Below are 215,181 nucleotides of genomic sequence, written 5' to 3'. Positions count from 1 at the left end.
ATCCTAATCTTGGAATGTGAAGAAACTTGGAATACTCAAAGGGGGACCAGTTAGAAGGGTCCAGGCCGGGCGCCCTGACTTATGTCTGTAATCCCAGCACTTTGGGAGGCCGAGGCGGGTGGATCGCTTGAGCTCAGGAATTCGAGACCAGCCTGGGCAACATGGTGAGACCCCCGACTCTACTAAAATACAAACACTTAGCTGGGTGTGGTGGTGTGCACCTGTAGTCCCAACTACTTGGGAGGTTGAGGCAGGAGAATCGCTTGAACCCAGGAGGCGGAGGTTGCAGTGAGCGGAGATCACACCACTGCACTCCAGCCTGGGTGACAGAAGGTGACTCTGTCTCAAGAGAAAAACCAAAAAAAAAAAACGATTCCCCCCCTCCAAAAAAAGGGTCTGGTAATTTCTTTTTTTTTGTCTTTTTTTCTCCCCTTTCTGTGGAGAATGGGGTCTCGCTATATTGCCCAGGCAGGTCTCAAACTCCTGGGCTCAAGCTATCCTCCTGCCTCTGCCTCCCTGAGAGCTGGGATTAAAGGTGTGAGCCACTGCACCGGGCAAGGGTCTGGTAATTTCTTCAAGGGAGAGGGTTTGGTAATCTTTAAATGCACATAATCACTGATTCTGCAATTTCACTTCTAGGAATTCATTCTATAGTCCTTCTACTGAGACAACTGCATATTAACTGATATGAAACAATCTCCAAGATATATTTTAAGTGAATAAGAAGCACCATGCGAGGCCAGTCACGGTGGCTCACGCCTGTAATCCCAGCACTTTGGTGGGCGGATCACTTGAGGTCAGGAGTTGGAGACCAGCCTGGCCAACATGGCGAAACCCTGTCTCTACTAAAAATGCAAAACATTAACTGGGCATAGTGGCGGGCGCCTGTAATCTCAGCTACTCAGGATGCTGAGGCAGGAGAATTGCTCAAACCCAGGAGGTGAAGTTTGCAGTGACCCAAGATTGCACCACTGCACTCCAGCCTGGGCAACAGAGCCAGACTCTGTCTCAAAAAAAAAAAAGAAGCACCATGCTAAATGCAATGTGGTATCCTGAATTGGATCCTAGAACCAAAAGGACATACCTAGTGAAATATAAATAAATTCTGTAATTTAGTTAATGGTATTGTAACAATGCTAATTTCTCAGTTTTGACATAGCCATATGGTAATATATGATGTTAACATTAGTGGAAGTTGAGTAAAGAGTATACAAGAATCTCTGTACAGGGTCGGGTGCGATTGCTCACACCTGTAATCCCAGCACTTTGGGAGGCCAAGGCAGGCAGATCACCTGAGGTCAGGAGTTCGAGACCAGCCTGACCAACATGGAGAACCCCGTCTCTACTAAAAATACAAAATTAGCCGGGCATGGTGGTGCATGCCTGTAATCTCACCTACTCGGGAGGCTGAGGCAGAAGAATAGTTTGAACCCAGGAGGCGAAGGTTGCAGTGAGCCAAGATCGTGCCATTGCACTCCAGCCTGGGCAACAAGAGCAAAACTCCGTCTCAAAAAAAAAAAAAAGAATCTCTGTATTATCTTTTCAACTTTCTTGTAATCTAAAATTATTCCAAGGCCAATTGTGATGGCTCATGCTTGTGATCTCAGCAACTTGGGTGGTGGAGGTGGGAGGATCACCTGAGGCCAGGAATTCTAGACCAGCCTGGGCATCATAGAAAGACCCCATCTCTAGCCGGGTGCAGTGGCTCATGCCTGTAATCCCAGCAATTTGGGACACCAAGGTGGGCAGATCACGAGGTCAGGAGTTTGAGACCAGCCTGGCCAGCATGGTGAAACCACGTCTCCACTAAAAATACAAAAAATTAGCCAGGTGTGGTGGTGCACACCTGTAATCCCAGCTACTCGGGAGGCTGAGGCAGGAGAATCACTTGAACTCAGGAGGCGGAGTCTGCAGTGAGCCGAGATCGTGCCACTGCACTCCAGCCTGGGCAATAGAGTGAGACTCGGTCTCAAAAAAAAAAAAAAAAAAAGACCCCCATCTCTTTTTTTTTGTTTGTTTGTTTTTTGAGACGGCGTCTGGCTCTGTTGCCCAGGCTGGAGTGCAATGGCGTGATCTCGGCTCACTGCAACCTCTGCCTCCCGGGTTCAGGCAATTCTCCTGCCTCAGCCTCCCGAGTAGCTGGGACTACAGGCGCCCGCCACCACACCCAGCTAATTTTTTTTAATATATATTTTTAATAGAGATGGGGTTTCACCATGTTGGCCAGGATGGTCTTGATCTCTTGACCTTGTGATCCGCATGCCTCGGCCTCCCAAAGTGCTGGGATTACAGGCGTGAGCCACCACGCCCAGCCAAAAAGACCCCCATCTCTACAAAAAAAGTAAAAAACTAGCCAGGGGTGGTGGCACGTGCCTGTAGTCTTAGCTGCTTGGGAGGCTGAAGTGGGAGGCAGCCTTGAGCCCAGGAGTTTCAGGCTGCAGTGAGCTATGGTTGCACCACTGCATTCTAACCTGGTGTCAAAGTGAGATCCTGCCTCTAAAAAAGATAAATAAAATAAAATTATAAAATAAAATTATTCCAAAAGAAAAAGTTTACTTATTAAAGGGTACGACACAGCCCATATGTTTATAGTATGCCACCATATTTGTGAGGAGAGAAAGGAATATGCCTGTATATGTAATGTTTGTGAACCATAAAATATCACTGGAAAAATGTGGAAGAAACTGATAACAGTGGTTACCTCTCAGGAAGGAACTTAAGTACTTTAGGGGAAGCAAAGTGGGAGAATTTTCACCATGTCTCCTATTGTATATTTTATCCATCCAAAAACAAATTTTAAAAAAGGTGTTTCCAATACTGGAGAACATAGCTCTTCAGTAATATGATCTAATTCTGATTAACTTCGTTAACTAAATAATTAAATAAATATTTATTGAATGCCTACTATGCGCTAGGCCCTGAAGGCATATCAGTGAACAAGAGATTAAAATCCCTGCAATTGTGGAATTTACATTTTAGCAGGGATGAAGAGAATTAACCTCAAACTATAGTCTACAGACACCTGGGCAATCCCTGAGATGTTTTCAGGCAGTCAATCTACCATCCTTAAACTATGGCTTTTTTTTTTTTTTTTTGAGATGGAGCCTCGCTGTGTCGCCCAGGCTAGAGTGCAGTAGCGCGATCTCTGCTCACCGCAACCTTTGCCTCCAGGGTTCAAGAGATTCTCCTGCCTCAGCCTTCTGAGTAGCTGGGATTAAAGGCACGTGCCACGATGCCTGGCTAATTTTTTGTATTTTTAGTAGAGACAGGGTTTCGCCGTGTTAGCCAGGATGGTCTCGATCTCCTGACCTCATGATCTGCCTGCCTCAGCCTCCCAAAGTGTTGGGATTACAGGTGTGAGCCACCGAGCCCAGCCCATGCTTAAACTATTATTATGATACTAAGACATTATCTGCCTTTTTTCCACTTTGACATTTGCACCGATACTGTGAAGCAATAGTACTTTACAATTACTGTACTAGTAACAATTAATGTAACACATTCACTGTTTAAAAAACTGCCAGTTTCACTTTGGAATGTCTTGATGGAACAGTAGGAATTATTAATTTTATTAAACCTAGTGGAGACTTAAAGCAGCTCCATCTCGGATACTAGTCTGCCACATTAACTTCCAATTGACCCCAGTTCCAGAAATGCCTCTAAGATTTATATTTTATCCTTTTTAAAATTTTTTTTCAATTTTGAAACAGTCTCACTCTGTCACCCAGGTTGGAGTACAGTGGCACAATCATAGCTCATTGCAGACTCAAGCTCTTGGGCTCAAGCAATCCTCCCACTTTGGCCTCCCAAAGCACTGGGAATACAGGTAAAAGACATCACACTGGCCTCTAATCCATTTTGAGTTAATTTTTTTTTTCCTTTTTAGAGACAGGGTTTTACTCTGTCATCCAGGCTGGAGCACAGTGGCATGATCATAGCTCACTGTAGCCTCAACCTCCTGGGCTCAAGTGATCTTCCTTCCTCAGCCTCCCAAGTTGCTAGGGCCACAGGTGCACACCACTATGTCTGGCTATTTTTAAAAATTTCCTGTAGAGTCAGGGTCTCATTATGTTGCCCAGGCTGGTCTTGAATTCCTGGGCTCAAGAGATCCTCCTGCCTCAGCCTCCCAAGTAGCTGGGACTACAGGTGCATGCCACCACGCCTGGCTAATTTTTCTATTTTTAGTAGAGACGGGGTTTCACCATGTTGGCCAGGCTGGTCTCGAACTCCTGACCTCAGGTGATCCACCCGCCTCAGCCTCCCAAAGTGCTGGGATTACAGGCGTGACCCACTGCGCCTGGCCCCATCCCAAGCTTTTAATACAGAAAGTTATTGTAACTTTTTCTTCCCAGACAAAACTTTATGTTGAAGAAAAGCAGCTGTAATTATCAACATTTATGGAAGTTCAAGTCACTATGTTAGATGCTAGGAATGCACAGAGAAATAAAATACATACTCTGCTCATGAAATTAGTAACTTATTAGGGGCTGGGCACAGTGGCTCACACCTGTAATCCCAGCATTTTGAGAGGTCAAGGTGGGAGAATCACTTGAGGCTAGGAGTTTGAGACCAGCCAGGGCAATATACTGAGACCTCATCTCTACAGAAAATTTAAAGATTAGCTGGGTGTGGTGGTGTACACCTGTAGTCCTAGCTACTCTGGAGGTTGAAGTGGGAGAATCGCTTGAGTCCAGGAGTTCAAAGCTGCAATGAGCCATGATCACACTACTGCACTCCAGCCTGGGCAATAGAGTGAGACTCTGTCAAAAAAAAAAAAAAAAAAAAGCAACAAAAATGAATTTATTGCAGGAGGCTGGGTCCAGTGGCTCATGCCTGTAATCTCAGCACTATGGGAGGCCAAGGCACAAGGATTGCTTGAGTCCAGGAGTTCAAGAGCAGCCTGGGCAGCATAAGTGAGGCCCCATGCCAGGCATGATGATGCGTGCCTGTAGTCCCCACTACTCAGGAGGCTGAGGCAGGAGAATGGCTTGAGCCCAAGGAGTTTGAAGCTGCTGTGAGCTGTGATTGCACCACTGCACTCCAGCCCGGGTAACAGAGTGAGATCCTGTCCCCCATTCCCCCCAAAAAAAATAAAAAAGAAAAAACCTAGCTTATTGGAGAAGATAGAAAATTTCATTGTAAGACAAATACAGGATAGCATATGCCAATTTTTAAATAAGTGGCAGAGAAATTGTGTGTCTTGGGAGTTCAGAGGTTGTGATTTTAATAATGGGCTTTGTATATATATACACACACATACGTGTATATATATTATATATATAGTATATATAATATATATGTACATATAATATATACATATATTGTATATATAATATATATAATATGTATATATTATATTATATATATAATATGTATATATTATATTATATATATAATATTGTATATATAATATATATAATATGTATATATTATATTATATATATAATATGTATATATTATATTATATATATAATATGTATATATTATATTATATATATAATATGTATATATTATATATATAATATGTATATATTATATTATATATAATATGTATATATTATATTATATATAATATGTATATATTATATTATATATATAATATGTATATATTATATTATATGTAATATGTATATATTATATTATATGTAATATGTATATATTATATTATATATGTAATATGTATATATTATATTATATATGTAATATGTATATATTATATTATATATGTAATATGTATATATTATATTATATATGTAATATGTATATATTATATTATATATGTAATATGTATATATTATATTATATATGTAATATGTATATATTATATTATATATGTAATATGTATATATTATATTATATATGTAATATGTATATATTATATTATATATGTAATATGTATATATTATATTATATATAATATGTATATATTATATATATATAATATGTATATATTATATTATATATATATAATATGTATATATTATATTATATATATATAATATGTACATATTATATTATATATATATAATATGTACATATTATATATATATAATATGTACATATTATATATATAATATATATATTATATATATATAATATGTACATATTATATATATATAATATGTACATATTATATATATATAATATGTATATATTATATATAATATTATATATTATATATAATATGTATATATTATATATAATATGTATATATTATATATATAATATGTATATATTATATATATAATATGTATATATTATATATATAATATGTATATATTATATATATAATATGTATATATTATATATATAATATGTATATATTATATATATAATATGTATATATTATAATATATACACATATGTGTATATATAATATATACACATATGTGTATATATAATATATACACATATGTGTATATATAATATATACACATATGTGTATATATAATATATACACATATGTGTATATATTATATATACGTGTGTATATATTATATATACGTGTGTATATATTATATATACGTGTGTATATATAATATATATGTGTGTATATATAATATATATAATATATATACACATATATGTGTATATATATATACAAAGCCCATTATTAAAATCACAACCTCTGAACTCCCAAGACACACAATTTCTCTGCCATTTATTTAAAAATATATATATACACATATATAAAAATATATGTGTATATATATATTTTATATACATATATGTGTGTATATATATTTATATATATATATATTTTTTTTTTTTTTTGAGACAGAGTCTTGCTCTGTCACCCAGGCTGGAGTGCAGTGGCACAATCTTGGCTCACTGCAGCCTCTGCTTCCCGGGTTCCAGCGATTCTTGTGCCTCAGCCTCCTGAGTAGCTGGGATTAATGGTGCACACCACCACGCCTGGCTAATTTTTGTATTTTTAGTAGAAACAAGGTTTCACCATGTTGGCCAGGCTGGTCTCGAACTCCTGACCTCAGGTGATCCACTCACCTCGACCTCCCAGGGTGTTGGGATTACAGGCATGAGCCAGCACACCTGGCCGACTTTGTATATTGAGATACCAATCAGCTGAGCACAGTGGCTCATGCCTGTAATCCCAGCACTTTGGGAGGCTGAGAAGGAGGATCGCTTGAGGCTAGTTCAAGACCAGGCTAGGCAATATATAGCAAGACCCTGATTCTATCAAGAAAAAAAAGAGAGAGAGAGAGCCAGGTGTGGAGGCGTGTGCCTGTAGTCTCAGTCGCTCGGGAGCGAGGTGGGAGGATCACTTGAGCCGAGGAGGTCTAGGCCACAGTGAGCTAGGATCATGCCTATCTCAAAAAAAAAAAGGATACCAATCAGTATATACACAAATGTTCATAGCAACATTATTTATAATAGCCAAAAAGTGGAAACATCCCAAATGTCGAGCAATGATGAATACATGGTATATCCATATGATGGAACATTATTCAGCAATTAAAAGAAATGAAGTACTAATACATGCTATAACATGGATGAACCTTGAAAACATTATCCTAAGTAAAAGAAGCCATCACAAAGGGCCACATATTGTATTATTCCATTTATATAAAATATCCAGAATAGGGAAATTCATACAAACAGGTTACTGGTTGCCTAGGCTATGGGTAGGAGTGGAAAGTGATGTGACTGCTAATGGGTACAGGGTTTCTTTTTGGGGTACTAAAAATGTTTTAAAATTGATTATGGGGGCAGTTGCAGAACTCTGTAAATATACTACAAACCATGGAATTGTACGCTTTTTTTTTTTTTTTTTTTGATATGGAGTCTTGCTCTATCGCCCAGGCTGGAGTGTGGTGGCATGATCTTGGCTCACTGCAACTTCTGCCTCCTGGGTTCAAGCGATTTTCCTGCCTCGGCCTCCTGAGTAGCTGGGATTACAGGTGCGTGCCACCATGCCCAGCTAATTTTTATATTTTTAGTAGAGACAGGGTTTTCCTGCTTTGACCAGGCTGGTCTCAAACCCCTGACCTCAGATGATCCGCCCACCTCGGCCTCCCAAAGTGCTGGGATTACAAGCATGAGCCACTGCGCCCGGCTAGAATTGTACACTTTAAATAGGTGGCTTGTATGGTATGTAAATTGTATCTCAATGAAGGTGTTATTAAAAATTAAAATAAACAGTCTCACCCAGCCCCATCACTCCTTTAAAAAAATGTGAATTTTATTGTATATGAACTACATCTCAATAAAGTAGTTGAGAGAGAGAGAGAAAAAAGAAAAAAAATACCAACCAGTAATTGACAAACAACTATTGTCTGGACCAAATGAGCTGTTTCCCTTAGCTTTATAGAATCCCCAAAGTTTTTGATTAATGTAGTTATGTACTGAAACTCTGCTTAGGAGGATTAATACTGGCAGCTCTCAGTAGGCTAGACTGAAATGGAGAAGAATTGGAGGAAGAAAGCCTGCCTGGTATCTGTTAAAATATTCTAGAACAGCACCAGCATCAACTAGGAAATTGTTAGAAATGTAAATTATTGGTTCCCACTCCCGAACTACTGAATTAGTTCTGGGATCCGGTAATCTGCATTTTTATTCTCCAGGTGATTCTGATGCAGAAAAACATTTAGGAAGCACTGCTCTAGGAGACAAGTTATGAGTACCTGAAAGAGGGTGGCAATAAAGTGAATAGAGAAAAGCTTATGATGTGTAGGCAGATTATTTCCAGTATGTCTTCCCAACTATTTGGATTTAAAGGGCAAGGGTAAGGAAGGAAGCAAAGAAAATGCACAAGTTTTCTTTGATATCATTAACAGAAATAGGAAAGATAAGAAGAGGTGCAGGTGTAAGAGGAAAGACAAGGAATTCAAATTTGTATACATTTTGAGCTGATACATAAAGCAAATCCTGTTAATTGCTTACCCAAATCCATTTCCACCACCTGCCCATCCCCCTTCTTTGCAGAGTCTCAGTTTGTTCTTGTGTTCATTCCCCATGTGACACCCCTCCCAAGATCCAAAGGTGAATGTTGATTGGCCAAAGAATCATAGGTGTCTTAAGTATTTTTGTGGGTAATTAAATTAGGCAGGAGCATACGCCATAATTCTGGCCAGGGAGCCATGAAAAGAAATCTGATGGGGGACCCATATAAAAGAAGTCTTACAGAGCACAAAACAGTTATTTTCTTTTCCCTGCCTCTGGATATCAAGCTGAAACTGCAACAGCCATCTCATGACCATGAGAATACTATTTAACAATGTTGAAGTTCTATACAGTTCAAAATTCCAAGAAAAAAGTAACATTTGTTGAGTGTTCATTTAATGTCAAACATGTTTCCAAGTGCTGTACATATGTAATTAAGTTACAAAATGTAAATTAACTCATTTAATCTCACTATAACCTTACTGGCCATGAGGAAACTGAAACAAAGCAAGTTAAGTAACTTACCCAACCCCAAGTTAAACACTAGGGACTGAAAGAGACAGAATTCTCACAGATCTTTTGACTACAGAGCTTACACATTTAACTTCAGTGCTCCAAATTACAATGATCAGGAAACGGGACAAAATTACCCTTTTTTTTCTTTTTCTTTTTTTTTTTTTTTTTTGACAGGGTCTTGTTTTTTCACCCAGGCTGGAGTGCAGTGGTGCAATCACAGCTCACTCTATTCTTGACCTTCCAGGCTCAAGTGATCCTCCTGCCTCAGCCTCCTAAGTACCTGTGACTACAGGTGTGAGCCACCACACCTGGCTAATTTGGAGTTGTTTTCTTATTGCTTAGTTTTAAAAGTTGGTTGTGTATTTTACATACAAGATACCAGATATATACAATATATCAATATATCTGTTATATCAGATATATGTTTTGCAAATTTTTCTTCCAGTTTATGACTTTTCATTCCCTTAATAGTGTCTTATACAGGGCAAAATATTTTAATTTCAATGAAGTACAATTCATCTATTGTTTCTTTTATAGATTGTGCTTTCTATGTTGTATCTAAAATTTTGCCAGGCATGGTGACTCAAACCTGTAATCCCAGTAATTTAGGAGGCCAAGGCGGGAGGATCCCTTGAGCCTGGGAGATCTAGGCTGCAGTGAGCCATGATCACACCACTGCACTCCAGTGTAGGTGACAGAGCAAGACCCTGTCCCCTAAATAAATAAATAAATGCCAGGTGCAGTGGTTCAAAGCCTGTAATCCCAGCACTTTGGGAGGCTGAGGCAGGAGGATCACTTGAGCCCAGGAGTTCCAGACCAGCTTGGGCAAGATCGTGAGACTCTGTCTTTGCAAAAAACTTTAAAATTAGCCAGGTGTGGTAGAGACAGCAGCTATCATTATGCCAATGCACTGCAGCCTGGGCCACAAAGCAAGATCCTATCTCTAAAAATAAAAAATAAAAATGAAAATTCAATGCCAGATAAAGAAAATATGAAATACTCCACAGCCATAAAAAAGAATGAGATCATGTCCTTTGCAAGAACATGGATAGAGCTAGAGGCCATTATCCTTAGCAAACTAAGGCAGGAACAGAAAACCAAATACCACATGTTCTCACTTATAAGTGGGAGCTAAATGATGGGAGCATATGGACACATAGACAGGAACAACACACACTGGAGCCTTTCAGACGGTGGAGGGTGGGAGGAGGGAGAGGATCAGGAAAAATAACTAACGAGTACTAGGCTTAATATCTGAGGTGATGAAGTAATCTGTATAACAAACCCCATGCCATAAGTTTATCTATATAACAAACCTGTATGTGTAGCTCTCAACTTAAAAGTTAAAAAAAAAAAAATGTAATCCCAACCCAAGGTCACCTAGATTTTCTCCTATGTTATCTTCTAGAAGTTTTATAGTACTGAAGGATGTAAGGTTAGCGTCTAAGTGCATGTTTTTGCAACTAGATGTCCAATTGTTCCAGCATTATTTGTGAAAAGACTATCTTTTCTCCATTGAGTTGCCTTTGCTCCTTAAAAGATCAGTTTACTGTATTTGCATGGGTCTATTTCTGGACTCTCTATTCTGTTCCATTGATATATGTATTTGCCTTTTCTTTCTCCAAAACCACACTGTCAATCTTTGTAGATTTGTGGTAAGTCTTTAAGTGTCTTTAAAGTCTTTAAGTGTTTCTCCAACTATGTTCTCTAATTTTGTTCCTCTTCAGTATTGTGTTGGCTATTCTGTGCTAGAGCATTTTTTAGAGCATTTTTAAAATAAGGCTGCCCAAAGATCATCTGACTCAGAAAATGTAATTCTGACTAATAATTGATTGGGGACCAGATGCCTTCCAATCCTCTAATAGTAGAGCTTAATTTATAGAAATGAACAGGGATGCAATATTTTTTTTTCTTTCTGTTGGTAGTGAGGATGACCATTTACAAAGGTTGTGTTTTATTGCCCCTTAGAACACTGATCAGTTTTAGGGCTGGGCGGTGTGGCTCATGCCTGTGATCCCAGCACTTCGGGAGGCCAGGCGGGCGGATCACGAGGATATCCAGACCATTCTGGCTAACACGGTGAAACCCCGTCTCTACTAAAAATACAAAAAATTAGCTGGGCGTGGTGGCGGGTGCCTGTAGTCCCAGCTACTCGGGAAGCTGAGGCAGGAGAATGGCGTGAACCCGGGAGGTGGAGCTCGCAATGAGCCGAGATTGCGCCATTGCACTCCAGCCTGGGCGACAGAGCGAGACTCCAACTCAAAAAAAAAAAAAAAAAAAAAAAAAAAAGAACACTGATCAGTTTTGTATCTAATGTAGCAATTGTATTTCGGCATTCCGAAATAGGATTGACTCTGTATCTGTATGATAATATTAAAAATCAATTTAAGAATTATGTCTTCGTCTGTAATCCTAGCACTTTGGGAGGCTGAGGTGGGCGGATCATGAGGTCAGGAGATCGAAACCATCCTGGCTAACACGGTGAAACCCCGTCTCTACTAAAAATACAAAAAATTAGCCCGGCTTGGTGGCGGGCGCCTGTAGTCCTAGCTACTCCGGAGGCTGAGGCAGGAGAATGGCGTGAACCCGGGAGGCGGAGCTTGCAATGAGCCGAGATCGAGCCACTGCACTCCAGCCTGGGCAACAGAGTCAGACTTCGTCTCCAAACAAAACAAAACAAAAAAAAAATAATTATGTCTTCGCAAAATAAAACTAAAAGCTGGGTGCAGTGGCTCACACCTGTAATCCCAGTACTTTGGGGAGGCCAAGGCATGAGGATTGCTTGAGCCCAGGAATTCAAGACCAGCCTGGGCAACACAGCAAGACCCCATCCTTACACACACACAAAACTTAAAAATTAAAAAATCAGTCAGGTGTGGCGGCACACACCTGAATTCCTAGCTACTGAGGAGGCTGAGGCAGGAGGATGGCTTGAGGCCAGGAGTTCAAGGCTGCAATGAGCTATGATAGTGCCACTGCACTCAGCCTGGGCAATAGAGCAAGATCTTGTCTCTAAAAAATAATACTTAAATAATTATCTCACAATAAACATTATCATTTTGCAGTACATACATTAAAAAAAACCATGAAACTTTACTGAGAAGACTTGAAAAAATAAAAAGGCACATTTCCCTATCAGAAGACCCAAATTTTTAAGGATTTTCACATGTCTCTCAAATAATGTACAAATTTCATACCCAGTGGTTCACACCTGTAATCCCAGCACTTCGAAAGGCTAAGGTGCATGGATCACTTGAGACTAGGAGTTTGAGACCAGTCTGGACAATATAACAAAATCCCGCCTCTACAAAAAATACAAAAAATTAGCCAGGCATGGTGGCATGCTCCTATAGTCCCAGCCATTCAGGAAGATGAGGTGGGAGGATTGCTTGAGCCTAGGAGGTTGAGATTGCAGTGAACATGATTGTGCCACCACACTCCAGCCTGCAACAGAGAGACATCCTGTCTTTAAAAAAGAAAAATGGGTGGGCCAGGCAGGGTGGCTCATGCCTGTAATCCCAGCACTTTGGGAGGCTGAAGCAGGTGGATCACAAGGTCAGGAGATCCAGACCATCCCGGCTAACGTGAAACCCCGCCTCTACTAAAAATACAAAAAAATTAGCCGGGCATGGTGGCGGGCGCCTGTAGTCCCAGCTACTCGGGAGGCTGAGGCAGGAGAATGGCATGAACCCGGGAGACAGAGCTTGCAGTGAGACGAGATTGCGCCACAGCACTCCAGCCTGGGCAACAGAGCAAGACTCCATCTTAAAAAAAAAAAAAAAAAAAAAAAAGAAAGAGGGAAAAAAGGGCTAGGCACAATGGCTCACTCCTGTAACCCCAGCACTTTGGGTGGCTGAGGCAGTGAGGCAGGAGGATTGCTTGACACCAGGAGTTGAAGATCAACCTGGCCAATAAAGTGAGACCCTATCTCAAAAAAAAAAGAAAAAAAAAGAAACACACTATTAGATATCAAAGTATACTTTATTTTTTATTTATTTATTTTTTTTTCATTTTTTCACTTCTGACTTCCTTTATTCAAAATGAGACCCAGCAGAGGTACAGACTCAGACATGCTGGATTTTTGACAAATGTGCTGAGATTAAAGAGACAGAAAGTAGTGTTGGTTGATAATGGCAGTCTGTCCCCAATAGTAAATGCAAAGTAGAATTCATTACTGACCTCTGCCCCTAACAATAAATATGCGTTTTTTTGTTTTTTTTTTGAGACGGAGTCTCGCTCTGTCGCCCAGGCTGGAGTGCAGTGGTGCCATCTCGGTTTGCTGCAAGCTCCACCTCCCAGGTTCACGCCATTCTCCTGCCTCAGCCTCCTGAGTAGCTGGGACTACAGGCGCCCGCCACCACGCCCGGCTAATTTTTTTTTTTGTATTTTTTTTTTATGAAGTATTTATTGATGATTCTTGGGTGTTTCTCGGAGAGGGGGATATGGCAGGGTCATAGGATAATAGTGGAGAGAAGGTCAGGAGATAAACACATGAACAAAGGTCTCTGGTTTTCCTAGGCAGAGGTCTCTGCGGCCTTCTGCAGTGTTTGTGTCCCTGGGTACTTGAGATTAGGGAGTGGTGATGACTCTTAAAGAGCATGCTGCCTTCAAGCACCTGTTTAACAAAGCACATCTTGCACCACCCTTAATCCATTTAACCCTGAGTTGACACAGCACATGTTTCAGAGAGCAGGGGGCTGGGGGAAAGGCCATAGATCAACAGCATCTCAAGGCAGAAGAATTTCTCCTAGTCAGAACAAAATGGAGTCTCCTATGCCCACCTCTTTCTACACAGACACAGCAACAATCTGATCTCTCCTTCCTTTCCCCACACTTCCCCCCCTTCTTTTCAACAAAACCACCATCGTCCTCATGGCCCACTCCCGATGGTCGCTGTCTCTTTGGAGCTGTTGGGTACAGCTCCCAGACAGGGCGGCCGGGCAGAGGCGCTCCTCACCTCCCAGACAGGGCGGCCGGGCAGAGGCGCTCCTCACCTCCCAGACGGGGCGGCCGGGCAGAGGCGCTCCTCACCTCCCAGACGGGGCGGCCGGGCAGAGGCGCTCCTCACCTCCCAGACGGGGCGGCCGGGCAGGGGCGCTCCTCACCTCCCAGACGGGGCGGCAGGGCAGGGGCGCTCCTCACCTCCCAGACGGGGCGGCAGGGCAGGGGCGCTCCTCACCTCCCAGACGGGGCGGCCGGGCAGAGGCGCTCCTCACCTCCCAGACGGGGCGGCCGGGCAGAGGCGCTCCTCACCTCCCAGACGGGGAGGCCGGGCAGAGGCGCTCCTCACTTCCCAGATGTTGGGCGGCCGGGCAGAGGCGCTCCTCACTTTCCAGACGGGGTGGCCGGGTAGAGGCGCTCCTCACTTCCTCCCAGACGGGGTGGCGGCCAGGCAGAGGTGCTCCTCACTTCCTCCCAGACGGGGTGGCGGCCGGGCAGAGGCTCTCCTCACCTCCCAGACGGGGCGGCCGGGCAGAGGCGCTCCTCACTTCCCAGATGTTGGGCAGCCGGGCAGAGGCGCTCCTCACTTCCCAGACAGGGCAGCCAGGCAGAGGCGCTCCTCACTTTCCAGACGGGGTGGCCAGGTAGAGGCGCTCCTCACTTCCCAGACGGGGCAGCCGGGCAGAGCCGCTCCTCACTTCCTCCCAGACGGGGTGGCGGCCGGGTAGAGGCGCTCCTCACTTCCTCCCAGACGGGGTGGCGGCTGGGCAGAGGCGCTCCTCACCTCCCAGACGGGGCGGCCGGGCAGAGGCGCTCCTCACTTCCCAGATGTTGGGCAGCCGGGCAGAGGCGCTCCTCACTTCCCAGACAGGGCAGCCAGGCAGAGGCGCTCCTCACTTTCCAGACGGGGTGGCCAGGTAGAGGCGCTCCTCACTTCCCAGACGGGGCAGCCGGGCAGAGCCGCTCCTCACTTCCTCCCAGACGGGGTGGCGGCCAGGCAGAGGTGCTCCTCACCTCCCAGACGGGGCGACCGGGCAGAGGCGCTCCTCACATCCCAGATGATGGCCGGCCGGGCAGAGACGTTCCTCACTTCCTATACGGGATGGCGGCCGGGCAGAGGCGCTCCTCACTTCCCAGACGGGGCAGCCGGGCAGAGGGGCTCCTCACATCCCAGACGATGGGTGGCCAGGCAGAGACGCTCCTCACTTCCTAGACGGGGTGGCGGCGGGGCAGAGGCTGTAATCTTAGCACTTTAGGAGGCCAAGGCAGGAGGCTGGGAGGTGGAGGTTGTAGTGAGCCGAGATCAGGCCACTGCACTCCAGCCTGAGCAACACTGAGCATTGAGTGAGCGAGACTCCGTCTGCAATCCCAGCACCTCGGGAGGCCGAGGCGGGCAGATCACTCCAGGCTAGAAGCTGGAGACCAGCCCGGTCAACACCGCGAAACCCCGTCTCCACCAAAAATACAAAAACCAGTCAGGCGTGGTGGCATGCGCCTGCAATCCCAGGCACTGGGCAGGCCGAGGCAGGAGAATCACAGGAGCCTGAGGCAGGGAGGTTGCAGCGAGCCGAGATCACAGCAGTACAGTCCAGCTTTGGCAACAGAGGGAGACCGAAAAAAGGAGGAGAGGGAGACCTAAGAAAGGGGAGAGGGAGACCAAAGAAAGGGGAGAGGGAGACCAAAGAAAGGGGAGAGGGAGGGGGAGGGGAAGAGGAAAGTATACTTTAAAGCTGTTAAGAATCAAACCAGGGCTGGGCGTGCTGGCTCATGCCTGTAATCCCAGCACTTCGGGAGGCTGAGGCGGGGGGATCACCCGAAGTCAGGAGTTCGAGACCAGCCTGGCCAACATGGTGAAACCCCATCTCTACTAAAGTAAATACAAAACAAAATTAGCCGGGTGTGGTAGCACGGGCCTGTAGTCCCAGCTACTCAGGAGGCTGAGGCAGGAGAATTGCTTGAACTCAGGAGGCAGAGGTTGCAGTGAGCTGAGATCGCACCACTGTACTCCAACCTAGGCGACAGAGCAAGACTCCGTTTCCAAAAAGAAAAGAAAAAAAATAAAAGAATCAAACCAGACAATATAGCCAGAACAGACAGAGTCACCACTAATAAAGTTTTAATATGTGATAAATGTGGAATTTAAATTTGGTAGATAAATAATGAATTGTTTAATAAGCAGTGTTAGGATAATTTGGGCAAGCCAACCATATCTTCCACCCTACAACATGCACCTTGCACAATGGCTATGTCATTGTATTTACTGCTTACCAGACATTACCAGAGATGCTATTTTCATGCTTCCGTACCATTGCTTATGCTGTTCTCTCTGCCTGGAATTCTTTCTCCCTTTCATCCCCTTGCTGAAAGCCTATCCATCTTTCAAGATCCAAATTAGTCATCTGTAGCCTGGGCAACATAGTGAGATTGCGTCTCTACAAAAATTTTTTTAGAAAAATTAGCGGGCATGGGGGTGCACGGTTGTAGTCCTAGCCTCTCAGAAGGTTGAGGTGGGAGGATAGCTTGAACTTAGGAGTTCAAGGCTGCAGAGAGTTGTGATCTCACCATTGCACTCCAGGCAGGGCAACAGAGTGACACCCTGTCTCTAAATAAATAAATAAAAATAATCTGTGAAACTTGCCTGACTTCTCCAAAGTTACATCCTCTTTCATGTAGCCACAACATCTGCCACATATCTCTACTATAGTACTCATCATGTTCTGTTGCAGTTATTTATTTATATTTCTGTACACTTTACTAGGCGGTAAGCATTTTATAATCAGGAACCAAGTCTTTTCATTGTTGTATCCTGATACCTAGTACAGAGTTCTTCATAATGAGTGCTCAGTAACTATTTGATATGATAGGGTTAATAATGAATGAAATTAAATGTGATGGTACTTCGAGAGTATAAAGTGATAAATAAATGAAAGGTTATCAAAAGCCCATGTGGTAGTCATGATCATGGGCTCTGACACCAGATTGCCTCAGTTTGAATCTTATCTCCCTATTTACTAGCTGTGTGATCTTGGGCAAATAAGTTAACTTCTCTATACTTGAGTTCCCCTATCTGAAGTGGGTCTAATAGTGATTACTACATAGGATTATTAGGAGGATTTTAAAAGTTAACATAGGCCGGACGCAGTGGCTCACACACTTTGGGAGGCCGAGGCAGATGGATCACCTGAGGTCAGGAGTTTGAGACCAGCCTGGCCAACATGGTGAAACCCTGTCTCTACTAAAAATACAAAAATTAGCTGGGTGTGGTGTGGGTGCTTGTGATCCCAACTGCTCAGAGGCTGAAGCACGAGAATCGCTTGAACCCAGAAGGCGGAGGTTACAGTGAGCCAAGATCGTGCCATTGCATTCCAGCCTGGAGGACAAGAGAAAAACTCCGTCTCAAAAAAATAAAAATAAAAATAAAAACAAATAAATAAATAAATAAATAAATAAAATTAACATAGACTTCTGCTTCTAGGAAGAAATTGAATAGATGCACTTTTCCCTATTTCTTCTATTAGTTGCAACTAAGATCCTTGGACATTGAGTATAAAACAAAATATAAGAAGACACTTAAAAGTCTAGCAGAGAAAGCAGACCAGCTAGAGACCTTGATACCCAAAGAACAACATGGTACTGAGTTCCCTGGGTTTTCTTTTACTGCATATATCCCACACTAGACACTGAAAAAGCAAGCAACCTAGAAACAGCAATGGCCACAGACAAAAAAGAAGGCATAAGAAAAGCCTGCACAAGCCCCGCCCTCCCCTCTCTTTTTTTTCTTTAGAGACAGGGTCTCACTCTGTCATGCAGGCTGGAGTGCAGTGGCACAATCATAGCTCACTTCAGCCTTGAACTCCTCTTCCCTATCTCAGCCTCCCGAGTAGCTGGGACCACAGGCGCATGCTACCATGCTCAGCTAATTTTTGTATTTTTTGTAGAGACTGGGTTTTGCTATGTTGCCTACGGCTGGTCTCGAACTCCTGGGCTCAAGGGATGCACCCACCTCGGCCTCCCAAAGTGTTAGGATTACAGGCATGAGCCACTGCATCTGGCTAAGTCTGCTCTCTCTAACCAAGGGCCAAATGATCAGGAAAGGAGTGGCCTAGCAAGACAGAAAACCTTTAGATCAAGCTTGTCCAACCCACAGCCCACAGGCGACATGCAGGCCAGGACAGCTTTGAATGTGGCCCAACACAAATTTGTAAACTTTCTTAAAAATACTAAGATATTTTTATGCAATTCTTTTTTTTTGGGGGGGGACGGAGTTTCTCTCTTGTTGCCCAGGCTGGAGTGCAGTGGTGCGATCTCGGCTTACTGCAACCTCTGCCTCCCTGGTTCAAGTGATTCTCCTTCCTCAGCCTCCCAAGTAGCTGGGATTACAGGCACCCACCACCAGGCCTGGCTAATTTTTGTACTTTTAGTAGAGACGGGGTTTCGCTTTGTTGGCCAGGCTTATCTTGAACTCCTAACCTTAGGTGATCCACCTGCCTCAGCCTCCCAAAGTGCTGGGATTAGAGGCCTGAGCCACTGCGCCCGGCTCCTCTTTTTTTTTTTTTTTTTTTAAGCTCATCAGCTATCATTAGTGTTATTGTATTTTATGTGTGGCCCAAGACAATTCTTTTTCTTCCAATGTGGCCCAGGAAAGCCAAAAGGTTGGACACCACTGCTTTAGATAATAGATGCTCTACTCTAGTAAAGCATAACAGAAACAAAACAAAACAAAACAAAACAAACAAAAAGAAAAACAAAAAACCCAAACTGTGGCCACCTACATGATTAGCAGCAAAAGCCCACTGGAGAGCCTAGACTTCCATTCTTTCCAAGCTGTGATGTGTCGGCCCAGCTCTCCTGTAGGGTAGTGTTAGAGAAAGTCAAATGGAAATTGACTTTCATCTCTGCCTGGTGGTAAAGAATATTGAATGCCCCATGGTGTCAGTGGAGACCACATAGGGAGCCTGGACTTCCATCCACACCCAAGTCACCCTTCTTCCTTGTAAGTGATGTCAGAGGAAGCCTAGTGGAAAGTCAGGACCACTAGGTCCTTTCCCCATCTCTCACTGGTAACAAGGCCACACGTATCCTTACTGTCTCAGTGGAGACCATGTGGGGAGCCAGCACTCCCACCCCCACTCAGCAGTAATGAAATGTCCCTTCTTCTACCCATAGTATCAACAGAGGAGAACCGGGACTTTCACCTGATTCTCCTCTGTTGTTACTGTGAGTGGAAGAAGGGACATTCTTCCACTCACCTTTACCCACCCTGTGTCAGAGGCAGTGCTGATCCCAACATGAGATTTCATTAAATAAATAAGATCTACTCCAAATGCCCAGGTCTCAATTAAAAAGTCACTCATCAAAACCCAAGAAGATTTCAAAATGAATGAGAAAAAGACAATTAATAGATGCCAACACCAACATGTCACAGATGTTAAATCATTTGACAAGGATTTTAAAGTAGCCGTCATAAAAATACTCCAACAAGCAATTATGAGCATGCTTAATGCAAATGAAAAAATAGGAAGTCTTAGCAAAGAAATAGGAAATCTTAGAAAAGAAATAGAGTATATAAAAGAGAACCAAGTGGGAATTTAGAACTAAAAAAATGAGGCCGGATGCAGTGGCTCATGCCTGTAATTACAGCACTTTGGGAGGCTGAGGCGGGTGGATCACTTGAGGCCAGGAGCTCGAGACCAGTCTGGCCAAAATGGTGAAACCCTGTCTCTACCAAAAAAATTAGCCAGGTGTGGTGGCGGTGCCTGTAATCCCAGCTACTTGGGAGGCTGAGGCAGGAGAATGGCTTGAATCTTGGAGGCAGAGTTTGCAGGCAGCCGAAATCGTGTCACCACACTCCAACCTGGGCAACAGAGGGAGACTCCATCTCAAAACAAAACAAAACAAAACAAAAAAACAAATAAAAATCTTAATGGGTGGGCTCAACAGAAAGAATGGAGAGAAGAAAGAATCAGTGAACTTGATGACAGAGCAGTTGAAATTACCTAGTCTAAACAACTGAGAAAAAAATGGGTTTTTGTTAATTAACAGAAACTTGGGGACCTGTGGAACTGTAACAAAAAAATCTAACCTTCATCTCATAAAAGTCTCATAAAGAGAGGAAGAAAGCAGCGCTAAACAAGTATTTGAAGAAATAATAACTGAAAATGTCCAAATTTGGCAAACAAACCATAAACCTACAAATTAAAGCTGACTGAACTGAAAACTGGATAAACTCAAAGAAATCCATGCAAGGCACGCCATGGTTAAACTTCTGAAAACTGAAGACAAAGAGACATCTTGAAAGCAGTCAGAGAGAAATGAAACATTACCTCCCAGGGGGAGAAACAATTGGAATAACAGCAAATTTCTCATCAGAAACCAGAGGCCAGAAGGAAGATGGCACAACACTTTTGAATTACTAAGAGAAAATAACTGTCAATCTAGAATTTTATATCCAGAGACAATATCCTTAGATATGAAGGCAAATTAAGACATCCTCAGATAAAGGAAAACTAAAAATTTGTCACTAGTAGACCTACCCTGAAAGAATGGCCAATGATCGCCCCATCGCACTCCAGCCTGGGCAACAAGAGCAAAACTCCGTCTCAAAAAAAAAAAAAAAAAAAGAAGTTCTCTAGACAAAAAGGAAATAGTAAAAGAGAACATCTTGGAACATCAGGAAGGAAGATAAAACATGGAAAGAAGAAAACTGTAGGTAAATACAATAGACTTTCCTTCTCTTGCATTTTCTAAGTTATGTTTGGCAGCTGAAGCAAAAATAATAACCCTTTCTAATGTGGTTCTCGATGTACATAGAGGAAATACTTAAGACAATTAAATGATAAATGAGGGAGGGTAAAGGGATGTAAAGGGAGGTAAGGTAAAATCTCAGAACCAGTGACTTGATTGTAGTGGTGGTTACACAAATCTACATATGTGATAAAATGACATAGAACTATGCACATGCATTGCAACAATGTCAAATTCCTTGTTTTGATATTGTACTGTATTTATGTGAGAGGTAACCACTGGGGGAAACTGGGTGAAGGGCACATGGAACCTCGTAACCTCCTGTGAATCTATAATTATTATAAAGTTAAAAATTGTAATCCCAGCACTTTGGGAGGTGGAGGTGGGCAGATCACTTGAGCTCAGGAGTTCGAGACTAGCCTGAGCAACATGGTGAAATCCTGTCTCTACTAAAAATACAAAAATTAGCCGGGCATGGTGGTTTGTGCCTGTAATCCCAGCTACTTGGGAGACTGAGGAGAGAGGATCACTTGAATCCGGGCAGCGGAGGTGGCAGTGAGCTGAGATTGTACCACTATACTCCAGCCTGGGTGACAGAGCGACATTGTCTAAAAAAAAATTAAATTAAAAATTATTAAAAAGTTGGCCGGGCACGGTGGCTCACGACTGTAATCCCAGCACTTTGGGAGGCCGAGGCGGGTGGATCACGAGGTCAGGAGTTCGAGACCAGCCTGGACAACACGGTAAAACCCCGTCTCTACTAAAAATACAAAAAATTAGCCAGGCATGGTGGCGTGTGCCTGTAGTCCCAACTACTCAGGAGGCTGAGGCAGGAGGATTGCTTGGACCTGGGAGGCAGAGGTTGCAGTGAGCCGAGATCATGCCACTGCACTCCAGCCTGGGTGACAGTGTGAGACTCTGTCTCAAAAAAAAAAATTATTAAGAAGTTAACCTTATATATGCTCCTGTCATACAGTAAGCACTATAAATCTGTTAGCTACCATTTTTTTCTTCTAGACAGTCTTGCTCTGCCTCCAAGCTGGAGTGCAGTGGCACCATCCTGGCTCACTGAAGCCTCTGCCTCCTGGGTTCAAGTGATTCTCCTGCCTCAGCCTCCCGAGTAGCTAGGACTACAGATGCACACAACCACGCCCAGCTTATTTATTTATTTATTTTTTTGAGATGGAGTCTCAATCCATCACCCAGGTTGGAGTGCAGTGGCACGATCTTGGCTCACTGCAACCTCCACCTCCTGATGCCCAGCTAATTTTTTTTTTTTTTTTTTTTTTTGAGACGGAGTCTCGCTCAGTTGCCCAGGCTAGAGTGCAATGGCGTGATCTCGGCTCACTGCAAGCTCCACCTCCCAGGTTCACTCCCTTCTCCTGCCTTGGCCTCCCAAGTAGCTGGGACTACAGGCACCCGCCACCACGCCCGGCGAATTTTTTTTTGTATTTTTAGTAGAGATGGCATTTCACTGTGTTAGCCAGGATGGTCTCAATCTCCTGACCTCGTGATCCGCCCATCTCGGCCTCCCAAAGTGCTGGGATTGCAGGTGTGAGCCACCGCGCCGGTCTGATGCCCAGCTAATTTTTGTATTTTTAGTAGAGACGGGGTTTCACCATGTTGGCTAGGATGGTCTCGCTCTCCTAACCTCGTGATCCGCCCGCCTCAGCCTCCCAAAGTGCTGGGATTACAGGTGTGAGCTACCACATCTGGCTGCTACCACTATTAAGAAATGTTTGCAGCCAGGCGTGGTGGCTCATGTCTATTTTCCCAGTACTCTGGGAGGCCAAGGTGGGCAGATGACCTGAGGTCAGGAGTTCCAGACCAGCCTGACCAACATGGCAAAATCCCGTCTCTAGTAAAGATACAAAAATTAGCTGGACATGGTGGTGGGCACCTGTAATCCCAGCTACTCGGGAGGCTGAAGCAGGAGAATCGCGTCAACCCAGAAGGCAGAGGTTGCAGTGAGCCGAGAACGCAACATTGTGCTCCAGCCTGGGCAATAAAAGCAAACTCTGTCTTAAAAAAAAAAAAGAAAAGAAAAGAAAAATAAATATTTGCAAGCATATTATTAGCTGAGCATCATTAAACCAAACCAGGTAAAATTATTGGTCACTGCCACTTCTTTGGTTCTACTTTGAGTTTACTTATTTTTTTGTGTATTTATTTATTTTTTCCAGACAGTCTCGCTCTGTTGCCCATGCTGGAGTGCAGTGGCACGATCTCCGCTCACTGCTACCTCCACCTCCCAGGTTCAAGCAATTCTCCTGCCTCAGACTCCTGAGTAGGTGGGATTACAGGAGCGGGCCACCATGCTCGGGTAAATTTTGTATTTTTAATTTATTTTATTTTATTTATTTATTTATTTATTTTGAGATGGAGTCTCGCTCTGTCGCCCAGGCTGGAGTCCAGTAGCGTGATTTCAGCTCACTGCAAGCTCTGCCTCCTCGGTTCATGCCATTCTCCTGCCTCAGCCTCCAGAGTAGCTGGGACTACAGGCGCCCGCCGCCACGCCTGGCTAATTTTTTTTTTTTTGTATTTTTAGTAGAGACGGGGTTTCACCATGTCAGCCAGGATGGTATCCATCTCCTGACCTCATGATCCACCCACCTCGGCCTCCCAAAGTGCTGGGATTACAGGCGTGAGCCACCATGCCCAGCCAAATTTTGTATTTTTAGTAGAGATGGGGTTTCATCATGTTGGCCAGGCTGGTCTCAAACTCCTGGCCTCAAGTGATCCACCTGCCTCGGCCTCCCAAAGTGCTGGGATTACAGGCGTGAGCCACTGCATCCGGCCTTACCACTTGACTTTACGCAAGTTTCTTAAAACACTCTAAACTTCAGTTTCTATACTTTTTGGTAAGGATTAAAATAGATAGATTTCTTGAAATAATTTAATACAGAACCTGACACATAGTAGACATTCAACAAAGCTTAGTTCTTGCTCCTCTCCCTTCTTCTTTCTGTAATTCATTGGCCAAGGCTGGCTTTCACATCCAAATTAAGTAACCAATTTCAAATCTTACTTTTAAACCTTACTATCTTAGTGTGAATATCAGGGTTCCCAAGGCTCAGCTGAATCTCTGTCCTTCCCACTGTTTCACTGCTTAACCATTTCTTGAATTCTAAGAGCCTATATAATCCTGTTTTGCCTGAAATAATTTGAGTTGGATTTATACCATTTACAACCACTAATGTATCCCTTATCTAAAATGGCAATCAGTTAATCTGCTAAGTTAAATTGCTTAAAATAACTAGTGGCTTTGAATTAAATAATTGAAATATAATTTCACGGCCAGAAGTTTTTTTCAGAAATAATTTAGTCCTGGCCAGGTCCAGTGGTTCATATCTGTAATCCCAACAATTTGAGAAGCTCAGGCAGAAGGACCCCTTGAGGCCAGGAGTTCAAGACCAGCCTGGGCAATATAGGGAGAGTCCATCTCTCCAAAAACTTTAAAAAAATTAGCCAAGGGTCATCTGGCGGGTGCCCCCTGGGATGAAGCTTCCAGAGGAAGGAACAGGCAGGAATCTTTGCTGTTCTGCAGCCTCCGCTGGTGACACCCAGGCAAACAGGGTCTGGAGTGGACTTCCAGCAAATTCCAGCAGACCTACAGCAGAGGGGCCTGACTGTTAGAAGGAAAACTAACAAACAGAAAGGAATAGCATCAACATCAACAAAAAGGATGTTGTCCACACAGAAACCCCATCGAAGGTCACCAACATCAAAGACCAAAGGTAGATAAATTCACGAAGATGAGGAAAAACCAGTGCAAAAAGGCTGAAAATTCCCAAAACCAGAACGCCTCTTCTCCTCCAAAGGATCACAAGTCCTCACCAGCAAGGGTATAAAACTGGACAGGGAATGAGTTTGACTAATTGACAGAAGTAGGCTTCAGAAGGCGGGTAATAACAAACTCCTCTGAGCTAAAGGAGCATGTTCTAACCCAATGCAAGGAAGCTAAGAACCTTGCAAAAAGGTTACAGGAATTGCTAACTAGAATAACCAGTTTAGAGAAGAACATAAATGACCTGATGGAGCTGAAAAACACAGCACGAGAACTTCGTGAAGCATACATGAGTATCAGTAGCTGAACTGATCAAGTGGAAGAAAGGATATCAGAGACTGAAGATCAACTTAATGAAATAAAGTGTGAAGACAAGATTAGAGAAAAAAGAATGAAAAGGAATGAACAAAATCTCCAAGAAATATGGGACTATGTGAAAAGACCACACCTACGTTTGATTGGTGTACCTGAAAGTGACAGGGAGAATGGAACCAAGTTGGAAAAGACTCTTCAGGATATCATCCAGGAGAACTTCCCCAACCTAGCAAAACAGGCCAACATTCAAATTCAGGAAATACAGAGAATGCCACAAAGATACTCCTTGAGAAAAGCAACCCCAAGACACATAATCATCGATTCACCAAGGTTGAAATGAAGGAAAAAATGATGAGGGCAGCCAGAAAGTTCAGGCTACCCACAAAGGGAAGCCCATCAGACTAACAGCAGATCTCTCTGCAGAAACCCTACAAGCCAGAAGAGAGTGGGGGCCAATATTCAACATTCTTAAAGGAAGTTATTTTCAACCCAGAATTTAACATCCAGCCAAACTAAGCCTCATAAGCAAAGGAGAAATAAAATCCATTACAGACAAGCAAATGCTGAGAGGTTTTGTCACCAGCAGGCCTGCCTTACAAGAGCTCCTGAAGGAAGCACTAAATATGGAAAGGAAAAACCAGTACCAGCCACTGCAAAAACAAGTTCTGAAACTGAGGCAGTAATAAGTATCCTACCAACCAAAAACAGTCCAGGACCAGATGGATTCACAGTCAAATTCTACCAGAGGTACAAAGAGGAGCTGATACCGTTCCTTGTGAAACTATTCCAAACAATAGATAAACAGGGACTCTTCCCTAACTCATCTTATGAGGCCAGCATCATCCTGATACCAAAACCTGACAAAGACACAACAAAAAAAGAAAATTTCAGGCCAATATCTCTGATGAACATTGATGTGAAAATCCTCAATAAAATACTGGCAAACCAAATCCAGCAGCACATCAAAAAGCTTATCCATCACGATCAAGTCGGCTTCATCCCTGGGATACAAGGCTGGTTCAACATACACAAATCAATAAACGTAATCCATCACATAAACAGAAGCAATGACAACAACCACAGGATTATCTCAATAGATGCAGAAAAGGCCTTTGATAAAAATTCAACACCCCTTCATGCTAAAAACCTTCAATAAACTAGGTATTGATGGAATGTATCTCAAAATAATAAGAACTATTTATGACAAACCCACAGCCAATATCATACGGAATGGGCAAAAGCTGGAAGCATTCCCTTTCATAACTGGCACGAGACAAGGATGCCCTCTCTCACCACTACTATTCAACATAGTATTGGAAGTTCTGGCCAGGGCAATCAGGCAAGAGAGAGAAAGAAAGGGTATTCAAATAGGAAGACAGGAAGTCAAATTGTCCCTGTTTGCAGATGACATGATTGTATATTTAGAAAACCCCATTGTCTCAGCACAAAATCTCCTTAAGCTGATAAGCAACTTCAGCAAAGTCTCAGCATACAAAATAAATGTGCAAAAATCACAAGCATTCCTATATACCAATAAGAGAGAGCCAAATCATGAGTGAACTCCCATTCACAATTGCTAAAAAGAGAATAAAATACCTAGGAATCCAACTTACAAGGGATGTGAAGGACCTCTTCAAGGAGAACTACAAACCACTGCTCAAGGAAATGAGGACACAAACAAATGGAAAAACATTCAATGTTCATAGATAGGAAGAATCAATATCGTGAAAATGGCCATACTGCTCAAAGTAATTTATAGATTCAATACTATCTGCATCAAGCTACCATAGACTTTCTTCACAGAATTAGAAAAAACTACTTTAAATTTCATATGGAACCAAAAAAGATCCTGTACAGCCAAGATAATCCTAAGTAAAAGAACAAAGCTGGAGGCATCACGTTACCTGACTTCAAACTTACTACAAGGCTACAGTAACCAAAACAGCATGGTACTGGTACCAAAACAGATATATAGACCAATGGAACAAAACAGAGGCCTCAGAAGTAATGCCACACATCTACAACTATCTGATCTTTGACAAACCTGACAAAAACAAGCAACGGGGAAAGGATTCCCTATTCAATAAATGGTGTTGGGAAAACTGGCTAGCCATATGCAGAAAACTGAAACTGGACCCCTTCCTTATACCTTATACAAAAATTAACTCAAGGTGGATTAAAGACTTAAACATAAGACCTAAAACCATAAAAACCCTAGAAGAAAACCTAGGCAATACCATTCAGGACATAGGCATGGGCAAAGACTTCATGACTAAAACATCAAAGTAATGGCAACACAAGCCAAAATTGACAAATGGGATCTAATTAAACTAAAGAGCTTCTGCAGAGCAAAAGAAACTATCATCAGAGTGAACAGGCAACCTACAGAATGGGAGAAAATTTTTGCAATCTATCCATTTGACAAAGGACTAATATCCAGAATCTACAAAGAACTTAAACAAATTTATAAGAAAAAAAACAAACAACCCCATCAAAAAGTGGGCGAAAGATGTGAACAGATACTTCTCCAAAGAAGACATTTATGTGGCCAACAAACATGAAAAAAAGCTCATCATCACTGGTCATTAGAGAAATGCAAATCAAAACCACAAGTAGATACCATCTCACGCCAGTTAGAATGGCAATCATTAGGGCTGGGCATGGTGGCTCACGCCTGTAATCCCAGCACTTTGGGAGGCTGAGGCGGGTGGATCACGAGGTCAGGAGATCGAGACCATCCTGGCTAACATGGTGAAACCCCGTGTCTACTAAAAATACAAAAATTTAGCCGGGCATGGTGGCAGACGCCTGTAGTTCCAGCTACTCGGGAGGCTGAGGCAGGAGAATGGCCTGAACCTGGAAGGCGGAGCTTGCAGTGAGCCAAAATCATGCCACGGCACTCCAGCCTGGGCAACAGAGGGAGACTCTGTCTCAAAAAAAAAAAAAGAATGGCAATCATTAAAAAGTCAGGATAACAATAGTTGCTGGAGAGGATGTGGAGAAATAGGAACACTTTTACACTGTTGGTGGGAGTGTAAATTAGTTCAACCATTGTGGAAGACAGTGTGGCGATTCTTCAAGGATCTAGAAACAGAAATACCATTTGACCCAGCAATCCCAGTACTGGGTATATACACAAAGGATTATAAATCATTCTAGTATAAAGACACATGCACACGTATATTTACTGCAGCACTGTTCACAATAGCAAAGACTTGGAACCAAACCAAATGCCCATCAATGATAGACTGGATAAAGAAAATGTGGCACATACACACCATGGAATACTATGCAGCCACAAAAAAGGATGAGTTCATGTCCTTTGCAGGGACATGAATTAAGCTGGAAACCATAATTCTCAGCAAACTAGCACAGGAACAGAAAACCAAACACCGCATGTTCGCACTCATAAGTGGGAGTTGAACAATGAGATTACATGGACACAGGGAGGGGAACATCACACACCAGGGCCTGTCAGGGGATGGGGAGCAAGGCGAAGGATAGCATTAGGAGAAATACCTAATGTAGATGACAGGTTGATGGGTGCAGCAAACCACCAAGGCATGTCTATACCTATGTAACAAACCTGCATGTTCTCCACGTGTATCCCAGAATTTAAACTATAATTAAAAAAAAAAAAATTAGCCAGGCATGGCTGGACATGGTGGCTCACACCTGTAATCCCAGCACTTTGGAGGCTGAAGAGGGTGGATCACCTGAGGTCAGGAGTTCTAGACCAGCTTGGCCAACATGGTGAAACCCCATCTCTACTAAAAATACAAAAATCAGCCGGGCATTGCAGCGCGTGCCTGTAATCCCAGCTACTAGAGCGGCTGAGGCAGGAGGATCGCTTGAACCTGGGAGGTGGAGGTTGCAGCAAGCCAAGATCGTGCTGCTGCACTCCAGCCTGGGCAACAGAGAGAGACTCTGTCTAAAAAAAAAAAAAAAAAAAAAAAAAAAAATAGCCAGGCATGGTGGTGCATGCTTATAGTTCCAGCTACTCAGAAGGCTGAGGCAGGAGGACTGCTTGAGCCCAGGAATTCAAGGCTGCAGTGAGTTATGATTGAACCACTGCACTCCAGCCTGGGTGACAGAGTGAGACCCTGTCTCATTCACACACAAACACACACAAACACAAAGTAATAAATTAGTCCAAACTCCCCTCCCTACCTCTTTTGAATTTCAGGGTTAAGACTCAGAAAGATTCACCAACATGCCCAAGGTCATGCAGCTAGTAAATGCTGGAGAGCCAAGACTAGAACGTGGGATCTTCAGGCTATGACACCACTACTTGATGCTGTAGGGAAATAAGAACATAGGCTGGGCGTGGTGGCTTCACGTGTGTAATCCCAGCACTTTGGGGAGGCCGAGACGGAAGGATTGCTTAAGCACAGGAGTTCAAGAGCAGCCTGGGCAACACAAGAACACCCCATCTCTATTTCCTTTTTAATTAAAAATTATTTTAGAAAAGAAAAAAAAGGAAATATTCTGTGTGTAGGGCCATCATTGTTGCAATGGCTATTTAGCTTTTATACAACAATGACTGATGGTTCATTTTTGAGCTTGTAGTCAACAAGATGTTCCAGTATTTTTTCACTTGCAATACTAGTAAATCCAAGTCTCATCATTCTGTTTTTATGCAGCAGTTATGTTTTTCAAGCACACACACTCAGCTTTAAATTCCTTCTTGGCTCAGCCTTTTTAGATCTCCTGAAATGTGCATTCTGTCATTCAGCCGTTCATCCATCAAGCCCTCCCCGTTTTGTATTATCTGCAGATTTGACAAGCATGCTTCCTCCATGCTTGTTCATGCCAAGTCATTCATAAAAAGGCTTAACAGTAAAGGGTCATAGAGGCCTTTGACAAATTGCTAGAAATTTCTATTTCAACCTTTGCATAATCTCAGCTTCCAATAAACTGTGCTATCATCCAGCCCTCCTTCATGAAGATTTGTCGAATGCCTCTAAATAAGAAGGACATAGGTTCCACACCATTTTCTTGATCTACCACAGTAGTAAAAACAGTAATGAATAATAAAAACTATCATTTATTGAGTGGCCAGATCAAGCTTTAAGTGTGTGTGTGTGTGTGTGTGTGTGTGTTTGGGGTTTTTTTGAGACAGGGTCTTGCTTGCTCTATCACCTAGGCTGGAGTGCAGTGGCACAGTCATGGCTCATTGCAGCCTGAACCTCCTAAGCTCAAGCAATCCTCTCGCCTCAGTTTCCCAAGTAGCTATGACTACAAGTGCATGCCACCACACCCAGCTAATTTTAAAAAATTTTTTATAGAGGCTGGACATGGTGGCTCTTGCCTGTAATCCCAGCACTTTGGGAGGCTTAGGCAGGTGGATCACTTGGGATCAGAGTTTGAGGCCAGCCTGGCCAACATGGTGAAGCCCCCTCTCTACTAAAAATACAAAAATTAGCTGGGTGTGGTGGTGCATGTCTGTAATCACAGCTACTTGGGAGGGTGAGGCACAAGAATCGCTTGAACCCGGGAGGCAGAGGTTGCAGTGAGCCAAGATCGTGCCACTGCACTCCAGCCTGGCTGACAGAGCAAGACATTGTCTCAAAAAAAAAAAAAATTTTTTTTTTTTTTGTAGAGACGGCATGTTGGTATGTTGCTCAGGCTGCTCTTGAACTCCTGGTCTCAATCCATCCTATGGCCTTGTCCTCCCAAAGTGGTGGGATTATAGGTGTGAGCCATCACACCTAGCCTTGATAGATTACTTTTAACTTAGTCCCCTCAAAAACTTTCTAAGTATTATTGTTTTAATTTTTATTATGGGAGAACGATTGAGGACCTGTAATGCCTACATGAGTGTGGTCTAGTTTTAGCTAACCACGTTTGTTTTTCCAAATATTGTTGGCTGCCTTTTCTTTTAATGACCACTGGGAAAGCAGAAAGAGAAGTGTGCCTGGAGACGTTGTAGAGGAAGTGGCAGCTGCTTTTTTTTGTTTTGTTTTTGTTGTTTTCAGGGAGTTAAGAGGTGAAGGAAATGATGTAGATTCCTAAGGGAAGAATTTTAGGGAAGGAGTCAGGTCCAAGGCTGGAGTACAGTGGTGCAATCACGGCTCACTGCAGCCTTGACCTCCTGGGCTCAAGTGATCCTCCCACCTCAGCCTCCCTGGTAGCTGAGACTATGGGTGTCCACCATCATACATAGCTAATTTTATTTTATTTTTTTTTTGAGACAGAGTTTCACTCTTGTTTCCTAGGCTCGAGTGCAATGGCATAACCTTGGCTCACTGCAAACTCTGCCTCCTGGGTTCAAGGGATTCTCCTGCCTCAGCCTCCCAAGTAGCTGGGATTACAGACACCCGCCACCAGGCCTGGCTAATTTTAGTATTTTTAGTAGAGACATGGTTTCACCATGTTGGCCAGGCTGCTCTCAAACTCCTGACCTCAGGTGATCCACCTGCCTTGGCCTCCCAAAGTGCTGGGATTACAGGTGTGAATCACCGTGCCTGGCCTAATTTTTGCATTTTTGGAAGAGAAGGGGCCTTCCTATGTTACCCAGGCTGGTCTTAAACTCCTGGGCTCAAGTGATCCTCCTGCCTTAGCCTCCCTAGTGCTGGGACTACAGGTACCCACCATCATTCCTGGGTAATTGTTGTATTTTTTGTAGAGATGCGGTTTTCCTATGTTGCCCAGGCTTGACTGGAACTCCTGGGCTCAAGCGATCTGCCCACTTTGACCTCCCAAAGTGCTGGGAATATAGGCGTGAGCCACCTCACCCAGCCAGACTCAGGTTATAGAAGATGATTTTTATGAATATTTTGCTTTGTTATGTATAATATAATCCCCATTATTTATTAATGCCTCCAAAGTTGGGGTTTTTGTTGTTACTGTTTTGTAATGAGATCATGTGTGAAATTGGTCTCAAGGAAGGCCCTGGGGGAGAGCGAGCTAACCCCAAAGTAGCTCCACTACATTTGCATTACAGGAGGGTCTCAGAGAATTTGGTGTCCAAGTGTCACTTTTGGAGTGGTGGAACTGGAATTGGAATTCAGCCTCAGCTGACTCCAAGGCCCATACTTGACCCTGCAGGTGTCAGACCAAGGAAAGTAGGATTCCTATCAGGAAGAAAGAATGCTTAGTTTAGGTCCACTTATTTTTTAGTGAATTTATGCTGTGCCTTGTTTTTGCAACTTTTCTAAAGATTCACAAACCATTTGTCTAATTATCCATTCCAGAATTTTGCCAAGGAAAAATGTGCTCAGAGACTTATAGGTTCTTCTTTTAGAAAACGAGGAGATTAGTCCATCTTCAAACTTCTGGCACCTCTCCTGTCCCCAGTAAAGCTACCACCACATTTCACATTCTTTTGGTAAGACAGAGAATGAAGTTGTGTGAAGTGGCTGGATGCTCTCTTACTTCCTCATCTGCCTTGCACGTAAATTTTTTCTTTACCATGTAGGTCCTACTCCTTCTAATTTGAGGATAATTCTCTGTAATGGAAAAATGATGGAAACGTAAGGGTTGATTGAGTCTGCTTTTTCCTCTCTCATCTGTTATCATTATACCTTCTGTTCCTTGTTCTTCTTGCTCAGAACATTGACTTTCCTGAAATTGCCATCACATATTAGTGCTACTAAACACTTTTATTACAAGTTAATATTTTTATGACAGGTCCCTTGAGCTAAAAAGAAAAAGGAAACCAAGTTAGTATTTTCGGACTAACCTATTACAATGCATCACAGACAGTTTAATACAAAATCTTGCTTTTCAAAATGTCTTACCTATTTTGATGCGTTTTTGTAGCTGTTCCTTTATGTAACAAGTAACTGCAATTCACAAAATATCCTATTTATAATATTTCATCTAAAATGTAGAGTTTCAGGCAGTAATTCAACCAATTTACTGCTAAAATAGAGGCCTTATAAAATGGTAGGAATAGAGAGTGAGTTCTATCTCTTAGAAAATACAAAATGATAATGCAGGAAAAAGAAGAGATACTATACTAGTAGAAATTTTTAGACCATTTTTTCCTCTTCCAAGTTATTCATTCTGAGGAGGTGAACTAGCCTTACATTTTAATACTTGATTTGAATTTCTATATATTCTTTATTTTAAAAAGATATTTGCATCATTTTGTATTTTCCTGAATGGCTAGCAAGAAACCCTCTTCAAAGTAAGTGGTTAAATTCTATGTTCAGTTGCTTCATTTGTGTGATTTTGAACCTCAAAAGAGGTGACTCAGAGCTGACTCTGTGGGTGAACTTCTTACAATTCAGCTACTGCAAAGTTTATGCTTGGCATTTTCAGCATTCTATCTCTTCTCTGTCCTTCCTAAGCTCTCTTTATGTGGCAGGATTTTCAGTTCAGTTCAATAAACATTTCCATAACAGCACTGTCCTTTGCATTAGATTGTGACTGGCGTCAGTCCCGGCCTTTAAGATGCTCAGAGCCTAGTTGTGAAGACAGCCATGTCAATACGTAACACAACAGTGTGTGATGTATGAAACAACTGAACTATGTGCAAGGTCGTGAAATAGTGCAGAGGAGGATAATCTCACTGTGAGGTTCAGGAAAGTGTCACAGAACACCAGCAAGTGGTTGCAGGCACCAGATTTGAAAGGATGAATAGGTATGCAGCAAGAAGTCAAGGTGGAAAGGACATTCCAGGCAGCAGAACACCATGTACAAGAGCATGATGTGTGCAGGAAACAAAGAGATGTACAATGTTCTAGTGCAATGCATAAGGTGGAGAATGGGATTCAGATGTAAAGGAATTTGAACTTTGTCCTGTCCTGCAGAGGGTTTTAAATGGGGAAATGACATAGTTAGAGAAAGATCTCAGAAAGAACACCTTGGCAATAACACACAGGATGATTTGTGAAGAGCTGACTCTAGGCAGAATCACCAATTAAGAGATTATTTTACTAGTCTAGTCAGTGATCTAAGAATTGGTACTGAAAAAGAGAGAATGCCAAAACTTAAGCTGACTTAGAAGTTACATTAACAGGATTCACTGATTGTTTGGATGTGGGAAAGGGAGCTGGTAAGATGGTGTGATAGTTAATTTGGGGTCAACTTGGGTGGACTAAGGGATGCCCAGATAGCTGGTAAAACATTATTTCTGGATGTGTCTGTGAGGGTGTTTCTGGAAGAGACCAGCATTTTTATTAGTTGACTGAGTAAAGAGGGTCTGCCCTCATAAATGTGGGTGGGCATCATTCAATTCATTGGGAACCCAAACAGAATAAAAAGGTGGAAGAAGAGGCCAGGCGTGGTGGCTTATGCCTGTACTCCCAGGACTTTGGGAAGCTGAGGCAGGTGGATCACTTGAGGTCAGGAGTTTGAGACCAGGCTGACCAACATGGTGAAACCCTATCTCTACTAAAAATACAAAAATTATCTGGGTGTGGTGGTACACACCTGTAGTCCCTGCTACTCAGTAGGCTGAGACAGGAGAATTGCTTGAATCCAGGAGGCAGAGGTTGCAGGGAGCCGAGATTGCGCCATTGCACTCCAGCTTGGATGACAGAGTGAGACTCCATCATGTGCGCACACACACACACACACACACACACACACACACACACGTGGAATAAGGGCAAATTCACTCTCTCTCTTTTTGAGCTGGGACATTCATCTTCTCCCATGCTTAGACATTGGAGCTCCTGGTTCTTGGGGTCTTCAAATTCCAGGACTTTTGAATTTCTATATCTTTATTTTTGCCTTGCTATATTTGATAAGACCTCCAATACAATATAATGGAAGTAGTAAATGTGGTTATCTTAGCTTTATTCCCAGTCTCGAGGAGAAAGCATTCACTATTTTACCATTAAATATACTAGTTGTAATTTTGGTATGTGTTTCTACTTAAACATCAAAGGAACATCTATTCCTAGTTCCCTGATAATTTATGTCATGAATGGTTATTAAATTTTGTTGAATGTTGGGCCGGGTGTGGTGGCTCACGCCTGTAGGCCCAACACTTTGGGAGGCTGAGGTGGGAGGACTGCTTGAGCCCAGGGGTTCTAGACCAACCTGGGGGTAACATACTGAGACTCCATCTCTCTCTCTAAACAAAACAAAACAAAAAAGGCCAGGTGCAGTGGCTGACGCCTGTAATCCAAGCCCTTTGGGATGCCGAGGCAGGTGGATCACTTGAGGCTTGAGGTCAGGAGTTCAAGACCAGACTGACCAACATGGTGAAACCCCATCTCTACTAAAAGTACAAAAAAAAAAAAAAACTAGCCGGGCATGGTGGCGGGCGCCTGTAGTCCCAGCTACTCAGGAGGCTTAGGCAGGAGAATCACTTGAACCTGGAAGGCGGAGGTTGCAGTGAGCCAAGATCATGCCACTGCACTCCAGCATGGGTGACACAGTGAGACTCTCTCTCTCAAAAAAAAAAAAAAAAAAAAAAAGCATCTGTGTAGTGTGGGGAAAAAAATGAAAAAAAAAAAAAAGAAATTTTTTCAAACGCTTTTTCTGTGTTGATAGATAAAGACTTTTCTGCATAGCTTGGTTCCTCTCTAATGCCTTGTCCCAGAGATTTCACTTAGCTCAGTGGTCCCAGACTCTCGTATCTACCACCTCAGTCAGCAGGACCGCTATGCTCTGCTCAGAATCAAGTCCTCTGCATTATAGTTAGGTAGTTGTCCCCAGGCAGACAGCTGATCAATCATGGGGCTCACCTCATGAGTTTCCTTTCTCTCAGAAATTGCAGTCTTCTGCTGTTTACTTTATTCTGCCTGAATATAGTTGCTGCATATGTTTTGTCCAGTTTTACAGTTGATTTCAGTGGGAGAGCTATCCACTATCAATTGTTCCACCATGGTCAGAAGTATAAGGAAAACACAGCAAAATTTCTTTTTGAGACAGGGTTTCACCCTTTCACCTCGGCTGAAGCGCAGTGGAATGATCATAGCTCACTGCAGCCTTGACCTTCTGGGCACCAGGCCCGGCTAATTAAAAAAAAAAAATTGACCAGGTGCGGTGGCTCACACCTGTAATCTTAGCACTTTGGGAGGCCGCAGTGGGCGGATCAACTGAGGTCAGGAGTTCAAGACCAGCCTAGCCGACATGGTGAAACCCCATCTCTATTAAAATACAAAAAAAATTAGCTGGGCATGATGGCAGGTGCCTGTAATCCCAGCTACTCAGGAGGTTGAGACAGGAGAATTGCTTGAACATGGGAGACAGTGGTTGCAGTAAGCTGGGATCGTGCCACCGTACTCCAGGCTGGGCGGCTGAGCGAGACTCCATCTCAAAAAAAAAAAAAAAAAAAATTATAGGCTGGGCGTGGTGGCTCATGCCTGTAATCCCAGCACTTTGGGAGGCCGAGGCGGAGGGATCACAAGGTCAGGAGTTCGAGACCAGCCTGGCCAATATGGTGAAACCCCGTCTCTACTAAAAATACAAAAATTAGCCGGGTGTGCTGGTGGGCGCCTGTAGTCCCAGCTACTTGGGAGGCTGAGGCAGGAGAATCGCTTGAACCTGGGAGGTGGAGATTGCAGTGAGCTGAGATCACACCACTGCACTCTAGCCTGGGCAACAGAGCCAGACTCCATCTCAAAAAAAAAAATATATATATATAGAGAGAGAGAGAGAGATGGGGTCTCACGACATTGCCCAGGCTGGTCTCAAACTCCTGGGCCCAAGCAATCCTCCCAGGTTGGTCCCCCAAAATACAGGGATTACAAGGCTGAACCAACCACTGTGCCTAGCCCAAACACAGCAAAATTTCAAAGATGGTTTTCTCCTTCTCCTAATTATGGAATGACAAGCTGCTGCTTTTTTTTTTTTAATTTTTTTATTTTCCTATATTTTCAGTTCACTGCAGCCTCCACCTCCTGGGTTCAAATGATTCTCCTGCCTCAGCCTCCCGAGTAGCTGGGACTACAGATGCATGTCACCACACCCGGCTAATTTTTGTATTTTTAGTAGAGATGAGGTTTTGCCCTGTTGGCCAGGCTGGTTTTGAACTCCTGACCTCAGGTGATCTGCCCACCTCAGCCTCCCAAAGTCCTGGGAATACAGGCATAAGCCACCATGTCTGGCCATGGTTAATCTCATGTATCAAGTTGATTATGCCATGGGGTGCCCAGATATTTGGTAAAACATTCTCAGTGTGTCTGTGAAAGTGTTTCTAGGCACATTTGAGGGCTGGGTGAGGTGGGTTATGCCTGTAATCCCAGTGCCTTGGGTGGCCGAGGTGAGAGGATCACTTAAGACCAGGAGTTTGAGACCAGCCTGGGCAACACAGCAAGATCCTGTCTCCCTAAAAAAAAATTAGCTGGACATGGTGGCATGGGCTGTAGTCCCAGCTACTCAGGAGGCTGAAGCAGAGGATGGCTTCAGCCCAGGAGTTCAAAGCTGCAATGAGCAAGGATCATACCACTGCACCACTCTGGCCTGGGTGACAGAGCAAGACTCTGTCTCTTAAAAACAAACAAACAAACAAACAACAAAAAAAAAACAGGCTGGGCGTGGTTGCTCACGCCTGTAATTCCAGCACTTTGGGAGGCCGAGCGGGTGGATCACGGGGTGAGGAGTTCCAGACCAGCCTGGCCAACACGGTGAAACTCTGTCTCTACTAAAAATACAAAAATTAGCCGGGTGCAGTAGTGGGCGCCTGTAATCACAGCTACTTGGGAGGTTGAGACAGGAGAATCGCTTGAACCGGGGAGGTAGAGGTTGCAGTGAGCCGAGATCGTGTCACTGTACTCTAGCCTGGGCGACAGAGCAAGACTGTGTCACAAACACACACACACACACACACACACACACACACACACACACACACACGAAATTAATATTTGAATCTGCAGGCTGAGTAAAGCAGATTGCCTTCCCTAATGTGGGTGGGTCTCATCCAATCAGTTGAAGGCCTGAACAGAACAAAAAAATTCACCAAAAAAACTGACCAAAAAAACTATCTCAAATACAAGATAATTTTTCTTCCCTTTAGACTCAAATTGAAACATTGCTGTCCTGGTTCCCAGGCCTTCAGACTCTGACTGGAACTACACCATCAGCTTTTCAGCTTGCCACCTCATCCTGCAGATCATGAAACTTGTCACCCTCCACAATCACATGAACCAATTCCTAATAAATCTCTTTATATATCTGTATGCACATATATATATATATCTGTATGCATATATATATAATCTCTGTATGCATATATATATATATATATATATGTATATACACACCCTATTAGTTGTTTTTCTCTGGAGAACCCTGCCTAATATTATGGATATAAACATACACATATCTCTTCTCACATTTTCATGATAGTCAACAAGTGAGAATCCATTTCAGGGAATGCTTATACAAACTCACAGGAAGCTGGGAAATACAGGGCTACAACTAAATTCTCACATCTGGTAAATCTCTTAAGGAATATGTCTGCTTCTCTGAGAGCATGGTTCTTTTCCAGAGAAACATGACAGTTCTAGGAGAAATAAAGGTGACTCAGGAGCAGCAGAACCAAAGAAGACATATCTTCAATCACTCCTAAAAGGGTTACCTTGAGAGATTAGAGTTTGAGCAACCCTCCCATAACATTCTTGTTCATGCAACTGTCCTCCAACAATCAGCTTTTGCAATTCTCTTTCTGTGCCATCATCTTCGTGGGTTTGGCATTATTATGAATCATATTTTTGTGATCTGTCTTCTCACCATTTGATGACTGATGGCAGCTGAGTGGGGAATGTTTTACATGAAATACATTTTTTTTTTTAACGAAACAGAGTCTTGCTCTGTCTCCCAGGCTGGAGTGCAGTAGTACGATCTCGGCTCACTGCAACTTCCGTCTCCCAGGTTCCAGCGATTCTCGTGCCTCAGCCTCCCAAGTTGCTGGGATTACAGGCACACACCACCATGCCTGGCTAATTTTTGTATTTTTAGTAGAAATGGGGTTTCTCCATGTTGGCCAGGGTGGTCTCGAACTCTTGACCTCAGGTGATCCGCCTGCCTTGGCCTCCCAAAGTGCTGAGATTACAGGCATGAGCCACTGTAATCTTGAGTGAGCCCGGCCACATTTTTTAAACCCTTTCATATGTTTGGTTTCATGAGCCCGGCCACATTTTTTAAACCCTTTCATATGTTTGGTTTAAGTGCTATCATCAACTCACTATTAAATAAATTTGTTTTTTGATTAAGACAGGATCTCTCTCTGTTGCCCAGGCTGGAGTGTGGTGGCACGATCATTGCTCATTTTAGCCTCAAAACTCCTGGGTTCAAGCAATCTTCCCACCTCAGCCTCCTGAGCAGCTGAGACTGTGTGTGCCACCACACTCAGCTGATGTTTTAATGTTTTTGTAGAGATAGTATCCCCCTATATTGCCCAGGCTGGTCTCGAAATCCTGAGCTCAAGTGATCTTCCTGCCTTGGCCTCCCAAAATGCTGGGATTACAGAAGTGAGATACTGTGCCCAGCCGCTAAATAAAAGTTTTATGATTCTAGCTTTTTATCTCTAAAATGGAGATAATAATGGTGTGCGTATATTTAATAAATATGGCAGGAGAACTTCAAAAAGTATAAAATTTTTTTTCTAAAAAATATTATTTTACTTTTCAGATGAACTGAAATGGTGCAAATACAAATGTTATTGCAATAGCCTGGTATGATGGCTGGCTCATGCCTGCAATCCTAGCACTTTGGGAGGCTGAGGTGGGCAGATCACATAAGGTCAGGAGTTCGAGACCAGCCAGGCCAACATGGTGAAACTCTGTCTCTACTACTAAAAATACAAAAATTAGCTGGGTGTGGTAGCAGGCACCTATAATCCCAGCTACTAGGGAGGCTGAGGCAGGAGAATTGCTTGAACCCAGGAGGCGGAGGTTGCGGTGAGCCGAGATAGCACCACTGCACTCCAGCCTGGGCGACAAGAGCAAAACTCCGTCTGGAAAAAACAAAAAAACAAAAACAAACAAAATAAAACAAAACAAAAAGAAAATCCCACAGATTGTTGCAAACACTAGAAGGCACTATTTCTCTACAGAGGCAGAAAATGAACCTAACACAAATTTCTTATATCTTAAACTTCTCCTCTTGCCCAATTTTTATTCAAGACACAGAACAAAAAGTGCAGTGTGGCAAATTTTAAAATATAAATATCTACAATGTAATAAGCAGTGGAAAGAAAAATGAAAAGGAGGACCAGTGAGACAAAGAACATATTGAAAAAATGTAAATCCAATAAAAAGACAGAAACAAAAAAAGCTGTAGGCCGGGCGCGTTGGCTCATGCCTATAATCCCAGCACTTCGAGAGGCCAAGGTGGGCGGATCACGAGGTCAGGAGATTGAGACCATCCTGGCTAACACGGTGAAACCCTGTCTCTACTAAAAATACAAAAAAATTAGCCGGGCGTGGTGGTGGGCACCTGTTGTCCCAGCTACTTGGGAGGATGAGGCAGGAGAATGGCGTGAACCTGAGAGGTGGAGCTTGCAGTGAGCCGAGATCGCACCACTGCACTACAGCATGGGCGACAGAGCAAGACTCCATCTTAAAAAAAAAAAAGCTGTAAAAGGTGATAAAGGAAAAAAGGGATGAGAAGAAAGCGAAGTAGAAGCAAATTTCCTCCATACAATATAATATATGGGAACTGTTTTCTATGTCATTGCCCTATGTCATATGTTGAAAATGTTAATTTATAATTAATCAGTGGTTTTCTAGGTCTGCATTGCCTCCCCTTTCCAATCTTCTCATTCATCCTATTTCTCTCAACCATACCTTTCAGGAAGGTTACTGGACGTGTATCAGGACCCATAATGGAGTAAGACAAGGATGAGGGATTTGGAGTTACCATGGAAATGCAAAAGTGGTTTTGAAAGTACTGCCTAGTGGCTGGGCGCGGTGGCTCATGCCTGTAATCCCAGCACTTTGGGAGGCTGAGGTGGGTGGATCACGAGGTCAGGAGATTGAGACCATCCTGGCTAACATGGTGAAACCCCGTCTCTACCGAAAATACAAAAAATTAGCTGAGCGTGGTGGCAGGCGCCTGTAGTCCCAGCTACTCGGGATGCTGAGGCAGGAGAACGGCATGAACCCGGGAGGCGGAGCTTGCAGTGAGCTGAGATCAGGTTATTGCACTCCAGCCTGGGCGACACAGTGAGACTCCGTCTTGAAAAAAAAAAAAAAGTACTGTTTAGCAGAAAGCAGAAGCAGACAAATTCCTGCTTATTCTTCCCTCCATGGTCGTGTCTGGACACTTACCTGGGTGAGACTTACAAACTGATTGAAGAGATTCTGAGTGATGGAGAACTAGACTATTTGGTTAGAGACTTTTTTTTTTTTAACTTCATGGAATTTTGGTTTCACAGTAGCTTGACTTTCATTTCCTCTCTCTCTCCCTCTCCCCTTCTCTCTCTGAAGAAGTGCCTTCTACACCTTTTAATTCTTGACAATTAAAGGAAACCAGGAGGAGGCAGCAGAGAACTGGCTGTTTAGGTTTTGATCTCAGTTTAAACAGAGAACCTGAGGTTCACTTCTATTAGTCCATCTTTGTTAATCAACTTAGAGTGAAAAAAAAAAAAAAAAAAACCCAGAACTTGAAAATCCCAGATGTATCCAAATCAAACATATGGCTTATAGCTTTACCTCAGAATAGTGAGAATTCCAAGAGCCCAGGCAATGGTTGTTTGAGATTCCAATAAAATTTTGCTGGCCGGGTGCGGTGGCTTACGCCTGTAATTCCAGCACTTTGGGAGGCCGAGACGGGCAGATCCCTTGAGGTCAGGAGTTTGAGACCACCCTGGCCAACATGGTGAAACCCTGTCTTGAGTGAGCATTACTGCCTGAGTTCCACCTCCTGTCAGATCAGCGGCAGCATTAGATTCCCGTAGGAACACGAACCCTACTGTGAACTGTGCATGATCTAGGTTGCGTGCTCCTTATGAGAATCTAATGCCTGATGATTTATAGTTGACAGTTTCATCCTGAAACCATCCCCCTCCCCCTGTCGCCCCCACCCCAGCTGGTGGAAAAACTGTCTTACACGAAACCAGTCCCTGGTGCCAAAAGGGTTGGGGACTGCTGAGCTACAGCATTATTGGGAGAATTATATACTATGCCCAACACATAGCACAAGACCTGGCACATCAAAATTGCTCAAGATGGCCTGGGGCAGTGGCTTACGCCTGTAATCCTAGCACTTTGGGAGGCTGAAGCGGGCGGATTGCCTGAGCTCAGGAGTTTGAGACCAGCCTGGGCAACACGGCGAAACCCCATCTCTACTAAAAATACAAAAAATTAGCTGGGCGTGTTAGTGCGCACTGTAATCCCAGCTACACAGGAGGCTGAGGCACAAGAATTACTTGAACCCAGGAGAGGAAGGTTGTAGTGAGCCGAGATCATGCTCCAGACTGGGTGACAGAGTGAGACTCTGTCTCAAAAAAAAAAAAAAAAAAAAAAAAAAAAGGCCAGGTGCAGTGGCTTACGCCTGTAATCCCAGCACTTTGGGAGGCCAAGGCAAGTGGATCACTTGAGGTCAGGAGTTCAAGACCAGCTTGGCCAACATGGTGAAACCCCCTCTATACTAAAAGTACAAAAAAAATTAGCTGGGTGTGGTGGCAGACACCTGTAATCCCAGCTACTTGGGAGGCTGAGGCAGGAGAATCGCTTAAACCTGGGAGGTGGAGGTTGCAGTGAGCTAAGATTGCGCCACTGCACTCCATTCTGGATGACAGAGCAAGACTCCATCTCAAAAAAAAAAAAAATTGCTCCACTATTGCTGGCTAATGACTATTAAGTTTCACTTTACCCTGTCCCTGATGGCCTATCTACTCTGCTTGCAAATAATTGGCAGGCAGAGTCATCCATAATTTAATGGCAGTCATTGCTTATGATTTTCAGTATTTGGGTGGAGAACTATTTATCAAAGCCAAGTACTGTGTGTTCTGTTTCTGTGTCATGTTTATTCAATCACTAAATAACCACAGTTTCTGTCCTTGGCCTTATATTACTCAGTAGTTCTATGATTTAATCATCGAAAATGGTATCTGGTCTTAAATTATGTTTGTAAGTAGTCAGCCTTCCAGTAGGAAAAGCAGGCCTCCACCCATTATAGATCATTCTGCCTAGAAATTTTTGTCATAGATTTTGTCCAGTCCAAATACAAATATTAATATACTGTTTTCTATAATTTTAAGGTAAGACTGCTTATATACTATGTTTTCAAAATATTGCCAAATATCATCTCTTTCATTCTTATCTGCTGGATTCAACTGATCTTATGCTCTCTCAAAACTTTTGCTCTGGCCCTAGTTAATTAATATTCAAGAACTAAAAATGATTTCTTGGTAGGTTTCTGTTTCAACTTCTTCCCATTTCAATTCGTGTTGGATGCTGCAAAATATTTCACAAAACATACCAATTTATCCATGAACACCTTTCTTTACATTTTCTCACACTCTCAGTTTAGATATGAACCATGATGCCCTTAGCTTGGAGTTAGAGGAGACTCTAGATTATGTTTAAACTATATTGTATGTTTGACTATCATAACATCATTTTTTGGAATCTGACCACACTCTTGGCCAACCACACCCTGATATCATAGCAATTGAAAGTGCAGCCAAGTATTTTAATGTCAAGTAAACTGCTATGTGTTGAGGATGGTTGGAATTGGAATTGGAACAGCCAGTTTTGACTTCCCTCTTAAGTAGTGGGGTTCTGAAGTCAAAATATTCTGCTTATTAGTTTTTCTCCATTTCCCCCTAAATTAGGTAATATTCTATACTTAATATACTTTATTTATCTTTTTTTGTTTTCCTTTTTTTAAAAAAAAATAATAATAGACACAATGTTGCCCAGGCTGATCTCAAACTCCTGGGCTCAAGTGATCCTCCTGCCTCAGCCTCTCAAAGTGCTGGGACTATAGGCACGAGCCCAGACTTTTTAAATCTTTTAAACAGGGCACTGATGATAATCTAACTGCATGCCTGTATTATCTTAGAATATTTTTAGTTAATATTGCTGGGCGCAGTGGCTCCCAGCACTTTGGGAGGCTCAGGTGGGCGGGTCACAAGGTCAGGAGATTGAGACCATCCTGGCTAATATGGTGAAACCCTGTCTCTACTAAAAATACAAAAAAATTAGCCGGGTGTGGTGGCACATGCCTGTAATCCCAGCTACTCGGGAGGCTGAGGCAGGAGAATCGCTTGAACCTGGGAGGCAGAGGTTGCGGTGAGCCAAGATTGTGCCATTGCACTCCAGCCTGGGTAACAAGAGTGAAACTCCATCTCGGAAAAAAAAAAAAAAAAAGAATATATTTAGTTAATATTAATATCCGGCTGGGCACGGTGCCTCACACCTGTAATCCCAGCACTTTGGGAGCCCGAGGCGGGTGGATCACCTGAGGTCAGGAATTCTAGACCAGCCTGGCCAAAATTGAAAAACCCCATCTCTACTAAAAATACAAAAATTAGTCAGGCTTGGTGGTGGGCACCTGTAATTCCAGCTACTTGGGAGGCTGAGGCAGAATCGCTTGAATCCAGGAGACAGAGGTTGCAGTGAGCCAAGATTGAACCATTGCACTCCAGCAGCCTGGGCGACAACAAGACTCCATCTCAAAAAAAAAAAAAAAAAAAGGAATCATAACCTATCATTAACCAAGTCTATGTATTCATTAGGCAAATTCTCCTCTAGCAATAATGTCCTGTGAAACAAAAACCAAAAGACATACCCACATTAGTATTTTCTATAGTCATAGTTGGAGCTCCCCCTTTTTCATTCATCTTGAAAATATAGACTACTCCTGATAATTTTTGCTGTTTTCATTCAGCTTACTTCTTGGCTCTTCAAAAGAAGTTGTTTTGCTAGAGTTCTTCTCCCCAACAAACATCTGAGTCCAAGCTAAGACTATTCTCTTGTTCTAAGCCTCTCTTTATGCCTCACCAAAATTGTTAGGTTTTTCCTTTTGTACAACACATTTACTGACTTTCCCTTCAGCAACAATTTCACCTTTCTTTCCTTAATCATTAATTTTAATCTGAACATTTTCCCCTAAGTAGGTCCCTCTGGTTCAGCCACTGGACTAGTCCATATGTCTGGTAGTAAGATGAGATATACACTGACTTCCCTTCTAGTCCATTTTTAATCATAGAGGGCAAATTGGATAAGTGGAGAAAATGCAGCTATCGTCTCCACTAGGCAACAAAACATTTGCACAGTTAGCTCCAACTCTGCAAGACTGGGGAAGGAATAATCTGTCTCATCAAGCCCTTTAGGATTTTTGCAGTTAGGTTCAAATGAATAGACATGGTACATTGTTTTAGAATACTATCAAACCTCTGGGACCCTTAATTACAGACCCAGTCCAGTGACTACTGAGTTAGCATTGAAAAATAAACTTGTAGTAAACTAGGAAAGTCTTGTATTCAAGTTCCTGTATCATCCCGGTCAAAGGACAAAATTACAACAAATGCAAAGATCTCAACTGACTTTATTGTGGTTCTAGAATTGGGCAGGCTGAGTGCGGTGGCTCATACCTATAATCCCAGCACTTTGAGAGGCTGAGGTGGGACAATCTGTTGAGTCCATGAGTTCTAGACCAGCATAGGAAGCATGGCAAAACCCCATCTCTACAAAAAACACAAAAGTTAACCAGGCGTGGTGGTGAGCACCTGTGGTCCTAGCTACTCAGGAGGCTGGGGTGAGAGAATTGCTTGAGCCTCGGAGGTGGAGGTTGCAGTGAGCCAAGATGGCACCACTGCACTCCAGTCTGGGTGACAGAGCCAGAATTTGTCTCAAAAAAAAAAAAAAAAAAAAGGCTGAACACGTTGGTTCACATCTGTAATCTCAGCACTTTGGGAGACCAAGGTGGGTAGATGGCTTGGGACCAGGAGTTTGAGATCAAACCAGTCTGGGCAACATGGCAAAACCCCATCTCTACAAAAAATACAAAAATTAGCTGGACGTGGTGGCACACGCCTGTGGCCCCAGCTACTTGGGAGGCTGAGGTGGGAAGATGGCTTGAGCCTTGGAGGTGGAGGTTGGAGTGTTCCAAGATTGTGCCACTGCATTCCAGCCTGAGCAACGGTGCAAGACCCTGTCTCAAAAAAAGCCAGAACTGGGTAACACTTCATTCCATAAAATAGAATAAGTGGGCCAGGTGTGGTGGCCTGGGCATGGTGGCCCCGGCACACTTATTCTATCCCAGCACTTTGGCAGGCCAAGGCAGAAGGATCCCTTGAGGCCAGGAGTTTGAGACCAGTCTGGCCCACATAGCAAGACCTTGTCTCTACAAAAAAAAATTTTAAAAATTAGCTGGGTATGGTGGTGCAAGCCTGTAGTCCTGGCTGCCGGGGAAGTTGAGGCAGGAAGATTGCCTGAGTCGAGGAGGGTGAAGCTGCAGCGGGCCAAGACTGCACTAATACTCTCCACTCTCCAGCCTGGGTGACAGAGTGAGACATTGTCTCAAAAAATAAAAATACAAATAAAAATAAGTGTTTCAGTGAGCTGTGCAAAAGAAGTTGGCTTTACAGACAGAGAAGGGCTGAAGAAAGCAGAAGCAAAAAACAAATAATGTTATTAGTCCTTTCAAAGTCACTTTTCTTGTAAAGTGGGGACAGGAAGACAAAATGATAGAAAAATAACTGATGAGTGGCCGGGCGCAGTGGCTCTCGCCTGTAATCCCGGCACTTTGGGAGGCTGAGGGGGTTGGATCACAAGGTCAGGAGATCGAGACCATCCTGGCTAACATGGTGAAAGCCCGTCTCTACTAAAAATACAAAAATTAGCCGGGTGTGGTGGCAGGCACCTGTAGTCCCAGCTACTCAGGAGGCTGAGGCAGGAGAATGGCGTGAACCCGGGAGGCGGAGATTGCAGTGAGCCGAGATCACGCCACTGCACTCCAGCCTGGGTGACAGAGCGAGACACTGTCTCAAAAAATAAAATAAAATAAAATAAAAATAAATAACTGATGAGTTAACATCAGGTTATTTACGGCTACTTTTTCGTGTGTAAGGATTAAATCAGAGAGAACTTCCTTATCATGCTTACAGGAAGATTTAAACTGGCCTGTTTGGGAAACTGGCAGTTATCTATCTCTTCTCATTTCCAGAAGGTCAGATAACAACTTAGTTTAGGTTTGGTGACTTATAGGTATGAACCACTGTGTGGACCGTTTGAGTTTTTGTTGTTCCTGCTACAGAGAGACCATTTGATCTTTGACACAGATGATGGTATAGAAACATTTAAAACATTTTGACTGGGCGTGGTGGCTCATGCCTGTAATCCCAGCAGGCTCCCTGCCTTGGGAGGCCAAGGCAGGCAGATCACTTGAGGTCAGGAGTTCGAGACCAGCCTGGCCAACATGGCAAAACCCCGTCTTTACTAAAAATACAAAAATTAGCCAGGTATGGTGGCGGGCACCTGTAATCCCAGCTACTCGGGAGGCTGAGGCAGGAGAATCGCCTGGGAGGCAGAGGCTGCAGCAAGCAGAGATCGTACCACTGCACTCCACCCTGGGCGACAGAGCAAGACTCCGTCTCAAAATAAATAAATAAATAAATAAACACATAAATAAAATAATAATAAAAATACAAAACTTAGCCGGGTATTGTGGCACACGTCTGTAATCACAGCTACACGGGAGGCTGAGGCAGAAGAATTGCTTGAACCCAGGAGGCAGAGGTTGCAGTGAGCTGAGATCACACCACTGCACTCCAGCCTGGGCGACAGAGCAAGACGCCATCTTAAAAAAAAAAAAAAAGAAGAAGAAGTTAAAAAGTCACAAAGCTTTCATCTTTTTTAAAAAACAATCTTTCTTTAATACCAGTGAATATCTGGTCAGTGTTCATATTTCCTCAACTTCCTCAAAAATTTTTTAGCAGTTGGTTTATTTATACCCTCTTACAAATTTTTGACTATTTTTGTCTTTCCCCAACTTTTAGATCTATTTAGTCTTATCATATTTTCTTTCAATTTTAAAACAACTTTTAAAAACCTCTAAACTGGCTGGGCACAGTGGCTCACACCTGTAATCCTAGCTCTTTGGGAGGCTGAGGCTGGTGGATCACTTGAGGTCAGGAGTTAGAGACCAGCCTGACCAACATGGTGAAACCCTGTCTCTACTAAAAATACAAAAATTAACTGGGCATGGTGGCATGCGCCTGTAACCCCAGTTACTTGGGAGGCTGAGGCAGGAGAATTGCTTGAATGTGGGAGGCAGAGGTTGCAGTGAGCCAAGATCACACCACTGCACTCCAGCCTGGGTGACAGAGTGAGACTCCATCACAAACAAAACCCCCCAAAAAAAAAACAAAAAACAAACAAACAAAAAACCCACCTCTAAATCATACAAAATTATCTTCCCTTTAACAAAAACCACACTTTCATGTCTTCATAAGCAAGTATCAAAAATATCATAGAAGCAACAGTTTTATGGCATTAAAACATCTAGCAGTGACAGCATAAACCTACCTAACCAATAGAGCCAGGCAAAAAATATCTGAATTAAAATTTGAATATGTTTTTATTTTATTTTACCAACAGTTTAAAAACTATATTTACTGACTTTGGGAGGCCGAAGTGGGAGGATCTCTTGAGCCCAGGAGTTTGAGACCAGCTGAGGCAACATAGCGAGAGTTCACATCTATAAAAAAGTAAATAAATAAAAATGTTTTTAAAATAAAAAGAAAACAAAACTATGTTTATTTACCAAAGATTGTTAAAATCACACTTGAAAAGCATTTGGGCATATTTGCTTAATTTATGAGCACTTCTTTATTTATAAGCCCATTTGGTACCATAGACAATATACAAACAGACATACACACATATACACATAAAGATCAGATAGTTGTGTCCTGCATGAGGAGGAAAAAAAAAGGATACAGACAGATGCAAACAAAGACTCTACAGCCTTGATTTCAAAACTGTAGCCATGAGACTGGCAAAACTCACTAGTCCAAAAGGACAGTTGGATTCAAACTATGCCCCTACAAATATAACAAGTCAAAGTTCACTTGTCCCACATAGCCCAAGTCCTCAATGAGCCCCAGAGAAATCAGAATAGCAATCCACATCTCTTCTTTTTATTATTATTATTATTATTTTGTAAAGACAAGGTCTCACTCTGTTGCCTAGTCTGGTCTTGAATTCCTGGCCTCAAGCGATCCTTCCACCTCAGCCTCCCAAAATGCTGGATTTATAGGCATGAGCCATCATGCCCAGCCACAATCCACATCTCAAAGCAGAGAGAGAGAAAGAATCCAAGTGTCTTCAAGAAGGAGTCTGGGTGTGCTAGTGGAAGACTAAGAAAGGACACCAAGGCAACACAAATCACAGAAATTCACCACAGGACTCTACAAGGAAACCAACTTCATTTAGATAAATAGCTTTTAATTTAGCCTGTTTCTCCAACTGGACCACTGAGCTCCAGACAGAGCCCATTAAGGAACAGGGCCAAATAAGTACTTGCAGCTTTTAGGGCCCAACTATCCAAATATGTGAAAAATAGTCAAAGTTGGAAGGCAGAACATCCAGGCCTTTAAAAATCAAGGACTTTATCTCTATACTGAATCCCAAGTCCCCCAAAAGAGGTAAATGCCATGACACTAGGCTGCACAGTGCCTTCACAGCACACCTGCCATAAAGAGCGCTCTTCTTAAACAAATGCACAAAGAAAGGAGCAGCCCCCTGCGGCAATGACCATCTGCCACAAACAGTGGTTGTCAGCCACCTCTAAAACTGCACAGTCTCATCAGCAACAGCAACCTCCAGCTCTCCCAAAGGACCAGCTCCGAGTACAGGAAACGTCCACAGAATTTCCCCAGGGCAGCTCCACAGCCACTCTAAAGGTCCAGGTGGACAAGCCTCGCCAAGATTCAATTGCAGCCATGGCTGACATCCATAGCAGCGCCTCTTGATATGCCCAGGGTGCCCACAAAAGAAGCAGGCACCCTGTTCACCCAGAGCCAAAGAACCAGTTGGCACCTGAGGAGCCCGGAGGCCCGCTGAAACTGCTGCAACAGTCATGCCACCAGGCGGGCTCCACACTCCTGGTGCTCCCCCTCCATAGTTCCTGCCAAGCAGCCAGCCAAACCAGCAACCTGACAAGGGGTTCCCGTGGCCCAGTTAGGGCCATGTTGCCCGAGGGTACAGCTTTATGTAATCCTGAGTGATAGAGATCTGGACATCCATGTTAAACTATAAACTAAATCCCTACCATGGTTAGCTTGGCTTTTGCCCAGGAATGAGCAAAGATAGCCAGCAAGGATACAACAAGATGGAGTCAACCATGTTAGACTTCTCTGTCATAATCTTTGCAAAGGCAGTTTCACTAAGGTTACTGAGTGTTTAAAAATGATAATATATGTAATTAAAACTACTAGAAATAGGGCTGGATGTAGTGGCTTATGCTAGTAATCCCAGCACTTTGGGAAGCTGAGGTAGGAGAATCACTTGAGATCGAGTTCAAGAGTAGTCTGAGCAACACAGTGAGACCTCATCCCTACAAAATTTTTTTTTAGTTAGCTGGGCATAGTGGCACATACCTGTAGTCCTAGCTACTTGGAAAGCTGAGGCAGGAGGATCATTTGAGCCCAGGAGTTCAAGGTTATAGTGAGCTATGATTGCGCCACTGCACTCCAGCCCGGGTGAGAGAGCAAGACTGTCCCAAATAAAACAAACTAAAAATGAGGAAAACAATAATGCACACAAAATACACAAGAAAAGTAAGATGTTGTTTTTAAATTTTTATTTATTTTTTAGAGATGGGGATCTTGCTATGTAGTCCAGGTTGGTCTCAAACTCCTGTGCTCAAGCCATCCTCCCACATCACCCTCCCAAGTAGCTTGGACTACAGGTGCATGACACCATGCCTGGTGTAAGATATGTCTTTTTTTTTTTGAGATGAAGTCTCAGAAAAACAAAAAAACAAACCCAAAAAACCCCTCCAGAGTCTCACTCCATCATCTAGTCTGGAGTGCAGTGGTGCAATCTTGACTCACTGAAACCTCCACCTCCTGGATTCAAGCGATTCTCCTGCTTCTGTCTCCCGAGTAACTGGGACTACAGGCATGTGCCACCACACCCGGCTAATTTTTGTATTTTTAGTGGAGATGGGGTTTCACCATGTTGCTCAGGCTGGTCTCGAACTCCTGACCTTAAGTGATCCACCCACCTCAGCATCCCAAAGTGCTGGGATTACAGGTGTGAGCCACCACGCCCAGCCCCCCATCAGCTTTTTACGTAAGTGGTTTGCAGTCATTGATAACCATTGTCTGGATCCATTATTTCATTAGGGGTTGCAAAATGGTGACATTCAAACTGTCATTTCTTCTTTATTTTTAAGCTGGAATTACTTTCCTTTACCAACTATTTATTCTGGGGTGTAGTTAATACAGGAAAGTCAGGACAAATACTTGATTGTTTACATGTATTTAAATTTCAGAATGGGTTTGTTCCCTGGTCCCTCACAAAGGCAACCAAAAAAGTTTCTGAAATGTTTTAATATTAGGAACACACAGAGTTTAATATATAAGATATGTTGCAATCCAAAAAAATTATTTTGTCTGCTTTTCTTTTTTTAAACCAATGCTGAAAAATCTCACGTCTTTTTTTTTTTTTTTTTTTAAACAGGGCCTCACTCTGTCGCCCAAGCTGTAGTGCAGTGGTGTAATAATAGCTCACTGCAGGCCGGGCGCAGTGGCTTGTGCCTGTAATCCCAGCACTTTGGGAGGCCGAGGCGGGCAGATGACCTGAGGTCAGGAGTTCGAGACCAGCCTCACCAACATGGAGAAACCCCGTCTCCACTAAAAATACAAAATTAGCTGGGCATGGTGGTGCATGCCTGTAATCTCAGCTACTAGGGAGGCTGAGGCAGAAGAATCACTTGAATCCAGGAGGCGGAGGTTGCGGTGAGCTGAGATTGCGCCATTGCACTCCAGCCTTGGGCAACAAAGAGCGAAACCCCGTCTCAAAAAATAAAAAAATAAAGAATAGCTCACTGCAGCCTTCAACTCCTGGGTTCAAGCAATACTCCCACCTCAGCCCCCGAAAGTGCTGGGACTACAGGAGCACACCACCACACCTGGCTAATTTTTGTATTCTTTGGTAGAGATGGAGTCTCACTACGTTGCCCAGGCTAGTCTTGAACTTCTGGACTGAAGCAATTCTTCTGCCTCAGCCTCCCAAAGTGTTGAGATTACAGGTGTGAGCCACCAAGCCTGGCCAAAAGTTATTCTGCTTTTTGATTCTCAAACTGACAAATCATTGGTCAATGTGAGTCGCTTCAAGTTGGACCTTATGTCCTTTTAACATGATCTTGATAGCTTTGATAGCTTCATAGTATAATAAAATGTTTTGGGCCCATCTTGAACATTTCCTTCCCTAAGCTTGCAAGGAGTTCAGTGGGAAATCATCTTCAGAGACCATAATCAGGGTGATTGGGGTGCTTATCACCACGGAGTTGATGACTGTTTCCAAGCTTGTTCAGTGGTCTACAAACCACTGTTTAGGTTCAGGTCCCTTAATATGTAATGGAGAGAAGTCTGAGCAATAAGATTTAGTTTAAATAAAAGAGGTAGAAATTAGGGATCTGGAGCTGGGCAAGGTGGTTTATGCCTGTAATCCCAGCACTTTGTGGGGCTGAGGAGGGAGGATTGCTTGAGCCTACGAATTCGAGACCAGTCTGGGCAACATAGTGAGGCCCCGTCTCTCTTATATAAAAATAAAAAATAAAATAAAATAAGGAAATTAGGAATCTGGCTATAAAAGGCAAAAATTTAAAGATTATGTTATCTTTCTTTCTTTTTTTTTTTGAGATGGAATCTCACTCTGTCGCCAGGCTGGAGTGCAGTGGTGCGATCTCTGCTCACTGCAACCTCCGCCTCCTGGGTTCAAGCGATTCTCTTGCTTCAGCCTCCTGAGTAGCTGGGACTATAGATGCCCGTTACCACACCTAGCTAATTTTTGTATTTTCAGTAGAGACGAGTTTCACCATGTTGGCCAGGATGGTCTCCCTCTCTTGACCTTGTGATCCACCCGCCTCAGCCTCCCAAAGTGCTGGGATTACAGGCGTGAGCCACCGCACCTGGCCCTTCAATTTCTATTATAAAAAAGCTTGAAAATTATTCTATTACTGGTTTAGCTTAATTTTATTACTTTCTAAAAAGTTGATAAACAATATTGTCTATTATTATACAGCAAAAAAATGAATGTATAAAATCTTGTTGCCGGGTGCAGTGGCTCATGCCTGTAGTCCCAGCACTTTGGGAGGCCAAGGTGAGTGGATAACCTGAGGTCAGGAGTTTGAGTCCAGCCCGAACAACATAACAAGATCCCATCTCTAAACAACAACAACAAAAATCCTTTAGATCTGAGATAAAACATCAGTCTCATATACCCTTTGGAACAGACTGGATTAATTTTAAGAATGATAACCAATACCTTAGAATATTACTATTAAAAACACAATAATTCTTAATATGCTAAGTTCCAACTATAGTTCAGCAACTGAAATATTTTTAAAATTCCAAGGGGAGGGTGGGAGGAGGGAGAGGATCAGAAAAGATAACTATTGGGTACCAGACTTAATACCTGGGTGATGAGCCAGGCATGGTGGCTCACGCCTGTAATCCCAGCATTTTGGGAGGCTGAGGCAGGCGGATCACCTGAGGTCAGGAGTTCGAGACCAGCCTGGTGAAACCCCGTCTCTACTAAAAATACAAAAAAAATTAGCCGGGCATGGTGGTGCACACCTGTAATCCCAGCTACTCGGGTGGCTGAGGCAGGAGAATCGCTTGAACCTAGGAGGCGTAGGTTGCAGTAAGCCAAGATCGCACCACTGCACTCCAGCCTGTGTGACAGAGTGAGAATCCATGTCAAAAAAAAAAACCAAAACCAAAACAAACAAATAAAAAAACCTGGGTGATTAAATAACATGTACAATAAACCTCTGTAACATGTGTTTACCTATGTAACAAACCTTCACATGTACTCCCAAACCTTAAAGTTTAAAAAAAAACAAACTGGCCAGGCGCAGTGGCTCATGCCTGTAATCTCAGCACTTTGGGAGGCCGAGGAGGGCGGATCATGAGGCCAGGAGATCAGACCATCCCGGACAACATGGTGAAACCCTGCCTCTACTCAAAATACAAAAAATTAGCTGGGTGTGGTGGTGCACGCCTGTATCCCAGCTACTTGGGAGGCTGAGGCAGCAGAATCGCTTGAACCTGGCAGGTGGAGGTTGCAGTGAGCTGAGATTGAGCCACTGCACTCCAGCCTGGTGATAGAGACCCTGTCTCATAAAATAAAAAAATAAAAAAAAAAAACCAAAACAAAACAAAAAAAATCCAAAACATGATAAAATGAAGATGTATCTCATTACCTATTTTCACTTGCCTTCTTTAGCATTTATCCATCTGCAAAATATGTGTGTATATATATATATATATATATTTTTTTTTTTTTTTTTTGTGAGACAGAGGCTCGCTGTGTCACCCAGACTGGAGTGCAGTGGTGCAATCTCAGCTTACCATTCTGCCTCACGGGTTCAAGTAATTCTCCTGCCTCAGCCTACCGAGTAGCTGGGATTACAGGCATGTGCCACCACACTTGGCTAATTTTGTATTTTTAGTAGAGATGGGGTTTCTCCATGTTGGTAAGGCTGGTCTCGAACTCCCGACCTCAGGTGATCCACCTACCTTGGCCACCCAAAGTGCTGGGATTACGGGCGTGAGCCACCGCACCTGGCCTGCAAAATATTTTTTACCCAGATGTAATCATAGTGTGCAAGTTGTATCATTTTTCCCCTTAACAATATGTCCATAACATTTCTCCATATGCTGTAGGGTATTTGTAATTTCAAATTATTTAATGATTTTTTTTTTTTAAGGAGACAGGGTGTTGCTATGTTGCCCAGGTTGGAGTGCAGTGGCTAGTCATTGGTGTGATCCTACTACTAATCCACCAAAAAAAATTTAGAACTAATAAATTCAGCCAAGTTGCAGGCTACAAAAGCAATACTCAAAAATCACCTGCATTTCTACATACTAACAATGAACACTCTGAAAAGGAAATTAAGAAAGTGACCAGGTGATGTGGCTCAATGCCTGTAATCCCAGCACTTTGGGAAGTGGACGTGGGCGGACTACTTGAGGCCAGGAGTTCAAGACCCTGGTGTTCAAGCCCATAGTGAAACCCTGTCTCCACTAAAAATACAAAAATTAGCTGGGGTGGTGGCGCGCACCTGTAGTCCCAGGTACTCAGGAGGATGAGGCATGAGAATTGATTGAACCTGGGAGGTAGAGGTTGCAGTGAGCTGAGATTGTGTCATAGCACTCCAGCCTGGATGACAGAGCGAGACTCTGTCTCAAAAACAAAAAACAAGCAATTCCATTTATAATATCATCAAAAAGAATAAAATAGGCTGGGTGTGGTGGTTCATGCCTATAATCCCAGCACTTTGAGAGGCCAAGGCGGGAGGATCACTTGAGCCCAGGAGTTCGAGACCAGTCTAGGCAACATAGTGAGACCCTATCTCTATTTTCAAATATGAAAAAGAGAAAAATTTTTTGAGATAAAGTCTGGCTCTATTGCCCAGGCTGAAATACAGTGGCGCAATCTTGACTCACTGCAACCTCTACCTCCTGGACTCAAGCCATCCCCTCCCACCTCAGCCTCCTGAGTAGCTGGGACTATAGGCACCACCACCATGTCTGGTTAATTTTTTTTTTTTTTTTTTTTTGGTAGAGACAAGGTTTCACCATGTTGCCCAGGCCTGGTCCAGTAGTTTGCACTTCCCTTGAGGCTAGGAGTTGGAGACGAGCCTGGCCAACACAGTGAGACTCCTGTCTATTAAAAGAAAAAAAAGGCTGGGTGGCGCATGCCAGTATTCCCAGCTACTCAGGAGGCTGAGGTAGGAGGATTGCTTAAGACCAGGAGTTCAAGGCTGCAATACACTATGGTCACATCTGTGAATAGCCACTGCATTCCAGCCTGGGTGACAGAGCAAGACCCCATCTCTAAAATAAGTAAATAAATAAATATATTTCCTTAATGTAGTAGCCAAAAAAGAAAATAATTTTAATTTGCATTTTTTGATTACTAGTGAGATGGAAGATTTTCAAATGTCAAACATTTGTATTTCCTTTGTGTGTGTGAACCATCAGTTCATACTTTATACCTATGCATGTGTGGCAGGCATTAATTTTCCCTATTGATTTGTATGAGTCCTTCATATATTATGGTATTTCTCCTTTAACTATCAGTATTTGCTCCAAATTCTCCAATTGGTGTTTCTTTTTTAATTCTGTGTCCATTCAACAAATATTTATTCAATGTTTACTATGCTCTCGGTTGTATGGTAGGAATTCTATGTTGTTCTTTACATATAGAATTACCCACTTGTTAGTTCTTCCATTGTTTAGTTTAGAAAAACTGCACTTAGGGGCCAGGCACAGTGGCTTACGCCTGTAATCCCAGCACTTTGGGAGGCCAAGGCAGGCGGATCATCTGAGATCAAGAGTTCGAGACCAGCCTGACCAACATGGTGAAACCCCATCTCTACTAAAAATACAAAAATTAGCCAGGTGTGGTGGCGTGCACCTGTAATCCCAGCTACTAGGGAGGCTGAGGCAGGAAATCGCTTGAATCCAGGAGGCGGAGGTTGCAGTGAGCCGAGATTGCACCACTGCACTCTAGCCTGGGCAACAGAGCAAGACACACACACACACAAAAAAAAACAGCTGGGCACAGTGGCTCACGCCTGCAATCCCAGCACTTTGGGAGGCCGAGGCGGGTGGATCACCTGAGGTCAGGAGTTCGAGACCAGCCTCAACATGGAGAAACCCCGTTCCTACTAAAAAATACAAAATTAGCTGGGCGTGGTGGTACATGCCTGTAATCCCAGCTACTGGGGAGGCCGAGGCAGGAGAATTGCTTGAACCTGGGAGGCGGAGGTTGTGGTGAGCCGAGATCACACCATTGCACTCCAGCCTGGGCAACAAGAGCAAAACTCCGACTCAAAAACAAAAACAAAAACAAAACAAAAAAAAAAGGAAGAAAAAACTGCTCTTAAAGATCAGAACAAAAAGGCATATAATATCCCATATCAGTGTCTGTGGGTAAGAGCTAGTCTCTTCTAGCTCTCATGAACTTGCAATCAAATGTTGGGCAGGGATGCAGTCATCTGAATGCTTGATTAGGGCTGCAGGATCAATCAAGTTAGTTCACTCACATGGCTGGCAAGTTGGTGCTGGCTGTTGGTGGAGGCTTTTTCTCCTCTCCACATAGGCCTCTTCATAGAGCTGTTCGAGCACAGTGGTGTGGAGACTGCCTTCCTCCAGGGCAAGCAATCAAAGAGAATGAGAGGGAAAGCTGCAATCAGTATCTTTGTGACCTAGCCTCAGAAGTCACACACATTCAGTTGTATTCTATTGGTAAAACATAGTAGTCCTGATTCAAAGGGCTGATGCAGACCACCAGAGGTGACAATCATTGGGGGTCCTCTTAGAGGCTGGCTACCAAGGATCCCAACACCTTTTTTGTTTGTTTGTTTGTTTCTGAGACAAGGTATTGCTATGTTGCCCAGGTTGGAGTGCAGTGGCTATTCAAAGCCTCTAACTCTTGGGTTCAAGCAATTCTCCTGTCTCTGCCTCCTGAGTAGCTGGGACTACAGGCATACAGCACCTCGCCAGGCTAATCCTAACATCTTGGTTTTCCTGTAATTTACTTTATAAAGCAAGTACTGGGTGTGCACAGTGACCCATGCCTGTAATCCCAACACTTTGGGAGGCTGAAACAGGAGGATCACTTCAGACCAGGAGTTCAAGACCAGTCTCAACAATATAGCAAGATCCTATCTCTATAACAAATTAAAAAAAAAAAGTAGCTCCCTGTGGTGGCATGTGTCTGTAGTCTTAGCTACTCGGGAGGCTAAGATGGGAGGATCACTTGAGCCCAGGAGTTTGAGACTGTAGTGAGCTATGATTGCACCACTGCATTCCAGCCTGGGCAACAGAGCAAGACCCTATCTCAAAAAAAAAAAAAAAAAAAAAAAAAAAAAAAAGGCCAGGCGCGGGGGCTCACGCCTGTAATCCCAGCACTTTGGGAGGCTGAGACAGGCGGATCACGAGGTCAGGAGATCGAGACCATTCTGGCTAACACGGTGAAACCCCGTCTCTACTAAAAATACAAAAAATTAGCCAGGCGTGGTGGCGGCGGGCGCCTGTAGTCCCAGCTACTCGGGAGGCTGAGGTAGGAGAATGGCGTGAACCCGGAAGGCGGAGCTTGCAGTGAGCCGAGATCGAACCACTGCACTCCAGTCTGGGCAACAGAGCGAGACTCCATCTCAAAAACAAAACAACAACAACAACAAAAAAAACAAGTACTGAGAATTTTGCAACAACCAGTACAATTCTAGTTTTGTACCATACTGTTCTCTTAAACACAGCTGTGTTCTCAAACACATACGTGCACATGGGTGCACTCAAGCATAACAGATTTTGTTTGGAGTCGCACAAATTAAAGACCCTTTGGTACAGTGTCAGCTCATTAGGGCACCAGATTCCATCTCAAACTCTGAATTTGAGTAAGCAGAGTTCAAGATTGCAGATTAAGGGCCAAAATCTTTATTCTTTGTATCTACTTTGTAATTAGTTAACTGGGAAACACTTCAAGTTTTACCAGAAACCTTTAATTTTCTAGAAACCTTTACCTGTGTTCAATATCCACTTTAATTAAAAAGCTGTTGTAAATGATACTAATTTGGGGAAGGTGATTCAGCTTGTTGAGGCGTAATTAACCAAATTGCTGAGGTGGAAGTCTGGGTAAGTGAAAAGGTCATCATATCTGAGTAAGAAAGCTTGCAGCTTTCACCTCTCCGTCAAGACTGGCAGAGAGGCACTTTTGTAAAATCTTTGTTTGGGACTCACTTTTACTTTGCCATTTGTCCCATTTTAATTAAAGCTTGCCAACTGAAGGACCTAAGAAAACAATATAGTTCTGCATTTTGCCAAATTGGGAAATTTCCCAGGGCCCCCAAAATTTAGAGGGGAGACTCCGAGAATAGGAGACTAGAATGGGAGAATAGGAAGCACCAACTTGCTCTAAAAGGAAGATTGGGCAAAAGCAGCACTCTTATTCCAGCTCTACAACCAAAGCAACTAAGACGGGCTGGCTGGCTGCCTAGCCATAGCATTCCCTCCTACTTCCCCATTATCTCCTGACCAGCAAGTCATCTTTGGTCACATATCTTTAATTATTTAGTTTGAGACAAAGTCTCACTATCACCCAGGCTGGAGTGCAGTGGCGCGATCTCGGCTCACTGCAACCTCCGCCTCCCGGGTTCAAGCGATTCTTCCACCTCAGCCTCCCGAGTAGCTGGGACTACAAGCGGGCACCACCACCCGGCTAATTTTTGTGTTTTTAGTGGAGATGGGGTTTCACCATGTTGGCCAGGCTGGTCTCGGACTCCTGACCTCAAGTGATCCGCCCACCTCGGCCTCCCGAAGTGCTGGGATTACAGGCATGAGCCACCAAGCCCGACTATTCCTTTTATTAATATTCCTGTTGAACTTAATTTTGGTCGTTTCCGGTGCAAAAATGTTAAGGTAAAGGGAATCAATAACTGCCACATTTGATATATTTTTGTAATCCCCATCTCCAATTTCCATCCGGGCGTGAGTAACCAAAAACACTTTACAGGGGTAGACTGTCTCAACAGACATCAATTTGTAACCACGTCTACCTCTACCACGGTATTCTAAAGACTCCGTCGAGGAAAACCTTTAGCTCGGGCAAAGGGAGACACATTACAGAACACCGTCCGCCGCCGACGAAACACAGGATACGCGGGAGAGTTGAACAGACACCCGGCCTCGCCCGGATTGCTTCACAGTCCTCAGCCACGCCCCTCCCAACCGGAACTACATCCCCCGCACTCCGCGCCCCCACGCACAGCGTGTCGTAGGCGTCCGAGGCCGCAGGCTCCCGCCCGGCTTCCCGGGACGCACAGGGCAGGCGCTGGGCGTGCGCATGCTCGGCAGGCGGGGCAGCTGGAGTCTCCAGGCACTGCAATCTGTTGCGCCGCCGCCCGCGGGAGCCGGCAGATCCGGGTCTTGTGGCTAAGAGTGACGTGGTCACTCGAATCAAAACAGAGGAGGGGGAGGAAGCCGGCGGCCAGAAACGGCAGTGGCAGCAGCGTCCGGAGCAGCCGCAGCCTTCTGGAAGCTCCAGGCGGTCTTTCTGCCGAGCCTCGGTCCCGGCCCCCATCCTCCCCGCCCCATCGGTTGTTGTCTGGGCGGGTGAGTGTCTCCCCCTCTCCCACCAGCGTTTGCTGGCTCACCCTCCGCTCGCCCCAGTTTTTCCTGGGGGCTCCTCAGGCTCTCGGGGACTGCGGCGGCTGCGGCAGAACAGGGCTGTTTCTCGGGCTTGGCGGTTCCCCGGCCGGGCTGGCGATTCTGCACCGGGAGAAGCTCCGCTGCTGCCGAGCCCGCGCCCCCCGCGAAGAGCCTGCAATTGGGCATTCTCTGCAGGATGTCAGAGTCGGGGCTTGGCAGGCAAGGGCAAGGTAGCCACGGGTGGTTTTATTTTTAGGATCAGATTGTCGACGGGTGGAGGCGTATCATGGAGTAAAAAGAGAGTCGTAGCTGGAAGGAGAAACTCACAAATCCTGAAATCCACACTATCTTGTTTACCGTCTCCCTCATCCCTTTCTGGGTACGGTGAAGTCACTAGGATGCGTCCTTTGTTGTGATAAGTGAGACGAGAAAGCTGCCACCCTGAAAGCGAGAGCTTTTTAGCTCCTATTGTGTCGCGAATTTAAAGGATCCCCTTTTTCTGTTTGTTCAGTAAGTGGAACCAAGGCTGACAGTAAAGAGGTAGCAGCACCCTTTATTGGAACTAATAGTGTGTGATAAACTGGTTACCGGCTCTACCCGAAGTCCCGTGTTGCTGTTTAAAGGCAGACTTCACCAAAGTGGCTGTTTATATGTGCCAGGATTTTAGCCGAGATGGTTTGCTAGCTGTAGAGAGTCGGTAGGATGTTTTCAGTTGCCCCAGTTTGCAAAACCGAGGCTGTGGCCTTAATAGAATGTGTTACTTTTGCATCGAGAGAGTCGGATGAGCTTCACACACGTAATAGCTACATTTGCAGAAGAGACCTTCCAGTTTGTGTTATTGTCAGAAACAGTTAGCAGCTGTACATATTATAACTTGGAAAGCGTAAGACCTTCCAGGTGTTGGAGTGTTGCGGCGCTTAGGAGGCATTCTTGCTGCCCAGCGCTGTGGAGGTTGCAGGAGGCTTTGCATTCCCTTCCACTTAGGGTGGCTGGCCGCGCAGATTCCTTTAGTGTAGCCTGTTCCGAACTTGCCGCTCTCTGCGGCCCTCGACAGCACTGCGACCAGAAAACCAAACCTTTTTGTCCTAACTTTTTTTTTTCTTTTATTCCAACATGGTTTTTGAGAACACCAATTCACCCCCGGAGAACTCATTAATTGAGGTGTTTCAGTGGTTAACAGCGGGAAAGAACAACAGTACGTGATAGTTAATTGCTCCTTATCAAACCCAGGAAGAGTTATGAGTTTAGATTATTTCCTTGAAGGGTATGTCCTTGTGGTATAACATGAACCTCTTAACGAATCTTTTCTCCAGTGTTTGCCGTTGAGATCTTTTTTCTTACTACTGCAGTTGGAATCCTTCTGATTTAGAAGAAGGAAAGATTTATTGAAGTTCTTTTTCAGCTTTTTACCTTTTCTTTTATGCTAGCCTATAACTAATATTTTTGGTTATACGAAATGCTTTGTGTAATAGAGAAAATGTTGATAAAAGCAGGTAGGAAAAAAATAAATAATCATGCCACCCAAAGATCACCAAAATGTTAGTTTGTACCCTTCTAAACTACTTTTTTGCATTTATATATTTTATACAAATATGGTATCATACCACATATGCTTTTCAGTACATAACCTGCTTTCTCACATTCTAGTACTTCTTTTTTGAATAATAATTTAAATTTTTCAGACATAGACTTTGGACCTTAAATTTTAGGGAGTATTCACTATACAGTAGTGCCCCCTTATCCGTGGTTTCACTTTCAGGGGTTTCCCGAGTTTCAGTTTCTGTGGTCAGCGGCAGTTGGAAAATACAATCATATTTTCAGAGACCACATTCACATAACTTTTATTATAGTATATTGTTATAACTATTCTATTTTATTATTAACTATTGTCAATCTCTTACTGTGCCTAATTTATAAATTGAATTTTATCGTAGGTGTGTATAGGAAAAAAACAGTCCATATATAGAGTTCTGTACTATATGGGCTTTAGGCATCCACTGGGGGGGGTTGTTTTATAATTTTTTAATTTTAAAATTTAATAGAGACGAGATCTCACTGTGTTGTCCAGGCTGGTCTCAAACTCCTGAGCTCAAGTGATCTTCTGGCCTCAGCCTCCCAAAATGCTAGGATTATAGGCGTGCTGAGACACCGGGTCCAGCCCACTGGAGTTTCTTTGAATGTATCCCTTGTGGATAATGGGGGACTTCTATGTTTGGCAAACCATAATTATTAAAAGCATGGTTTTAAAAGGTTTCCTCACAAATCTCTATGATAATGTAAGATTTAAGAAATTAATATGCATTGTGTGGCAAAGTAAGACCTCACTTGTTTGGCTCTTGGGAAAGAAAGCACAGCCTGAGGATAATATGAAAGTTTAAGTAGTTTTTGCTACTCAGTGGTTTGATTCGGGTAAAGATTTAGTTCTATTCCATAGTTATACTGTGTTCCAAATGCTGATCAGCTGTTCAGGCCCCAGGCAGTAAGGTCCTGGAAGATTTTAACTTTACACATCACACTTTTTTTTTTTTTTTTTTTTTTTGGGAGATGGAGTCTTGCTCTATTGTACAGGCTGGAGTGCAGTGGTGGATCTCAGCTCGCTGCAACCTCTGCCTCCCGGGTTCAAGTGATTCTCCAACCTTAGCCTCCTGAGTAGCTGGGATTACAGGCACACACCATCACGCCTGACTAAGTTTTGTATTTTTAGTAGGGACGGGGTTTCACCATGTTGGCCAGGCTGGTGTCAAACTCCTGACCTCAAGTGATCTGCCCACCTCGGCCACCCACAGTGCTGGGATTACACGCATGAGCCATTTCACCTGGCCCACATCACACTTAATATGCCTTGAGTCTCGGTGTGTGCCCATTTAGTCCAGTGCTTTACCAGTTGGCACCAAAAGAGCCTGCTATGGAAGGAAATGTCCTCTTCATCTCAACTTCAGAGGATAAGTACATGCCATGAACTATCCTAAATCTGCTAATAACCTATTTTGAGTTTGAGCTTCATAAACTTACCTAAAATCTTTAAATCTCTATTTTCATTTTGCATGTCTTGGATGATTAGTCTTAGATGTTTACTACTCATTACACAATCTAGTTTCTTTTTCTTTGATTTGGCTTATAGTGTTCAATGTGTATTCTAAATTTGTCCACTTCTTCCCATCCCTACTGCCATCAGCTTTGCCAGGCTATCTTCATCTCTTACCTGATCTAAGCAGCAACTCCTGGTCTCCCTGCTTCCACTTTGGCTTTTTATTGTACGTTTCCCAGCCTAAGAGATCCTTTAAAATGTAAATTACCTTGACACCCCCTTGTTGAAAGTTTTCCATCCATATTCAGAATAAAATCCAAACTCTACCAAAGCTTGTCAGGCACTACATGTTTCAGCACTGCCTTCCTCTCTTATCTTACCTTATATCCTTCTACTTAGTTCAGTACCCTGGAGCCTGGCCACGTGAGTTTCTTCCTGTATTCCAATCCCAGTTGCATTTTTGTCCCTGGAACTTGCCAAGCTGGTTCTTGCTGTAGGGCCTTTGCATTTGCTGTACCCTGGGGCTTCAGTACTCTTCTCCCAGATCTTGCTGTGGTTGATACCATTGTGTTATTCAGGTGTTAGGTCAGATGTTGCCTCTTCAAGGAGACTGACCAATCTCTCCCTTGTATTTTATTTTCTTCACAGCATTTATCAATATATGGAATTTTAAAAAAATGTTCTGTCTCCTACCCTGGAAATTAAGCTCTGTGAATATGGGACCTTGTCTGTCCTTTTCACTGCATAGTAGGTACTCAGTGAATGTTAGTTGAATAAATGAACTTAGTGAACATGTCTGTATTCCTCTTGAACATACTATCTATTGTAGGCCATTTTTTTTTTCCATGGAAAAACCCTAATTTTCAGTCTCTTTTTATAGGGCAGTGCCTTATTCTCTTTGGTGTTTGGGTCAGAGTACACTTATATTCTACTTTAGACCTGTGGAATTAATTTCTGTGAGAAATGGGTCCTTAGAATCTGTATTTTAAATAAATCTGTCAGGTGATTTTACATATCAAACTTTGAGAATCTCTCAATGTTTTAGTGGCTTTTCCTTGGAAGATTGCTTCTTTATAGTAGTAATGATAGCTACCATTTTTTGGCAACACTACTTTATATGTCAAGTATTATGCTAAAAATTACTGTTACATGTTTTCATTTAACTGCAAAGCAACTCATATGTAGGTATCATACAAATGAAGACAGTGAGACACAGTAAGTGGCAGAAACTTGAATTTGAAACCCAAATCTTTTTAATCACTGTACCCCACTGCTTCTGAACTACAGAGTTTAAAATTGTGTTCAGTACGTTAAGAGAGGCCATGTTTTTGTTCAGGACAGGATAGTGTTTTCTGTCCCTTTTCCAATCCTGTCCTTAATGAAGTCCATTCTTTTGTTGGTCTTTTTGCCTGAAGTTGCACAGACAGGAGATGACCTTAAAAAACATTCTGCAGCTGGGCACGGTGGCTCATGCCTGTAATCCCAGCACTTTGGGAGGCCGAGGCCGGTGGATCACGAGGTCAAGAGATTGAGACCATCCTGGCCAACATGGTGAAATCCCGTCTCTACTAAAAATATAAAAATTAGCTGGGCGTGGTCATGCGCGCCTGTAATCCCAGCTACTTGGGAGGCTGAGGCAGGAGAATCACTTGAACTCGGAAGGTGGAGGTTGCAGTGAGCCATTGCGCCACTGCACTCCAGCCTTGTGACAGAGCGAGACTCTGTTTCAAAAAAATAAACAAACAAAAAACATTCTGCAAAGACTCCTAGATCTTGCATTGTTGTATTGAGTGCTGAGAGCTTACCAGGCTTCAAGTAAATTTGGAGCATTTTCTTCTTCCTTGTGTATTGCCTGCTCATTCCCCAGACCGAAAACCTATTACTTTGTATTCGTTGTTAAAATCATCAGAGTTCTTCCTACATTTTCTCCTTTGATTTGTGTTTTACTATTTGAATTTAGTGGCGTGATCATGGCTCACTGCAGCCTCAACCTTCTGGGCTCATGCGATTCTCCTGCCTCTGCCTCCTGAGTAGCTAGGACCACAGGCCCATACTACCACACTAATTTTTTTTTGTTTGTTTTCTGTAGAGACAGGCTCAGGTTGGTATGGAATTCCTGGGCTCCAGTGATCCTTCTGCCTTGACCTCCCAAAGTGCTGGGATTACAGGCATGAACCACTGCATCCAAAGATATTTTAAATAAACAGATTTATTTGAAGTTTTCCTTTAATATTGTGCATGAATGTAGTTTCCAGTTTTTCACAATTATAAATAATATTATGGTGAACCATGGCCTTAAATAGGTAACCTAAAAACTGAATAATTACAGCAGCCAGTCTAATTACAAATAGAAGCTATATTAAAGACTTCCTAATTTTTTTTTTTTGAGACGGAGTCTCACTTTGTTGCCCAGGCTGGAGTGCAGTGGGGTGATCTCGGCTCACTGCAACCTCTGCCTCCTGGGTTCAAGCAATTCTCCTGCCTCAGCCTCCTGAGTAGCTGCGATTACAGACGTGCACCACCATGCCCAGCTAATTTTTGTATATTTAGTAGAGACAGAGTTTCACCATGTTGGCTAGGCTGGTCTCGAACTCCTGACCTTAGGTGATCCACCTGCCTGGGCCTCCCAAAGTGCTGAGATTACAGGCGTGAGCCACTGCACCCAGCTGAGACTTCTTAAATTATTTTAATCATAATTCAACAAGTATATGCAGCATATATATATACTTGCATATGCTTAGAAAATGTTACATGAAGTTTTAAAATATTTTTATTTATTTATTTATTTTTGGTATATTTTGAATGCTAAAATCTTCCTGAGACATAAAGGTTTTTCTTTTTCTTTTTTTTGTGTGTGTGTGTGTGTGTGTGAGACGGGAGTCTCACTCTATCATCCAGGTTGAAGTGCAGTGGGGCGATCTCGGCTCATTGCAACCTCCACCTCCCAGGCTCAAGCTACCAACCCACCTCAGCCTCCTTAGTAGCTGGGACCACGCCTGGCTAATTTTTGTATTTTTTGTAAAGTTGGGGTTTTGCCATGTTGCCCAGGCTGGTCTTGAACTCCTGAGCTCATGCAGTCCACCTGGCTCGGCCTCCCAAAGTGCTGGGATTACAGGTGTGAGCCATTGCACCCGGTCAGACATGAAGGTTTTTCTTTTCTTTTTGTGAGACGGAGTCTTGCTCTGTCACTAGGCTGGAGTGCAGTGGCCCGATCTCTGCTCACTGCAACCTCCGCCTCCCGGGTTCAAGTGATTCTCCTGCCTCAGCCTCCTGAATAGCTGAGATTACAGGCACGTGCCACCACGCCCAGCTAATTTTTGTATTTTTAGTAGCGATGGGGTTTCACCATGTTGACCAGGATGGTCTCGATCTCTTGACCGCCTGCCTCGGCCTCCGAAAGTGCTGGGATTACAGGCGTGAGTCACCGTGCCCAGCCGACATGAAAATTTTTAATAGAAGCTATCTCTGAGGAGAGGAAAGTACCTTCATTTTTCCATTTTTTTTAACTTTTGATATTTACATTTTAAATTATAAATGCATATTTTATTTTTTAAAAATTAACTCTTTAGAAAAGTATATTTTTCTAAACTAAACCAATTTTTAGGTGCATAGTAGGGCTTATATATGTATTTGATAACATTTACGACCTCTGTTCTTTTGTTTTGGAGAAAGTTACCTTCTTATTGCTTATTTTCATATTCAATTTTCATTTCCTTTTTTTTTTTTTAAATTTAGGCCAAAGCACAGATGTGTCTCAGCTTTGTAAAAATACAGAATGACAGAATGAAGCTGGTTTATGCTTGACTGCACTCATTGACAAGTATTACAAGCGCAGAGCTTTTAAAATTTAATAGCTAATAAAGGTGTTTCAAATCGAATTAGGGATGCAGTAAGCATCTTCCTGGTATATGCACCAGACTTAGAGGTCAGTGTTCTGGCTGCTATCATGTTTCATCTTTTAACCTTTTTTTTTTTTTTTTTTGAGACAGAGTCTCGCTCTGTGGCCCAGGCTAGAGTGCAGTGGCGCGATCTCGGCTCACTGCAAGCTCCGCTTCCCGGGTTCATGCCATTCTCCTGCCTCAGCCTCCCAAGTAGCTGGGACTACAGGTACCCGCAACTCAGCCTCCCAAGTAGCTGGGACTACAGGTACCCACAACCATGCCTGGCTAATTTTTTTGTATTTTTAGTAGAGATGGAGTTTCACCGTGTTAGCCAGGATGGTCTCGATCTCCTGACCTCGTGATCCGCCTGCCTCGGCCTCCCAAAGTGCTGGGATTACAGGCGTGAGCCACTGCGCCCGGCCACAACATAGTTTTTAAAAACAAGTTTGCTCTTTTTTTTTTTGAGGTGGAGTCTCGCTCTGTCACCCGGGCTGGAGTGCAGTGGCACGATCTCAGCTCACTGCAACCTCCACCTCCCGAGTTCAAGCGATTCTTGTGCCTCAGCTTCCCGAGTAGTTGGGATTACAGGCACCTGCCACCATGCCCGGCTAATTTTTGTATTTTTAGTAGGGACGGGGTTTCACTGTTGGCCAGACTGGTGTTGAACTCCTGACCTCAAGTGATCTGCCCACCTCAGCCTCCCAAAGTCCTGGGATTACAGCTACCATGCCCTGGCAAAAACAAGTTTGCTTTTTATACAATATATATTTTGCTGCTTTGTTACTCTTGGGAAAGGTAATGTAGAAGAAACTGACTTGCTTGAAATTTTGAACAGACTTTTAAAATCTGTTTATTTATTTTATTTGTTAACAATTGCTTGCTTGCTTGCTTGCTTGCTTGCTTTGTTTCTTTCTTTCTTTCTTTCTTTTTTGACAGGGTTTTGCTCTTGTTGCCCATGCTGGAGTGCAATGGCACAGAGCATAGTCTCGGCTCACTGCAACCTCCACCTCTTGGGTTCAAGCGATTCTCCTGCCTCAGCCTCCCAAGTAGCTGGGACTGCAGGCACCCACCACCATGCCCAGCTAATTTTTGTATTTTTAGTAGAGATGGGGTTTCACCATATTGGCCAGGCTGGTCTTGAACTCCTGGCCTCAGGTGATTCGCCTGCCTCGGCCTCCCAAAGTGCTGGGATTACAGACATGAGCCACCACGCCTGGCCCAGTAATTGCTTTCTTTATCACAGTAGTTCTAAGCATTTTTCCCAATATGACTAATGATGTTTATGCGCATCTTTGTGCACATGTCATCTCAGCTATGATATGGAAGAAAGAGGCTGTGAGTTACTTAGTTTGGAGAGCAGTAGCCATACTCTGCTTCTTTCATTTTTATTTTAATTAGAAACAGGGTCTCTGTCACACAGGCTGGAGTGCAGTGGTGTGATCATAGCTCACGGTAGCCTTGAACTCCTGGGCTCAAGTTATCCTCCCTTCTCAGCCTTCCGAGTAGCTGGGACTACTACATAAGAAGGCACATGCTAGCATGCCTGGCTAATTTTAAAGTTTTTTGTAGAGATGGTCTCACCACCTTGGCAGGCTGGTCTCAAACTCCTAGGCTTAAGCAATTCTTCTGCCTCAGCCCATCAGAGTTGGTTTTACAGGTGAGAGCCACTGCACTCAGCACTCTGCTTCTTTCTGCTCAGAGAAATCATATAGACAAGCATGTGAATGAAATATTAAGGAAAAGTCTTGATTCTGTTTTAATTTATTTAGATAACATTCATCTTTAACAAACTAGTACCATTGCTTGTAATATACCTCTCAAGTTTAGAACACACCAGTATTTTGTAATACAGCTGTTAAAAACTGCTTTCTGGCCAGGCATGGTGGCTCATGCCTGTAATCCCAGCAATTTGGGAGGCTGAGGTGGGGAGATGACTTGAGCCCAGGAGTTCAAGACCTACCTGGGCAACACATCGAGACCCCCTCTCTACAAAAAAGTAAAAAAATTGGCTGAGTGTGATGGCATGCACCTGTGGGCTCAGCTGCTCCGGAGCCTGAGGTGGGAGGATTGCTTGAGCTGGGGAGGTTGAGGCTGCAGGGAGCTGTGATCACGCCACTGCACTCCAGCCTGGCTAACAGAGAACCTATCTCAAAACAGAAACCTACTGCTTTCTTAACATTGATAAGTGAGGCCATTGTGGTGGCACACACCTGTAGTCCTAGCTGCTTGTGGGGTTGAGGTGGGAAGATGGCTTGAGCTCAGGAGGTCGAGGATGCAGTGAGCCATGATTACACCACTGCACTACAGCCTGGGCAATAGAGACCCTGTCTCCAAAAAAAAAAAAAAAAAATTTATGAGTAACTTGTATGCACTATTATGTGGGATCAACATAGTATGGAATATATATATAATATGTGTGTGTATATATATATATATATATATATATATATTTTTTTTTTTTTTTTTGAGACAGAGTCTTGCTTCGTCACCCAGGCTGGAGTGCAGTGGCACGATCTCAGCTGGCTGCAACCTCTGCTTCCTGGGTTCAAGCCATTCTCCTGCCTCAGCCTCCCAAGTAGCTGGGATTACAGATGTACACTACCACGCCCAGCTGATTTTTGTATTTTTAGTAGAGATGGGTTTCCACCATGTTGGCCGGGCTGGTCTCAAACTCCTGACCTCAGGTGATCCAGCCAGCTTGGCCTCCCAAAGTGCTGGGATTACAGGCCTGGCCTGGAATTTTTATATTTTCTGTTAAATTTTTCTGTTTCTGATTTATGGAAAACATTTTCCTGGTTGGGCACAATGACTCATGCCTGTAATCCCAGCACTTTGAGAGGCTGAGGCAGGTGGATCATCTGAAGTAAGGAGTTCGAGACCAGCCTGTCCAACATGGCAAAACTCCGTCTCTACTAACCATATAAAAATTAGCTGGGTGTGATGGCATGCACCTGTAATCCCAGATACTCGGGAGGGTGAGGCAGGAGAATCACTTGGACCCAGGAGGTGGAGGTTGCAGTGAGCTGAGAATGCACTGGGCGACAGACGGAGACTCCGGCTCAAAAAAAGAAAAAAAAAGAGAAGAAGAAAAACATTTTCCTGAGTTTTTGTTTGTTTGTTTTTTTGAGACAGAGTCTCGCCCTGTCGCCCAGGCTGGAGTGCAGTACTGCGATCTCGTCTCACTGCAACCTCCTCCTACCGGGTTCAAGCGATTCTCCTGCCTCAGCCACCCAAGTTGCTGGGACTACGCGTGTGCCACTATGCCCGGCTAATTTTTTTTAATATTTTTAGTAGAGACGGGGTTTCTCCATGTTGGCCAGGCTGGTCTTGATTTCCTGACCTTGTGATCTGCCTGTCTCAGCCTCCCAAAGTGCTGGGATTACAGGCGTGAGCCACTGCGCCTGGTCACATTTTCCTGAGTTTAAAATGTTAAAATTTAGAGTATGACTAGTAAATATTCTTGGGTAGAATATATATATATATTTTTTTTGTGATGGAGTCTCACTCTGTTGCCCTGGCTGGAGTGCAATGGCTTGGTGTTGGCTCACTGCAACCTCTGCCTCCCAGGTTCAAGCAGTTCTCCTGCCTCAGCCTCCTGAGTAGCTGGGAGTACAGGCATGTGCCACCACACCTGGCTAATTTTTGTATTTTTAGTCCAGACGGCATTTCACCATGTTGGCCAGGCTGGTCTTGAATTCCTGACCTCGTAGTCCTCCTGCCTTGGCCCCCCAAAATGCTGGGATTATAGGCGTGAGCCCCCATGCCTAGCCTTTTTTTTAGGATTAAAAAATTTTCTCTCCATGACACAGGAGGTCCTGATGACATGTGCCCTCTTGGGTGGAAATTTTAGAAAACGTTTTCAAATTATGAAACTTATGGTTATGATATTGAATACAAACAAAGATGATGTAATTGAAAAGCTTTCCTTTGTTTGACTATTTATGATCCGTTTTACCCCTGGACCTTGACCAGGCACAGAGAGAATTCTTAGGATTGTACAAGAGTAAACTGTGGCCAGGAAAGGACAGGACATTAGTAGGTGAGGGACCAAGATTAAGAATAGAAGACTTCTTTCTTTTCTTTCCTTTCCCTTTTATGCAGATGAGTGATAGCTTTGGCCCCAGTGGAACACACACACTCCAGAGAACTTGGGCTAAGGGTTAAAGTCTTCAACTGACCCCAAGTTTTAAAACTTTTTCAGTTTATTAAGTACTGTTACAAATTCTCGCTTGGTCTTTGCGCGGCTGTTTAAAATGAGGAGTTTCAGTTCACTCCTGTTTTATAGTCACAACAAGGCTAAGCGATTTATCCATTACTATTTCTCAGTACTGCCGTAAGTTTTTTGTCTAAGGATGTTCTTTCTGCTATCCCATGATGTTTTGGCAAGTGTTGTCTAAAGTGATCCTAGAATAGGAGTCAGATATAGGTAAAGAGAAAAGAGTCGCCCAGGAAAGAGAAGGTAATGTTTAAGACAATCCTTTGGTCTGAATGCTTGTGTTCCCCACAATTCATATTTGAAATCCTAACGCTCAGTGTGATAGTATTAGGAGGAGGTGGGCCTTTGGGTAGTGATTAAGTCATGAGGGTGGAGCTATCATGATAAGGAGTAGTGCCCTTATAAAAGAGGGCTCAGAGAGCTGCTTGCCCTCTTCCACCATAGTAGGACACAGTGAGAAGGCACCATCTACCAACCAGAGAGTGGGTCCTCAGCAGACACTGAATCTACCAGTGCCTTGATCTTGAACTTCCTAGCCTCCAGAACCGTGAGAAGTAAATTTCTGTTGTTTGTAAGTTACCCAGTCTGTGTTATTTTGTTTAAGCATCCCAATAGACTAAGGCATCTGAGAAAATAGGGTCACATTTAATGAGAATTTCTAGAAAAATGGTGGCCGCCTGGGGGATGAATCTTAACGGAATCATGTGTTGTAGAGAAATGGAATCATTAAGGAGATGAGGAAGTTCTCTCTGACCTTGAAGAGTTAAGCCTAGTAGTGATGGAATAGAAGGTTAAGGAGAAAAGTGTTCTCCTTTCCTTGAGTTTTGAGCTTTCTCCAAAGTAGTGATCACAAAGGTAATTTGTAACATTTATTTAGTTGTTAATTATCTATTGGTATGCAATTATTTAATTTAAATTAACAGTTAACTTGATTGCAAGCTCTTGATGGTAAAAGCTACCTTTGTTTCTTCTGTATCCTCCTCTGAACTCTCTTGCTGGTTACTTTGTCCCCTGAGAATTTGTTAGATACATCCTTTTCAAGAAAGGAGAAGTGAGAGAAGACAGGGCGTTTGAATCCCACCTCCTGTGCTGTGTGACTTTGGGCAAATTACTGAAGCTTTCAGAGCCTCAGTTCTTTCCTCTTTCCAATTCAAGCGATTCTTAATTGAGTGGGCGAGAACTGCTGTATCTCCAAAGTTGTAATAGTGCCACTTGTGAAGTTGTGATTTGTTGAATATAAATAAATGAAGACTTGGTATACTCTAATCCAGTGGTCCCCAAACTTTTTTGCACCAGAGACCGTTTTCATAGAAGACAGTTTTTTCAGTGGGCTGGGGCAGGGGTGGGGGGAGTGGGGAGAATGGTTTTGGGATGAAACTATTCTACCTCAGATCATCAGAGATTATTTTCTCATAAGGATCGTGCAGCCTAGATCCCTCGCATGCAGTCGCTTCAGTGAGAATCTAATGCCACTGCTGATCTGATAGAAGGCAGAGCTCAGGTGGTAATGCTCAGGTGGTAATGCTTGCTGGCCTCCGCCTCACCTCCTTCTGCTGTGCTGCCCAGTTCCTAACAGGCCACAGACCAGTACCAGTCCATGGCCTGGGGGTTGGGGACCCCTGCACTAATCTATACCTCATCTATACAGTGGCCTCTGGCCATGCTGACCTAGTTGCTTCTGTATTTTCCTGTTGTATTCTGTGGAAAATAAATTTTTGTTGTCCTTTCTTGCCTGCTGTAGTCTCTTCCTTTTGAATAGTATGCCCTCTGAGAAGGGTGTCTTTAAGCTTTCACTTTCTTGTAAAATTATTTTATAAGAATTTCAGGGATTGGCTGGGTGCAGTGGCTCACGCCTGTCATCCCAGCACTTTGGGAGACTGATCACCAGAGGTCAGGAGTTTGAGACCAGCCTGACCAACATGGTGAAACCCCGTCTCTACTAAAAGTACAAAAATTAGTTGGGTGTGGTGGCGCATGCCTGTAGCGCCAACTACTCGAGAGATTAAGGCAGAGAATCACTGGAACCCGGGAGGTGGAGGTTGCAGTGAGTAGAGATTGTGCCACTGCACTCCAGCCTGGGCAACACAGCAAGACTCTGTCTCAAAAAAGAAAAAACAATTTGTAATGATGAGTTTCAGGGGGTTTTAATCCTGCGTGAGTTTAGATCACAGTGAACTGTGATATTGAGGGCGTGTAATGGGGTTTATTTCAACATTTAAATTTTGTATGTCTTTAACTTCTCCCAGGTGTAGCTTTAGAATAATTTTTAGCAAACATTAATTGGCCAATTTGAACTTGAGTCTGCATCCTTTTCTTTTTCTTTTTCTTTTTCTTTTTTTTTTGAGATGATGTCTCGCCCTGTTGCCCAGGCTGGAGTGCAATGGCGTGATCTCAGCTCACTGCAACCTCCGCCTCCCAGAGTCAAACAATTCTCCTGCCTCAGCCTCCCGAGTAGCTGAGATTACAGGCATGCGCCACCACACCCAGCTAATTTTTGTCTTTTTTTTTTTGTATCTTTAGTAGAGATGGGGTTTCATCTTGTTGGCCAGGCTGGTCTCGAACTCCTGACCTCATGATCTGCCTGCCTCGGCCTTCCAAAGTGCTGGGATTATAGGCGTGAGCCACCACGCCCAGCCGAGTCTGCATCCTTTTCTTGCCTGCTTCCCATCAGAGAAGCAAATGTAGTTTAAGAGAAAAGTATTTTGTTACTAAGAATGAATAGGAAGTTTTGTGTTTTTTTTTGAGATGGTGTCTTGCTCTGTTCAGGCTGGAGTGTGATCTCAGCTCAATGCAACCTCCGTCTCCTAGGTTCAAGCGATTCTTCTGCCTCAGCCTCCCAAGTAGCTGGGATTACAGGGACACGCCACCACGCCCAGCTAATTTTTGTATTTTTAGTAGAGACGGGGTTTCACCATGTTGGCCAGGCTAGTCTTGAATTCCTGACCTCAGGTGATTGGCCTGCCTCAGCCTCCCAAAGTGCTGGAATGACAGGCATGAGCCACTGCGCCCGGCCAAACTAATAGAAAGTTATTTGATAGTTATCTAATTTCTGTACCGCTCTAAAGTTGTCTTTGTAAGGGTGAAACAAACATAACTAGCATGATTGGTCATATCTGGCAGATGAGGAATGAGTCCTGATCAGGATTTTACAATGTGACTTCCTGTATAAGATCTGTCATATACTAGATGTGTGATCATGGTGAAATTACTACCTTAGCTGGGGCTATGTTCCTCATTTTAAAAACAGGAAATTTTCCTGCTTTGATTTTTATCAGAAGGGCTCTTGTTAAGATGTGAAAGTAGTAAAGCTACATTAGAACATAAACTAGGTGTGGTAATATTTGAGAGCCATTTGCATTAAAAGAATAATCAGTTTTGAATATTTTGTAAAAAGTATTGTGTATGAGTAGGTTTGAACACCTCATTATACTGAGACTTTGGGTAATCTGATAAAAGTCATCCCAACTACTTATTGATGCTTTTTAAGATAAAAATGCATAGAATGCTTCCTCTGGCCTCCCATTTCATTGACCAGTATCTCTGTTTTCTGTTATATAAAAACTAATTGCATTCGTTCTATTTTTTTAACCTTTATTTCTTTTTTACTGACCAGACAACGGTTATGAATAATTGCATACATTCTAAATTGTTACTGTGCATTTTCTTCTTGCTGAGGGTTTTTGTTTTTTCATTTTTTCAGATGGAGTCTTGCTCTGTCACCCAGGCTGGATGGAGTGCAGTGGCGCAATCTCTGCTCACTGCAACCTCTGCCTCCTGGGTTCAAGTGATTCTCCTGCCTCAGCCTCCCAAGTAGCAGAGACTGCAGGCATGCACCACCACACCTGGCTAATTTTTTTGTATTTTTAGTAGAGATGGAGTTTCACCATGTTGGCCAGGCTGGTCTTGAACTCTTGGCCTCAGGTGATCTAACTTTCTTGGCCTCCCAAAGTGCTGGGATTACAGGCATGAACCACCGCGCGCAGCCTATTTTTAACATGGAAAGGATTATGATATTGTTCTTCATCACTGTGAAGATTTGGCTGGCTATATGAAAAGTAGTTTTATCATAAATCACATTCTTTAAAATCACAATAAAAGAATTTTCATATTCTGACCTTGAATTAGCCAATGTTATCCCTGCCTTCTCAGGAAGAGCTCTGTTTGCATGGAGTGGGAGAGAAGGGAAAGAGATAATTGTTTGTTTTTCTATAAAAATGTATTTTTAAAAACCTTTTATGTATTAATAATTTGAAATTTTTAGCACTAAAAGGTAGAATGGTATAATGAATCTCTGTGGACCCATCATTTGCCTTCAGCAGTTAAACTCACGGTGGTTTTGTTTCATCCATACCTCTCCCCACTTGGCAGGTTTATTTTAAACTAGACCCCAGGTATTGTATCACTTTAACTGAAAATACTTAGTGAGAGTCCTAAGAGATAAGGACTCTTTTTAGATGTGATCATTGACATTGTACTTATGTAACAATGTCATTTAAACAGTGTTCAAAGTTCCTGATAGTTCATAAATGTCCTTTTACTAGGTTGGTTTGAATCAAGATTGGTATCTCTTAATTTTGTTTTAATCTGTAACCATTCCCCTGCCATCTCTTAAGATTTATTTATTTTTTTGCCATTTATTTGTTGAAGAAACTGAGTGACCTTCCCTGGATTTAGCTGCTGCATCCAAAAATTTTTTTCCTGATTATAAAAGTTAATGTGTAACCATTATATGATATTTGAAAACTGTACAAAGTGAAAAGTAAAATCCTGCCACCCAGAGATAACAGATGTTAAAGTTTTATGTTTTCTTTCAGGCTTTTCATTTGTATGTGTTTTCCTATGCCTTTAAAAACATGCACATTTGCAGGCCGGGCGCGGTGACTCACGCCTGTAATCCCAACACTTGGGGAGGCAGAGGCGGCGGATCACTTGAGGTCAGTAGTTTAAGACCAGCCTGGCCAACATGCTGAAACCCTGTCTCTACTAAAAATAAAAAAAATTAGCTGGATGTGGTGCCACACACCTGTAATCCCAGCTACTTGGGAGGCTGGGGCAGGAGAATCACTTGAATCCGGGAGGCGGAGGTTGCGGTGAGCCGAGACCGTGCCACTGCACTCCAGCCTGGGCAAAAAAGCGAGACTCCGTCTCAAAAAATAAATAAAAATAAAAATAAATTAAAACGTGCATTTGCGGCCGGGCGCGGTGGCTCATGCCTGTAATCCCAGCACTTTGGGAGGCCAAGTTGGCGGGATCATGAGGTCAGGGATCGAGACCATCCTGGCTAACACAGTGAAACCCCGTCTCTACTAAAAATACAAAAATTAGCCGGTCATGGTGGCGGGCGCCCGTAGTCCCCGCTACTCTGGAGGCTGAGGCAGGAGAATGGCGTGAACCCGGGAGGCGGAGCTTGCAGTGAGCCGGGATCGCGCCACTGCACTCCAGCCTGGGTGACAGCGCAAGACTCCGTCTCAAAAAAACAAAAAACAAACAAATACAGTGCATTTGCTGTGTTTATTTTTATGCCCTTTTTAATATACTTTTAACATTATGTTGTGATCATTTCTCCATATTATTAAGAAAATGAGGCTGAGTGCGGTCGCTCATTCCTGTAATCCCAGCACTTTGGGAGGCTGAGGCAGGAAGATGGCTTGAGCCTGGGAGTTCGAGAGTAGCCTGAGAAACATAATGAGACCCCGTCTCTACTTCAAAAAAAAAAAGCCAAGCATGATAACACGCGCCTCCGTAGTTCCAGTCACTCGGGATGGGATCACTTGATCCTGGGAGGTCAAGGATGCAGTGAGCAATGATTGCTCTGCTGCATGCCAGCCTGGGTGACAGAGCAAGAGCCTTTCTCAAAAACAAAAACAAACAAACAAAAAAAACATTTGGCTGTATAATACTTTACAGTGTATATCACAATTTAAATATTTCTTCTTAGCTGGGTATTTAGATCATCCCCATTTTTCACTACTTTGAAGCCATGATAGCCATCTTTGTATATAAATCTTTGTATTTCAGATTATTTTCCTTGATAGTCTTAGAACTGGAATTATTCAGAGTGCATGCACGTTTTTTAACATCTGGATTTGTATTGCCAGACAAGTTATCATAGTTTGTAATTTCAAATGCAGTGTATAAATGGCTCCATCTTACTAAAGAATTGGTTTGCATATGCTCTGTATTTTTAAAATGTCTTTGCCAGCTATATTAGTGGAATGTTTGGAGTTTTTTTTCCCCTAATAATTCTTTTGCTCTTTTAATTTTACTTGGGATTTTTTTTAAATGCACAGTCTTATGTCCTAAATTTGATATTTTTCATTGTATTTATCTTTTTTGTTTTCTCTCTGTACTTTAATGGATGCAAAGTTTGTATGTATCTGTAGGAAGTCCTTCCCTGAAGATCAAATAAATGCTAACCTTACTTATCTGGTAGAATTGCTGATTTTTTTCCTCCTTAACTGCTAGTAGGTTTTCTTTTTCTTTTTGGAATTTTTTCTGGGGAGCTTTCCAGCAAAAACCGGAAAGCCTGCTAGACAAATTCTAAAAGAGCTGTAACACTGTAGGTTTTCCTAGCACTGAATTTATTGAAATTGCAATCCCTTCCCCATTTATTTGTGATTCCAATTTTGATATATAAATATAAATAGATATATTTTGAGGTGAATTTGTTCAGAAAATTCTATAAATCTGATTTGCTGGTTGTAATTATGTATGTGTGTGTGTGTTTGCACACCATTTTTGAAAAACTTGTTTATTCCTGCCAGGACTAAAGAAGACATTTGGCCTTAAAGATTTAACACAGGGCCATCAGGACTTACTCACCACTTCCCACATAAAAGTGGATTGTTGTAGAAACAGTAATAGTAAAATATTGTTTTCATTACATTCCTATAGTACATAGCAGCTCACAAGCACTTTTATATTCAGCATATTCCAGGCTGGGCACAATGGCTCACGCCTATAAGCCCAGCAGTTTGGGAGGCTGAGGCCAGAGGATCAGCTTGGCCTTGCTATGTTGACCAACCTGGGCAACATAGCAAGACCTCTGTCTCTACAAAAAAAAATATTTTTATTTTTAAATAATTTTGTTTTTGATACAGTCTAGCTCTCTCACCCAGGCTAGAGTGCAGTGGCGTGATCTCCGGCTCACTGCAGGCTCCACCTCCCGGGTTCACGCCATTCTCCTGCCTCAGCCTCCCGAGTAGCTGGGACTACAGGCGCTCGCCACCATGCCTGGTTAATTTTTTGTATTTTTAGTAGAGACGGGGTTTCACCGTGTTAGCCAGGATGGTCTCCATCTCCTGACCTTGTGATCTGCCCGCCTCGGCCTCCCAAAGTGCTGGGATTACGGGCGTGAGCCACTGTGCCCGTCCGAATTTTTTTTTTTTTTCTTAATAGAGATGCGGTCTTGCTGTTTCCCAGGCCAGTCTTGAACTCCTGGGCTCAAGCAGTCCTCCCACCTCAGCCTCCCGAAGTGCTGGGATTACAGGCATGAGCTACCATGCCCAGCAAAAATATTTTTTTAAGTAGCTAGGTGTGGTGCCCTGCACCTCTAGTCCCCAGCTCCTCAGGAGGCTGACATGGGAGGATCACTTGAGCCCCCATGAGTTTGAGGCTGCAGTGAGCTATGATTGCCATTGCACTCTAGCCTGGGCCACAGAGCGTGAGTCCCTATCTCGCTCTTAAAATATATATATATATATATATATATATTTTTTTTTTTTTTTTTTTGAGAAAATTGAGAGAGAGATATATAAATATATCTCAATTTTCTCATATATATTTAATTATATCTCAATTTTCTCTTGAACTGAACATGCTAAATTATCTAAACCCTGTCTTACCCTCTATCATCACTTAATTTGTTGGTTAGAGATAATATATCATATATATTCCAAAGACAGGCTTGTGGAATATAAAGGATCTAACAGCCAGGAGAGGTGAGTATATGGTGTATATGCATCCCTGCTGCCATTTTATGCCCAAATCTCTACTCCATAATGCTGCTTCCCACTGAGTCTATTCACACTCAATTTCTTCTCAACAGGAGGCTTGACAGCCCTGCAAGGTCCAACATGCAGGTTGAAAAAAGTGTGTGCAGTCCTTTCTGTAAATTACCAGACCTAAAAAATATAAAAGCTATTATGCAATGGTACTTGCTGCTTGGGAAGTGTAGTCCGTTAGAGTGGGTGAAAGAGAATGAGAATGAGTGAGTTCCATTACACTGGGGGTTTTTTTTTTTTTTTTGAGATGGAGTCTCGCTCTGTCGCCCAGGCTGGAGTGCAGTGGTGTGATCTCGGCTCACTGCAACCTCTGCCTCCCGGGTTCAAGCAAGTCTCTGCCTCAGCCTCCTGAGTAGCTGGGATTACAGGTGCCCACCACCAAGCCTGGCTAATTTTTGTATTTTTAATAGAGATGGGGTTTCACCATCTTGGCCAGGCTGGTCTTGAACTGACCTCGTGACCCACCCGCCTCGGCCTCCCAATACTCTGGTGCTTTCAAGTGCAGTTCCTGGAGCCCCATTTTTATTAGACTGAGGTTATCTTGAGAATGGTGATCACATCTTGCTCAGCATTGTTTTTCCCATGCCTGTTGCAGTGTTCAGTATCAAGGTGTGCAAATGAGTTGGGCTCGATTGAATGAATTTTCCTTTTTCTTGATGGTGTAAGTTCTCCTCAGCAGCCCCTGGTGATGTTTTGGGGGCCTTTTCTGTATTTGCCAAGACTTGAGTAGATGTCACTGATAGTTTTAGGTTTCTATGTTGGCTTCACTTGTTATTTCTGAAGAAGTGGGCTTGCTTTGGCAGGAGTAATATTCTCTCTTACTTCTCTCCTCTCTCTACCATTTTTTCCGTTTGTCATCTCAACTATGGTAAGCATCCAGATGATGTCTTTGATTGCAGATGCACCTTGGGAAAAGATAAAAAACAAAACTAGTTTAGGCATTGTCATTTTCCTGATTTTTTTCTGTCTTACGTGTTTTTAAAATGAATTTCCATTTGCTTTTATTTTAAACTTAACAAAATACTATACCAACATTAATAGTTTATGGTAGATACACTGTTTTAGATACACTGTTTCGTTGTTTAGATTCTCTTCTGCTGTTAAAGCTTCCACCAGAGAGTGAGTAGGGAAGGGAAAAGTAAACTTTGAAAACTGATTTTTGCAAACAATGATTGCCTCAGATTTAGGTGAAAGGCTGACTTTAGAAGTATCCATGATAGGGCCTGTTTACATACTTTTTAATATCTTCATTGATGATGGGATATGGTTAATTTTGTTACCTTTACCTACGGAGTTACAATCCCTTTTATGATATATTTAACCAACAAATTCAGTGATGATAGAGAGTAAGACAGGGTTTAAACAATTTAGCATATTCAGTTCGAGTAAATTGAGATATAATTATTTTTCCCTAGAGCTAATGGTTATGGTCGAGAGAAGAACAAGAAACTTACTCTAAGATTATTCTCTTACAAAGTTAATACTCTTTGAATAGTTAAAATATTCAAATGGTGTAATTTCAGAAAACACATAATCGTATACAGTGAAAAGTCTCCTTACTACTTCTGTCCCAAGGCCACTTAGGTCCTCTTTCAAAAACTAAAATCTTAAGGTTGGGGACTATTTGCAAACATCTCTCCATAGAGAAAAACTTAGCCTTAAGTTACTAATGTTATTGGAGTTTTGACATCAGCATTTTATTTTTATTTTGGGTAGTATCGTTTACACATGTATGTAACTTTGTACATATATGTAAATATTTACACATTCATATGTAAATATATAATTTGGTTCAAAAAGTAATATGTATAGAAACATAGGAAAACAAGAAAAAAATCTGTATCTGATCATTTTAACAATAACCGGTATAATGAGTTTAATGTACAATAATTCTTCCCCAAGTTTAAATTCTAGGTAGATAGTAATTCTAAATACTTTTAAAAACCTTAATCACAGGAATTTCACACTGAGCATACTGGAATTCTGACTCATTTCTTAGGAGGGTAATGAATCTCTTAGTATTGTTGCTCTTGGAAAAGGAGCGGGGAACTAACCTTTTTGAAGGAGAGAGGAAACCAGGGATTGGCAAAAAGAGTAGAGAGGTTTAATAAGGGAACTAACCTTTTTGAAGGAGAGAGGAAACCAGGGATTGGCAAAAAGAGTAGAGAGGTTTAATAAGGGTACATATTTTTATACTACAGCCTTGAGAAAAATAAGGAAAAAATCCAGTTGCAGTAATTCTGGGTCCTTAGAATCCTGCTTTTCTTTTTTCTTTTTCTTTTTTAAATGTAAGGAATGGATTGGAAGATGTATAGAGAAGATAAGCTGACAGTCAGGTTACACTATTCTGTTATGTTTTGATGTGGGTACCAGGGAGGATTAACTTTAAAAGGGAAAGAAAAAGAACTTTCCAAACCACGCATTCAGTTTATGTCTGTTAGCACAATGGAGTCTGAGCAGCAAGAGTCAGAAACTCCCAAGTTATAAAATGTGGCCAGGCCCGGTGGCTCACTCCTGTAATCCCAGCAGTTTGGGAGGCTGAGCGAGCAGGTCACTAGAGGCTGGGAGTTTGAGACCAGCCTGGCCAACATGGTGAAACTCTGTCTTTATTAAAAATACAAAAATTAGCCGGGTGTGGTTGCACACGCCTGTGTTCCCAACTGCTCGGGAGGCTGAGGCAGGAGAATCGCTTGAACCCAGGAGGTGGAGGTTGCAGTGAGCCAAGATGGCGACACTGCACTCCAGCCTGGGTGACAGAGCGAGTCTCAGCCTCAAAAACAACAACAACAACAACAAAATTGGGAATATTTAACCCTTTTCAGGGATGTCCCTTCCATGTTTTCAATGGAATAGCCTAGCAGAATAAGCCAAATCTACTATAGAGATACTGTTAGCAAGAGGCCAGTTTTGCTAGCTATACCATGTTACTACATAGTATGTTACATTGCTTGAATGTATCATAGCTTTAATTACTAACATTTGGGTTCTTTATAATTTTTTGAATTTTCAGTAATCCCCAATTCAGACAGTCCCTTAGGACAGAGTGATAGAAATGTAATTCTTAAGGATACAAGCTTTGTAAAAACACTTTTTATTATAGGTTTAAAAAATATACACAAAAGTAGGCTCAACAATTTTCAGTTACCCATGATCCAGTTTCAATGGTCTTTAACTCCTGGCCAGTCTTGTTTCATTGATCCACATCCAGTTTTTTAGTTTATTTTTTTAAAATGTCATTTTTTTAGAGCAGTTTTAGATTCACAGGAAAATTCAGCAGGAAGTATAGAGTTCTCGTATATCCCCTGCTCCCACACATGCATAGCTTCCCTACTATCAGGCACCAGAGTGTTAACCTTTGTTATAGTCAATGAACCTAACATTGAAAAGTCATTGTTACCTAAAGTCCATAGTTTACATTAGGGTTCACTCTTGGTATTGTACATCCTACGGGATTTGACAAATGTATAATGACATGTATCTACCACTGTAGTAGTATACAGAATTGTTTCACTGCCCTAAAAATCCCCCCATCCATTTATTTATTTTTTAAAGGTCTTTTGGACTTGACATTTTTTAAGTAAATATTTTTATTTTGGGATAAATTTAGACTTACAGAAAAGTTGCAAAGGTAATACAAAGTTACTGTATACTCCTCACCCAGCTTCCCCTAATATTAATATCTTACATTCAGGCCGGAGGTCGTGGCTCATGCCTGTAATCCCAACACTTTGGGAGGCCAAGGTGGGAGGACCACTTGAGCCCAGGAGTTCAAGATCAGCCTGGGCAACATAGCAAGACCCTGTTTCTATAAATAAATTTAAAAAAAACATTTTAGAGACTCTATTGGCTGTTTTAACTCCCTCTGTCTCTTAGAGACTTGCATGAGCTGGAGTGTTTAAGGTTCTAACAGCAATGATAAATTGGTTAACAGCACTGGAAAATTCCCTCACCACATATAGCAACAGTATGACTCAACTGAGTTATTACTGCCAAACTCTACCAGGAAAGGTTGTATTAGTTGTAGAGGAGAGAAAATGACCTGGACCTGCAGAATAAGGGGAATTGCTTTTTGCCTTCTCAACATTCATGTTATTTCACTGCTTTTCTGTGCTAAGAATTGTTTGAGAGCTTCAGACATGTTTGTTTATTTTGCCCTTAATGCTACATAAAAAGTCACTTATAAACCATGTTGCTTAATATATACCTGGAGTCAGATTGCTATCACAAAAATGGGAAAATGCTGACATGTAAATTAAATGACTATTATAGAAATATAAAAATATTTTTAAAAGTAGCATAGGGGCCGGGTGCAGTGGCTCACGCCTGTAATCCCAGCACTTTGGGAGGCCGAGGCAGGCAGATCACCTGAGGTTGAGAGTTCAAGACCAGCCTACCCAACATGGCGAAACTCCATCTCTACTAAAAATACAAAAAATTAGCCGGGCGTGGTAGCACGCACCTGTAATCCCAGCTACTCTGGAGCTGAGGCAGGGGAATCGCTTGAACCTGGGAGGTGGAGGTTGCAGGGAGCCAAGATCGTGCCATTGCACTCCACCTTGGGCAACAAGAGCAATACTCTGTCTCAAAAAAAAAAAAGTAGCATAGGAACTCCCCAGAACCTATAACCCAACTTCAATAATTATCAACTTATCGTCCGTTTTATTTCATCTATGCCTATGTTTGCTTCCCTTACTGCTCCTCGATTATTTTGAATTTTCTTTTTTTTTTTTTGTAATGGAGTTTCGCTCTTGTTGCCCAGGCTGGAGTGCAATGGTGCCATCTCGGCTCACTACAACCCTCCCAGGTTCAAGCAATTCTGCTTCAGCCTCCCAAGCAGCTGGGGTTACAGGCGTGCACCACCATGCCCAGCAAATTGTATATTTTTAGTAGAGACTGGGTTTCACACCATGTTGGCCACACTGGTCTCGAACTCCTAACCTCAGGTGATCTGCCCGCCTCGGCGTCCCAAAATGCTGAGATTACAAGCATGAGCCACCATGCCTGGCTATTTTGAATTTTCTTAGTAAACTATATATGTTTTCATGACTTAGACCTTTGTAACCTGTTACACGTTTTTGAGAAACAAGTCTTGAAGCTGCTTGTCCTCAAGGATCAAGCCCCCTGTGACTTTGGTATTAGCATTGTTCTCTAACATTAGCGATATATATTGAGGAGATGAACAAGTCAATGAAACATACAAGACGATATGTTGTTTTAAATTACTTTCTATCGAAGACCTCATTGAGGCAGATGTACTAAAATTCTGATTCAGTAAAGCTGTTCTGTCTTGCCTAGGATAGAGCAGCTTCTTAATGTCTCTGGAGACCAAGGGATTTAAATGTGCGGTGGGACTGGTTAAGTTTTTTTCTTCTAGTGCCTAGCTGCTGATTTGTGTTGACACTCGTTCTTGGGTCCTCACCAAAAGAGAACTGTGTTCATTCTATTTTCAAAAAAAACCCCAGTGATTTTAAAATGGAAACTGTTAACTGAAAACGGAGTAGTACTTAAAACAGCTCAAGTTTACAGGAAGAAAGTTCCACAGAAGTGTAGCACTATTGAGGAATGTCCTATTTATAAATATACTTTCTCATTTTACTGGAGGCTAATTAAGACTGAAGTATAATTTAAAATTCTAGTTGATTTGCTTGTTCCTGGCACATATAGATGTAGAGAAAATAACCATTGTCAAGAATTCGGTAAATACTTATCCTATGAGTGCTGTGGCTAAGCAATACAGGCGGTGTTCAGATATGATGATGACGAAGATTTCTGCCCTCCAGAAGCTCTGCTTTGTTAGGGTGGTGGTGGAGTCTGATTTTGTTAATTTAATGAATTAAAAAGAGATTGTAAAATAGCCATGTTTTACAATTTTGATGGGTAATACATTGATAAAAACAAGTCTCCCTTTCTTTATAAAAGCCAATGTGCTTGTGCTTTCTTAAATTTCTGTGTTCAGAGGCTACAGAGGTGGTCATTTCCGTATTTAATTTCTTTTATAAAAATCTTAGTAAAAGGCCATGCTTGTTGGCTCATGCCAATAATCCCAGCACTTTGGGAAGCCAAGGCAGGTGGATTTCTTAACCTCAGGAGTTCAGGACCAACCTGGGCAACATGGCAAGACCTTGTCTCTACCAAAAATACAAAAATTAGCCAGGCATGATGGCAGGTGCCTGCAGTCCCAGCTACTGGGGAAGCTGAAGTGGAAGGATTGCTGGAGCCTGGCAAGTCGAGGCTGCAGTGAGCCGTGATTGTGCCACTGCACTCCAGCCTTGGTGACACAGTGAGACCCTGTCTCAAATTTTTAAAAAATAAGAAAATCTTAGTAAAATATCTTTTCATTTTAACGGGCCTGGGGGAATACACATCGGGAGTAAGGAAGGATGGACTAGTATTTCATTTTAACCAACACAGTATTGGCCTGGCGGGATACACATCGGGACTAAGGAAGGATGGACCAGTATTTGTAGTTAACACTTGCTTATGTCCAGACCAGCATAGTCTGAGCCCTTGCGCACAATTTGAAAAGAAAGACAGTTGAGGCCGGTGCGGTGGCTCACGCCTGTAATCCCAGCGCTTTGGGAGGCTGAGGCGGGCAGTTCATCTGAGGTCAAGAGTTCGAGACCAGCCTGACCAACATGGTGAAACCCTGTCTCCACTAAAAATAAAAAATTAGCTGGGCATGGTGGCGCATGCCTGTAATCCCAGCTACTTGGGAGGCTGAGGCAGGAGAATTGCTTGAACCTGGGAGGTAGATGTTGCAGTAAGCCGAGATCATGCCATTGCACTCCAACTGGGGTAACGAGTGCAACTCCATCTCAAGAAAGAAAAAACAACAAAAAAGAAAAGACAGTTGAGAAACAGGAATTTACTGGTGAACTTTACGTATAAGTGTAGGTTATATTTACTTTCAGAGTTTTCTGTGTTGGATATGTACAATCAGTTCTCTAATGTGAAAGCTAATCACCTTTTTTTTTTAAAGGTGTGGACAGAGTGGCCTCAGACAAAACTGTGAAGTAGAGTTTGCATATGGTGTTGCTTACCTTCTGGAAAGTGAGCCTCTCCAGCTTAGGCCGCATCTCCATCTCCCCTTCCAGTTCTCACCTCCCCTTCTCCCCTTAGCTCAGGCAAGCAGATCTAGAAGGATATTAGATGGAAAGGTTTGCCCTGTTTACAGCTTGATTTCATCTCAATATATGTTGGTTGGTTCATCAAATCACTACGTAGAAATCTACCTTATTCTTTCTAACAGCTGTATAGGATCTCATGTACTCATTGCATCATTTAATCGGAACAACACTGATAAATACTTTGCATTACTTTTTTCTTTGCTGTTATGGTATTCCAGTAAACACGCTGTACAGAAATTTTGCATACTTGTTTGAATATGAATATTCATCAAATTAACCAGGATGAATTATTATTATTATTTTGAGATGGAGTCTTGCTCTGTTGCCCAGAGATTGCTCTGGGCAATCTCGGCTCACTATAACCTCCAGCTCCTGGGTTCAAGTGATTCTCCTGTGTCAGCCTCCTGAGTAGCTAGGATTACAGGTGCACACCACCATGCCTGGCTAATTGTTTTTTTTTTTTTTGAGATGGAGTCTTGCTCGGTTGCTCAGGCTGGAGTGAATTAGTGCTATCTTGGGTCACTGCAACCTCCACCCCCCGAGTTCAAGCAATTCTCCTGCCTCAGCCTCCTGAGTAGCTGGGATTATGGGCACCCGCCACCATGCCCAGCTAATTTTTGTATTTTTAGTAGAGATGGGGTTTGGCCATGTTGGCCATGCTGGTCTCGAACTCCTGACCTCAGGTGATCTGCCTGCCTTGGCCTCCCAAAGCGCTGGGATTACAGGCGTGAGCCACCGTGTCCGGCTGGATGAATTAATTTTACCAATCTCCTGATAGGTATAAGATTGTTTTGATTTGCACTTCCATTTTGTATTTGCTTATTAGTTCTGTATTTTCCTGTGAATGTTATCTTCGCTCACTTTTCTACTAGATTGCCATTTTCTTACTGATTTTTTCAGAGTTCTCTGTAAATTAAGGAAACTAGCCCTGATATTGCACATGGTTTTTCAAGTTTGTTGTATTTTCATTTTATGGTATATTTTTTGGTTTTATAGAAACTTTTATTGGTTTTGGTTGTTAAAATTATTGGTCCTTTCCTTCATGGTTTCTTGGACTTATATTCTATATGTATCCCAGTCATCTTGTAGTTATATATGTGTGGCTTTTTAAAATTAAAATTTATATTTTAGAAGTCTTAATGCATAAATACATACTCATAAGAAATGTAAAAATTGACAATGAAACTCTATTCCCCAAAATTTTATTCTTTTCCCCAGAGCTATTCACATATTAAGTCTGATGTATGTTCTTTCAGTTTTTTTTTTTTTTTAAGAGACCAGGTCTAGTTCTGTCACTCAGGCTGGAGTGCAGTGGTGTGATCATAGCTCACTATGGTCTGAATCTCCTGGGCTCAAGCTATCCCCCCACTTCAGCCTCCAGAGTAGTTAGAACTACAGGTACACACCACCACACCCAGCTAATTAAAAAAAAATTTTGTGTGTGGAGATAGGGTCTTGCTATATTGCTCAGGCTTCCAGTGCTTTATGTATGTGTCACAGTTTACTTTAAAAAAAAAAAAGACAATTACCCTGCCATTTATTAAATAATCCATGATTTTAAATGGCACCTTTTGCATATTTTCAATTTCAGTAAAATCATGGGTCAGTTTGTGTATACTGTATTCTAATCTGTTGCTGTAGTTGACTAATTTTATGTGTGACTTCATTTTTAAAAGTTAACTTTTTTTCATTTTTAAAAGTTAGACCAGGCACGGTGGCTCACACCTGTAATTTCAGCACTTTGGGAGGCTGAGGAGGGAGGATCACTTGAGCTCAAGAGTTCAAGACCAGCCTGGGCAACATAGGGAGACCCTGTCTTTACAGAAAATTTAAAACTAGCAAGATGGGGTGTGTACCTGTGGTCCCAGCTACTTGGGAGGCTGAGAGGGAAGGATCACTTGCGCCTGGGAGGTTGAGGCTGCAGTGAGGTGTGTTTGCGCCACTGTACTCCAGCCTGGGCGACAGAGCCAGGCCCTGTCTCAAAATTAAAAGTTAAATCACTCATGCATCTAGAATTTATTTTGGCATAAGGAATGAGAATAGGGAGGGAGCTAACACCATTTATGAAATAATTTGTCTTCCTTCCAGTGATTCAATGTGCTGTCATTAAAATATTCTCCAAGGAGCCCCACCATTGTCGCTGATCTGTTGAAAGAGCATTTTAACTAGGTTCCCTCTACCTACTGTGGCTTCCCTTTTCTCAGTTTTCCATCGTGCAGCTGAGGTGGTCTTTTTAGAACACACCAGGATGAAAGCACATTGCTTCACATTGTTCTTCACATTGCTCTTGGGGTAACGACCTAATCATGAACATGCCCTGAAAGACCCTTTGTGGCGTGACTCCCTGTGACTTCTCCTGTGTCATTTTAAACCACTTTGCTATCTGGATTTTAGCACAGTATGGCTTTCTTTCAGTTCCTCCAACATGTCATACTCTTACTCATTAAGGACCTTTGTACTACTTTTCCCTTTGTGTCTAGAATGCCCTCAACCCCCAAGTCTCACACCTTCTACTTCTACCTCGCCCTAATGTATTTAACTCATTCCTCCACTCTCAACTCCTAGTTAATTTCTTCAGTAAAATCCCTGACTCTCCGGATGAGTTTAGAACATGTATATGCTCTCTAGGCACCATTTATGTAACAGCTTTTTTGAGATATGATTCACATACCATACAATGCACCCGTTTAAAATGTACAATACAGGCTGGACACGGTGCCTCATGCCTCTAATCCCAGCACTTTGGGAGGCCAAGGCGGGCGGATCACTAGGTCAGGAGTTCGAGACCATCCTGGCTAACGTGGTGAAACACTGTCTCTACTAAAAAAAAATACAAAAAATTAGCCGGGCATGGTGGCACGCGCCTGTAGTCCCAGCTACTTCGGAGGCTGAGGCAGGAGAATTGCTTGAATTCGGGAGGTGGAGGTTTCAGTGAGCCGAGATCATGACACTGCACTCCAGCCAGGGTGACAGAGCAAGACTCCATCTCAAAACAAAAAATAAAATAAAATAAAATGTACAATACAGTGTCTTTTAGTATATTCACAGAGTTGTGTGATTATCACCATAGAACATTTTTTTCAGCCCCCCTAAAAGAGCCTATACACATTAGCAGTCACTCCCTATTTCCCCTGCAAACTTCCCAGCTCTAGGCAACCAGAGTGATTGTTTTTAATGGGGTAAAATGTAACAAAATTTGCAGTTTTAACTATTTTTAAAGTGTACAATTTGGTGACATTAATTACATTCACAGTGTTGTACAATCATCACCATCATTTTGAAAACTTTTTTATTACCACAGATACAAACTCGTTAAGCAGTAACTTCCCATTCCCTTCTTCCCTAAGTCCCTGGAAGTCACCATTCTACTTCCTGTCTCCATGAATTTGCCTATTCTAGCTAGATATTTCATATAAATGGAATCATACCATATTATTTTTTGTCTGGCTAATCTCAGTTTGATGAATGTTTTCAAAGTTCATTCATCTTGTAACATATCAGAACTTCATTCCTTTTTACAGCTGAATATCCCCATTGTGTGTGTATACAACATTTTGTTTATCCATTTTTCAGTTGATGGACACTTGGGTTGTTTCTGTCTCTTGCCTATTGCAAACAATGCTGCTGTGAATATTTGGTAAACAAGTATCTGTTGGAGTTCATGTTTTCTTTTTTGTTGTTGTTTATAAATACAGACAGGGTCTTGCTCACCGTGTTGCCTGGGCTCAAGTGATCCTCCCACCTCAGCCTTCAAAAGTGCTGGGATTATAGGTGTGAGCCACCATGCCCAATCTTGAGTCCGTGTTTTCAAATCTCTTAGGTATATACCTATGAGTAGAATTGTTGAGTCTTATGATAATCTGTGTTTAACTTTTGAGGAACTTTCAAACTATTTTCCACAGCAGCCACACCACCATTTTACATGAGGGTTGTATGAGGGTTCTAATTTTTCTACGTCACTCATTTCCATTTTGATTATAGCCATACTAGTAGGTGTGAAGTGGTATCTAATTGTGGTTTTGATTTGCATCTCCCTAATGATTACTGACTTTAAGCATTTTTAATATAATTATTAGCCGTTTGTATATTTTCTTTGAATAAATGTCTGTTCAAGTTCTTTGCCATTTAAAAATTGCTTATCTTTTGTTATTGAGTTATAGAAATTCTTTATATATTGTGAATATTAAACCTTTATCAAACAGATGATTTGCAGATATTCCATTCTGGGAGTTGTCTTTTCACTCTTTCATTTATCTTTTATAGCATTTATCAGTTTGTATTTATAATTTAAAAAACATTTAGATTAGTATCTGTGTCTGCTACTGGAATGTGAACACCATTAGAGTAAGAACTATCAGTTTTTGCTTACTTTAGATTTCTTTTTTATTTTTACAGAGATGAAGTCTCACTATGTTGCTCAGGCTATTCTCGAACTCCTGAGCTCAAGTGATCCTCTTGCCTCAGCCTCCCAAACTACTAAGATTACAGGTGTGAGCCACCATGCTCAGCCTACTTTTAAATTTCTAATAGGCCTAGCATAAGCACTAAATATTTTTGAGTGAATGAACTAAGTTTCTTTAAGTTAATTTATGAATTGTTTTATTGATCTGCCTATTCCACTTTTTAACCAGAATGGTTTTCCATGACTAATGCTGTATATAAGCATTAATTTTACTCGTTATTGAGATATAATTGATAAACAATAAACTATGCACATTTAATGATAAGTTTTGATGGATGTGTCCACAATTCACATATATTAGACCGTTTGAAGTTGTCCCAAAGCTCACTAATGGCCTATGTATGTTTTTGTTTATTTTTTTCAGAGATGGGTTCTCACTATGTTGCTCAGGCTGGCCTTGAACTTCTGGGCTCAAATGGTCCTCCTGCCCCAACCACCCAAGTAGATGGGACTACTGGTTTATCCACCTCTTTTTCTATTATTTCATTTTTGATAGCTACTGTTATTATGTCTTCAAGTTCAGGAATCTTTTCTTCTGTAATGTCTCATATGCTGTTAAACCCATCTGGTGTATTTTTCATTTCGGACACTATTGTTTTTATCTCTACCAGTCCATTTGGATGATTTTACTATCTTTAATGTCTCTCCTTAATATAGTCATTCTTCTAGTTTCTTCTCCCCAACTTAGGGATACCACTGGGCTCTGGTCTGGGTTTTCCCACCCCAACTTGGAACTAGAGTCTCCTCGAGGCAGTAAACTGTGCCAGTGATAGGGCTCATCTCATTTGTTTTTCCGTCTCTCAGGTATCACTATTCTTTGTAGCCTCATGTTCAATGTCTTTTTTTTTTTTTTTTTTTTTTGAGACGGAGTCTTGCTCTGTCACCAGGCTGGAGTGCAGTGGTGCAATCTTGGCTCACTGCAACCTCTGCCTCCCTGATTCAAGCGATTCTCCTGTCTCAGCCTCCTGAGTAGCTGGGACTACAGGCACACGCCACCATGCCTGGCTAATTTTTGTATTTTTAGTAGAGACGGGGTTTCACCATGTTGGCCAGGATGGCCTCTATCTCCTGACCTTGTGATCCACCTGCCTCGGCCTCCCAAAGTGCTGGGATTACAGGTGTGAGCCACCGCACTCAGCCCTTTTTATTTTTAAACGTGAACTCACTATGTTGCCCAGGCTGGAATGCAGTGGCGTGATCATGGCTTATTGCAGCCTTGACTGCCAGGGCTCAAGCAATCCTCCCACCTCAGCCTTCTGAGTAGTTGGGACCACAGGTTTGTGCCACCATGCCTGGCTAATTTTTAAATTATTTGTAGAGGTGAGGTCACTAGGTTGCCCAGGCTGGTCTCAAACTCCTGGGCTCAAGTGAGTGATCCTCCCACCTCAGCCTCCCAAAGTGCTGGGATTACAGGAGTGAGCCACTGCGCCTGGCCTTAATATCTTAAAAACAATTGTTTCTGGCCAGGCACGGTGGCTCACACTTGTAATCCTAGCACTTTCGGAGGCCGAGGTGGGCAGATCACCTGAGGTCAGGAGTTCAAGACCAGCCTGGCCAACATGGCAAAACCCCATCTCTACTAAAAATATGAAAATTAGCTGGGCGTGGTGTGCGCCTGTAATCCCAGCTACTCAGGAAGCTGAGGCAGGAGCATTTCTTGAACCCAGGAGGCGGAGGTTGCAGTGAGCTGAGATCATACCACTGCACTCCAGCCTGGGCGACAGAGCGAGACTCTGTCTAAAAACAAAACAAAACAACAAAAAACAATTGTTTCATGTATTTTGTCGAGTTTTTAAAAAATTGTTTTAGGCAGAACAGTAAATCTGGTTGCCAATGCTCCATCTTGACCTCTCATTTGTTTCTCTTTATTTTTTGAAATCTACCTAGCTATTTCTTAGCTATGTCATTAATTTCCCCTCCATAAAACCTTGGTATCATTTTAGATACCTTTTCAGATGTCTTTCTTGGTGAGGGTAAAAGCTGGTTTGAATTATTTGCGTACTGGGGCTAATAAAGTCAAATAATTGAGTAATTAAGCAGAGTAGGTTCTAGCATCCTCAGCATCACAGGCGGGGCCAGTTTAGAGCACTGGAGACATTTGTATTTATGGGCTGATGGCAGAAGGGGTAGCCAATCACCTGTATAGATTCATAATTCATATAGGATTAATAATAAATTAATAGATACAGGTCATTAATAAATACAAACTATACATAGTTTAATAAAACTATTGTGAATGTATACAATATCACAATTTTTCATAGCTCAAGAGAAAGAGTAATTCTGAATAGTAGACTTACAGTATTTTTTCCTTCCTCCTAGATTTAAACAGTCAAGTAAAATCAAGCTGGGTAATCATGGCAGAAGGTGGATTTGATCCCTGTGAATGTGTTTGCTCTCATGAACATGCAATGAGAAGACTGATCAATCTGGTGAGATGAACAGGACAATCCTATTCTGAACTGATCTGTACCCCTTGTATCCTCTTTTCATGAAAATACTGGTTATTGGAGGGTTTTCATCTGATGGTCACTAAAAAGTATTTCATAATTGAAATTCCACATTTGTTTAAGTTGTAATGATTAAAATGTGGCCGGGCACAGTGGTTCACACCTGTAATCCCAGCACTTTGGGAGGCCAAGGTGGGCGGATCACTTGACCTCAGGAGTTCGAGACCAGTTTGGCCAACAAAGCAAAACCCCATCTCTACTAAAAATATAAAAATTTGCCAGGCGTGGTGGCACACACTTTTAATCCCAGCTACTCGGAATGCTGAGGCACGAGAATTGCTTGAACCCAGGAGGCAGAGATTGTGGTCAGCTGAGATCATGCCACTGCACTCTAGCCTGGGCGACAGAACGAGACTCTGTCTCAAAAAAAAAAAAAAGTTTGCTAGCAATTATTTCGTTAGAGACGAAAACAGACTACTGTCTTTATTATTATTATTATTTTTGGAGCTGGAGTCTCGCTCTTTTGCCCAGGCTGGAGTATAGTGGTGCTATCTCGGCTCACTACAACCTCCAGCTCCTGAGTTCAAGCGATTCTCCTGCCTTAGCCTCCCGAGTAACTGGGACTACAGGAGTGTGCTGCCATGCCTGGCTAATATTTGCATTTTTAGTAGAGACTGGGTTTCACCATGTTGCCCAGGCTGGTCTCAAACTCCTGACCTCAAGTGTTCTGCCCGCCTCAGCCCCCCATAGTGCTGGGAATGCAGCTGTGATCCACCCCCCCAGCCCAGACTACTGTCTTTATGGTAGATTTATGTTGGTGAAATTTGCCATCATGGGTAGATAACACATATGTATATTGCCTTTTCTACTTTATATCAATACAAATAAAATTGTTTTTAGCTTGTGGAGCTTGTTTGCCTGCTAAGCTGCTATTAACAGTTCCTGTTATGATATAGTTCAAATCCTGCACCAACATATGGCATGACAATACAAATCTCTATGTAAAGCATTTCTTTCTTTTTTTTTTTTTTGGAGAACAGTGTCTCACTCTGCTACCTAGGCTGGAATGCAGTGGTGCAATCTCAGCTCACTGCAACCTCCACCTCCTGGGTTCAAGTGATTCTCCTGCCTCAGCTTTGCAAGTAGCTGGGATTGCAGGTGCGCACCACCATGCCCAGCTAATTTTTGTATTTTTAGTAGAGATGGGGTTTCGCCTTGTTGGTCAGGCTGGTCTCAAACTCCTGACCTCAGGTGATCTGCCAACCTCGGCCCCCCAAAGTGCTGGGATTACAGGTGTGAGCCACTGCGCCTGGCCTATGTAAAGCATTTCTGAAAACAAATCAATTATTTGACAGAGGTAGGTTTCTGAACAACAAGATTTGAATAGTCTCATTGAGTCGATGGTAGTGAGTCTATAAGCTGAAATACAGGGCTGTTTATATTATACTTTGTACTTTTTATGTGCAAAAGGAAAAATTTGACCGTTATTAACAATGAAGTATATTTTTATATTACACATTATATTGGTTGAGTATCCCTTATCTGAAATGCTTGGGACCAGAGGTGTTTTGGATTTTTTTTGCATTTCGGAATATTTGCATTATACTTACTGGTTTAACATCCCTAATCTGAAAATCCAAAATGCTCGAAAGAGCATTTCCTTTGATCATCATGTTGGTGCTCAAAAAATTTCAGATTTTGAAGCATTTTGGGTTTCAGATTAGGGATACTCAACCTGTAACAACATTTTATTGTTTTAAAATACTCTTGTATGTCAGTTAATAAAGGTAGGTACAAACATTTGCTCAAATATTTGAGTTGTCAGTAACTAATAAGCAGGTTTTCTGCTGGCTCAGTGTTGCTACATATCGTGATCAGAAATGTGTTTCTTGTCAATGATGTGCTTTTTTAGAGTCAGCATGCACTAGGACTTGTGATCCTTAAGAATGCCTCAGAAGGAAAGGAATAAAATAAGAACTTATACGTTAAATCAGACTCTTGAGGATATAGAAATATAATGGTAATGTGATGGCTCTGATAACTTGGTATAAAAATAGATGAGTCTAAGGAGAGAATATTTGTTTATGAAGCAAAGAGCTGATAGTTTTCGTTTGTTTATTTTTTGACATGGAGTCTGCTCTGTTGCCCAGGCTGGAGTGCAATGAGGCAATCTTGGCTCACTGCAACCTCTGCCTCCCGGATTCAAATGAATCTCATGCCTCAGCCTCCCGAGCAGCTGGGATTACAGGTGCCTGCCACCATGCCTAGCTATTTTTTGTATTTTTAGTAGAGATGGGATTTTACCGTGTTGGCCAGGCTGGTCTCGATCTCCCGACCTCAGGTGATCCGCCTGCCTTGGCCTCCCAAAGTGCTGGGATTACAGACGTGAGCCACTGCGCCCAGCCAATATTCTTTTCTAATAGGCTTTTCTACCTCTCATGCATCCATTATCATCATTTTTTTTTTTTGAGACATGATTTTGCTGTCACCCAGGCTGTAGGGCAGTGGCACAATCTCTGCACACTGCACCTTCTGTCTCCCAGGCTCAAGCAATCCTCCTGCCTAAGTCTCCTGAGTGACCACAGGCACCAGCCACCACACCTGGCTAATTTTTGTTTTTTTTGTAGAGGTGAGGTTCTACCATGTTGCCCAGTCTGGTCTTGAACTCCTGAGCTCAACTATCTGCCTACCTCCCACTCCCAAAGTGTGGGGATTACAGGCATGAGTCACCGCACTAGCAATTTTTTTTTTTTTTTTTCTTTGAGATAGAGTCTTATTCTTTTCCCCCAGGCTGGAGTGCAGTGGTGTGGTCATAGCTCACTGCAACCTTGAACTCCTGGGTTCAAGCAATCCTCCCACTTTAGCCTCCCAGGTAGCTAGGATTACAGGCATGCACCACCATGCCCAACTAATTTTTTACATTTTGGTAGAGATGAGAACTCCCCAGGTTTCCCAGGCTGGTCTTGAACTCCTGGCCTCAAGTGATCCTCCCACCTTAGCCTCCCAAAGTGTTGGGATTATAGGCATGAGCCAATGCACCCCACCTCATCCATTATCTTCTACTTTTATACTTCAAAGGGCCTTTTTTCTTAGTACCTGTTATCTGACAGCTTTATAGAACTCTAAGTTAACTCCCAGCCTGTATTTTAAAAGCAATTTATCTGAGGGTATAATTTTTTGCCATTAGTTATAACTATGAGAATTTAAATCCCTGTGTGCTTAGGAAACTCACAGATGTAGTTACTGATACAGTATGATGACAGAACAGATTTATTCTCACTTTCTAAAAATGGACATTTAATTCATCTTTGTAATAGAGTAACATTTCAAGTACTGATTTTGAATTTTTGGGTTTTTCTGTTGACCTCATGTAATGTAATTGGGTTTTTTTGAAGGCCAGAATATCATCAATTTTTAAGAATTTAAAGTTCTTATAGCAAGTAGACACCTGGAGAAACTTGAAGATTTTAATGATTATTTACAGGTTAGCTCATTAGTTGTATGCTGGGCTGTGGTTTAGTTTTGCCTATTCTGTAGAAATAGATGAGCTTTGCCAAGGAATATATACAACTTAGGAGCAGTTAGGATTTTATTATTAGTTCCTTTTCATAAATAATAAAGTATACTATATACTACTATAAATAATGCTTAAGAGTATGTTACATAAATCTCGTATGTTAATTTTTTTTTTAATAAACTTTTTTTTTGCTTTCTGGGAGCATACATTCAAGTTGCCCTGAATATACATTCCCTATTTTTAATTTTTAAAATAAAATTGTATTTATTCACAATTTAAAACTTCTTTTCCTGCTTTGTTTGTTTATTTATTTATTTATTTTGAGATGGAGTCTCCCTCTGTCACCCAGACTGGAGTGCAATGGCACGATCTCTGCTCACTGCAACGTCCGCCTCCCGGGTTCAAGCGATTCTCCTGCCTCAGCCTCCCGAGTAGCTGGGATTACAGGTGCCTGCCACCACGCTCGGCTAATTTTTGTATTTTTAGTAGAGACGGGGTTTCACCATGTTGGCCAGGCTGGTCTCAAACTCCTGATGTCAGGCGATCCACCCGCCTCGGCCTCCCAAAGTGCTGGGATTACAGGTTTGAGCCACCACGCCCGGCCCTTTTCCTGATTTAATAGTGTTATCAGTTAAGGTTCTTCATTATGAGTAATAGAAGTTCTGGATGATTAGGCTGGGCACGGTGGCTCATGCCTGTAATCCCAGCACTTTGGGAGGCTGAGGTGGGTGGATCACTTGAGGCCAGGAGTTGAGAAAGGAGTTATTAAAGTATATTTTGTAGCTCACATTGGAGAGCCTGGCATGGGAAATAGGATAAAAGGGAGGGTAAGTGGTCAAAACAAGAGCCAGAGTCATGCCCCAATGCCAGCTGAGCTAAGATGCTCATGCTTCTGGATTCCAGATTTTTGTATATCCAAAGGTTGACACATCTTTTCCATTTGGAAACTAATAGGCATTTTAAATTTGACATGTGTGTAACCAAATTTATCTTGCCCCTAAGCTTATTCTGAATGTTCAGGTAACAATTTCAGTTCAATTATCTTTTACCCTCTTCTTTCTTTCTTTCTTTTTTTTTATTGTTGTTGTTTTTGAGATGGAGTCTCACTCTGTTGTTCAGGCTGGAGTACAGTGGCACGATCTCGGCTCACTGCAACCTCCGCCTCCCGGGTTCAAGCAATTCTCCTGCCTCAGCCTCCCAAGTAGCTGGGACTATAAGCGTGTGCTACCACGCCCAGCTAATTTTTGTAATTTTAGTAGAGACGGGGTTTTACCATGTTGACCAGGATGGTCTCAATCTCTTGACCTTGTGATCTACCTGCCTCAGCCTCCCAAAGTGCTGGGATTACAGGTGTGAGCCACCGTGCCTGGCCTACCCTCTTCTTTCAACCCACATCTCATGCAGAACCATCCTTTGGATCAACCTTAAAAATACATCCAGAATCCAGCCATTTTTCACACCTCCAGTGCAACACGTTGGTCTAATCTACCATCATCTCTTGCCTGGATTGCTGCATTTAGCCTCTTTATGGATCACCTTGTTTCTGCCCTCTTGCTACCCCCAAGCCCCCTCAAGTTTAGTCTCACCACAGCAGTTGAAATGATCCATTTTAGTTAAGTCAGTAATGTTTCTCCTTTGCTCAGAATCCTACAGTAGCTTCCACGAGACTCAGTAAAAAAAAAAATGAAATTTACATGGCCCTGTGTGATCTGTCCCCTTCCACCCTACTGTTCTCCTTTGTCCACTTTGTTCTAACAATTCTGGCCCCCTTGCTGTTACTTGAAAACAGGTCACATACTAAGGGTCAAGAATCTAAATGACTTTAGACTTCTCAATAGCAAAACTGGAAACTAGAAGGCATTGGCACAGTGGCTTCAAAATTCTGAAGGGTAGTCATTACCAATCCAGCATTCTGTATCCAGCCAATCTCTCAATCAAGTTGGGGGAGTACACTTTTGTAGGAAGTTCCTAGAGGATGAGCTATTTTTCACCGAAATGAAGGCATAAGCCAAGAAAGATGACTAGGATTTTGAGTGTAGATAGCAGATCTAGCACATATGAGAAACAAAGTACCTTCCAGGATAATGGTGAAGGGACATCCCAGGGTGGCAGCTGTGCATCAGGACTACAGGGAGCGGGCTTAGTTGCAGGGGGGCGGTGGAGGCGGGGAGCGGGGGTCACATGGCTCAGGGAGAGACTTTTTTAGAAAGATGAATTGGTAGAATACCTGGTGAATCTAGACATCTTGTGATCTAGGGAACTGTAAACAAGTTTTGAAAAGTCATAGAAAAATGCAAAAAAATTTACTAACTTTAAAGAAACACATTAAGTAGTACAGAAAAGAAAAAGTAATTACAGTATAGTTTACTGTGTGGCTCAACTGTGGAGAACATTTATGTAGTTATAATTGATAATTGAGTACTGAACTAAACAACCTTATGATACAACCATTATTAGGGGATGGAAAGAGTATACACGGGGTCAGGGAGGAGAAGTAGATCTTCATACTCTATACTGGTACATCTATGGATATTGTTTAACATGGAAAAATCAAGAAGTAGCAATAATGCATATTTATATATAAAAGACATGGAGGTAAGCAGTAAAACAATCAGCTAAAAGTTGAAAATGGTTGCCTCTGGAGGGATAAGTGGGTAGGAGGATGAAAAATTACTGTTTTTCAGAACAAACCTTATAGAACTGTTTGACTCTAAATTGTGTACATGAATAACTAAAACAATTAAAACTACCACAAAAAACAGAAAGCAAAACCTTTCAGTGAGTGCAAAAAGGAGGAATAGGTCTATTGAGTAGCTGGATCTGTTTTGCCTCTTTTGCCTTCTATGCAATATAAGGTAACTGGCTTAGGCCTTTGCTACCAGGCTAAAACCACAAGAGTTGCTGTCTAAGACAAGTAGAAAACTTTTTTGGGGGAGGACTCCTAGTTGCACGTTAAGGACCAAGAGGGAAACCAAGGAAACCCCGAACTTTATAGTAGTTGTAAATAAAGTGAGAAGGAAGAGAAAAAACGCTTGGTTTTGGAATGAAATGTGCTATAAAGTCTTGTAATGAAGTCTTCCCTACTTTGAGAGTTAAGAGGCTCTTTAGCCTGCCTGCATAGTTCCTTGATTAGGGAAGCTGTTTGTATGTCCTAACTGTTCATTGAGCTAGTCCTTCATTAATGTGAGCAGAAAAACAGGCCAAGTAGTTGAAGAAAATAAAAGGACCATGATGTAGTGAGGTACAGCTACATTAGAAGGCAAGATGAAGTAAATACTTACTAATGGGAAAAATCATGAACATTATGGTTATAAATGCAGACTCATACATGTTTGTTTTGTTGGGTTTAAATACCACCAGTGACAGTCTGGCCAACATGGTGAAACCCTGTCTCTACTAAAAATACAAAAATTAGCTGGATGTGGTGGCAGGTGCCTGTAATCCCAGCTACTCGGGAGGCTGAGGCGGGAGAATCGCTTGAACCCCGGAGGCAGAGGTTGCAGTGAGCTTAGATGGTGCCACTGCACTCCAGCCTGGGCAACAGAGCAAGACTCCGTCTCAAAAAAAAAAAAAAAAATACCACCAGTGACAATGACTTTCTGAAATGGAGGACAGGTCTTGGTAGAGCTTTAAATAAAACTAAGTACAATCTTCCCTGGTTTAAATGCTAAAGTCCAGTTAAATTCCTTGAAAAGTCAATACCATCTAAAAATTACTTTGTATTTTTCTGTCAGATGAAGTTAGATTGTAGGCTCAGGGTTTTCATTTTGGTGAGTGTCTGATAGGACATTTTTAAGCCATGTAGGAGGCAAGCCAATCACAACAACCAAAAATCTGCTTCTCAGATGTCCAGAATACCCTCGGGAGTCATATGGATGCACTGGGGAACCTTAGAATGAGAGAAGAAGTAGGCTTAAAAAAAAAAAAGGAAACCTGGGCTGGGCACCGTGGCTCATCCCTGTAATCCCAGCACTTTGGGAGGCCAAGGCAAGCAGATTGCTTGAACCTAGGAGTTCAAGACCAGCCTGGGCAATATGGCAAAATCCCTTTTCTACAAAAAATGCAAAAATTAGCTGGGCATCTTGGCAGACACCTATAGTCACAGCTCCTTCAGAGGCTGAGGTCAGAGGATCGCTTGAGCCTGGGAAGTCAAGGCTGCAATGAGGTGTGATTGCACCACTGCACTCCAGCCTGGTTGACAGTGAGAATGCAAAACTATTAGAAATACAAAGAGAATTTGATAAACTGACATTTTAGACGTATCAGAGAAATGCTAGTGAGTGCCATAACGAAGACTTTGTAGGCTTGTGTATTGTTTAAGTCAGTACAGTGTTTTTCTAAATATGTAAAAAAGGTTCAAAGGGATATACCTCAAACAGTGGTTACAATGGGGAGGGTTTGAAGGGGGCCTAGTCCATTGAAAACCTCTAGTGTATGTACTAGGATTTCTTTTTACAGATGATGAAACTGAAGTAAGTTAGTTTTCCCAGGTGTTGGAACTGAACAGAGAGTGGCAGAGACATGTTCAATCCTGACCATTTAGTTTCAGGCTGTTTCTTCAGCATAATGTTCTTCTTGGTTGGCCTCCTTTAAGCACCTTAAAAAGCACTATATATGCGGCCGGGCCTGGCGGCTCATGCCTGTAATCCTAGCACTTTGGGAGGCCGAGGCAAGCGGATCACCTGAGGTCGGGAGTTCGAGACCAGCCTGACCAACATGGAGAAACCCTGTCTCTACTAAAAATACCAAATTAGCCAGGCGTGGTGGCACATGCCTGTAATCCCAGCTACTTGGGAGGCTGAGGCAGGAGAATCGCTTGGACCTGGGAGGTGGAGGTTGCGGTGAGCCAAGATCACACCATTGCACTCCAGCCTGGGCAACAAGAGCAAAACTCCATCTCAAAGAAAGAAAGAAAAAAAGGCACTATATATGCAATCAAGGGTGGGGTAGAGGAGTAGGAGGAAGGAGCAGGAGGCATACTCTTCACTGTATTTTTATATTTTAAAACCATATGAATGCATTACCCACTCAAATAATTAACCTAGAAATAAAACTTCCTAAGCACCTCGTACAGATATATACAAAAATTAGTAATTACAGGCCTGGCATGGTGGCTCACGCCTGTAAACTCAGCACTCTTCCCAAAGGAGGCAGAGGCCGCCAATCACTTGAGTCTAGGAGTTTGAAACCAGCCTGGGCAACATGGTAAAACCCCTTCTCTACAGAAAATAAAAAAATTAGCCAAGTGTGATGACGTGTGCCTGTAATCCCAGCTACTCAGGAGGCTGAGGTGGGAGAATCGCGTGAGCCCAGGAGGCAGAGGTTGAAGTGAGCCAAGATTGCGCCACTGCACTCTGGCCTGGGCCACAGGGTGAGACTCTGTCTCAAAAAAAAAAAAAAAAAAAAAAAATCGTAGTTACAGAAAACTTTTTCATTGAAGAAGAAAATCCTTAAATGCATCATAGTTATATGATTTGAAAAGAAAATATACACTACGATGCAGCTGTTCAATGATTCTTAATAAAACTTCTCATTACCTTGATTTATAAATTGGTAGGATTTGTTCTCATCAGAATGTTTTAAAAAATCTATAAAAATAGAAAAAAAGTATCCTCTCATAAAGCTTTATGGGCACTAACAGCAGTTGGAACTTCTCTTACTACTGCCTCATCACTGCTAATATATAAGTTTTAGTACAAAGAATATAAATCTGGCTGGGCTCACGCTCATAATCTCAGCACTTTAGGAGGCAGAGGTGGGAAGATTGTTTAAAGGCAGGATTTAGAAACCAGCTGGAGCAACAAAGTGAGACCCTGTCTTAAAAAAAAAAAAAAAAAGAGGCAAATGACTGTCTCTGTAACTATCTATCTGTCTATCTATCTATATTTTTCCTTTATTTTTATTTTAAGAGACAGGGTCTCATTGTATCACCCAGGCTGGAGTGGAGTGGTGTAGTATATCACTGCAGCCTTGAACTCCTGGGCTCAAGCAATCCTCCCACCTCAGCCTCCAGAGTAGCTGGTTCTACAGGTACACACCATTGTGCCTGACTAATTTTTGTACTTTTTTTGTAGAGATGAGGTCTCACTGTGTTGCCTAGGCTGGTCTCACACACTTAGCCTCAAGCTTCCTCCTGTTCCACCCTCCTTAAGTGCTAAGATTACAGTCGTGAGCCACCTCACTAAGCTTCTCTGACTATGTTATTATAGGGGTATTTTAAAGTACACATTATAGGGCTGGTGGGGTGGCTTACGCCTGTAATCCCAGCACTTTGGGAGGCTGAGGCAGGCAGATCATTTGAGGCCAGGAGTTCGAGACCATCCTGGCCAACATGGTGAAACCCTGTTGTTAGTAGTCTCTACTAAAAATACAAAAATTAGCTGGGCCTGGTGGTGGGTGCCTGTAATCCCAGCTACTTGGGAGGCTGAGACATGAGAATCACTTGAGTCTGGGAGGTGGAGGTTGCAGTGATCTGATATCACACCACTGCACTCCATCCTGGGTGACAGAGGGAGACTGTCTCAAAAAAAAGTACATATTGTAAACTAACAGTGTTTAAGTTCAAGACTGATATGATTGCAGTACAAAGAATGCCAATTTTGGGGTGCTGGTGACAAGGTTTTACTTACTCACTTGGCATGGGTCTTTCCTATGATTTAATTACATCATTGAGTTACAGTGAGTGTTAGACTATTCTTAATGCAGTTGTATTTTGCCAGGTGTATGTATACTTCTGTTTGTCTCAGGAATGTTCAGAAACACTTAAAAAATTGAGGTATTATCTCATATCACGGACTTTTTTCTTTCCTAATCTAATACAGTTGGCCCTTTGTACCTGTGCTCTCTGGATTCGTGGATTTAGCCAACTGTAAATAAAAAATATTTAAAAAATAATAATACAAATAATAAAACAATAGCATAACCACTGTTTACATAGCCTGTACATTGTATTAAGTATTATAAGTAACCTAGAGACAATTTGTCTATGGGAGGATGTTCATAGATTGTATGTAAATACTATACAATTTTATATAAGGGATTCGAGTGTCTGGATTTGGAATCTGAGGGGAGTTCCTGGAACCAACCCCCTGCAGATATACCAAAGGACAACTGTACTTTAATTAGAGATTTAGTGCTTTATAATACTGGCTAAAAGGACTCAAAAAGGTAGATAAGAATAGATAAACGGTGAGTCTTTTTCAGTGACGATTCTGGGTATCTTCATCATGTTACATATAATTCTGTGTTATTTAATATAGGAATATGCCCCGTGTAACTATGGTTTTTTTTTGTTTTTTTTTTAATTTGAGACAGAGTGTTGCCCTGTCTCCCAAGCGGGAGTGCAATGGCACAATTTGGGCTCACAGCAACCTACGCCTCCTGGGTTCAAGCAATTCTCCTGCCTCAGCCTCCCAACTAGCTGGGATTACAGGCACCTGCCACCACGTCCAGCTAATTTTTGTATTTTTAGTAGAGACGGGGTTTTGCCTTGTTGGCCATGCTGGTCTCAAACTCCTGACCTCAGGTGATCTGCCCACCTTGGCCTCCCGAAGTGCTGAGATTACAGGCGTGAGCCACCACGCCCAGCTGATAACTATGGATTTTTAGTGATGTAGTAGTAGAATACTAATATATGTATAGAAAGTTGCCTACACAAAACCTCCGTCTAATCATAAATCATTCTTTTTTTTTTTTTTTTGAGGCAGAGTTTTGCTCTTGTTGCTCAGGCTGGAGTGCAATGGCGCGATCTCGGGTCACCGTAACTTCCACCTTAATTCCACAAGCAATTCTCCTGCCTCAGCCTCCTGAGTAGCTGGGATTACAGGCATGCGCCACCACACCCAGCTAATTTTATATTTTTAGTAGAGACGGGGTTTCACCATGTTGGTCAGGCTGGTCTTGAACTCCCAACCTCGGGTGATCCACCTGCCTTGGCCTCCCAAAATGCTGGGATTACAGGTGTGAGCCACCGCACCTGGCATAAATTATTGTTTTAAGTTGTCTATATTCTTTATAAAAAAAGAAAAAGAAAAATCAGATATTTCCTTGTAACTACTTTAGTATTCTTTTTTTTTTTGCAACAGAGTCTTGCTGTGTTGCCCAGGCTGGAGTGCAGTGGCACGATCTCGGCTCACTGCAGCCTCTGCCTCCCACGTTCACGCAATTCTCCTGTCGCCTCCCGAGTATCTGGGATTACAGGTGCACGCCACCACACCCGGCTAATTTTTTGTATTTTTAGTAGAGATGGTTTCACTGTGTTGGCCAGACTGGTCTCGAACTCCTGATCTTGTGATCCGCCTACCTCGGCCTCCCAAAGTGCTAGGATTACAGGTGTGAGCCACCGTGCCCGGCCGCCTAGTATTCTTTTTTAAAAAGTAACTCATATCCTTATACCAATGAAAACAACCTGGAGAGGGGATTTTTCTTCCATTGAAATAATTTGCTTCTGGCTTTGCCGTCTTCTCCTGTTGTTCTGCTTCACTGGCTGTCACTTGGCATATAGTTTCTTCTATTAATGATAGGAATTCTAGAAAGAGAGAGCAGATGGATTTAGAAATATGAACTTGGATTATGCTCATGTGTTTTTCCTGTTCTGTTGGAATCTAAGATTTGGAATGCAGGTAATCCTCTTCATTTTTATGTTTTAATTGTTGAGCTCTGTATTTCAACTCTTAATCTAAACAGCATAACTAAAACTTCTACATCTTTATTGAAATTTGTTTCTGGGCCAGGTGCAGTGGCTCACGCCTGTAATCCCAGCACTGTGGGAAGCTAAGGCGGGTGAATCATTTGAGGTTAGGAGTTTGAAACCAGCCTGGTCAACATGGTGAAAACCCATCTCTACTAAAAATACAAAAACTAGCCGGATGTGGTGATGGGCACCTGTAATTCCAGCTACTTGAGAGGCGGAGGCAGGAAAATTGCTTGAGCCGGGGAGGCAGAGGTTACAGTGTGCAGAGATCGCGCCATTGTACTCCAGCCTGGGTGACAGAGCCAGACTCCTTCTCAAGAAAAAATAAAATAAATTTGTTTCTATATTAAAGTACTGTAAAAACATGTGATTTGGGAGACCCTTGGTCAGATTCCTTTTTATCGGCCTGAATGCCCTGTAAATTGTGATGTCTACTGTACTTAAATAAATCACTTTAAGGCCCATTGGACCTTTCCTGGAAGAAAACTATCTGTCTGGAAAGTTTCTTTGAGAGACTTCTCTATGCAGCAAATGTATTTTTGCTAGTTATGTTAAAACTTTTGTAAAATATTTGTTTTTCTTTGTTTTTGTTTTTATTTTTAAAATATTTATTTATATAAATAATATATGAATATGTGCTTTCAAAAAATATCAATACATTAAAAGTAAGGCTGAACTCCCTTCCCCATACTTAGCTTTTATTTCCTACTTTCCCAGATGAATTGGTGTATCTTCCCAGATCTTTTTAAGAAATATGTTTTTAGATACTATGGAATATGTATATTTTCCTCAATTTAATAATATTTTGCATTTTTCATGTTGCTATGAAAGCTTTTTTAATTGTGTGATTAACTTTTGAGTTTTATTTTAGTCAATAAGGAAATTTCAGTGGACTACTTTGTTTCAAATCTTAATCTTTTTTTTAAATCAATATGCAGGCACTGGAAGACATAAAAGGCACATAGCCTTCTATAATTAGCAATACAATTGGTCTTACCAATTTTGAACTGTGTATTTAGGATGTATAGTTATGTTTTATTTATTTATTTAGAATAGAGATAGGGTCTCTCCATGTTGCCCAGGCTGGTGTCAAACTCCTGGCCTCAAGCAATCTTCCCTTCTTGACCTCCCAAAGTACTGGGATTACAGGTGTGAGCCACCACCCTCGGCCGACAGTTTCTTGTGTATTGTTCCCATTATTATTATTGTATAATAAATTTCCCCAAAACTTAGTTCCATAGAACAACCATTCATTAAGCTGACAGACTGTGTCTGGAATTCACACAGCTTGTCTGCTGATCATTGTTTGTATTCTTAGCTAGAAGTCATAGAAGCTGAGGGCAGGAAGTATCTGGAAGCTTGGTTACTCACTGTCTGATAGTTGATGCTGGTGAGTAGCTGGAACCTTAGCTAGTATTGTCAGTTAGAATGTCTACATAGGGCCTTTTCATGTGGCTGCTTGGCTTCCTCATAGAATGATGGCTTGGTTCCAAGGGAGAGCATTCCTCCTGAGAGGAGATGGGAGAGGGAGAGAACTTAGTGTAAGAAGTCACAACACTTTTCCTATATTCTTGGGTGTAGCAGTCACAAGCCTGTCCAGGTTCAAGAGGAGGGCAAACAGATTTCTCTCTTTCCTTCCTCCCTCCTTCCTTTCTTCTTTCTTCTTCCTCCTTTCTTCTTTGACAGAGTCTTGCTCTGTCACCCAGGATGGAGTGCAATGGCTTGACCATAGCCTGGGCTCAAGTGATCCTCCTGCCTTGACCTCCCAAAGTGTTGGGATTACAGGCATGAGCCACAGAGTCTGGCCAGATTTCACCTCTCAATGGGGAGTGGCAAGATTCTAGAAGAGCATGTTTGACTTTAATTCTGTGGCTGTTTTTGGAAAATATAGATAGACACACACATCTTTCTAGAATTTTTTTTTTTTTTTTTTTTTTTTTTTGAGATGGAGCCTCACTCTGTCTCCCAGGCTGGAGTGCAGTGGTGCGATCTCGGCTCCTGCAAGCTCCGCCTCCCTGTTTCATGCCATTCTTCTGCCTCAGCCTCCTGAGTAGCTGGGACTACAGGTGCCCGCCACCACGCCTGGCTAATTTTTTTGTATTTTTGGTAGAGACGGGGTTTCACCGTGTTAGCTAGGATGGTCTCGATCTCCTGACCTCGTGATCCGTCCACCTCGGCCTCCCAAAGTTCTGGGATTACAGGCGTGAGCCACCGCGCCTGGCTCCTTCTAGAAATTTAATTTGCATATACGTATGTATATAGTTTATATTTTTGTTTTACATAGAAGGGATCATAGTATATATACATGCTATGGACTAAATGTTTGTGTACCTACCCCCCAAAATTCATATGTTGAATTCCCTAATCCCCAATGTGCTGGCATTTGGAGGTGGGACCTTTGGAAGGTAATGAGTTCATGAGGGTAGAGGCCTTGTGATAGGATTAGTGCCCATATTAGAAGAGACAGAAAAGAGATGATCCTCTTCTCTACCATGTGAGGATGGAGGAAGAAGACCTCTATCTGCCAGCCAGTAAGAGGACCCATACCAGGAACCAAATCAGCTAGAACTTTGATCTTGGATTTCCCAGCCATCATAGTTGTCAGAAATAAATGTTTGTGTGTAAGCTACCTGGCCCATAGTATTTGTTATTGCAGCCCAAACTAAGACAAAAAGTGTTACTAAAAAGTGGGATGCTACTATAACAAATACCTAAAAACGGGTAAGTGACTTTGCAACTGTGTAATGGAAAGAGGCTGGAAGAGTTTTTAAGTGCATGCTAGAACAAGCTGATATTTGCTGTGAGGGACTATTGGTAGAAGTAAGGGCATTAAAGGTGATTTTGGAGAGGGCTCAGCAAGAAGACAGGAGAATGGTAGAGCAAGCTTCCATCTTACAGAATACATAAATAATCACGTACAGAATTTTAATAGAAAATAAAGTCCATTCTGATATGGTCTTAGAAATGAAGAACGTTACTGGACAATGGAGAAAAGGCAATCTTTGTTACAAAGTAGCAAAGAACTTGGCTGAATTATGTTTGTGTTCTAGTGTTTTCTGGGTGGGAGGTAGAACTTGTGAGTGATGAAATTGGATATTTAGCTGAGGAGATTTCTAAGCAAAATGTTGAAGGAATGGCTTGGTTCCTCCTGATTGTTTGTAGTAAAAATTGAAAGGAGGGAAGCCAATTGAAGATGGAATTATTAAGCAAAAAGGAACCACAACTTAAAGATTTGGAAAATTCTCAGCCTGTCCACATAACAAAAGGTAAGAAAGTTCACAAGAGAACACTAAAGGTATGGTAGACTAACCACTTGATAAGATTTGTGTGGGTGAGAACTGCAGAATCAAATCACCAGCCCCCAGCAGGAAACTGCCAGGTTGAACTAAAAGGGAAGGAGACTGGATGGAATGAAGGAGAATAAAGGTCGGAGTTCTTTTATTTTGCAGGACAAGACCATAGAGCTATTGGGCTGCAAGTGTACATTATTCTTCAAGGCAAGGGAAGAACGATCTGGACATTATTCTTCATGACAAGGGAAGAGTGACCTTAACAGCGATTCAGAGATCATCAGGACTGCCTCTTTGGTTTCAAAGGGGGCAGACCATCCCTTCTGTATCAGCACACCGGTTGGCCTCTGTCCAAAGCTTTTTGGTCATCAAAGCCTTGGGGTTGGTGCTACCTGGAGCCTTGCAGGACAATACATTTCTGCAACTTTTTTTTTCCCACTTCATACATCTTCACTTTAATCTTTTGATATTAGCAAATCAAAGTCAGGCTCCTTTTTAGCAGTGTCATAGTATTGGAATTCTGTCTTTTCTTTTAATAATAGAAGTAGGCTGGGCGCAGTGGCTCATGCCTGTAATCCCAGCACTTTGGGAGGCCGAGGCGGGCGGATCACCTAAGGTCGGGAGTTCAAGACCAGCCTTACCAACATGGAGAAACCCCGTCTCTACTAAAAATACAAAAATTAGCCGGGTATGGTGGCACATGCCTGTAATCTTAGCTACTCAGGAGGCTGAGGCAGGAGAATCACTTGAACCTGGGAGGTGGAGGTTGCAGTGAGCCAAGATTGCACCACTGCACTCCAGCCTGGGCAACAAGAGCGAAACTCTGTCTCTAATAATAATAATAATAATAGAAGTAATACGTGAATATCTAGACCATGAAAGCTTGAAATAATGTAGAAATATGGAGCAAAATGTAAACATGTCCCTTTCTATTGCCCCGCACTCATCCATCCCACTTCATGGCCACTATTACTTGTTTTGTCAGAGCTCACATTAAGTTTGTGGACCTTTCAGTCACATTTCTAGGCACTTATATACTTTTATGTATAATTGAAATAAACTGTTTCATAGGGTATGGCTATGCATTATACTGTTATCTCTTTAATGACAGTAAATTGCATCATTTTTGGTTCAATAAAGTAAACTCAAATTCAGAATGTGCTTTGTAGAGTTGGGGAAAGTATATGAGAAAATCTGGAGTGGTTGCTCAACCTGTGTATCATTTAGGCAAAGTAGCCCAACCTATTAGTATTAGACATTCAAAATATATTTAGATTTGCCTTTAACCTGATTATCTGTAGTCTTTACAAAAATTTTCTTTTCTTTTTTCTTTTTTCTTTTTTTTTTTTTTTTGACAAGTTCTTGCTTGATTGCTCAGGCTGGAGTGCAGTTGCATGATCTTGGTTTACTGCAACCTCTGCCTCCTAGGTTCAAACCATCTTCCCACCTCAGCCTCCCAAGTAGCTGGGACTATAGATGCATGCCACCATACCCAGCTAATTTTTGTATTTCTTGTAGAGACAGGGTCTCCCTATATTGCCCAGGCTGGTCTTGAACTCCTGGGCTCAAGCAATTTGCCCACCTAGGCCTCCTAAAGTATTGGGAATACAGGCATGAGCCACTGCACCCAGCCTGTTTGTCTTTTTTTTTTTTTTTTTTTTTTTGAGACAGTGTCTTACTCTGTCGCTCAGGCTGGAGTGCAGTGGCAACATCTTGGCTCACTGCAAACTCCACCTCCCAGGTTCAAGCAATTCTCCTGCCTCAGCCTCCTGAGTAGCTGGGATTACAGGTGCATGCCACCATGCCCGGCTAATTTTTATATTTTTAGTAGAGACAGGGTTTCACCATGTTGGCCAGGCTGGTCTCAAACTCCTGACCTCAACTGATCCACCTGCCTTGGCCTCCCAAAGTTCTAGGATTACAGGCGTGAGCCACTGTGCCCAGTCCAAATTATTTTCATTATGGAATACTGCATAGAGATGTTACTTAATCAAAATGTGATCAGATGTAGTATTAGGTTCTAGCTGGTTTCCCAGTTGAAACACTGGGCTTCTGCAGAGATGTGATTATGCAGGAAGACTTGAATTGAACGTACCATATTTGTGTTTCATCATTAAAAAAAATTCTCCTATTGTAGTTTGGCTATGTGTATCAAAACTTACAGTGTGCATACCTGTGTTCTAGCAATTCTTCCCTGAGGAGATTAATCAGCTGTGTAAGAATGTATTTATAGGAACATATACACAGCATTGTTTTTCATATATAAATTTGGAAATGATGAAATTAAATGAAATACTGGTGCAGCATTAAAAGATAAGTTTGAGCTATTTGGAGGCATCAGTTTGTGACTGATTGGTAAGTGTGGCAGAAAGATAGCAAAATAACTCAGTGTCTTATTTTGTAAAATATGTGCAATCATATATACTGTGTTACAAAAATGTATACATGTATGCGGAACACATTAACCAAAATGGTAACAGAATGGTTATCATTGGATGGTGGGATTTTGTCCATTTTGTTCACTGCTTTATCCATAACAACTAGAACAATAGGGAGCGACATTAGAAAGAAGGTCATGTTTGTGTTATTTTTATAGGGGCTTTATGTTTTATTTTCCATGTTGGGCTCCTTCTAGATCTTTGGATCTGTAATACAGCCTCCCTCGTTTTGTGACTATGTTTCCAGACCCCAATTTGGAATGAATGACCTGAAGTTGATTATCAGAATACTTAAAACCGGTTAGAATAATAGCCCAGGCGAGTTGGCTCACACCTGTAATCTTAACACTTTGGGAGTCTGAGGTGGGAAGATTGCTTGAGCCCAGGAGTTTGAGACCAGCCTGGGCAACACAGTGAGACCTTGTCTCTAAAAATAATAAAATAAAATAAAAAATTAGCCCGGTGTGGTGGCGTGTACCTGTAGTCCCAACAACTCAGGAAGCTGAGGTGGGAGGATTGCGTAAGCCTGGGAGGTCGAGGCTGCAGTGAGCCATGATTGTGCCACTGCACGCCAGCCAGGGCAATAGAGTGACACCCTGTCTCTTAAAAAAACAAAAAGGCTGGATGCGGTGGCTCATACCTGTAATCCCAGTACTTTGGGAGGCTGAGGCAGGTGGATCGTCTGAGACCAGGAGTTCAAAACTAGCCTGGCCAACATGGCAAAACCCTGAACTACTAAAAATATAAAAATTAGCCGGGTGTGATGGCAGGCATCTGTAATCCCAGCTACTTGGGAGGCTGAGGCACGAGAATTTTGAACCCGGGAGGCGGAGGTTGTGGTAAGCTGAGATCTTACCACCACAATTCGGCTTGGGTGAAAAGAGCGAGACTCTGTTGCTAAAATAAATAAAATAAAAAATTAAAGGTGAAACACAAATGCCATTTAAATGAATACTGAAGTAGAATTTAGCTACTGGTGGACCAGTACAACTGGAATATATAGCCGGTCTTTTTCTATAAGACCCTTTCTTTTTTTTTTGAAATGGAGTTTCACTCTTGTTGCCCAGGCTGGAGTGCATTGGCACAGTCTTGGCTCACTGCAACCTCTGCCTCCTGGGTTCAAGCGATTCTCCTGCCTCAGCCTCCCAAGTAGCTGGGATTACAGCCGTGTGCCACCACACCCGGCTAATTTTGTATTTTTAGTAGAGATAGGGTTTCACCATGTTGGTCAGGCTGGTCTGGAACTTCTGACCTCAAGTGATCCAACTGCCTCAGCTTCCCAAAGTGCTGGGATTACAGGCATAAGCCACCGTGCCCGGCCAAGACCCTTTCATATTCAAAAAGAATCCACTTCCTCCCCTTTTTTCTCTTATGAATTATTTGCTGCAAAGGAAAGATCCAGTTAAATACAAGTTATGGGGGAAGCAAGACAACACAGATACTGTAGGCAAAGTGATAATAACCTTTAGGTTTCAGAGGGTACTCTTCTTCCAGTGTGTTGGTTATAGTTTATCTAAGAAAAGACATTTGCTAGACCAGGCGCGGTGGCTCATTCCTGTAATCCCAGCACTTTGGGAGGCCGAGGCGGGCAGATCACCTGAGGTTGGGAGTTTGAGACCAGCCTGACCAACATGGAGAAACCCCATCTCTTCTAAAAATACAAAACCAGCCGGGTGTGGTGGCACATGCCTGTAATCCCAGCCACTTGGGAGGCTGAGGCAGGAAAATCGCTTGAATCCGGGAGGTGGAGGTTGCAGTGAGCCGAGATCGTGCCATTGCACTCCAGCCTGGGCAACAAGAGTGAAACTCGGTCTCAAAAAAAAAAAAAAGAAAAGACATTTGCTGGGCGTGGTGGCTCACGCCTGTAATCCCAGCACTTTGGAAGGCCCAGGCGGGTAGATTCCTTGAGCTCAAGAGTTCAAGACCAGCCTGGGCCACATGGTGAAACCCCGTCTCTACTAAAAATACAAAAACAGCCAGGCATGGTGGTTGTGCGCCTGAGGTTTGAGCTACTCCTGTGGTCCCAGCTGCTCAGGAGGCTGAGGGAGGCTGAGGATCGTCACTTGAGCTCGGTGCTGGGGTAGAGGGTGGGTAGGGGTGCAGAGGTTGCAGTGAGCCTAGATCGCACCACTGCACTCCAGCCTGGGTGACAGATCAAGACCCTGTCTCAAAAAAAAAAGAAAAAGAAAAAAACGAAAAAAGAAAAGACACCAACTGAGTTAAAAGTTAACCAGTGGAAATCTGTGTGTGTGTCTTTTAATTCTGATGATCATAAGAAGTTATGATAATTAAGTAGCCTGCGAAAACAAAAACAAAAATATGATTTCAGGTTCTGGTTAAAGTGAAGAGACAAACTGTATAAAACTCCATTGTTAACAGGCAGATCTGCTCATTGATAGAGAAGGAACTTAAACATTTGAATTTTAGAGGGAGAATATAAAATTTTTAGGCATAAAATATTTAAAAAACATTTTGTTGGACAGTATATAGAAAAATGCACAATATAAATAATATTAAAATCCAAAATATTAAAGACTAAGGTATTTTAAAGGTTTTTTCCTTCTTAAGCAGAAAGGCCAAATTGAAGATAAGGATAAGTTCTAGGATGATGTACAATAAATTATGCTCATTAGGAAGCACTAGAGTTCTGTTAAGACACTTTCTTAATTAAGCACATGATATTAGCTATAATATTGCAATGATGTGAAAACATTCTATGGGCCATGAGCTGAGTTCTTTATGTACATTAATATTTTATTTATATATTTAATTATATCACTTAATCCTCACGGTGAATTTAAGGTTGATAATAGGTTGTATTTATCTTTTTCATAGTTTGGAACTTTGCTTTAGAAACAGAGACAGGGGCCGGGTGCGGTGGCTCACACCTGTAATCCCAGCACTTTGAGAGGCCGAGGTGGGCGGATCACGAGGTCAGGAGTTCAAGACCAGCCTGACCAACATGGTGAAACCCCGTCTCTACTGAAAATACAAAAATTAGCTGGGCCTGGTGGTACACACCTGTAATCCCAGCTACTTGGGAGGCTGAGGCAGGAGAATTGCTTGAACCTGGGAGGCGGAGGTTGCGGTAAGCCAAGATCGCACCACTGCACTCCAGCCTCGCCTGGGTGACAGAGCGAGACTCCAGCTAAAAAAAAAAAAAAAAAAAGAAAGAAACAGAGACAAGATTTGAACCCAGATACCTCTGACTTTTTGGCTGGGTGTGTTGTTTTATACCTGTAATCCCAGCACTTTGGGAGGCCAAGGTGGGAGGATCACTTGAGCCTAGAAGTTTGAGAACAGTCTGGACAACATAGGGAGACTCTGTCTCTACAAAAATAAAAATTTAAAAACCAGGTGTTGGTGGCACGCATCTGTGGTCCCCACTACTCAGGAGGCTTGAGGTGGGAGGATCACATCAGCCTGGGAGGTCAAGGCTGAGGTGAGTTGTAATCAAGCCACTACACTAGCCCGGGTGACAGAGTGAAACCCTGTCTCAATAATAATAATTAAAAAACCACACACACACACACACACACACAATTTTTGTACCTCACTGTTTGCCAGTTCATTGGCAGCTCTGTTGAATGAGAAAGAAGAACATATCCAACACATATGAGGTTCTTGAGCAGATGTTAAAAAATAGCAATTAAGTTCTTGTTTAGGTATGTTTCAGTAACTCTAGAGAGAGAGATTTTATTCTTTGTAATTTTTTTTTTGAAGAATTTCCCCAGCCTAAGTTTCCTCATGGAAGCTACATTTGTCCACTTGTCATTAGAATCTTCTTTGATCTACATTTCCCCCTAAGCCCATGGCTGCCAAGGCTTGCTTTCTTGCTTTCTTGCTTTTTTTTTTTTGAGACGGAGTCTCACTCTGTCACCCAGGCTGGAGTACAGTGGCACGGTCTTGGCTCACTGCAACCTCTGCCTCCGGGGTTCAAGCGATTCTCCTGCCTCAGCCTCCCAAGCAGCTGGGACTACTGGTGCGCACCACCACACTTGGCTAATTTTTGTGTTTTTTAGTAGAGATGGGGTTGCACCATGTTGGCCAGGTTGGTCTCAAACTCCTGACCTCAAGTGATCTGCCCGCCTCGGCCTTTCAAAGTGCTGGGATTACAAGCATGAGCCCCTGTTCCCGGCCTGCCAAGGCTTTCTAGATAGCCTATTGGACTATTTTAGATTCTATACTTTTCCTTAACATATCTCTGTGGCAAGTCTTCCATTTTCTTAATCCCTTTTTGTGCCTTTTTCTTTTGTTTTTTTTTTTTTTGAGGCACTGTCTAACTGTGTTGTCCAGACTGGAGTGCAGTGGCACAAACACAGCTCACAGCACCCTCGACATCCTGGGCTCAAGCAGTTCTTCCACCTCAGCCTCCTGAGTAGCTGGGATTACAGGTGCACATCACCACATCCAGATAATATTTTAACTTTTTTGTAGAGATGGGGTCTTTCCATGTTGCCCAGGCTGTTCTCAAACTCCTGAGCTCAAGTGATCCTCCCACCTCAGCCTCCCAAAATGCTGGGATTACAGGGATGAGCCACTGCACCTGGCCTATTATGTGTTTTAATCTCTTTTTATTCTGCCTCTTCTCCCACTGAAGAAATACTACTTCATATTATTCTACTCATATTATTCTATTACTGCTTTACTCATATTATGCAGTCTCTGCTTTTTTTTTTTTTTGGACAGAGTCTCACTCTGTTGCCCAGGCTGGAGTGCAGTGGTACAATGTCGGCTCACTGCAACCTCCATTTCCCCAGGTTCAAGCGATTCTGCTGCCTCAGCCTCCCGAGTAGCTGGGATTACAGGTGTGTGCCACCACGCCTGGCTAATTGTTGTATTTTTAGTAGAGACAGGGTTTCACCATGTTGGCCAGGCTTGTCTCGAACTCCTGACCTCAGGCGATCCACCTGCCTCGACCTCCCAAATTGCTGGGAGTACAGGCGTGAGTCACCATGCCCAGCCCAGTCTCTGCTATTTTGAAGTTTCCTCACCTCAAGAACTTTCACGACCATCCTTGTTTAGATGGGGAGATCGAATTCTACTTTTACTTCTTTCTTGGCATCAGTGTTAACATGAATGGTTTCCTGGACAGCAACTACTGTCAGTAAACTGTCCACAAGTGGCACCCATCCCCACATTACTATAATATAGAAAATATTTAAAGTCTATATTTCCATAGATACTGTGGGTATTATCTTTGGTTTTTCTCTAATTGTTGTTTTTACAAATTGTTTCTCTTTGGAGTAGACAAAATCAACATCAATGGTACCACTGTTTTCTCCAAGTAAGTCAAGAGAAAATTGAGATACATTGTAAATTAGGCCTCTCTGCTTAAGAGTTGCATCAAAACTGTGAGGTTCTCAAGTTGGGTGTGGTAGCACACACCTGTGGTACCAGCTACTTGGGAGCCTGGGGCGGGAGGATTGCTTGAGCCTGGGAAGTGTAGGCTGCAGTGAGCTATGATTGTGCTGCTGCACTTCAGCCTGGGCACCAGAGAAGACCTTGTTTCTTAAAAAACAAACAAAATTCCCAAAACTAAAATTCTCCTGTTTTACTGCATACTGGACACATGGTTTTTGAATGCTTTAAAAGACTACGATTTACCCATCGTAGGTGTTTGAATTCAACACATTGAATATACATTCCAGCACACTTTGCTTTGCCAAAAACCTTAAGTCCTGGACTAGGAATGTGGTTGTGGTACTTCGGCATTTCATTATTCAGAGCCTAGAGCATAGCCTGTTTGTGAATATGAGGAATGTAGCCGTCAAGCCACAGAAGGGCAGGATCCAACACCAGCTCTTGGCAAGATGTCCCAAAGACTCACCGTAGCTTGGTCTAAGATGAAGTTGCTTCTCTTAGCCAGGCTCCTGATAATTTCTTTCATTCTTGATTGTGTTTGTGAGTAGGTGTACACAGGCACTCATTTTTCATTTAAAACTGAAAGGAGACCAAGCACAGTAACTCACACCTAAATCCCAGCACTTTAGGAGGCCGAGGTGGGAGGATCACTTGAGGTCACGAGTTCAAGACCAGCCTGGCCAACATGGTGAAACCCTGTGTCTCCTAAAAATACAAAAATTAGCTGGGCGTGATGGTGCAGGTCTGTAATCTCAGCTACTAGGGAGGCTGAGGCAGGAGAATCACTTGAATCCAGGAGGTGGAGATTGCGGTGAGCCGAGATTGCATCACTCTACTCCAGCCTGGGAGACAGAGTCAGGCTCCGTCTCAAAAAAAAAAAAAAAAGGCTTAAAGGGCTCCTGTCTGCCCAGCAGTGAGCTAAAAACCGTATTCTTTTCTACTGAAAGGCATAATTTGACTCCTGCTTTTCTGGCTCCCTTTACCTAGGAGAAACACTTATGAACCAACACACCTTCCATATTAAACTGGCATAATTTCTCTAATTACCAATTGTGTGTGAGTAATTGGTTCTATAGATACTCATATAGCAGGAAAAATTGTACATTACTTAGCATCAAAGGGAAGCCTCCTCCTCCTCCTGGTGGAAGGAGGAGAGATTAGTGCTGAAGAAAAACACTGGTCATGTTCATCTTAAAGACTACTGAATGACAGGCCAGGCGTGGTGGTTCATGCCTGTAATCCCAGCACTTTGGGAGGCCGATGCGGGCGGATCACAAGGTCAGGAGTTCGAGACCAGCCTGGCCAACATGGTGAGGACCAAAGAACATAATAAATTAAAGTTGTTAGTATAGTATTAGCATACAGCAAGTTCCTAGAAATATTTGTTACAATTGCCCGACATGGTGCTGCACACCGTGTTCTGTTACTTGGGAGGCTGTGGCAGGAGGATCACTTGAGTCCAGGAATTTGAGACCAGCCTGGGCAACATAGTGAGACCGTGTATCTAAAAATAAAGAATTTTAAAAAATTGTTACAACAATTGCAATTATGTGGAAGTCTGCATATTTTAAGACTAGAAAAGAATACATAGTAATGATAATTGTATTAAGGCAGTGAGTAAATCCATATTAATTTCTAGGTATTCTGTAATCTATTGTAATGTATAATATAAATGATAAGTTATTTATTACAAATGCTTTTAAAAATATGTGAGATATATATATATATTTTGAGATGGGGTCTTGCTCTGTGGCCCAGGCTGGAGTGCAATGGCGCGATCTCAGCTCACTGCAACCTCCACCTCGCAGGTTCAAGTGCTCTCCTGCCTCAGCCTCCCAAGTAGCTGGGATTACAGGTGGGCACCACGACGTCCAGCTGTTTCGTATTTTTAGTAGAGATGGGGTTTCGCTATGTTGGCCAGGCTAGTCTTGAACTCCTGACTTCAAGTGATCTGCCTGCCTCGGCCTCCCAAAGTGCTAATTTTAACGTTTGTGTTAAAATATGTTTGTATTCAAATATATCAAATATTATATAATGGAAAAAAAATTCCTATTCCACAGTGTTAAAAATATATAGGTATTCCAGCCAGGTGTGGTGGCTCATGACCGTAATCCCAGCACTTTGGGAGGCCGAGGCGGGCAGATCACTGGAGGTCAGGAGTTCGAGACCAGCCTGGCCAATATGGTGAAACCCTATCTCTACTAAAAATACAAAATTAGCCGGGCATGATGGCAGGCGCCTGTAATCCCAGCTCCTTGGGAGGCTGAGGCAGGAGAATCACTTGAACCCAGGAGGCGGAGGTTGCAGTGAGCTGAGATTGTGCCACTGCACTGCACTCCAGCCTGGGCAACACAGCAAGACTCTGTCTCAAAGAAAAAAAAAAATATATATATATATATGTACACATACACATAGGTATAGGTTATATACATTGGTAGGTCTTAGAGTTGGAGGCAGTCAGAGAAATTACAACATGAAATTGTGATGATCCGAGCCTTTGTAGAGAGCATTTGGTTCTGAGGTTAACTAAATGCAGCAGCTAAGTAACATGTCTCAGACGCTTCAACCACAGTGGCCTTTTGGTTCCTTGATACTGACTCACAGGCAGGGCACCATGTCACCTAGGGACCTCCTAGTCATGTACTTTGCCTGAAATGTGCCTACCTTTGATCTTTACTATCTTGTAAATAGCCCTTAAGTGTCACTGCCTCTGTCTTCCTAATTTAAAGTGGCTACTCAACTGCCCTTCTGTCATACCATGCTATTTTCATTCTCTGCATGGGTCTCTGACATTTAAAAAATATGTGTTCATTCCAGAAGTTTTGTAGAAAGTGTTATATAAAAAGAAAGAAAGAAAAAAAAAAAAAAACCAGGCATGGTGACTCATGCCTGTAATCCCAGCACTTTGGGAGGCCGAGGCAAGTGGATCACTTGAGATCAGGAGTTAGAGACCAACCTGGCCAACATGGTGAAACCCCATCTCTATTGAAAATACAAAAATTAGCCAGGCATGGTGGGGCATGCCTGTAATCCCAACTACTTGGTAGGCTGAGGCAGGACAATCACTTGAACCTGGGAGGTGGAGGTTGCAGTGAACTGAGATCATGCCACTGCACTCCAACCTTGGTGACAGAGTGAGACTCCATCTCAAAAAAAAAAAAAAAGTAGGCCGGGTATGGTGGCTCACGCCTGTAATCCCAGCACTTTGGGAGGCTGAGGCGGGTGGATCCTTTGAGCCCAGGAGTTCAAGACCAGCCTGGGTAACATAGCAAAACCCCATCTCTACAAAAATACAAAAAAAAAAAAAAAAAAAAAAGCTGGGCATGGTGATGTGCACCTGTAGTCCAGCCACTCAGGAGGCTAAGGTAGGAGGATCGCTTGAGTCCAGGAGGCAGAGATTGCAGTAAGCCAAGATTGTGCCAGTGCATTCTAGCCTGGGCAACAGAGCAAGACCCTATCTTAAAAAAATAATAAGAATGTGTAATTTTAGTAAGAGTTTTTTGATTGACTCCTTTCATATTTAGAAAGGGTTAAGATAATACAGCATATTTTTACATTAAGATCTGGCTGGGCATGGTGGCTCATGACTGTTTGTAATCGCAACACTTTGGGAGGCTGAGGTGGGTGGATTGCTTGAGCTCAGGAGTTCGAGACCAGCCTGGGCAACATAGACCCTGTTTCTATTTCATTAAAATTAATTTTTTAAAAAAATCTGTTTTCTTCACTGGGCTTGGTGGCACATGCCTGTAATCCCAGCACTTTGGGAGGCATAGGCTGACAGATCGCTTGAGCTCAGGAGTTCAAGACCAGCCTAGGCAATATGATAAAATCCCAGCTCTACCAAAAAATATAAAAATGTGGCGCTGTAGTCCCAGCTACTTGGGAGGCTGAGGCGGGAGGATTGCTTTGAGCTGTGATCGCGCCGCTCATCTCTAGCTTGAGTAACAAAGTGAAACTCTGTCTCAAAAAAAAAAAAAATCTATTTTCTCATTCTTATTCAAACAAGACTAGTTTTTTTGTTTTGTTTTGTTTTTGAAACAAGGTCTACCACCACCAGGCCTGGCTAATTTTTCTATTTTTTTGTAGAATGAGAGGTTCAGCATGTTGCCCAGGCTGGTCTCAAACTCCTGCCTTGGCTTCCCAAAGTGCTAGAATTACAGGCATGAGCCACCGGGCCTGGCTCCAAACAGGATTACTTTTAGTAGTATACACCAAAGCAAGCCTGATCATCTTAGAGAATAATTTACAAAATGATTCGTTTAGTTGTTAATTCTAATAATTGTTTAGTTGAAGTCATAATTTGTATGGCACAGTAATAAAAGCTAACATTTCTTGAGTCATTACTGCATTTCACATTTGTTATCCATTTTAATTCTCACTAGTACTCTTAGATATAGGTGATATTATATCCTCATTTTACCAGAGGAGGAAACTGAAGCTTAGAGGTGTTAAATTACTTGCCTCAAGGTCTTGAAACTTAGGAAGTTGCAGGGCCAGGTGCTGTGGCTCAACGCTTGTAATCCCAGCACTTTGGGAGGCTGAGGTGGGCGGATTGCCTGAGCTCAGGAGTTTGAGACCAGCCTGGGCAACATGGTGAAACCCTGTCTCTACTAAAATACAAAAGAAATTAGACGGGCATGGCGGCATGCACCTGTAAGGAGGCTGAAGCAGAAGAATTGCTTGAACCCGGGAGGCAGAGGTTGCAGTGAGCCGAGATTGCGCCACTGCACTCCAGCCTGGGCGACAGAGCGAGACTCCGTCTCTAAGAATAAAAAAGAAAAAAAAAAAAAAGAAAGTTGCAGAACCAGACTTTAAATCTAGGCTTGTCATTCTGCAGAGCCATGCTGAACCAGCTAAGCACTACTGCACCATAGTTGCCATCCCAAACAATTGCAAGTGTGGATTACTACTCTAATGGAGAGGGTGTAGTTAGTAATGAGACTAACTTGGAAAGTTATATGCCCCTCATTGTCTTTACTATTTATTCATCTCTATTTTAAGGTTTATGAGATTTTCGTTTTTAAACATCCTAAAAGGTCTCAGCATAGGTTTGTATGCTTATAAAAGGATGGCTTATAATATAGATAGATGGGACTTTTCTTTTTTAACTTGCTTTTAAAATTGATAATCACATGATTCTAAAATTATATAAAAAGACAGACATTGAAAAATTTAGCTCCTATTTCTGTCACTCTTCTCTACTCCCCCATTGTACCTTCACTCCTTGTGGTAACTCCTTTTATTAGTTTCTTATCTATCCAACCACTGATTCTTTATGCTTCCTTTCAAAGATGTGTTTTCTACAAATAGAATCTGTTTTTTTTTTTCTTTATCTGCTTCTAATTTTCAATGAGAAGAAAAATCTCTTTAACAAAGGTTTACTCTTCTAGTTCTCTACAGTTTAGCACTTTCCCTTTGGGATGCCTAATTATATATTGGCAGCAAGAATTTGTGTCATGGGTGATTTTTTAAAAATTATTTAATTGAAATGGGTCAGTTGTAACAGATCACAGTATATTTGAAAATTATTTTGGGTAGGAAAAAAAGTAGACAGCCCCTCAGAGTATTCTGTGTTTGTGTATGATTTTGAAGATACATTCTGTGACAGCATTCACTAAAAACCAAAACATGGGGCGTGGGCATGGTGGCTCATGCCTGTAATCCCAGCACTTTGGGAGGCCAAGGCAAGTGTATCACTTTAGGTCAGGAGTTCAAGACCAGCCTGGACAACATGGTGAAAGCCCATCTCTACTGAAAATACAAAAAAACTATCTGGGTGTGGTGGCGGGTGCCTGTAATCCAAGCTACTCAGGAGGCTGAGGCAGGAGAATCGCTTGAACCTGGGAGGCGGAGGTTGCAGTGAGCCGAGATTGCACCATTGCACTCCAGCCTGGGCAACAAGAGTGAAACTAAATAATAATAATTATAATAATAATAATATAATAATAATAATAATAATAAAAACCAAAACATGGTTCATCACTAGACTGGTCAACATAGTAAGACCCCCATCTCTACAAAATGATTTTTAAAATATTACCCAGGCATGGTGGCACACACTTGTAGTATCAGCTACTCAGGAGGCTGAGGCAGGAAGGTCATTTGAGCCCAGGAGTTTGAAGCTGCAGTGAGCTAGGATTGCACCCCTGCACTCTAGCCTAGGCAACAGAGTGAGACCCTGTCTCAAAAAACAAAACAAAACATGATTTTTTTTTTTTAAGACAAGGTCTCGCTCTGTCACCCAGGCTGGAGTGCAATGGTGCCATCTTGGCTCACTGCAACATTTGCCTCCCAGACTCAAGTGATCCTCCCACCTCAGCCTCCCTAATAGCTGGGACTACAGGCACACACCACCACACCTGGCTAATTTTTGTATTTTTTGTAGACATGGGGTATTGCTATGTTACCCAGGCTGGTCTTGAATGTCTGAGCTCAAACAATCCACCCGCCTCAGCCTCCAAAGTGTGGGATTATAGGCGTGAGCCACCGCACCCGGCCAAAACATGATCTTTCTAATAATTATTGTCCACTTTTGTTTAAGTCTAATCGCTAACTTCCCTGTCTTATTCATTGTAGTTACGGCAGTCCCAGTCCTACTGCACAGACACAGAATGTCTTCAGGAATGTAAGTACCACTGAGACAGGAGGAAGGATGGCATTGGGGGCAGAATTAGAGGCCAGATGCCTGTGAATATTTGTCAGAATTTATTCTTACATTGCCTATTCTGGTGGTTACCAAAAAAAAAAAAAAAAAAAGAGTGACACATACACACAAAAGAAAGAAATTATTCTCATAGTTTGCTCTTTAATAAGAAAATGGTTCTCAGTAATGTATTTGCTACTTGACTATTTCATTTTTTAACTTAGAACTTTTTTCATGCCTCAAAAACCCTGCTTATTGCAGAATATTATAAAATAAGTATAAGGAAAAAAAAAGGCTGGGTGCAGTGGCTCACACCTGTAATCCTTGCACTTTGGGAAGCTGAGGCCGGTGGATCGTTTGAGTCCAGGAGTTTGAGATCACCCTGGGCAACATGGGGAAACCCTGTCTCTACAAAAAATACAAAAATTAGTGGGGTGTGGTAGTGCATGCCTGCAGCCTCAGCTACTCCTGAGGCTGAGGTGGGAGGATCACCTGAGCCGGGGGAGGTTGAGGCTGCAGTGAGCTGTGATCGCACGACTGCACTCCAACCTGGGTGACTGGAGTGAGACCCTGTCTCTCAAAAAAAAAAAAAAAAAAAGAAGAACTTCCAGAATAGTTAAAGATAACCACTGTTGACAAATTCGGGTATATCCTAGTCTTTTTTTCTTGGCAAATATGTCTGTAACAGGGCACTGTGGGCAGGTGTAACTGGGACATCAAAGCTGCTTGCGCAAACCATTCACTCTCTCCCTAACATCTATTTGCATCTGTTGGCAGGCTTGAGAATTCTTTTTTTTTTAATTTTTTTTAATTTTTTTTTTAAGAAACGGTGTCTTGCTTTGTCACCCACACTAAATGCAATTGTGCGATCATGGCTCACTGCAGCCTTGACCTCCCAGGCTCAAGTGATCCTCCCACCTCAGCCTCCCTAGTAGGTGGGACTACAGGGATGCACCACCATGCATGGCCAATTTTTTAGAATTTTTTTTAGAGTCAAGGTCTTCCCATGTTGCCCACGTGGGTCTTAAACTCCTGGGATCAAGTGATCCTTCTGCCTTGGCCTCCCAAAATGCTCGGATTACAGGCGTGAGCCACCATGCCCAGCCACTTGAGAACTTCTTAGGTGGGGAGGCCATTCTTTTCCATGTGTGGAAACTTTGGGTGCCTGTGGAGTTCATTCCTTTGGCTCTGACATTAACATGCGCATCAAAGAATTTGGCAGTGGAGAAGTTTCTCCACATGGCTTTATGGGCAGTAGTGATGGTAAAGTGAGAATCAGTAGGAAGATGAATACTGCATGGTATATGTAGGTGACAGACTTAGTGGCCATTATGTGACACATCTTTTTTCAGGATACTCAGAAATACTTTGAGAGATGCTTTAAGGGGAACTAGTAAAATAGTATTTAAACCAATCCAGTCTTGTACCAGAAGACTACAAGAAGGAAAGTATGACATTCACAGGATGGTGAAGCCTGGCATAATTAGATCTCATATAAACTTACAGAAATGGGATCACATTGTATATGTTATTTTTCACTACTTATAAAATATCAACATATATTTGTCTTACTATTTATTGAGCCAGGCATGGTGCTCCTGGAGTCCCAGCTACTTGGGAGGCTGAGGCAGAAGGATCACTTGAGCCCAGGAGTTTGAGGCTGCAGTGAGCAATGTTCATGCCACTGCACTCCAGCCTGGATGACAAAGTGAGATCCCATCTCAAAAAAAAAATTGTTGATTAAATAATAATTCATTGTGGGGAAGCACCAGCGTTTAAATGATTTCCTTTTACTAGAATCTTAGGTTGCTGATATATTTTTTGCTATTATAAACAACACTTGAATAAACATTCTTTGTGTGCATATGTTGGGGAGGACAAATAATTTTTTCTTCAACCTGAGAGTTCTTTGCTGAGACACCCTATAACAAAGGATAGATTGCCGGGCATGGTGGCTCACGCCTGTAATCCTAGAATTTTGGGAGGCTGAGGTGGGCAGATCAGTTGAGGCCAGGAGTTTGAGACCAGCCCGGCCAACATGGAAACTCTGTCTCTACTAAAAATACAAAAATTAGCTGGGCGTAGTGGCATGTGCCTGTAGTCCCAGCTGCTCTGGAGGCTGAGGCACCAGAATCACTTGAACCCAGGAGGCAGCGGTTGCAGTAAGCTGAGATCACACCACTGCACTCCAGCCTGGGTGACAGGGCGAGACTCTCTAAAAAAGAAAAAAAAACAAAAAACAGATAGATGAACAAGGGAAAAGCAAGTTTATTAATGTGTGTGGCATCACGTGGGAGAAAGCTCAATGCAAAGTAACTCAAAGCAGTGGCTCAGAACTCTGGCTTATGTAGCATCTTCAACAAAGAACAATACATTTGTGGAAAAAGGGCAGAACATAGGAAAGAGATTTTAGGCTTCCAAGGATAGGAGACTGGGAAAGTAAATATTTGGGAGGAAACTAATGGAGTAAGGTTTGTTTACAGACTCCTCTGGTGCTGTCTCTGGACTATCAAGTCTGTAGGGTTGTGTATAAAGGAGAATTTGTATCCTACCTTTAGGCAGAAAAGAGGGGAATAGAGAGAGCTTTTCTTCTGTTTGCTACTTCCTAATTGCCTACAGCTCAAAAATAATTTCTTTTTTTCTTTTTTTTTGAGATGAAGTCTTGCTTTGTCGCCCAGGCTAGAGTGCAGCGGCGCAGTCTCAACTCACTGCAACCTCCGCCACCCAGGTTCAGGCAATTCTAGTGCCTCAGCCTCCCAAGTAGCTGGGATTACAGGCATGAGCCACCGTGCCCGGCCTCTCAAAAATAATTTCTATGTCAAAAAGGCATATTTTGGGGTGATACGTTCTGGTTTTCTTCACACATTTTAAGGCTATTTACATATTGCCAAATTGCATTTATTAGTAGGTTAGTTGCTGATACGTAACATCTCTGAAACAGAGCTGCCTGTTTATTATGTATATGAAACTAAAGACACAGTAAGGTAATTGTAAAGAGACTTGTTATACATTATGATTTTTATTACTTTGTGAACTGGGTGTCCCATCAAATTCCAGATATAACAACTTAGAGAAGTAGGAGCTAGTGCAGTGCCTAGCCTAAAGTAGAAATTTTGTCGGAACCTAGTCCATTTGGGTGATATATATGCCTTCAAGACAAGAAAGCAATAGAAATGTGCATTGTTAGGACAATGGGTGGTGGTTCCCTCCCTCCAGACTTCTTTATGTTACTTCTCCAGTAGCATTCATTAATCTACAATGTACAGCTCAAATATTTGCCTCAACAGGTAAAGCTAAAACCTGTTTTCCTAGTTGAAAATAATTTTATTGAACCTCCCCATGGGAAAACAAGTGTTTATTACATGTGCAGCTTTTGTGACTCTTGAACCAGCCCCGCCTATAACCAAATATACTCATTCCTGTGGGTAAAATGTCACTTCCTAACTCTAAAAAGAAAGGTGAAATTTTGAACATTCATTTAGGCATATTGGCAAGTTTTTCTTTCCCCCCAATTCTTTTAGCAGTTGGTAAAAATCCTTTCTGAGAGCTAGGCTTTTAAATGGTTAAACAGTAGTTTACTGTGAGGGATAGAATTATTTTTCTTATATTCTAAATTTTCTCCAGTGAGCTTATACTTTTTTCTTAAAATAATAAAACATATATTTTGTAGCTATCTTTATATTTAGATATATGTGTTACTATTCAATTGGAAAAAGTTATTTTTTAAAATTAAATATATGTTTTAGGATTGTGGGAATTTGAGGCTTCATAAGAATTGAAATAAGTCTTGAAGAAATATGTTTTATTCTCTTCTCCTGACTTTTTTAAATTGGTCGCTTTCGTTCATTTCTGCCTTTTATTTCTGTAGTTGTATTTTGTATATATTCCATTGTCTTATTTTTTTTACTCTTCCCCTTTTCACAGGTGTTATTCCATTGTTTTAGAACAGTGTTAAATCATTGTGATATCAGAAATATCATTTATTCGTTTAGTCATAGAAGCAGCTGCTAGGTAGATTCAATGTTGTTAAAACACAGACCAAAGAGTAAATGGTGGAGAAATATATAAATGTATATGTTCTTTTGTTTTGTTTTGTTTTGTTTTTGAGATGGAGTCTTGCTCTGTTGCCCAGGCTGGAGTGTAGTGGCGCGATCTCGGCTCACTGCAACGTCCGCCTCCCAGGCTCAAGCTATTCTCCTGCCTCAGCCTCCCAAGTAGCCAGGATTACAGGAATGCACTACCACACCTGGCTAATTTTTTGTATTTTTAGTAGAGATGGGGTTTCGCCATGTTGGCCAGGCTGGTCTCAAACTCCTGACCTCAAGTGATCCACCCACCTCTGCCTCCCAAAGTGCTGGGATTACAAGCGTGAGCTACCACACCCGGCCTGTATGTTCTTATTTATACAATCTATTTGGGCTTTAGCATTTGGCATTGAATATGGTTTGGGGTGTTTTTGTTTGTTTTTTGTTTTGTTTTGAGACAGGGTCTCACTTTGTCACCCAGGCTTGAGTGCAGTGGAGCAAACAGGGCTCACTGCAACCTTGACCTTCCAGGCTCAGTAATCCTCCCACTTCAGCCTCCTGAGTAACTGGGACTACAGGAGCATGCCACCATGCCTGGCTAATTTTTTTTTTCTTTCTTTCGAGACGGAGTCTTGCTCTTGTTGCCTAAGCTGGAGTGCAATTGCATGATTTCAGCTCACTGCAACCTCCACCTCCCGGGTTCAAGCGATTCTCCTGCCTCAGCCTCCTGAGTAGCTGGGATTATAGGCACCTGCCACTGCGCCCGGCTAATTTTTGTATTTTTAGTAGAGACAGGGTTTTGCCATGTTGGCCAGGCTGGTCTCGAACTCCTGACCTCGTGATCCACCTGCCTCAGCCTCCCAAAGTGCTGGGATTACAGGTGTGAGCCACCATGCCCGGCCTAATTTTTGTATTTTTTGTAGAGACAGGGTTTTGCATGTTACCCAGGCTGGTCTCAAACTCCTGAGCTCAAGCAGTCCACCTGCCTCGGCCTCCCAAAGTGCTGGGATTACAGGCATGAGCTGCCACACCTGGCCCATTTTTAGTATTTAGCATACAATTCTTAGCCTTCTGCTTCTTCCTGATAAAGTTGTAATCTGAGAAATTATCTAGTTTCAACCTTTAATAACTAACTCTTCTCCATATTTCCCATCTTTATTATTTTTCCTCATGTCACATTGCAGCTTCCTTTTTTTTTTTTTCTTTTTTCTTTTTTTGAGACGGAGTTTTGCTCTGTTGCCTAGGCTGGAGTGCAATGGCGCGATCTCGGCTCACTACAACCTCCACCTCCTGGACTCAAGCAGTTCTCCTGCCTCAGCCTCCCAAGTAGCTGGGATTACAGGCGTGCACCAGCATCCCCAGCTAATTTTTTTTTTTTTTTTGAGATGGAGTCTCACACTGTCGCCAGGCTGGAGTGTAGTGGTGCAATCTCAGCTCACTGCAACCTCCACCTCCCAGGTTCAAGCGATTCTCCTGCCTCAGCCTCCCGAGTAGCTGGGACTACAGGTGCACGCCACCATGCCTGGCTAATTTTTGTAATTTTAGTAGAGGTTTCACCATGTTGGCCAGAATGGTCTCGATCTCTTGACCTCATGATCCGCCTGCCATGGCCTCCCAAAGTGCTGGGATTACAGGCGTGAGCCACCGCGCCTGGCCTAATTTCTGTATTTTTAGTAGAGACAGGGTTTCCCTATGTTGCTGAGGCTGGTCTTGAACTCCTGACCTCAGGTGATCCACCCACCTCAGCCTCCCAAAGTGCTGGAATTACAGGCGTGAGCCACCATGCCCGGCTGCATTGCGGCTATCTGCTGTCTTCTTTCTCGGTGCCTCTGTCTGTCCCCCCGTCCTCTTAACTTTTATCCTTGGAATGCTCCAGGACTCAGCCCCTGGATCATTTCCTTTTCTAGACACTCACTCACTTGGTGATCTCATCTGGTCTCATGACTCATTACGTGTATGCTGATGACTGTCTTTTGGGCATTTCCACTGGGATGTCTCACAAGGCACCTCAAACTCAACATCTTCAGAATTTCTGCTTCTCTTGAGATCCTTCCTATAACAGTTAATGGCAGTTCTATCCTTCTGAGACTCATCCTTAGCTTCCCTTTTTCTCACACTGTCCAGTCATCTATCAGCAAGCACCACCTTGAAGATACATCCTACCACTTCTCACTGTCCCACTGCCTCCTCCCTGCTCTAGGCCATCATCATCTCGTATGTTAATAGATTATTGCAACAGGTTCTTAACTGTCTGTATTAGTCAGTTTTCACACTGCTAATTTAAGACATACCCAAGACAGGGCAATTTACAAAAGAAAAGGGTTTATTGGACTTATAATTCCACGTCTGGGGAGGCCTCACAATCATGGCAGAAGGTGAAAGGCATGTCTTACATGGTGGCAGACAAGAGAAGAGAGCTTGTGCAGGGAAACTCCCCTTTTTAAAACCATGAGATTTCGTGAGACTTATTTACTGTCATGAGAAGAGTGCAGGAAAGGCCTGCCCCCCATAATCCAATCACCTCCCACCAGGTTCCTCCGACGACATATGGGAATTGTGGGAGTTACAATTCAAGATGAAATTTGGGAGGGGACACAGCCAAACCATATCACTGTCTTTCTGTTTCTCCTTTTTCAAAACACAACAGATGGAGTGGTTCTGTCAAAATGAGAGTCAGATATCATCTGCATTTTGCTCAGAACTCTTCAGTGGTGTCTGGGCACAGTGGCTCACACTTGTAATCCCATTTTAGGAGGCCAAAGCAGGCAGATCACTTGGGCTCAGGAGTTCAAGACCAGCGTAGGCAACATGTTGAAGTCCTGTCTCTACAAAAAATATAAAACTTAGCTAGGCATGGTGGCCTGTGCCTATGCCCCAGCTACTCTGGATGCTGAGTTAGGACGATCACTTGAGCCTGGGAGGTTAAGGCTGCAGTGAGCTGTAATTGAGCCACTGCACTGCAACCTGGGTGACAGAGTGAGACGCTGTCTCAAAAAAAAAAAAAAAAGGGGGGGGCCCTCTTCAGTGGTTTTCTATTTAATATGTAATAGAAGCCAAGGTCCTTATTATGACCTATAAGGCCAACATGATCTGAATCCTGTTACTCTTTTGATTTAATCTTTTTCTTTTCTTTTCTGGAGACAAAGTCTTACTCTGTTGCCCAGGCTGGAGTGAAGTGGCACCATCATGGCTCACTGCAACCTCAACCCCTTGGGCTCAAGCAATCCTCCCACTTCAGCCTCCTGAGTAGCTGGGACCACAGGTGTGTGCCACCACACTTGGCTGATTTTTTTTGTTTGTTTTTTATTTTGTAGAGCTAGGATCTCATTATGTTGCCAAGGCTGGTCTTGAACTCCTGGCCTCAAGTGATTCTCCCACCTCAGCTTCCCAAAGTGCTGGGATTACAGGCATGAGCCACCGCACCCAGCCTAATCTTTTTCTTACATCCCACCTCACTATACCACCAATCCCAGGTCACTCCACTTCAGCCACATTGGCCTCCATGAACATCCCACAGGCTCCTGAATCAGGAGTTCTCGCTGTTCCTTCTGCTGAAATGTGCTTCTTTCAGATAATCTCACAACTGACAGCCTCACTTTCTTTACATCTTTACTCCAGAGTGCCTTCTTAGTGAGGCTTCCCTTAGCCCCCTGCTTAAAATGTCATGTATTTCATTTTTAATAGAATCCTTTAAACAAAAGAGATGATGCTTTCCATTCAGGTTATCTTTCTCTAAAAAATGCTAATCTGAAATAACACCATGGGGCACCCTCGCAGAACACAATATGAAAGTATAGGTTGAATACCCCTTATTTGAAATGCTTGGAGCCAGAAGTGTATTCAGTTTCAGATTTTTTCAGATTCATTTACCAGTTGACCATCCCTAACCTGAAAATGTGAAATGATCTGATAAGCATTTCTTTTGAGCATGATGTCAGCTCTCAAAAAGTTTTGGATTTTGGAGGATTCTGGATTTTTAGAGTAGGAATACTCAGCCTGTAGGAGAATAACAGATCTACATTAGCGAATGATAGAGATCATCCTTGTCTCAGCTTGAAAACTGGTAGGTATCCTTAGGATAATGTAATTACTGTATAGGACCAAAAATTACAGGGTTAGAGCATACCAGTGTATTGTCCACTTTCACTGCTGTTCTGTTTTTGCTTTCCCCAGCAGAAACCTATATAAGTTTATACAAATAATCTTCTGAGGATGGGCCAGCTCTTAGAGCCTCTGTCTCTACCTTTTCATCTTCTTGGTATCCAGCTAAGTTAACAGCTTCATTGTGAATATTCCATTTGGCATTTTATTTGTGAGGTCTCTGACCATCAACTCTACTCATGTTTACTTGTAACCAAAAACTTAATGCATAAGCAAAATAGGAAATGCTATATTTTGGGGTATAAAGTCCCTCTACATTTTTATGATTTGATATCTTTCCAGGCCATAAAGTGAAAAATACTTAACTTCTTAATGTAAATAATATACAGGGAGTTCCTAGAGAGGGAACAGATTTTATATCCCCCAAGTGATTGTGCTCCTTAAACATTGTTGCATTACAAACCATGATGGCCAGAAACTAACTTTAAAATAGCTGCTCCTGGCCATGTGTGGTGGCCCATGCCTGTAATCCCAGTGCTTTGGGAGGCTGAGGTGGAAAGATCACTTGAGGCCAGGAGTTGAGACCAGAATGGGGAATACAGTGAGACCCCATCTCTACAAAAAATTAAAAAACTGGCCAGACATGATGGTGCACATCTGTAGTCCCAGCTACTCAGGAAGCTGAGGCAGGAGGATCCCTTGAGCCCAGGAGTTCAAGGTCGCAGTGAGCTGTGATCACACCACTGCACTCTAGCCTGGGTGACAGAGTGAGACCCCGTCTCAGAAGAAAAACAGCTGCTCCTGATGTTCATATTTATCAGCTGCATGCAGTGTCAGGGAGTATGACTAGGCCAGTCTAACTCTGGTTTTCCTGTGTTCTGAGACTTTCTTAAGAGTGGGTCTTGTCATAAGGGAGTGTGAATAATCACAGACAGCCTATAGTGACCCCCTTCATTTCCTGTCCCTAAATATTTTAAGGAGTCTAAGTTAGTTCAGATACCTAGTGTTTTCAACCCCAAGATATTTTAGGCTACTTTTTTTGTTTAATTCTATTTACTTAACTTTTTACATATGGTTCAAAAATCAAGAAATTAATTAGTGTACAGTAAAGAGTTGTCTTACCTCATATTCTCCCAACTACCCAGATCCTTTCTCCAGGCATTATTGGCCTTCTCTGTATCTTTCTAGAGTTTCTTTGTACTGGTACAAGCAAATATAAATTATTTGTCTCCCCCCCCCCTTTTTTTTTTTGAGAAGGAGTCTTGCTGTATCACCCAGGCTAGAGTGCTGTCGTGCCATCCCGGCTCACCACAACCTCTGCCTCCCAGATTCAAGTGATTCTCGTGCCTCAGTGTCCCGAGTAGCTGTGCTTACAGGCATAAGCCACTACGCCCGGCTAATTTTTGTATTTTTAGTACAGACAGGGTTTCACTATGTTGGACAAGCTGGTCTTGAACTCCTGACCTCAAGTGATCCGCCCGCCTTGGCCTCTCAAAGTGCTGGGATTACAGGCGTGAACCACTGTGCCCAGCCTTGTCTCCCCTTTTTAGACACCATTCTTCACCTGCTTTTTTTTTTTTGTCAAAAAAAGCATACCTCATAGACTTTCCTCAAAAATTGTTTACAGCTTTATAATATTCCATTGTATAGATGTACCATAATTTATTAATCAGGCACTCTTGGCAGACATTTAGGTTTGTTTCCAGTTTTTTGTTAATAATCTTGCATGCTATGCCTATGTGATAGTACATCCCAAAGTCAATCTCAATTTCATGGGACTACTGTAAACAGAAAATGACTGGCTGTGACCAAGAGGTTCTACTTTAATTGGTTCATCTAGTATCCTATTCTGAGATGGGCCTTGAGTTACTAGAGAATAGAAGAAAATGATGTTATCAAACCTTGGAGGTCAGGAAAACTGTTTCCATTTAGCTTTTTAAGTAGAGAAATTCTACCACATACTGTTACCCTTCAGAAAATTTTAGAGGCATCCTTGACTAATTTTTCTTCCTCCTGCTCCCGCCAGTCCAGTTAGTCACCAAGTGTTGTGCTCCTTCCATCCCATTATCAGTGGTATTTGTGTTTTCTGTTCCCACTTTACTATCTTGTTCAGCCTAGTTATTCACACCAGGATCTGTTTGCACTCCACCTTTTCTGTGCTCTAATTGATACTAACACTGGTAATGGATACAGTGTTTTTTTTTTTTTGGAGACAGAGTCTCGCTCTGTCACCCAGGCTGGAGTGCAGTGGCACGATCTTGGCTCACTGCAACCTCCACCTCCCAGGTTCAAGAGATTCTCCTGCCTCAGCCTCTTGAGTAGCTGGGATTACAGACCTGTGCCACCATACCCGGCTAATTTTTATATTTTTAGTAGAGATGAGGTTTCACCATGTTGGCCAGGCTTGTCTCAAACTCCTGACCTCAGGTGATCTGCCTGCCTCTGCCTCCCAAAGTTAATGGATAATGTTTATTGACTGCCTGCTGTTACCAGGCACTTTGCTAACTGCTTGTCATGTATTGACCATTTCGATTGTCGTAACTGCTCTGAGATGATGGAAATATTTCTACTTCACTGGTAAAGAAACTGAGGCTCAGCTGGGCACGGTGGCTCACACCTGTAATCCCAGCACTTTGGGAGGCCCAGGTGGGTGAATCACGAAGTCAGGAGATCAAGACCATTCTGGCCAACATGGTGAAAACCCATCTCTACTAAAATACAAAAAATTAGCCAGGCATGGTGGTGCGTGCCTGTAGTCCCAGCTACTCGGGAGGCTGAGGCAGGGGAATCGCTTGAAACTGGGAGGCAGAGGTTGCAGTGAGCCAAGATGGTGCCACTGCACTCCAGCCTGGTAACAGAGCAAGACTCTGTCTCAAAATAATAATAATAATAATAATAGAAGAAGAAGAAGAAGAGGAAGAGAAGGGGAAGAAGAAGAAAGAAGAGGAGGAGGAGGAGGAAGAGGAGAAAGAAAAAAGAAAAAGAAACTGAAGCTCAGGGATTATATATCTAAGAGGTGGTACAGTCAAACAGCTATGAGATGGTCTCAGTTCTTAAGAAGTTAATTAGGAGAGACAGGAAACCATTCCTTCAAACTAGAAATGCTATACTAGTCCAGAGAAGGCAGAGGAAAAAGTGGGTGGAGGAAATGGAGATTTTTATGGAAGAGGGATGTAGGATATAGGTGAATAAATGGAGTTAGTTGTAAGAACATGCTAGACAGGGAGATAACAAGTAACCTAGGAAGACTGAATTTGCATAGTTGGCAAATGCTGCCAGAGAAGTTCGCATTTAACTGTTGCATCAGATTCGTTTGGAAAGCTTTTTAAAAATATTGTTGGCTCCTGATCCCACCCAGAAGCTGCTCCTGAATCAGATGGTCTTAGGCAGTGCCTTAGAATCTGTGGTGTTGATACTGTCACAGGCTATTCTGATGCATAGCCAGGCCAGGGAATCCTTGGCTAAAGAAAGAAGAGGGGCTGGGGGCGGTGGCTCATGCCTGTAATCCCATCACTTTGGGAGGCTGAGGTGAGTGGATCACCTGAGATCAGGAGTTCGAGACCAGCCTGGTCAACATGGTGAAACCCGGTCTCTACTAAAAATATAAAAAATTAGCTGGGTGTGGTGGCAAGCACCTGTAATCCCAGCTACTCGGGAGGCTGAGGCATGAGAATCACTTGAACCCGGGAGGCAGAGGTTGCAGTGAGCAGAGATCGTGCCGTTGCACTCCAGCCTGGCCAGCAAGAGTGAAACTCCGTCTCAAAAAAAATAAAAAAAAGAAGAGGTATGGGGGTGACTAGAGCAGAGGATGCATTTTCTGAGAAGCGGTAAGAGGTAAGATTAGATGAGTAAGGCCAAATCATATGAGGAAAGGCTGAGCTAAAGAACTTAGAGTTGCTGGGCACAGTAGCTCATGCTTATAATCCTAGCGCTTTGCGAGGCTTCGGTGGGTGGATTGCTTGAGCTCAGGAGTTCGGGACAAGCCGTGGCAACATGGCAAAACACCGTCTCTACTAAAAATACAAAAATTAGGGCCAGGCGGGGTCGCTCATGCCTGTAATCCCAGAACTTTGGGAGGCCAAAGTGGGCGGATCACTTGAGCTCAGGAATTCGAGATCAGCCTGGGCAACATAGTGAGACCCTGTCTCTAAAAAATAAAAAAAGTTTTTAAAATATAAAAAAATTAATTAGGCATGGCAGCATGCACCTATATGCGCTACTCAGGAGGCTGAGGTGAGAGGATCACTTGAGCCTGGGAGGCAAAGGTTGCAGTGAGCTGTGATTGTGCCACTGCACTCCAGCCTGGGAGACAGAGTGAGACACTGACTCAATAAAAACAAAAACAAAAACCCCAGAGTTGAAATAGTAGGCAGTGGAAACTGAGTTACCACATTGATCAGCAGAGATGTGTTAAGAACAGAGGGGATTTTTTGTTTGTTTGTTTTGGGGTTGAGACAGGGTCTATCTCTGCCACCCAGGCTGGAGTGCAGTTGTGTGATTACAATTCACTGCAGCCTTGACCACCTGGGCTTAAGTGATCCTCCCACCTCAGCCTCCAGAGTAGCTGGGATTACAGGCCTGCACCACCACACTCAGCTAATTTTTAAATTTTTTTTGTAGAGACAGGGGTCTCACTATGTTGCCCAGGGTGGTCTCAAATGCCTGGGCTCCAGGGATCCTCCTGCCTCGGCCTCCTAGAGTGCTGAGATCACAGCCATGAGCCACTGTACCCAGCCAAGAACAGTTTTAAGCAGACTTTTCTGGCAGCAGTAAGCAAGAAGGAAAAGCTGCGATAGGAACCAAGCTAGGAGATAGTTAAGGGAACTAAGAGTCATATTACTATTGTGAGATTCTAAAAAAGAAGTGGACATTACTATTTGGTTGTTGTTGTTGAGACGGAGTCTCACTACGTTGCCCAGGCTGGAGTGCAGTGGCACGATCTTGGCTCACTGCAACCTGTCTTCTGGGTTCGAGCAATTTTTCCGCCACAACCCCCAAGTAGCTGGGATTACAGGTGTGCACCACCATGCCTGGCTAATTTTTGTATTTTTAGTAGAGATGGGCTTTTACCATGTTGGCCAGGCTGGTGTTGAACTCCAGACCTCAGGTGATGCACCTGCCTTACCCTCCCAAAGTGCTGGGACTACAGGTGTGAGCCACTGTGCCCGGCGTGAGATTCTAAAAAAGAATCAGGGATCCTTTGTCTAGAAATAGGAATTAGTAAACTTGGAATCTGAGGTTTAACTCTCTTAAGCTTCAGAATTTTTTACTTGCAACACCTGTAATCTCAGCTCTTTGGGAAACCAAGGCAGGAGGATTGCATGAGGCCAGAAGTTCAGCACCAGCCATTTTGCCCAGGCTGGTCTTGAGCTCCTGAGCTCAAGGGATCTTCCTGCCTTAGCCTCCCAAAGTGCTGGGATTAGAGGCATGAGCCCCATCAGGTCTGGCCTTAACTATTATTTAAAATAAAAATAATAGTATAGGTTGAATATCCCTAATCTGAACATTTGAAATGCTCGAAAATCTGAAACTTATTCAGTGCTGACATGATGCTCAAAGGAAATGCTCATTGGAACATTTCAGATTTTGGATTTTAGGATTAGGGCTGCTGAACCAATAAGTATATTGCATATATCCCCAAATCTGAAAAAATCTGAATTCTGAAACACTTGTATTCCCAAGCATTTCACATAGGGATACTCAACATGTATTTGCTTTTAGAAAAAAGAAAAAAAAAATCACTCTGGAAACAATATAGAGCACAGGGGAAGCAGGAGTAGATATAGGGAGATCCCTTAAGAGGCCACTGCAATAGACCAGATAAGAGGTGATGGTAGCTTGAGCAGGTGGGGACATGGAGCTAAAAGTGGGCAGATACAAGTGATATTTAGGAGGAAAAATTGCAAGAAACTTCATGATGGATTAAATGTAGGGCTGTTGAGAAAGAAAAAAGGTGTTTTCTTAGGTTCTGCCCTGGGCAACTGGATGAACGGAGATCCAGTTTGGTAGTTGGGGTGGAAGGGGATAGGGCAGGGGGAGATGCTCAAGATTTTTGTTTGGAATACTAAAGTACTGAATATGTTAAGTAGAAGGTGGGATTTCTGCATTTTGTTTTGTTTTGTTTTGTTTGAGACGGGGTCTCACTGTCGCCAGGCTGGAGTGCGGTGGCGCGATCTCGGCTCACTGCAACCTCTGCCTCGCAGGTGATCTCTTGACCTCGTGCTTCCTGGATTTCTGCATTTTAAAGAAGTTTTCAGGTGACTCTGATGTATACCATAGTTTAAGAACTATTGATGTCGGCCGGTTGCAGTGGCCCACGCGTGTAATCCCAGCATTTTCGGAGGCCAAGGCAGGTGGATCACCTGAGGTCAGGAGTTTGAGACCAGCCTGGCCAACATGGTGAAATCCCATCTCTACTACAAATAAAACCCAGGAGGCAGAGGTTGCAGTGAGCCGAGATCGTGCCACTGCACTCCAGCCTGGTGACAGAACAAGATTTCATCTCAAAAAAAAAAGAGAGGAAAAAAGAACTGTTGATATAAAGAAAAAGAGAATTATTGATGAAGGAGTGTCCAACTGTTAGACAATGGTAGTGACACAGAAGACAATGGAAGAAAGTGGTTTGTTTTTGTTTTTGTTTTGAGACAGTGTCTGGCTCTGTTGCCCAGGCTGGAGTGCAGTGGTGCAATTACAGCTCACTGCAACCTCCACCTCCTGGGCTCAAGCCATCCTCCCACCTCAGCCTCCTGAGTAGCTGGGACCGCAGGCACACACCACCACACCCGGCTAATTTTTTTTTTAATTTTTTGTAGATACGGGTTTTTGTCATGTTGCCCAGGCTGGTCTCAAACTCCTGAATTCAAGGGATCTGCCCGCCTTGGCCTCTCAAAGTGCTGGGATTACAGACATGAGCTGCCATGCCCGGCCTGTTTAGCTGTTTCTAGGGAAGTGACTGGGTTTGGAACAGAGGCTACATTCCTATCCGTCCTGCTCTTAGGCCAGCTCAGCTCTTTTTTGTATATATTTTGTACTAATTTGTTTGCCATAAGACTTCCTTGCAGCAGGGCCAGCGCAACTCTTAACTTGACTTTGTCCCCTTTTATCACTAGCCTTTTGGCCTCAGCAGTGCCACCAATTCCTTCCCTTTTGTGGAATTGAGCCCTGGATCCACTGACCCAATGCGGTGTATCAGATTAATTTCAACATCTTATCTGGATTTCTTTTACTTTTTCCTGAGGCAAGGAGATCAAAACCAAACAGCTGTAGTCTTGACAAGCTATTTTAGTAATCACCTAGGGATACTACATTTTCCTCTAGAAATCTAATCTATAATTTTTATTTCTTTTTCTTTTCCTTTCTTTTCGGTGTTTTTTTGTTTGTTTGTTTGTTTGTTTTGTTTTTTGACAGGGTCTTGCTCACTCGCCCAGGCTGGAGTGCAGTGGTGTAATCTGAGCTCACTACAACCTCTGCCTCCTGGGTTCAAGCAATTCTCGTGCCTCAGCTTCCTGGGTAGCTGGGACTACAGGCTCACGCTACCACACCCAGCTAATTTTCGTAGAGATGTTGCAGTCTCGCCAGTGCACCTTCATATATTGGTTTCTCTTGTGAGGTATCACCCTGAGTTCTTTGTCTCACCTCTAAAATGATTAAGGAGCGTGGTCACAAGGGTGAAGTTGGAGCGAAATAGCAAAAGGAGAAAGCTGTCTGCAGAGAGGGGAGTCCGAGTGGATAGCTTGGTTACAGCTGAATGCAAAATGCTTTTATGAGAAACTGCAGCTGGGTGTGGTGGCTCACGCCTGTAATCCTAGCACTTTGGGAGGCCGAGACAGGCAGATCACAAGGTCAGGAGTTTGAGACCAGCCTGGCCAACATGGTGAAACCCCATCTCTACTAAAGATACAAAAAGTTAGCCAGGCATGGTGGCATGTGCCTGTAATCCCAGCTACAGGGGAGACTGCAGCAGGAGAATCGCTTGAACCTGGGAGGTGGAGGTTGCAGTGAGCTGACGTGCCATTGTACTCCAGCTTGGGCGACAGGGCAAGACTCCGTCTCAAAAAAACAAACAAAAAGAAACTGCTCTCCTCCTTGTGACTGATTGAGTAATTTTTCTTATTCGAAAAGCTGTCTGTGCAACTCCCTTTTTCCAGCTGTGGGATTGTTTCTAAGCACAAAGCGCAGCTTCTCTTGTTTGTGTAACTGTGGGTTTTTTTAGGTAAGCCCCACTCCGCCCTATGCAAGTTCCCACGGAGCCTACTGTGTATATGCCTGAAAAGGGGAGGAAACTTTTTCCTGGGAGCTCACTAATTATACAAAGAACAAAAAGGCTTCTTTGATTTACTGGCTCCTTATCTGTCCAGGCTTATCTGTGCAGCTGCAGCAGCTGTGATTTTTCAGCCAGGCACTTCTCGGGGCCCAGCCTTAATTGTTTACCTAATAGATTTTTCCTTTTCTTCTCCCTCAGAGATGGGGTTTCACCATATCGCCTAGGCTGGTCTCGAATTCCTGAGCTCAGGCAACCCGCCCATCTTGGCCTCCCGAAGTGCTGGGATTACAGGCGTGAGCCACCACACCTGGCCATTTTTATTTCTGAAAATTGAGTTCTCTAATATACTTCAATAAAAAATCTACATTTCATTTATTAGAAATTTGTTAACCTCATATCATGGGTCAGGCACTGTGCTAGGCACTTGTTATTTCAAATTAAATAAGACATGGCTATGTCAAGGAGCCAGGAAAACTGATGCCTGATACGCACATACATCCCTGTCTAGCTTTTTTCTCTTGATAAATAGAAAAAATTGATAGAATAGAAGAGAAAAATTGATAAAATTTTAAAATATCTAGATCTGAATTCAACTTCTTCGTGTGAAAAAGAAGGCCAAATTAATCTCTTTGGTTGAGACTATAATTAAAGGGGTCTTTTAATGTATATATTATGCAGCCCAGATGTTCCCTTTCTTTTTCATGATGCCTCTGTAATTAAGATGCAGATTTTCCCCCCAAAGGAGAGTGTTTTTTCTATGGTCTTAACTTGGATTCATAGATCTCAGCAAATCTATGGATTCGTGGCTTTGTGGGTCCTTAAACCTTCCACAATTACATGCAAAATTGTGGAATTTGGTATACGTGAGTGCTTTTCATATTTATTTTTAATCCAGAATGGATCAAAAAGAACAATCATGAAAGATGTAGGTGCCAGACACAGGGCAGAAGGTAGCTAGAAAAGTAGATCTTAGGGAAGTTAGGGCCCCTAGCCTCATTAATCTACAAACATGGCATGGCCGGCTTGCCTTGCAAAGCCTCAGTTGAAGGACCCCATGAATTCTTAAAATAGAAAGAGTTCTTAATTTTTATCAAATTCTCAAATGATTCTGTTACCCCAAAATATTAAGACTTATTATACTATTAAAAAATGTGTTAGAGACTAGTCCAGGCAACATAGTGAGATGTCGTCACTACTAAAAATTAAAAAAAAATTAGGGGTATGGGGCTGGACACAGTGGCTCACACCTGTAAACCCAGCCCTTCGGGAGGCCAAGGCAGGTGGATTACCTGAGGTTGGGAGTTCGAGACCAGCCTGGCCAACATGGTGAAACCCTGTCTCAACTAGAAATACAAAAATTAGCTGGGCATGGTGGCGCATGCCTGTAATCCCAGCTACTCAGGAGGCTGAGGCAGAATTGCTTGAACCTTGGAGGCAGAGGTTGCAGTGAGCCAAGATTGTCCCACTGCACTCCGGCCTTGGCAACATGGTGAGACTCCATCTCAAAAAAAAAAAAAAAAAACTGTTAGAGACCAGCCCAGGCAACATAGTGTCTCTACTAAAAATAAAAATTAAAAATTAGGGGCGTGGGGCATGGTGGCACACACCTGTAGTCCCAGCTACTCAGGAGGCTGAGGTGAGAGGATCCCATGAACATAGAAGGTTAAGGCTGTAGTGAGCTATGGTTTTGCCACCGCACTCCAGCCTGTTTGATAGAGCAAGACCCTGTCTCAAAAAAAAAAAACTTACTAGGTTTTGGTTTATGACTATTTAACATCATTTACTTTTTAGATGTTCTCACTGGGGGAAAGGGAAATTGAAGATATAATATGTACTTTTGTAATTTATCAATACAATTTTTATATTAATACAATATTTGAAACTGACATTTAAACATTAGAATTTGTTTTTACTTTTAACAATATTGTGAACATGCTACATTTTTTGTTTGTCTTTAGTACCGGGACCCTCTGGTGATAATGGCATCAGTGTTACAATGATCTTAGTGGCCTGGATGGTTATTGCATTGATCTTGTTCTTACTGAGACCTCCTAATCTAAGAGGATCCAACCTACCTGGAAAGCCAACCAGTCCTCATAATGTAAGTGTTGCAGATTTTAAATGCTTTTTGGGTAAGGGAATGTATGTGGCCTGGGGCAGGGAAGGACTTGGTTTTGACTAAAATACCTAAATTAGTTAAATTATATTTAACTCATATTTTACCTATGTAATTCTATTAAATATTGCAATTCCAAGATTTAATTGATGGCTTAATCTTTGTGGAGTTAAATGCAGAAAGAAGCACAGACCAGAAGCCCAAAATTAATTTGACAATGAATTCCAATCCTTTTTTTTTTTTTTTTTTTTTTCCAGACAGGGTCTTGCTCTGCCACCCAGGCTGGAGTGCATTGGTGCGATCTTAGCTCACTGAAGCCTCTACCTCCTAGGCTCAAGTGATCCTCCCACCTCAGCCTCCCAAGTAGTTGGGACCACAGGCATGCAATAGCACACCTGTCTAGTTTTTTGTATTTTTTTTGTAGAGATGGGGTTTTGCCAGGTTGCCCAGCCTTAAATTCTAATCTTTACTCACATGAGAAGCATCAAAAATAATCCATTTCATAATCCACAGCAATATTGCTTAAGTCTCAATCCTCCACTACCCAGTTCTGTCTACCTCACAGTTGATCCCTTGCCTCTCATGCTTCCAGGCTTCCAGCCCCTATACTCTTAGTAGCTTTAGTTCAAATGTTTGACCCCCTTCTGTCCTAGCTATTCAGTAGAGACACTGAGCCTATCTTATTTTATTTTCCTCATTTTCCCATCCTATTTCTCTCAAACCCATGTTCCATTTCTGTACCACAATAAATCAGCTGAGCTGGCAAAAGGAGAGGTCGGAATCATTCATGTTGATAAATCTTGATAGTCATGATTACAACCATTTTTAGAACCTTCTAAATTAAAACTATGATAAAGTGACCCAACAGGGAGTTTTCAGTACTATCTTTAAGAGAACCTCTGTTGGCCAGGCACTGTGGCTCACGCCTGCAATCCCAGCACTTTGGGAGGCCAAGGGGGGCGGATCGCCTGAGCTCCAGTGTTCAAGACCACCCTGGTCAACATGGTGAAACCCTGCCTCTACTAAAATACAAAAAATTAGCCAGACGTGGTGGCATGCGCCTGTAGTCTCATCTACTCAGGAGGCCGAGGCATGAGAATCATTTGAGCTTGGGAGGCAGAGGTTGCAGTGAGCCAAGATCACACCACCACACTCCAGCTTGGGCTACAGAGTGAGATTATGTCTGAAAAAAAAAGAACCTCTGTTAAAGGATTCCTTTTAATCCTTTTCAGAACCAGTATTTATGTTTTTTTTTAACACTGAATTTGAATATTATCTCTTTAAAAATATTTCCATGAGGCCGGGCACGGTGGCTCACGCCTGTAATCCCAGCACTTTGGGAGGCCGAGATGGGCGGATCACCTGAGGTCAGGAGTTCGAGACCAGCCTGGCCAACATGGTGAAACCCTGTCTCTAGTAAAAATACAAAAATTAGCTGAGCGCGGTGGTGGGTGCTTGTAATCCCAGCTACTCGGGAGGCTGAGGCAAGAGAATTGCTTGAACCCAGGAGATGGAGGTTGCAGTGAGCCAAGATCATGCCATTGCACTCCAGCCTAGGCAACGAGAGTGAAACTTCGTCTCAAAAAAAAAAAGATTTCCATGAATATGCCAGTTACCTCTATTTAGCCATTCTACAAATGTATACGTATTTCAAAACATGTTGTATATGACAAATATATACAATTTTTGTCAATTTAAATAAAATGTTAAAATTTATAATTAAAAAACTGTAAGATAATAGAGCATCAAAAAAAAAGGGAAAATTTCCATGATAGATTTGCTTGTTTTTGTTTTTTTTTTTTTTTTTTGAGATGGAGTCTCACTCTGTCATCCAGGCTGGAGTGCATTGGTACAATCTCAGCTCACTGCAGCCTCTGCCTCCCAGGTTCAAGTGATTCTCCTGCCTCTGCCTACCGAGTAGCTGGGATTACAGGTGCACGCTACCACATCTGGCTAATTTTTGGATTTTTAGTAGAGATGGGGTTTCACCATGTTGGCCAGGCTGGTGTCAAATTCCTGACCTCAAGTGATGTGCCTGCCTCGGCCTCCCAAAGTACTGGCATTACAGATGTGTGTCACCACACCCGGCTAATTTTTGTATTTTTAGTAGATACAGGGTTTCGCCACGTTGGCCAGGCTGGTCTTGAATTCCTAACCTCAGGTGCTCTGCCTGCATTTGCCTCCCAAAGTGCTGGTATTACAGGCATGAGCCACCATGCCCGGCCAGATTCACTTGTTGAATACCAAATTATCCCACTAATTCTCTTTTCCAACCTTTACCGTGTGGAATTCCTAAAATAATTGTTTCTTTTCTCCAGTGTTGTGGTGTTGATATCAGAAGTTCAGTTAGACTCATTTTTTATATAAGAGAAAGCAAATGTGCAGTGTTAATTGGTCAATGTTTTGCTTTGTTTTTTAAGGAATAGAACATTTAGATATGTAGCATAGAAAGAAAAAAAATCAAAATGAAAAACATACACAAAATAGATACGTAGCATGCTAACTTTAAGAAAGAAGGCATTATAGACCCAGCGCAGTGGCTCTCGCATGTAATCCCAGCACTTTGGGAGGCTGAGGCGGGCGGATCACCTGAGGTCAGGAGTTCAAGACCAGCCTAGCCAACACAACCAAATCCCGTCTCTATTAAAAGTACAAAAATTAGCTGGGCGTGGTGGCGCGTGCCTGTAATCCCAGCTACTTGTGAGGCTGAGGCAGGAGAATTGCTTCAACCCAGAAGGTGGAGGTTGCAGTGAGCTGAGATCACGCCATTGCACTCCAGCCTGGGCAACAAGAGTGAGACTCCATCTCAAAAAAAAAAAAAACGGCATTATTAGCACTATATAAAAAGCCTACATTTATTTTTGTTTTTTCTTGGAGAAGAGAGTATTTATACAACAGCTTGCATATTGTCTTGATAAAGCGTTTATTCCTTAGCCTTCTTTCTTACTTTCTTTGTATAGCTTTGTTACTTTCATATCAAAGAGTAACTACCTCAATGTTTGGAGCTAAAGAAATAGAACTCTTAATAACCTGACTTAGAAATCATTAAAATGGGCTGGGCACGGTGGCTCACACCTGTAATCCCAGCACTTTGGGAGGCCGAGGCAGGTGGATCATTTGAGGTCAGGAGTTGGAGACCAGCTTGACCAACATGGTGAAACCCTGTCTCTACTAAAAATACAAAAAAATTAACCAGGTGTGGTGGCATATGCTTGTAATCCCAGCTACTCGGGAGGCTGAGGCAGGCGAATCACTTGAATCCGGGAGGTGGAGGTTGCAGTGAGCCGAGATCGCACCACTGTACTCCAGCCCGGGCTACAGAGTGAGACTCCATCTCAAGGAAAAAAAAAAAAAAAACAACTATTAACATGACAGAAATGCAAGATTACCCTCTCCTGGACCTTAATTCATTGTAGGCCAGTGTTTCTAGGAATAGTAGTTCCACCATCTTAGGAATAAGTAAGAAGATGTGTTGAGACTAATTCCAAGTAGAAATATTGATCACCCCCAACTCAGGCATCATGTATCATTTCAGGGTAAATAAATAAAATCTTGAAAATCTTAAAAACCCTGATCTTTCCTTTACAGTTCACTTGCTTTCTATTGCAAGTTAACAAAAGTCAATTCCAAGCGGTTTAAAACAAGTGGCTTCATTGATTTACACATCAAAAAAATTCAGAGGTAGGGTCAGTGTTAAGAAAGTTTTAACAGTGTCATCAAAGACCCAGTTTCTTTCCTCATATTATCAACTTCATTCCAAGATGGGCTCCCCTTAGGATCATAGGATGACTACTAGAAGCCACTGCAGCCACATGCTTCCTCGTAGACATTCAGTATTGAGAAACAAAAGTCCCTAGCTTCATTTTAAATATACAGTACTTTACTTAGCCAGTCGACTTTAGCAAGAGGGATGAAGATACTTTCATAGGTTTGAAGATCACTCCTGGGGCTGGCAGGAGTGATAACATCACTGTTGTACAAATTCCCTCTCTCTTCCATTTTACAGGGAAAAATGAGACAAATGGTGGAAAATCACAGTGTTATTTAATCTAGTGTTCCCTCATGTAAAAACATAGGAAAAGTCCAAATAAACATATATTTGGGATGGGATGGTCTGGGGCATTGCTGCTCAGTTCTTTCTCTATGTGTTAGATTGGTTGCACTGGGATTTAATAAGTCAATTTTTTTTAAAAGTAATAAATTTTAATTTTTTTGAATTTTTAAAAACTCAATTAAATAATTTATTTCTTTCTAATGCCAGGGACAAGATCCACCAGCTCCTCCTGTGGACTAACTTTGTGATATGGGAAGTGAAAATAGTTAACACCTTGCACGACCAAACGAACGAAGATGACCAGAGTACTCTTAACCCCATTAGAACTGTTTTTCCTTTTGTATCCGCAATATGGGATGGTATTGTTTTCATGAGCTTCTAGAAATTTCACTTGCAAGTTTATTTTTGCTTCCTGTGTTACTGCCATTCCTATTTACAGTATATTTGAGTGAATGATTATATTTTTAAAAAGTTACATGGGGCTTTTTTGGTTGTCCTAAACTTACAAACATTCCACTCATTCTGTTTGTAACTGTGATTATAATTTTTGTGATAATTTCTGGCCTGATTGAAGGAAATTTGAGAGGTCTGCATTTATATATTTTAAATAGATTTGATAGGTTTTTAAATTGCTTTTTTTCATAAGGTATTTATAAAGTTATTTGGGGTTGTCTGGGATTGTGTGAAAGAAAATTAGAACCACGCTGTATTTACATTTACCTTGGTAGTTTATTTGTGGATGGCAGTTTTCTGTAGTTTTGGGGACTGTGGTAGCTCTTGGATTGTTTTGCAAATTACAGCTGAAATCTGTGTCATGGATTAATTTGGCTTATGTGGCTAGGATAGGAAGAGAGAAAAAAATGAAATGGTTGTTTACTAATTTTATACTCCCATTAAAAATCTCTAATGTTAAGAAAACCTTAAATAAACATGATTGATCAATATGGCAGATGATTTACAGTCCATTATATGACATTTGTAAGCCACTCAACACTAGCCTTACAAGGTTCATGAAAGGAGGAAAACATTAATTCTTTCTACCTTTGCTGGTACAATCCACATAGTAATTTAAGCTATAATTTATTTTTAAAATGAGTGCCTCTTGGGAAGCTTCTTTTCTGTTCTAACACTTCCCTGTTAAAATGAAAATCTTAGGCCGGTGCGGTGGCTCACACCTGTAATCCCAGCACTTTGGGAGGCCGAGGTGGGCAGATCACTTGAGGTCAGGAGTTCGAGACCAGCCTGGCCAACATGGTGAAACCCTGTCTCTACTAAAAATACAGAAAAATTAGCCAGGGTTGGTGCATGTGCCTGTAATCCCAGCTACTCAGGAGGCCAAAGCAGGAGAATTGCTTGAACCCGGGAGGTGGAGGTTGCAGTGAACCAAGATCGCACCACTGCACTCCAGCCTAAGCGACAGAGCGAGACTCCCTCTCAAAAAAACAAAAAAGAAAAGAAAATCTTAAAGCTGTATTAGGGCCTGTTAGGTTACTGACATTTGAATGCCTATTTACTTATTTTCTACATTGAGTCTTTTGTTATCCTCTGACCTATAAAAAATTTTAATAAATTACTGGTTTACTTCAAGGGAAAAGAAGGAAAATGAGAAACAAACATCTTTTTTTCACTCCTTATCTCATTCCTGTTTGGTGATGGGATGGATTGGGATAGGAAGGAATGTTAATATGAGAGAAATTTTCAAATGTATAAAAAAGTAAAAGGTTGTATTGTTTTGCTCAGTTTGAAATAAAGTGAATACCAGTAGCACTTAAAAATGTCTGCATGGGCTGGGCACGGTGGCTCACGCCTGTAATCCCAGCACTTTGGGAGGCCAAGGCAGGCAAATCACCTGAGGTCAGGAGTTCGAGACCAGCCTGATCAACATGGTGAAACCTCGTCTCTACTAAAAATGCAAAAATTAGCCAGGCATGGTGGTGTGTGCCTATAATCCCAGCTACTAGGGAGGCTGAGGCAGGAAATCGCTTGAACCTGGGAGACGGAGGTTGCAGTAAGCTGAGATCATGCCACTGCACTCCAGTCAGGGCAACAGAGTGAGACTCTGTCTCAAAATAAATAAATAAATAAATAAAAATGTCTGCATGACCCATGTGGTTATGAAGTTTTTTTCCTAGCAAATGATTGCAGATTATTTATGGGGGCTAGAAGATATTTTGCTATCAATGTAAGGATTTTTTTTCCCCTTAGGTCAGTCTATTCATTGTTTAGATCTGGTAAATTACTTGTATGAATTGAATAAATTCTCTGTATCATTGTACTGTTTAATAGTCTCTGATACAATTGTGATACTCATAAGGTGTTTTTCCCCCTTTATTATGATTACATTCTAGATCATAAACATTGTAAGGGCATCTTTTCGTTATATAATCCAGTATTGATTGTTTGAATTCCTCCTTGTACATCCTGGTTTTGTGCTCGATTTCTTGAAATAATATAACCAACTCTAAATTACTTGTGTTAATAGATGGGTAACATAACACAGGTAAGTTAAATCCTGGATAAATGAGCCCCCCAGAATAAAGGTTTTTCCTCTTGCTGTGGCCTACTGGAAGCCTTCCTAACTCTGTAGCTGGTAAAGTAGAGCAGAAAGGGCCAGAATGGCTTAAGATGGAGCTAAATTCCTATAGCATTCCATTTTCTGCTCTTGCCTCTTGAACTTAGAAGGCTTGCCCATATATCCTAACAATCTGTTCTCTGAGCTGCTAGAAGGCCAATCCCTGGCAAGAGATATTGATGTAGTCACTGAATCTATTGCTCACAAATAATTGAAAATTGGCTTTGGGAGCTGGGCACAGTGACTCATGCCTGTAATCCCAGCACTTTGGGAGGCTGGGGCAGGTGGATCCCTTGAGGTCAGGAGTTTGAGACCAGCCTGGCCAAGATGGTGAAACCCTGTGTCTACAAAAAATACAAAAATTAGCCGGGTTTGGTGACACGGCCTGTAGTCTTAGCTACTTGGGAGGCTGAGGCAGGAGAATCGCTTGAGCCTGGGAGACAGAGGTTGCAGTAAGCCAAGATCACGCCACTGCACTCCAGCTTGAGTGACAGAGTGAGACCCTGTCTCAAAAAAAAAAAAGAGGCTTTAGAAGGCTTTATTGGATGAAGTGGCTGAAACTTGGATACAGAATGTCTAGTATTAGACACCTAAAAATCTGGATTCTTCTTGGTTGTTGTTTTGAGATGGAGTTTTGCTCTTTTGCCCAAGCTGGAGTGAAGTGGCGCGATCTTGGCTCACTGCAACATCCACTCCCGGGTTCGAGCGATTCTCCTTCCTCAGCCTCCTGAGTAGCTGGGATTATAAGTGCCCACCACCACGCCCAGCTAATTTTTGTATCTTTAGTAGAGACGGGGTTTCGCCATGTAGGCCAAGGCTGGTCTCAAACTCCTAACCTCAGGTGATCCACCCACTATCACCTCCCAAACTGCTAGGATTACAGACGTGAGCCACCGTGCCTGGCCGGAAAATCTGGATTCTTATTCCTAGTTCTTCATTTCTGTCACATGCACTTAGTTGACATTACATCTACATATATTAGCTTTTGCCTACATGAACCATCTATTTACTTAGTAACCAGTGTTCTTAATGAAGTATTTAGTCTTGGGTTTCTTGTAAAATTTCTCTGCATTCCTTAGACAGTGTACTATACATGAAATATTCTTGTTGACCTAGTAATTTATATTATTCTATTTAATTCTTAAAGCTTCTACCTATGGCCTTTTTATTGAGCACACTCTTAAATCATTATCTGGCTTGTAAACATTCATCTGAATTGTGGCTACAATCCTTTTAAAATAATCTAGGAAAAAAGAAAGATAAAGCTTACATTTTCACAGTTTTGGCTCTTAAACACATTCCACAAATGCCATTAAGAATTTATTTTGTTTTAGGCTAGTCATGGTGGCTTATGCCTATAATCCCAGCAATTTGGGAGGCTGAGGCAAGAACTGCTTGAGCCCAGGAGTTTGAGACTAGCCTGGGCAACATAGCAAGACCCTGTCTCTACCAAAAAAAAAAAGTTTATTTTGTTTTAGAGTCATTTAATGTTTTTTTATGCACAATAATAGTGGGAGGTTGTTTTGTTTCTTTTTTTTTTTTTTTTTTTTGCTTTCCATGTGGGAAAGGTTAACATTGGAACTGTTTCTAGTAAAAGATTTTTTTCAGGCTGGGCATGGTGGCTCATGCCTGTAATCCCATCACTTTGGGAGACCAAGGGAGCCAGATCACCTGAGGTCAGGAGTTCGAGACCAGCCTGGCCAACATGGAGAAACTCCATCTCCACTAAAAATACAAAAGTAGCCGGGTGTGGTGGCGCATGCCTGTAATCCCAGCTACTTGGGAAGCTGAGGCAGGAGAATCACTTGAACCTGGGAGGTGGAGGTTGCAGTGAGCCAAGATCACGCCATTGCACTCCAGCCTGGGTAACAAGAGTGAAACTCTGCCTCAAAAAAAAACACCAAAAGATGTTTTTCATTTTTTTCATGTTATCTATCCAAGCACTGTCCCATGGTCAGCAAGTCATATTTCACAATGTGGATTTTCCAAAATAATTATTGAATACAGCTATTCTATGGTTACTTCTAGTGTTTTTGTGGTATGTGGTGTGGGAGTGTTTATGGAATTACCGGTATCTTAAATTTTCAAAGGAACCTTGGAAGTCTATCACTCTAAATGAAAGTCTGTCACTCTACATGAATTATGTGCTCAAATTTGACCAACTCAGTTTAAGACACAAAACAGTAATCTGAAGAAAGAAAAATGAAGACAGTTTATAGTTTAATGGGTTAAATTCTTGTTGTTGCAATAGTAAATTTAGTCTTCTTATAATATTTCTAAATGAAAAATCATAGGTATTTGTTACCACGTGTGACGATTACTTTGTTAAAAGCAAAAGTGGTCGTCTGATATGCTAAATGTTAATTACTGTTTTTATATGTTTAAATCATGCCAAACAAATTATGTCTGTGCCATCCAGGGTCTGTTGTTAATCTTTTTCTGAGTACTTGGATTGGGATAAAGGGCTTGTACTATGCACTTTTTATTAATGAATAAATAGAAAACGTTAGTAACACTTTGTTTTCTGTTTGGCTTTTGTGGGAAGAGAAGCAAGCATCTTTTGCTTAGTAGATGTTAACCTCGTGTATTAAACAGTTTCTTTGTAAGACCTAACTAAAGACATTCCTAAGAGAGAACTTAAGTTTTAAGAAAAGTTGTGAGAAAAGTATTTATAAAATATGCAGTATGGGGCCAGTATTCAGAAGTAGAGTTTCTCTCTTGGAAATTAGATTGCAGTCACATTTCTTTGGTTATTTTCTTTCTCTCTCTCTTCCTAGAATACCAGGTAAAATAGACATTTGCTTTGAGGGACTAATATCCAATAGTGTTAATTATTTAAGCAGACATATCTAGCTCAAAAGGAACTAGACATGTCGCTGTACCAAAAACACACAAAAGTGAAAATTTGCTTCTGTTCTGTGACCTAGAATGTGTCCAGACATTAAAGATCATGAATACTCATATACATGTAAAAATAGTAACACTGCTCTGGCATGATTTTGATGTCAGTGTGTATGTAATAACTTAAGTGTTATTTAAAATAGTTAAATTTGTGAAGTAACAATTTCTTGGAGACAGTAAACTTTTTATGATTCAATCTAAAGATTGTCATATACATGTCAACGGATATCTGAATCCTCAGTGAAACTGTAAGTTTTCATTAAATGACTCTGCTGCAATACTAGTTTTCTTCTCAGAAAATGGAATTCAAATAAAATAAGTTTTTTGGTCTTGGCATTTCACCTGATGACTTTCTCAGTTCTGGATCTCAATTTGTAGAGTTGTTGGGGGTTCCCCCCCCACCAAAAGATGCTCCATAAACACAAACTATGATTGTCTTTCATGACCATATTTTTAAAAATTGGAGTTACTTGCGTGATCTTTTCCCATTAGTTGCTTGTAGGGGACTTTAGTGTGCATATCTCTTCTCAGATGAATGTATTATGTTCGTTCAATAAACATTTCAACAGATTTTTATACTTGTTTCTTAACTTTCTATAGGCTTTAAAATGGATTTTATTCAGGATTTGATTACAGAAACTATTTCAAACCATCAGATGCCAAATTAAGATGTCTACTGAAGTTAGTGGGGAGATGTCTGGGAGGCAAGGATTATGTAGGGGTGAAAACAATATATATAGTTTTAAAGATAAAGCAACTTTCTTTTTTTTTTTTTTTTTGAGACATAGTATCACTTTGTCACCCAGGCTGGGGTACAGTGGCACAATCTCGGCTCATTGCAACCTCTACCCTCCCAGGTTCAAACGATTCTCCTGCCTCAGCCTCCCGAGTAGCTGGGATTACAGGCACCTGCCACTGCGCCCGGCTAATTTTTGTATTTTTAGTAGAGACGGGTCTTCACCATCTTGGCCAGGCTGGTCTTGAACTCCTGACCTCATGATCCACCTGCCTTGGCCTCCCAAAGTGCTGGAATTACAGGTGTGAGCCACTGTGCCCTGCCAGGATAAAACAACTTTCATATCAATACATGGTTTTTGTTTTGGTTTTTTGGTTTTTTTTGAGACAGAGTCTTGCTCTGTCGCCAGGCTGGAGTGCAGTGGCACGATCTCGGCTCACTGCAACCTCCGCCTCTGGGGTTCAAGCAATTATCCTGCCTCAGCCCCCAGAGTAGCTGAGACTACCAGCGCGTGCCACCACACCTGGCTAATATTTGTATTTTTAGTAGAGACAGGGTTTCACCATGTTGGCCAGAATGGTCTTGATCTCTTGACCTCGTGATCTGCCCACCTCAGCCTCCCAAAGTGCTGGGATTACAGGCGTGAGCCACGTGCCTGGCCATCAGTACATGTTTTATTGGGAGGTGGGAGGATCACTTGACGCCAGGAGTTCAGGACCAGCTTAAGCAACATAGACTCTATCTCTACAAAAATAAAATAAAACTTAGCGGGACGTGATGGCCTGCATCTATAGTCCCAGCTACTTGGGAGGCTGAGATGGGAGGATGGCTTGAGCCCAGTAGTTCCAGGCTATTGTGTGAGCTGTGATGGCACCACTGCACTCTAGCTAGGGCAACAGAGCCAGATCCTGAGTCAAAAATAAATGTTTTAAAGAGTGTTATTTCCTTATACAAATCTCCACTTATTTCTAGGAAATTTAGAAATAAGAAAAGTATTATTTGCAATGTCTGGAATGCCAGAGTCTAACCTCTTAAATATGTGCTCATAACCTCAGATACTTGGTCTATGCTTGATGATTAATGGTTTTGAATTGCAGTGTTTATTAGTTTTGAAAATTTGACCAGAATTAAACATAAATACCACACAGCAGGTTCAGCATTATAGAAAATGCCTCTTAAATTGTTTTTAAATAAATGAATCTGTTATGTATGTAATTCAGTCAGTGTCAAAAGGAGAAGCACTTTTTATATACAAAAGGCATCTCAGACCCTAGGTTGAATGCAGCTTTTCATGACAACTAATTAGTATGTAAACAAACTTTGGAAGTCTAGATGTGTTTAAAGGGGCTTCCTTACAATTAATCCAGCCAGGACAATTCTGTGGTTACAAAATACAGGACAGATGGAAATCTGACACCAGAGCCTATACCTCCAATAAATGGGTTAAGATTTATATCCTTGCAAAAGTTGTTTGTCTTCATTTTTATCTAACAGCCTTTTTTTTTGAGATAGTCTCACTTTGTCACCCAGGCTGGAATGCAGCAGCACCATTATGGCTCACTGCAGCTTCGACCTCTGGAGCTCAAGCTATTCTCCCGCCTCGGCCCCACAAGCAGCTGAGACTACAGGCGCCCCCCACCACACCAGGCTAATTTTTGCAGAGATGGGGTTTCACCGTGTTGCCCAGGCTGGTCTCCAACTCCTGAGCTCAAGCGATCCTCTTGCTTCGGCCTCCAAAAGTGCTGGCATTACAGGCATGAGCCTGTTACAGGCCAAAAGAAAGGGTCGTGACCAACTCAGTATACCACTGGAGGCTATATGAGCAAATAGAAAACTGTTCTTATGAAAGCAGGATGTTGGAAAACTAACAACTGTGTCTGCCGCCAGAAGGGTTGCTGAGGGCAGTCACGCCCCAAGCGCAGTGTTCCTTCTGATTATCTATAGGAACATCTGAAGCCTGTTGTACAAAGAAAGCAATTATGTATACTGTGATAAATCAAGCAGCTGACCAACCGTTACCTCTCCCTCCCTGCTCTTTCTACCTAATAAATACGAAGGGCTGTAGAAGCTCAGGGCCCTTGCTCACTAGAAGGAGCCCGCTGACCCTTTCTTCCAAAAATACTTTTTGTCTGTCTTCATTTCTGCATTCGTCCCCCTTCGTTCACTCCCATAACAACCGACAGCGACAAGTGGCACCCAGGATAGGGACGTGAGTGAAGGTCTGCTGGAGCAGAGAAAGTGACACTGACAAGAAGAATGAGAATGAGAAACCCTGGGATGAGTCTGCTGACAGCTGATAGAAGGTCAGTGCCCTAAAGAGGTACTGGGAACAGGAATTTTCTGAATCAGGGTAACATGGGGGAAGAATTTGGCTATTTTCTTTTTTATATTTGGAGTTTAGTTCATACTATTCTCCTGCCATTATTCATTTCTTATTCTGCTAGACAGCAGGAGTCATGTTCAGAGTCTAAAAATTTGAAAGAATGTTTCTGTTCTCCCAACAGCGCCAATTAAAAATAATAAACAGGAGCAGGAGGATGAAAATTGGCCTGTGTCACCCCCTCTAGTAGCAGAAACATCTGAACCACCTCCTTCAGTAGCAGAAATAGAGACCCCAATACAAAGAACTTTACACTCTGCTGCTATAGCTGGAGAACCCTTAGGACCTTGAGCTGTTCCTATTTCCGTAAGGCCTGATCCACATAATCCACAGCAGTTTATTCATGAACACACCCCACTAGAATTTAAGTTGCTGAAGGAATTAAAAGCTAGTGTAGTTAATAATGGAGTACAAAGCCCATTTACTTTAGGATTGCTAGAATCTATTTGGCGCTATGCGCCTTCCACCCTTTGATGTAAAGCATTTGGCTTGCACTTGTTTGTCTGCTAGTGCATACCTGATATGGAATTTAAATTGGCAAGAACTGTGTGCAGACCAGGCTAGACAGAATCGTGCTGCTGGACACAGAGACATTACAGAGGATGCTGTTAGGCAGTGGCCCCTATTCAGACCTAGAACATCAAATAGCACTCCCAGACGCTGCTTATAAGCAGTGTGCCTTGGCTGTTAAACGCACCTGGGCCACAATTCCAGAGGAAAGGGTTCCAGTACAATCTTTTTTACATATCAGGCAAGGGTCACAGGAGCCCTATGCACATTTTCTTGCAAGATTACCGTAGGCAGTGAAGTGTCAGATTTCTCTTGCCATGGCTACAGAAATGCTAACCTTAACTAGTTTTTGAGACTGCAAACACGGATTGTAAACATGCACTGGCATCTGTGAGATGTACAAAAAGCTTAGGAAATTTTCTCAAAGCTTGTCAGGATGTGGGAACTGAGCTTCATTGCTCTATGATGTTGGCTGAAGCAAAGGAATAATAGATAATCATTATCCATCAGACAAAGTTTTGCAATTTTATAAAGTTTACCCTTTTATCCTCCCTGTGATTACTCATCACAAGCCTATTCCAGGTGGCCAGACTTATTTCACTGACGGCTCTTCCAAAGTCTGAGCATCTATTTATGGACCTAAGCATACTCAAACAATAAAAACCCCTGGTGTTTCAGCTCAATGCTCAGAATTAATGGCAGTTATTCAGGTTTTACAGCTCACTGCTTCCTCTCCTATTGTCTGTGATTTAGCCTATGTTGTAAATGTAGCCAGTCGCATTGAGACTGCCACTATTAAAAGCACCCTAGAACCAGAGCTGTTTAACTTGTTTCTAAGACTTCAGCGAGCTGTTCGCTCTCATGCTGCTCCTTTTCAAATTTCTCATATTCGCTCTGACACACAACTTCCTGGACCACTACCTCTAGGTAATGATAGAGCAGATAAATTGATTGGTTCTGTGTTTCAGGAAGCTGAAGCCTCTCATGCATTACTGCCATCAAAACACCTCTGCCCTTACTTGTATGTTTCATCTGCCTCAAAGCCAGGCTTTGAGCTATTGTGCAAGCCTGCCCCACTTGTCAGCATGTCCCTGGTGTTACACCTGTAGAAGGATGTAACCCACGAGGCTTAGCTCCAAATGAAATCTGGCAAATGGATGTTACACATATAGCAGCCTTTGACAAACTTAGCTATGTTCATATGACTATAGACACTTATTCTAATATGCTGCATGCTACATGTCAAACAGGTGAAACAGCTGGCCACATCCAATGACATTGTCTGTTATTTGCCGATATGGGGGTCCCTAAACAATTAAAAACTGACAATGGACCTGCTTATGTTAGTCATGCTTTTCAAAATTGTTCACAGTTATAGGCAGTTAGTCACAAAACAAGAATTCCTCATAACCCTCGAGGACAAGGAATTATAGAGCAGGCACATCAAACGTTACAACATATGTTGAAAAAACAAAAAGGGGGTATAGGAGACCAGTTACCACCTCAAACAATACCACATTTAGCATTATTTACTTTAAATTTTTAACTCCTGGTACAGATAATAAGACTCCAGTAGAACGACACTGGCAAATGTTAGAGGGAAAAAGGAAAGTTTACCCAAAAGTATGGAAATCCCTGGAAGGAGGACAATGGAAAGGCCTGGTAGATTTACTGACATGGGGATGAGGGTATGCTTGTGTTTTACAGATCAAGAAAACCACACAAGAAGATGAGAAACTGCTGGAGCTTCAGGGTCAGGCAAAAACCCCTGACTCCATGTTTATGGCCATGCTAGCTATAATATCCTGTGTGCTATGTTTTCCCTGTGCAGAGGCAAAAACATATTGGGCATATGTTCCTAACCCCCCGGTAGTACGACTGGTACTCTGGAGTGACACTCCTCCTGAGATATATCATGATCAAGGAGCATGGGCACCGGGACCCTTAACTCCCCCTGACACAGAGCAATTAGACTCTCAGAACAATGGTATCAATTATACCACTCCATTGGAGGGCCTTCCTTTATGCATCACCCAGGATACACTGCTCAACTGCAGTTGCCTTGCAATTCAATCCCAGGCATGGTTGAGTTACCATGGAAAATATATGTACCTATTGGGCCTTAGTTCTATTAATATTACTGGTGTAGTTACTAATCACTTCCGGCCCCATCACCCAAATTGTATTAATTATACAGAATGGATTCCCTTTGATAATTCTAACCCCCCTCCTTGGACCCGGTGTCTTGGCTCCCTAGCTAGACAACAGTCCATGCTAATGGGAGACATTATTTACTGGGGTCCCCGTGGTCATCTGGTTGGGAGACATGAGCATCAGACCTCATGGCATTAACTTTGCTGGCACTGGTGGCAAAACTTTAACATCTCCTCACTACATCACATTGCAATTCAATCTCAATCTGCTGCCCAAATTGCTTGACACAGCACAAGCTTTAGCTCACCTTTGCCTCAATGGCATTATCAAGGAAAGAGAAGTCCAATTCAGGTGTCAATATGGAAAGCAGCACTCCCACTTATGAATGGCAGCATTTGGATCAGGACACTATCCAATAATAGTAACTGTGCTAAACACAGTTTTAATGTTACCCTTGTAGAAAATATTACCACTCAATTTACAATTTGTGTTTTTAATCCTTATATTTTCTTAGCAGCAAAAAAAAACCACCTCCAGGTAGATGATGCCCAATTGACTTGTGATTCCTGTCAACTGTATCATTGCCTCAATCATAGCACAATACAAACACATGACATATCCACCCTAATAATTCTAGGTCACATTCCTGGATTATGAATTCCTGTAAATTTATCTGAGCCTTGGGCAGCCACCCCCACTTTACATCTTATGAAACTCCTTTTTACTCTGCTTACTCATCGTGCTCATAGAGCCTTAGGCATGATAATTTTTGTTATAGTCTCCTTAGTTACATTAATAACCTCTGTTGTGGTGTCCTCAGTAGCAATGCACAGCTCCATTCAAACAGCTCAATATGTGGAAAACTGGACATGCACAGTCGACCAGGCATGGATGCTTCAAAATAAAATTAACACCAAAATACAAACAGAGGTGGCAATGTTAAAGACTACTGTTCTGTGGCTAGGAGAACAAGTACAAAGTTTGCAGTTGCAGCAGCAATGCGTTGTCATTTTAATCATACTCATATTTGTGTGACCAATTTGGTATATAACCAAAGTGAATATCCATGGAGCCTTGTAAAAGCCCATTTACAGGGAGCTTTCACATTCAATGTTACTTTTGATATTAATGATTTACAAAGTAAAATCCTTAACTTGAATAAGCAGACTCAAGCGTTTCAGCCCTCTTTAAAAGCTTGGGCAGAATTCCAGCAAGGTTTAGAGAGCCTTAACCCTGGGACCTACTTCAAATAGCACCTCAATGTCTTTTTTGTAACTATGGGATTAATGTTATTATATTTCTGTTTTTTGTTAACAGTCTGCAAAATCAGCTGGACCACCAAACGGCAATTGAGAGCTGCACAACCTGCAATTACCTTTATTCAATTAATGCAAAAACAAAAAGGGGGAGATGTTACAGGCCGAAAGAATGAAGGTCGTGACCAACTCAGTATACCACTGGAGGCTATGTGAGCAAATAAAAAACTGTTCTCATGAAAGCAGGATGTTGGAAAACTAACAACTGTGTCTGCCGCCAGAAGGGGTGCTGAGGGCAGTCACGCCCCAAGCACAGTGTTCCTTCTGATTATCTATAGGAACATCTGAAGCCTGTTGTACAAAGAAAGCAATTATGTGTACCTGTGATAAATCAAGCAGCTGACGAACCATTACCTCTCCCTCCCTGCTCTTTCTACCTAATAAATACGAAGGGCTGTAGAAGCTCAGGGCCCTTGCTCACTAGAAGCAAGGAGCCCCCTGACCCCTTCTTCCAAAAATACTCTTTGTGTCTTTGTCTTCATTTCTGCATTCGTCCCCCTTTGTTCACTCCCGTAGCAACCAACAGCGACATGAGCCACTATCACACCCGGCAACGTTTTCTTAAAAATTACATTTTCTTTGCTTTGTCTCACATTACACTTATGTCAACATCTTCTCATCTTTCCAAAGAGTTTAACTAGTAACTGCCTGTTGAAAGCTGGCAGTCTCAAACTTCAAGCATGATTCTGCAAGCCAAAGCTGAATTAGAAAATACAAAGCTTAAGAAAATCTTGGGCTAAATAAAGTAATATTGTAAATTTTAGTTTCTCCATTAAAGAATGGATAGGACTTAACAATTTTCGTCCTCCATAACATCCAAGTAATTTTTTCGTTGTGTCACAGTATTTTTAAAACTGAGTCACATAGTCACACCTATGTAGGTGTCCACTGGCAATGGCTAATTCCTTGTGCCCTCTAGTATTAATAATTCTCTGATGCTAATCTCTAAAAGCATTAAAGATATTCAAAGAGGACCAAGCACTGTGGCTCATGCCTGTAATCCAGGCACTTTGTGAGGCCAAGGCAAGAGGATCCCTTGAGCCCAGGAGTTCGAGACCAACCTGGGCAATATAGTGAGACCCTGTCTCTGTAAAAAAAATTCATAAAATTTAAAAAAAGAAAGATGCTCATAGAGCTTTTGATTGAAGATAGCTAACAATTGTCACCCTTTATCACTTCTGCTATAATTTTCATAATATACATGCTCTAACACAGTGACTCATAGTTCCCTTAATCAACTCTTCATCTAATTCTCAACTTCTTCTGTTTTCATTGTAGCAATTTCATCATTTGCACTACAAACATTTAGTATGCTGTCAATTTTTTAAAATAAAAAATAGGTTGGTGGGCATGGTGGCTCACACCTGTAATCTCAGCACTTTGGGAGGCCAGGGTGAGCGGATCACTTGAGGCCAGGAGTTCAAGACCAGCTTGGCCAACATAATAAAACCCTGCCTCTACAAAAAATACAAAAATTAGCCGTGTGTGGTGCACGCTTGTAATCCCAGCTACTAGGGAGGCTGAGACATGATAATCGCTTGAACCTGGGAGACAGAGGTTGCAGTGAGCTGAGATTGCACCACTGCACTCTAGATTGGGCAACAGAGCAAGACTGTCTCAAAAAAAGAAAAAAAAAAAAAAAAGGGCTGGGCACAGTGGCTTATGCCTGTAATCCTAGCACTTTAGGAGGCTGAGGCAATTGCATCACTTGAACCCAGAAGTTTGAGACCAGCCTGGGCAACCTGGCGAAAATCCGTCTCTACAAAAAATTTTAAAAATTAGCCAGGCATGGTGGTGCATGCTTGTAGTCCCAGCTACTCAGGAGGCTGAGGTGGGAGGATCACCTGAGTTCAGGAAGGTTGAGGCTGCAGTGAGCGGTGATGGTTCACTGCACTACAGCATGGGTGACACAGTGAGACCCTGTCTCAAAAATAAGTAAAATAATTTAAAAATATATTTAGTATTGTCAATAGTATTGTCAGTAGTTCCCAATTTAGCCTCGGGAAAAAAAATGCTAAGTAAAATAGCTTTGTGGGCCCATGGTGTCTCACGCCTGTAATCCCAGCACTCTGGAAGGCCGAGGTGGACAGATCAGAGGTCAGGAGTTTGAGACCAGCCTGACCAACATGGCAAAACCCCGTCTCTACTAAAAATACAAAATTTAGCCAGGCGTGGTGGCTCATGCCTGTAATCCCAGCTACTCGGGAGGCTGAGGCAGGAGAATCACTTGAACCCAGGAGGCAGAGGTTGCAGTAAGCCGAGATCCCGCCACTTCACTCCAGCCTGGGCAACAGAGCAAGACTCTGTCTCCAAAATTATTTTATGTATTTATTTATTTATTTTGAGACTGAGTCTCGCCCTATTGCCCAAGCTAGAGTGCAGTGGTGTGATCCCAGCTCACTGCAACCTCTGCCTCCCGGGTGCAAGCATTACTTGCACAATGCCAACAAATGCCAACAAATAAGGTAAATTAATTTCAGGGACTTCTAATTGCTGAAGGGAAATTAAAATATAATCATGGTGAGATAACTTTTTCTTTTTGACAGGATCTTGCTATATTGCCCAGGCTGGCCTCAGACTTCTGGGCTCAAGAAATCCATCAGCCTCAGCCACTTGAGTAGCTGAGATTACAGGTGTGCACCACCACACCTGGATCTGAAAGAATTTTCTAAAGAGATGATATTTGAGTTGGGATCTGAATAATTCAGCTAAGCAAAGATCTGGGCAGTTTTCCAAGAGAAAAAAAAAAACAATAGTAACAAGCACAAAGGCCCTGAAATGGAAATAGACTTGGCATTTTCAAGAGACTGAAGATCAAATGATGGGTACAAGATGAGAAGTAAGGTCTCTATCTTGTAGGATCTTGGAAGCCAAATGAAGATTTTTGGATTTTATTCTGAGTATAAAAGATAGCCAGGGGTAGAGGTAATATGATCTGATTTATGATTTTATCTTACTCTGGCTGCTATGTAGAAAGACGAATTGTGTCAAGAAGAGAGGCAGAAAACTAGTAAACCATTGGAGTTCGGATAAGAGATGTTAGTGGCTTTGACTAAGGTTGTGGCAGTACAAATTATAAGAAGAGATCAGATCTGGGATATATTTTGGAGGTACAGCCAATACGTCACAATGATGGCCTGGCTATGAAGTGACATCTGGTTTGCCGGCTGAGCAACTAATGATATAAATTGAGACAGTAAGGGAAAGAGGGGTGAGAAAGAGCAGACTGGGAGTAAATATTAGTTGGATATAGATTCACTTGCTGGAATAAAGAGATCCAGTGGTTTAAACCAGATTAAAAGTTCTCTTTCACGTAACAACAATATAAGCAGTCTAGAGCTAAAATGTATGCTTCAGGTATTCAGAACCTACACTCTTTATATTGTTGCTCCCCCAACCCCTAGAGCAGTGCTTCTGAAACTGGTTGTGCATGGTCCACCCAATGCTGCACTTCTCTGCATGGTCAAAGAAAGTTCACCACAACATCCATTGGGTTAGTGTTCCAGCTAGAGGAGGATGAGGAGGGGATATTTTATAAGACTTGCAGACAAAACTAGAGAGCTCAAAGCATAAAGATAACTACAATCCCAGCTGCTATCCAGAGTGTCTGAATCAGTGTGATTAAACAGCCTGGAAATTTGGGAGAATGGGTCTGAGTTCTGCCAAAGCTTCTCACATTTTAAGTTGGCATTTAATATGTTTCCAGGTGTAGGTTTAATATCCTTGACAAAAATAGAAAATATTAAACACTGCATAAGATGAAGTGGGAAAAATGGTTCATTATAAGGTTTGATATACCAAAGCTGAACTGCTTTATTGAATAAATCTTGTAAATTTTGTAAGTTGCTTTTAAAAGAATCAAATTCACTGATTTACATGGCATCTTCTGTTGGAATTCAGAACATCTCAATAGGCCAAAATGTCCTGATTCTAACTCTAAACTTCAGCCTTAACAAAAATATGTATTAAATGGGTGGCAAGACAGATTTGAGGATTCTTGATTCATCATTATAAGGGACTTACCCAAAACCCAAACGTAGTTTATCTCTTTGTTTGGCACTCAGGAGAATTTTACCCTGGGTAATGGATCATTGTATGAGTCCATCTTTCATGCTGCTGATAAAGACATACCTGGGCAATTTACAAAAGAAAGAGGTTTATTGCCGGGTGCAGTGGCTCACGCCGGTAATCCCAACACTTTGGGAGGCCGAGGCGGGCAGATCACAAGGTCAGGAGATCAAGACCATCCTGGCTAACACGGTGAAACCCCGTCTCTACTGAAAATACAAAAAAATTAGCTGGGTGTGGTGTCAGGCGCCTGTGACAATGCCCGCTATGCGGGAGGCTGAGGCAGGAGAATGGCGTGAACCTGGGAGGCGGAGCTTGCAGTGAGCTGAGATCGCGCCACTGCACTCCAGCCTGGGCAACAGAGTGAGACTCCGTCTCAAAAAAAAAAAAAAAAAAAGAAAGAGGTTTATTGGACTTACAGTTCCACGTGGCTGGGGAGGCCTCACAATCATGGTGGAAGGTGAAAGGCCTGTCTCACGTGGTGGCAGACAAGAGAAGAGAGAAGTAACTCTCATTTTTAAAACCATCAGATCTTGTAAGACTTATCCTCTATCATGAGAACAGCATGGGAAAGACCCACCCCCATTATTCTTTTTTCTTTTTTTTTTTTTTTTTAAGACTAAGTTTCACTTTGAGGCCCAGGCTGGAGTGCAGTGGTGCGATCACAGCTCACTGCAACCTCTGCCTCCAGGTTCAAGTGATTCTCGGGCCTCAGCCTCCCAAGTAGCTGGAATTACAGGTGCCCACCACCATGCCTGACTAATTTTTGTATTTTTAGTATAGATGGGGTTTCACCAGTTGGCCAGGCTGGTCTCAAACTCCTGATCGCAAGTGATCTCCCCCTTGGCCTCCCAAAGTGCTGGGATTACAGGCATGAGCAACCGCGTCCAGCCCACATGATTCAATTACCAGGTCCCTCCCATGACACATGGGTTATGGGAGCTACAAGATAAGACTTGGGTGGGAACACAGAGCCAAACCATATCATTCCGCCCCTGGCCCCTCCCAAATCTCATGTCTTCACATTTCAAAACCAATCATGGCTTCCCAATAGTCCTCCGAAGTCTTAACTCATTTCAGCATTAACTCAAAAGTCCACAGTCCAAAGTCTCATCTGAGACAAGGAAAATCCCTTCTGCCTACGAGCCTGTAAAATCAAAAGCAAGTTATTTACCTCCTAGATACAATGGTGGTATATGCATTCGGTAAATACAGCCATTCCAAATAGGAGAAACTGGCCAAAACAAAGGGGCTACAGGACCCATGCCAAGTCTAAAATCCAGCAGGACAGTCAAATCTTAAAGCTTCAAAATGGTCGCCTTTGACTCCATGTCTCACATCCCATGGTCTTGGGCAGCTCCACTCCTGTGGCTTTGCAGGAAAAGCCTCCCTCCAGGCTGCTTTCATAGGCTGGCATTGAGTGTCTGCAGCTTTTCGGGCACACGGTGCAAGCTGTCGGTGATCTACCATTCTGGGGTCTGGAGGACGGTGGTCCTCTTCTCACAGCTCCATCAGGCAGTGCCCCAGTGGGGACTCTGTGTGGGGGCTCCAACCCCACATTTCCCTTCTGCACTGCTCTAACAGAGGTTCTCCATGAAGGCCCCACCCCTACAGCAAACTTCTGCCTGGACATCCAGGCATTTCCATATATCTTCTGAAATCTAGACGGAGGTTCCCAAACCCCAATTCTTGACTTCTATGTACTTGCAGGCTCAACACCACATGGAAGCTGCCAAGGTTTGGGGCTTCTACCCCCTGAAGCAACAGCCTGAGCTCTATGTTGGCCCCTTTCAGTCACCACTGGAGCAGCTGAGAGGCAGGGCACCAAGTCTCTAGGCTGCACACAGCATGGGGACCCTGGGCACTGCCCACAAAACCACTTTTTCCTCCTAGGCCTCTGGACCTGTGATGGGAGGGGCTGCCATGAAGACCTCTGACATGTCTGGGAGATATTTTCCCCACTGTCTTGGGTATTAACATTCGGCTCCTTGGGACTTATGCAAATTTTTGCAGCCAGCTTGAATTTCCTCTCAGAAAATGGGATTTTCTTTTCTATCGCATTGTCAGGCTGCAAATTTCCCAAACTTTTATGCTCTGCTTCCCTTATAAAACTGAATGCCTTTTTTCTTTTTTGAGACAGAGTCTCAGTCGTTTGCCCAGGCTGGAGGCAGTGGCATGATCTCGGCTCATTGGAACCTCCACCTCCCGGGTCCAGGCGATTCTCCTGCCTCAGCCTCCCGAGAAGCTGGGACTACAGGCATGCACCACCATGCCCAGCTAATTTTTGTATTTCTAGTAGAGACAGGGTTTCACCATATTGGCCAGGATGGTCTCGAACTCCTGACCTCTTGATCCACCCTCCTCGGCCTCCCAAAGTGCTGGCATTATAGGTGTGCGCCACCACACCCGGTCAAAACAGAATGCCTTTAACAACACCCAAGTCACCTCTTGAATGCTTTGCTGCTTAGAAATGTCTTCCGCTGCCAACATAGTGAAACCGTCTCTACTAAAAATACAAAAAATTAGAAGGGCATGGTTGCAGACACCTGTAATCCCAGCTACTCAGGAGGCTGAGGCAGGAGAATTGCTTGGACCCAGTGAGCTGAGATCGCACCATTGCACTCCACCCCGGGTGACAGTGCAAGACTCCGTCTCAAAAAAAAAGAAATGTCTTCCACCAGATACCCTAAATCATCTCCCTCAAGTTCAAAGTCCCACAGATCTCTAGGGCAGGGGCAAAATGCCACCAGTCTCTTTGCTAAAACATAACAAGAGTCACCTTTGCTCCAGTTCCCAACAAGTTCCTCATCTCCATCTGAGACCACCTCAGACTGGATCTTATTGTTCATATCACTATCAGCATTTTTGTCAATGCCATTCAACAAGTCTCTAGGAAGTTCCAAACTTTCCCACATTTTCCTGTCTTCTTCTGAGCCCTCCAAACTGTTCCAATGTTTGCCTGCTACCCAGTTCCAAAGTCACTTTCACATTTTCAGGTATCTTTTAAGCAACACCCCACTCTACTGGTACCAATTTACTGTATTAGCATTTCCATGCTGCTGATAGACATACCCAAGACTGGGCAATTTACAAAAGAAAGAGGTTTATTTGGACTTACCGTTCCATGTGGCTGGGGAAAGACTCACAATCATAGTGAGGGCAAGGAAGAGCAAGTCACATCTTACATGGATGGCAGCAGGCAAAGAGAGAGAGCTTGTGCAGAGGAACTCCTTTTTTTTTTTTTTTTGGAGACAGAGTCTCACTCTGTTGCCCAGGCTGGAGTGCAGTGGTGCAATCTCAGCTTACTGCAACCTCCTTCTCCCAGGTTCAAGCAATTCACTCTGCCTCAGCCTCCCTAGTAGTTCAGATTACAGGTGCCCACCACCATGCCCAGCCAGAACTCTTTTTAAAACCATCAGATCTCATTAGACTTATTCACTATCACAAGAACAGCACAGGAAAGACTTGCCCCCATGTTTCAATTACCTCCCACTGGGTTTCAAGATGAGATGTGGGTGGGGACACAGCCAAACCATATCACAGCTACTCTGAAAGCTGAGTTGGAGGGTCATTTCAGCCTGGGAGGTTGAGGCTGCAGTGAGATGTGTTCGTGCCAATGCATTCCAGCCTGGGTGACAAAGTGAGACCCTGTAAAAAAAAAAAAAAAAAGAAAGAAAGGCTTACATTTTACCCAAACAATGCCTTACTATGACTGGCTCTGTGTCCTCACCCAAATCTCATCTTGTAGGTCCCATAATTCCTACATGTTGTGAGAGGGACCCAGTGGATAAGTGAATCATGGGGGCAGGTCTTTCCTGTGCTGTTCTTGTGATAGTGAATAAGTCTCATGAGATCTGATGGTTTTAAAAACGAGAGTTTCCCTGCACAAGTTCTCTCTTCTCTTGTCGGCCACCATGTGAGACACGCCTTTCACCTTCCACCATGATTGTGAGGCTTCCCCAGCCATGTGGAACTATAAGTCCAATAAACATCTTTCTTTTGTAAATTTCCTAGTCTTGGGTATGTCTTTATCAGCAGCATGAAAAAGAACTAACACAGTAAATTGGTACCAGTAGAGTGAGGCACTGCTAAAAAGATATCCAAAAATATGGAAGCAACCTTGGAACTGGGTTAACAGCCAGATGTTGGAACAGTTTGGAGGGCTCAGAAGAAGATAGGAAAACGCAGGAAAGTTTAGAACTCCCTAGAGGCTTGTTGAATGGCTTTGACAAAAATGCTGATAATTATATGGACTATTAAATCCAATCAGGTGATCTCAGATGGAGATGAGGAACTTGTTGGGAACTGGAGCAAAGGTGACTTTTGTTACGTTTTAGCAAGGAGACTGGCGGCACTTTGCCCCTGCCCTAGAGATTTGTGAAACTTTGAACTTGAGAGAGATGATTTAGGGTATCTGACAGAAGAAATTTCTAAGCAGCAAAGCATTCAAGAGGTGACTTGGGTGCCGTTAAAGGCATTCAGTTTTTAAGGGAAAAGTTTGGAAAATTTGCAGCCTGACAACATGACAGAAAAGAAAATCTCATTTTCTGAGGAGAAATTCAAGCTGGCTGTAGAAATTTGCATAAGTAAGGAGGATCCGAATATTAATCACCAAGACAATGGCAAAAATGGGCATGTCAGAGATCTTCATGGCAGCTCCTCCCATCACAGGCCTGGAGGTTTAGGAAGAAAAAATGGTTTTGTGGGCTGGGCCCAGAGTTCCTCTGCTGTGTGCAGTCTAGGGACTTGGTGCCTTGTGTCCCAGCTGCTCCAGCTGTAACTAAAAGGGGCTGAGGCATAGCTTGGGCTGTTGCTTCAGAGGGTGGAAGCCCCAAGCCTTGGCAGCTTCCACTTGGTGTTGAGCCTGCAGGTGCACAGTAGTCAAGAATTGAAGTTTGAGAGTCTCTACCTAATTGATATAAAAAGCAGATAAACAGGCCAGGCATGGTGGCTCATGCCTGTAATCCCAACACTTTGGGAGGCCGAGGCAGGTGGATCACCTGAAGTCAGGAGTTTGAGACCAGCCTGGCCAACATGGCAAAACCCCATCTCTACTAAAAACACAAAAATTAGCATGATGTGGTGGTGTGCACCTGTAGTCCCAGCTATTCGGGAGGTCTAGGCAGGAGAATCTTTTGAACCTGGGAGGTGGAGGTTGCAGTGAGCACCATTGCATTCCAGCCTGGGTGACAGAGCGAGACTCCGTCTCAAGAAAAACAAACAAAGAAACAAAAAACCAGATAAACACAGAAAAGTTGAACTGCCATTAGAGAAGATGGGGAGATGTGGGGACCCAGAGCCTTGTCTTTAACCTCCTACTGATTCTCTATCCTCACAGATTTCTGACACACTACCAGAGGATTTAGGGCTCCATTAAACATAATTTGAAAATAACTAGCCTACCTTGGCAGTTTTCAAAGTTTGTATTATCAAGACCCTTTGGCATGTTTAAAAATTGAAGAGTCAAATAAGTTTTTTTCATGTGGATTGTAACTATTGGTATTTACCATATTAGAAATGAAAACTGATAAATTATATATAAAAGATTAATTCCTTAAAATTGACAATAAGCCCATTACATGTTAACATAAATAGCATATTTTAATGAAAAATTACTATATTTTAAAAACAAAAAATAAGATTGGCATTGTTTTACATTTTTGTAAATCTCTAATATCTGACTTAAAAAACAGCTTAATTCTATCTGCTTTGATAGCACATTATAGTCTCCACAAAACTTCATGGTACACTTGCGAGAGAACAAGAGAGAAAAAAGCAAGTAACACATGAAAACGTTTTGACCTCATGGATCCCAGAAAGAACCTCGGAGATTGTCTACAGTCCCCAGCTCACATTTGGAGAACCGCTGTCCTAAATCCAAAGGTCCATTCTAGCTAGCACTGATAATTGACTTAATTTCTGAAATCCTATTAACCGTTTTGAAGAGTCTGATTCTACCAAAATACTAAAAAAGAATGTGAGGTGAATACTAAATAGAAAAATGTTGAATTCAAAATGAAGGGACTAATCATAGATAAGTGGTTTTTATTACAAAGCAAATTGTATTAGGTAACTTAAATCTATGTATGTCCCAAGTTCAAAAAGATGCCCAAAAAGATGTACTTGTCATATCTACTGCAATTACTTGTTTACATATCTCTTCTACCCAACCTGTGAGCTTTGCAAAAAGGAATTGAGTCTTTTTTGTTTGGTTATTTTTTTGAGACAGAGTCTCCTTCTGTTCCCCAGGCTGCAGGGCAGTGGTGCGATCTCGGCTCACTGCAACCTCCGGCCCCCGAGTTCAAGCAATTCTCATGCCTTAGCCTCCTGAGTAGCTGGGATTACAGGTGTCCACCGCCTCACCCGGCTAACTTTTTGTATTTTTAGTGGAGACAGGGTTTCACCATGTTGGCCAGGCTGGTCTGGAACTCCTGATCTCAGGTGATCCGCCCGCTATGGCCTCCCAAAGTGCCGGGATTACAGGCGTAAACCACTGCGCCCGGCCAAAGGAATTGAGTCTTAATCCCTTTTGCATCTTCAATCTTTAGGATAACGTCTGACACACAACAGGCATTAAATATTTGTTGGATGAATGAACTGAACTGCATAGAATGCAGAAAGCCTACATATACTGGCCAGGCACAGTGGCTCACACCTGTAATCCCAGCACTTTGGGAGGCTGAGGCGGGCGAATCACCTGAGGTCAGGAGTTTGAGACCAACCTGGTCAACACGGAAAAACCCGGTCTCTATTAAAAATATAAAAATTAGCCGGGCATGGTTGCAGGCGCCTGTAATCCCAGCTACTCGGGAGGCTGAGGCAGGAGAATCACTTGAATCCAGGAGGAGGAGGTTGCGGTGAACCGAGATCGCACCACTGCACTCCAGCCTGGGCGACAAGAGGGAGACTCCGTCTCAAAACAAAAACAAACAAACAAGCCTACATACCCTGCCACACGTGCTACAACCCACAGCAAACTGTTTCATCCACATTCAACGACTTTCTTAAAGTCGCCATCATGAGCCTATCAAGAAAACCGTAATTTATATGGTATTTTAATGTGCCTTTACAAATTACTGATCACTTTCTTCACGATGTATGTCAAAATGGCTTATGTGACCTGATGTAATCCTTAATGAGGGAAATAAAAGGCCATGACTATGCCTGGCTTTTTTTCTTACATCTTAGATTTGAGTGTTAAAATGACCTCGAAGCGGCGAAAGAAAGGAACAGAACTGCCCTCCACATTAAAAATGAGCAGGCTCCATAGGTTAATTTTACTCTTCCTCACGCACGGCACTTACATGTTGCAAACTCTCTGCTCCACAGCATGCACAGACATCCCAAATCCCGGATTGGGCCTGAGGAACATCTCTGCAAAGAGCGCCAGGAGGGCGTGGGGGTCCCGCCTCTCCCGCCAGGGACCAGTGAGTGAACACTCACTGGTCCAGTCATGAGGAACTCAGCATCCTCCTGACGGGAGGCGCCTCTTTCCCAGAAGCGGTGGGTCAGGAGGAATCTGACTAAACCCTGTGTTGCCGGCCCGGAAGGCGCGGTTGCCGCCGGGTCCTCGAGGTTGTGGGCGAGGAGTAATCCGCCCGCCGGGACCGACCCGCAGATCCAGGAGGCCGAAACCCGAGGGCGGAGCACCAGGGTGCTGAGGCGACCGGAAAGGCGGCCAGGACCTTCCGGTCGCCTCGGCCCACCACCCACAGTGTCCGCGCAGCCCTAAAGCCTGGCAGACGCAGGGCGCACGCGGCCTTTGCCTCGGCCAGGACAGGGCGGCGGGGAGAGGGCTGCTAGACAACAATTCTTGACCCCTCCTCGACCTACGACCGCCGGGTAGGCGAGCAAAGGGCCTACACCTGCAGCCCTCCCCAGTCCCCTGGTCCAACGGACACGCCACGCACACAGCCCCGCCCAACGCCGCTCGCGGTAAGGGCGGAGCCGCTGAGCTGGCCAAAGCGGATTTGCCCAGCTCGGCCAGGGGCGGGGCAGGCCCGCCCAGCCGGGACCAGCCCCAGTCTCCCCGCCCCTGGGCCCTGAAGGAAATAGGGACCCGGCCCTGGGCCTTGTGTAGCGGGAGGGGGAGCTAGGAAGCAGCTGAGGGCAGAGTCCAGGAGGGCCTGGCTGCGGGGGAATGAAGCCTCCGCCTTCTCAGGCAAAAGCCTTTAAATACGGGCTCAGGCCCGGGACTCAGAGTGTAACGCGTGGCAGCCTGAGGGAGGGGGGTGCGCCGAGAGGGAGCTCAGACCGAGCGGGGCGCGGGTGTAGAAGCTGCGGCGGCGCGGCCCTTAGGAAGGTGCTGTCCGAACGATCGGGATAGGAGCGGTCCCTGCGCTTACTGCTGGGAAGTGGGTAAGCGCCGCTCCCATGCTGGCCCCGCCGCCCGGGCGGGATGCTCCCAGGTCTGGGCGGGATGTGGAGGGAGCGGGGCTGGGGTGTGCGCGCTGCTCCCGGTCGCTCGCTGCGCTGGGTCCCGGGCTTCCCGTCTCACGACCTTCGTCTCTTTGGGGCTTAAGGCGGGAACCGCATTTTCGAACTGCTGTCCTGGGGTTGTGGTCGTCTGAGCTTCTTATTCAAGACTCGTGAGTCTTCCAGCCCCTTCTCTTTCTGCTTTTACCCACTTTCCTGACTTGGATGAGATTTCCCTGCCGCCTCCAAAGCCGAACGCCCACCACAGGAAGCGGTTCTCTCGTTGGGGACCTCATTTTGGCCGCAGAGTCGTAGTCTATTGTTTGTGTTTAAGAGTCTGCTCACCTGAGGGGCTCCTGCTTTTCTCATGCCGCCCCTCTTAAGAAACCAAAGAGAAACGAAGCCAGAAAGCCCTCTTGAGAGCAAAATCCTAAGACTTTCGTGGTATCTGTCCGGGATGTCCTGGAATCCATTGTTGGCCCCCCACACCACAGAATTGCTCTGTTTGATGTCGGGGAAGGCCTTTCCTGGGTGCCTCGGGAGACCATGTTTGTGTGAGATCTTGAAAAATTATACGTCCTATAAATATATAGGAAGATAACTTAGTAGGGTTAGGAATTCTAGTATAGAGGAAAGAGGGGTTCGCTGGTAGGGATCTATTCGTGGGCATACAGAGCAGTAGCTGTCTATCGACAGACCTCAAAGACACAGTGAGCCTTTGAGTTTCTTCAAATCCCTTAAGAAATGGAGAACAGTAGTCTTTCTTCAGGGGGGTTCTGGAAATGAAAGAGCTGACTGTCTGCTCTGAGATGTGCTTATTAGTGGCCAGGATCCAGTTTAAGGTAAGGGGTAGACAACCCTGATTGAAAAGATCTCGTTTCTTCTCCCCTTGCTGTACTCCTTTTTCTAACAAAATCTATAACTGGATAAGCATAATCCATCTTCCTTCTTGTTTACTTCCACAGCTTCACATGATAACCCTTAGACATAAAATTAATACCGGCTTTCTTACTGATTAAATATTTTTCTCTGGTCAGGCATCTTTTACTGTTTAATTTCTGGAAATGATTAAAATGTGTGAAGCTGATGTATCCAACTATAATGCCCATCGTTAGCTCCTGGGTACCTATGCAAAGTATGCTGTAGAGAGCTGGGGCTAGAAGGATTATATTCTGTTTAGATTGTAGTAGGGCATTTGTTATTTGTTAGTGACCCCTTCTGGGTTGGAATGTTTATTTGAATTTATGAAATTTTACATGAAGAGTAGTTTTGGAACGGTTTGGTTTGTCATGACTCTCCCAAAATACAGAGGTAAAAACTCATTTCAAAATAACCCATTTAATAAGGAAACACTCCTATGTCTCTGACAGCAGAATAGAGGGCCAGAGGGTACATAAAAGTAGAAATAGAAAATGGGGGCCGGGCGCGGTGTCTCACGCCTGTAATCCCAGCACTTTGGGAGGCCGAGACGGGCGGATCACGAGGTCAGGAGATCGAGACCATCCTGGCTAACACGGTAAAACCCGTCTCTACTAAAAATACAAAAAAAAAAAAAAAAAAAAAAAAAATAGCCAGGCGTAGTGGCGGGCGCCTGTAGTCCCAGCTACTCAGGAGGCTGAGGCAGGAGAATGGCATGAACCCGGGAGGCGGAGTTTGCAGTGAGCCGAGATCGCGTCACTGCACTCCAGCCTGGGCAACTGAGCGAGACTCCGTCTCAAAAAAAAAAAAAGAAAGAAAGAAAAGAAAATGGAGCTGGGCGCAGTGTCTCACGCCTGTAATCCCAGCACTTTGGGAGGCCGAGGTGGGTGGATCACCTGAGGTCAGGAGTTTGAGACCAGCCTGGGCAATATGGTGAAACCCCGTCTCCACTAAAAATATAAAAACTAGCTGGGCGTGGTGCTGGGCACCTGTAATCCCAGCTACTCGGGAGGCTGAGGCAGGAGAATTGCTTGAACCCAGGAGACGGAGGTTGCAGTGAGCCGACATGGTGCCACTGCATTCCAGCCTCGGTGACAGTGAGACTCCGTCTCAAAAAGAAAAAAAAAAAGAAATAGAAAATGGAGTTGGCAGACATCTGTGTCATGCAGTGTGTCACTAACACTATGTCAAACTCCATGTTAAAGCTTATTGAAGATTTTATTGAAACTTCCAAGTGAGCATTTGTTTGGACTTGCACAGATTGTACATCAGCCTTTTCATTGATTCTCCCATTGTCATCTGTAAGCCGTATTTCATGGGAAATAGCAAGGCGAGAATACCCAAAATAAAGCTTGTGTAAAACACATCCAGTTCTGTGATACAGGTTCACCTGCCATCAGTAGTCTACCCCAGCTGATGTATGTAAAGCAATTGAAATGTGGTCTCACAATCAAGGCAGATAAGAAGTAACTCTGGGGAAACATGCTGAAGTTCTTTAGGTAACTCAAGAAAAGAACTTGGCCAGGTGCGATGGCTCACGCCTGTAATCCCAACACTTTAGGAGGCTGAGGCAGGTGGATCAACTGAGGTCAGGAGCTTGAGACCAGCCTGGCCAACATGGTGAAACCGTGTCTCTACCAAAAAAAATACAAAACTTAGCTGGGCATGGTGTCGGACACCTGTAGTCCCAGCTACTTGGGAGGCTAGGTGGGAGAATTGCTTGACCTGGGAGGCGGAGGCTGCAGTGAGCCCAGATTGTGCCGTTGCACTCCAGCCTGGGCAACAGAATGAGACCTTGTGTCAGAAAAAAAAAAAAAAAAAGAACTTGATAGTATTCTGGTCAATTACTGCAAAAATACTATGATCGGCAATCTGAACTAAAGCTATTTATACAGAAGTCTTCATCTCAAAAAGAGAGGCCCTTGTGGAGAGTTACTCATTCATTCAATTAATAATCATTGAGAGGCTGCTATTCTAGGAGTCAAGGATACAGCAGGGAGCAGCAGCAAATAACTGTTAGCCTGGCTGTGCCTTATTAAACTATGAACTCCTTAAGCCCAGGAGCTGCAACGAGTAGACACTGATTCTACATTTAATAAATGAGATTAAGAGTAAAGGCTGCCCTAATAACCTTTTGGCTAGGAGATTAAGTGGTAACCCTAAAAGATCCTCTGGTCCAACATTACTTTGAGATTCTACCTTTAGGTATTCTAGATATACTGGGTTTAATTAAGTGAAAAAAGCCAGGTGTTAATAGTATATATGGTATTCTATTGAATTTAGAAAGACAAAATTATTAGAATATATATGTATATTTACTTGTAGCTGGGAGGATATACAAGAAAACGGATTGCTTGTGTGGAAGCAAAGTAGGGGATAGCAAAGTAGATAAGGAAGGGGTTGGAGTGAGACTTCTCATATGTACCTTGTTACAACAGATTTAATTTTGAACCATATGAACATTATTCAGAATAAATAATTTTTTTTTTCAAGATGGAGTTTCGTGCTTGTTGCCCAGGCTGGAGTACAACATAGCGCGATCTCAGCTCACTGCAACCTCTGCCTCCCGGGTTCAAGCGATTCTCCTGCCTCAGCCTCCCAAGTAGCTGGGATTACAGGCATGTGCCACCATGCCCCGCTAATTTTGTATTTTTAGTAGAGACGGGGTTTTGTCATGTTGATCAGGCTGGTCTTGAACTCCTGACCTCAGGTGATCCACCCTCCTCGGTCTCCCAAAGTGCTGGGATTACAGGCATGAGCCACCGTGCCTGGCCAGAATAAATAATTTTTAAAAATTTATTTCATATGGCTAAGAATACTGCTCTATTTAATTGAATCATATAATTCAAAATTCTGTCCATTTTTACTATTTTACTACAATTCTATTTCTTTTAATCGTTTTTTAAAAGTCATGAGGGGCCTGGCACAGTGGCTCGTGCCTGTAATCCTAGCATTTTGTGAGGCTGAGGCAGGCAGATTGCTTGAGCTCAGGAGTTCGAGACCAGCCTGGGCAACATGGCAAAACCCTGTCTTTACTAAAAATACAAAAATTAACCTGGTGTGGGGGTGTGCACCTGTAATCCCAGCTACTTGGCAGGCTGAGGCACGAGAATCACTTAAACCCAGGAGGCGGAGGTTGTAATAAGCTGAGATGGTGCTACTGCACTCCAGCCTGTGTGACAAAGTGAGATTCTGTCTCAAAAAAATAAATACCGTGGTGGCTCATGCCTGTAATCCCAGCACTTTTGGAGGCTGAGGCGGGCAGATCATGAGGTCAAGAAATCGAGACCATCCTGACCAACATGGTGAAACCCTGTCTCCACTAAAAATACAAAAATTAGCTGGGCATGGTAGTGTGTGCCTGTAGTCTCAGCTACTCGGTAGGCTGAGGCAGGAGAATCGCTTGAACCCAGGAAACGGAGGTTGCAGTGAGCCGAGATCACATCATTGTACTCTAGCGTGGCGAGAGAGCAAGACTCTGTCTCATTTAAAAAAAAAAAAAAAAAAAAAAGTCATGAGGGATCAGACTCCATGAGTTGATATCTATACCACTAAAGATCAATGTATAAGCCAGATTGGTAGTTTATTAACACAGGCTACAAACAGTCCAGGATACTTACATGGATTAGTCAGCTCATTTTCTTCTAGTAGGGAAATCTATCCAGAGAACCAAACGAAAATTTAGAATATTGTTTAATACGGATTCAAACCAAAAGGAATTGGATAATCTTAATTATATGATTTGTCTTTTTTCATAATAGGGATATTCTTGCCAGGCATTCAAATTAGGCTAGCCTTCCAGAGTGCATTCTCTGATCCATACAGGAGTATACTAAAAAATTCCTAACTCTCTGATTACCATTTTCCTTCTCTTTGGAATCTGTGAATGGGTTAGATTAGATGATGTCTGAGGTCTTGGCAAGGCAAAACCATTCTTCTAAGAATCTGATCATTTTGACAGTTCTCATTATAACAGATAAATGAGCATACTTATGTATAAATCAGTTCCTTGTCATTTTGATTAGTGTGAATCAGTTCACCTAATGCTTTTGAAAATCTATCAAAATCTGTGTAACCCACTTTTCTGCTGGCATTGGGAAGAAAAAAAATCTGTGTAACAGCTTTGGTAATTACAGAAATTACATTTTCTTTAACCACCTTATGGTTTCTGATTAAAGTTGAAATGGAATTTAAGATTATTGCCTAGTACCTAAAAGTAAACTTTGAAAGCCAAAGTAGTGTGTAGGGCATATAATCTCAGAGGCCAATTCTGGACTGTGGAACTAATCTTATTCTATATCATCATAATCTAAACCTATTATAAACTCATCTTTGTACACTAGCATTTATTTAAGCAAGAATTATACAAGTATGTTCATCCTGGAGCTTTCTCTCAGCAATCAAAGTTGTCCTAGTGTATTATAGACCTAAGGAAGGTTTTACTTTGATTCTTTACTTTCTAAATATTAGGTCGTTATAATCTTTGTGGCTCCCCTTCAGTAATATCAGTTACTGTAATTATTTCTATATGTTTCATGCTAGTGCAGCTGAGAACAGGCTAGGTCATCCAATTGGAATGTTATTTTTTAAATCACTATTTCCATAATTCCTCAGAGTGAATGTAGGAAATCTTTCCAGATATCTGTCACCTTGACAGTTTTTATAAAGTGTAATGAATGTACAATATGATTTCTTTAAATTTTCTGTTTTCAATACTAGAACAGTCTTACTGTTTTCCTTCTAGTACAATCATGTTTGAAATTAAGAAGATCTGTTGCATCGGTGCAGGCTATGTTGGAGGACCCACATGTAGTGTCATTGCTCATATGTGTCCTGAAATCAGGGTAACGGTTGTTGATGTCAATGAATCAAGAATCAATGCATGGAATTCTCCTACACTTCCTATTTATGAGGTAAACATATTAAACAACTCTTTGTTTTTATGCTCTTTGTTTTTTTACTGTCTTTATTAAATCATTTATATGCACTATTAATATAAAAATCTATAACAGCAACTGATAAGAAATTAAATGAAAAAAATCTGGATACAAAACACATGGATATTAAAACACATTACTTCAGGTAATGTGGGTAGGAAAAATGACCAGAAAGAAGTCTATCAGAATGGTTGTATTAGTGCAGTGAGATTATGGATAATTTTTTCTCTTTCCTGTTTTCATTTTTTTTCTTTTTGAGACAGAGTCTTCCTCTGTCGCCCAGGCTGGAGTGCAATGACGCGAGCTCAGCTTACAGCAACACACGCCTCACAGGTTCAAACCCTCACGGGTTCAAACAGTTCTACCTCAGCCTCCAGAGTAGCTGGGATTACAGGCGCCCACCACCACACCCAGCTAATTTTTGTATTTTTAGTAGAGATGGGGTTTTACCATGTTGGCCAGGCTGGTCTTGAGCTCCTGAACTCAGGTGATCCGCCCGCCCCAGCCTCCCAAAGTGCTGGGATTACAGGCGTGAGCCACTGCACCTGGACTTCTTCCCTATTTTCTAATTTTGTCTGTTAGTATCATTACCATATTATAATAAAATTAAAAAGTGGTATCCTGTAAAAATAAAATAAATACAACTTTTAATAATATTAATATAAATTTAATATATTTTTGGATTATTTTACTAACATCACATAAATCTTAGATGGATAAATGGCATCTTTCATATTTAGAGTTTGGTGCCACAAATATTTTTAACTGGAATTTCAAAAATTTGTGAATTTAGAGAATTTAGAAAAATATGCGTGTAACTATTTTACTGAGCTATCTGGTTTCCTTTTTTTTTGTTATTTCACTGTAAAATGAGTTCATCATATTATGCTTTTGAAACTCAACAGAAAAGCATTTGAAAATTTGATGGTAGCATTTTCTAGCTAACATTAATATGTTTATATTTTTCCCCAAGAAAAGCTTGGTTATTTTTTATTTGTTTTTTGAGACGGAGTTTCACTCTTGTTGCCCAGGCTGGAGTGCAATGGCCCGATCTTAGCTCACTGCAACACCTGCCTTCCAAGTTCAAGCGATTCTTTTGCCTCAACCTCCTTAGTAGCTGGAATTATAGGTACCCACCACCACTCCCAGCTAATTTTTGTATTTTTAGTAGAGACAAGGTTTCGCCATGTTGGCCAGGGTGGTCTTGAACTCCTGACCTCAGGTGATCGCCCCTTCTTGGCCTCCCAAAGTGCTGGGATTACAGGTGTGAACCACTATGCCCAGCTAAAGCTTATTTATTTATGACTATTATCAACCATAGACTTTAGTTGCCTTGGACTTTTAGAAGGAAAATCTCAATCCAGTTTTATCTCTAAGATAGGTCTGCCTGCTATCTATAGGAATATAAGATATGGAAATCTATGAAAAAGCACCCATAGAGTAGTAGTCACTCAAAAACACATATTTACTTATATCTGAATCAGATTTAGGATTGAAATATTGGTGGCACGGTGGCTCACACCTGCAATCCTAGCACTTTGGAAGACCAAGGTGGGCGGATTACCTGAGATCGGGAGTTTAAGACCAGCCTGGCCAACATGGTGGAAGCCCGTCTCTACTAAAAATACAAAAAATTAGCCGGGTGCAGTGGCGCGCACCCAGCTACTTGGGAGGCTGAGGCAGGAGAATCGGCTTGTACCCGGGAGGCAGAGGTTGCAGTGAGCCGAGATCATGCCATTGCACTTCAGCCTGGGCTACAGAACAAGACTTCGTCTCAAAAAAAAAAAAAAAAAAAAAAAAAAGAACTATTACTACTATATTTGGTTTAGGGTAATTTTTAAAAATGTTTTAGAAAGATAACTTGATGGAGAGTTCTATAATGCTGATATTGATAAAAAGGTTGCAAGTCATTTGAAACCCCATAAACCATACTTATATCCAAACATTCAGTAATGAATTCTGCCAGCAGTGTATTCTAGTGTTCACAAATAAGCCAGGCATGGTGGCATGGCCTTGTAGTTCTGGCTACTCAGAAGGCTGAGACAGAAGGATCACTAGAGCCGAGGGGTTCAAGTCCAGCCTGGGCAACATAGTGAGACATCCATCTCCAAATTTAAAAAACAAAAGAATACAGCCGGGCACAGTGGCTCACACCTGTAATCCCTGCACTTTGGGAAGCTGAGCTGAGCAGTTCACTTGAGGTCATGAGTTCAAAACCAGCCTGGCCAACATGGCAAAACCTCGTCTCTACCAAAAATACAAAAATTAGCCAAGTGTGGTGGCGCACGCCTGTAATCCCAGCTACTCAGGAGGCTGAGGCGAGAGAATTGCTTGAATCTGGGAGGCAGAGGTTGCAGTGAGCTGAGATCGCACCACTGTACTCCATCCTGGTTGACAGAATGAAACTCTGTCTCCAAATAAGTAAATAAATAAATCAGAATAATGACACCCATCAGAATGGTTAAAATGATATTACTGACAATACCAAGTGTTTAGCAATTAGAATTTTATGCACTGCTTGGTAAGAATATAAATTGGTACAGTCACTTGGCAGAACTGTTTGACAGTATCTACTAAAGCTGAAAATATAGGCCAGGCACAGCGGCTCACACTTGTAATCCCAACAGTTTGGGAGGCCGGGCGAGAGCATTGCTTGAGCCCAGGAGTTCAAGCCCAGCCTGGGCAACATTGCAAGACCCCTGTTCCTTTTCTTTTTTTTTTTTTTAAAGGCCAACCGTGGTGGCTCACACCTGTAATCCCAGCACTTTTGGAGGCCGACGCCATCCTGTTCAATATAGTGAAACTTTGTCTCTACAAAATATTTAAAAATTAACTGGGCATCATGGCATATGCCTGTGGTCCCAGCTACCTGAGGAGTTGAGGCAAGAGAATCACTTGAGCCCAGAAGGCTGAGGCTGCAGTGAGCCCTGTTGGCACCACTGCGCTCTAGTCTGGGCAACAAAGTGAGACCCTCATTCTTGAAAAATTAAAAAAAAACTATTCGTCTGTGACCCAGCAATTCCAAGTATATATCCAACAGAGATGCATACATATGTGCACTAAAAGACAGAAGGAAAAACCTAAATATTAATCAGCAATAGAATGGATACATGAGGCTGGGTGCGGTGGTTCACGCCTGTAATCCCAGCACTTTGGGAGGCTGAGGTGGGCGGATCACCTGAGGTCAGGGGTTCTAAACCAGCCTTGACAACATGGTGAAATCCCATCTCTACTAAAATAATACAAAAATTAGCCAGGTGTAGTAGCGCATGCCTGTAGCCCCAGCTACTCGGGAGGCTGAGGCAGGAGAATCACTTGAACCTGGGAGGGGGAGGTTGCAGTGAGCCAAGATTGCACCACTGCACTCCAGCCTTGGTAACAGAGTGAGACTCCGTCTTAAAAAACAAACAAACAAACAAACAAAAAGAATGGCTACATGAATTATTTTATAATACTGCAACAAAATACTGTACTGTGTTGAAAATCAATGAAATTACTCCTGCACTTAAGAATATGGTTAAAATCTTACAAAAGTAGTGTTGCCAGACACAAAGGAGTACATACTGTATAATTCCATTTGCATAAGGTTCAAAAATAGGCAAACTAATCTATGATTATAGAATTCAGCATGATGGTAATTTGGGAATAGTAGTGACTAGGAGAGGGCATACAGTGGGCTCTGACTTACTGTTAATGTTCTTTCTTCTCTCATTACGTGAATTACTGAGAAAATAGTAGAGTCTGTTAATATTTAACAGTTAAAACACTTCTTTTTGCGTTGCCGTATTTATCGAATAGACATTGCTTTTTAAACTTTGTTCATTAAAAAATACAGTTTAGGCCGGGTGTGGTGGCTCACGCCTGTAATCCCAGCACTTTGGGAGGCCAAGGTGGGTGGATCACCTGAGGTCAGAAGTTCGAGACCATCCTGGCCAACATGGTGAAACCCCGTCTGTATTTAAAAAAATACCAAAAAAAATTAGATGGGTGTAGTGGCTTGTGCCTGTAATCCCAGCTACTTGGGAGGCTGAGGCAGGAAAATCACTTGAACCCAGGAGGCGGAGGTTGCAGTGAGCCGAGATCGCGTCACTGCACTCTAGCCTAGCAACAGAGCGAGACTCCGTCTCAAAGAAAAAAAAAAACAATTTAGTAGTAACTACTTTAAAAAAAAAAAACAAATTGGATAATTTGCTTTGCTTTTTTTTCTGGGTAAAATTTTCATTTTACTGAGGATAATTTTACCCTGTGAAAGGATTTGAGTTCTTCTATTAAAAGTACCATATAAATTCTAAATACCAATTATGATAATTACATAATGAACCTAATAACAGATAGAACCTATATTATTAACTGCTCTGCATCAGTTTTGGCTTTAATATAATTATGTAAGTCTTCATTTTGAGGTTTTATTATATGTATATGAATTCTGCATTGCTCTGATTTTAGTAACTTTAAATATTAGGAGATTATACACAGGACTGAATTAAATTTTATTCTCTGCAAATCCTGACTCTATAAAACTTTTCCCTCATTTTCTAGAATCTAGCCAAAATAACCAAGGAAACCCTTTACTGTGATTGGTGCCATCATATTCATGGTTGTAATGGTTCATATATCTTGCTTGTCCTGTTATTTTAATCAAACTAATGGAAATTCAAATGTACATTTTTCACATCCTCTAATTACTTATGTTAAGAGACCTCGGAACCATTGAAGAAAAGGGAGTTGCCTTTATATGTAATGCCAGACCTATGGCCCCTGAAGGGGCTTTCACTTTGCTATAGACATAGTTTTCTAAACATCCATAATATTATGGATGGATATTGTTTGAAGTTTCTCCCCTAAGAGTGAGCTTCAGTGGTTTAGGTCTGTTTTCTTTTTGCTTTTTTTTATGGAAGATTTCAAGCATGTAATTAAAGATAATAGTACAATGAATCCCCATGTGCCCATCATCTTGTTTCAACAGTTATCTACGTGGCCAGTCCTCCTTCCCAACTACCACCATGCTGATTATTTATAATTTCATCCATAAATACTTTATCATGTATCTCTAAAAGATAATTTTGTCTTTCTTTGAGACAGGGCCTTGCTCTGTGGCCCAGGCTGGAGTGCAGTGGCCCGATCTTGGCTCACTGCAACCTCCGCCTCCTGGGCTCAACTGATCCTCCCACCTCAGCCTCCCGAATAGTTGGGACTACAGGCAAGCGCCACCATGCCCAGCTATTTTTTAAAATTTTTTTAGTAGAAATGGGGTTTCGCCATGTTGCCCAGGCTGGTAGCCCACAATAGTTGGGCTTCAACCAATATCTATTGGTTGAAGAAACCAGTTTGTTTATTGGCTAGGAATGATCACAGTCTAGGCCAGGCACAGTGGCTCATGCCTGTAATCCCAGCACTTTCGGAGGCTGAGGTGGGTGGATTGCTTAAGGCCAGGAGTTCGAGACCAGCCTGGCCAACATGGAAAAACCCCGTCTGTACCAAAAATACAAAAATTAGCCAGGTATGGTGGTGTGTGCCTGTAATCCCAGCTGCTTGGGAGTTTGCGGCATGAGAATCACTTGAACCTGGGAGGTGGACGTTGCAGTGAGATGAGATGGTGCCACTGCACTCCAGCCAGGGTGACAGAGCAAGACTCTGTCTCAAAAAAAAGAAATTTTTCAGTCTAGATTTTGCTGGTTCAGTTCCTTGGAGTTTTTCAACTTATTCTTTATTTAATGTAAATTGGTAGTTAGATCTAAAGGTACAGGTCCAATCAGATTTAGGCTTGATTTTTTTTTATAAGAATATTTGTTAAGTGGTTTTATACCCCTCCATATTCTTAACATAAACATATCTCCTGTTAAACTGGGAAGTTTTTTTAAATAAAAGGGTTCCTTGCAATAGGACTTAGAAAAATGTATATTTATTTAAGTATATATGGAGTAAATTGACTTTCACAGCCAGTTCTATGGCCTGAATTATTGGGAGTAAAAATGTGCATTCATAATGACAATGAAAAATCATATATTTGCTTGAAATCACAGAAGACCTTGAATTTTCTGAAAATTGTGTTGATACTCATAGTTAATAGTTAACTCTTATGAGTGAGTCACATGGTAAACAATGACAAAGCATTAAATGAGCTGCTCTTCTGATTGTAGCAAGGTTGATGGCAATCTCCATTTTACTTTATTTACTAAAGTGTACTTATGAGGCAGGGCATAGTAACTTACTCCTATAATCCCAGCACTTTAGGAGGAGGAGCAGGGAGAATTGCCTGAGCCTGGGAGGTCAAGGCTGTAGTGAGCTGTTATGCAACTGCACTCCAGCCTGGGGAACAGAGCGAAACCCTGTATCAAAAAATAAAATAGGCCAGGTGTGGTGGCTTGTGCGTGTAATCCCAGAACTTTGGGAGGCCAAGGCAGGTGGATCACCTGAGGTCAGGAGTTCAAGACCATCCAACCAACATGGTGAAACCCCATCTCTACTAAAAATACAAAATTAGCCTGGTGTGGTGGTGCATGCCTGTAATCCCAGCTACTTGGGAGGCTGAGGCAGGAGAATTGCTTGAACCCAGGAGACGGAAGTTGCAGTGAGCTGAGATCATACCACTGCACTCCATCCTGGGTGACAGAAAGAGACTCTGTCTCAAAAAAAATAAATAAAATAAATGGGCTGGGCATGGTGGCTCACTCCTATAATCCCAGCACTTTGGGAAGCTGAGATGGGAGGATTGTTTGAGCCCAGGAATTTGAGACCAGCCTAGACAACCCAGTGAAACCCCAAAACCCCATCTCTACCAAAAAAAGATACAAAAATTAGCCAGGCCTCGTGGCTCCTGTGGTCCTAGCTACTTGGGAAGCTGAGATGGGAGGATCATTTGAGCCCAGGAGGCGGAGGCTGCAGTGAGCTGAGATTGCACCACTGCACTCCAGCCTGGGTGACAGAGTGAGACCCTGTCCCTATTTAAAAAATGAGATGTGCACTTATGGCCTTTGGTATATGATCCTTAACTTTTCTACAAAGGTAATTTGAGCACAACCTAGACCTTTAAATTACAATATTACCATCCCCTTTAACAAATGTAATTCTATACTATTAGGTTATCTCATATCACTGGCAAGCTATATGTACAATTCCTTTTCTTTTTTCTTTTTAGCCAGGACTAAAAGAAGTGGTAGAATCCTGTCGAGGAAAAAATCTTTTTTTTTCTACCAATATTGATGATGCCATCAAAGAAGCTGATCTTGTATTTATTTCTGTAAGTATTTTCCTTTGTTGTGTGAATTTTAATGTATTCTTGTCTATATAAAAGTTTCATCATACTTTAATAGTAAATCCATTGGTATTAAGCCTCAACATTGCTTAGTATAGAGTTGTCCAGTGAATTTTTGTTGTCACTTTGTCTGACAGTTCACAAAACTCCATAATCATCTAGTCAAATATGTCATTACAAGTCATTGAACAAGTAAACTCAAAGTTCTAATCTGAGATTTAGAACTAGGAAATGGGCGGGTGCGGTGGCTCACGCCTGTAATCCCAGCATTTTGGGAGGCCAAGGCGGGCAGATCACAAGGTCAAGAGATCGAGACCATCCTGGCCAACATGGTGAAACCCCGTCTCTACTAAGAATACAAAAGTTAGCTGGGCGTGGTGGTGTGCACCTGCAGTCCCAGCTACTCAAGAGGCTGAGGCAGGAGAATCGCTTGAACCAAGGAGGCAGAGGTTGCAGTGAGCCGAGATCGCGCCACTGCACTCCAGCCTGGTGATAGAGTGAGACTCTGTCTCAAAAAAAAAAAAAAAAAAAAAAAAAAAGGAACTAGGAAATGCTGGTAACATGAGAGCACATTATTTCTTGTTTCCAGTGGTTGGCAGAGGTGAGATGAAGAAAATCAGTTTGCAAACTTACAGGCATCTCCTCTCTAAATGAATTTTACATTAATTGTTTGTAACTTGGCATATGTTGGTTAGATTATCAGGCTAACCAACAGACACCTTTACCTCATAATGTGGCTGAACTGTCCTACCTTTATAATGAAAAAAACAGAACCAACACTTGAGATTAAACTCTAGTAAACCACTATTTGAATCAAAGCAACTTACATCTTGCTGTCCTAGTAACCATCTACTCAAATATTCTGTATGTAATGATATAGCTATCAGCTATGACCAGTTGGAAGCTGAGTGAGGGTGTTATATGACTTAAGATCTTTACGAACTGGGCATGATGGCTCATGCTTGTAATCCCAGCACTTTGGGAGGCCAAGGCAGGCAGATCGCTTGAGCGTAGGAATTTGAGACCAGTGTGGGCAACATGGTGAAACCCTGTCTCTATTTAGCTGGCCGTGGTGCTGTATGTCTGTAGTCCTGACTACTTGGGAGACTGAGGTGGGAGGATTGATTGAACCCTGGAGGTTGAGGCTGCAATGAGCCATTATTATACCTTACACTCCAGCCTAGGTGACAGAAGGAGACCCTGTCTCAAAAAAACAAAAAAAAAATTCAGTCTCTTCTTTTTGACCTCCTTAATCACTTCAGAGAAATTGATGCAGCTTTTATGACTTACCTACCCATCCCCTATTTAAACTATTTAAACTTGCAGAAAGTTAGAGGCATAAAAAAATAAGAAAATATTTTGGAGTAGCTAGATACCTGAAAAAAAATCAATGAGTTACTTAGTCTAATTGTTAGGTGACCAGAGCCTGGAATGGTAATAGAATAATTTTCTACAGAAAGGACATTTAAAAATAATCTGTTTTTGAATGCCAGACAGGAATTATTTTGTAGCAATCAGTTTTCAAAGCTCCTTTACCAGGGGAAGCTGTCTGATCATCTCCCATCTCCAGCCAGTTTCACCCTACATCATGAGCTGTCTTTGCCTTTCTGTACACCATTACATCTAACTCTTGCCCTAAGTTGTTCCATGCATGTAAACAACTTTTTCCTCCTGCTTTTCACACCTCAACTCAATCTTCAAGTTTTGATTTATTTTCACTTGGTTCCTTTATTTAGTCTCCCATTGGGTTATAATCTCATCAAGAGAAGAGAGTTAGTACTACTTACTATTAGTTCAAAAATAATTCCTATTCCCTTTAAGTTTTAGACTTTTCAGAGCACTTTCATTTTTGTCAGAGCATTATAACATTCGTGTGTTAGTTTTTAGAGAGCTCACTATCCTCATTTTCCAATGAGGTCATTGAGGCAGAGGCAGCCACACTTCTCCAAGGTTACATGTAATCCAAAACTAAATGCCTAGATTCTGGGCCCATGATTTTTTTTTTTTTTTTTTTTTTTTTTCTAAATGAAAGTCTTCGTCCATTGGCTGGGTGTGGTGGCTCATGCCTGTAATCCTAGTACTTTGGGAGGCTGAGGCAGGCAGATCACTTGAGGTCAGCAGTTTGAGACCACCCTGGCCAACATGGTGAAACCCCGTCTAAAAATACAAAAATTAGGCGGGCGTGGTGGCGCACCTGTAATCCCAGCTACTCAGGAAGCTGAGGCAGGAGAATCGCTTGAACCCAGGAAGCAGAGATTGCAGTGAGCCGAGATTGCGCCACTGCACTCCAGCCTGGGTGACAGAGCAAGACTCCATCTTAAAAAAAAAAAAAAAAAAAAAAGCAAGTCTTTGTCCACATAGTATTCCATATCCTGAAGATGATAGGTAATGTCTAGCTTTAATGAGCTCAGAAAGCATTTGTAAATGATATTGCAATATTTTAAAAGACTGTTGATATAGGACTATAAAAATAGGGGAATAAGAAAGGAGGCCAGGTGCGGTGGCTCACGCCTGTAATCCCAGCACTTTGGGACGCTGAGGTGGACAGATCACCTGAGGTCAGGAGTTCGAGACCAGCCTGGACAACATGATGAAACCCTGTCTCTACTAAAAATATTAAAAAAAGTGGTGGGGTGTGGTGTTGCATGCCTGTAGTCCCAGCTACTTGGGAGGCTGAGGCAGGAGAATTGCTTGAACCTGGGAGGCAGAGGTTGCAGTGAGCCGAGATTACACTACTGCACTCCAGCCTGGGCAACAGAGCAAAACTCCATCTCAAAAAAAAAAAAAAGACTTTAAAACTTATTTTTAAGGACTATAATAATATATTATGTACAATCAAGAAAGGGAATAAGAAAAGGCTTACATTTCATTTCAGATTGTGAAGTCCTTTAGGATAACCGTCTCATTCATTTATGTATCTTCAGGGCTTAGCTGGAATCTGCCTGCCCTAGTTATCTGGCATATAGATAGTAGCTTCCTAACAAAAATTTATTGAATGAGTTCTCTAGATGCTTCAAGCTATTTATTCTGATTATTATATTTATAAAATGTATTATTTCTGTGGAACTAACAGAGGATTAAATCAGGGCTACCGATGATTGTTAACTCCACACCTTAACCAGTAGTTCAGGGTATATCTTGAAATCCCTATCTCACAGGCACTCTATTCTTTATCCCATATACTTACATCAGGTGAATACTCCAACAAAAACCTATGGAATGGGGAAAGGCCGGGCAGCAGATCTGAAGTATATTGAAGCTTGTGCTAGACGCATTGTGCAAAACTCAAATGGGTACAAAATTGTGACTGAGAAAAGCACAGTTCCAGTGCGGGCAGCAGAAAGTATCCGTCGCATATTTGATGCAAACACAAAACCCAACTTGAATTTACAGGTATGAAAAATGAAGCATTAGAATCTGGTTATTCTTATGTAAATACTGATGTGTTAAAGTTGCCCATAAGTTAATTCTAGCTTAAAACTTTCCTTTGCGTTGGGATTCTAGGTGCTGTCCAACCCCGAGTTTCTGGCAGAGGGAACAGCCATCAAGGACCTAAAGAACCCAGACAGAGTGCTGATTGGAGGGGATGAAACTCCAGAGGGCCAGAGAGCTGTGCAGGCCCTGTGTGCTGTATATGAGCACTGGGTTCCCAGAGAAAAGATCCTCACCACTAATACTTGGTCTTCAGAGCTTTCCAAACTGGTTAGTATATAGCATTCAACTCTTCATTAAATTAAAACCAAATGTTTATTTATTTCAAGCCTGATAAACTACACAGATACTTTTTAAATAGTAGTAAGAGGTTATGCTTTTGAAGATCATATTCTTGCACATTCAAATTATGAAATAATTTTCACAAGGGAGATCATATATCAGGGTATAAAATATTATGAAAAATTCTGAAATCTTAAAATAGTAATTTGGTTTTTATCACTCTTTCCCTCTCTTTACCCTTTTTCTTAATCATCTGTCCTCTCTAATTTAAAACATTTTCCCTTTCTAACCCATCCATTGTCTCCTCAAATTGAGCTCATCAGTATCTTATATATCTCCCTCAGTAATTTGCATCAACACAATGAAATATAAACTAGATGTATAAAATTGCTGTTTTAGCTTATCTTACTCTTCTCTATTTTTTTTTTTAAGGCAGCAAATGCTTTTCTTGCCCAGAGAATAAGCAGCATTAATTCCATAAGTGCTCTGTGTGAAGCAACAGGAGCTGATGTAGAAGAGGTAGCAACAGCGATTGGAATGGACCAGAGAATTGGAAACAAGTTTCTAAAAGCCAGTGTTGGTAAATTCAAATTTTTCTCTAGTAAAAAGAGCTAGTGTTTATTTACTGAAGGCATATTATTTGCTGGTACCAGCGCTTTATATATCTCATTGAATCCTTATAACCTGTTAGATAGATGCTGGTATTTTCTTTTTTAGAGATGATTCAGACTCAGGGAAATTTGTGCAACTTGCTCAAAGTCATGCAACTGAGTGACCAGATGTTTCTAACGCCAAAGCCGTATTATTCCTTACTGCATACTGCATTGCACTAGAGCAAGGGTGGGCAAACTATGGCCTTTGGGTCAAATCCAGCCCACAATTTATTTGTTTTTATAAATAAATTTTATTGGAACACAGCCATGACCATTAGACTACATATTGTCTATGGCTTCTTTTGAGCTACAATGGCAGTTTAATAGTCTCCTCAGAAACTGAATGGTCCACAAAGGCTGAAATATTTACTGTCTGGCCCTTTCCCATGAAAGTTTGCTGACCCAGGCCAGGCACAATAGCTCATGCCTATAATCCCAGCACTTTGGGAGGCCAAGGCCAAGGCGGGCGAATTGCTTGAGCCCAGGAGTTTGAGACCAGCCTGGGCAGCATAGTGAAGCCCCAGCTCTACAAAAAAAAAGGCAAAAAATTAGTCAGGCATGGTGGTGCACACCTGTAGCCCCAGCTACCTGGGAGGCTAAGGTAGGAGGATCACCTGAGCCTGGGAGGTCAAGGCTGCAGTGAGCCATGTTCATACCCCTACACTTCAGCCTGGGTGACAGAGAGAGACTCTGTCTCAAAAAGAGAAAAAGTTTGCTGACCCTGTGCTAAAGAAGGTGGGGCAGTCATACTAGATGAATGAGAAAAAAAATAGGAGATAAAAGGAAACAATATAAAAAGTTAAACGTAGCCATAATGAAACTTTAGTTAGAAAATTATTTGGAAGTTACTTGTGGAGTTGTTTAGTTGCCTGCAAATTTTACATAATTTATAAGCCCATTATTTATCCATCTGAATTTTATTATTAAAAAATCTTAGTATAAGCTTTCTGATTTAGTATAAAGAAATTTGTCACATGATTGAGTTTTCTCATTCTTACATGAAAATATTGTTCATTTTTTTCTTTCTGCAGGGTTTGGTGGGAGCTGCTTCCAAAAGGATGTTCTGAATTTGGTTTATCTCTGTGAGGCTCTGAATTTGCCAGAAGTAGCTCGTTATTGGCAGCAGGTATTAATCTTTATAGGTAATAATTTCTGTTTAGCCAGGCATAGTGGTTCATACCTGTAATCGCAGCACTTTAGGAAGCCAAGGCAGGAGCATCACTTGAGGCCAGGAATTTGGGACTGGCCTGGGCAACATAGTGAGACCCCATCTCTACAAAAATTTTAAAAATTAGCCAGGCATGGTGTTGTTCACCGGTAGTCCTAGCTACTTGGGAGCCTGAGGTGGGAGGATCACTTGAGCCTAGGAGTTGGAGGCTCCAGTGACTGACTTATGATCACTCCACTGCACTGTAGCCTGGACAGCAGAGTGAGACCCTGTCTCTGACATAATAATAGTAATAGCAATAATAATAGCAGTTTCTGTTTAGCTTCTCATTAAGCATGCCACTTTTTGTCCATGAAATGTTTTTGATGGAATTTATTTATTCCAGGAAGTCAAACATTAGTATATTCAATTTGCTTATTTTATGTTTATTTATTGGGTATCTGTGTTTTTAATTTATCTTTCCTGCAATCAGTGTTGATGGAAGTTTGTGATAAGCCAGTATTCTAATTTGATAGCTAAATTTGCTCCCAGAGTAAAACAAAAACAATTATCCTTAATTATAATTCTTCTCTTTTATTTATTTTTTTTTTTGAGACGAGATCTCACTGTCACCCAGGCTAGAATGCAGTGGTGCCATCACTGCTTACTGCAGTGACCTCCTGTGCTCAAGCAATCCTCCCACTTCAACCTCCCAAGTAGCTGGGACTTCAGGAACGCACCACCACATTGGCTAATTGTTTTATTTAAAACAATTTTTTTTGTAGAGACAAGGTCTCATTATATTGCCCAGGCTAGTCTCAAACTCCTGGGCTCAGCAGTCCTCCCATCTTTGCCTCCCAAAGTGCTGGGAATATAAGTGTTAGCCAGTAAACCTAGCCTAATTCTTCTCTATCTTGAAAGGCATAAAATCAAAATAAAGTAAGAACCTATATTGTAACGTTGGTCGGGCGTGGTGGCTCACACCTGTAATCCCTGCACTTCGGGAGGCTGAGGTGGACAGATCACTTGAGGGTAGGGAGTTTGAGACTGGCCTAGTGAGGCTGAGGCATGAGAATTGCTTGAACCCTGGAGGCGGAGGTTGTAGTGAGCCAGGATTGTGTCACTGCACTCCAGCCTAGATGACAGAGCGAGACTTCGTCTCAAAAAAACAGAACCTATATTGTCATGCTTTCAAGTGGTTTTGTATCTGTTGATATTCGTTTTGGACCTTTCAGACTCACAGAGCTAAAATTAGAAACCCTTTCCAAATTGGAAGCATTAAGTGAACTCTGGGAAGTAGAGTTGATGTTTATTGAATGCTTACCCTGTACTGGGTACTCTTTTGGGCACTTTGCATACAGTATCTCATTTAATCCTCATCACTAACATTATCCCCTTTATTTGATGAGGGAACTGACATGGAGATATTAAGTAATTTGCCCCAATTACTAGTCGGTATATGTGCCTTTCCCAAATATTTTCCCCCTGAGTTTATAATTTTTCAGGTTTCAGCAGTAGATATGGGAGGGAATCCAAAGAAATGCACGTTTCTTTTTTAAAAATGTTTTACTTTTTAGAGACAGGGTCTCACTGTGTTGTCCAGCCTAGATTCCAACTCTTGGGCCCAAGTGATCCTTCCACCTGAGCCTCCTGAGTAGCTGGGACTACAGGCGCACCACCCTGCCTAACCGGAAATGCACATTTTTAAGTGAAAACAGATACACTTAGTGTCATTCCAGTCAATCCATCATGATGGCTTTATCTCACTGTTCGTTGTGTGAAAAATGCAGATAAACCCTTGATTTTCCAACACTTTGGGCTAATTGCTTAAGCTCTCAAGGTTTGATTGAGATGGTCCCTGGAAGCTTAAAGCCTTAAAAAGTTTCTTTTGCTTTGCCCACCTGGTTACCAACCTAAATTTAACAGATTAAGTGATCAGAGACTCTTATAACATTTAGTTAGTTAAAAAACCTTGTCAAATGGTTGTGGTGTTATGGTTCATCCAGAGGCAGCTAGAACTCTGCACATTGTTTGCTGCCTGTCCACTTTCCGCTGAAACTGAATTTTTGTGAATAGTGGGGCACAAGCAAATGAAGGAATACTTTGGGGTTTCATTGCTTATAGCTTGTTTCCACAGAGTTTGGAGACACGGGCTAAGGAGAGTATGGTTTCCTATGTGCCTTGTTTAGGTTGGTCTCATAGCTGAACCTCAAATGCGCTTAGAATTAAAACTTGGTTGTGCGCTCCACTTTTTGCATCCATCCTAGCCTTATGCATGGAAGATCAAGCCAAATGAAATTAGAAATTTTTAGAATGGCTTTTTTTTTTTTTTTTTTTTTTTCCTAATTTAAGGCAGGGTCTGGCTCTGTCGCCCAGGCTGGAATGCAGTGGCATGATCTCGGCTCACTGCCACCTCTGCCTCCTGTGCTCAAGCCATCCCACCTCAGCCTCCCAAGTAGCTGGGACTACAGGCACACGCCACCTTGCCTGGCGAATTTTTGTATTTTTTGTAGAGACAGGGTCTTGCCGTGGTGCCCAGGCTGATCTTGAACTCCTGAGCTCAAGCAATCGCCCACCTCGGCCTCCCAAAGTGCTGGGATTACAGGTATGAGCTGCCACTGCTGGCCTAGGACGGCTTTAAGGAAGGGGATGAGTGATTTTTTTTTTTTTTTTTTAATCCATAGGCACTAGAGTTTGGTTAATTTTTCCCTCTTGTTAATATGTAAGCATTGTATTTGTACAATAGCACTCACCATAAAATTCTGAGTAATGTGTGTCATAGGCTGTGCCTCTTTTAACTAATCATTGCACAACTGTACATGTAATTGCAGGTCATAGACATGAATGACTACCAGAGGAGGAGGTTTGCTTCCCGGATCATAGATAGTCTGTTTAATACAGTAACTGATAAGAAGATAGCTATTTTGGGATTTGCATTCAAAAAGGACACTGGTGATACAAGGTATCAGTTTTTAAAAATATTTCAACCCCTTTGAGATTGTGTTAACTCCTCATCTTAATTTTTTGATTGGTGGAGATGTACATAAAATACATGTATATATATAATATAAAGAATAAAAATAAATATCCATATCTTCACCACTCTACCAGCTTAAGAAATATAATTTTACCTGTATTGTAAACTCCCTGGTATTAGAATATAATGCCATGTAAAGCTTAGCAATACTGATTTTTTTTTCCTATAGAGAATCTTCTAGTATATATATTAGCAAATATTTGATGGATGAAGGCGCACATCTCCATATATATGATCCAAAAGTACCTAGGGAACAAATAGTTGTGGATCTTTCTCATCCAGGTGTTTCAGAGGATGACCAAGGTAAGGCTTTGAGTCTCATGAATCATTTTGAGTACAGACCTTAAAACTTTTTATCTTTTGGAAACCTTAGGTTGTTCAGTTTTATCATGTATATCATTGGTAGGCCCTCTTTTAAACCTCATTTCTCTGAAATTAAAGTCTTAGGCATAATGTCATCAACATTGATTTGAAGTGATCAGCTGTGGATTGGTCCATTGATTTTTCCAACATATTCCACAAAGCCCCAAAATTCCAAAGAGATGCTTCCAAGGCAGGGTTTGGGGCCTCCCACCATCACTCCCATTGATACTACAATCAGATTATTCCCAACTCTTCCTGCAGTCCTAGTGTTAGAATACCTATAGTACTATCCCCCTTATGTGTGGTTTTGCTTTCTACGGGTTCAGTTATCTGCGGTCAATTGCAGTCTGAAAGTACTAGAAGGAAAATTCCAGAAATAATTTATAAGTTTTAACTTGTGTGCTGCTTCATCCTGCCTGGGACATTTATCATTCCTTTGTCCAGCATATCCACATTCCATATGCTACTTAGTCACTTAGTAACTTTTGGCAATCAGATTCAAAAAACAAGTATGTGTGTAAGTATATATAGGGTTCAGTACACTCCACAGTTTCAGACATCTACTGGGGGTCTTGGAATGTATCCCTGCAGATAAGGGGGGAACTACTGTAATGTCATATAACTCCTTTCTTATTTCTGTTTTTTTGTTGTTGCTGTTGTTACAGTGTCCCGGCTCGTGACCATTTCCAAGGATCCATATGAAGCATGTGATGGTGCCCATGCTGTTGTTATTTGCACTGAGTGGGACATGTTTAAGGTAAGGTAACAGAAATTATACTAAGGAAAATTCTAGAGGTGTTCCACTATCAGCTGGGGTTGAGTATGTGTTCATGTATGTGTTTTTTGTTTTGTTTTGTTTTGTTTTTTGAGATGGAGTCTCGCTCTGTCGCCCTGGCTGGAGTGCAGTGGCGCAATCTCGGCTCACTGCAAGCTCTGCCTCCTGGGTTCACGCCATTCTCCTGCCTCAGCTTCCTAAGTAGCTGGGACTACAAGCTCCTGCCACCACGCCCAGCTAATTTTTTGTATTTTTAGTAGAGACAGGGTTTCACCATGTTGGCCAGGATGGTCTCGATCTCCTGACCTCGTGATCCGCCCATCTCGGCCTCCCAAAGTGCTGGGATTACAGGCGTGAGCCACTGCGCCCGGCCCATGTATGTGTTTTAATTGTTCCTGTGGTTTGTCTTTACAGGAATTGGATTATGAACGCATTCATAAAAAAATGCTAAAGCCAGCCTTCATCTTCGATGGACGGCGTGTCCTGGATGGGCTCCACAATGAACTACAAACCATTGGCTTCCAGGTAATCATGATCCTGGATTGTTTTTTTTTCTTTTTGTTTGGTCTTTAGTGTTTGATTCAACAACTGGGGACTATAATCTAGTCAAGTTGACATCAAAAGACCATCACAGCAGGTCAGAATGTTTGGCTAATTAAGATGATACCTTCTTTCTAGGGAAATTCTTTTGGGGAACCAAATCAATATCAGATGTTTATTTCAACAGTTAGGAAAGTGCTCATTTGCTTTTTAAACCCATTGTGTGGGTTTTAGAATTTTCTTATTTTCTTTAGCAGTAACGTAACTCTGGGGCAACATGTCAGTTCTTTAGGAAGTCCCTATGGGATTTTTCTGACTACTCTACTTCTCTACTTCCTCCCTAAATTTGTGATCTAAAGGTAGAGAAAGAAAGAGGTCTTGGTCAATGAGCAGGTGTTCATCCTATACCTTCTGAGTACTCAGCACTGTGCCAGTGCTGTGAGGGGTCTGAATGAAATATATGGGAGTTTCAATGGTACTGGCCCTCTTCTGATTCAAAGTTTGTCAACTGGCCAGGCATGGTGGTTCACACCTGTAATCCCAGCACTTTGGGAAGCTGTGGAGGTGGATCACTTAAGGCCAGGAGTTCGAGACCAGCCTAGCCAACATGGCAAAACCCCGTCTCTAAAAAAGTACAAAAATTGCTGGGCGCGGTGGCTCACGCCTGTATTCCCAGCACTTTGGGAGGCTGAGGCGGGCAGATCACAAGGTCAGGAGTTCGAGACCAGCCTGGACAATATTGTGAAACCCCATCTCTACTAAAAATACAAAAATTAGCTGGGTGTGGTGGCACGCACCTGTAATCCCAGCTACTTTGGAGGCTGAGGCAGGAGAATCGCTTAAACCAGGGAGGCGGAGGTTGCAGTGAGCCAAGATCACACCACTGCACTCCAGCCTGGGTGACAGAGCAAGACTCCATCTCGGAAAAAATAATAATAATAATTAGTCAGGCGTGGTGGCCTGTGCCTGTAATCCCAGCCACATGGGAGGCTGATGTGGGAGGATTGCTTGAGCCCAGCAGGCAGAGGTTGTAATGAGCTGAGATCATGCCATTGCATGCCAGCCTGGGTGACAGAGCAAGACCCTGCCTCAAAAAACAAAAAACAGTTTGTCAATTATGGAACATTTGGAAAGCTGACAGAAGCCTCCACCCAGAACAGTATATTTGTATGTTACGTCTATTTCAGTTCTCCAAGGAGTCCCAAAGGTATTAATAAGGAGCTACTTTCCATTTCCTCAGAGCAGTGTGTATATGGGGATAGGAGGATGGGGAGGTGGAGTAAGTTAGGAAGAATAAAAAAATATGCCAGGGGGTTGCTGTCAATGTAGTGCCCAAGCAAGCAGAAAAGCAGCAGTGTTTGATAGCTTGCTATGCACATCTCAGCACCAGCTATTTTGGAGAGGTACCAGTAAGGCCTAATCTGCTATTCAAAAATATCTGATCTGGTTCTCTTAACCTCTCACCAACTTGTTGAAGGTCCTTATTTAGAACTCAGTGCCCATTTCTCATTCATGAGAGATTTGCTTTTGGAAAGAATCAAATGGCATCCTTGTCTGTGAACTCTTCCATCCAAGACCTTGGGGACTCTTCTATTCCACCCCTCCCTAGTGAGTAACAACATGACTGTTTTTCCCAGTCATGACTAAACTCAGGAATGTTATTTTTAAAAGGTTATTTGCAAGGCATAGACACATTTTTTCTCATTCCTGTTTTACTCATCTAAGGGAAAAGATATGTAGAGAAATACGTATTTTAAATGATTTTAAGTTATTGTAAAATTTAACTTTCCTAGTGAGGAATTAAAAAAAACAATTAGAAATGGAATCACTAAATAAGGAGAATTTGTAAGTCACTGAGACAACTGGTTAATATAAAGCAGAAGCCCTTTCTTTGTGGTATGAGTCAGAATTAAATATTAATTTTTAATTCAAAAGACATGAAAAGTGAGTAGTATGTTTATCTCTGCTGTGGAGGGGAGATAAATTCATGACTGTTGAAGTAGTAGTGTTTTTAATGATAAGACGATGATTTTGAATATATGGAATAAATGAAAAATGTAATAGGCAAAACCAAAACTGATTATCATTTAGTGAAGGCTGGCTTGCTGTATGCTAAGTACTTTACCTAATTTAATACTTACCACAACCCTTTGAGTTAAATGGTGGTAACACAATTTACAAGTGAGGAAGAAAGACCTGGAGAGTTTAGGTAATGCAGCAAGTGCCAATCAGGATTCCAGCTGGTGCCTTTCAGACTCTGAAGTCTGAATTCTTAAGAATTATGCTGGCTGGGCACGGTGGCTCACGCCTGTAATCCCAGCACTTTGGGAGGCTGAGGCTGGCGGATCATGAGGTCAGGAGATCGAGACCATCCTGGCTAACACGGTGAAACCCCATCTCTACTAAAAATACAAAAAAAATTAGCCGGGCGTGGTGGTGGGCACCTATGGTCCCAGCTGTTCGGGAAGCTGAGGCAGGAGAATGGTGTGAACCAGGAGGCAGAGCTTGCAGTGAGCCGAGATCACACGACTGCACCCCAGCCTGGGCAACAGAGTGAGACTCCATCTCAAAAAAAAAAAAAAAAAAAAGAATTATGCTGTTGGCAGGGCACAGTGGCTCATGCCTGTAATACCAGCACTTTGGGAGGCCAAGGTGGGTGGATCACGAAGTCAGGTGGGTGGATCACGAAGTCAGGAGTTCGAGACCAGCTTGGCCAACATAGTGAAACCCCGTCTCTACTAAAAATACAAAAACATTAGCCTGGTGTGGTGGTGGGTGCTTGTAATCCCCGCTACTTGGGAGGCTGAGGCGAGGAGAATCGCTTGAACCTGGGAGGCAGAGGTTGCAGTGAGCCGAGATCGTGCCACTGCACTCCAGCCCAGGCGACAGGGCGAGACTCCATCTCAAAAAAAAAAGAAAGAATTATGCTGTTACAAACCGGGCGCAGTGGCTCACGCCGGTAATCCCAGCACTTTGGGAGGCCGAGGCAGGCAGATCACTTGAGGTCAGGAGTTCGAGACCAGCCTGGCCAGCATGTAAAACCTCATCTCCACTAAAAATACAAAAATTAGCCAGGCGTGGTGGTGCAGGTCTGTAATCCCAGCTTCTCAGGAGGCAGACAGGAGAATTGCTTGAACCTAGGAGACGGAGGTTGCAGTGAGCCAAGATCACACCACTGCACTCCAGCCTAGGCGATAGAGCAAGACTCCATCTCAAAAAAAAAAAAAAAAAGAATTATGCTGTTAGCTTTTACAGGTTTTTTAGTATAAGGGAAATTGAAATGAGAATGGAGTTTGAAATAAAATATGAACTCACTGGAATCTGGTCGGTTAATTTCATACATGTTTCTAAAGACTGGTGGCACATAATTGACTACTTTGAGGGAGTCAGGTGTGGGGAATGGCAGGAGTGAGAAAGTCTAGATATGAATATTAAAATGGAGTGTAGATTAATTCTGGAAACAAAAAATAGGGAAGAAACCAAAGATCTCTCATAGCAACCCAGACAACTTGAGAATCCTTTTCTAAGAAAAAAATCTAGATTCCCCCTGCTCCCATTTCAGTACATTATAAATTCTTACACTTATATAATTGTTAATAGTTCTCTTAAAATTTTTTTTTCAGATTGAAACAATTGGCAAAAAGGTGTCTTCAAAGAGAATTCCATATGCTCCTTCTGGTGAAATTCCGAAGTTTAGTCTTCAAGATCCACCTAACAAGAAACCTAAAGTGTAGAGATTGCCATTTTTATTTGTGATTTTTTTTTTCTGGTACTTCAGGATAGCAAATATCTATCTGATATTAAATGGTAAATGAACCAAGTGTTTTTTTTGTTTTTGTTTTTGTTTTTGTTTTGAGACAGTCTCACTGTTGCCCAGGCTGGAGTGCAGTGGCATGATCTCAGCTCACTGCAAGCTCCGCTTCCCAGGTTCACGCCATTCTCCTGGCTCAGCCTCCCAAGTAGCTGGGACTACAGGCGCCCGCCACAATGCCTGGCTAATTTTTTTTTGTATTTTTAGTAGAGACAGGGTTTCACCATGTTAGCCAGGATGGTCTCAATCTCCTGACCTCGTGAACTACCCGTCTCGGCCTCCCAAAGTGCTGGGATTACAGGCGTGAGCCACCGCGCCTGGCCCGTGAACCAAGTGTTTTTAAGGAAACAAAATTATTTTTTTAATCATCAGATTTATACTAGCTATATGGATATTAGCATATCTGGTAATTATGAATCTAGAATTTTTTTACATATTTTTATAATACTGTTAGCTCAGTTATTGGATGAGTGAAAGATAATCATGTTGGTTTTAATAGTGTCAATTTTTGTAAAATAAAAATTAAACTTCAAACACTTTACTTTATAAATTGTCCATAGGCCGCACTTTAATATCACATTGTAAAGGGAAGGACAGTCTTCATTTTTGCTGGTTATTGGTTTGCTTGTCATTACAGATGTATTTTGAATCCATGAAATTGCTATGCTAAATAGCCTTTACATGTATGGTCTGGTTAAAGTTCCTTTGTTCCTTTTGTTTTAATAAAATGTGTCACTGATTTTTTAGCTCAAAATCATCACTGTTAATTTCCAGTCACCCCAAATATGGTTAAAATATATATTTTTTTAATCATGAGGAGAAAATTAGTAGTAGTGTTTCTTTCTCTCCCCATTATTTCTTGGTTTTCCTCACTAATCTTTTTTTTTTTTTTTTTTAGTCCAAAAGCCAAAAATATTTATCTTGGTTTTACATTTTAATTTCCATTCTTAATTGTAATTTTTTTCTTTAAATAAGGAAACCAATATAATCTCATGTATAAAAACTTAAATATTTTACAAGTTACGTATAGCATCATTCTAAAATAAGAATTTTTTTTTGTTTTCTGTCTGCTTTTTTCTTGTCTCTTGTTGAGTTTTATATTTTCAGTGGTTATTTTTGCTTGTGTTAGAGCATTATTAAAATATATCCAATGTCCCTTTGATACTTGTGCTCTGCTGAGAATGTACAGTTTGCATTAAACGGCCCGGGTCTCATCCTTCAGGAATTTTGCAGTTCAGTGAGAAGAGGGAGACATATAAAGATGAGGACAGAAGCATCTGTACGGATGAAAATTACATAAATAAAACATTCTCCATCAACAACTATATGGGTGTAATTTTTGTCAATGCATAAGTAACTGAGTCATGACAGCCTGACATTAGATGGGAAAAAAATGACACCTCACTTTTTAGAGAAAATGGTATTATATCATTCTCTGAAATGATGCAACAAAGGGAAGGAATTTAGCAAATAAACATTGGCAAACTGTAGCCCATGGGTCAAATCTGGCCAGCCGCGAGTGAGCTAAGAATGGTTGTTACATTTTTACATGGTCACATGTTAAATGGTTTCACCAGGCATGGTGGCTCATGCATGTAATCCCAGCACTTTGGGAGGCCAAAGAGGGAGGTTCACTTAAGGCCTGTTTGAGACCAGCCTGGGCAACTTACTGCCTAGGCAATAAGTAAGACCCCGTTTCTACAAACAAAGCACAAACATTTTAAATGGTTATACAAATCCCTACATAATATCCTCAACTTTACCTCTTGGCTGGCAAAGCCTAAAATATTTCCTACCTGGTCCTTAAAGAAAGTCTGCATACCTCTGGAAGAGACAAATACTAGAGTTCGAACATAAGGTGAGCCTTTACTCATAAGACTTTGAAGTGAGGATGAGTTTATTAATTAGAATTTGCTTTACATTTCTGCTTGAAAATATTCTTGTATTCTGCTTAGTAATTTTATATTCTAGTAAAGGTATTGTAAGTCCAATGATGTATGAAGATGTATGCTAAAGCAGATAGAATTAGGCACTTGTCCTGTCCAAATGAGGAATTTTTAAATTTTTAAATTTTTTTTTCTATTTTTAGACATCTAATGTTATAGATTCAAACTTTTTCTACTCTTGTCTAGACATGCCAAATGCTGGCAAAAAATTACTTTTTTTTTTTTTTTTTGGTCTTTTTTTTGAGACAGAGTGTTGTTTTATTGGCCAGGCTGGAGTGCAGTGGCACGATCTTAGCTCACTGCAACCTCTGCCTCCTGGGGTTCAAGCCACTGTGCCCAGCCTAAGAATTGCTATTTGGATGTTGTCGAATTTGTAAAAATACAGCAATAAGCAAAATCCTTTTAAACAAAGAAGTCCTGAGTTCATCTCATTGGTGGACTGAAGCAATTCTGTAGCAAATAAATCCTTTGAAAGAGCTCCAAAAAGAAGAAAAAAAGAAATAGGTACTTGTGCTGGGGGCCGTGGCTCATGCTTGTAATCCCAACACTTTGGGAGGCTGAGGTGGGGGATCACCTGAGGTTAGGAGTTCGAGACCAGCCTGGCCGACATGGTGAAACCCCGTCTGTACTAAAAATACAAAAAAACCTAGCCAGGTGTAGTGGTATGCACCTGTAATCCCAGCTACTCGGAGGCTGAGGCAGGAGAATTACTTGAACCTGGGAGGGGAGGTTGCAGTGAGCCAAGATGGCGCCATTGCACTCCAGCCTGGGCAACAAGAGCGAAACTCTGTCTCAAAAAAAAGAAAAAGAAAAGAAAGAAATAGGTACTTGCTTTAAATTGCAAGATGTTTCAATGCCTGGAACTGATAAGTAAACAATTATTGTAAGATATAGTTACTGGCCGGGCGTGGTGGCTCATGCCTGTAATCCCGGTACTTTGAGAGGTCAAGGTGGGTGGATCGCTTGAGCTCAGGAGTTTAAGACCAGCCTGGGAAACATGGCAAAACCTCGTCTCTAAAAAAATACAAAAGATTAGCCAGGAGTGGTGGTGCATGCCAGTAGTCCAAGCTAATTGGGAGGCTGAGGTGGGAGGATCACTTGAGCCCAGGATGTCAAGGCTGCAGTGAGCCGAGATTGTACCACTGCACTCTAGTCTGGATGACAGAGTGAGACCCTGTCTCAAAAAAAAAAAGAAAAAGAAGTTACTGGTAAATGGAGGAAAATGGGCAAAAGAGGGCTCATAGAGCCAGATAAACTTGCTGTTTGAAATGGGAGGAAAAACTCAGTAATTAGGCATGTAACTTAACAGCAATTTGAGACCTTCATGTGAAAAGTCGAAAGAAGGTGGTTAGTCTTCTTTTCTCTCCTCAACCAGTTAAAGACAATTGTTTTTTTTTTTGTTTTTTTTTTTTTTTTTGAGACGGAGTCTTGCCCTGTTGCCCAGGCTGGAGTGCAGTGGCACAATCTCGGCTCACTGCAAGCTCTGCCTCCTGGATTCACGCCATTCTCTTGCCTCAGCCTCCCAAGTAGCTGGGGCTACAGGCGCCCACCACCACGCCCGGCTAACTTTTTGTATTTTTAGTGGAAATGGGGTTTCACTGTGTTAGCCAGGATGGTCTCGATCTCCTGACCTCATGATCCGCCCATCTCGGCCTCCCACGCCCAGCTGTTGTTTTTTTTTTAATGATACAAACTTTCAGTTTTAAAAAATAATATATTTAAATTTTTATACCTGATCCCTACCACCAGGAAAAGTTTCAATTTTTTTTTAGCTAATATATTTTTGGTAGGGCAGAGGAATATTGGTAAGATCATTAACTGTACTTAAAATTGAAAATAATAGGCAGGGTGCTGTGTCTCCCGCCTGTAATCCCAGCACTTTGGGAGGCCGAGGTGGGTGGATCACCTGAGGTCGGGAGTTCGAAACCAGCCTGACCAACATGGAGAAACCTCGTCTCTACTAAAAATACAAAATTAGCCGGGCGTAGTGGTGCATACCTGTAATCCCAGCTACTCAGGGGGCTGAGGCAGGAGAATTGCTTGAACCCGGGAGGTGGAGGTTACGGTAAGCCGAGATCATGCCATTGCACTCCAGCCTGGGCAACAAGAGTGAAACTCCTTCTCAAAAAAAAAAAAAAAAAAAAAAAATTGAAACTAATATATGGACATGGTAAAAAGACATTCACATAGATACAAAAGGGTAAAGGGTATATAAACAAAATCTCTCCCCTACAATTTTCTCCCCTACAATTCCACTTAAGACTTCTTGGCTAAGCTACCTGAAAGCCTTATTTTTCCCATCTGTAAAACAGATAATCCATCTCTAACTCGAAGAATTGTTATCAAGTTTACATGAGATGAATGTTTACACAAAGATCTTATTGGCACAGTGACTGGCAGGCAATGAGCACTCCTCTTAGCACCATAACAAGCTGGTCCCACTGCACCAGAACCACGTGTAGGCTCTGGAATCACTAGAAGGACAGTAATTAACACTGAACATTTTGGACAGGCATTATGCAAAGTCTTTTAGGTACATTTTCTCATCTGTTCCCCACATAAGTCTTTATTTCATTTAATTTTTTACTTCCCCATGTTATTCTAGGACTCATTTAAGTCTTTTGAGGTAAGTTCTGATCCTGTGTTTCAGACTACAGGCAGAAGGCTCGAAAGATTTAGCAGCTTGCTCAGGGTCACACCTTAATAAGTGGCAGAACCGGAATTCAGGACAGACTATGTGACTTTTCTCTCCAGCTCTTAATATTAGTCATTCTGCTTCTCTGGATATATAAAAGTGCCCAGGTAAAAGTCATTCTTCTCAAATGCAAAGAATTAACCAGCCGTCAGGCCAATACTTGTCATGCAGACTTAAGCCAATATTTTGTTATGCAGTACTTGTCACTGGTGCCTTATCTTCCTATTTCTCAAGAAAAAGCTAAAAATCTGGTGGTTTGGTGTTTTGTGTTTTTTGCTCTTTGTTTTTTGAGATGGAATCTCTGTCGCCCAGGCTGGAGTGCAGTGATGCAATCTTGGCTCACTGCAACCTTCACCTCACAGGTTCAAGCTATTCTCCTGCTTCAGCCTCCTGAGTAGCTGAGATTACAGGCACCCACCACCATGCCCGACTAATTTTTGTAAAAATCTGGATTTTTATATAAAATATCTCAGTTTATAAGTGTTGGCACAATGTTTAAAAACAAATTTTTACACTATACAGACCAAAATATCTTTGAAGGGCAGATCTAGATCAAAGGTTGCTAGTTTTTAAAAAAAAACCCTAAATTCTGACATAATTTTAGATTTACAGAAAAGTTGAAAGAATGGTATAAAAATGCTGTATACCCTTCTTATTCAGTAAATATTAATATTATATTTGCTTTGTTTTATCCTTCCTGTATACATCACACATAAAATTTATATTTATATAAATTTTTTTCCTGAACGATTTGAGATTAAGTTGCAAGGCCAGGTGCGGTGGCTCATGCCTGTAATCCCAGCACTTTGGGAGGCTAAGGTCAGGAGTTTGAGACCAGCCTGGGCAACATGGTGAAACCTCATCTTTACTAAAAATACAAAAAATTAGCCGGGCATGGTGGTGCACACCTATAGTCCCAGCAACTTGGGAAACTGAGGCAGGAGAATCGTTCAAACCCGGGAGGCAGAGGTTGCAGTGAGCTGAGATTGTGCCACGGCATTCCAGCCTGGGTGACAGAGCAAGACTCTGTCTCAAAAAAAAAAAAAAAAAAAAAAGAGAGTAAGTTGGAGACATGATGCCCTTTTCCCCTAAATACTTCAGGGTTATCTCAGTTTCTGTGGGTCAGGAATTCAGGAACAGTTTAGCCAAATGGTTCTGGGTCAAAGTCTGGTTGTCTGGTTGTAATAAAAATGTCAACCAGGGCTTTAGTCATCCAAAGGCTTGACTGGGGCTGGAAGATTGTCTTCCAAGATGGCTTGCTCATATGACTAGCAAGTTAGCACTGGCTGTTGACAGGAGGCCTCAGTTCTTTGCCAACTGGATCTCCTCATAGTGCTGCTTGAATATCCTCATGACACAGCACAGCAAGTTGGCATCTCCAAGAGTGAAAAAACCAATAGAGGACAAGACAGAACCTCCAATGTCTTTTATTATCTAGCCTCAGAAATCATACCCCATCATTTCTACAATATCCGATTGTTTAACCAGATAGCTCTATTCACTGTCTGAAGAGACATGGATATCAGGAGGTGATAATCACTGGGAGCCATCTTGGAGGTTGGCTATTGGAGTTTTATTTCCTAAAAAATAAGGAAATAGGGCAGGTGTAGTGGCTAACACCTGTAATCCGAGCACTTTGGGAAGTCAAGGCAGGAAGATTGCTTAAGCAATCTGGCAAAACCCCATCTCTACCAAAAATACAAAAATTAGCCAGGTGTGGTGGTGCATGCCTGTGGTCCTAACTATTTGGAGGCTGAGATGGGAGGATTGTTTGAGATGAAGGTTGCAGTGAGCCGAGATCTCACCACTGTATTCCAGCCTGGGCGACAGAGCGAAACTGTGTCTAAAAAACAAAACAGGCCAGGCACCGTGGCTCATGCCTGTAATCCCAGCACTTTGGGAGGCCAAGGTGGGTGGATCACCTGAGGTCAGGAGTTTGAGATCAGCCTGGCCAACATGGTGAAACCTATCTCTACTAAAAATACAAAAATTAGCTGGGCGTGGTGGCTGGCGCCTGTAATCCCAGCTACTCAGAAGGCTGAGGCAGGAGAATTGCTTGAACCCGGGGGGCTGAGGCTGCAGTGAGCAGAGATTGTGCCACTGCACTCCAGCCTGGGCGATGGAGCGAGACTCTATCTCAAAAAAACAAAACAAAACAAACAAACAAAAAGATTGTTACTCCTTTAAACTTTCATCCACTAGTTTTAGAATCTACTAATGATTCCTGTCTGAATCAATTATTATAACAATGGTAGCTTCCAGTTTTTGATCAAGTTTGAATCTTGCTTTTACCGCTTAGTAGAAATGGGACCTTGTCCCAGATAGTCAACTTTCTTAAGTCAATTTCTTCATATATAAAGCAAGGATAATACAGTACACTTCAGAAGGCTGTTTGTGAGGATTACATTAGATAAGAGTGTAAAACACTTGGCACAGGGCGTGGTACACAGGAAACACTCCAGAAATGTTAGGGGGACTTTGTTGGTTGCCCATCCAGAAGGATCCATTCCCCCTTCTTCCTTCCTAACAGAGCCCCAGTGTTCAGATGTTCATCCCCACCTGCTTACCTCACCTTCAGATCCAAGGATGGTCCGTCTTACTTTTGTTTAACAAATTTCCCTTGCCAATGATGTTTCTTGCCGATGATTGCTTCAGAAACAACCTTGTGAGCAATGCTGGCAATTGAGAATTGAGGGGTAGTTTGTTAGTAAGGCTCCTGGGACACATTCCTAAAACAGCTACAAGGAAAGTTGCCCTCTCTTCTCCTTCTGGATGTCGTGGCTGGATATGATGCCTGGATAACAAGTATTTGATTGTGACAGCCACAGCCACCATCCTACCAGACTAGGGTGAAGCCAACACCAAAGATGGCAGAGATAATAGAAGGAAAAACCTAGATCCTCGATTACTTTGTTGAGTCCCTGAATCAATGAACCTTGAAGCCCACTTCCTGTTTGGTGATATAAATGTCCTTCTTAATGACACGTTTGAATAGGACATTTCTTATTTGAAGCTGAAAATATCCTACTTTTAGAGGTATTGTATTATCATCATTATTAAGAAGAACAGCCAGTCACAGTGGCTCATGCCTGTAATCCTAGCACTTTGGGAGGCCGAGGCAGGGGGATCACCTGAGGTCGGGAGTTCGAGACCAGCCTGGCCTACATGGTGAAATCCCATCTCTACTAAAAATACAAAAATTATCTGGGCATAGTAGTGGGCACCTGTAATCCCAGCTACTTGGGAGGCTGAGGCAGGAAAATCACTTGAACTTGGGAGGCAGAGGTTGCAGTGAGGCAGAGGTTGCAGTGGTGCATTGCGCCATTGCACTCCAGCCTGGGCGGCAAGTGCGAAACTCAGTCTTGAAACAAAAGCAAAAACAAAAATTAGCTGGGCATGGTGGCGGGCGCCTGTAATCCCAGCTACTAGGGAGGCTGAGGAGGGAGAATCACTTGAACCCAGGAGGCAGAGGCTGCAGTGAGCCAAGATCACATCCTTGCACTCCAGCCTGGGCAACAGAGTGAGACTCTGTCTCAGAAAAAAAAAAAAAAAGAAGAAGAAAAGAGAAGAACAAGCAACAATGGCTTTAGACAGAATAATGAAATAGCATCTCAAGGAAAGAATCAGAAGGTTGCACCGGGTGCGGTGGTCACACCTGTAATCTCAGCACTATGGAAGGCTGAGGCTGGAGGATCACTTGATGTCAGGAGTTCGAGACCAGCCTGGCCAACATGGTGAAACCCTGTCTCTATTAAAAAAATACAAAAATTGGCCAGGTGCGGTGGCTCATGCCTGTAATCCCAGCACTTTGGGAGGCCAAGATGGGCGGATCACCTGAGGTCAGGAGTTTGAGACCAGCCTGGCCAACAGGGTAAAACCCTGTCTCCACTAAAAATACAAAAATTAGCTGGGCATGGTGGCAGGTGCCTGTAATCCCAGATACTCAGGAGGCTGAGGCAGGAGAATGGTTTGAACCAGGGAGGCGGAGGTTGCAGTGAGATTGCGCCATTGCACTCCAGCCTGGGCAACAAAGCGAGACTCCGTCTCAAAAAAAAAAAAAAAAAATTAGCTGGGCGTGGTGGCAGGCACTTGTAATCCCAGTTACTCAGGGAGGCTGAGGCAGGAGAATCATTTGAACCAGAGGCAGAGGTTTCAGTGAGCCGAGATCATGCCACTGCACTCCAGCCTGGGCAACAGAGCAAGACTCTATCTCAAAAAATAAATAAATAAGTAAGTAATCAGAAAGTTGCTAAAGCAAAATTGCTTGAACAGCAGCTGAAATGGAAGTGAACACATGGCCTCCAACTTCCTGGGGACACCCAGAAAGGGTCTGAGGTTCTACAGGAGGTATGGGATAGGGGACATGGAGGAGGGTTCAGTAAGACAACTGAGCTGGTGAAGGTAAGGTCTAATTGTAATGTGTAAAGTAAGCTCATTTGTACTCACCTTTAAGTAACTCTACTTAGAATATGTCAAATTAGGGACGGGCACGGTGGCTCATGCCTGTAATCCCAGCACTTTGGGAGGCTGAGACGGGTGGATGACCTGAGGTCAGGAGTTCGAGACCATCCTGGCCTACATGGTGAAACCATGTTTCTATTAAAAGTACAAAAATTAGCCAGGCGTGGTGGCATGTGCCTGTAATCCCAGCTTCTTGGGAGGCTGAGGCAAGAGAATCGCTTGAACCCAGGAGGTGGAGGTTGCAGTGAGCCAAGATTGCGCCACTGCACTCCAGCCTGGACAAGAGCAAAACTCCGTCTCTAAAAAGAATAATATTTCGAATTAGGTGTCTGTGCACCTGCTATAAGGCAGATACTGTGAGATGCCAACAAACAGAGGGTACAGATGAATGAGAGAGATCTTAAGAGAGGTAGGTACACAAATAACTGGCCCAACCAAGAAAATAGCCATAAGTGATTTTAAAAAATGCTGTGTGGACACAGAGGTAAAGATTACTCCAGCTGAAGAAAACAGGAAGGCTTCCCAGAAGCAGGGTGGCATTTGAGGTGGATCTTAATAAAGAGACATGATCTTAGTAGGGAAAGGGTGGGTTTGAATTGGCAGGTCCATGGCAGAAGCAATGGGAAGAAAAAGATGGAAGCAGGAAGATTCAGGCTGCTTTTAGGGAAAGCAAGTTGTCTTTTTTTCTGGAGTTGAAGGGAGTAGGAGGAGGAATAGCTGGAGAAGACTGAAAGGTTAGACCAAGGACAAATTGTGGAAGGCCTTGAACCCTACACTGAGCTTGGGCTTCATTCACTTGTCAAAATAGAGACACTGATGGTTACATAACGTTGGGAATGTACTTAATGCCACTGAATTGTACACTTCAACATGGTTAAAGTGTGCTGGGCATGGTGGTTCATGACTATAATTCTAGCACTACTGGGTCCTGACTTCTTACATAGTGTTATCAGGACCTTGCCTTGGCCTGGGCTGTGTCTGTTACTGCTTTTTGGGATGAGACAGCCTAATACAGGAAAACTTGTTTATCTCTTTTAGTTTTTATTTCTTCTTTCTCTAATTTCTGTCTCATTCCCCCCTTTGATGCTTTTTATAAATGAAGTTTAATAGAAAGCATCACTATTATTTAATTCTTCATGGCAGCATAATTTTCTTCAGTTGGCAATGGCTGGTACTTAGAGCCATTAGTCGAGTGGTGGTTGTTTTGTCTACTAAGTCTATTGAATGCTTCTGACAAGGAGGGGTAAGAGGTAAGGGAGTATTAAGCCACCACTTAACATAGCCAGCACCACTTCTATTAATGTTTTAAATCCACCAAAAGACAAAAACCAACCTCTGAAGAGGGAGTCTGGGGACTCTTTTGGTTTTCAGGTTTGGGTTTCAGGTATGAGCTTGGGATTATAGCATATAGAAGGCCGGCCATCTCTTGGGTCACAGACTGAATAGGTTGTCTGGTTGTGCATGCAAGTCCCCAGATGGCTTCCTGTTCACTCACAATATGTATAGTACAATAAAGTCTTACCTATTGTGTTTCTTAACCATGTGGTATGCATGCAGTGAGGGATTCCTCTATGGGTCTTTCTCTGTTTTCTGAGACGGAGTCTCACTCTCTCGCCCAGGCCGGAGTGCAGTGGCGCGATCTCGGCTCACTGCAAGCTCCGCCTCCCAGGTTCACACCATTCTCCTGCCTCAGCCTCCGGAGTAGCTGGGATTACAGGCGCCCGCCACCACGCCCGGCTAATTTTTTGTATTTTTAGTAGAGACGGGGTTTCACCATGTTAGCTAGGATGGTCTCGATCTCCTGACGTCTTGATCTGCCCGCCTCAGCCTCCCAAAGTGCTGGGATTACAGGCGTGAGCCACCGCGCCCGGCCAGCAAAACAATTAATATTATACGGAAAGTTATTGGGTTTAAGATCTCTGGCTACATTTACTTACCTGATGATGATTCTTCAAGCTTCAGCCGTGCATAGACTAGTCAGCTTTTGGGGTGACTAGAGCAGGGCTGTTGTTTCTACAAGCTTCCACCATGTGTAGACTGGTCAGCTTCTGGAGTGACCAGAGCAGGGCTGCTGCCTCTACTGGCAGCTTAGTTTTGTCACAGGATGAGTCGGGTCGGGTGGTCTGGGTCCTGGTGGCTGATCTACTGGTCTTGGGCCGCCGGTTTCAGCAGACTGTGGTGGATCTTAGGCACGATTCTTGCAACTTTAACAGCAGTGGGAGTGGACATGATTACAGTATGGGGCCTATCTCTTATGGGTCCCAAAGTGGTTGGATTCCATTTTTTTTAACCTAAACAAAATCCTCAGGTTTAAATGGGTGTGCTGGGTCTGTTAGACTTACAGGTATTCTTTCATGTACCCAGCTATGAACTGTTTACATGGCTATCCCTAAGCCTGCATTTGCTTTCTCAAAGTTAGTTTTCCTCGCTCATGGAGATCACCTCTAATTTGACCTCTAATATGATTAGGGGTGGCTGGCTAAACAAAATCTCATAGGGCGAATACGCAGTTTGTTTAGTGGGGGTGCGCCTGACTCAGAGGAGGACCATGGGCAAGACTTGATCTAATCTCAGATAAGTCTCCTGGCAATATTTCTTCAGTAGCTGCTTGAGTGTCCATCCGGTTCATGCACTCCACTTTTCCTGAGCTTTGTGGCTGGTAGGCCGTGTGTAATTTCCATTTTATTTTTAATAGCCGTGTTAGATCTTGAACTATTTTAGCTACAAATGCTAGTCCATTGTCTGACCCTAGAGTTAGAAGCAGTCTAAATCTGGGAATAATGTCTCTTATCGGTACTTTAGTTACTTCCTGCACCTTTTCTGTCCAGGTGGGGAAAGCCTCAACCTACCCTGAGAAGGTGCAGACGAACACCAACATGTACCGATAGCCTCCTGCTCCGGGCAGCTCGGTAAAGTCCAGAAGCAAGTTTTCACAAGGTGTGGCCTCTATTTCTTGAATTCCTGGGGGCCAGGTAGGTCCCTGCCGAGGGTTGTTCTGAACACAAGTTAGACATTATTCACAAACGGCTTGGGCAATGGCAGTGAGTCGTGGCACACAGAAACGGCGTCTAAGTAGTGTCTCTAATGCCATTTTTTAAAAATATGAGTTATTTGATGGAATTGTTTTTACAAACTTAGGGGCTACCATTTCAGGAATGGCTAGCCTCCCATCTGAGAATTTCCACCATCCTCCTTCAATGTAATTTCTGGCCTCTTGGGCAAATTAGGCCCTTTCATTTGGAGAATAATTTGGGACCTCTGGCAGAGGAGGCTCTGGGAGGAGAGGCAAAGCTAGGATCTCCTCTTTACAGTGCGGGGTAGTCATTGCTGCCCGTTTTGCCTCCCTGTCTGCTTTTCTGTTTCCTTTGGCCTCTAGTGTTCCTGCCTTTTAGTGACCTTTGCAATGCATAACGGCTACTTTATTTGGAGACCTTATAGCGTTTAAGAGCTGTAGAATTTCTTCTTTGTACTCTCTTTGCCCCCTGCAGTTAAAAGTCTTCTTTCTTTGTATATAGCTTCATGAACATGTAATGTAGCAAAGGCGTACTTAGAATCCATGTAGACATTGACTTTTTTTTTTTTTTTTTTTTTTTTTTTTTTTTTTTAAAGATGTTGTCTCGCTCTGTAGCCCAGGCTGGAGTGCAGTGGCGCCATCTCGGCTCACTGCAACCTCCGCCTCCCGGGTTCACGCCATTCTCCTGCCTCAGCCTCCCAAGTAGCTGGGACTACAGGCGCCCGCCACAACACCCAGCTAAGTTTTTGTATTTTTAGTAGAGACGGGGTTTCACTGTGTTAGCCAGGATGGTCTCGATCTCCTGACCTCGTGATCCGCCCGCCTCAGCCTCCCAAAGTGCTGGGATTACAGGCGTGAGGCACCGCGCCTGGCCAGACATTGACTTTTTTGTCTTTTGCTAGCAAAAGGGCTCTTGTCAGGGCTATTAGTTCTGCCTTTTGGGCTGATGTTCCGGTGGGCAGAGACTGTACCTCTGCTACTGAGTTTAATGTTACTACTGCATACCCGGCTGGTCGGATCCCTTCCAGTATAAAACTGCTTCTATCTGTAAAGTACTCAACATCTGGGGCCCCGAGGGGTTGGTCTGTAGATCTCTCTGGCTTGAGAACACCTTATCTACTATATCTACACAGCAATGAAGGGGGCCTCCTGGTTCTGACCCTACTATACCGGTGCCTGATTTACAGCCAGCCCTGGTGAGTTATCTTCAGCCTATACTCCAGGAATTTTAGTAAGTAACCGATACATTTCATTTACTCCCGGTTCTGGAGTCTTTTTTGCATATAGTCTCCATTCCTCAGTCTGTGGAACAGTAAGTGTTAACATCATGGCCTTCAGCTCAGTTAGGCTCAAAGTCATATTTCCTTGTGGCACAAAAACAGTCTGTACTTGGAGTTTTTGGAGTAGGTCTCTTCCCAGCAAGGGAACTGGACAATTTGGGAGGTATAGGAATTCATGTTGGACCTCTCGTCCTCCTATAACACACCTCCTTGACTGACAGAAAAGCCTTTTCTCTGAGACTCTAGTGGCTCCTACAATAGTTGTATAGTTCTTGGTTAGTGGCCCTATAGGTCAGGTCACTACTGAGTGTTCAGCCCCAGTGTCTACCATAAAGTCCATTAGCTGGCGCGCAACTTCTAATGTGACTATTGGTTCCTAGGGGCCTAAGGAGAAGGAGCCCAGTCTGTCCCAGTCTTCATATCCTTCAGCCCCTGCCAGCCTGAGTAGATCAATATCTAGTTCCCCCAGGGTGCGGCAGCCCTTGGCAGATGGCCTCTTCATACCACGGCCCTGACTACCCTCCTCATCACCTTCTGGACATTCATCCTTCCAGTGTCCCTTCTTTTTGCATCGCGTACATTGATCTCTCTCTAGCCTCGGCCGGCTCTCAGATCTCTGCCTAACTTGACCTCTTCCACATCCATGTCCACGTCCACGTCCTCTTACAATACTAGTTTCCCTTTCTACGAGGGCTGCCGCTAACAGATCGGCCTTTTTCTCAAGCCTCTGTTCTGCTTCCTTCTTTGCCTCTTGGTCATGGTTAACATACACCTTAGTGGCCACCTCTATAAGCTGGGTGGCATTCATGCCTGCAAACCCTTCTAACTTCTGCAGCTTCCGTTTGATGTCACCCTGGGCTTGTCCTACAAATGCCGTGTTCACCATGTGCTGATTTTCAGCTGCTTCAGGGTCAAACGGAGTATAAAGCCAGAATGCCTCATACAGTCTTTCATAAAACTGGCTAGGGCTTTCATCTGCTCCCTGGAGCACCTCTGAGATTTTCCTTATGTTGATTGCCTTTTTTCCACCATTTCTCAGCCTTTGCAGGATTGCCTCTTGGTACCTCTGCAGGTGCTGAAACTGGGTTACATCATTTGGGTCCTAGTGTGGGTCTGCTTCTGGGAGGTGGCCTTGAGCATATGCCTGAGCATTCACTGTGCCTGCTGGTACATTTGCTTCAAGTCAGTGGAGGGCTGCCTGAGTTATCCTCTGGTGCTCCTCAGTATTAAACAGCATCAGGAGGAGCTGTTTGACATCTGGCCGAGTTGGATTGTGTGTTAGGAAGATGGACTGCACCAGATCCATAAAGGCCTGAGGTTTCTCCGTGTAGGAAGGGGTATGGTGCTTCCAGTTTAGGAGATCAGTGGTTGAAAAAGGCTGGTAAATGAAGATTCATTCCCTTCCCTGGATTTGACCTTGTTCATTATAATAGAGGGGGGTCCTCTTGTTTCCCTGAGAGGCATTTGCATAACCTGAGTGGGGCCATGAGTGGTTATAGGGGAATTGGTCCAGGTGTCCTGGCTGTCCTCCGACCCCAGTTACTACCCTAAATACACAACCGATTGCTTCCCTGCCACTCTTGCGTCCTGGGTTGGTTAGGATGTAAGTTTCCCCAATATTTATGAGCCATTCTCTCATCCTGTGTCGGACTACTAGTTGCACCCTGGGAGGTGATCAGGCTCCCCTTCCCTCCTTATGGGACAGGTCCTGCCTTGGGCCCCAATACCTTACCATGGTCCTGAAGTGCGCTGTCCCTGGAATCATCCTGTACCCCTTAGGTTCTGTTGTGCTGTCAGGGAAGGGACACCGGGTCGCAGGAGAGCTGATCTCCCCTCTGGGTTGAAGTTCTCCCGTTGGCACACCTGGGGTCACAGGTATCCCGCCAGCCTGGGGCTCCAGCCCCACAGGCAAAGGAGACAGCAAACCTGTCATCTCTTCTCCCGACTGGCTCTCACCAAAATGTTGCAGGAATCAGAGGACCAAAGAGACCAAATGGGTGTTACAGGAGGATTTTTATTAAGGTGTACACTGGCTCAGTGGATTCACATCCAAAAAATTGGGGCCAGAACAAAGACAGGGCTCAATTTTTATAAGAAAACTTACAGAAGCAGAATAAAGACAGTTAATCAAACAGTGACAGGTCTTGTAATCTCTAGCATAGCTTGTGACCTTGCAGTTGCATTGAAGGAGAAACAGGAACTTCTAAAACTTGCAAAATATTTACGGGGAGGGGGTAAAGGGCTAAAAGAGGAATTTTGTTTTTCTTATCCTTATGCTGGGGAGTGCTGGAAGAGCCTCCAGAGCACATTCCTTTTGGGTTCTGACTTCTTAGATAGTGTTATCAGGACTTTGTCTGCACCTGGTCTCTGTCTGTTACTGCTTTTTGGGATGAGACAACCTAATACAGGAAAACTTGTCTTTCTCTTTCAGTTTTTATTTCTTCTTTCTCTAATTTCTGCCTCACTATGGGAGGTCGAGAAGGGAGGATCACTTGAGCCCAGGAGTTCAAGACCAGTCTGGGCAACATAGTGAGATCCCAACTCTACAAATAATAGAAAAAATTAGTGAGGAGTGGTAGCATGTGTCTGTAGTCCCAGCTACTCAGGAGGCTGAGGTGGGAGGATCACTTGAGCTTGGGAGGTCAAGGTTGCAATGAGCCGATTTGTGCCACTGCACTCCAGCCTGGGTCATGCAGCAAGATCCTGTCTCAAAAAAAAGGTTAAAATGGTAAAAGGAAACATTGAGGTGTTTTTTATTTTTGTAGTCACTTTCTTTAACTTAAAAATTTTATTTATTTATGTGTGTGTGTGTGTGCGTGTGTGTGTGTATGTGTTTGACAGAGCTTCACACTCTTGTTGCCCAGGCTGGAGTGCAATGGTGCAATCTTGGCTCACTGCAACCCCTGCCTCCTGGTTCCAGTAATTCTCCTGCCTCAGCTTCCCAAGTAGCTGTGATTACAGGTGCCCACCACCATGCCTGGCTAATTTTTGCATTTTTAGTAGAGACGGGATTTCACCATGTTGGCCAGGCTGGTCCCAAAGTCCTAACCTCAGGTGATACACCTGCCTCAGCCTCCCAAAGTGCTGGGATTACAGGCGTGAACTACCACACTCAGCCGGTTTTTTTGCTTTTTTGAGACAGAGTCTCACTTGCCCAGGCTGGAGTGCAGTGGCACAATCACAGCTATCACATTATTTTAAAAAACAACGAAAAAAGGCCAGGTGCAGTAGCTCATGCCTATAATCTGAGCAGTTTGGGAGGCCATGGTGGGTGAATTGCTTGAGCTCAGGAGTTTGAGACCCACCTGGGCAACATGGCAAGACCCCATCTCTGCCAAAATGACAACAACAACAAAAAAATAGGCAGTTGTGGTGGTGGGGACTTGTAGTCCCAGCTATTTGGGGGGCTGCAGTGAGAGGATCACTTGAGCCAGGGAGGTTGAGGCTGCAGTGAGCCAA

The 215,181-nt window shown here is 42.6% G+C and overlaps 3 protein-coding genes, 2 long non-coding RNA genes and 1 other non-coding gene across 24 annotated transcripts; 3 read left to right on the top strand and 3 right to left on the bottom strand.

Moving 5' to 3' along the window:
* Positions 1–13,432: 13,432 nt before the first annotated feature.
* Positions 13,433–61,997, bottom strand: LOC112133023 (zinc finger protein 195-like). 13 transcript variants are annotated; one of them, XR_008524147.1, is made up of 8 exons: positions 59,864–60,274; positions 57,353–57,451; positions 53,874–53,971; positions 48,686–48,763; positions 47,718–47,863; positions 45,657–45,749; positions 44,615–44,734; positions 39,246–41,289 (listed from the first exon to the last, which is right to left on the bottom strand). XR_008524147.1 is itself a non-coding variant. In XM_063723809.1 (6 exons), exons 1-6 carry the CDS (start codon positions 60,639–60,641, stop codon positions 15,932–15,934), a joined length of 633 nt encoding a protein of 210 aa, XP_063579879.1. In that variant the 5' UTR covers positions 60,642–61,997; the 3' UTR covers positions 13,433–15,931. The 13 variants fall into 13 exon arrangements, 3 of the variants coding, with proteins under 3 accessions (XP_063579879.1, XP_054409423.1, XP_054409426.1); XR_010139848.1 differs by lacking the exon at positions 53,874–53,971 and adding an exon at positions 50,667–50,782; XR_008524143.1 differs by lacking the exon at positions 47,718–47,863.
* On the top strand, positions 60,236–147,900 carry SMIM14 (small integral membrane protein 14). 3 transcript variants are annotated; one of them, NM_001131269.2, is given in 5 exon segments: positions 60,236–60,419; positions 93,495–93,604; positions 123,500–123,548; positions 141,914–142,056; positions 146,333–147,575. In NM_001131269.2, coding segments are annotated over 4 exon segments (300 nt in total). In that variant the 5' UTR covers positions 60,236–60,419; positions 93,495–93,529; the 3' UTR covers positions 146,366–147,575.
* On the bottom strand, positions 78,079–78,140 carry LOC112133245 (U7 small nuclear RNA). Its single transcript, XR_002914919.1, has one exon. It is a non-coding gene; the product is annotated as a U7 small nuclear RNA (small nuclear RNA).
* LOC112133088 (uncharacterized) lies at positions 79,332–170,691 on the bottom strand. Of its 4 annotated transcripts, XR_008524153.2 has the most exons (7): positions 170,067–170,680; positions 166,249–166,410; positions 107,203–107,339; positions 105,547–105,666; positions 90,422–90,538; positions 86,624–86,717; positions 79,332–80,488 (listed from the first exon to the last, which is right to left on the bottom strand). It is a non-coding gene; the product is annotated as an uncharacterized LOC112133088 (long non-coding RNA). The 4 variants fall into 4 exon arrangements; XR_008524152.2 differs by lacking the exon at positions 90,422–90,538 and having other exon boundaries at positions 79,333–80,488; positions 170,067–170,677; XR_008524154.2 differs by lacking the exons at positions 86,624–86,717; positions 90,422–90,538 and having other exon boundaries at positions 79,333–80,488; positions 170,067–170,675.
* On the top strand, positions 107,336–110,278 carry LOC134761334 (uncharacterized). The gene is made up of 2 exons (XR_010139851.1): positions 107,336–109,097; positions 109,281–110,278. It is a non-coding gene; the product is annotated as an uncharacterized LOC134761334 (long non-coding RNA).
* Positions 170,692–170,822: 131 nt separating the features above from the next.
* On the top strand, positions 170,823–199,649 carry UGDH (UDP-glucose 6-dehydrogenase). 2 transcript variants are annotated; one of them, XM_054553408.2, is made up of 12 exons: positions 170,823–171,350; positions 176,840–177,008; positions 184,171–184,272; positions 187,480–187,680; positions 187,792–187,989; positions 188,434–188,581; positions 189,686–189,780; positions 192,633–192,763; positions 193,008–193,141; positions 193,867–193,958; positions 194,391–194,501; positions 198,140–199,649. In XM_054553408.2, exons 1-12 carry the CDS (start codon positions 171,136–171,138, stop codon positions 198,248–198,250), a joined length of 1,707 nt encoding a protein of 568 aa, XP_054409383.2. In that variant the 5' UTR covers positions 170,823–171,135; the 3' UTR covers positions 198,251–199,649.
* The last annotated feature ends 15,532 nt before the right edge of the window (positions 199,650–215,181 follow it).

The sequence above is a fragment of the Pongo abelii genome, chromosome 3, assembly GCF_028885655.2.
Source record: "Pongo abelii isolate AG06213 chromosome 3, NHGRI_mPonAbe1-v2.0_pri, whole genome shotgun sequence".
Lineage (NCBI taxonomy): Eukaryota > Metazoa > Chordata > Mammalia > Primates > Hominidae > Pongo > Pongo abelii.
The sequence above is the reverse complement of the archived record's forward strand: the minus strand, read 5'-3'. Positions and strand labels throughout refer to the sequence as shown.

Excerpts from the sequence above, each read along its gene's own strand:
- LOC112133023 (XM_063723809.1), bottom strand. The coding sequence starts at position 60,641 with ATGCCCAATTGCAGGCTCTTCGCGGGGGGCGCGGGCTCGGCAGCAGCG. Across the intron at positions 57,452-60,460 it reads AAAACTGGGGCGAGCGGAGG|GCAGTCTCCACACCACTGTG; the intron begins GTGAGCCAGCAA and ends CCCTGGAGGAAG. Across the intron at positions 44,735-45,656 it reads TCAAAGTGCTGGGATTATAG|ATGGAGTCTTGTTGTCGCCC; the intron begins GTATGAGCCACC and ends TTTTTTTTTGAG.
- SMIM14 (XM_054553176.2), top strand. The coding sequence starts at position 93,530 with ATGGCAGAAGGTGGATTTGATCCCTGTGAATGTGTTTGCTCTCATGAA. Across the intron at positions 93,605-123,499 it reads TGAGAAGACTGATCAATCTG|TTACGGCAGTCCCAGTCCTA; the intron begins GTGAGATGAACA and ends TATTCATTGTAG. Across the intron at positions 123,549-141,913 it reads CACAGAATGTCTTCAGGAAT|TACCGGGACCCTCTGGTGAT; the intron begins GTAAGTACCACT and ends GTTTGTCTTTAG.
- UGDH (XM_054553408.2), top strand. The coding sequence starts at position 171,136 with ATGCTGGCCCCGCCGCCCGGGCGGGATGCTCCCAGGTCTGGGCGGGAT. Across the intron at positions 184,273-187,479 it reads CTGATCTTGTATTTATTTCT|GTGAATACTCCAACAAAAAC; the intron begins GTAAGTATTTTC and ends TACTTACATCAG. Across the intron at positions 194,502-198,139 it reads TACAAACCATTGGCTTCCAG|ATTGAAACAATTGGCAAAAA; the intron begins GTAATCATGATC and ends TTTTTTTTTCAG.